The 288,358-nt window shown below is 42.5% G+C and overlaps 9 protein-coding genes, 1 long non-coding RNA gene and 2 pseudogenes across 14 annotated transcripts in view; 5 read left to right on the top strand and 7 right to left on the bottom strand.

Moving 5' to 3' along the window:
* The first annotated feature begins 21,022 nt into the window (after window positions 1-21,022).
* On the top strand, window positions 21,023-25,017 carry trmt10a (tRNA methyltransferase 10A). The gene is made up of 7 exons (XM_084155938.1): window positions 21,023-21,482; window positions 22,388-22,556; window positions 22,783-22,854; window positions 22,982-23,056; window positions 23,611-23,760; window positions 24,018-24,123; window positions 24,334-25,017. Exons 1-7 carry the CDS (start codon window positions 21,313-21,315, stop codon window positions 24,606-24,608), a joined length of 1,017 nt encoding a protein of 338 aa, XP_084012064.1. The 5' UTR covers window positions 21,023-21,312; the 3' UTR covers window positions 24,609-25,017.
* An 819-nt stretch (window positions 25,018-25,836) lies between these two features.
* LOC311112988 lies at window positions 25,837-30,455 on the top strand (annotated as a pseudogene). Its single transcript has 9 exons — window positions 25,837-25,963; window positions 26,269-26,334; window positions 26,455-26,481; window positions 27,148-27,272; window positions 28,340-28,434; window positions 28,740-28,958; window positions 29,718-29,965; window positions 30,135-30,212; window positions 30,447-30,455. The product of its transcript is annotated as an uncharacterized misc_RNA (transcript).
* Window positions 30,456-42,685: 12,230 nt separating this feature from the next.
* LOC311112741 (excitatory amino acid transporter 3-like) lies at window positions 42,686-53,163 on the bottom strand (the record flags this gene model as incomplete). The annotated part of the gene is made up of 12 exons (XM_084155870.1): window positions 42,686-42,926; window positions 43,301-43,435; window positions 43,782-43,976; window positions 44,137-44,259; window positions 44,838-44,945; window positions 45,372-45,556; window positions 46,071-46,175; window positions 46,397-46,439; window positions 47,921-48,035; window positions 48,240-48,332; window positions 48,668-48,808; window positions 53,064-53,163. 12 exons carry the CDS (start codon window positions 53,161-53,163, stop codon window positions 42,686-42,688), a joined length of 1,584 nt encoding a protein of 527 aa, XP_084011996.1.
* A 16,141-nt stretch (window positions 53,164-69,304) lies between these two features.
* LOC311113058 (rap1 GTPase-GDP dissociation stimulator 1-like) lies at window positions 69,305-122,292 on the top strand. Its single transcript, XM_084156191.1, has 15 exons — window positions 69,305-69,758; window positions 74,523-74,633; window positions 77,427-77,549; window positions 97,155-97,280; window positions 100,938-101,084; window positions 105,408-105,536; window positions 105,980-106,105; window positions 111,116-111,259; window positions 116,012-116,143; window positions 116,976-117,110; window positions 117,556-117,681; window positions 118,512-118,651; window positions 119,448-119,574; window positions 120,096-120,224; window positions 120,427-122,292. The coding sequence occupies exons 1-15, from the start codon at window positions 69,755-69,757 to the stop codon at window positions 120,552-120,554; spliced, it is 1,827 nt and encodes a 608-aa protein (XP_084012317.1). The 5' UTR covers window positions 69,305-69,754; the 3' UTR covers window positions 120,555-122,292.
* A 491-nt stretch (window positions 122,293-122,783) lies between these two features.
* Window positions 122,784-161,648, bottom strand: LOC311113097 (tetraspanin-5). Of its 2 annotated transcripts, XM_084156229.1 has the most exons (11): window positions 161,280-161,612; window positions 146,505-146,555; window positions 143,697-143,843; window positions 143,084-143,254; window positions 128,469-128,594; window positions 127,458-127,505; window positions 127,068-127,184; window positions 126,697-126,758; window positions 125,663-125,779; window positions 124,859-124,904; window positions 122,784-124,669 (listed from the first exon to the last, which is right to left on the bottom strand). In XM_084156229.1, the coding sequence occupies exons 1-9, from the start codon at window positions 161,358-161,360 to the stop codon at window positions 125,704-125,706; spliced, it is 879 nt and encodes a 292-aa protein (XP_084012355.1). In that variant the 5' UTR covers window positions 161,361-161,612; the 3' UTR covers window positions 122,784-124,669; window positions 124,859-124,904; window positions 125,663-125,703. The 2 variants fall into 2 exon arrangements, with proteins under 2 accessions (XP_084012355.1, XP_084012354.1); XM_084156228.1 differs by lacking the exon at window positions 125,663-125,779 and having other exon boundaries at window positions 161,280-161,648.
* Window positions 161,649-162,558: 910 nt separating this feature from the next.
* LOC311112987 (bone morphogenetic protein 4) lies at window positions 162,559-170,287 on the bottom strand (the record flags this gene model as incomplete). The annotated part of the gene is made up of 5 exons (XM_084156112.1): window positions 162,559-162,691; window positions 164,175-164,261; window positions 165,076-165,733; window positions 166,076-166,279; window positions 170,272-170,287. 5 exons carry the CDS (start codon window positions 170,285-170,287, stop codon window positions 162,559-162,561), a joined length of 1,098 nt encoding a protein of 365 aa, XP_084012238.1.
* Window positions 170,288-172,713: 2,426 nt separating this feature from the next.
* On the top strand, window positions 172,714-201,996 carry frem1a (Fras1 related extracellular matrix 1a). Its single transcript, XM_084156009.1, has 37 exons — window positions 172,714-172,791; window positions 182,661-183,099; window positions 185,616-185,710; window positions 185,955-186,265; window positions 186,518-186,714; window positions 186,969-187,292; window positions 187,508-187,616; window positions 188,044-188,175; window positions 188,274-188,618; window positions 189,208-189,350; window positions 189,465-189,661; window positions 189,828-189,918; window positions 190,004-190,171; window positions 190,550-190,758; window positions 191,045-191,138; window positions 191,232-191,484; window positions 191,717-191,920; window positions 192,223-192,408; window positions 192,686-192,882; window positions 193,275-193,500; window positions 193,720-193,864; window positions 194,281-194,422; window positions 194,725-194,917; window positions 195,201-195,465; window positions 195,715-196,132; window positions 196,323-196,524; window positions 196,750-196,894; window positions 197,211-197,340; window positions 197,551-197,623; window positions 197,711-197,860; window positions 198,089-198,315; window positions 198,546-198,593; window positions 198,693-198,902; window positions 199,184-199,315; window positions 199,581-199,696; window positions 199,790-199,875; window positions 199,978-201,996. The coding sequence occupies exons 2-37, from the start codon at window positions 182,857-182,859 to the stop codon at window positions 200,178-200,180; spliced, it is 6,609 nt and encodes a 2,202-aa protein (XP_084012135.1). The 5' UTR covers window positions 172,714-172,791; window positions 182,661-182,856; the 3' UTR covers window positions 200,181-201,996.
* Window positions 201,997-204,320: 2,324 nt separating this feature from the next.
* LOC311112986 (cytoplasmic aconitate hydratase-like) lies at window positions 204,321-218,081 on the bottom strand (annotated as a pseudogene). Its single transcript has 19 exons — window positions 218,078-218,081; window positions 217,678-217,840; window positions 217,382-217,514; window positions 215,124-215,193; window positions 214,910-214,928; window positions 214,671-214,810; window positions 214,188-214,356; window positions 213,792-213,952; window positions 213,344-213,538; window positions 212,982-213,117; window positions 212,786-212,870; window positions 212,397-212,553; window positions 210,104-210,228; window positions 209,785-209,890; window positions 208,772-208,914; window positions 205,720-205,855; window positions 205,135-205,257; window positions 204,665-204,850; window positions 204,321-204,436 (listed from the first exon to the last, which is right to left on the bottom strand). The product of its transcript is annotated as a cytoplasmic aconitate hydratase-like (transcript).
* Window positions 218,082-223,307: 5,226 nt separating this feature from the next.
* On the bottom strand, window positions 223,308-226,612 carry LOC311112889 (leucine-rich melanocyte differentiation-associated protein-like; the record flags this gene model as incomplete). Its single annotated transcript, XM_084156029.1, has 4 exons — window positions 223,308-223,452; window positions 223,851-223,928; window positions 226,016-226,207; window positions 226,428-226,612. 4 exons carry the CDS (start codon window positions 226,610-226,612, stop codon window positions 223,308-223,310), a joined length of 600 nt encoding a protein of 199 aa, XP_084012155.1.
* A 14,802-nt stretch (window positions 226,613-241,414) lies between these two features.
* On the top strand, window positions 241,415-250,872 carry LOC311112985 (5-hydroxytryptamine receptor 3A-like; the record flags this gene model as incomplete). Its single annotated transcript, XM_084156111.1, has 9 exons — window positions 241,415-241,454; window positions 241,694-241,857; window positions 244,707-244,751; window positions 247,976-248,085; window positions 249,118-249,290; window positions 249,391-249,548; window positions 249,657-249,867; window positions 250,281-250,439; window positions 250,565-250,872. The coding sequence occupies 9 exons, from the start codon at window positions 241,415-241,417 to the stop codon at window positions 250,870-250,872; spliced, it is 1,368 nt and encodes a 455-aa protein (XP_084012237.1).
* Window positions 250,873-266,970: 16,098 nt separating this feature from the next.
* LOC311113221 lies at window positions 266,971-272,154 on the bottom strand. 2 transcript variants are annotated; one of them, XR_014610995.1, is made up of 2 exons: window positions 271,637-272,154; window positions 266,971-269,892 (listed from the first exon to the last, which is right to left on the bottom strand). It is a non-coding gene; the product is annotated as an uncharacterized lncRNA (long non-coding RNA). The 2 variants fall into 2 exon arrangements; XR_014610996.1 differs by lacking the exon at window positions 271,637-272,154 and adding an exon at window positions 271,003-271,629.
* A 3,805-nt stretch (window positions 272,155-275,959) lies between these two features.
* LOC311113220 (uncharacterized protein) overlaps window positions 275,960-288,358 on the bottom strand; it is a 20,424-nt gene continuing 8,025 nt past the window's right edge. The window contains exon 2 of the mRNA XM_084156424.1: window positions 275,960-277,899. Coding sequence (XP_084012550.1) covers window positions 277,037-277,899 — 863 coding nt within the window. The 3' untranslated portion in view covers window positions 275,960-277,036. The remainder of the gene's footprint in view (window positions 277,900-288,358) is intronic.

Raw genomic sequence — 288,358 nt, 5'->3', positions numbered from 1 at the left:
CTCTACGCAGACGACACCATTTTGTATACATCTGGCCCTTCATTGGACACTGTGTTAACAAACCTCCAAACGAGCTTCAATGCCATACAACACTCCTTCAGTAGCCTCCAACTGCTCTTAAACACTAGTAAAACTAAATGCATGCTCTTCAACCGAACGCTGCTTGCACCCGCCCACCCGATTAGAATCACTACTCTCGACGGGTCTGACCTAGAGTATGTGGACAACTACAAATATCTAGGTGTCTGGTTAGACTGTAAACTCTCCTTCCAGACTCACATTAAGAATCTCCAATCCAAAGTTAAATCTAGAATCGGTTTCCTATTTCGCAACAAAGCCTCCTTCACTCATGCTGCCAAACATGCCCTCGTAAAACTGACTATCCTACCGATCCTTGACTTCGGCGATGTCATTTACAAAATAGCCTCCAACACTCTACTCAGCAAATTGGATGTAGTCTATCACAGTGCCATCCGTTTTGTCTCCAAAGCCCCATATAATACCCACCACTGTGACCTGTACGCTCTTGTTGGCTGGTCCTCACTACATATTCGTCGCCAAACCCACTGGCTCCAGGCCATCTATAAATCACTGCTAGGCAAATCCCCGCCTTATCTTAGCTCATTGGTCACCATAGCAACACCCACCCGTAGTCTGCGCTCCAGCAGGTATATCTCACTGGTCATCCCCAAAGCCAACACCTCCTTTGGCCGCAATTCCTTCCAGTTCTCTGCTGCCAATGACTGGAACAAATTGCAAAAATCTCTGAAGCTGGAGACACTTATCTCCCTCACTAACTTTAAGCATCAGTTGTCAGAGCACCTTACCGATCACTGCACCTGTACACAGCCCATCTGAAATTAGCCCGCCCAACTACCTCATCCCTATATTGTTATTTATTTTGCTCATTTGTACCCCAGTATCTCTATTTGCACATCATCTCTTGCACATCTATCATTCCAGTGTTAATACTAATTGTAATTATTTTGCACTATAGCCTATTTATTGCCTTACCTCCATAACTTGCTACATTTGCACACACTGTATATATATGTATTTCTGTTGTATTTTTGACTTTGTTTTGTTTTACCCCATATGTAACTCTGTGTTGTTGTTTTTATCGCACTGCTTTGCTTTATCTTGGCCAGGTCGCAGTTGTAAATGAGAACTTGTTCTCAACTGGTTTACCTGGTTAAATAAAGGTGAAATAAAAAATAAAATAAAAACTCTTATTGAAAGCAATAAAAAAGGGGTAGATCTGTTCTATGCACGCTATTTCTATGCTTCCCGTTCTGAAGCTTATTTTTGCTTCTTTTACTTTCGGTTTTATACACCAGCTTCAAACAGTAGAAAATACAATATTTTTGGTTATTGAAAAGATATTTCACAGTAGTTTAGATGGTACATGATTCTCTACACTATGCATTGTTTGTTTTATGACAAACTGAAATTAGGCAAACTATTAGAATTTTAGCAACCAGGAAATGGTGGAGCGATTTCTGCACATTGCAACTTTAACTTGTAGATCTTTTTTGTTTGAAATTGTATCTCTTTCTCAAGGTTGTAGGGGTAAAAAATTTGAATAAACCCAGAGCCATATAACCATATTAATGGCTCTGGGTAAACCCTAATGCAAAAAACACAGCGTGATAGGTAGGTAAACCAAATTCACAAAACTGGGTAAACTGAGTTTACACTCCACTACATGGAACGGACTCACCTGCAACAAGTAAAGTGCACCACATCATCTCTGTAGATGCCTTTAGTTTCAATGTGTCTCTCAGCATTTGTCCATACATTCTCATCCGTCAGTCAACAGGGCAGCCATTGCACCTGTAGGAATCCCAGCACACCTGGACATATTAGTGTGAAAACAGACAACAGGGATGAAAGTTAGTATTAAGGGTAAACAGAAAATAATAATAATAATAATAATAATAATAATAATAATAATAATAATAATAATAATAACAGAAAATATGTTCTAATTTACCTGCATCTGGAATTAAACAGTGAAGAGTTTCATGTTTCAGAAATGTCAGATATCACTTCTCTCTCATTTCAACTCAAACAAGTTCAACTTGTTTTATAAGTTGAAGAAGGAACTTTCACTTTCATTTCTATGATCACAATTTTGTCCTTGCCATGGCATTGTTGGGCATTTGCGTAGATATAATTGTATGCTTAAATCTGATCCTAGATCTGTGGCTTTGGTTAGCAGCAGAGAGTCATAAATGTATGGTGGCCTAGGGAAACCCTTCACATCGTCAAATTTGGACTTTTAGATTGATTTTATAGTTCTGAAAAATAAATGCTATCTCTTTATCAGAACCCGAGTTGTGCTTTTAAAGTAGGAGGGAGAAAACAGCATTCAAATACTCAGTTACATATTTTCCTAATTCCATTGAGGCATGAGAGAAAAACACCAACACTCAGCTTGATTGTTTCAAAAGAGATTGTCACTATACTATATTTATTATTTTTAAAACAGCAACTGCTGGTATTGTTTGCATTAACCAATCATTACTATAATACATTATTATACTGTACAATAATAGATCAATATATTTGAATTGGAGCCTAAATAATGTACATTTCAGTGTGATTATGAACCGTCAACAACAAATCCTTAAAAATTAAAACATTAAAGAAAGATCTGTTTGATTTGACTATATTCAACACTGGATGGCATGAAAGATGGCAAAAATAATGATTATAACTGAAATTCAGCTTGAAGGAACTGGTACTGGAATCAGTTGCCGATGTCTCCATGGCCAGGAGGAACAATCTCATCTGCTGAGAGATGAGATGAAATTAGATTGTCATTAAGGCAAAGTAAAAACAACACAATACCCACAACACTACAAGACAATCACATGAAACATAAATATAACTGTAGAGACTGTAGTGTGCAAAAGACAATAAAGTGACTGGGTAATGTTGTGTGTTGACTGTGACCTGGTGTTGTTGAAGGCCCGGACAGCAGTGGGCAAGAAGGATTTAATTCATAATGATATTATAAAATTGATATTGAGAGTCATGATTATTGACTCTCTTTCTGACAAATAAACACAAAGAGATCTCTAACACACAAACACAAACTACTAGGTCATCATTCTTACCTTAGCTAAGTGCTCCATGGTGACGACCACGTTGGATACACCGCTGGCCACCAGATCCATGAGCCTGCCCATTCCCTTCACCATCTTACCCTGAGGGGAAAAAACATGTTTTCTTTATCGGTCTTATTTATTTGGGTCCACAATAAAGTAAATTGTCATGGAGACCCAAATGTTTTTAAAACACACACAAAGGGGCCCTCTTCCTCTTCAAACCACTGTGTCTCATCTCTATCTCTCTCTCTCTCTCTCTCTCTCAAGGAATTAACATTAACTTGTTAGCTACTTAGCTTGTTTTATGCGATACAGGGATGAAAAATATCATGGCTGATGAAATAGTCAGTGAAACATTTAGGCTAACGTTAGCTATAGCAGCTTGTCTTCAAACTTATTTTCAATACTATTGTCACTCCAACAACACTGGCTATAACCTACCTTTAGCTTTGGGACACAACATCGGGAGTCTGTATTTGTTGGACTCCCCTACCACAATACAGCCGGCTACACACACACACACACACATTTTTTCCCCCCTGTCAACAAAGGCATATGTAAAATCTCTAGGAACTCTACTTACCAGATGTAAAGTGAAATGTGTCCCTCACTATCAAATAAACATCTGAATCAAACTTTGGTCCTAACAGCACCATATTCCAGTTTTTTTGGTGTAACAGTTATCCTGTTAGAGCTTTTGTTCCGAATCCACTGCAGTGTTTCAGGTGCCACGTTTATGGTCATGTCTCAGCAGTGTGTATGAGGGAGATTCCAAGATGTGGGAAGTGTGCAGGAGGGCATGAGACAGAGGATTATGTAGTTTGGGTGTAAAGGGTGAGGGATCCTGAGAGGATCCCTGTGAGTAGTAGACGTGTTCCAGCACAGAGGGATAGGCCAATGAGTGATATATGCTTCAGTAAGGTTGGCTTCGTAGGGTTCATAGCAATGGTTATCAACTGCACTGGAGAAATGGAACGTAAATCACAGAAAATAGATGTTGTGGTGGCAGCTGCAGAGAAGTACTTGGGTGTATGAGATTTGACTTCAGAAGAGTTACAGGCTGTTGAGTGGTGGTCCCATCCTCCCAGGCCACTGGCATGGTGCAGGAGCAGATATTGTCAAAGTAGTGGGTGTTTGATGAGTGTAGGGTTAGTTGGAAAGGTGTTTTTTTTTATTTCCCCTTTTCCCATTTTGTATCACAAAGTATAATGGATGTATACTATAGTCCAGTTGGGGGCGGTAATGCAACATATTGGATGCCATACGCCGTTAAACCCCACCAAAGAAGAAGGTGTTTTCCGATTGCAGCGAGTGCGAGGTCAGACGGAAAAAAGATGGCGGAAGCAGATGAGGAAATGAACTGAATCTAATGGTGGTAGAATCAAGGAGAATTAGAATATTGTCCAAAAGAATAGAAAACGGAGCACAGTAGAGTACAGTGTTGAGAAAGTCACTTCGTATCTTGTAGGAGTACGGTTTGTAAATGAGGAGCAGCTGATCGAATTACCAATCTTGAGGAATCCATTTGAGAGAGTGCTGGGTAGAGTGAAGGCTGTGAGGATCACGAGAGGCGGGCTGGTTTAAATTTTTTGTGCTTCTGAGGATCAGAAGAAACGTGTGTTGCGTCTCACCCGATTTGATAAGTTTGAAGTGTCGCGTGTGTCTCTTAGGAACAGGGCACCCCTCAAGGGGGTTATATCTGGAGTCTGGTGGGAAGTAGATGTTGAAGAGATGAAAAATATTCCTGGAGTGATTGATGCACGTCGGATGAATCGTGTGGTGAATGAAGAAAAAGTGAAGAGTCTATCTGTTCTTTTGTTTTTTGATATGGAGTCTCTCCCTATTCAAGTGCAGTTAGGGTATATTAACTACAGAGTCAGAGCATTTATCCCAAGAACTATGCAGTGTGATCATTGTAAAGCTTTTGGTCATGTTTCAAGTGTTTGCAGAAGGGAGAAGCCGAGATGTCCAAGTTGTGGAAAATATCATATTATGTGTTATAAAAGTGATGAAAATGTGACATGTTGCAATTTAGATTTACATTTTAGTCATTTAGCAGACGCTCTTATCCAGAGCGACTTACAGGAGCAATTGTGGTGGGAACCATGAAGACACGTCTTTCGAATGCCCCACAAGGGTGAAAGAGTGGCCTCCCGAGTGGCAAGTGGCGCAGTGGTCTAAGGCACTGCATCGCAGTGCTAGCTGTGCCACTAGAGATCCTGGTTTGAATCCAGGCTCTGTCGTAGCCGGCCGCGACCGGGAGACCCATGGGGCGGCGCACAATTGGCCCAGCGTCGTCCAGGGTAGGGGAGGGAATGGCCTGCAGGGATGTAGCTCAGTTGGTAGAGCATGGTGTTTGCAACGCCAGGGTTGTGGGTTCGATTCCCACGGGGGGCCGGTATGAAAAATAAAAAATAATGTATGCACTCACTAACTGTAAGTCGCTCTGGAAAAGAGCGTCTGCTAAATGACTAAAATGTAAATGTAAAGAGAATGAAGTGGGCAAAGTCAGGGCTATCCAGAGCATATCATATGCAGCAGTTGTTAAAAAGGTTGAGGGTTTGAATAGAGCACTTGAAGAGTCCATGGTGGTGGATAGGCCTTCACTGCAGGCTGCAGGGGTTGCCTTTTACCAGCAGGATCCTGACATTTTAGAAGTTAAGAAGGTGGACATTGTGGCCTTTATAGCTATGGTGATAAATGGCACTGCCAAGGTGGAGAGAAGGTCCAGGAAGATATTAATCATTGTGGAAGCGGTGGAGCGGTTCCTGGGTTTCTCGGCGAAGGAGTTACATGGAATATTGTCACAAGCCGTACCACCCTTTCAGGCCCTAGAGCATGAGAAGGGAGATATGGAGAATTGAAAGAAGGAAGAAGTGGGAGTTTTGTTTTGTCAATGTATAATTTTATTTGGGTGGATTAAGTTATCACATATGGATTTTCTTTTTACCTTGTTTTGGTGTCTTTTTAAAGATCTGTTTCTCTCTGCACTCGACTCTGGCTCCGATTTAAACACATTTTAATCAAACAGCGGTCAGGGAAATGGATCACTTCTGAGATATTAGACCTCATAAGGAAAAGAGATGGCTACCTGGCCAAATTCAGAAGGACAAATCTACAACAAGATTATGATGGTTATATTAACTGTAGAAACCAGGCAAGATACAAAATGGATAAGGCCAAATCCCAACATTACATAGACGCTGTTAATGACAATTTACATCAGCCTCATAAACTGTGGAAATGTTTTAAGGACATTGGCTCAAAAACTCTGTAGTATTGGCCTGGATATTGATTAGGTTTTATGCTATGACCAGGCAAAGGTTACAAATTATTTTAACACATTTTCTACCACTATAACCTAATCTCTGGTTAAGAAGTTACCGACCTGCTCTCGACATTATGGCCAGTCTTTCATTAACAACTTTTACCATAGCAAAGGTACCACAAATGATTTGTTTGAGCTGTGCATGGTAACAGAGTACAACGTTTCCAATCTACTATACTTAATGAGCACAAACAAAGCAACTGGGCTGGATAACCTTCCTGCAAGATTCATAAAGGATAGTGCTTGTGTCACTGCTAAAATGATAATGCATATTGTAAACCTTACAATTAGTAGTGGTACATTTCCCAATGATCTCAAAACAGCCCGGGTGGTTCCGATCCACAAGAAGAGCAGTAAAACAAATGTGGGAAACTACAGGCCTGTGTTGATCCTCAGCACCTTATCCAAAGTTGTTGAGAGATTCGTTTTTAATCAGCTTGAGGGATACCTTCTCGAGCACAAACTTCTTTATGAACTCCAATCTAGCTTTAGAACAGCTCATTCCACTGATACTTGCCTTATCCACCTTTTTGATCAAATCAAGCAGAAAAGTGAGAAGGGGAACTATACAGGTATGGTCATGTTAGACTTGCAGAAAGCTTTTGACACTGTGGACCATGATATTCTCCTGATGAAACTGAAATGCATGGGTGTAAATGATGTAGCAGTGAATTGGTTTAGGTCTTATCTGACCAACAGAACACAAGTATGTAATGTTGGTGATGTTCTGTCAGAGGACAAAGAAATATCCTGTGGAGTACCGCAGGGGTCAATTTTAGGGCCTCTTATTTCTTAAATATGTTAATGATATGCCAGATACAGTAAAGTGCAAACTCCTGCTTTATGCTGATGACTCAGCCATACTGGTATCAGGGAAGGATACAGTTTATATAGAGGAGACCCTGAGTAAGGAATTGCATTTTGTTCGATTGGTTGACTGACAATAAATTGTCGCTACATTTGGGAAAAACTGAATCGATTTTGTTTGGAACAAATCGTAGATTGCTTAGGGCTGACAAGATAAAGGTAAACTGCGCAGGCAAGGAGATTGAATCCAAAACAAGTGTAACTTATCTTGGTGTGTCCCTAGATCAATCCCTTACTGGAGACCTGATTGCTAAGATTATTTCAAAAATGGTGAACAAATTGAAATGTTTATATCGTAACACTAGATATTTTAACATCAAAGTTAAGAAACTGCTTGTCTCACCCTTGATTCAGTGTCATTTTGATTATACCTGCTCTGCTTGGTATAGTGGGCTATCAAAAAGCTGTAGGTCATGCAAAATAATGTTATCAGGTACAGTGAGGGAAAAAAGTATTTGATCCCCTGCTGATTTTGTACGTTTGCCCACTGACAAAGAAATGATCAGTCTATAATTTTAATGGTAGGTTTATTTGAACAGTGAGAGACAGAATAACAACAAAAAAATCCAGAAAAATGCATGTCAAAAATGTTATAAATTGATTTGCATTTTAATGAGGGAAATAAGTATTTGACCCCTTCTTAATCAGAAAGATTTCTGGCTCCCAGGTGTCTTTTATACTGGTAACGAGCTGAGATTAGGAGCACACTCTTAAAGGGAGTGCTCCTAATATCAGCTTGTTACCTGTATAAAAGACACCTGTCCACAGAAGCAATCAATCAATCAGATTCCAAACTCTCCACCATGGCCAAGACCAACGAGCTCTCCAAGGATGTCAGGGACAAGATTGTAGACCTACACAAGGATGGAATGGGCTACAAGACCATAGCCAAGCAGCTTGGTGAGAAGGTGACAACAGTTGGTGCGATTATTCGCAAATGGAAGAAACACAAAAGAACTGTCAATCTCCCTCGGCCTGGGGCTCCATGCAAGATCTCACCTTGTGGAGTTGCAATGTAGGAATAATCATCCCAGAACTACACGGGAGGATCTTGTCAATGATCTCAAGGCAGCTGGGACCATAGTCACCAAGAAAACAATTGGTAACACACTACGCCGTGAAGGACTGAAATCCTGCAGCGCCCGCAAGGTCCCCCTGCTCAAGAAAGCACATATACAGGGCCGTCTGAAGTTTGCTAATGAACATCTGAATGATTCAGAGGAGAACTGGCTGAAAGTGTTGTGGTCAGATGAGACCAAAATCGAGCTCTTTGGCATCAACTCAACTCGCCGTGTTTGGAGGAGGAGGAATGCTGCCTATGACCCCAAGAACACCATCCCCACCGTCAAAAATGGAGGTGGAAACATTATGCTTTGGGGGTGTTTTTCTGCTAAGGGGACAGGACAACTTCACCGCATCAAAGGGACGATGGACGGGGCCATGTACCGTCAAATCTTGGGTGAGAACCTCCTTCCCTCAGCCAGGGTATTGAAAATGGGTCGTGGATGGGTATTCCAGCATGACAATGACCCAAAACACACGGCCAAGGCAACAAAGGAGTGGCTCAAGAAGAAGCACATTAAGGTCCTGGAGTGGCCTAGCCAGTCTCCAGACCTTAATCCCATAGAAAATCTGTGGAGGGAGCTGAAGGTTCGAGTTGCCAAACGTCAGCCTCGAAACCTTAATGACATGGAGAAGATCTGCAAAGAGGAGTGGAACAAAATCCCTCCTGAGATGTGTGCAAACCTGGTGGCCAACTACAAGAAACGTCTGACCTCTGTGATTGCCAACAAGGGTTTTGCCACCAAGTACTAAGTCATGTTTTGCAGAGGGGTCAAATAGTTATTTCCCTCATTAAAATGCAAATCAATTTATAACATTTTTGACATGCGTTTTCTGGATTTTTTTGTTGTTGTTATTCTGTCTCTCACTGTTCAAATAAACCTACCATTAAAATTATAGACTGATCATGTCTTTGTCAGTGGGCAAATGCACAAAATCAGCAGGGGATCAAATACTTTTTTCCTTCACTGTATGTGCTGAATGTCCTCCTAGGACCCAAATAGGGGTACAGGAGTTCCAGGAGGTGGGCTTGTTGCCTTTGGAATCCAGAGTGGACCAACTTAAACTCAATCATATGTTTGACATCTTAAATGATCGTGCCCCAGGTTATATGAAAAACCACATTGATATGGTCTATAACCAACACAGTTATAATACCAGAGCTAGTGTTATGTCTTGTAAAATCCCAAGAGTAAACAGTATTGTGAGGAGCACATTTTTCTATACAGGCATTTGTCTATGGAATAGGCTCCCCTTGGAGATCAAGCAAAGAAAAAGTAGAAATGGCTTTAAAAAGCAGGCAAAGGTTTTCATTTGGATAAGGTTGTCTAAGTAAGAGAAACCACTCTACTGCCCTTTGTGCCCCCTACTGCTGGTCAGGTGTATTTATTTGAATGATAGGTATGATGTGCAATGAATAGATTGTTTTAATGTGACATTAATATGGTTGATTTTTAAGGTCAGGGAAAAGTGCAGTGAAGAGTGCCACTTTTTAGGATGTCAATATAAATGAATGTATTTATGATTGTTTGTAATTTTGTCTTGCCTTTTAATCATTATACGTGTTATTGTTTTTACAATCGAGGACCACTTTGGAAACAAGCGTTTTAAATAATACTTTCAAGTGATATCCTCTGGGTCCACATTGTACATTTTGTTGTATATGTCTGTTACCCAAAATAAATGTAATTCAATTCAACCCGTCCAGTTGGTCACGGCAATACACCTTTTGGGGTTGTAGTCCGCCATGAAAACCCACAGAAGAAAAAGCAGGGAAGAAACCATTTGAGTTATCCAATCTGGTGGAGAGAGTTCTGGGTAAAGTGGAAAAGATGGCGGAGGCGGTGATTAAGTGGATTGTGAATCTAATGCAGGGGTGTCAAACGTCCGGCCCGCGGGCCGGATCAGGCCCGCAAACGGGTTTAATCCGGCCCGCGAGATGATTTTGTAAAGTATAAAAATGAGCTGCAATTTTTCAATAAAAGAAACTGCTGTTCCAATTGTGTCCACTGGATGGCGCAATAGCAATTGTGTTAAGCAAGCAAGCTGTTTATACCGGGGCAGAGCAAATAGGTCAAGCAAGTGCAGCCGGTCCAGATGAGCTACTTTGTTTTGCCCGCGATATTTATTACGGCTTCTACTTTTAACATTATGTGCTTTGGCACCCTCATTGCCCCAATATGTCTCTGTCAAAAAAGAGAAAAGTGGACGCAGAGTGCAGAGTGTTCCAAGAAAAATTGTCATCCTTCTATTTATTCACGGAATTGAATGGGAAAGCTGTATGTTTGGTGTGTTCACAGCATGTTGCAGTGCTGAAAGAATATAACCTTCGTCGCCACTATGTGAGTCTTCATGCCGACAAATATGACAACTTTCAAGGACAGCGGAGAAGAGAGAAGGTGAATGAACTGTTGGTGGGTCTGAAGAAACAGCAGTCTGTGTTTACTCACAGCCGAGACATCAGTGACGCTGCAGTGAAAGCTAGCTACCTCATTGCTAATGAAATCGCAGTGGCTTCAAAACCATTTAGTGAGGGTGAATTTGTAAAAACATGCATGATGAAGGCAGCAGAGATTGTGTGCCCTGAAAAGCACCAGGCTTTTGCAAATATCAGCCTGACAAGAAACACAGTTGCAGACAGGATTTCCGATCTTTCAGTGGATTTGGACAGCCAGTTGAAGCAAAAAGTAAAGTCATTTATTGCGTTTTCGGTTGCAATTGATGAAAGCACGGACATTACAGATGTTGCACAACTGGCCATTTTCATCCGCGGAGTTGATGACACATTGACCGTCACCGAGGAGTTCGTGGAGTTGGTGCCGATGACAGATACAACGACAGCAGCTGATATTTTCACTGCACTCGTCGGCGCGCTGGACAGGGTCGGAGTGGACTGGTCCCGCGCTGTCAGCCTGGCTACAGATGGTGCGCCCTCAATTATCGGGAAAAAAGCAGGCGTTGTGACAAAGTTCAGAGAGAAAGTGCAATCTGCAAATGGAGGACGTGATTTTTGGACTTTTCACTGTATTTTGCACCAGGAGGCTTTGTGTTGCAAGTCATTAAAGATGGATAACATCATGAATAAAACAAAGCTGCGCTCAAGGCTCACGCACAAGCACTTGAATCACATCCTGAAGTTAGCTGCCACTCAGGATGTGACGCCTGATATTGATGCGCTGGTGAAAGCTAAAAGATGCCAGGTATCAGGAGTCAAATAAACTATGCAACCCCACTTAAAGTGCTGCATGAGACACCCTGATATAGTTCTGTGATCTGTGATATACTTCTGTGAATCACTGAGGCATTGTGTGTTTGTGTGTTGTTTGTCCTCAGAATTTCAAATAACTTGAAGTGTTTTATGATTAATAGTGATGTTGTGCTTTTGGATACACTGTCCTCAGGCTCCAGCTTTATGTTTATATGTTTTTATGTTGATGTGCTATTGTTTTTAATTGATTTTATTTTATTTGTATATTTAACCTATTCTTGACTCTGTGGTTCTTGCACTTGTTTGGGGAACAGGATTTCATTATTTGTATCTACATTTCTGCCTGAGAAATGACACCTTGATATAGTTCTGTGATCTGTGAAACAGTTATGTGAATCACTGAGGCATTGTGTGTTTGTGTGTTCTTTTTCTTTAGAATTTTCAAATAAACTTCAGGTGTTTTATGATTAATAGTGATGTTGTGCTTGTACTATTTTGGACACACTGTCCTCAGGCTCCAGCTTTATGTTTTATGTTGATAGTATTAAAACAAAGAAAACAATCGGAAGTTGTTGTTTTTAAGTTATATATACCATGATTTTACCGGTCTGGCCCACTTGGGAATAGATTTTCCTCCATTTGGCCCCTGAGCTAAAATGAGTTTGACACCCCTGATCTAATGGCAGTAGAATCAAGGAGGATTGGAGTATTGTTCAAAAAAATGGAAAAAGAAGCAAAGTAGGGTACAGTGCGGAGAATGTCCCTTTATATCTTGTAGTAGGAGTAAGGTTTGTTAATAAGGAGCAGCTTATCGAAATACCAATCTTGAAGAATCCATTTGAGATGTCCAAACTGGTGGAGAGAGTGATGGGTAAAGTGTAGGATGTGAGGATCACGAGAGGCGGGTTTGTTTTGATTTTTTGTACTTCTGCTGATCAGAAGGAACGTGTTCTTCTTCTTCAGTGGGGTTTATCGGCGGTTGGCATCCAACGTTATGGTGCATTACCGCCACCTACCGTACTGGAGTGTGGGCCAGAGACAGGGAGAAACTAAATCCTACCTGCCAACCCCGTTTCTCTTAAAAAAGATAACAAAATATTTGAGACTATATCTAATGACGTTCTACTCAATATACTCTTTAAACTAATTTCCTGTATCCCCTTCTCCCTCATACTAGATCTCATCCTCTCTCTTTCCCTCTGATACTGCCCACGCTGAAGCAATACATGCTCCACAGTCTCTATTTCCTGACAATAATCACACTTTCCTGATGGATGCTTTCCTATTAAATCAAATCAAATCAAATCAAATTTTATTGGTCACATACGCCGAATACAACAGGTGCAGACATTACAGTGAAATGCTTACTTACAGCCCTTAACCAACAGTGCATTTATTTTAAACAAAAAAAGTAAGAATAAAACAACAACAAAAAAAGTGTTGAGAAAAAAAGAGCAGAAGTAAAATAAAGTGACAGTAGGGAGGCTATATATACAGTAAAATAAAGTGACAGTAGGGAGGCTATATATACAGGGGGGTACCGTTGCAGAGTCAATGTGCGGGGGCACCGGCTAGTTGAGGTAGTTGAGGTAATATGTACATGTGGGTAGAGTTAAAGTGACTATGCATAAATACTTAACAGAGTAGCAGCAGCGTAAAAAGGATGGGGTGGGGGGGCAGTGCAAATAGTCCGGGTAGCCATGATTAGCTGTTCAGGAGTCTTATGGCTTGGGGGTAGAAGCTGTTGAGAAGTCTTTTGGACCTAGACTTGGCACTCCGGTACCGCTTGCCGTGCGGTAGCAGAGAGAACAGTCTATGACTAGGGTGGCTGGAGTCTTTGACAATTTTGAGGGCCTTCCTCTGACACCGCCTGGTATAGAGGTCCTGAATGGCAGGGAGCTTTGCCCTAGTGATGTACTGGGCCGTACGCACTACCCTCTGTAGTGCCTTGCGGTCAGAGGCCAAGCAGTTGCCATACCAGGCGGTGATGCAACCAGTCAGGATGCTCTCGATGGTGTAGCTGTAGAATTTTTTGAGGATCTGAGGACCCATGCCAAATCTTTTTAGTCTCCTGAGGGGGAATAGGCTTTGTCGTGCCCTCTTCACGACTGTCTTGGTGTGTTTGGACCATGATAGTTCGTTGGTGATGTGGACACCAAGGAACTTGAAGCTCTCAACCTGTTCCACTACAGCCCCGTCGATGAGAATGGGGGCGTGCTCAGTCCTCTTTTTTTTCCTGTAGTCCACAATCATCTCCTTTGTCTTGGTCACGTTGAGGGAGAGGTTGTTGTCCTGGCACCACACGGCCAGATCTCTGACCTCCTCCCTATAGGCTGTCTCATCGTTGTCGGTGATCAGGCCTACCACTGTTGTGTCGTCGGCAAACTTAATGATGGTGTTGGAGTCGTGCCTGGCCATGCAGTCATGGGTGAACAGAGAGTACAGGAGGGGACTGAGCACGCACCCCTGAGGGGCCCCCGTGTTGAGGATCAGTGTGGCAGATGTGTTGTTACCTACCCTTACCACCTGGAGGCGGCCCGTCAGGAAGTCCAGGATCCAGTTGCAGAGGGAGGTGTTTAGTCCCAGGATCCTTAGCTTAGTGATGAGCTTAGAGGGCACTATGGTGTTGAATGCTGAGCTGTAGTCAATGAATAGCATTCTCACGTAGGTGTTCCTCTTGTCCAGGTGGGAAAGGGCAGTGTGGAGTGCGATAGAGATTGCATCATCTGTGGATCTGTTGGGGCGGTATGCAAATTGGAGTGGGTCTAGGGTTTCTGGGATTATGCTGTTGATGTGAGCCATGACCAGTCTTTCAAAGCACTTCATGGCTACAGACGTCAGTGCTACGGGTCGGTAGTCATTTAGGCAGGTTATCTTAGAGTTCTTGGGCACGGGGACTATGGTGGTCTGCTTGAAACATGTTGGTATTACAGACTCAGTCAGGGACATGTTGAAAATGTCAGTGAAGACACTTGCCAGTTGGTCAGCACATGCTCGGAGTACACGTCCTGGTAATCCGTCTGGCCCTGCGGCCTTGTGAATGTTGACCTGCTTAAAAGTCTTACTCACATCGGCTACGGAGAGCGTGATCACATAGTCATCCGGAACAGCTGGTGCTCTCATGCATGCTTCAGTGTTGCTTGCCTCGAAGCGAGCATAGAAGTGGTTTAGCTCGTCTGGTAGGCTTGTGTCACTGGGCAGCTCGCGGCTGTGCTTCCCTTTGTAGTCTGTAATAGTTTTCAAACCCTGCCACATCCGACGAGCGTCAGAGCCAGTGTAGTATGATTCAATCTTAGACCTGTATTGACTCTTTGCCTGTTTGATGGTTCGTCGGAGGTCATAGCGGGATTTCTTATAAGCGTCCGGGTTAGAGTCCCGTTCCTTGAAAGCGGCAGCTCTACCCTTTAGCTCAGTGCGGATGTTTCCTGTAATCCATGGCTTCTGGTTGGGGTATGTACGTACGGTCACTGTGGGGACGACATCATCGATGCACTTATTGATGAAGCCAGTGACTGATGTGGTGTACTCCTCAATGCTGTCTGAAGAATCCCGGAACATGTTCCAGTCTGTGCTAGCAAAACAGTCCTGTAGCTTAGCATCTGCGTCATCTGACCACTTTTTTATTAACCGAATCACTGGTGCTTCCTGCTTCAGTTTTTGCTTATAAGCAGGAATCAGGAGGATAGAGTTATGGTCAGATTTGCCAAATGGAGGGCGAGGGAGAGCTTTGTATGCGTCTCTGTGTGTGGAGTAAAGGTGGTCTAGAGTTTTTTTCCCTCTGGTTGCACATTTAACATGCTGGTAGAAATTAGGTAGAACGGATTTAAGTTTCCCTGCATTAAAGTCCCCGGCCACTAGGAGCGCTGCATCTGGATGAGCGTTTTCCTGTTGATTAATGGCCTTGTACAACTCATTCAGAGCAATCTTAATGCCAGCATTGGTTTGTGGTGGTAAATAGACAGCTATGAAAAATATAGATGAAAACTCTCTTGGTAAATAGTGTGGTCTACAGCTTATCATAAGATACTCTACCTCAGGCGAGCAAAACCTCGAGACTTCCTTAGTATTTGATTTTGTGCACCAGCTGTTGTTTACAAATATACACAGACCGCCGCCCCTTGTCTTACCAGAGTCAGACGTTCTGTCCTGCCGATGTAGCGTATAGCCTGCTAGCTGAATGTTATCATTGTTGTCGTTCAGCCACGACTCCGTGAAACATAAGATATTACAGTTTTTAATGTCCCGTTGGTAGGATAACCGTAATCTTAACTCGTCCATTTTATTCTCAAAAGATTGAACGTTGGCTAGTAGGATTGATGGGAGAGGCAGTTTACTCGCTCGCCGTCGGATCCTTACAAGGCACCCGGATCTGCGTCCGCGATATCTCCGTCTCTTCCTCACGCGAATGACGGGGATCTGGGCCTTGTCGGGTGTCTGTAGGATATCCTTCGCGACCGCCTCGTTGAAGAAAAAATCTTCGTCCAATGCGAGGTGAGTAATCGCTGTCCTGATATCCAGAAGCTCTTTTTGGTTATAAGAGACGATGGCAGAAACATTATGTACAAAATAAATTACAAATAACGCGGAAAAACACACATAATAGTACAATTGGTTAGAGGGCTGTAAAACGGCAGCCATCTTCCCGGCGCTGTTCTTCTACATACACAGCCAGTCTTATTCAACTGGCTGTGTCCCACCCTTAATCTTGTAAAATAGCCTCCTCTCTTCTGTCCCTTCCTGCCGTCCTCCCCTTTCCTCTGTACTTGAAATAAATGCCTTCCCTTATTATCTCTATTCCACTGCTCCTGCCATGTCTGCACCATCACTGTATATATCAGTCTTTTTGCCTCTGCCTTGCTCAATGACACTTCAACATCAACATCCCCACTACTAAGTGCTTGTTTAGCCTATTCATCTACTGCCTCGTTCCCCTCCACCCCCACACGGGCTGGGACCCAAGTAAATCTTATCTGAATACCCATCTGCTTAATCCTGTCATGGGTTTGTAGCACCTCATAAAGCAGGTCTTGTCTGCTACGTGAGCTAAAGGACTGGAGACTCATTAACACTGCACATGAATCAGAGCAAATAACTACTCTGTCTGACTTAACTTCCTCCACCCACTGCAAGGCCAACAGTATGGCCATCAGCTCCGCTGTATATACAGCCAGATGATCTGTAATACGTTTCCTGACTTCCACCCCACATTCCTGCACTACAAATGCTGACCCAGTACGTCCTGTCCTTGGATCTGTGTAAATGGCCACAAAATCCTGATACACAGTTTCCAGACGTCTCTTAAAGAAATCAGCTGGATCAACACCCTCCCTATCTTTCTGTAGTCTCTCCAACACTTCTAGATCAACTACTGGAGGCAGGAGTAGCCATGGTTGATTTACAGGAATAACTACTGTTGGACTAAACTCCCTTCCATACAGTCCCATCTCCTTTGCCTGGGTATTACCCACCCACCCAAAGCTTGTGTTCTGTCTTCGCTCATGTTCCCAGCATGCCTGTAAAATCCCTTTCGCAGGATGAGACACCCCATGTCCTTGTAGGTTGACCCAATAATTCATTGCCAGTTGCTGTCTCCTAATCTGCAACGGCATATCCCCCATCTCCACCTGTAATGCAGCCACTGGGGACGTCCGAAACGCCCCACTACATATTCTGAGTCCTTGCCCCTGTATGACATCTAGCCATTCCAGTGAGGTCCGGGCTGCCGAAACCATATGCAATACTGCCATAGTCTATTACAGATCGGATCAATGCAACATACATGGTCTTCAATGAGGAACGCCCAGCCCCCCACTCCTTCCCCGTCAGACAGCGCATCACATTTAGCACCTTCTTACACTTTCCCACTATTTTCTCAATGTGTTCTGCCCAGGTCAGTCTAGTGTCAAAGTATACCCCAAGGAACCTGAATGCCCCCACCCTCTCCAAGTTTCTCCCATATAACCTCAAGCATACCTCATCTCCCACCTTCCTCCTGGTAAAGAACACTGTTTGAGTTTTCTCTACAGAGAACCTGAATCCCCACATTAATGCCCCACCATCAATTGCTTCCTGTACCTTCCTGACTATGTATGGCACATTTCTTCCCCTCTTCCATAAGGCACCATCATCTGTAAATAACGACCTCCCTATACCCGGCTGTACCTGAGAGTAAACATCATTGATCATGATTGAGAACAACAGAGGACTAATCATGCTCCCCTGCGGTGTACCATTATCCACCAAGTAGCTGCCTGATAAAGACTTCCCCACCCTCACCTGGATAGACCTTCCAAACAGGAAATCCTTTATCCAGTTGTACATTCTTCCTCCTACCCCCATAATATCAAGCTTGATTAACAACCCCTCCTTCCACATCATATCATACGCCTTCTCCACATCAAAAAAGACAGCTAGAACAGTCTCCCTGTTCACCTGAGCCTTCCTGACCTCTGCTTCTAAGCAGAGCACTGGATCCATATCTCCCCTACCCTTCCTGAACCCACTCTGATGTGCCGATACTAGCCTTCTGCTCTCCAGGAAGTAAGTTAGCCTCTCCGTAATCATACGTTCCATAATCTTACATACATGTGATGTTAAAGCTATTGGCTGATAGCGTGTTGGCTTCGTTGGATCCTTCCCGGGCTTCCGGATTGGTACCACTACTGCCTCCTTCCAACTGCCTGGTAGTTTCCCCTCCTCCCACACTCTGTTGTACACCAACACCTTATCCAGTACCTCATCACTAAGATGGGCCAACATAACATAGCACACCTCATCTTTCCCAGGTGAAGTTAACCCAGCCTTACCTATTGCTCTTTTCACCTCTGCCCTGGTTAAATGGTGTATTCAACGCATCATTTACATCCTCCCTCCTATCCAGCACTCCAGGATGCTCCTCTCTCGTGTTCTATTTCCCCCTCTGCCCCTCCTCTGACAGATTTGCGGAGCTATGCACTTGGACAAATGCTTTGGCCATCATCTCTGCTTTCTCCTCATCTGTTACTGCCACATCCTCCCCACTCGTCAACACTGGATAATCACACTCTATTCTGACCCCACTCATCCTCTTAATCATCCCCCACACTTCTCCCACAGGTGTCGCCCTTCCAATGGTGTCACAGAACCGATGCCAACATGACCTCTTTGCCTGACGGATAGTTCTTCTCACCATGGCCTGGGCCTGCTTATACTGAATCAGATGTTGGAAGTTATGCGTCCTTTTCAGTATTCTAAATGCCCTGTTCCTACTCCTCACCATTGCCCCACATTCCTCCGTCCACCATGGGACTGCTTTCCTCCTCCTCCTCCCTGAACTCTTAGGTATAGCCTCAGTAGCTGCCCCCACTAACGCTGTTCTCACCCAGTTATTCATACTATCCACATCCCCACTCATATCCACCCGAGCAATCACCTGCTCACTCAGTTTCTGAAACTGATCCCACTTTGCCCTTCCAAACACCCACCTGCCAACTTCATCCACTGACACCTCCTCCTCCCTCCGGCCTACTGTGCATACTATGGGGTAATGATCACTCCCTACTGTCGACTCCTCCCATACCGCCCACTCACATATTCCTGCCATCGCACTAGATACCAGAGTGAGGTCCAAGGCAGACTCTTTCCCTGTGGCTACATCAATCCTGGTCCCTCGGCCATCATTCAGGCACACCAGATCTTTATTTTCTATCAAATTTTCCATCACTTGGCCAGTTCCATCCATCCGTTTCCCCCCAAAGCGTGTTGTGGGCATTAAAATCCCCACACCACATTACCTTACTTCTTTCCTGGCCCTCCACCCTGTCCAGCATTTCTATGTCCAATATCTGACACGGATTATAGTAGTTCACTACCACTAGCACCCCTCCTCTCAGCCACACCTCCACCACCACATACTCCTGTTCAATACCTTTGCCTATCATCTTGTAGGGAATTCCTTGCATTATGAAGGTGCCACATCCCCCTCCCCCTATATCTCGGTCCCTACGAATAGACGTGCGAATAGACGTGCTATCTACCCTAACTCCACCCCTTGTTGCTTGCAATGTTTGTACATTCACTAGAACGCCTCCTCTCAAATTGTCCCTTACCTCTTTAGTGCTAACACTCACAGGCCCTCCTGTTATCACCCCTTTAATCCACTGCTTCCCTGCTTGATCAGTCCAGCTGCTCGACACCACCTTACACTTCCCTATTTGCTTCACTCCGATAGCTTTTTCCCTCTACAGAAGGAACGTGTGTTGGGCTCTCCTGATTTGAAAAGTTTGAAGTGTCGTGTGTGTCTCTTCGGACCAGGGCACCAGTCAAGGGGGTAATATCTGGCATCTCGTGGGAAGTTGATATTAAAGAGATGAAAAATATTCCTGGAGTGATTGATGCACGTCGGATGAATCGAGTGGTGAATGATGAAAAGGTTTATCTGTTCTTTTGTTTTTTGATATGGAGTCCCTACTCTCCCTACTCAAGTGCAGTTGGGGTATATAAACTACAAAGTCAGAGCATTTATCCCAAGACCAATGCAGTGTGATCACTGTAAAGCTTTTGGTCAAGTGTCAAGGGTTTGCAGAAGGGAGAAACCGAGATGTCCAAGTTGTGGAAAATATAATTTAATGTGTTATTAAATTGATGAAAAAGTAAAATGTTGCAATTGTGGTGGGAACCATGAAGCCACGTTTTTTGAATGCCCCACAAGGGTGAAAGAAAATGAGGTGGCCAAAGTTAGGGTTGTACAGAGCATTTCATATGCAGCAGCGGTTAAAAGGGTTGAGGGTTTGAATGGTGCTCCTGAAGAGTCCATGGTGGTGGATAGGCCTTCAATGCAAGCTGCAGGGGTTGCCTTTCACCAAGATGATCCTGACATTTTTAAAGGTTAAAAAGGTGGATTTTGTGGCCTTTATCGCAATGATGATTAATGGCACTGCCAAGGTGGAGAAAAGATCTAGGAAGATAGAAATCATTGTGGTTGCGGCGGAACGCTTCCTGGGGCTCAAAGATTTCTCGACAAAACAGTTGGAATATTGTCAAAAGCCGTACCACCATCTCAGGCCCTAGAGACTGAGAAAGGAGATATGGAGATTTAAAAGAAGGAAGAAATGGGAGTTTTGTTTTGTCAATGTACTATTTTATTTGGGTGGATTTAGTTCGTTTCCCTATTATGTATGGTTTTTCTTTTGTTACATGGAATATTGGCAAAAGCCGTATCACTCTCTCAGGTCCTAGAGCCGGAGAAGGGAGATATGGAGAACTAAAAGTATGAAGAAATGGGAGTTTTGTTTGTTTTGGAAATGTACAATTTTTATTAGGGTGGAGTAAGTTAGTATCACTATTAAGTATGGATTTATTTTTTATTTTAAATATTTTGTGGTTTCAAAACGTCCAGTTGGTGGCGGCAATTCAACTTTTGGATGTAGTCCGCCATAAAACCCACAGAAGAAGAATACGTTTTCTGATGACGACCTACTGTGCGACAACGAAAAAGCTACATTTGGAATGGCCAGTCTGACAGGGAATATTTTGCCAATTTGTTAGGGTCTTAGATGGTAATTTTCGATTAAAAACAATAGTTAGCTAATGTGTGTGTGAAGTATTACATGCATGAGACTGGTAAGCTTTACTTTCCCGTAGTACGTGCGTATATTTGAACATTAGTTAGCTAGTAGTTACAACCAGGCTAGCCAGGCAGCATTGTCGAAGACACTCAGCATTCAGTTTACAACAGAAGCAAAAACACACGACCAATGTCCAGCGACACTTTCAAAGATTTGACACGGTCCCGGGAGAACAATGTTGTCACTGAGAATAAGGATGTATATATCGGTAATAACGGAGAAACAGAGACTCTCTCAAAAAACCAGAGGAAGAAGCTTATGAGGCACCAGAAATGGGAGGAGGAGAGGAACCTTCGCAAGTAAGTAACGTTAGCTAGCTAGTTTGCCTGGAAATTTGCGTTTGAATCAGAAAGGTTTCCTCTCACGACCTCTACAAACCAGAATCTTTAATAAAATGATATTTTAACTTACTTTATTGGTTGTCTGTGCGGTTGGTCATTTGCAGGTAGGCATGTGAGACAATATATCCACAGGAAAGTATAATTAAATCAACTTTTCAAAGCAACAGTAGTGGGTTCAGATTTCTATCACCTGAAGAATGCACACAAGATGAAAGTACATGCACGCCATGCATTTATACCTCAGTGATGCATACTTGCTGAGCTCCTGCACATATTTACATGGTCCTGTTCATGCTTCAGGTGATAGAAATCTGAATTCACTACCAGCGCTGTGATAAGGTGATTTAATTATACTTTCCTGTGGATATATTGTCTCGCATTCCTACTGTCAAAAGGACCAACAGTTGTAACAACTGGTAGAGTATGTTTAAATGTCATTTTATTCAGCATGCTGGCTTGTAGAGGTTGTGAGAGGAAACTTTATTGGCAAGTAGCTAGTTAACTAGCTAGGTATACTGTGTTTCACATTAAGTTATGTTTTCAATTTCAAATGCCCTCTGTATTCACTTAGGCTACTTCTTAGTGATTATGTACATATTGGGCTATTATTAACTCAGCAGTATGACATCATCATACTACTTCCTGCTTACAAACTACAACAACAACAACATAATTCAAATCTACCAAGATTGCCACTATTGACTTATGGCAAGTTGTGCCTTGAAACATGCCCAAATGACAAATTGGAATGTTGTTGTTGATATCCATAAGCAGAAAGCACCATTTTGTGTATGATGATCATGTATTGTCTTTCCTTTTTAAGTTCAGTTTGACTAACTTTGTACATGGTGCGTTCTTCACAGGCAGAAGCGGAAGGAGAAGAGGCAGAAGAGGAGCCTTGAGAGGAAGACCCAGGGGGAGGAGGGAGGGGAGTTTGTGGCTGGCCGGAAGCGTTTGAGGAAAGAGGTGAAGCCCAGCAGCTCCCTGAGACTGGTGATAGACTGCAGCTTCGACAACCTCATGATGTTTAAGGTACGTAGGCTGTCAGGGCCCCCATGGTCAGTAGGGCACAACGTAGTGGAATGTTCAGATATAAATATATTGTGTAGAACAACATTCATCTCAGACATGTAGAGTAACGAATCACGTCAGTTCTATTCATGGCATTTCCGTCTGACTGCAATGTTCCGTGTAAATACAAGATGGCACAGTATTGAAACCTGTGTTTCATGCTTTTTGTATTGTTTCCCCTGTGAAGGATGTTAGGAAGCTCCATAAGCAAATCCAGAGATGCTATGCAGTGAACAGACGAGCGGTGCACCCTGTTCAGGTGAGTCTACCTGCCCCACAGGACCCCCTGCATCATCTGTTGCAGAATCATCCATCATCCACCGCTGAACTCAAGTGATTCAAGACTCATTCATCTTAGTGCTGTATTTTCTCTCTTCATCTCCCAGTTTTATCTAACCAGCCTTGGTGGACAGCTGAAGCAAAACATGGATAAGACTGATGAAGGATGGGTTAACTGGAAGGTGAGTGTACCCTGTCTGTTAGTTTGGATATGCACTGCAAATGCCTGTTGAAATTACTAATGGAAATAGTTAGGGGGGGGGGGGGGGGGGGTTCACAGATACACTGCACATGTTACACTGTTTTTCAGAAGATGGGGAAAGGACTTGAGGGGTATACATATAGATGGGGAGTAATGTATGCCTCAATGTCTCGTGGGGGTTTCCATATTTAAAGCTCTGGCAAAAGGTAGGCAAGACTTGTCTGGTGGAACAACATATCTTGTCAGTGTTTTGAGCTGGGTGCAACTGGATGCATTCACAAGTCAACACCTCTCCCAAACACATTCCAACATTTTCCATCAGATGCCAACTATTATCATTTTTGTGGGGGATATTACCCGTTAAATACCCCACTACTCAGCGACGCAATCTGAGTGGTTCAAAAGGGCTGTAAGTGAAGAAGGAAGAGTAATGTGTCATTAGGCAGTGGGTCTTATGTAGGTGAGGAGGAAAGGTGGCAAATTACATTAACACCTGGTACCTTTTGTGTGTGTGTCTGTGTGTGTCCGGGGCAGGATATAACAGTGAAAACAGAAGCGTACCATGAGGTCGTGGCCAAGGAGGAGCTGGTGTACCTGACCTCTGACTCTCCCAACGTTCTGACGGAGCTGGACGATACCAAGGCCTACGTCATAGGAGGCCTGGTGGATCACAACCACCACAAGGTCAGGACTACAGAATGACCTAGAACATTTAGAAGATTCCTTTATGGTCTATTGTCACAGGACACCGAGATGAGTATTTTTTTAACTCAACATGTTGGGTATGTTAAGCAGCAAGTCAAGACAACCAATTCCAAATCGACCCCCTACCCCTAGACACTTCACCTACATCTGAGCCATTTAAATGGGAGCCCTCTTCAGGTCCCATTTATGTCAGTCATTGGGGAGCATTATGTCTGACCTTTTACCTTGTCCTGTAGGGCATCACCTTTGAGCGGGCTCAGGAGCTGGGGATCAACCACGCACAGCTCCCACTGAACAGCTTCGTCAAGATGAACAGCCGCAAAGTGCTGGCGGTCAACCACGGTGAGGAACTATCCTAATGATTTACACCTCAAGATAGGACACCACCTCCATTTACTGTAGCCTGTTCATGTAGTTTGTAGCATTGACAGACTTATGAAATGTGAATAAAAGCATGAGTGGTATGTGATAGAATTAATGTGATAAGGGTTTTTCAATATTCATTTATGAATGTATAACCGTGTTTGTGTGTGTGCATGTTCCCTGCCACAGTGTTTGAGATCATGCTGGTGTACCTGGAGAAGGGGGACTGGCAGGAGGCCTTCTTTACCGTCCTGCCTCTAAGGAAAGGGGCCATTCCCCTGGGCCAAGAGGGAACAGCCACGGAAGACAAGGAGGAAGAGGAGGAGGATTCTGACAGAGACTCAGACACAGCAGAGACAGTCACACATAACACCACGAACACACAGGACCAACAGGAGAAAGTACAGGGAGGACAGGACACGTTGCAGTTGAAAGAGGCCCCCAAAGAGCAGACTGCAGCATAGCCCCCAATGCTACCATGTTCTTCTGGGTCTTAATATAAATTGTTATCGGTTGCAAAGTGGTTGATTTAGTGAATTGCAAGTTTGAGTTCTGTATGTTTTGATTGCAGAATTATAGTCATTTTTAGTCTGTGTTTTGTTATCAGATTTATGCTTTATTTAATGGAAGATATTTGACTTGGAGTGCATATATTAAGTAAACAATTCACACGTTTGCTTGTTATACCTTCTGACCTGTTATTGGTGCTCTGCAGCAAGTCTTATTATGCTTTTCATTAAATGTAAAAACATTTTTACTTACACAGTCTGGTATTACTAGTATAAAATTGGGTCTCTGTATGTAAAATAACATAAAACTGTTAAACAATCTATGTGAAATTAAAGTTGCCTGGTAATTCATCCAAACATTGGAGCACTGTAAATGTAATGGGTAATTCTGCAGGAGAATCACTGCACCAGTAGTCTATAGTAGGGACTAATGCGCTCTTGTGGCCAAGGAAAGATGATACATCTAAAATAATCTGGTTGAAACCGGAAGTTTCAGACACCATGGAAACACATGCTGACCTGTGCTGCTTCTGCTTGCACTGTTAGCTAAGTATATCTGGCCTGAGAAACTACGTTACTAGCTAACTGCATTAGCATCTAGCTAACATGAAATTAATAGAAAGCAGTGAAAGTGGTAGTTGAATTACAGCTCAGGGTGGTAAGAATTTTTTGTTAATACAACTAGCTGCTTCCCAATAGTTTACTTTTGTGAGGAGCGTTGTTTACAGTGTTGCATCTAGCTAACGTTACCTGGAAACTAGCCCGTCCATTTAGCACTAATGCCTTGGGTTCTCGAGAGCAACCTGGAAACTAAACTCAACTGTCTATGTTCCAACACATGCATATCTAGCAAGTTTGTAAGTTTTCATGCAAGATATGCATAACGATAATGACATTGTTGATATACTTGTGGGATCCATCCACAGTGTTTAATTTTACCGGACGTTATCATTTTGATTAGCCTTGAGTGTACTGTACTGGCACTACTGCCTCTGCGATGAGGCCAGGGCTTTTATGGCACAGGTGTTCATCATCATTGGAGAGTTATGGTTTAAGCTCCAATTTGGAACTTCCTTTTCAATTGCTACATTAGCAATGGTGAACATACATCCTAACTGTTCGCAAAGCCGATGTCTTGACACCATAACCAGTTATTCAATATAATGAGGTATTTCAGGTATCATGCCCTGGTGTGCATTTGCCAGCTAAGGATGACATCTACCTCAGTGTGTGCTTCATGGGCCAATACCGCAAATTGGAGTGTCTCCCCCCTGTCTTCCCACTCCTGTTTCAAGAGAAGATGGCTCAATGTGACATGTCTCTTCCTGATCATTCTAAACCAAGGGTGGCCAACCAACTCTTCTGGAGAGCTATCAGGTGTGCATGCTTTTGTTCCAGCCCAGCTCTTGCACAGTAGATAATAACTACACAGCTGTTCATCAACAGGCTTGATTTGCTGACTCCGGTGGGTTTGAGCAGGGCTGGAACAAAAGCCTGTATGCCCTGTAGCGCTCTTGGATGCCAGGAGGTTTGGCACCATGCAGCTGTCCCATACACTAGTAACAGAAATCCTAAAATGTGTATGAACAAGATTTTCTAAATGAGATTTGTTCAGTTTCTCTTCACATTCAGGTGTTCCACTATGCTGTTGGCCCAGGAGATGTTGCACAGATGCTGGAATGTAAGTTCTATTTTATATACCTATACCTGTAGACAAGCCTATTTGATTAATTTTGCTACTACAATGTTAGATATTGTATGCTCATATTCAACTACTTTTTGTTTGCTTCTTTTTCCCTAGGTGAAACTGTCAAAGTTGAATTGGTAAGTTACATTTACATTTTTACATTACATTTTAGTCATTTAGCAGACACTCTTATCCAGAGTGCATACATCATTTTTTTATTTTTCATACTGGCCCCCCGTGGGAATCAAACCCACAACCCTGGTGTTGCAAACGCCATGCTCTACCAACTGAGCTACATCCCTGCCAGCCATTCCCTCCCCTACCCTGGACGACGCTGGGCCAATTGTGCGCCGCCCCATGGGTCTCCCGGTCGTGGCCGGCTACGACAGAGCCTGGATTCGAACCAAGATGGCACAGCTAGCACTGCGATGCAGTGCCTTAGACCACTGGGCCACTCGGGTCTAAAATTTAGAAGACAAATTACAGCACCTTGGAAAATCAACTGTACCAATTCAACTTTGACGGTTTCACCTAGGGAAAAAGAAGCAAACAAATTCGATTTAATGTTAAGAAATGTCCAACAACTGGCTAAGTGTTTTAACATAAATCAAACATGGTAGCCTAAAACACAATAAGCAAGTTGATCATATATGACAATATGCCATTTACAAGCAACTTACAGTGAGTGCATACATTTTAGTATACTGGATGACCCCAGCGAGAATTCAACCCATTGCTCTTGCATTGTGAGCGCTAAGTTCTTACCAACTGAGCCACAATGATTGACCACTGTGTGCTTTGCTGTAGTGGGGAAGGCCCTGGCCTGCTTTGAGTCGGACGCCAGAAGCTTCCTATTCCCAGAACCCAAACTGGTTCCTTCCTTCTCTGGATTGGCCAGAGAGGTTCTCATGACACGATCCATTAGCTTCCCTGTAAGTAGGAGCCTTTTACACCACAGAGCTTACATCATCACTATAGAGATCTAGGCTATAGTCCCGCTACATTATTTAGTGGCCTGTAGTCTGTATCTATAGATTGGAATGTCCGCAGTGCAAGGTGTTCTACATTGGACGGACAAAGAGACGCCTTCAAGACCGCTTAGCGGAACACAAGTACGCCATACGGGTAGGCAATGAAGACTACCCCATGGCAAGGCACTACAAGTCCTTACACCATAGTAACCCTGCCTCCCTACAAGCTATGGGTATTGATCATATTCCGGCCTCTATTAGAAAAGGGGACCGTCTGAAACAGTTAAACCAAAGGGAACGTTTTTGGATTTACAAACTACAGGCCACTAAATACCCTGGTTTAAATGAAGATATGGATTTCTCACCCTTCCTGTAGGGTTGTGATGGGTCCATTTGCTGCCATCTAGTGGACATTGTGCTCATTTGCCCTCAGCTATGTTTAGACTGTTGTTGTTCATGTTTTGCTGGTTTCTAGTGTACTATGGAATATATTGCTTTCTTATTTTTGACACTTTTCCAAGTCATATTTAAGGTTAGTGTTCTGATACTTCTAACTTGGAGTTGTATTTGTATGATAACATAGTTACAGTATTTCACCTGTTAATGTGTATAGTATTGCTTACTAGGTGTGTCCAATCAACTTTGTAACCACTCCCTCTTCAAATTAGGGCTAATTGGAAAAGCTGTTCAAAAGAGGACATTGTATTATTTCTTTGTACTCCCTGACGAAGGCCATGCAGCCGAAACGCGTCGGATAAAAAATAATAATCTTGTTTCTATTGAACATGCCATACTAATAAAGGCATTTTAATTAATTATATGAAGAGTGCCTTGGTCCTCCTTTCTTTTTGATGACCAATTCACCCCTTTTACCAAAGAGCACCTTCTGTCTACCAACATTTACTATTGTGTACCTTAGTAGCGCTTCCCTTCCTCCTCTTTCTACTAGAATACAATTTATGTTGACGCATTAAGCTGCTCTTCTAACTAGTGGATTGGGCCACTACCCATTCAATCATCTTCCCCAGGGTATTGCTCCAAGGTCAGAGTTCTCCACCAGAACAACATCAGTGAGTGCTCTGCAAACGCCGAGGTCAACCACACCCATCTCAGTTCTCCAGTGGTAATGTTTTCACTACATCATCAGCACTTCTATCACTCTCCATAGACTTTATTGTCCCGTACCCTAGCACAAGGTGTCTCTGGGCCAAGGTAGGAGCTGTATGCCTATATGCAGAATTTAATTTCAACCACTTATTCCCATTGGACCAAGGACCAAGATTGAAAAACACTGAGCTCAGAGGAGGCTGCTGGGAGGAGCTTTAGGAGGACAGGCTCATTGTAATGGCTGGAATAAATGGAATGGAGTCAAACATGTGGTTTCCGTAATAGTTTGCTATTTTCTTGTCTTCATTCGTTTGCTCACAGAGGACAGTGGTGCCAGAGAAACACACTAAAAGGTTCCGAAATGGGCATTGAGGAGGAGTTTGGGATGGTGCCCGATGGGCACCAGCGAAGCCCAGGTCGCGCTCCCTCTCCCCGTACAAATCCAGCCAGATGGACGGTTGTCATGGAAACATGGGTTAACTGGCACAGCTCAGTTTGGGTTCAAGCTGGGATATAGATGAGGAGTTTTTATCCTGCCATGTGAGTATATTTGACTTCTAGTGGTGTGAGCTGTCATGATGACAGTATGACATCTGCCAGCGAGTCAGCGACAAGTCACCAGGCTCAAGTGTTAAGTACATACATAGTTGTATTGATGTGTGTTTGTGTTATTTTATTTTGTTTGTGTGTGTGCGTGTCTATGTGTGTGTGTGTGTGTGTGTGTGTGGCATTACAGCCAGCAGGTGGCAGAGAATAGCTCACTGTTATTTGTAGTGATGAGGAATATTCCCAGATGCATTTTTATCCTCGGCCCTGCTCAGTCATGTAAATTAGTAATGATTTCCTGAACTGTACATAACACGCTGTTATTGAGATGATGACATTGTTGATAAAGGAAATAGGACATTGAACTCAACTAATAAGCTAAGATTAGATAGTACTTTATCAATCCCCTAAAGACTAATTTTGATTGCACAAGCTAATACATACTACAACAACAAAAACAACAACAATAATAATTAGACAATAAAACACAACAAAGGACACGCAGACAGTAAAAGCAGCACATCATCAATTCATGTAAAAGACTAGTGTCCACCTCTGGACACCAGTTCCAAATAAAACAAAACCATTCATTCCATTTGGCAAATAGGGTTATTTCAGGCTTTGGCCTCCCAACTCAATCAAATTGGTTCATTTTATGTATACCCCTTCAAGTGACGTGTATCGGACTGATACTTAGTAGCATGTCATGTTTTGTTAACCATCTGCTTTGCTGTGTTCTCCTCCTGTCCCTAGAAGAGGGACCCTTGGCTCGGTACTGGCAACTCCCCCACACCTCCCCTGTCATGGCCAGACGCACCCTGACCAACGGCTCCTCTCCTCGTCTCCCACACTCCCCATCCTCTGACAATCTCCTGTACTTCCCCCCCCAGGTCCAAGCCAGCAATGTTCCTTGGCTAACAAAGGGGGTCCCCCACCCCTACACCCGTACCCATCCCTTCCATGCTTTGGGGCTCCTACATGGAAAGCTAGAGCCAAAATGGGTACGTCTAGCCTACTTGACTTAACGTAAGCCCTTGGCTCCTATAAGGAGCATATGCCATTGACGAATGTCCTCCATGTCACTTGGTTCGGGGCAAGTTTTTACCAGGTGGCACCAGTTGAGGCCTGGCCTGACCCTATCCTGATTCTTATCTCTATTTCTATGGCCAGGTCATGCCCAAGTTCCCAGGGCACATGGGAGGAGGTCCAACACCTATCACCCCAAGAGCAGTGCACAGACTCTCCCATGTGAGTAGCACGCACACCACTATCATCTGCAGTGGGTGGATAGGAATCCATATCAGTAATCACAAGAGCAATTGACCCCAATTCTACCTTGACAAGATTGTAACTTAAATTGGCCCAGTTACATTCTCAACATTGTTTTTTTGAGGCTATTTTTACTGTCATTGAGCTTGCCTGGCACAATGGAACCAATAGCATAGTTGTAAACCTGCAAACCACACCCATCTGGCACTCCAGGCAGGCTAGAGCAAATGCTAAAAGTATAGCCTAGTATTTAAACTCAGGTCTGCAGTCATGCCTGATCCCTAAACTTTGTTTGGAAGCCAATTTTCTGACAATGTCATAACTTGCCTCATCCTCTGATCACATCACCCTAATTTTATTAAAAGTATTAGCAATTCCCCAAAAGTTTTGTAAAGTGTCCGGCCACCGTAGAGTTTGGTATGGACAGGAGGATACACCAAATATAAATGCGGAATTGATCATGGGGGGACCTTGAACTCCAGCAGAAAGACAGAAATGAATGTTGTCATATGCAGGTTCCACTGCTCCCTCTCCCCCCTCACCCTTTCCCTTTCTTGTCCCTTTATCTTTCTTTGTCATCTGTCTCTCTCTTCTCTCTGGCTGTTGTGTGATGTAGTAGCCCAGATCTGTTTTTGTTTAGTCTTGCCAACTCATTGACAATGACACACAGTACCAGTCAAACGTTTGGACACACCTTCTCATTCAACGGCTTTTCTTTATTTTTACTATTTTCTACAGTTGATGTTGAGATGTGTCTGTGAAGCATTTATTTGGGCTGCAATTTCTTGAGGCTGGTAACTCTAATGAACTTATCCTCTGCAGCAGAGGTAACTCCGGGTCTTCCATTCCTGTGGCGGTCCTTATGAGAGCCAGTTTCATCATAGTGCTTGATGTTTTTTGCGACTGCACTTGAAGAAACGTTCAAAGTTCTTGAAATGATCCGTATTGACTGACCTTCATGTCTTAAAGTAATGGATGGACTGTCGTTTCTCTTTGCTTATTTGAGCTGTTCTTGCCATAATATGGACTTGGTCTTTTACCAAATAGGGCTATCTTCTGTATACCCCCCTACCTTGTCACAAAACAACTGATTGGCTCAAACGCATTAAGAAGGAAAGAAATTCCACAAATTAACTTTTAAGAAGGCACACCTGTTAATTGAAATGCATTCCAGGTGACTACCTCATGAAGCTGGTTGAGAGAATGCCAAGAGTGTGCAAAGCTGTCATCAAGGCAAAGGGTGGCTATTTGAAGAATCTCAAATATAAAATATATTTTGATTTGATTTAACACTTTTTTAGTTACTACATGATTCCATATGTGTTATTTCATAGTTTTGATGTCTTCACTATTATTCTACAATGTAAAAATAAAGAAATACCCTTGAATGAGTTGGTGTGTCCAAACTTTTGACTGGTAGTGTAGGTGTTGGCAAGATGACATACAGTGAGGGAAAAAAGTATTTGATCCCCTGCTGATTTTGTACGTTTGCCCACTGACAAAGAAATGATCAGTCTATAATTGTAATGGTAGGTTTATTTGAACAGTGAGAGACAGAATAACAACAAAAAAATCCAGAAAAACGCATGTCAAAAATGTTGATTTGCATTTTAATGAGGGAAATAAGTATTTGACCCCCTCTCAATCAGAAAGATTTCTGGCTCCCAGGTGTCTTTTTATACAGGTAACGAGCTGAGATTGTGCTCCTAGTCTTAAAGGGAGTGCTCCTAATCTCAGTTTGTTACCTGTATAAAAGACACCTGTCCACAGAAGCAATCAATCAATCAGATTCCAAACTCTCCACCATGGCCAAGGCCAAAGAGCTCTCCAAGGATGTCAGGGACAAGATTGTAGACCTACACAAGGATGGAATGGGCTACAAGACAATCGCCAAGCAGCTTGGTGGGAAGGTGACAACAGTTGGTGCGATTATTCGCAAATGGAAGAAACACAAAATAACTGTCAATCTCCCTCGGCCTGGGGCTCCCTGCAGGATCTCACCTCGTGGAGTTGCAATGATCATGAGAACGGTGAGGAATCAGCCCAGAACTACACGGGAGGATCTTGTCCATGATCTCAAGGCAGCTGGGACCATAGTCACCAAGAAAACAATTGGTAACACACTACGCCATGAAGGACTGAAATCCTGCAGCACCCGCAAGGTCCCCCTGCTCAAGAAAGCACATATACAGGGCCGTCTGAAGTTTGCCAATGAACATCTGAATGATTCAGAGGAGAACTGGGTGAAAGTGTTGTGGTCAGATTAGACCAAAATTGAGCTCTTTGGCATCAACTCAACTCGCTGTGTTTGGAGGAGGAGGAATGCTGCCTATGACCCCAAGAACAACATTATGCTTTGGGGGTGTTTTTCTGCTAAGGGGACAGGACAACTTCACCGCATCAAAGGGACGATGGATGGGACCATGTACCATCAAATCTTGGGTGAGAACCTCCTTCCCTCAGCCAGGGCATTGAAAATGGGTTGTGGATGGGTATTCCAGCATGACAATGACCCAAAACACACGGCCAAGGCAACAAAGGAGTGGCTCAAGAAGAAGCACATTAAGGTCCTGGAGTGGCCTAGCCAGTCTCCAGACCTTAATCCCATAGAAAATCTGTGGAGGGAGCTGAAGGTTCGAGTTGCCAAACGTCAGCCTCTAAACCTTAATGACTTGGATATTGTCAGTGGGCAAACGTACAAAATCAGCAGGGGATCAAATACTTTTTTCCCTCACTGTAGGTGTTGGCAAGATTGACAATGACATGGGTGTTGGCAAGATTGACAATGACATAGGTGTTGGCAAGATTGACAATTACATGGGAGTTGGCAAAATTGCACAAACAGATATGGGGTTAAGCTAGTGATGTGGTGTGTATTTGTGAGAACTCAGTGCTTATGTGTTGGTTGGCTCTAAGGGGGCCACATACTCAGAGTTACTGTAGATGTGCTAGCCCGGAGGTCCATCTCCCTTAACCTGTGTCCACCCTAGGGAGTCAGTGGGGAACGACCCGTGAAGGTAAAAGGGAATAGTCTGATAGCCTGGCTGCACTGACGTGTCACACTGTATTCAAACAAACCCAAGTCCCTTCTTCCATCCATTACCTTTTACACCATTGTATCACAATTATGATAACACAGTATGATCCCTATCTGTCCTTAGAAATCAGCAAGTCCAACTAATAATTGGCATGGATTGGTATTGATCAATATTTGAATAGCTATACATTTCTGTATTGAATTATATTAAAGTCCCATCTAGAAATGTGCCAAACAGTGCTGTAAGTACTTTAATCAAAGTTCCAGGGAATTTGTATTGGATTTTCCTGCTCTATTTCCAGGTGTGTGGCGTTAACTCAACAACTTGAAGCAACCAGTGAAGATGCCAAAGTGTCCAATTAATTTTGGCATTAATTTCATACAATAATAATGTCATAATTCACTATGTGTGTGTGTTACAGTTTGATGAAATTAAGTATTATGGCATACAGTGGACTATTGATTGAAGTGAAGTGATTACCAGAATTCAAAAGCATCTCATTATGTTAACGCTAATGTTTTTAGTAATGTTGTATGTTTATTTATGGTATTAATACTGACTTGACGCAAAAACCATACCAATGCATATCATTATAGCGCTACACAATATTGCTATTCTCAGCCAATATTGAATGTACAGCATTTGAATCTTTAATCTATGGTACATTTATCATATTGTTTCTCAGGGGTGTGTTCAGAAGGGTGAAACCTTCACATGGTTGCAGACTGACAAAGAAGAAGATCTGCTTGAGTTCCTGAACCTAAATATGAACGGAACCTGTTACAGATCCCCCCTGCCGAGGGCGCTGTGTGACTTATTTACAGCGTGTGTGTTGTTGTTCATATCTGGCTGGCGCCACGTAGTCTAGCTCCCCTTCACGTGAGCGATATCGATTACCCCCAGCTCGTCGCTTCAGTCAATCAGACTCTCCCCATGCACCCCACACTCTGTCTATGCACTGATCACGCGTTCTCTGATTGGTCAGATGCTCATAGCTAGCCCTGCACTGGTCAGACAGGTCCGTTGCACGCTCTCGCAAGGGTATAAATATTGCCCTGAGCATGACAGTGATATCATGGGTGGAGTTTTGTGCATGGGATGCATGAACACAAAGTAAGTTGTAGTTGTTGTTTAACTTGGCTATGATTTTAAAAAGACCCAAGCCGCTAATAATAACAACGCAAGCCTATCGATACACTTTCCTACTCATTCATTACTGCTGCAGTGCTGGTTGTAGCACGAGTGGAAGTAGGAAGAACGCACATTCTATATTCGTTGACAGGAGCTCTCTTGTCATGGTTTTAGACGTTTTTAAATCTTACAGTATCAACTTTGCTGTAGCTTTCTTTTACGCCTGCTACTTTACTGCAGACACGGTAATCTGAGCCATCTGATTGGCCAGCAGTAGGCCTATAGTGCACTTGATTTGCTCTCTGGGCCCGCTGTTTGTACCTTCAGACACATGAAATGGTTCAAAATCGTAACACTTTGCCTATCCGGCGCGCAGGGCAGCTGAATCAGGTGCACCTACCGCCAACAGCGCAAGACAAATAAAAGAAATAGGAATTCAATGCTTTATCGTTGTTGTTTGTTACAGAAATGTTTGGCGATCGACTAGAAATGCCTTTGACATCGACCAGTCGATCGTGATCGACCGGTTGGTGACCACTGCCTTATGATATATGTAATGTATTGTCATAAACGGTTTAATTTTAATGATAACATTCTCCTACAGTAGGAACTCACTTGGTGAAGTACACAGGACTGAAAATGAGCGAATTCAACAACCATGGCTCTGTCACAAACGAATACAGTCATGGGTGGTAACTCTACAATTCACTCGAAAAGGCAAGGCACATTGGAAAATTATATTGGGGGCATGGCTTAGTGGGGCGTGGCTTTCAAATAGTTATTTTTTGCCAGCCGTGAGTGGAAGTGTTTTACCAGTTTAAGTGGTCTATAAAGTTTGAGCAATTCTGCTTCCAATTCTGAAGTCTTTATAAACGCTTACTTAAGTGCATGTGGCAATAAAGACTTATTAATATTATTGTAATGTCCTTAACCCAACACTGAGTGACCTTGTCAAGAGATATGGACGTCTTGTTGTAATGGTTAAATAATTGAAGTGTTATTGCATAACACTGTTGGTGCAAACTATATACACTTCCTAGTGTTAAAAATACTATGAAAGTGTTAATTCCCAAACACTGACAAAGTGAAAGAGCGTCAGCACTAAGCACAGTGTTAATTTAACACTCAAAGTGTGGACCTGTATAGACACTGGCCCAGTGTTAAATGTAACACTGTCAGTTTTGATTAAACACTGGAGAATTTGATGTATAGGTTAGGCTATGCTTTTATGATAATTGAATTATGATTTGAGTGCCCAAATTATGGCATACCTACATTTTTGCTGGCCCTGCCATCAATGGATTTCTGCCTACGCCACAGCAGATAAGGTCACTTTTTGTGAATTCTGAAGCATTTTTGTAATTAAAACAAGCACATAAAGCACCTAAAAGGCTTCATAATTCATAAAGGTCATGTTAACTGACTGATGTTACCTCATAGAACAAAACGTATAAGATCTCCTAAGCCTGTGTTAACCTCAGACCTTATTTTCGGCATTTATCCCAAAACCCTATTCTTTCCCCATTCATTTTCCCCATAGGCTGAACGAACCAGAGGTAAATCATTTCCGTTTTTTAGGACTACAGTGCCTTGCAAAAGTATTCATCCCCCTTGGCGTTCTTCCTATTTTGTTGCATTATAACCCGTAATTTAAATTTGATTTTTATTTGGATTTCATGTAATGGACATACACAAAATAGTCCAAATTGTTGAAGTGAAATGAAAAAAATAACTTGTTTTAAAAAATTGAAAAAAATAAATAACGGAAAAGTGGTGCGTGCAAATGTATTCACCCCTTTGCTATGAAGCCCCTAAATAAGATATGGTGCAACCAATTACCTTCAGAAGTCACATAATTAGTTAAATAAAGTCCACCTGTGTGCAATCTAAGTGTGACATGATCTCAGTATATATACACCTGTTCTGAAAGGCCCCAGAGTCTGCAACACCACTAAGCAAGGGGCACCACCAAGCAAGCGGCACCATGAAGACCAAGGAGCTCTCCAAACAGGTCAGGGACAAAGTTATGGAGAAGTGCAGATCAGGGTTGGGTTATAAAAAAATATCCAAAACTTTGAACATCTCACGGAGCACCATTAAATCCATTATAAAAAAATTTAAAGAATATGGCACCACAACAAACCTGCCAAGAGAGGGCGGCCCACCAAAACTCACGGACCAGGCAAGGAGGGCATTAATCAGAGAGGCAACAATGAGACCAAAGATAACCCTGAAGGAGCTGCAAAGCTCCACAGCGGAGATTGGAGTATCTGTCCATAGGACCACTTTAAGCCGTACACTCCACAGAGCTGGGCTTTACGGAAGAGTGGCCAGAAAAAAAGCCATTGCTTAAAGAAGAAAATAAGCAAACACATTTGGTGTTCGCCAAAAGGCATGTGGGAGACTCCCCAAACATATGGAAGAAGGTACTCTGGTCAGATGAGACTAAAATTGAGCTTTTTGGCCATCAAGGAAAATGCTGTGTCTGGCGCAAACCCAACACCTCTCATCACCCCGAGAACACCATCCAGCATCATGCTGTGGGGATGTTTTTCATCGGCAGGGACTGGGAAACTGGTCAGAATTAAAGGAATGATGGATGGCGCTAAATACAGGGAAATTCTTGAGGGTAACCTGTTTCAGTCTTCCAGAGATTTGAGCAACACTCGAGTGGTTTAAGAGGAAACATTTACATGTCTTGGAATGGCCTAGTCAAAGCCCAGACCTCAATCCAATTGAGAATCTGTGGTATGACAAAGATTGCTGTACACCAGCGGAACCCATCCAACTTGAAGGAGCTGGAGCAGTTTTGCCTTGAAGAATGGGCAAAAATCCCAGTGGCTAGATGTGCCAAGCTTATAGAGACATACCCCAAAAGGTGTCTCTACAAAGTATTGACTTTGGGTGGGTGAGTAGTTATGCACGCTCAAGTTTTCTGTTTTTTTGTTTTATTTCTTGTTTGTTTCACAAGAAAAAACATTTTACACTCCTGAGTGGTGCAGTGGTCTAAGGCACTGCATCGCAGTGCTAACTGTGCCACTAGAGATCCTGGTTCGAATCCAGGCTCTGTCGCAGCCGGCCGCGACCGGGAGACTCATGGGCGGCGCACAATTGGCCCAGCGTCGTCCAGGGTAGGGGAGGGAATGGCCGGCAGGGATGTAGCTCAGTTGATGGAGCATGGCGTTTGCAACGCCAGGGTTGTGGGTTCGATTCCCACGGGGGGCCAGTATAAAAAATATTTAAAAAACATGTATTCACTAACTGTAAGTCGCTCTGGATAAGAGCGTCTGCTAAATGACTAAAATTTAAATTTTTAAATTTAATGTAGTAGGCATGTTGTGTAAATCAAATGATACAACCCCCCCCCCCCCCCCCCAAAAAAAAATCTATTTTAATTCCAGGTTGTAAGGCAACAAAATAGGAAAAATGCCAAGGGGGGTGAATACTTTTGCAAGCCACTGTACAAGCTGGCAAGCTCTATAGCTGTTGAGGTGATACATTTGATATATGTATATTATATTTACCTCACATGTGACTCGTAATAAGACTAAGCAATTAGCCCATTAAAGAAATTATCTGACTCCATAAGATAAATAGCAATATGCAGTTGAGTTACAGTAATAGGCAATCAAGAAATGTCTCAGAAATGGAATTGAAAGTGTATTTAATTTCTTAGTTACATGAATGGATTCACATACAAGGCATAAAGATGAAGTTACAAAGCATTAACAAGCATTACAAGGCATTATTACAAGCATGTAGATCCTAAGGTTAATTTACAAGGCAAAGCATGAACAAAGACATGCCTACTAGGCCAGAGGCCCAGAAGCCTAGGAAAGTAGAGTTGATCATACAACCTTCCTCCATGGATGGGATACAGAAAAAGAGAGAGAACAAAGGCATTTAATTCCATTGATAAAATCTGAAGGTGGAACCTAGCCTATAACAATCAACAAAATAAAAGCTAGACAATCAGGCCCCCATTCATTTTTCTATAATGTCTGAGCATAAGAACCTGGGTTGGGGATGAACTGATTACAAAAAAACGTTAACTGTAGTCAGTTACGTTACCAGCAAAAATATTGTAATCAGATTACAGATACTTTTTAAAAACGACATATTACTTTTAAATTCAGAAAGGATGTTTGCCAAACAGAGTGTATGACACCTTTCTGTGTTCTCAACGACATTCAATTCAGCATTGAAAAAAGGTGCAAGTTTGTTTGTTCCACCTGAGCGAGTCTGAACACAAGTCAGAGACCACTTTGATGACACACCAAATGTGTTTGATGGATGCTGTTTGTCTTCTAATGACTCTTAAGGGGAACGTAATCTAAAAGTAACAAAGTGATCAGATTACGTTACTGAGTTTGGGTAATCCAAAAGTTACGTTACTGATTACAATTTTGCACAGGTAACTAGTAACTTTAACAGATTACATTTAGAAAGTAACCTACCCAACACATCATTAGCCATGTCAAAATGCGTAGAATAGCTGGAAATTAGCTTAAAAACTGCTAAATGTACTCTCAGCTCAATGGCAAAATGTATACAATTGCAGGAAGTTGGCTTTAAAACTGAAAACATTTATTTCAGCTCCATGGCAAAATGTGTAGAATTGCAGGAAATCTGCTTTGAAGGTAGACTCAGCAATATGACGTAGATGCCGAAAGTAAACAGCATAGTTGGTCAATTTCCGCAACAACTAAGAGCGTTGAAGGGTAAGGCTCAACTTCTGCACTGTTTTGGTCCCTTGGCTACCTTTTGGTCCCCTGGCTACCATGCTGTGAACAACGTGAAGCGAACCCGTGGACATGTGCATACTGTGTGTGAGTGACTGTGTGAGAGCGAAGTCTTGCATCTCGCTCATCTCAATATCTGCGGTGCTGCTCGTGGCAACGTCATTTGCTGTCTACCTTGAAAACTGCTAAATGTTCTGTCCCCTGCCAAGATGTTTTACTTATTCTTTGGTCTGTGTATGTTGGGTCACGGAGCAAAAACGTTTGGGAACCCCTGTGATAAGGCATTCTCATAGACAGTGCTTGACTTGGACTGAAATAGGTGCCGGTACTCATGTTGGGTGCTGGTACTGTTTATATTTGGGTGCAAGAGTTCCACAATACTTTTGAGATAATAGTCTATAAGAGGAACAGGAGCTCAAGCAGCAGAAAATGTAAGGTGCCGATACTCAGCTCTGGTGAGCTCCTGCCCAAGTCAAGCACTGCTCATAGATAAAAAAAAAGGGGGTGTACAGAATCCATTCTCAGTGGAAAAATGAGAAATATGCACATCCAATAATCACATGCTGGACAGAAAAAAAATGAGTAAATGAAAGAAGTAATGTCCATATCTTTGTAATACTCCATTCTCAACCATTTTTGAAACCACTCCAAAAGAGAAACGCCCAAGTTATGTTTGTCTTTATTAGCTTGCAGTTAGATACATCCAGTACATGTTGATTCATGTACTGAGGTGATTTGTGGATGGTACACACTATAGCCATTGATTGATTGTTGTTGATATCATCATAATGTGCTTTTGAAATGTACAGAACCTGATTCACAAGCTTTATTTTAGTCACATCTGATGTTACATAAATTGCCCTCAATTTGCTTTCCAATACCCAATATCTTGCCAGCTTCAGAGATTTTATAGAATAAAGTTGTCTACTACCTCAAATTAGGCCCTTATGCCACTGTTGTAGAAGAAAAACAAGTCATAGTGGGTGGATTGCAATGAGCTGTAGCATTGGGTGGCAGTTTCAATAATCCCATGCCTCAAGGGATGAAAAACTGAAATAAATTGAGATTGAGATTATTATAATAAATAAAATGAGTAAACACCTTGATGATGTTCATTGCAACTGACGTGAAGGCTCAGGAAGGGTCATATCGCTAAAGTAAGGCTACGTAAAGTAATTCATTTGTTGGACCACACAAAGTGATTACATAATGCCTTTTTATGAGCTGTTTGGAGCTCATAATTCTCAGAGGTTTTTTAAATCTGATTTAACTAAGGTTTCATGGTTAAAGTTGGAATTGTACCAACTGCATTCAATTGAATACCTGGATTCTACAGCTGGGTCTTCTGAAACATTGCCTCAGAGGCCCCACTATTTTTTATTGTTTCTCTGTCAAACAAACATGAAGATTTTATAGTTAGTGACAAAGGCTTTCTAACAGTGTACGCTAAGACCATCCTTAAATCCTTAAGTCATCCATAAGTCATCCATATAGCACCCCTTAACAAGGGTTAAGCGTTAACTCTTTAGCAATTCATTATGAAAATATGTTCAAATATTTAACATTATTCAATTAAGTCGTAACTCCAAAACCTCGTTATTGTGCCATCAACTCTATTGTCTTACTAAAGGCCATTGGTCACTTGAAAAATACATACTGTATAGCAAGTCTATGTTCATTACAAGTTTCACTGTATTTCTTTGCCGTATTGCTTCATGCAATGAAAGAATGGACATGGAATCATACAAAGTTAATGAATTAATTAATATGATGTTTGGCACATATTGTAAATCTACAGTTGGACACAGGAAGCTTAATAACATTAACTTTACACACAAAATTGACAAGAATTTTGACAAAAATTAAGACATTTGTAAAGAGTAGTCATCTTCTGAAGGGCAAACAAAGCGGAACACTGTAGTTTTTGAAAGTCTGTTTGAATCTTTGCAATACACAGTATATTGAACGTCTGGAATATAGTTGTATTTCTTCTTCCATGCTCTTTTTTGCAATACATTTACACAGCTCAGCCCGGCGATATATTATTTAAGTTTTCTCAAAGACACAAAGACAGACAGACAATAGACCTCCAGAACACATACCTGCACACACACGGTGGAGGTATGCATTTCAAAAGCTCTGACTCCTCTTGTAGTCCCCATATCCTAGTTCCCTTTATGTAAAAACAATAACAAAAGTATTGATTCATTCAAAAGTGACTGTTTTCATTATGTCAACATAACGATGGAAGCGCTTTTAGTAAAGGAGAGCATGGGTCCGTCCGAAAGGGCAACTTATTCCCTGCATAGTGCACCACTTTTGACCAGGGCTTATTTAGAGAATAGGGTGACATAGCCCAGACATAACCCAGACATAGCCCAGACATAGCCCAGACATAACCCAGACATAGACCAGCTCATTTTAAGGGCTGCTGTGGATTTCCGCTCGTGGTTAAAAAGCAGGCTGGAAAGAGTGTTGGAAAGAGCATCGAGAGAAAACACATGGTGGCTAATGTTGCTAATGTTCGAGCTTGAAAGTGTCAGATGTCATGTTTTTTCTCCCTTTTACAAGCACTGGTTTTATGAATGGCTTCGAACCCCCCTCACATTTCTACCAAGTCTGCTCGCATACTGTATGTGCTATAGCCAGGGGTGAAAGTAAGACGGTCCGGTATGGCGTCCCGGGAAAATAGGGGGGGTATGCCATACTGGTAAAACATGAGCCAATCACAATATTTAAAACAAAATGTCAAGAACCATTACACCATTATTTATCATTAGGCTACCGCATGTCAGAGGCATTGAAAATGAGCGAATGGACTTGAACGGGTGGTATAGCCTATGCTCCAAAATGCGTTGGTTCGATGAGAACACTGACATTTTGCCAAGGCAGAGATGAGTGGCCGACACCGAGACGCTAACGGACAGCATTGGGTGCATAAATTCTGGTCTAATGACAATCGCTAAAATGTCATTACACTTTGTGGTGTTTTGTGTAACAGACCATTCACCACCGTTTGGAGGCTGGAAATATATTTTGAGTAGAAGAACATGCACGGGTAGGCTAAAGGAGCCCTTTTGATGTGATTGTTGGACAGTCAGATTGGTTGTGTTTATGCCACAAGAAAAGGTAATACATAAAAATATATATATACAAATTTTTAAGACTAAGCCCACAGAGATCCTATTGAATTAATAGGGATTCTATATGCAATTTTATGATTAAGCGCATGCACACATAGGAGGTCCCGTACCGGGAAGAAATTACATCTACTTTCACCACTGGCTATAGCCAACTCTTCTATCCTTGTCAAGCCGTACTACACTGTATACATGGCAATGAACGAACATAGAGAGGAGTTGGCTAAATCACAAACAGACTAGCCTGGTACCAGGTCTGTTTGTGTTGTCTTGCCAACTCCAATAGTCATTGTCACGCCAATGACCATAGGAGTTGGCAAAACAGCACAAACAGATCTAGAACCAGGCTAACATCTAGCAGCAATGGCACTTCTTTGCTCCCCGCCCTCCTTCCTTTCCTCCTAAAACTGGGAAGTCTCGGTGAAGGAGATGGCGTCGGTCTTGTCGATGGTGAAGCCGCCATTGACATAGGACTTTTTCTCGCACTCCTCGTCGTCCAGCGTGGTCTCCAGGACGAAGGGGTTGGTCACGTCCACATCCGAGGTGACGTCCATCCTCTCCAGCTCCCGCCTGGACAGCTTCTGGACGATGCCAGCTCCGTAGGCATCCCCCAGCACATTGATCATGGTGCGGAAGCGGTCTCTGAAACAGCCGGAGGGGGTATGGTGAGTGACCACTGTCTGTTGATTATGAGTAAGTTAAAGATACTGTAGACTTTACAATATGACAGCATCATACATTGCTGGGCAACTCCCTGCTTACAGACATAAACAACAACAAAATGTATTCTGCCAAGACTGCCCCTCTTGGGCATTGCTCAAGGGATGGCACAAATTGGGAAGAGAAAGTAGTGGCAGTCTTGACAAATTGAAATTCTGTTGTTTTCTCTAAAGTCGCACCGCTGCGTATGGTGAAGTTATATTGCTGAGTCTACCTTTGTCACGTCGCACTATTGTATTCATCACAAAAACAATAACTTATCTTGACAATATTACGCTCAACAAGGTATTACTCACAGTAGCCAATCCACAGCAACAATTAAAGTGACATCATTTGCTGGTAGTCCAACGGCAGTCAGCACAATCACCATGGTAACAAGGCCAGCGTTAGGTACACCGGCAGCTCCGATGCTGGCTACAGTTGCTGTTATACTGAAATGGGAGGAAACAGTAAGTTAACATCTTTACAATTCCCTTAACCTGACATATTATTAGGTCAGATACATGATACATGATACTAACATAATGCCATGACAGATGTTATAAATTAATGTGACAGCAGGTTTCAACTGATTACAGTTGAGTTTTTTCAGTTTTGTCAAGCTCAAATATGTTTTTTCTTACATCACTCAGTGGCATACTCATTCAGAGCAGCTGAAGTCCAAGGCCACCAAATGCTATGGGTTCTGATCACAAGTATGCTAAGGCGCTTTAACTTGCCCAAATTATGTACATAGAATATAAAATCTCATTTCGATGTAGGCTGTTGGTGACTTACCTGATGGTGACAATCTGACCCACATCCAGAGCGTAGTCGTTGAGCTGGGCAATGAAGATGGCAGCAACCGCCTCGTAGAGAGCCGTGCCATCCATGTTGATAGTGGCGCCCACAGGCAGCACGAAGCGGGTGATCCTCTTGTCGATCCTGAGGTTCTCTTCGGCACAGCGGAAGGTGACCGGCAGGGTGGCAGAGCTAGAGGTCGTATTTAAGTTGAATGAATGAAGGATGGATAGATGGATGGATGGATGGATTGTATAGATAGATGGATGGATAAATAGATATGTCAGCCATTACAGCTATGCTTTGCTATACACACCAGATTGTATGATCCTGAATACTGACTGAGACTTACCTGGAAGAGATCATGAGAGCAGTGACCATTGCCTGGGCCATCCCTAAGGTAAAGGTATATGGGTTCTTCCTCACAATGGCAAAGTAGATCAGCGGCAGACAAATGGTGGAGTGGATAGCTAGGCTGAGGAGAGAAATAAAACATTACATTGCCATAAAATAAGTGTCTGATTTAAAAATTGTGATGATCAGACACGTTTTGGCTCATTGTAAGAAATAGCTGACTAACCCCTGTCGTTAACTGGGGACTAAAACTCTCCTCCTCCAGCTTATAATAACGCAATGACCAGGGCTTGAGTCCCAAATGGCACCCTATTCCCTTTATAGTTCACTACTTTTTGACCAGGGCCCATAGGCCTCTGGTCAAAAGTAGTGCCCTATATAGCCATTTGGGACACATCAGGACTGCGTTCCCCCTCACTAAACTCTGAAGAATCAGTTTCCTTTTGCTGGTCACCCAGAAGCATCATTCTGTCCGGTAAATTTACGGTTGGACAGGCGTTCGCCAAAGGCCTCATTACCGCATCTGCAGGTTGAGCAGTTTTAAATGTCCTTGGTTCTTATCTGTGTCGGGACAGAGCTGGGCTTTTACAGTATCTTTGCAGGAAACCTGGACCCTAACGCCAGCTATAAATCTACCATTGTTGTGGCGAAGTATCAGAAAGAGAAAGAGAGAGACTAAGATGGCTGGCTCAGACTCACCCACTCAGCACTGTCACCATGTACAGGCCCATCTTTCTGAAGATCTCCCAGTCTTCTACCTCGATGATCTTGGCAGCGATCAGGAAGAGTATCCCCACTGGCATGTAGCTGTAATTGCAACAATACACTCTTAGAAAAAAGGTTTCCGAAAGGGGTTGACTGTCCCCATAGGAGAACCCTTTTTAGTTCCATGTAGAACCATTTTGGGTTCCATGTAGAACCCTTTGTGGAACGGGTTCTATATGGAACCCAAAACGGTTCTACTTGGAACAAAAAAGGGTTCTTCAAAGGGTTCTCCTATGAGGACAGCCGAAGAACCCTTTTAGGTTCTAGATGGCACCTTTTTTTTCGAAGCGTGTAGTGTTGTTAATGCCATTGTTGTTATGGTCATCATCATCACTGTCATCATCATCACCACAGGAATAGCAGCATAACATCTATAATAGCATAGAAAACAGCTACCGGGTGAATTCACCTAAACAGTTGTAGTGTACTGTAAGTGAGATGCATGTCATGTAACAGGCTTTTACGTACCACATGATAATCTGGACTAGCCTCATGGTGGCCTCGTTTAAAGCGTCAAAGAACTCCAGCAGGATACGCCCCCTTTCGCCCATCTTGCCGATGACAAGGCCGAACGCCACACAGAACACGATGAGGCCCAGCACGTTGATCCCATCAGAATATGAACCGACTATCTTATAGTCCTTGGTGATGTTCTGCAGAGGGGAAAAATAAGGAAGCAAATAGTTTAAGTAAGAAATAGATTTTGGTCAAAAGATCCTCTTGTGAAGTATTGTGTTACAGTGGGCTGATATCCATGTCTTGAGCTTTTTCCTCAGATCACAACATATTGACCCCTGTCTACACAGTGGAATTATAATGTAAGTTGATCTGTGGTCATATCCATCACATTCAATGTGGGTGGTCATGTGTAGACTCACAAAGGCTAAGTTGAAGAAAGACAAATAGGGCACATTTTCAACCCACAAAGATTGTGATTGGACAGATAGTAATCTGATTAGAGGGTATAAAAAGTAAACTACATCTGATTAACTAATCAGGTATAAAAAGTCAACCACATCTGATTAACTAATCAGGTATAAAAAGTAAACCACATCTGATTAACTCTAATTCGGTGTGAAAAGTAAACCAGGCTTAGCAGCTTCGATCCTATCAAATCACAGCTTTTGACACACAGGCGGATAAACACACGGAAACAGTGACACCTACCTCTGAGGGGAAAATGGTTGCCATGACAGTGGTAGAGAGAGGAGGGAACGTTGTAGTGTTCCCCTTCACTTTAGGTGGTTCCAGCTCTTTGCGCTTTGTCTTGTACTGGAATGACATGGTTGAATTGAAATAGTTACATTTGACATGGTTACATTTTAACGTAGGATCATGTTTTCTCCTCAAAGTGCAGTGATTGTATAGCCTGGCCCCAGATGTGTTTGTGCTGTCTTGCCAATTCTCATAAGAGTTGAAAGACAGCACAAACAGATCTGGTACAAGGCTAGTGACTGAAAGCTTTAATGTACAAATCAGACAATGACGCTTACCTGTTGGAAACAAGCCTGCAGTAGGTTTTCAGGAAACATGTTTCTGTGGATGGAATAAGACATGTTGAGATGGCAACAGTGTGAGACAAATGTGGAAATGTTATACACACCGCATTTCTGACTGATGGAGAATTATATTATTCTAGGGCCTCCCGAGTGGCGCAGCGGTCTAAGGCACTGCATCGCAGTGCTTGAGGCATCACTACAGACCCGGGTTCGTTCACAGGCTGTGTCACAACCGGCCGTGACCGGGAGTCCCATAGGGCGGCGCACAATTGGCCCAGCGTCGTCCGGGTTAGGGGAGGGTTTGGCCGGGGGGCTTTACTTGGCTCATCGCGCACTAGCGACTCCTTGTGGTGGGCCGGGCGCCTGCAGGCTGACTTCGGTCGTCAGTTGAACAGCGTTTCCTCTGACACATTGGTGCGGCTGGCTTCCGGGTTAAGCGGGCAGGTGTTAAGAAGCGCCATTTGGCGGGTCATGTTTCGGAGGACGCATGATTCGACCTTCGCCTCTCCCGAGCCCGTTGGGGTGTTGCAGCGATGAGACAAGCTCGTAATTGGATCACAATTGGATATCACGAAATTGGGGAGACAAATAGGGTAAAAAACAACAACTGTTCTTCTACAGTGCATTCGAAAAGTATTCAGACCTCTTCCCTTTTTCCACATTTTGTTACATTACAGCCTTATTCTAAAATGTATTTTAAAAAATCCCCTCATCAATCTACACACAATACCCCATAATGACAAAGCGAAAACAGGTTTTTAGAAATAGTTGCTAATTTATTAAAAATAAAAAACAGAAATACTTTATTTACATAAGTATTCAGACCCTTTGCTATGAGACTCGAAATTGAGCTCAGGTGCATCCTGTTTCCATTGATCATCCTTGATGTTTCTACAACTTGATTGGAGTCCACTTGTGGTAAATTCAATTGATTGGACATGATTTGGACAGGCACACACCTGTCTATATAAGGTCCCACAGTTGACAGTGCATGTCAGAGCAAAAACCAAGCCATGAGGTCGAAGGAATTGTCCGGGGTGGTGACCAAGAACCCGATGGTCACTCTGACAGAGCTCCAGATTTCATCTGTGGAGATGGGAGAACCTTCCAGAAGGATAACCATCTCTGCAGCACTCCACCAAACACACCTTTATGGTAGAGTGATCGGACCACATTCCTCAGTAAAAGGCATATAACAGCCTGCTTGGAGTTTGCCAAAAGGCACCTAAAGGACTCTCAGACCATGAGAGTTTGCTTCAACAAAGTACTGAGTAAAGGGTCTGAATACTTATGTAAATATGATTTTCTGTTTTTATTTTTAATACATCTGCAAAGAAAATCTAAAAACATGTTTTTGCTTTGTCATTATGGGGTATTGTGTGTAGACTGATGAGGGGGGAAAAAACTATTTAATCCATTTTAGAATAAGGCTGTAACGTAACAAAATGTGGAAAAAGTCAAGTGGTCTGAATACTTTCCAAATGCATTGTATATGATGGTATGAAGCGTAGCTGTCACCTGACAAGATCCAGTAGAGTGTCGACGGTGGTGACGTTTGGTGTGGTCCCTGTCCTGTCGATATGTTCTGCCTCCTGAGAGACACCAGGTTTGATGGCCATCACCAACACAATACCTGGAAAACACGTAAACCATCAGTCAATATTAAGCTTTCAATGGTGACGTGTAAATACCATGTTACATAGCTAGTCTGCCATTCACTTAATCTGAAGCATGACGCACTGACACTTTGCACATTTTGTTCAGGGCATCATACTTCATAACAGATGGGGAGCAGCTGAAAGAGAACGAGACCTAGCCAGTCATTATGTTAACTCACCCAGAATGACTGCGATGATGGTGGTGGAGAAGTAATATACCACAGCCCTCAGACCTATCTTTCCAGAAACTTCCGAATCCAGGGCGGCGACTCCTGTGACCACAAACAAGGCAGAGAGACAATGAACCTGTTGTGCACCCAAAGGAGGCATGTCTGTCAACAAGTCCTCTCAATGACTAGGACTGTTTCAGTTGTCCTTGACTAAGATATCTGGCGCAACAGTGACCGGTCGCAGGTGTCTAAAGGCAGAACTCAAGAAGATCCGCTTGCCATGGCCTGAGGCAAAGAAAGCAGCCCAAGTTCCTCCAGGATTAATACCTAAGTAAGATATCTTAAGATATCTTAACCTTCTCTGATGGCCCTCTTCATTAAACATAGCGCTGAGTGACTGAGATAGAGCTGTTGAGATGCAATTCATCCCAAGTTACCTGTTATCATGCTGGAGATGATGAGGGGTAGGATGACCAGCTTGAGCATCCGCATCAGGATCTCACCCGGGAAGCCAAAATACTGCTTATGGAGGTGGGAGAGGGAGGCATATTCCCTGACCACCACCCCAAGACCTATCCCTGAGGGAGAGATGGAAGGAAGAAGAGAGAGAAGGAAGGAGAGAGAAAGAAAGAGATAAACAAGACAGCCAATTCAAATGGTTGGTTCAAACAGGTTAGTTCAATACGAGGCTAGTTCGATACATCTCACTGAGGATGAAGCATTTTTACTGTGGAAATGTAAAGTGGGAGAACAGAGAGAGGTAGAGATAATGATGACAAAAGGAACAATATTGATATTTGACCTGCATGCCACGTCAAATAAAAATGGAAACATCATAATTTCAGAGCTGCCAAGTAAGCTACCACAATATTATGCCCATGTGATTTTGTCATTTTTAGTTTATGGGCAAGGTGTTGCATAACTTTTGTCTTGCTCTGGGTTTCGTGACGCTGGCTCAAGGTTGTGACATTGAGGAAAACGCTTCCTTTAGCCGTAAGCTGCTAGAGTAGCATTGCTATTGCTGACCTGCGCAGCAACAACGGCCTTGGAGAGCATCAGTTTATTGGCCAAGCGGGCAGCCTGTCTTGGCGTTAATAAGGCTCATTGCGCATCGCTGTGGGGGTTTTCGCCCATAAACGCCACATACAGTGAGTTTCTCAAATCCCCCCCACCCTGAGTGTGTTCTCAACCATTATAGGCCACCATAAAATAACCTTGTGAAAGGTTGTGCAAGGTGATGACACAGCGAATCGTAACTGAACAGGTTACATCATTCCTAATGAAAAATAAACCTTCTCATAATTGATATACTGTATAGTAGTGGTTCGGTGTTTATGGTGGTGGTGGTAAGGTTAGAAACTGTTGTGGGGGCTACTGGATGGGTCATGTTGGCATGCTGAGAAGCAAATACGCCCAAATAGACATTGCACAAGCCTAGATGAATTCTAATTAAACAAACAAGTGATTCATAAGTTATTATGTTGTAATTAGCATTTTGCCATGCAAATTCTATGTAAATATCTGGTAATGTATATAATGTGCCTCTTTCAAAAATGATGAATCGCACTCTCCATTCCGTTTTCTGATCAGTTTTCATGGTTTAATTCAAAAGATGAGTCAGCACATCTCTTGAGATCTGGGTCGGTATTCACAAAGCGTCTTAGAGTATGTGTGCTAGGATCAGTTTTGTCTTTTAGATCCTAATGAATATGATTATTTGGATGGGGGGACCTGATCCTAGATCAGCACTCCTACTCTGAGAATACAGGCCATGTGGAGATTAAAATCTTGCAGCATTTACATTTACATTTTAGTCATTTAGCAGACGCTCTTATCCAGATCGACTTACAGTAGTGAGTGCATACACTTTCGTACTGCCACAACAGGACAGTTATTGGCAAAGCTAAATTACTTATGGTTATAAATGAAACATACATGATGACGTCCAACAATACTGCCCATGTAATTACTTAAGTACAGAACTGGCATGAAAGGGGCTGCCTTGCTAGTAAAGAGTAGTGGTCAGCAAAAGTGGCCACGTGGTGTAGTAGTGAACTTTTATTTGTGATCCAATGACGGAACTACTTTTCTGTTTAAGACGTTACATGGCATCCAACCAAATTACAAACTGACAGAGTGCTCATCTCAGCATGTAATCCAAACGAGGTCCTGACTTCTATTGTTGTCACTCAAGATTCCATGACACTTAATTAGGGGTGTTAATTAAAGGCATATTCTCCCATTTCTCAAGGCTCAATCAGAACACTCAAACTTAGGCCAGAATTGAAATGGGTCACTACTATGACCACATAAAAGTCCACAGCTTCCTTATTTATATTTTTGAAAGATTTTACTTAAGATTTTTTTTTTACTATACAAAACATATATTATACAAACGACAATATACAGACGCACACAAACATCCACAACATCACCCCTGCCCAGACCCACCTGCTCACACCCTCATCTCCAGCGCACGCATCACTCCGCCATATGGACTCAAACTGCACCATTTTGTTTCTCTCTGTCACCCACGCACTTTCAACATTCAGATAATAAAGCATTTGACCTTTCCATTGTGTTAACGATGGAGGATTGGTTGATTTCCAGTTAAGTATACATTTTTTTCAAGATGATTGATGAGAAATGTATTGTCCAACCCATCAGGTATCTCACTGCACCCTCATATGCCATGTCCCCAGCTTCCAATTGGCTCTTTTAACCCCCACTCCTCTCCACTGCAACTCTTAAAACATAAGAAATAGGAATGGATTATCCATCTTGCCATGTGCATTTGGACCAACACAGGTTTATGTTGACATTCTAAAACTAGTTGCTTAAGCAGAGATGGTGTAATCCTTGTGGAGGACCCTTCAAAGTCAGCATTTATCATTTACTTGGTTGAAAGCCTTTAAAACGCATTAGACACAAAACTGCCACTGAGCCAAAGTCCATTTAGTCGATAAAATGATAAACGTCCAACCATTAAGAAGCCAAGCAAGCACCAAAAATGGTTAAAGGGTAGGACAATTCGGTGACGGGCCATCCAAATCGGTGGGTAATTCTTTCTAAAAACAAGGGGTGGCCGGCAGCTTCAGAAGGGGGTGTGAAATTGTGAATAAATCTAAATAAATAATAGCCTTCTCTGCATAATAAAGTAATATGTTCCATAATTAACACTGCATTTTTAGATGAATTGTCCACCACCACCATTAGCCTTTGCTGTGAACTCACCGTTGCATTTTAGCACTTTGAATATGTCAATAAAGGAGCATATTGTAGTTTATGCCATGGCTAGACTGTGTCGTAGGTTATTTCCACAGGGCTCCACAGCCCCAAGTTGATTATCCCTTATGTATTTTATATCTATTAAATAAATGTCATAAGCCACAAGAAATACTGGGGTGGGCTAGGCCATATCAGAGTCATATATGGCCCCTGAATCACACTATTAGTGAATCACATTGACAGGACCTCGCATGCAGAACAGCTGTACCGACTGACTGGACTGAAGGAGCCAGTGGAGTGTGTTGCTTCAGTCTAGTCACGTTTGACTGGGGCAGTGAGACAGGCTCTGGCAGGCAGCAAAGCACAGCACAGGGAACCCTGTCTCTGTAGGAGAGCGGGTAACGAACGGCGGTAGCAGCAGCAGCAGAAACTGCACATGCATAATGATCAGTCACACACGTGCACAATTATGAACAGTCACACACTATAATGACACACAGATACACACATTATGAACAGCCACAGTCACACACACACACACTGTTTGCATCCATCTTCGAACATCCTCACAGCATAAGCACACATACAGATGCATGCACAGCCTGGTCTCATAGACTAGATGTAACATAGTAAACGTAAATTCGGAACACCCAAATTAGTATATGTTACGTTTGGTTTGCTTACATAAGACAGATGGTTACTTAAGGCAAAAACGAAAGTAGGGTGGTTGGTCGTAAAACGCAAACCTCTAGCAAAGGTTGTGAGTTCGAATCTCATCATGGACAACTTTAGCATTTTAGCTAATTTGCAACTTTTCAACTACTTACTACCTTTTAGCTACTTTGAAACTACTTAGCATGTTAACTAACCTTTCCCCTAACCCTTTTAGCTAACTCTTGCCCCAACCTTAACCCTTTAACCTAACTCCTAAACTTAACCCTAACCTTAATCCCTAGCCTAGCTAATGTTAGCCACCTAGCCAGAATTCGTAAACTATTCATATGTTTTGCAAAATCTTAACATATTGTACGTTTTGGAAATTCGTAACATATTAAACATTTTGGAAATTCGTAACATATTCTACATTTAGTAAATTCGTAACATATAATACGATTTATAATTCGTAACATATCATACAACATGGGTGATGGACATCCACAAATTAATACATACAAAACGCAACATATCATACTAAATGGAGAGCCTCGGATTTACGTACAGAATAATACGAAATGCCCTGAGACCAGGTTGGTATGCAGCATGCACGAGGCGTCATTATGCACACAACACACACATGCATGCACATTGCTATTCTCATCAACCAGACCCCAGCCCTACGCATCCTTATGTGACCAAGAGAGGCTGCTGGACTGCAGCAGGGGAATACATCAGGAGAGAAAGCAATCACAAATGTGGCAAAATAGGATTTAAAAAATTGGCAGAAAAAAAGGAGATAGGGAAGTGGAAATGGGTAGGATGCACCACCACCGACAGAGCATGGAGTGAGGGGAGACAGACGGGCAGCCTCGCGGAAGTGTGACATCAAGCAAGGCTTCTTCACGCCAAGCAGAGCGCAGACAATATGGGGGCTTCGCTTTCACTTACCTAACACCACCGACACAATGGTCGCAATAAGCAGCCAGTTCCTCTTCAGCAAGCCTTTGAAGTCCCAGCCCCTGCGTTCTTTCTTCCCCATCATGTCCATTGATGTGACTGTTGGTTGTTTCCTTTAGCCTCCGCAATAGAGAGCACAATGGGATTTGGGACTCTCGGGAGACACAAAAGGCTCCACGTACCGGGCAGCCAGCTGACAGATGCAGCAGACAGTAGAAGAGGCTAGTAGCTGCCTGCGCTGCTGCTATAGCTACCAGAGGATGCAACTAGCCTGCTTGGCTGTCAGTTGTTTCTGATGGAGAGGGACTGGAGAGAACCGCCTCCTGTGTGTGTCTCTGTGTTTGTGTGAGGCAGAAAGTGTGTGTGTGACAGAGAATGAGAGAGGGAGATACATCACGAGGTTTTTATCCATAGGGTCACCTCCAACCCCCCACCATTACACACACACACACACACCACCTACACACCCAGAGAGCTGCTCCGTCTGGGGGTCTTTCTCATTCATTACATCTAGGAGATTAAAAATATATTCCCCAGAGACAGTCACTGTATGCAATAGCCGACTATGCATGGGTAGTAGCCTAACAGAGGTAGTATGCTATGGAGAAATGGCACAATATTGTTTGGCTGGCTGCTGACTGCTGTATCATATGCTCACAGACAGTTAACCATTTCTGGGAGGGATTGGAAAGATTTTGCAGTGATGTGCAAGTGATGTTAAAGATGGCCTATGAAAAAAAAAATTCAAAGGGCATCTTTGGTTTCGCAACTGTAAAACATGCATGGATCATTAAAAGCATAATGAAACATGTAAAACATGCATGGATCATTATGGGTATTTTCTGACATGTACTATCAAATGACTAACTCAATGTTTATTGGAGTCGTGTAATTCATGGGAATGCCTTTCCATTCAGTTTTTTTGCATTAATTATTAAAATGTCTAATTTTAGGATGAATGTAATTAACTGTTTTGTTTTGGACTCATTATCTATAAATCTTATCTAGGATTTTATTGTATCGCCTATTTGGCCTGGCAACAACAGCCCCGCACAGGGTCCATTGCTTAACTACACTGCCACCTACTGTGCCTTAGACACCTGCACCTAATCTTTACATTATCTAATACACAAAATGCACTGTAGAAGAATATATAACACAAGATCCATTAATAAAAATGCCCATTGATAGAAATACCATTCTAATTGAACATTGAGAAGATAACTCATTTCTAAACATACATTCTGCTGTCCTTATTACATTTACATTAACATTTTAGTCATTTAGCAGACGCTCTTATCCAGAGCGGCTTATCTTTTCATAACATTGTTCAGTGCATTCGGAAAGTATTCAGACCCCTTGATTTTTTCCACATTTTGTTACATTACAGCCTTATTCTAAAATTGATGAAATTATATTTTTTCCTTATCAATCTACACACAATACCCCATAATGACAAAGCGAAAACATTTTAAAAACAACTTATTTACATAAGTATTCAGACCCTTTGCTATGAGACTCGAAATTGAGCTCATGTGCATCCTGTTTCCATTGATGATCCTTGAGATGTTCTACAACTTGATTGGAGTCCACCTGTGGTAAATTCAATTGATTGGACAAGATTTGGAAAGGCACACACCTGTCTATATAAGGTCCCACCGTTGACAGTGCACGTCAGAGCAAAAACCAAGCCATGAGGTCAAAGGAATTGTCCGTAGAAATCCGAGACAGGATTGTGTCGAGGCACAGATTTGGAGAAGGGTACCAAAAAATGTCTGCAGCATTGAAGGTCCCCAAGAACATAGTGGCCGCCATCATTCTTAAATGGAAGAAGTTTGGAACCACCAAGACTCTTCCTAGACCTGGCCGCCCAGCCAAACTGAGCAATCGGGGGAGAAGGGCCTTGGTCAGAACCCGATGGTCACTCTGACAGAGCTCCAGAGTTCCTCTGTGGAGATGGGAGAACCTTCCAGAAGGACAACCTTCTCTGCAGCACTCCACCAATCAGGCGGGCGGAAGCCACTCTTCAGTAAAAGGCACGTGACAGCCCGCTTGGAGTTTGCCAAAAGGCACCTAAAGGACTCTCAGACCATGAGAAACAAGATTGAACTCTTTGGCCTGAATGCCAAGCGTCACATCTGGAGGAAACCTGGCACCATCCCTACGGTGAAGCATGGTGGTGGCAGCATCATGCTATGGGGATGTTTTTCAGCAGCAGGGACTGGGAGACTAGTTAGGATCGAGGGAAAGATGAACGGCGCAAAGGACAGAGAGATCCTTGATGAAAACCTGCTCCAGAGCGCTCAGGACCTCAGACTTGGGCGAAGGTTGACCTTCGTTTCAATAGGGCATGCAAAAAAAGAAACAAAAATTGGTATTTCTTATGTCCAGGTAGTCGATCCATATTACAATCTGTTTTCTTCAGTTTGGAGCCTAATGAATCCATGCCTAATGAACTACATCACCTTGAGGCCTCCGGCTACGGTGGTCACATCATCTCCAATTCTTCCCCCGCACCAACTGATCCATCCTCTGCAGTTCCTTCTTAGACAGCATTGGCGTGGCGATAGTACAGAAGCGTACTCCCATGATGTTGATGGTCATGTAGCAACGATCCAGCGAGAGGCAAACATACAATTGAAAGCAGGACATTTGTAAAATGTCGTTAACGGAAATATTAGCAGAGTCATTTTAGGGAGAAAAACACCATAACAAAAAGGCTTGTGATAGACAGGATTGCAGAGAGCTTCAAATTAACACCATATTTTCTTGAAGCTTTGGAAAACAGCATGGATATTGGATAACAGAGTGGATGACGACACAAGCCCTTGAAACCAGACTAGCGGGAAAAGCTGGTAAAGAAACACAACTGTTAAAGTGCGCCATTTGATTAAATGACACAATCTTAAAGTGTAACCCAACTCCTTAAATGAATGGCGAATGCACGCTGCTAATCGTATGCTCCATTTCTCCACAAAACTAAATGCTGGTTAATATAGGGACGTATGTACAAAGACTTGTCTTTCTTGCACTAACACTCAAAGAGTTCTTCGAAGAACTTATAGGTGTTCCCCCACAGTTATGTCATCTTGGTAAGCAACTCCAGTGTATATCTGGCCTTGTGTTTTAGGTTATTGTCCTGCTGAAAGGTGAATTTGTCTCCCAGTGTCTGTTGGAAAGCAGACTGAAGCAGGTTTTCCTCTAGGATTTTGCCTGTGCTTAGCTCTATTGTGTTTTTTTTTATCCTACAAAAACCTCCCTAGTACTTGCCGATGACAAGCATACCATAACGCAGCCACCACCATGCTTGGAAATATGAAGAGTGGTACCCAGTGATGTGTTGTGTTGGATTTTTAACTTTAGTGCCTTATTGCAAACAGGATGCATGTTCTGGAATATTTTTTGTCATTTAGGTTAGTATTGTGGAGTAACTACAATGTTGTTGATCCATCCTCAGTTTTCTCCTATCACAGGCATTAAACTGTAACTGTAAAATCACCATTGGCCTCATGGTGAAATCCCTGAGCGGTTTCCTTCCTTTGTTGGCAACTGAGTTAGGAAGGATGCCTGTATCTTTGTAGTGACTGGGTGTACTGACACACCATCCAAAGTTTAATGAATAACTTCACCATGCTCATATTTTATTTTTACCCATCTACCAATAGGTGACCTTCTTTGCGAGGCATTGGAAAACCTCGCTGGTCTTTGTGGTTGAATCTGTTTGAAATTCACTGCTCGACTGAGGGACCTTACAGATAATTGTATGTGTGGGGTACAGAGATGAGGTAGTCATTGAAAAATAATGTTAAATCCACTTGTTTAACCTCCTGAGACCCGGCAGAAAAACGATTTGGGAATTATTATTATTTTTGCATCACATACAGTAAGTTTTGGGGTGAAAAACAAAAACATGTTACAAAGAAAAACATTTGAAAAAATATTTGTATGTATATTTTATTGAAGTTGCACTGTAGTGGCCATTAGGACTCAGTTGATGGTACATATGAAAAATGTAACAACTTTACAGTAAATGGGGACAGTAGGTAAAAAACATAGCACATCCTACTACAGAGGAAATGTATTAATGCTCTTATTTAATGTGAGGAAAAAATATATTACGCTGCTCTGAAAACTCACCAAGAGACATTTATCTATTAGAAACAATTTGACTATCAAACTCACAAAAAAGATAATTACACAATTACACACACTTACCATACAATTTGATAATTGTGATGGTAACTGTGATGGCACTAGCGGCTAGCCATTTTGATGAACCAGAAAGAAACAATTATCAATGTGACACCCCCACACGTGATATAATTGAAAAGCAAAGAATGTCCTCTCAACGGTACAACAGGACCTAACACAGTGACATGTATGGCCTAAGAGATATGGACCAAAAACGAATGTGCATTAGAGAGGACATAAATGTATTGCTGGGTCTCAGGAGGTTTAAGTTAAAATAGCTAGCTAACGTTAGCTACAGTTGAAGTCGGAAGTTTACATACACTTAGGTTGGAGTCATTAAAACTCGTTTTTCAACCACTCCACAAATGCTTGTTAACAAACTATAGTTTTGGCAAGTCGGTTAGGACATCTACTTTGTGCATGACACAAGTAATTTTTCCAACAATTGTTTACAGACAGATTATTTCACTTATAATTCACTGTATCACAATTCCAGGGGGTCAGAAGTTTACATACACTATGGTGACTGTGCCTTTAAACAGCTTGGAAAATTCCAGAAAACTATGTCATGACTTTAGAAGCTTCTGATAGGCTAATTGACATAATTTGAGGCAATTGGAGGTGTACCTGTGGATGTATTTCAAGGCCTACCTTCAAACTCAGTGCCTCTTTGCTTGACATCATGGGAAAATCAAAAGAAATCTGCCAAAACCTCAGAAAAAGAATTGTAGACCTCCACAAGTCTGGTTCATCCTTGGGAGCAATTTCTAAACGCCTGAAGGTACCACGTTCATCTGTACAAACAATAGTACGCAAATATAAACACCATGGGACCACGCAGCCGTCATACCGCTCAGGAAGGAGACTCGTTCTGTCTCCTAGAGATGAACGTACTTTGGTGAAAAAAGTGCAAATCAATCCCACAACAACAGCAAATTACCTTGTGTAACAGAGGTGGTTCAATGTCAGGAATTGTGAAAAACTGAGTTTAAATGTATTTCGCTAAGGTATATGTAAACTTCTGACTTCAACTGTATATCTCTGAGTCCTTGTTCAGTATGCAGCCATTTCAGTGCCAACAGAAATTGAATTTGAATTCCAGAATTTTTTATTTGTAATGTACAAATTGAACTTGTATTTCATGATTTGAAACTGAATCGAATGAATTTTGCATTGTTTTATTTATTATTTAATTTCAATTTAATTCAATATTCAAATTCAATATTAAAATATTCAGTTTCAATGTGGTAAATATAGCATTATTTATCAAAGTTTCATATATTCAACTTCTCAGATGCATTCAGATTAAGTTTTCAAATTCAGTTCTCTAAATTCAGATTCAAACAACATCCTGGTACTTTGCCAGCCAGGAAAGGTAGAGGAGAACAGATAGAATCAAGTACTCCCTGTGGTAAACAGAAGCTAGCGGTACCAACGTTGCGGTTTCTGAAGCCAATGTGGCATGTTGAATTTATTTTCTTGCTATGAATATAGGGCTATAAGCTATTATGATCCCATTCCTGAACGCTAAGGCCTGATTTCGAAGCCAGTCAGTTATATTGGTGCCGTGATCTCTAATTATGAGGTCAAAGGGGGGTGAAATGTAACAGAGGTTGTTCAATGAACCACGCTCTTTTGATGAGCAACCTTGCTGGAGACTTAAAGACTTGTTCATCAAGTTCAGCTTCCTGAACGTATTCCTATGGGCTTTAGCGAAGTGGGCTAATATAATCTTGTAACATGCAGGAGAACCGGTTCGAACCCAGCCAGTCAAAAGAGCAAGATTAAATAGGGAGTGGAAAGGCTATCCTTATATGGGCTGGGTCAGGGTTCCGAGAATATTAATATTTACAACATAGTAGCCAACACGGAGGCGGCCTGCACATTCCTTTCCCCTGGCCAGCTTGTCTCTGTCTGATATTATTTTGTTGCCTACGCAGCATCTGGGTGCTCATTTTATATACACACAAAATATAAATGCATATAAAAATTCACTATCTTGAGTACATATGCATGACACATTACAAAAATACTATGCATATTATGCATAAAACTGACCTGAAAGAAATGAATAAATAATTTGTATGGGGGTACGGTGGCCAATGGCTCAACTTAACCCAAAGCAAACATTTTGACTATATTAGCCCACATAGCTACAAGGATGCACTTTCATGCTAGGTTTAGGACCTTATGTTATAGCTTGTAGAGAACCCAACTGATGTAGTCCCGTGTAGCTCAGTTGGTAGAGCATGGCATTTGCAACGCCAGGGTTGTGGGTTCGTTTCCCACGGGGGACCAGTATGAAAAAGAAAAATGTATGCACTCACTAACTGTAAGTCGCTCTGGATAAGAGCGTCTGCTAAATGACTAAAATGTAAATGTGTAAAACAACCTTAAAACGATCTACTTTGGTTTAGATAGATGCATCATGAAACCTATAACACAATACATTAATTTGGCTTTGTGAAAATCTGTTTTTTTGGACCTAACTTGCGTACCACTTTTTCCCATTTAGTTTCTTTCCATGAAATGATGACCTCTTCCTAAATATTTGGTCACATGATTAATTTTGTGTATGGTTTCCTAGAAACAAAGGGGTGGCTCAACTACCCCACTCTCGCCTACAGATGATTATAATTTTTATTTTGTACTTTTACCCCGTTTTCTCCCCAATTTCGTGATATCCAATTGGTAGCTACAGTCTTGCCCCATCGCTGCAAATCCCCTACGGACTCGGGAGAGGCGAAGGTCGAGAGCCATGTGTCCTCCGAAACACGACCCTGCCAAGCCACACTGCTTCTTGACACACTTCTCGCTTAACCCGGAAGCCAGCTGCACCAATGTGTCGGAGGAAACACCGTGCAGCTGGCGACCGAAGTCAGCTTGCAGGCGCCCGGACTGCCACAAGGAGAACGCAAAAGAGCGCGATGGGACAAGGAAATCCGGGCCGGCCAAACCCTCCCCTAACCTGGACAATTGTGCGCCGCCTCATGGGACTCCCGGTCACGGCCGGCTGTGACACAGCCTGGGATCGAACCCGGGTCTGTAGTGACGCCTCAAGCACAGCGATGCAGTGCCTTAGACCACTGCGCCACTCAGGAGGCCTTCACCTACAGATTTGAAACAGAAAGCACATAGCCTACATGTTCCGGAGAGTATTAGCTTTCAGGAATGGGGTCATAATAGCGTATAGCCCAAACTGTTCAAATGCTAGAGCCATATGAAGAAAATAAATTCAACATGCCACATTGGCTAATAAAAACCGCTCCGTTGTTACCGTTAGCTTCTGTTTACCACAAAGAGTGTTTGATTCTATCTGTTCTCTTTATACCTTTTTTTTTTGAGAACTGAATTTGAAAACTGAATCTGAATGCATCTGAGAAGTTGAATAGGGAACTTTGGTAAACTTGAAATTACAGTATATATAGTTTGTAAACTTGAAACACAGACAATTAATTAAATGAATAGCCAGATGGCCCAGCAGGCAAGATTGGTTGTGACAATAATTCCTAGTGCTGAGCGGTTAGTGTGTTTTGAGGTCGGTTCAGTGTCCTTTAGATTACATTACTTTAATAAAATATTTCAGTTGTTGTGCATATTACGTTTGTTTTATTTTATTATTTTATTATTTCATTCCAAGTCATCATCTCATCTGTATAGAGCTGCTGCCTATGCAGTTTGACAATATCACTATTTTGTAGTTCTTCAAAGTAAATAAGGCATACTTTTATGATAATGTATTTTCAGGTATAGATACCTCGAAGCAACAGCTGCTCTCTATATCCATTCAGGATCACCCATTCTTATGTATTTTCCATAGCAGGCGTAAAAGGGATGTAGCTCAGTTGGTAGAGCATGGCGTTTGCAATGCCAGGGTTGTGGGTTCGATTCCCACGGGGGGCTAGTATGAAAAAATAAATAAATAATGTATACACTCACTAACTGTAAGTCGCTCTGGATAAGAGCGTCTGCTAAATGACTCAACAAAAAAAAAAAACACAGACCGGACAAGTAGATGCGCAATGGATTATGGTCATTGTAGTTAATTACCACGTTTTGTGCACTAAACTACATAGAATATTGGCCTGTTGGAAACTACAACTCCCTACTACAGCACACCGTTCAGGCTGGATCTGTGTAATGTGCACATTGAGCTTGCAGAATAAAACTGAACAAAATGTAATTCAAATACCTGAACAGAAATAAACGAAGTTTCGGTTAATCACTCAGCACTAATAATTCCACAAAGCACAAACTAAAGTGACCTCTTCTACAACTGATCTCCTCTCCTTTATCTGCACAGATGACAGGGATTCCAGTTAATATGATCAGTGCAGCTAAGGAGGAAAAAGGAGCACTAATTGTGGCTAAACCATCTCACCCTAGAATTTAGATTACTCAGCTATTTCAATTGTGAATTGAAATTGGGCACACAGGGACATTTCATTCTGGCGATCAATGTCATGGTCAAGCGCCATAAGTTCCAACAAAGAGCACAGAGACCTGATGAGTCCATAGAGCTGCCCTAAGAGAGTTACTTGTGAACTGTGACTTTGCTAATAGAGGAGATGAGATGTTGAGAGATCAACTTGTTGAAAAGGCCTCAGGCTCCCGTGTCAAAGAAAGGCTTTTACTGCAGGCTAATCTCACACTGCACACTGCTATTGCGCTCTCTACTCAAGTGGAAAGTGGCCAAGCCCACATCTAGTCCATTAATAACCCAGTGCCAGTGCAGGCGCCGAGAGAAAAGCCCCAAAAGAAGAATAAGCAGAGATACAAGGCCCGTGCCGACTCCAATCCGCCTGATGATACAAGAAAGTCAGGCCGCAGAGCTAACGCTACGGACTGTCCCGCTGCTAAGGCTAAATGCAAGGCCTGTGACACAACCGGTCATTACACATGGGTGTGCTGTGCCGATAAAAACGCACATGTACAAGAGGTCGAGGTACCGGAGCTTACAGTATTATGCATACTAGACCAAGATATGTACAAGAGAGAGAATATATTGTATAGTCTCTGTCGGTACCCCTGAGGTTGCTCCTCACCCCATTGAACTGTTGGTTGATACGGGTTCCTCAGTCTCTATCCTGCCCAAGCATTTGTATATGCGCTACTTTGATAAATGCCCCCTGACACCACCACGTGTGAAATTGGTTACCTACTCTAAACAAGACTTACCTGTGTTAGGGTGTCTCTCCGCTGACGTCCGGCATGATATAGTTACTACTATAGCCTCCTTCTTCATCGTGGAAAAGGGAATGCCTTTGCTATGCATTACTTACAGTGCCTTGCAAAAGTATTCATCCCCCTTGGCATTTTTCCTATTTTGTTGCATTACAACCTGTAATTTAAATTGATTTTTATTTGGATTTCATGTAATGGACATACACAAAATAGTCCAAATTGGTGAAGTGAAATGAAATAAATATATATACACCTGTTCTGAAAGGCCCCAGAGTCTGCAACACCTCCAAGCAAGGGGCACCACCAAGGAAGCGGCACAGTGAAGACCAAGGAGCTCTCCAAACAGGTCAGGGACAAAGTTGTGGAGAAGTACAGATCAGGGTTGGGTTATAAAAAAAATATCTGAAACTTTGAACATCCCACGGAACACCATTAAATTCATTATAAAACATTTTAAAGAATATGGCACCACAACAAACCTGCCAAGAGAGGGCCGCCCACCAAAACTCACGGACCAGGCAAGAAGGGCATTAATCAGAGAGGCAACAAAGAGACCAAAGATAACCCTGAAGGAGCTGCAAAGCTTCACAGCAGAGATTGGAGTATCTGTCCATAGGACCACTTTAAGCTGTACACTCCACAGAGCTTGGCTTTACGGAAGAGTGGTCAGAAAAAAAGCCATTGCTTAAAGAAAAAAATAAGCAAACACGTTTGGTGTTCGCCAAAAGCCATGTGGGAGACTCCCCAAACATAGGGAAGAAGGTACTCTGGTCAGATGAGATTAAAATTTACCTTTTTGGCCATCAAGAAAAACGCTGTCTGGCGCAAACCCAACACCTCTCATCACCCCGAGAACACCATCCCCACAGTGAGGCATGGTGGTGGCAGCATCATGCTGTGGGGATGTTTTTCATCGGCAGGGACTGGGAAACTGGTCAGAATTGAAGGAACGGTGGATGGCGCTAAATACAGGGAAATTCTTGAGGGAAACCTGTTTCAGTCTTCCAGGGATTTGAGACTGGGACGGAGGTTCGCCTTCCAGCAGGACAATGACCCTAAGCATACTGCTAAAGCAACACTTGAGTGGTTTAAGGGGAAACAATTAAATGTATTGGAATGGCCTAGTCAAAGCCCAGACCTCAATCCAATTGAGAATCTGTGGTATGACTTAAAGATTGCTGTACACTAGCGGAACCCATCCAACTTGAAGGAGCTGGAGCAGTTTTGCCTTGAAGAATGGGCAAAAATTCCAGTGGCTAGATGTGCCAAGCTTATAGAGACATACCCCTAGAGACTTGCAGCTGTTATTGCTGCAAAAGGTGGCTCTACAAAGTATTGACTTTGGGAGAGGGGGGGGGGGGGGGGTGAATAGTTATGCACACTCAAGTTTTCTGTTTTTTTGTCTTATTTCTTGTTAGTTTCACCCCAAAAAATATTTTGCATCTTCAAAGTGGTAGGCATGATACAAACCCCCAAAAAATCAATTTTAATTCCAGGTTGTAAGGCAACAAAATAGGAAAAATGCCAAGGGGGGTTAATACTTTCGCAAGCCACTGTAGTTACGGCCCTGCATATCGCTGGTAATAATGTGCTGTCCTCTCCTACGCCTGTTAAGGTACAGCACCTGACAACTCCCAGTGCGCCGAAACTAGGGTGTGCGAAAGGGTGCATTCACTGCATGAAAGTCAAAGATGACGTTACTCCTGTGCAACAAAAACTACATCGACTACCACCGTCTGTTAAAAAAGCGATCACTGCTGACCTGGTTTGCTTACTAACCTCTGATGTCATTGAGAAAATCCATGCCTCCCTGTGGGTTTCACCCATAGTGGTTACCAAAAATAAAAATGGAGATATCTGCATGTGTGTGGATTTGCGCGAGGCCAAACAAAGCAGTGATCATTGGCAGTTATCCAGTTCCTCACATGGAAGATCTATTCGCTGAGCTACAAGGCGCTATTGTGTTCTCAACCATTGATCTGGATGGTGCCTACCATCAGGTCCTCATTCACAATGAGAGCTGGGACTTGACAGCGTTCATTACGCACAGCAGCCTTTTCAGATTCCGTCAGGTCCTGTACAGTTTGGCCTCAGCTGCTTTTCAAAAGATGATGTCCTCCTTACTGCAGAACATACAAGGTACAAAAGCCTACCTGGATGACATAATATACGGAAAAATTGAAGAGTAACAGGACCGCAACTTGCAAGCCTTTCTCAGCATCTTGGAGAGCACCGGTCTGCTGCTAAACAAATTAAAATGCCACTTCTACAAAACGAGCCTGACCTTCCTTGGTCATACCATCACTGCACAAGGACTACTACCTGATGATGGACATGTCAGTGCCATTCTCAAGGCCCGTGCTTCTTCCGATGCTACCACCCTGCGCTCCTTCCTTGGCTTAACTGGGTGGTACTCCAAATTCGTCTGCAACTACTCCACAGAGGTCCAGCATATGCGCACGTGCCTCAGGACAGACGGCCCTTTCACGTAGACGGATGCTGCACCGGAGAGCTTCGAGAAAGTCAAGCAGCTGATTGTCAATAGCTCTGCCCTGGCTATATTCACCCCTGCACTTCTTACCTTGGTGTGCACAGATGCATCAGATTATGGCTTGGGTGTTGTGCTTACACAAATACATCCAGATGGAACAGAATGCACAGTGGCATTTGCATCCCATTCGCTCTCCTCAGCTGAGCGCAAATACTCTATAGTAGAAAAGGAAATGCTTGCCTGTGTGTGGTCGGTTGAGCGGTGGCAAACATTCCTGTGGGGTACACATTTTACACTATGAACTGATCATCAGGCCCTTACTACCCTAAATGAGAGAACTTTTGCCCCCAGACATGGTACCTTATTTTTCCATTCGGGATGAACTCTCTGCACAAGACTGTTTAGTGTACCGTGGTCCAAACCGCTCTACTGGTGGCCTGGAATGGCCACAAACTACAATATCAACATGTCAACTCTATCAGACAAATAACAAAACTACAAAGACACATGTCGCGCCTCTCCAGCCTGTTCCCCTTCCTGAATGCCCATGGCAAAAACTTGGAATTGACATTGTTGGTCCGTGTGAAACTGCCCCAGCAGATTGTAGTTACGCTTAGTTCGTTATTGTAGTTTGTTTCTCTTTGCTTATTTGAGCTGTTCTTGCCATAATATGGACTTGGTCTTTTACCAAATAGGGCTATCTTCTGTATACCACCCCTACCTTGTCACAACACAACTGATTGGCTCAAACGCATTAAGAAGGAAAGAAATTCCACAAATTAACTTTTAACAAGGCACACCTGTTAATTTAAATGTATTCCAGGTGACTACCTCATGAAGCTGGTTGAGAGAATGCCAAGAGTGTGCAAAGCTGTCATCAAGGCAAAGGGTGGCTACTTTGAAGAATCTAAAATAGATGTTGATTTGTTTAACACTTTTTTGGTTACTACATGATTCCATATGTGTTATTTCATAGTTTTGATGTCTTCACTATTATTCTACAATGTAGAAAACAGTAAAAATAAAGAAAAACCTTTGAATGAGTAGGCGTGTCCAAACTTTTGACTGGTACTATATATTTATTATGTCCCACCCACTTCTAAAACCAAAGTTGCGCCCCTGGATACTAGCCTCATGCCATGAATATGCATAGCCATCTCAAGACAATTCTGATATAAAGTGTTTTTTCTCAAAGTTGACGGGATGTCACGTGTCCTACTTATATCAGTACACTCGTAACAACTTAAGCATTACAAAACTTTGATTAGATGAAATAAACCTCACGTCGCAAATAAGCCATTCATTTTTTTGGCTGACGAAATTCAACACTCATTGACCTCCGTACAAAAGCTTGGAGGGCGAAACAACGGAGAAAAACACCACCTGCTGGAGGGAGATTTTCCGCAGAGTTGGCCCTCTCTTCCTCTTTCTCTCTGGTTCAAGTCAGTAGGACTTCGAGAGCAGGTTTGAGGAGTTAGAGAATTAACTTTGGTCAACTCTGAGTTCAACTCGGGATAACCGGTCATACGAAAGTGGCTCACCTTTTAGCCAGGTAAATTTATATGGCAACGAATCCTTCAGAACTAACCTACTCCAGGGCAGGCTAACTCACATTTAACTCCACTTAGGCAACTTGAAAGAAATGACTGAACCGCGAGTTGAGGACCAATGAAATCAGATTCCCTTCCTCTTCCAAAGATTGCTTCATCATCCCCTTCATTTGAGGAAGATGATATTGTATTAATCAAATGTTCGTTTTTTTGTATTAAAAAATAGTAATGTTAAAATATAGCACAATACACATTTAGTAATGACAGAATGTGTTTTAGGCTAAACTTCACGCAATATAACACTTTGTATGAATTAATAAAAAGATATACACTACATGACCAAAAGTATGTGGACACCTGCTGGTCGAACATATCATTCCAAAATCATGTGCATTAATATGGAGTTGATGCTTTGATGCGATAACAGCCTCCACTCTTCTAGGAAGGCTTTCCACTAGATGTTGGAACATTGCTGCGGGGACGTGCTTCCATTCAGCCACAAAAGCATTAGTGAGGTCAGGCACTGATGTTGGACGATTAGCCCTGGCTCGCAGTTGGCGTTCCAATTCATCCCAAAGGTGTTCAATGGGGTTGAGGACAGGGCTCTGTGCAGGCCAGTCAAGTTCTTCCACACCGATCTCGACAAACCATTTCTGTATGGACCTCACTTTGTGCACGGGGGCATTGTCATGCTGAAACAGGAAAGGCCCTTCCCCAAACTGTTGCCACAAAGGTGGAAGCACAGAATCGTCTAGAATGTCATTGTATGTTGTAGCGTTAAGACTTCACTGGAACTAAGGGGCCTAGCCCGAACCATGAAAAACAGCCCCAGACCATTATTCCTCCTCCACCAAACTTTACTGTTGGCAGTATGCATTCAGGCAGGTAGCGTTCTCCTGGCTTCCGCCAAACCCAGTTTCGTTCATCGGACTGTCAGATGGTGAAGCTTTATACCACTCTAGCCAACGCTTGGCATTGCACATGGTGATCTTAGGCTTGTGTGCGGCTGCTTGGCCTTGGAAATCGATTTCATGAAGCTCCCGACGAACAGTTCTTGGGCTGACGTTGTTTCCAGAGGCAGTTTGGAACTCGGTAGTGAGTGTTGCAACCGAGGACAGACGATTTTTACTTCAGCACTTGGAGGTTCCGTTCTGTGAGCTTGTATGGCCTACCACTTCATTGTTGCTCCTAGATGTTTCTTCAGTAAGGCCATTCTACTGCCAATGTTTGTTTATGGAGATTGCATGGCTGTGTACTCGATTTTATATACGTCAGCAATGGGTGTGGCTGAAATAGCCGAATCCACTAATTTGAAGGAGTGTCCACATACTTTTGTATATATAGTGTATATCGATAGGAGTGGGGGAAAAGGTGGTTGTGCATTGATAAGTACCCCACAGCACACCAAAATAAAGACTGCACTTCTAAAAGCCTATTTCACACCATAGTCTGCTGAATTTGCGAGACAACTTTGATTTTATTTTAATTTCGGCACAAATGAAAATGTGGCACTGACTCCCTCATGGATTGATGTTTCAGCATTGTCTCAACCCTTACGAAAAAAGATTGCAGTCAGAGTGCAGTATGAGTGCAGTATAGGCAGGCAGACGAGCAATAACCACCGTCATAGTACGGATGAAGCTTGAGCTGGAATATGAAGCTAGCTGAAGCTGTTTAGCTTTAGAAAACCCTGAGTAGATCTAGCTTGCTTCGTAGGATATCACTCTTCTGTCAGCCAGACCACACTGAACCTGCCTAGATGACAAACATTGGTCTGCATGTTAATAAACACACCGCTAGATGGCAGTAACACAGAGGCTCATTTACATCAGGGGTGCATTCAGTTCGCTTCAACGTTTGCTCGACGGTTTGTACTGAACGACACGTTTCCCCAAAACGGCGCGCACGGTTCTTCAACAGGTACCTTTGCTTCCGTTTGGTGGGTGTGGCGAGGTGTGACCATTTGAAATAACAAAACTCGCCATATTGTAATCGCCCTCTGGGACACCATAATCACAACGTGTTTCAGTTGGTCATTCGGTACAGTACCGTTTCTGTTAATTTCAACGTTGCACAACCCACCTCTCATGTGTGGGTTGGTTATTTGGAAACTGGTATCTGTGTGAGCGTTGAATTACAGGTATGAGGTAGTATTTCTGTGAATTGACATGTTTAAATCTGCAAAACAGTAATTCTATATTTAATAGATTTAGTGTATAAATACAGTAGTGAGGGATGGGCCAGGTTGGCTATTTTAGCCCGGAACAACATGCTCAAACGACAACTGAGAGTAAGGTTTAATTCAATTTATTTATATAGGTGGAAATGTTGAAAGTACCAATCTACAGCTGTAAAAATACATATGGATACAAAATCTCTGCCCAATAAAAATACATATGGATACATCTCCGCCCTTCTAAGGATAATTGATTTTCAAACGGTTTCCTGTCATGGATTTTGGTAATCCAAAAGACAGCAGCACATTCTAATTTCTATCAATTCTATGGTCCTATCCCTCCTAACCCAGATAGTCCAATGAAAAGAGTGCCTTAGTCTTCCAGTAAAGTAGCAACCAGACCAAACCATGTAGCTACAATTGTGTTTGTTTGTACAATTTTGTTTGTTTGCCAATTACAATTCTGTTTGTATGAAATAATTGCTATGGATTGTGGATGTCGCTTGAAAGGTGGGCATTTTTAACAATTTAGGGCGTGGCACGAGCCAACGACACAGACTTTGGCCAATAATCGTGGAAAACAAGATTTTATGTGCAGGCCAATAGCCAATCAACTGCAAGCAATAGGCTGCGATTCCCTGTGCATGGATTCTGTGCTGCAACTGCAAGAAAGCGAGCATAGGAAGTGCGTTTCTAGTAGGGTTGAAGCAAAACTCTGCGGTTGAAGTAGCGAATATTGGCGTGGATGTGGATCAATACTACCAGGGGATAAATTACACAACCATACCATCATAGTTGTGAGCTCGGGGTCGTACGATAGGCTACGCTGCAAGCATCCCCGGCGCCATCTGGGAGGGAGAGGTTGTGTTGTGGCTTGCTGGTATTGCCGGGTACGACACGGCGTGGGTTAGCTAAGGTGGGCCTTGGTATCTGATTGACCAGCCAGCTAGCGACTTCAAATAATATAAAATCAAGTGTCAATCAACACTTACAACTTGCTCATTTTTTGCTGTGAATAGCAATTTCACAGCCTTCTGGGCGCATCCTAATTCGAAATTGATTGGACTATCACGCGAACTACAGTAGTCAAATGGGTGAGTAGCAACATTGTATCTGAATAATACGTCATCCAGTTGTCAATTATTGTAAAGATAAAACAGACAGACGTCGACATAGTAGCCCACAATGCCAGGGTAGGTGGTGCGTATCGTACATTTCCAAGCTAACTAACTAAATATTTCCCTTGTTTGCAGCTAACTAGAAGACCGCACTCTGTGTCTCGAGTTCTTGATTCGTACGAGTAGGTGGGGTGAATATAGAGGAAACGGGAAGCTGTCTGTTCGCTTGCCCATGATATGACATTATGTAACACGAGCATTACTAGACAGAACCTGCATTTCTGACAGCCATACTGCTTTCATTTTTTGTTTCAGCTCGAGCCTCGTATGGAATATATTGCATTGAATCCTCAACTATGGATTATTTAGCTAACCACAAATTATAGATACTACCACATTACCACATGCATACATGTTGACATCAGTACTACTTGTTTACTATCATCATCAGTGTACTGCACTGTAGTCAGCGCAGACATGTATTAAATCCATATCACACTGTGTTATGCAATAGACCTACACACACATACATATACATACACACACACTGACGAATCGAGCTGTTCATGTTGCCTTTTATAGTAATTGTGTGCCTGACATTTAGCAAGACAAATGCATTGACTGAGGATGCTCTCTTTTGGGAGTAATGTAGCTACTCCCATTTTTAACTAGAATACATTATATCCAGTGACTTGTATTGGATTGTTTAGTAGGATATACTCTTGTCTCATCAGGGTTTTTGAGTATTCCAGAATTCTAGGGTATATTTTGTATATCCATTGCCATACAATGTGCAAGCACACGGTACTAGCCTCCAGAATCTTCCATTATGCGATTCTGCAGAAAGGAGGTCAGATGAACCCATCCGTCCACAGACACATATCTTTATAGGACAGGGGTGGGCATCTTACCCTATGAGGGGCAGTGTGGGTGCAGGCTTTTGCTCCAGCGAAGCAGGAACACACTTAATTCATTGCATTTATCAATGCTTTGATTGAAGACTGGTGAGTAGAATCATCAATAGGCACAGAAATCTAGACCTATTAGTTATGGAGGATTGACTGGCCCTGTCTTTATGCAAACATTGCTTGTTGTGTGTTATGAAAACGCCTCACTCAGGCCTCATTAGCCAGAGGGAGGGACCCTGACAGATACCATAATCTGAATGGCAAGAAAAATCCATCATATAATGGAGGCCAGCCTGAAAAAACACAGATCATTTGACTGGATTTAAAATTGTCACACGGTTTAATCCAAATCCTCACTGCACACATTTAATAGACCATCTGCAGGAGGGGGAATGTCAGGGTCTTTGCTCTTTCACTCTCTCTCTCTCGCTCTTCTCCGTGTGTGGGTGGCTGTCACCTCAGCTGCTCTTGGCCTCGGGCAGCCCATTAGCTGAGCACTGTAACAGCTCTGGATGTCAAAATCTCTAAATAATTATTAGTTGGCCCAGCATACCAGGCATACTGTTTAGACACAGAGAATGTCCATTATGATAAGAACCCGTCACATAGTACTGCCTGTGACTGAGGCGGTTCCCATAATGACTTGAACTCATATCCATACAATATTATTGTATTGGCATGCTCCTGTTTACCCAATGTTTGTTGATGCAGTCGTAATGGTCTGATACCCACTGGCACATGTCAGCTATGCCCATGGTTGTAAAACTCCTCAGGGATGAGTTCTACAGCTGCTCATGTCCTGATTATACTGGGGCTCACTGCTGTATGGCCAGTCTGTCACAGTGTTGTCTAGAGCCACCGTTTGAGAAGGAGGATGAGGGAGGGAGGTGGAAGTGAGGATGCGGGACATGGCTGTGTGCATCCTTATGTAGGAGGAGCCTGAAGGCTTTGGTTGGTCGGTCTGTCGACCTTTCAGGCTCTTGGTGTGTAATAACTAGGGGTGTAACGATCCATCTACTACATCGATGTATCGATTTATATTCCTATGATCCAACTACATCGATCTGTGCTCGGCGAGTTGGCCTTTTGGACAACATATATCGATCTAACATCGTTTTAAAATGTAATACATCGATTGTATCGATACTAGGAAATAACCCATTGGATTTAAGCACGTCAGACTTTATATGGATGTTTTTTCTTAGCACTTTTAATGATAAAGGCTTTAAACATTACTCGATTCAGTCTACCTATCCGTGACGTCATCGCGCCAACAGCAGCGCAAAGGCGCAAAGACAACAAAACATAGCATGGCGGACGAAAGAGGAGAAGCCGACGAGCGAGAAATTATCAAGCCACCATTGCGGTCCTTACAAGAAACAGGAATCTAGGAAACTTCACCTTCACTGTCCAGTATCCAGGTATTTATTTCAGTCACACTGGTTGAATTTTTGGCTAAAAGGTTACTGAATCGATTTCAAGTCACTGAATCGTTTCGGATCGTATCGTTCTAAATGAACCAATATCGTCCTTGAATCGTATCGACAACCACGAATCGTGATACAAATCGAATCGTTGTTAAAACGAATCGTTACACCCCTAGTAATAACGTTACTAGCAAAACACCGTGTTTTTCGGCTACTTGCTTTGAGACACATTTCTATTCAAATCAAAGTTTATTAGTACACAGATTTCCAGATGTTATTGCAGGTGCAGCAAAATGCTTGTGTTTCTAGCTCCAACAATGTAGTAATAATACTTAGCAATACAAAACAATACACACATACTTCTTAATTTCTACTTTTTGGATTATCAGAATGAGCAATGTCAGTGTCCGGAATATATATAATGGTGTATATAGACAGTATGGACAGTATATTAATATTAAAGGTGTACAGCAGTAGTTACATAGGATTAACCATGATTAGAATACAGTATATACAGTGCATTCGAAAAGTATTCATACCTCTTTCCTATTTCCACATTTTGTTATATTACAGCCTTATTCTAAAATGTATTTTTTTTTAAATCATAATAATCATAATAATGACAAAGCGAAAACAGGTTTTTAGAAATGTTTGCAAATTTATAAAAAAATACAAAACAGAAATGCCCTATTTACATAAGTATTCAGACCCTTTGCTATAAGAGTTGAAGTTGAGCTCAGGTGCATCCTGTTTCCATTGATCAGGTGCATCCTGTTTCCATTGATCATCCTTGAGATGTTTCTACAACTTGATTAGAGTCCACCTGTGGTAAATTAATTTGATTGGACATAATTTGAAAAGGCACACACCTGTCTATATAAGGTACCACAGTTGACAGTGCATGTCAGAGCAAAAACCAAGCCATAAAGTCGAAGGAATTGTCCGTAGAGCTCCGAGACAGGATTGTGTCGAGGCACAGATTTGGGGAAGGGTACCAAAAAATGTCTGCAGCATTGAAGGTCCCCAAAAACACAGTGGCCTCCATCATTCTTAAATGGAAGAAGTTTAGAACCACCAAGACTCTTCCTAGAGCTGGCCACCCGGCCAAAATGAGCAATCAGGGGAGAAGGGTCTTGGACAGGGAGGTGATCAAGAACCCGATAGTCACTCTGACAGAGCTCCAGAGTTCCTCTGTGGAGATGGGAGAACCTTCCAGAAGGACAATCATCTCTGCAGCACTCCACCAATCAGGCCTTTATGGTAGAGTGGCCAGACGGAAGCCACTCCTCAGTAAAAGGCACATGACAGCCCACTTGGAGTTTGCCAAAAGGCACCTAAAGGACTCAGACCATGAGAAACAAGATTCTCTGGTCTGATGAAACCAAGATTGAACTCTTTGGCCTGAATGCCAAGTGTCACGTCTGGAGGAACCTGGCACCATCCCTATGGTAAAGCATGGTGGTGGCAACATCATGCTGTGGGGTTGTTTTTAAGCGGCAGGGACTGGGAGACTAGTCAGGATCGAGGGAAAGATGAACGGACTTGAACCCAATCGAACATCTCTGGAGAGACCTGAAAATAGCTGTGCAGCGACGCTCCCCATCCAACCTGACAGAGCTTGAGAGGATCTGCAGAGAAGAATGGGAGAAACTCCCCAAATACAGGTGTGCCAAGCTTGTAGCATCATACCCAAGAAGACTAGGCTGTAATCGCTGCCAAAGGTGCTTCAACAAAGTACTGAGTAAAGGGTCTGAATAATTACGTAAATGTGATGTTTCCGGTTTTTATTTTTATACATTTGCAAAGATTTATATAAACCTCTTTTAGCTTTGTCATTATGGGGTATTGTGTGTAGATTGATTAGGGAAAAAAACCAATTTAATCAGTTCTAGAATAAGGCTGTAACGTAACAAAAAGGTGGAAAAAGTCAAGGGGTCTCAATACTTTCCGAATTCACTGTACATAAAAAGTGGGTAAAACAGTATGTAAACATTATTAAAGTGACCAGTGTTCAATGGCTCTATGTACAGAGGGCAAAGCAGTCTCCAAGGTGCAGGGTAGAGTACCGGGTGATAGCCGGCTAGTAACAGTGACTAAGGTTCAGGGCAGGATACAAGGCAGAGGACGGCTAGTGGTGACTGTATAACAGTCGGATTCAGACATTGACAGAATGATGGATGTTGGATTTAGTGTAGCCTATATGTCCTCTCAAATGCCTTTTAAACTGTGTGATATTACTTGGGCCATACATTATAGAGCAACCCACAAGGTTGCAACTGTAGTCAAATCTGACATCCAGCCCTTGATAAAAACATTGAATAGTATACGCTACCTAAGACCTAGGAGTAAACTGAGGTCAGGACCACTGCTCATTCATCTTTTTTTTAACTTTCCCCCTCTCCCAGCAGATAACCTGAGTGATGCTTTGAAGAAGCTGAAGCTAGCCTCAGTGGACAGCGCCACAGACAGTGTGGAGAGCTGCCTGGACTGCCTGCTCAAAGCACTGGCCCACAACAGTAAGTTTGACCCACACTCCTCAGACTAAGTGACATTACTGGAGGGTACCCTTTAGGACCTTACAGGATGGACGCAAGTTTATGGTGCTTTCAAGACCACTGGGAAGCAGGGGCGGTGTGTTCATTAGGGCGATATGGGCGACGCACTGCCAAACGGGAAAAGGAAGGGATTTTTTTTCTAATCAATTATATCACGGCAACAGTAGTTATCAGTGTTCTAATCTAGACGTCTGATCTGCCACTAAATGTCCAATCAGGCTAAAGTCGTGCTTCAAATGGCCCCGCCCCTTTTGGGGCGATTTCAGTCAGGTTGAAAATCGCCCCAGAAGTCTCTCATAGACTCTCATGTAAAATCTATTTTTTTCAAATATCAGAGCTTTCAATACAATCTCTATGGGTTCCGGGAGGGCTTGCACTTACGCGCTTTCGTCATACGTAACATAACCATGAACGTAACTAAGAAAAGAGCGGGTAGCAGCGTCAATCAATTCACGTACTACTGTCAAGATGGCTAGCGTTCAGTGCAACTCGATTGTCTCTTTGAAAGAAGTTCCTTTTTGTCGGCGAACAAATCAAGATAAATTGGCAACGAAACAATTAGGACCTCCCAGACCAAATTTAATAATTCAACAGGTTTCTACTAAAGGGGGAAAGTCCTACACCCGAGGATTTTCCAAAAATTGGTACGAACGAAAAACCTGGCTAGCAGGCTGCGATGTAGCTAATGCAGTCTTCTGCTACCCCTGCTTACTCTTTCACCCTGAAGGCGGCACGGCAGACAGCACCGCTTGGACAGCGACTGGTGTAACGGACATGCACCATCTTTCAGAAAAGATTAAGAAACATGAGCTGTCAAAGACCCACATGGATAGCTGTTTGAGATTGTCTGCTTTGGGGAGAGTGAACATTGCCACTCAACTGGATGAGGGATACAGGCTAGCTGTCCGCCGCCACAACGATGAGGTTAGCAAGAACCGCCACATCCTCAGCCGGCTAATCCAGTGTGTGAAGTTTTGCGGAGTGTTTGAGTTAGCTTTGCGAGGCAAAGATGAAACTGAGGGCTCCACCAACCCTGGTATTTTTCTTGGACTTGTCAACTTTGTGGCACAATTAGATGAGGTGTTTTATGGAAATGCATATTGTTTATGCAGTGTTGAGGAATGTGAAAGAATACCCTTGATTATTTTTACTGTGATAACTTATTTTGCTTTTGTAAGCCAACACTTTTGAGATCAGTCAATAAATGCTTCTGGTATTGACTTATATGCTGCCCCTGTCTTCATGTTGTTGCTAGACATATCTTTTTTAAAATGTGTGTAGGTCACCTAAATCATCAGAAAAATTGCCCCCCCTGAGAATTTTTTCAGGAGCCGCCACTGCTGGGAAGTCTGATTTAAAACAAGGTCAAATCATTACGGTTGGAAAGTCGGAGCTCTAGAAAGATGCCTGAGTTTTCCCAATTGGAATTCCGACCCGGGATGACCGCTTAAAGCTTTTTTTTTCCCAGTCGGAGCACGTTTTTTCCACAGAGTTCCCAGTTGTCTTGAACGCACTAAAGTAAAAAGTCTGGGTTTTCCGAGTTCCCAGTTGTTTTGAACGCGGCGTTAATCTATCATTGACACATCAGCCCTCTAATGGGTTATATTTAGTGGATGCTTTTGGTTACTGTACCAGTTCTGCTAGGTAAGGGGATTATGTGACACTCAAGAAAATGATGGAGAACATATAGTAGCTAACTTTCTAGTCACCAGGCTCACATTTGTTTTCGTGCAAGGCCCATCTCAGCCAGCCTTATTCACAAACCTGTCCGTCCGCCTTAGTTTGGGTAACATAACCATCTGCCCGTTTTGGCTCGGCCTAGCCAGTGTCTTGTTGTTTGAGCATTTTATTGGCCTTATTTCTGTGTTTTTTAAGTTCATTTAGTTGCTGGCTATCTGCATCCTCTGCTGTCTTTTAGCTTTGTGTGTACTGTTGTAGCTTTAATGTTCTACTGCACTTGGCAGCGCAACCCACCCTCTTCCTGTCTCTCTCAGCATTGGCAAGTGATGGTTCTGAAGGTACAGTAGTCTGTTTGGGTGAGGTGCTGACCAAGAAAATAAAAATGCTCGCACACTTTTTCTGAAACCACCTTTAGCCTAATAATACAAATCAGTGATTGTGATGATCATTTATTTGGTTAACAATAATAATTTCATGGCTGCGCTAGTTTCGACCCGCGAATCATTTTATTGATATGGGTCCCTGTCTGGAGCCTGGCTTGGGATGATCATAAATAACCCCACAAGTTGAACGACCTGGATGGAATGGAAAAGGATTATCCGCTTCGCCTTGCCCAACTCACCCCATGGCTCTTTCTCAATTAATCCTTCCTCTCTACTTGCCTCCTTTTCAAAAAGCTTTGGAGCGGGTCAAAGGGCAGGGGCCTTCTCCTTCAATAGAGAAAGGGAAAGGGTATACCTAGTCAGTTGCACAACTGAATGCATCCAACCAAAATGTGTCTTCCGCATTTAACCCAACGCCTCTGAATCAGAGAGGTGCGGGGGGCTGCCTTAATCAGCGACCATGTCATTTGCGCCCGGAGAGCAGTTGTTGTGGGGGTTAACTGCCTTGCTCAAGGGCAGAACGGCAGGTTTTTCCACCTTGTCAGCCCAACGCTCTTAACCGCTAGGCTACATGCTGACAGAGGGGGGAAAGGGGATAGAATGCAAGGATTCATAGAAAGACAAATTGAGATAAAGCCCTTTTTTTCAACTGTTCACCTCTTCTCTTCCCCCTTCTCTTTTCCCCTCCTAGATGCTGATGCCAGTGAGAAGATCCAGGAGATGGGCGTTCTCCCCCTGCTTCCCACCCTGCTGGCCCCACAGTCCTCCTGCACCCCCAAAGTAGCCAACATCATAGCCGATGTGGCCAAAAATGGTGAGGCTCCCTTCGCTTGGTTTCTCCACATCTCATCTCATCCTCCCCAGGAAACATCATTCTCCTCACTTTTGGTTCCGCCATCTTGTCAGTATACAATTTTTACACTTTGTTTGTTCTCAGTTTTACAGTGGGGGAAAAAAGTATTTAGTCAGCCACCAATTGTGCAAGTTCTCCCACTTAAAAAGATGAGAGGCCTGTAATTTTCATCATAGGTACACGTCAACTATGACAGACAAAATGAGAAAGAAAATTCCAGAAAATCACATTGTAGGATTTTTAATGAATTTATTTGCAGATTATGGTGGAAAATAAGTATTTGGTCAATAACAAAAGTTTCTCAATACTTTGCTATATACCCTTTGTTGGCAATGACACAGGTCAAACGTTTTCTGTAAGTCTTCACAAGGTTTTCACACACTGTTGCTGGTATTTTGGCCCATTCCTCCATGCAGATCTCCTCTAGAGCAGTGATGTTTTGGGGCTGTCGCTGGGCAACACGGACTTTCAACTCCCTCCAAAGATGTTCTATTGGGTTGAAATCTGGAGACTGGCTAGGCCACTCCAGGACCTTGAAATGCTTCTTACGAAGCCACTCCTTCGTTGCCCGGGCGGTATGTTTGGGATCATTGTCATGCTGAAAAACCCAGCCACGTTTCATCTTCAATGCCCTTGCTGATGGAAGGAGGTTTTCACTCAAAATCTCACGATACATGGCCCCATTCATTCTTTCCTTTACACGGATCAGTCGTCCTGGTCCCTTTGCAGAAAAACAGTCCCAAAGCATGATGTTTCCACCTCCATGCTTCACAGTAGGTATGGTGTTCTTTGGATGCAACTCAGCATTCTTTGTCCTCCAAACACGACGAGTTGAGTTTTTACCAAAAAGTTCTATTTTGGTTTCATCTGACCATATGACATTCTCCCAATCCTCTTCTGGATCATCCAAATGCACTCTAGCAAACTTCAGACAGGCCTGGACATGTACTGGCTTAAGCAGGGGGACACGTCTGGCACTGCAGGATTTGAGTCCCTGGCGGCGTAGTGTGTTACTGATGGTAGGCTTTGTTACTTTGGTCCCAGCTCTCTGCAGGTCATTCACTAGGTCCCCCCGTGTGGTTCTGGGATTTTTGCTCACCGTTCTTGTGATCATTTTGACCCCACGGGGTGAGATCTTGCGAGGGAGATTATCAGTGGTCTTGTATGTCTTCCATTTCCTAATAATTGCTCCCACAGTTGATTTCTTCAAACCAAGCTGCTTACCTATTGCAGATTCAGTCTTCCCAGCCTGGTGCAGGTCTACAATTTTGTTTCTGGTGTTCTTTGACAGCTCTTTGGTCTTGGCCATAGTGGAGTTTGGAGTGTGACTGTTTGAGGTTGTGGACAGGTGTCTTTTATACTGATAACAACTTCAAACAGGTGCCATTAATACAGGTAACGAGTGGAGGACAGAGGAGCCTCTTAAAGAAGAAGTTACAGGTCTGTGAGAGCCAGAAATCTTGCTTGTTTGTAGGTGACCAAATACTTATTTTCCACCATAATTTGCAAATAAATTCATTAAAAATCCTACAATGTGATTTTCAGGATTTTTTTCCCTCTATTTGAAAATTACAGGCCTCTCTCATCTTTTTAAGTGGGAGAACTTGCACAATTGGTGGCTGACTAAATACTTTTTTCCCCCACTGTATGTGTATGTCTGTCATACAGTGACGATTTAGCCTACATATTTATGTATTTCTCATTTAGTTAGCATTATCTTAATGTTCTATATTAACCTTTTTAGACCCCAATAGAAAAACTAGAATGCTGCTGTAGCTTACTGAGAATTTTCAAGATAAAGCACATTTTTCTCACACATTTCAAACACACAGACATAACTCAAACACAAAGAACAAATGACAATTACAAGTTAACTTAGTTTTATAGAGCACAACCTCTTCTTCAATGACACCACATTCATGTCAATCGGAATAACACTCATTTTGTCTTCCATTGTGTAAAGACACTCACTATCAAAAAACTATTAACGCTAAACACTAGAGTATTTCCATTGTAGTACATTTGACTAAATTTCTCACAAAAAATGTACCAAGTATAATATATTATACTTATGAATATTATTTACATATAAATAAAAATATAATCCAAAATGTGACCTTAGGACAATATTCAGAAAGTATTTCAAAACCTACACAAAGAAGGCTATTTGATTGATGATTTTTAATGCAAACAACTATTCAGAGACTATTTATATATGTAGGTAACTTCTCTCAATAAGATTTAGTACAAACCAGGCCTGACACAAAATGTAGAAATTGACAACAATTCAGTGACTGCAACAAGTATTAGATAGAGAATAAAAAAACACAACTGTTCAGAGACAGGAAAAGATTTGTAGGACAAATTCATATTTCATACTGTCACTTTAGTGTTTGCATTTAGCCTACAACATGTCATGGAACTTCTGGAAGCACGACCCCATCATGCAAAGTGGCACAGAACACGTAGAGCACCCAAAGAGGTTCCTACACATCTCCCACTCTGCCCTGCGTCTACTCCGGATGCACACCACACACCCTCTCTTGTGCCCTTCAAACTTCACCTGCTTTCAAATTATGAGTTACAACTCGGTCCACACGCCCTGGTGCCACACTCTTGGCTCCCCTCTTCCTGCCACTGTAGCCATATCACAAAGTGAATGCACAAGCTGCATTTTGAATGCCTTTGCAGGGTCCCCCACACAATGTACAGTGGGGAAGAAAAGTATTTAGTCAGCCACCAATTGTGCAAGTTCTCCCACTTAAAAAGATGAGAGGCCTGTAATTTTCATCATAGGTACACGTCAACTATGACAGACAAAATGAGAGAAACAATTCCAGAAAATCACATTGTAGGATTTTTAATGAATTTATTTGCAAATTATGGTGGAAAATAAGTATTTGGTCACCTACAAACAAGCAAGATTTCTGGCTCTCACAGACCTGTAACTTCTTCTTTAAGAGGCTCCTCTGTCCTCCACTCGTTACCTGTATTAATGGCACCTGTTTGAACTTGTTATCAGTATAAAAGACACCTGTCCACAACCTCAAACAGTCACACTCCAAACTCCACTATGGCCAAGACCAAAGAGCTGTCAAAGGACACCAGAAACAAAATTGTAGACCTGCACCAGGTTGGGAAGACTGAATCTGCAATAGGTAAGCAGCTTGGTTTGAAGAAATCAACTGTGGGAGCAATTATTAGGAAATGGAAGACATACAAGCCCACTGATAATCTCCCTCGATCTGGGGCTCCTCGCAAGATCTCACCCTGTGGGGTCAAAATAATCACAAGAACGGTGAGCAAAAATCCCAGAACCACACGGGGGGACCTAGTGAATGACCTGCAGAGAGCTGGGACCAAAGTAACAAAGCCTACCATCAGTAACACACTACACCGCCAGGGACTCAAATCCTGCAGCGCCAGACGTGTCCCCCTGCTTAAGCCAAAAGAAAAAGTATTTATTTCACGTCTTTTTTTTCCAATCATTTTATTTCAATTAAAGGTTCGATTTTTGTGAATATTTTGAATGAAAGACCAAGAGGATAAACAGCAAAGACATTTTTTTCACAGCCCGTTTTGCTCATATTTACCAAGGGTGCCAATATTAGTGGAGGGCACTGTGCAGTACTTCCACCATTTTCTGCCTGTGTGTCCAAGATTGTAATAGCTCCTCAGTTGGTCAAGATGGTCAACCCCTCCCCTTTTCTTGTTGTAATCCATTACAAGCTCTGGAACAGATATAAGTGCCTACCACTTTTAAAAACAACTCCAAAATCCCTGCCACTGTCACTTTAGGCCCTAGGCTGTGTGGTACAAGGGTGAATGGTGGGACTTGGGGCAGACACACACCATGGAAACGTAGGCTCCCCCCTCGGGTGTGCTCTCTCTCTTCCCCTTCCTCTGCTTCATCCTCTCCCTCCTCTTCACTCTCCTCTTCCTCTCTCCCTCCATTCTCGCTCCACATCTCTATCCCTCCAATCATCTCTAACTTCTCTTCCTTCCTGTCTTTTGCTGCTGAGCCCTGACTCTCCACATCACTTCATTCTCTTTCACTGACCTAAAGGAACAGAGTAACAGAATGAGAGGAGAGGAGCAACAAATAGGATACAATTGTAGTCAGGAACATAATCTCTCTCACACTCTTGCTCTTTTTTCCTCTTTCTTTTTCTCAACATACACATACTCTCTTCCTAATAAGGGGTTTCCATAATAAGTTGTGTGATAGTTACACGCCTCCCGTTCCACCCACACACACACACACACACGCAAACTCACTCTCTCCTCCAATCAACTCTTGCTGTCTTGCCTGACAGACTAACTACGGAGTTCGCTGATTAGTTACGAAGCTGGGACAGTTTATTATAAATGAATTGCATCGGTAGAAACAGGACAAAACAAGCAACTTGTTAGCTGGCTATGTAAACAAATATCCAACTCATCATATGAGCTCCACTGCACAGACATCTACTACCCTAACACGACAGCTAAGCTGTCAAATAATAGGAATACGAGGCAATGTATAGCCTATGAATATCTGCCCCTAGCGAACATGACAAACCATAACCTAAGCCCAACAGATAAACACAAATGACTCTAGCCTTCATTTCGGTGACTAGTTAGCTGGTTGTCTGTATGGCTAGCTAGTGAAAATGACAGCTGAGGTTGAAGCTTTGTGAGCGCAGCCCAAATTTACCGCTACACACAACTTTTCTTGCCTGACAAACTAACTAGTTAGCTAGCTATTGCAAGCAGCTTGGGCCGTTTCCATATGAAGTATATCGGTAGAAACAAGACAAAACAACCAACTAGTTAGCTGACTATATACAGCTAAACACTGCAACTATTTCCGTGAGACAGAGAGCAATCATTCAAGCTCCACCGCTGATGTGCTCGCCTGTACCAACCAAGTTATCATGACATGACAGGATTTGCTAATCTGTGAGCTATTCCCCAAATTTCACAGCATCAAACATCGACAACACTGTTTACTTATTTCACTCACCTCGACATCATCGCTTTTTGAAGTGCAAGGATCTGTGCGAATCCGTATCATCAACCAAAATAGGTAAAGCCTCTATCACAGTGAAAAGTTGTCTGCTTTGGCACTGTCATTTTGAGTAATGAAGTAAAACAAAAACCGTTAAAGTCAAATAACGCATACCCTGTTTCTGGTTGATGACAACAGCCACGCGAATACGACAGCAGGTTGTTAGCAAGTACATTTTGTGATATTGACACAGATATTATTGTTAGAAAAACTAGGCCGTTCGCGACCGCTATAGTAATTTAAAGAAAGGCTGTCGACGGCCGCTTTGGGTTCTAAATTAATTGAATGTGATGGTGATTTATCTATTTGTGGGCTGATGGTCAAGATTATGGATGAAAATGTTGCGTGTTTTCAATCTTAGATAATCACGTATGGGTGATAGTCTATATATTTTTGCTGTGTTGCCTAGATTGTGGACTTGTGCTTGTTTCAGTTGTTTGTCCACCCCACTCCCCATTGGCAATTCTGCCTTTTCCCGTTCGAATGGCAACAGATGGCTTCAGCCACCTAACAGCAGGCACCATAGGAGACCTGTTTGTTGGTGTTGCCATCCATCTTGCTTTCCTAGACAGTGGTAATTTTCACACAACATGGGCAAAGTGAATCATGTATTTACTCCATGCCATACTGTAGCTTGATCAAGGGAACATGCACAGCAGTGAGTGGTTCGTTGTTGAGATTCAGGAACTGTTTGTTAGAGACCATAAAATAAAGGTGAGATTAGGGGTTAGATTTATTCATTCTATCAACATAAGGCATTAATAACGCTACCATAAACTCTTATTACCCATGACATAACAGCTAAATAGTGCGCTGTTAAAGCTTTACGATATCAAGGATGAGATTGGGCATTAAAATAAGTTGATGGCTTCTTGACTTCTCTCCAATTGTAAAGAAGTCACACATTTTCTTGGCCACATGTTGGACTCCAGCAGTATTCCTTTGGCCATGTGACAAATTATAATATGCATGGGCCCTCAACCCAAATGCTGCAGTGTCAGAAGATGCTTTTAGGGTAATTATGAGTGGGTTTCAGGGAGGCAGGCACCGAGTTGAACGGAAGTGACAGAGTTGGGGGAAGAAAAGGTATAAATAATTAATGGGCTTTTAGCAGCAGCTAATGATCGCTGCCTGCTGATGTGCCAGCCTGAGCATTTACACAAACCCGCTGGCATTTTATCTGTCAGTGGCCCCAGAAATGTGTATGCCCAGTTCACTGTCGAAGGCTCACTGTGTCAAACCTACTGGACTAAAATACAATTTTTCTTGCATTCCTGAGTAATATGTATTTGGAAATTGAGTGTTTAAGCACTTTCATTTGAAGCTAGTCAGTATTATATGAAGGTATTCTGTATTTGACAGAACTTGAGGGATACCTTAAATGTATTTCCAACAAAGATCCAGAGTTGGGTTTTATCCAGTTTTATATGCATTCATATAAAAACTAAACTCAACAAAAAAATAAAAATCCAAATAACTTCACAGATCTTCATTGTAAAGGGTTTAAACACTGTTTCCCATGCTTGTTCAATGAACCATAAACAATTAATGAACATGCACCTGTGGAACGGTCGTTAAAACACTAACAGTGGTAGGCAATTAAGGTCACAGTTATGAAAACTTAGGACACTAAAGACGCCTTTCTACTGACTCTGAAAAACACCAAAAGAAAGATGCCCAGGGTCCCTGCTCATCTGTGTGAACGTGCCTTAGGCATAAAATAAAATAAATACATTGGTCATTTAGCAGACGCTCTTATCCAGAGCGACTTACAGGAGCAATTAGAGTTAAGTGACATGCTCAAGGGCACATCGACAGATTTTTCACCTAGTCGGCTCGGGGATTAGAACCAGCGACCTTCCGGTTACTGGCACAACGCTCTTAACCGCTAAGCTACCTGCCGCCCTACCATGCCTCCTTGCAGGCATGCTGCAAGGAGGCATGAGGACTGCAGATGTGGCCAGGGCAATACATGGCAATGTCCGTACTGTGAGACGCCTAAGACAGCAATACAGGGAGACAGGACGGACAGCTGATCGTCCTCGCAGTGGCAGACCACGTGTAACAACACCTGCACAGGATCGGTACATCCGAACATCACACCTGCGGGACAGGTACAGGATGGCAACAGCAGCTGCCCGAGTTACACCAGGAACGCACAATCTCTCCATCAGTGCACAGACTGTCCGCAATAGGCTGAGAGAGGCTGGACTGAGGGCTTGTAGGCCTGTCGTAAGGCAACGTTGCCTATGGGCACAAACCCACCGTCGCTGGACCAGACAGGACTGCCAAAAAGTGCTCTTCACTGATGAGTCGCGGTTTGTCTCACCAGGGGTGATGGTCGGATTCACGTTTATCGTTGAAGGAATGAGCGTTACACCGAGGCCTGTACTCTGGAGCGGGATTGATTTGGAGGTGGAGTGTCCGTCATGGTCTGGGGTGGTGTGTCACAGCATCATTGGACTGAGCTTGTTGTCATTGCAGGCGATCTCAATGCTGTGCGTTACAGGGAAGACATCCTCCTCCCTCATGTGGTACCCTTCCTGCAGGCTCATCCTGACATGACCCTCCAGCATGACAATGCCACCAGCCTGACAGGAATGTCAGTGTTCTGCCATGGCCAGCGAAGAGCCCGGATCTCAATCCCATTGAGCACGTCTGGGACCTATTGGATCGGAGGGTGAGGGCTGGGGCCATTCCCCCCAGAAATATTGGGGAACTTGCAGGTGCCTTGGTGGAAGAGTGGGGTAACATCTCACAGCAAGAACTGGCAAATCTGGTGCAGTCCATGAGGAGGAGATGCACTGCAGTACTTAATGCAGCTGGTGGCCACACCAGATACTGACTGTTACTTTTCATTTTGACCCCCCCTTTGTTCAGGGACACATTATTACATTTATGTTAGTCACATGTCTGTGGAACCTGTTCAGTTTGTCTGTTGTTGAATCTTGTTATGCTCACAAATATTTACACATGTTAAGAATGCTGAAAATAAATGCAGTTGAAAGTGAGAGGACGTTTCTTTTTTGCTGAGTTTATGTAAAACATCTCTGGGGAGATAAATCTAGCTAGCTCAGCCATTGGCATGGCCCTCAGATGCTAGATAGAAAGCATCTGCAATTGAACTGTATTAGGGCTGAATTTTGTAGTGACAGTGGAATCAACCAATCACATTTTACTTGTAATGGGTGGGACCGTTTTTACAAAGACTCGAAGGCCGACAGGTCACTGCGCAATAGCGAGCTGTAGTTTTCCCATGGTCTAGTTAGCTTTTGTTGAAGGCAAAAGTGTGGCGGCTGCAGCAGCAGGTGTTATCGTTTTTGCTAATTTTCAAGAGTATTTATTAAGGATCCTGGGGTCCAAACAAGATTAAGGCAATTACATCACAAAACAAATAAAAATAAATCAGTACATCATACAACACATTACACCACTACATATGTACAATACAAAATGTATAATAAAACAATATTACAACATTACAATGTACGTGTGTGGAGTGCGTGTGCTTATTTTTGTGTGCCTGTTTGTGTCTCTTCACATTCCATAAGTCGTAGTTTTTTAAGTTTGATTTGACTACTTGCTTGAGTTACTTGATGTGCAATAGAGTTCCATGTAGTCATGGCTCTATGTAGTACTGTGCGTTTCCCAGAGTCTGTTCTGGACTTGGGGACTGTGAAGAGACCTCTGGTGCCATGTTTTGTGGGGTATGCATGTGTGTCTGAGCTGGGTGCTAGTCGTTTGAACAGACAGCTCTGTGCTTTCAACATGTCAATACCTCTCACAAAGACAAGTAGTGATGCGGTCAATCTCTCCTCAACTTTGAGCCAGGAGAGCTTGACATTCATGTTATTGATGTTAGCTCTCTGTGTACATTTAAGGGCCAGCCGTGCTGCTCTGTTCTGGGCCAACTGTATTTTGTAATGTCCCTCTTTTTGGCACTTGACCATATGACTGGGCAGTAGTACAGGTGCGACACAACTAGGGCCTGTAGGACTTGTTTTGTTGATAGAGATGTCAAGAAAGCAGAGCAGCGCTTTATTACGGACAGACCTCTCCCCATCTTAGCTACCGTTGCATAAATATGTTTTGACCATGACAGTTTACAATCCAGGGTTACACCAAGCAGTTTAGTCTCCTCAACTTGCTCAATTTCCACATTGTTAATTACAAGATTTAGTTGAGGTTTAGTAAATGATTTGTCCCAAATGCAATGTTTTTAGTTTTGGAAATATTTAGTACTAGCTTATTACTTGCCACCCATTCTAACACCGACTGCGGCTCTTTGTTAAGTGTTGCAGTGATTTGACTTGCTGTGGTAGCTAATGTTGAGTCATCAGCATACATAGACACACAGGCTTTACTTAGTGCCAGTGGCAGGTCATTAGTAAACATTAAAAGAGTAAGGGGCCTAGACAGCTACCCTGGGGTATGCCCACTCTTTTTATTTTATTTAACCAGGAAAAGCCCATTGATACCCAGAGTCTCCTTTTCAAGGGAGACCTGGCCAAGAAGGCAGCAACAATCAATACATTACAGAATTAAAACATACAACAATACAATTCAACAACATGATCCAGCCTAAAAAAGCATTTACACTCCTCTGTAACAGTCTTCCATCAACATTTTAAATTAATTCAGTGGCACTAACATATCTAGATGAAGCATGGGTTGTAGAATTTTCCATGCCTCTGGTGCACAAGATGAGAAGGCAGTCTTGCCTAATACTGTAAATGTCCTGGGGACTTTAAGTAGCAACCACCTAGGAGACAGGGTATGGTAACTGCTGGTGGTGAAGGAGACCAGACTACGGAGGTAAAGAGGGAGTTTACCCAAAAGGGCTCTGTAGATAAACACGTACAAATGGAGCTTTCTGCGCATATAAAGTGAGGTCCATCCCACCATTTGGTGCAATGGTGGGTGAGTGACTTGGCATTTCTAATAAAGCGCAAGGATGCATGATAAATAGAGTCCAGTCTCTGTAAGACAGAGGAGGCTGCATGCGAATACAACAAGTCACCATAATCAATTACAGAGAGAGAAGTGGCCTGAACAAGCTTCTTTCTAGCCATAAGCGGGAAGCAAGCCTTATTACGAAAAATAAAAACCCAATTTCAATTTAAGCTTCCCCACAAGATTATCCATATGAACTTTAAAGGACAACTTATCATCCAACCATATACCTAGGTACAGTGGGGGAAAAAAGTATTTAGTCAGCCACCAATTGTGCAAGTTCTCCCACTTAAAAAGATGAGAGAGGCCTGTAATTTTCATCATAGGTACACGTCAACTATGACAGACAAAATGAAAAAAAAAAATCCAGAAAATCACATTGTAGGATTTTAATGAATTTATTTGCAAATTATGGTGGAAAATAAGTATTTGGTCAATAACAAAAGTTTCTCAATACTTTGTTATATACCCTTTGTTGGCAATGACACAGGTCAAACGTTTTCTGTAAGTCTTCACAAGGTTTTCACACACTGTTGCTGGTATTTTGGCCCATTCCTCCATGCAGATCTCCTCTAGAGCAGTGATGTTTTGGGGCTGTCGCTGGGCAACACAGACTTTCAACTCCCTCCAAAGATTTTCTATGGGGTTGAGATCTGGAGACTGGCTAGGCCACTCCAGGACCTTGAAATGCTTCTTATGAAGCCACTCCTTCGTTGCCTGGGCGGTGTGTTTGGGATCATTGTCATGCTGAAAGACCCAGCCACGTTTCATCTTCAATGCCCTTCCTGATGGAAGTAGGTTTTCACTCAGAATCTCACGATACATGGCCCCATTCATTCTTTCCTTTACACGGATCAGTCGTCCTGGTCCCTTTGCAGAAAAACAGCCCCAAAGCATGATGTTTCCACCCCCATGCTTCACAGTAGGTATGGTGTTCTTTGGATGCAACTCAGCATTCTTTGTCCTCCAAACACGACGAGTTGAGTTTTTACCAAAAAGTTATATTTTGGTTTCATCTGACCATATGACATTCTCCCAATCCTCTTCTGGATCATCCAAATGCACTCTAGCAAACTTCAGACGGGCCTGGACATGTACTGGCTTAAGCAGGGGGACACGTCTGGCACTGCAGGATTTGAGTCCCTGGCGGCGTAGTGTGTTACTGATGGTAGGCTTTGTTACTTTGGTCCCAGCTCTCTGCAGGTCATTCACTAGGTCTCCCCGTGTGGTTCTGGGATTTTTGCTCACCGTTCTTGTGATCATTTTGACCCCACGGGGTGAGATCTTGCGTGGAGCCCCAGATCGAGGGAGATTATCAGTGGTCTTGTATGTCTTCCATTTCCTAATAATTGCTCCCACAGTTGATTTCTTCAAACCAAGCTGCTTACCTATTGCAGATTCAGTCTTCCCAGCCTGGTGCAGGTCTACAATTTTGTTTCTGGTGTCCTTTGACAGCTCTTTGGTCTTGGCCATAGTGGAGTTTGGAGTGTGACTGTTTGAGGTTGTGGACAGGTGTCTTTTATACTGATAACAAGTTCAAACAGGTGCCATTAATACAGGTAACGAGTGGAAGACAGAGGAGCCTCTTAAAGAAGAAGTTACAGGTCTGTGAGAGCCAGAATTCTTGCTTGTTTGTAGGTGACCAAATACTTATTTTCCACCCTAATTTGCAAATAAATTCATTAAAAATCCTACAATGTGATTTTCTGGATTTTTTTTCCTCAATTTGTCTGCCATAGTTGATGTGTACCTATGATGAAAATTACAGGCCTCTCTCATCTTTTTAAGTGGGAGAACTTGCACAATTTGTGGCTGACTAAATACTATTTTCCCCACTGTATTTGTAGGATGACACTTTTTCAATGGATAAGCCACCAGATGTGACAATGCTAACCTTCTCTGGCTGAGTGTGAGCTCTGGTAAAGGTCATGAACGTTGTTTTCTTTACATTCAAGACTAGTTTGAGCCCATAAAGGGAGGCCTGCAGTGACTGAAAAGCAGTCTGGAGCTCTTCAACAGCTTGAACCAGAGAAGGAGCACATTAATATATGACTGTATCATCTGCATATAGATGCAACTTTGCTGGTTGCATCCCATTTCCCAGATCATTAATAAAATTGAGGACAACACAGTAGCTAAAATGGAACCCTGGGGCACACGTATATTAATCTCAAGAAAGCTAGACTTGTGATTGTCAGCATATACACATTGTGTTCTGTCAGAAAGATAGTTCCTAAACCAATCTACTGCCCCTTCACTGAGACCAATGTTACTGAGTCTAGCTAGCAACAATTAATGGTCAACTGAATCAAATGCCTTTTGATAAATCAACAAACAGAGCAGCACAATGGTGCTTTTTATCAAGTGCGTTGATGTCATTTGCCAGTGCCATAGCTGTGCCCCGATCTAAAGCCAGACTGAACCCCACTCAGGATGTTATTTTCAATTAAGACGTTTTTTAACTGTGAGTTCTCTAAGGATTCATAGACTTTGGCCAGGATAGGGAGTTTGGAGATAGGACGATAATTATTAGCATCTGAGGGATCTCCACCCTTTAGTAGTGGGAGGACATAAGCTGATTGGTCAAGAGACTCAAGTTGAAAATGTGAGCCACAGGTTCAGTAATAATACCAGCTGCTATCTTTAAGACGTAGGGATCCTTCTTAGTGTCTATTGCCTTTAGTGCTTTATAGACCTCAGCATAAGAAACAGGCTCAAAGTTAAAATGGTTCACATGAGAGCCTATATCATAGTTTACTGTAACAGAGCTTACATTAGAGGCCTGGGCCCCAACATTATCAAAAACTGAACCAGCAGATAATAAGTGCTTGTTAAAAAAAACTACAATATCAGCTTTATCCTTCACTTCATTAGAATCCATCATTAAATGGTCAGGAAAGCCAGAGGATACATTAGAACCGGACACTGATTTGATTAGCTTCCAGAACTTGGTAGGGTTGCTTAGGTTCTCTGTGACTGCATTTAGATACTAATCTGATTTGGACTTCATGATCAATCCTGTACATTTGTTTCTTAGCGCTCTGAAGGAGGCCCAGTCAACGGGAGCATTTGTATGTCTAGCTTGAGCCCAAGAGACATTTCTCTTTCCAATTAATTCTGTCAAGTTATCTGAAAACCAGGGATTGTCCCCTTCTAAATTTCTTCACAGGGGCATGCTTATCACAAATGGACACAAATTGCATATAAAAATAGTCCCAGGCAGTGTCAACATCGGGAATCAGACTTACTCTGTCAATATTGTGGTACAGATCATGTAAGAACGCTTACTCATCAAACTGCCTAAAATGTATTTAGAAAATATAACAGGGTTTGGTCATTTTTGTATTTCTAACACAAGCAATTGCACGGTGATCACTGACATCATTACTAGGGGTGTAACGATCCATCTACTACATCGATGTATCGATTTATATTCCTATGATCCAACTACATCGATCTGTGCTCGGCGAGTTGGCCTTTTGGACAACATATATCGATCTAACATCGTTTTAAAATGTAATAAATCGATTGTATCGATACTAGGAAATAACCCATTGGATTTAAGCACGTCAGACTTTATATGGATGTTTTTTCTTAGCACTTTTAATGATAAAGGCTTTAAACATTACTCGATTCAGTCTGCCTATCCGTGACGTCATCGCGCCAACAGCAGCGCAAAGGCGCAACGACAACAAAACATAGCATGGCGGACGACAGAGGAGAAGCCGACGAGCGAGAAATTATCAAGCCACCATTGCGGTCCTTACAAGAAACAGGAATCTAGGAAACTTCACCTGCACTGTCCAGTATCCAGGTATGTATTTCAGTCACACTGGTTGAATTTTTGGCTAAAAGGTTACTGAATCGATTTCAAGTCACTGAATCGTTTCGGATCGTATCGTTCTAAATGAACCAATATCGTCCTTGAATCGTATCGACAACCACGAATCGTGATACAAATCGAATCGTTGTTAAAACGAATCGTTACACCCCTAATCATTACAGAATATCCCAGTCGATGTGCATTTGTGAGGGGTATTCGTTAGAAGAATGTTCAACAGCGTTGATTTGTTAGGTGCTCTGGGATTCGATCTTGTAGGCGCATGAATTAATTGCACGAGATTCAGAGTCACACAGTTCTTTAAAAGAGTCTGATACAGATGTAAGCATGTCCCAGTTCAAATCGCCTAAAATAATGAATTCAGAGTCATTTAGCTTGTGCCGGACATCAGAGAGAGAGTTTAGTGCATCTCCAGAAGCCGAGGGCGGTCTGTAGCAGCTGACTACAGTGATCTGGGAGTCCTTATATACGTTCACTTTAACCGCAAGCAATTCAAAATGTTTGGCTTTGGTAATCAGAGAATTTCAGAGATGTTAAACTTGGATTTCACATAAATTGCAACCCCTCCTCCTTTACTCATCTGCTCAGTTTTAAAAACTGTGTACCCATCAATAGAAATCAAGTTATTTGACACAGATTTCATTAGCCAAGTTTCTGATAAAACCATTATGTCCTCATTTGTCATATTGGCCCATATTCTAATCAAGTCTATTTTTGGAAATAGACTTCTAATATTAACATGCAAGAGGCCAAAACCTGTTCTGTTTTTTAAATCATAGGGAGTCTGTAGAGATTGCATGGTATCTGCCGGCCCAGGGTTTGGAGATCAACAATAAAAGCATAACAATACATCTCAGTTGCCCAATGCGTGAGGACTTGGCGGAGCCAGCACCATTGTCAATGAAACAAGCTGAGTCTTTTGACACAGGAAGAAAAGTAATTCAAGAGTTTGTGATTTTGGAAGTATGCTATCAAGTGTAGGTCCACTTGCGTTTGAGAGTGGTACAAATGCAGTTGCAGAGAGTCCAAGTTCCTGGTGGTATTAACATGATGGTCTCGTCGGAGTGTTTACAAATTGTAGGGCGTAAGGCAAAGATAATTCACTCACCCATTGATCATTCAGCCTATTTAATCCAGGATGGCATTGAGTAAAGAGAAAGCACAGTAAGCGATACATAATGCTGGTTTTTAGAGTCCTTTCAGCACAGGTGACGACCAGTAGACGTTGTGTACAATGACGTAGATTTTCTCACGGCCCACGGTACATCAGGTTTTCCAATCTGTAAACCGCTTCTCCACTCCTAGCCTTCAGTGCGCACCTGCAATCGAGTAGCAGGCCTTGCGCGCAGACAGACTCCTGACTCGGCGTGCTACAACTCCAAAAAGGTGTAGGCTACAGTTTACGAGCAGCCCGAGGCAGAAAAAAAAGGCTTTCTCTAAAAATAATAGTTGTTATATACAGCATCCACCTACACATCAAAAGTGTTTGCTTCTGTAGACAGGATCCGGGTCATTAAAACAACTCAGATCTCAATGATCAGACATACAAACGGACACACTGATTGGCAGCCATTAAAGAACACCATCTGTGTTCTCTTAGACAGGTAACTCTTGATCCACAATATGGCAGAGGATGTATGCCATAACACATTTAGTTTTTTTCAGCAGTGGAAAAAACAATGTTTTTGATAATGTCAAAAGCTGTACTGAAGTCTAAAAACAGCTCCCACAATCTTCTTATTATCAATTTCTTTCAGCCAATCATCAGTCTTTTGTGTAAGTGCCATACATGTTGAGTGCCCTTCCCTATAAGCGTGCTGAAAGTCAGTTGTTAATTTGTTTACTGTGAAATAGCATTGTATCTCGTCAAACACAATTTTGTTCAAAAGTTTGGTAGCAGGATGATTGGTCGGCTGTTTGAACCAGTAAAGTGTGCTTTACTATTCTTGGGTAGCGGAATTAATTTAGCTTCCCTCCAGGCCAGAGGGGGCACACTTTCCTGTAGGTTTAGATTGAAGCGATGGCAAATAGGAGTGGTTACTTTCAACAAGAAGTTACGTTTCAAATGATCATCATCCGGTGAGTGGAACTGTTTTTATTTATTTATTGCAGCTATGCTCTTTGAAAATGATGCATTATGCATGTGAAACATTGTTACATCTAAACTTTAGATCACCGGTTACTTTGTGTGCTGAAAGTGATCAAGATGTTTGCAATGGGAAGTAATAGTTGTACATTTCGATTTGGAAATGCTTAGCCTAATGGTTGTGTTTTTGTGTTCTTATGATTGGGACCTACTGGCTTATTATGTCCTAGTGAATGGGCTGCTTATTCTTTAACATCATGCTGTGTGTGACTGCTGCCTTTTTATCAGCACTTGTGTTTTACAAAAAGTGCGCTCTCCTACATGGAGTGCACTAGTATTACGGCCGCTGTCCTTTCAGCATCACGAGCGTGTCACACTCATATCCTTTGATGTGTCACTGTTGTCGCTTTTGATGATAGCAAGGTTTCTTTCCGGATCAAAAGGGGGCTTAGGTGGTGGGCGTGGCAGGGGGTGTGGCCAGTGGCGGCTCCTGAAAAAATTCTCAGGGGGGGCAATTTTTCTGATGATTTAGGTGACCTACACACATTTTAAAAAAGATATGTCCAGCAACAACATGAAGACAGGGGCAGCATATAAGTCAATACTGATATACACATTACTTGCTTCAAAAAGGCCTCATGGTTGAATTGGAAATATGTGCACCTGAGCATAATTCACAACAAGCAAGCAGGAGCTTTTGATAGAGGCTACTGAAAACATTGATGCAAGTTATTGGTAATAAGAAATTTTTATAGACTTCCATATTCTGCCCTCTTGTATAGATTTGTGAAAATGAACAGTGATAGACATTTTGCCTGAAAACAGAATTTGAAAATAATTTATAGAAAAGGTAAACACAGCTATCTGTATGGCTTTGTAAAAATGAACAACCATATTCTGGCCAATTGTATAGATTTGTAAATATGAACAACCATATTCTGGCCAATTGTATAGATTTGTAAAAATGAACATGAACAGATTTTTTTTTTTTTACTTAAAAAAAAATGAAAAATAACTATTTTAAACAACATCAACTGTGAACTGATTTGGGCGTGTGTGTGTTAAAGAGACAGACAGGGAGGGACAAAGAGAGAGAGAGGCTACATTACTTGTACTGAAACTGTTCTAGCTTGCTGCATGATCAAATTCAGCTGATGCGCATAGCAATGCACGTAATGGGCATTCTTGAAATGCTCACGCACCTTTTGCTGCACACCAGCCTTCTCTCCCCTCATCACACTGGCTCCATCGTAAGCTTGCGCAATGAGTTTGACTTTCTCGTCGTCTGCAAAAAGACCGTTCAGTCTCTCCAAAAGCACACTGGCGATTGAGACTGAGGTTGATTCCGAGATGGGAAGGAACTCAAAAAAGCGCTCCTGCACTTTGTGGTTGCTATCTATGTACCTCAGCACAAGCACCAGCTGTGTCTGTGTAGAAACGTCCGTGGTCTCGTCAGCTTGGATAGCTACGAAGTTCGCCGACTTCACCTCCTCCACAATATGTTCCCTTATGACCGCTAGCATACACTCCAGTAGCTCGTTTTGAATGGTCTTTGATGTGCCCTTGAAAACTTTAGCATTTTTAAGATGGTCATCAAACACCTCATCTAATTGTGCCACAAAGTTGACAAGTCCAAGAAAAATACCAGGGTTGGTGGAGCCCTCAGTTTCATCTTTGCCTCGCAAAGCTAGCCATCTTGACAGTAGTACGTGAATTGATTGACGCTGCTACCCGCTCTTTTCTTAGTTATGTTCATGGTTACTTATGTTACGTATGACGAAAGCGCGTAAGTGCAAGCCCTCCCGGAACCCATAGAGATTGTATTGAAAGCTCTGATATTTGAAAAAAAAAAGATTTTACATGAGAGTCTATGAGAGACTCCTGGGCGATTTTCAACCTGACTGAAATCGCCCCAAAAGGGGCGGGGCCATTTGAAGCACGACTTTAGCCTGATTGGACATTTAGTGGCAGATCAGACGTCTAGATTAGAACACTGATAACTACTGTTGCCGTGATATAATTTATTAGAAAAAAAATCCCTTCCTTTTCCCGTTTGGCAGTGCGTCGCCCATATCGCCCTAATGAACACACCGCCCCTGGGCGTGGCAATGGCCACGGTCGGCCCGTCTGCTCGGCTGGATTGTGGAGAAAATATTAGAGGCCCACATCTTGGCGGTGTTGAAATGTTTGAATTGTTAAAGGGATACTTTGAGATTTTGGCAATGAGGCCTTTATCTACTTCCGCAGAGACCGATGTAAATGACTTGTAAATAAGAATTTGTTCTTAACTGACTTGCCTAGTTAAATAAAGGTATAAAAAAATAAAAAATATTACGCTAACACTAGTTAGCATTGGCTACCTTCATACTGGACACAAAATCCCGAAGTACCCCTTTATGCCAATTTTCTGCAATTCTACACATTTCTCCATGGAGCTGAGAGATTGCTTCAGTTTTAATCACATTTCCTGCAGTTCTGCACATTTTTCCATGGAACTGAGAGAAAATGTTGCCGTTTTTAAAGCTAATTTAAATCCCGAAAATGTATTCAAGGCATCCCAAAAAAATGCGTAGGTGGACCGTCCCAGTATTGCTATGGATGAAAAATCCCTGGATAGTGTTAGGTTACCATAGGTTGTGTAAGCAGTGCTGCTGTTGGTACCATTATCCATGCAGGTGCTGTCTCTGTGGGAGTGGCAGCCCAAAGTGCAGGTCAGGCCTGTTTGATTCAGTTGGGTGCATTAAGTGATACGTTTCTGTTATTTATGTTGATTTGTTAGTTCGGTACAACGTTTTGGGAGATCCCCCACTGAAGGCCTAGGTCTAATAGTCACAGTTTGCCACTGGATGCACTTAAAATGTGTCCAGTGTGCCATTGGCTCTTCATTTGGCACATAACAATGTATATCTCAGCAGATCGGAGGTTGTAGTGAAATCCGTTTCAATTCCAATCAAACCAGCAAATAAACCAGATCATCAAAGAATCTGTGTCTTAAACCATTTAATCTGTGTTTTAGATTGAAAGTCTTGTTTTTTTTGCTTCAAAAGAGTGATCAGGGGCATGCAACTAGTTTTCCTTCGCACAAAATACATTATTGCAACACATTCTACAGAAAATAGCATCATTTTCATCGGATGACAACAAAGTGCAATGCTATTTGGCTAGCAGCCACACATAGCTAGCTAATTTACATTTGCTTACAATGAAAAAGCAAGGTCTTTTTTGCAAAAACGATGCATGGCCATCATATGTCTCTGTGTCCAGAATGTAAGGAAGTTGGAGGCAGTTTCGCAAGCCAATGCTAATTAGCGTAAGTGCGATGACTGGAAGTCTATTGGTATCTGCTAGCATGCAGCAGATACCCAGAGACTTCCAGTCATTGCGCTAACGCTTGTTAGCAATTGCGCTAGCGCTAGTTAGCAACTTCCTTCAAACTGCACACGGAGCAATAAAAATGGTATCCACAAGTTCATCTGACTCTGGGGAAGTAGATACAGGGCCTCATTGCCAAAATCCCGAAGTATCCCTTTAAGATTAGGATTGGGGGAAGGGAAGCTGATCGTAGATCTGTACCTAGGGGAAACTTCACTCTCGAGCTTAACTGCTATTCCAGACTGTGCTTTGTCTCCCCTCCAGAGTTCATGCGTAGCCCCTGTGTGGAGGCGGGCCTCATCCCCCCCCTTGTGCAGCTGCTCCACTCCAAGGACCAGGAGGTGCTGCTGCAGACAGGCCGTGCCCTGGGCAACATCTGCTACGACAGCCGTAAGTACACCCTGTCATAGGTTTCCCTTACATGTTTCTCACCGGGTGGAAAAGCACCCGGGATCGGTGTCAATGGGTTCCACCATCAGCATTTTCAATGTGATTTCTTTTATTTATTTTTTAACATGTGAAGGGGAGGTCACTTTATCAGGAGGGGGGCCCATCTTGCCTAGGTGTAATTGTAGGGGAGGTATTGAAGTTCCTTTGCCTCTCAACTGTCCCCCCTCTGCTCTCCCTGAGGAGGTGCCTTACATCATGGGGGAAACTGGTGTCAGCGGAATCCAAGCCGGCTATTAGCAATATCTGCTCTTTTGTATGGCATTGATCTGCTGAAAAAGCGGTTTAGTCTTAGGTCATCATAATGGGATATAGCCTAGCCTGTTTCACAAGTGGGAAATACTCTGGCCATAATTTGGAATACTCTGGCCATAAAGGGCCAAAAGTATCTGAGATGACTATGATATTCCATGGTTCTACCCGAAAGTCAATGTAAAATCCATAATTTTTCATCTGTTGAGTAGCAAAGGCTTGGCTAAGCAGCTCTAATATAACACTATTTAGGAACTCTGTCTGTTTTAAGAGGCGCCAGGATGACAGCCCATCCCCTGTTAGTCTGGGGAACCAGTCAGCCCTGAGTACCTGCTGAGAGCAGCACTTCTTTCCCCAGATGGACACCCTCACCTTCAACGTCTGTCACACAAAGATAAAACTGCTTACAATGCCTCTAGAACGGGGTGTCAAACATACGGATCCGGCCCGCGAGGTGGTTCAATCTGGCCCACCGGTGGTTTGAGTAAAAAAAAATGTGTGGGGTGCGGGAAGTGTAGAAATGATAATGAACCTACATTCATACAGTTTCTTGACTGTGTCCAGCTCGTTAATAATCACCGAAATGAAAGCTAGACAGTCAGGGAGCATCGAATATTCCAAAAACTATGTATAGAGGACAATTTTTTTCCCATCTTGATGGCGAGGAAATATAACATATTTTCAGTTCGACCTTCCAGACCTCGTTGAAGACCAAATGAGGCCCCCGCGTCAAAATTAGCTTGACACCCCTGCTCTAGAATAAAGATTTAGGGGACGTAATCAAGAGTTGTCGTGAATACATTTAGGGGAAAATGTTATCGGTGGTTAGTTCCGTCTGTGTGTTCCGTTGAGGCCTTAATGGCAGCTATTGTTTCTGGTGCATTGTTTCTGCCGTCACTTAAAGGTGAGACGTCTATGGTTTGATAGGATCAGAAAGAGTATATGAGTGTGGGGGCAGCTGGTTAAGCCTTTTTAGCATGGTGGCAGAAACGTATGTTTCAGTCGGCGCTGCAGCTGTTTCCAACTCTTAATGGGGGCACCACTGAAGAAATGTACATTTACATTTTAGTCAGTTTAGAAGGAGTCTGTTGTTGTTTGGTACTGGCCTTTCAAAATGTAATTACCACAAGACAAACTGACCGCTTCAACTGCCAATCGTCGTGCATTCAAACAACTTCCAGACCTAGCAGCAGAAAAACAATGCCAGCATTTTGTCCATCAATGGCAACCAGATTCCAGCCAGTTTGTTTAGTCCTTTCTCTGCTCTGTTTCTACTACAACTCTCTCTCTCCCCCTCCCTCCCCATCTCTCTTTTGCTCTCTCACCTCTTTTCTCTTCTTGACTCATCATCTAACACTTCTTCTGCAAGCTCCAGACATTCTTATTCGGTCTGCCACCGTCATGCACACACAACACTGTATAATGTGTCAATATGTTCCTGTGTTAAAACAACTAATGCAGGCAATATACTGACAAGGCCCATGCTGTAACACTTCCTCTGCTAGCTACGCTCCAGACATCCCCATTTCATCTGCCATCATCAAGCACACACTTTATAATGTGTCGATATGTTCCAGTGTCAGCTAACTTTTTTTTAACCTTACTTTGTGTGCTGAAAGTGATCAAGATGTTTGCAATGGGAAGTAATAGTTGTACATTTCGATTTGGAAATGCTTAGCCTAATGGTTGTGTTTTTGTATTCTTATGATTGGGACCTACTGGCTTATTATGTCAGTGTGAACGGGCTGCTTATTCTTTAACATCATGCTGTGTGTGAGGACATCTTCCCCACCTCCAGAGTTCTAGCTAGGTGACTTTCATTCCTTCCTGGTCTGTTGTCTCTAGTCAAATGAGATTCAACCATACAGATGAGTATATCTGTGTGCTTTACATTAGTCCCTGTTTAGTTCGGTGCTGCCATGAGAGCACATGGCCTCCGTACATCTATGGTCTATCTTGCTACATTATCTCTTGGCACACCAAGCACTCCTGGTCTACAGTTCATGTGATGTCTGCAGTCAAAGGTGATGTCCTTAAAGTTGAACCCCTAACCTCAGGAGCACCAACTAATTCCCATTTTAGTTGACCCAACTAACATTGTTGACAACATTTTTAACACTTTGGTGAGGTTCATTTTATGTTCTATAAATATGACATAGGCTAATTTGTATGCAAAATCATGTAAAAAATAATATACTGAACCAAAATATAAACGCAACATGTAAAGTGTTGGTCCCATGTTTCATGAGCTGAAATAAAGCCCTTTTGTGGGGAAAAACTCATTCTGATTGGCTGGGCCTGGCTGCCAAGTGGGTAGGCCTATGCCCACCTATGGCTGCACCCCTGCCCAGTCATGTGAAATCCATAGATTAGGGCCTAATGAATTCATTTCATGACTGATTTCCTTATATGAACTGTAACTCAGTAAAATCTTTGAAATTGTTGCATGTTGCGTTTAATATTTTTGTTTAGCATATATTTGTATGGCTGTAGTCGATTGCTATGTTGAGCAGAGCAGTGTCCTACAAAGGTACTGTGGTCTGTAGTAATATGGTGCTAATTAAGGCCAATCAATGAGGCGTCTGCTAAAAACGAATTCATAAAAACAGACTGGAGTCACTGAGTGTGACAGAACTTCAACTCCCATGGTCTCTAGGCTGTCTGGTCTTCAGTTCCCAAGATGGGGCCTTTTTTATTGCACAAAGTGAACAGACTTATTCTCTCTTCAGTCTAGCTGGGATTCAGTCACTCCACCACCATACGTTTGCTGTTCACAGTCATGCTCATATGCATAACCTGACTCAATTACTTCTGTAGTACGGTTGTCGGTTGTCGCTTCCACTCATAACCACACTGTATATGAATTTGACCATGATTCTGATTCTGAAATCAGAAAATTAGCATTTATTTTTAACTAATTGGCTTCATCAGCACTGTCATTAAATTTGTCTCCACTTCAGTCTGACAGCCATTTAAGCACACCAATACATTTGAGGTTTGGGGTGGGAATGACTAAAACAAACTGCAAAACTCACAATATTGAATTTCATGTCTCCGAGCATTGTGCAACAGGTATGAGCTTGGGTTATGTGTGATTTGAATTTCTAGCTAGCTGCCTCAAGTCATTTTTAGTTTTGCCTCTCCTTTTTCACATTATGATTTATTATAATTATTATTTATGGCCATATTTATATAGCATTTGTTATTTACTTAAGTTTTTTTTGTTTTTGTTTTTACTGCTTGCTTAACTTTCTCTCCCTTTTTTATAGATTTTTTTTCCAGGTTGGTTGTTGTGATTGTGTGATTTTTCTTCTTTTTTGATTTCCCCCTGACCTCTTTGTTTTGCAGATGAGGGCAGGAGTGCAGTTGACCTGGCGGGAGGGGCTCAGATAGTAGCTGGACACATAAAGTCACTGTCCCAAAATACTGACCCGGACAATGGGAAGCTCTTGACTGTCTTTTGTGGCATGCTGATGAACTATAGCAATGATAATGGTAATGACCAACTCGCCCCGGATAAACTACATTAACCAAACTAAACAGAATAAACGTTTTTAAGAATGAATCTACTTTGGCAGTGTCGGTGACTGTTCTAGACGTTATGTTGACACCTTTTATCCAGTCTTAAAGTGATAGTTCACTTTAATATGAACGTTTGTGTGATATTTTCTGACATTTATGTAGTCTATTGTCGAGATGAGTCCATGTCCCAGGCCATCTGTTGGGTTGATTCAGCTATATGCCTCAAATCCAAATCAATAGGAAACATGGGCACCGTCTAATTTCAAACTATTAAACTGTGCCTGTATTTTCATATAGCTGGATCTTGTCAGTAGATGGCGTGGGGGCATGGATTCATATCGACATTAGACTGCTTTTGAGGTCTGAAAATGTCTGACGAATTGGAGTGTCATTCAAAGTCAGTTCTTAAAGGCCCATTCAAAAATGAGATTTTGCTGTGTTTTAAATACATTTCCACATATGAGGTTGGAATAGTACTGTGAAATTGTGAAAATTATGCTTATGCCCTTTCAGTGTAACAGTTGTTTTGGTGGGTTGGCGTTTTGGCCTGCCTGGTGACATTACCAGGCGGTAAATGAGTTAATAGGTCATTATCAATAAAACGTCACAATATGGTGCAGAGCGTTCGATTTGGTCGCTTGCAACGTAAACATCATCAGATGACAGTACATCGGCAAATGCGCCCTTCTGCTGTTTGACTGACAGATAGCCCACAAAGGATGGGGAAATTAACCTTAACCACTCATGCTTGTCAGGTATAGTTTTATTGACACAGTTGTCAATGGTTTTAGTGGAGCTAGGGGTCTCCTTGCCCACCAGCAGGCAAATTGAACCATTCTGCACCTTGTTGTGAAGTATTATCGATAACGACCTATAGACCAATAAAGAGTTCCAAACCCCTCTACTAATAACAGCTAGTTTTCAGTTTTCCCCTCCCCACTCAGACCACTCCAAGTCCTAGCAAAATTCTTGCTTGAGAAATTTCTAATTGTTAAGAAGCTATTTTTGTTTTTGACCATTTCATTGAAAACAATCACAGTAAGGTACTTAATTGTCACCCAGAAATGATTTGATATTGAGATAAAAACAGCTGCATTGGACCTTTAAGTCATTGTCACTCTAGCCTATATGTTAGCCAGTGTTCAAGTTTATCTTACTTAGCCTTTACTCACTGGTGACAGGAGGTGGTTGTGCAAGAGCATGCTACAATATGTGTCCCTTGGAGAGTGGTCTGTCTAATTGATTCTATTGCTTTCTGTTGTGTCCTGCTTTAGCCCTTAATAATTTTCCTCTTAAAGCAGTGACTGCTGTTCTTGTCCTTGTCTTGTAGTTGGTGGTAGGTAGGTAGTTGGTGGTGTCCTTCCTTAGCTTATGCTGTAGCCATTTCTCTCCCCCCCTTACACATCACTCTCTGGTTTGTAATTAGATTGTCTATTCTCCCACAACCCTCCTTGCAGAGCCTCTATAGTCTATCCAGGTGCGTGGTCCAGAGTAATCAATAATGTTCACTTCTGCTGTCAACCTTCAAACACCTTTTCTAGTTTAATTAGACTTCTTCCCAAATGGCACCCTACATAGTGTACTTCTTTTCACCAGAGAATAGGGTGCCATTTGGGATGCATGCATAGACTCACTATAACATAGGCATCTTTCGTTCACATGAACACATTGTTTAGTACCCTTTAACTGTGGTAGCTAAGTAACTAGTCTTGTCATAATGATGCAACATTTGATTTAGCAAGTTACTGTACATGTACAACCCTAACACCTTTTAAAGGTAGTGCAAAATCTAACTGCCCTGGAACCCCTCAGGCTCTTCAAATTGGACAATAGAAAGTTGAGTTGTAGTCTTGGTTGGACTGTTGGTTCACCAGGAGTGTATTCACTAGGAAGCAAATGGGCAGAAACAGGGAGAGATCTCTCTGAATTTGTCCAATAAGAAACTTGTTTTCATTGCAAAATGTTTTGCTAAGGTTTGCATTAATGAATCTACCCCAGGCTGGTTAGTGGTGTAGAGAGAGGGATGCTCACGAGTGTTATCACTCCTGAGGTTCCACGACGTACTGCTGCTCTCTGAATAATGTAAATAATGAATGAACGGCCCAAGTTCTATAACTTTTTTTCTCCTCCGTCAGCAAGATGCGGAACAGTAATTACTTTTCGATCTATCGCCTCTCCCGTATGATCCCAACCAGTCCAAGGTCACTCACCGTCGAAAATAGACAGAGGAAAAATAAATGTGATCGAAAACGTGGCGTTCAGGGGAGGCACATGCACAGCCTGCGACAGCTCTAAATGTACCCCTCGGACGCTCTCATTTTTCTCCCTCCCTCACTCCTTTGCCTTGTTCTTTCCCACAATTAAACATGGAGCTAAGTGGATTTTCTCAATAACCCAATGATCTGCAATCCGATCATCAGACATTAAACAGTGCTGTGATTACACAGTAGAAATATAATTATTAGAACGGACTACTCATTCAAGTCAATGTTCCGTGATGGGTGGAATTCTATTTGTATGTTGATTTACACTGTCCTCTGCTTAGAGTGGTGCTACTTCCGGTGCCACCAACATTTAGCCCCAGCCGCCAAGCACCACTATCAGGGCACTAAATGAAACCACTTCACGGGGCTCAGCAAAGCCTCAAGTCAAATATCTCACACAGACATGTTTTGACTCAATTATAGTCAATTATGGTTTGTTATCGACTAATCTGTTTAGCTTTGAATAAGGCCGTTCTTCGCCGCTACATGGAAAGGATGCTTGCGAAAACAGGACGGAAACACTTTAGTTCATGTAACCTCTACACCAGGGTTAGGCAAACTACAGCCTTGCTGGAGGGGGGAAATTATTGTTTTGGGTAAAAAAACACTCCGGTCCAAACTTGAACATCTTGAATGTTCTGTTTGAAATATGTGAGTTATAATCAAACACACTTGAACATCTTAAACTAGATAGAAAGTATGTAGAAATGATAATTGACCTTTCAAATAACTGCCCTTTTTCTGGCCCGCAAATTGATTTTGACAAACAAATCGGTAAAACAAAAATAGTACTGATCGGCTAGTTGATAATAATGCATACAATTACCACATGCTCTACACGTCCTTGGGACTGTAAAGAGAGGAGCGAGACCATAGTCTCATCCTCTATACCCTGGGCTACGGAATCTAACACGTCAGAGTAATGGAGTTGATCCACTATGCGCATCGCGGGCCGGAGCATTTTGCAATTACACCATGCAAATGAGTTTCTGTGGCCGCCAGCGGCCCGCTCCCTTCAGCTGGCTGTTTTGTAAACTGTCACCGCAGCTAATATAACCTTCACTAATATTGATAGAAGGTCCGCACATCCAATGGTTTTTACAGCGGCTGTGCGAATTGACAATTATTTCTACAAGGCCTTGTTTGACATTCCCTAACAAATAGATTTTTGTTATTTTGTTTTGGGTTATGATAACTTTATGACCCAAGTTGGTTTATGTTTTTGGATTTCACTCGCCTCCAGTAGGTCTGTGCTTGTGGATTATGGTTAGGGTCTAATGTTTTCAAATAATAACAAACTTGGTGGATGAGAATTGGTGGTGGTTCTTTTAATAATTACCAGCAACAAATCTCAGCTTGTATTTCAGTGAGAACCCTCATTAATTCACCAATGTAACTTTCTCAATTGCTTACTTCCTTCCTCCTTTCTCCCTCCCTCACTCGCTTCCCCTCCCCTTCCTCCTTCTACCCTTTTATCTAATCTCTTCCTCAGTCTCTTCCTCAGTCCACATGATCTCTTTTTGTCTTTAAAATGTGCTTATTCGTTTGTTTTCTCCCCCCCCCCCCCCGTACCCTCCTTCCTCTCTCTCCATCCATCCTGCCTTTGTCATCTGTTTGTCAGTGTCGGTCATCTCTTAAAATCAACTTAATAAACTCTTTCTCCTATCTGTCCACTATAGGCACCTCTAGCTGGTTTTCCAGAGCTCACTACATCCAGGGAAATACATCTGCTCACTGACATACTGTATATGACTTGGACCTTACCCAAAATATATAGCTAGTATACATTATGCAAATAGAAAATAACTGTGCAGATTTCTTTCCTTGTCTGCAGCAACCCATTTCCCTTTTTAGAAATTGCCTTTGCCTTTTGATATGTGTCTTTTACAATCCTCTTGAGACTTGAATTGAAGACATTGGATTTATTTCTTTATACCTTGCTTTTGGCTTGTTCCACTTTTAAACACACACACACAGCCTCTAGATGGCTGTGCTCATACCTTCCCTCTGTTATTCCCCGTGTCCTCTCCAGACTCCTTGCAGGCCCAGCTGATCAACATGGGAGTGATCCCCACCTTGGTGAAGCTGCTGGGACTCCACTCCGACAACACAGCCCTCACAGAGATGTGCCTCATCGCCTTCGGAAACCTTGCCGAGCTCGGTGAGTATTCCTACCATAGATGTAGAATTCTAATTCTATGAGTACATGCATCAGAACACTCTTGATCTGCCATTCTGGTCGCGGTTCAGCTTTTCTACAATACTGTCTGGGATTTTGAGCATAAACCTACCTTCGATTAGTAATCTAAGATACCATACCATACCGGCATAGATAACAATAGTACCATAGATTTTTATCTTGATATATGATTCAAAACTGTCAACCCTAGTAGGAAGTTGAACGGTGACTTGCTTCTTCTGTCATTCACATTTTTTGTCATATATAAACCAGGGACAGAACTGATTCCAGTGTCTGTCTTCTCTAGCCTAGTGCCAACTCTTCGGTCATTATGATGATGAATAAACACGGAGAAGATTCCGTTGAATCACAAACAGACTGGACCAGTCACGTCATCTAGGTATTTTTTTCTCCCCTCTCTGCAGAGTCCAGTAAGGAACAGTTTGCCTCAACGAACATCGCCGAGGAGCTGGTGCGTTTGTTCCAGAGGCAGGCGGAACACGAGAAGAAGGAGATGATCTTTGAGGTGCTGGCTCCACTCGCTGAGAACGGTAATTCAACTCTATTTATCCCTACACAGGCGATTTAAGATGGGCAAGTCAGGTTACAATGATCAACATATAATACAGTATGCAGAATTTTTTTTCCAATCCACATACTGTTGTCAGGGGAATGTGATGTCATACTGTGTAAGTACAGTGAGGTCTGAAATGATTGACACCCTTGATAAAGATGAGCAATAATAACTCTATAAAATAAATGATTAAAATACTGAGCTATATTGTATGCAACATTGTTTGGGGGAAATTATATGATTTTATACTAAAACAATTGCTCAGAAGAAGAGATTTCGTTTAACAAGTCATATTTTACCTAACATGGTAGACAAAATCTTTCTCACAATTGACACCCCTAAAGATTCTTATAAATAAAGTAGTCAGACGTTTAGTATTTGGTCCCATATTCCTAGCATGCAGTGATTACATCAAGCTTGTGACTCATGCGTTTGCAGTTCGTTTTGGTTGTTTCAGATTATTTTGTGACCAATTGAAATGAATGTTAAATTATGTATTGTCATTTTGGAGCCAATTTGATTGTAAATAAGAATAGAATATGTTTCTAAACACTTCTACATGCATGTGGATGCTACCATGATTGTGGATAATCCTGAATGAATCGTGAATAATGATGAGTGAGAAAGTGATGAGTGTTATTGGTAATCGTGAGAGGTTAGCATGTCTTGGGGATACAGTTTCTTGCAAAAGTATTCATCCCCCTTGGCATTTTTCTTATTTTGTTTCATTACAACCTGTAATTTAAATGGATTTTTATTTGGATTTCATGTAATGGACATACACAAAATAGTCCAAATTGGTGAAGTGAAATGAAAAAAATAACTAGTTTAAGAAAATTCTAAAAAATAAATAACGGAAAAGTGGTGCGTGCATATGTATTCACCCCCTTTGCTATGAAGCCCCTAAATAAGATATGGTGCAACCAATTACCTTCAGAAGTCAAATAATTAGTTAGATTGCACACAGGTGGACTTTATTTAAGTGTCACATGATCTGTCACATGATCTCAGTATATATACACCTGTTCTGAAAGGCCCCACTGTCTGCAACACCACTAAGCAAGGGGCACCATTAAGACCAAGGAACTCTCCAAACAGGTCAGGGACAAAGTTGTGGAGAAGTACAGATCAGGGTTGGGTTATAAAAAAATATCTGAAACGTTGAACATCCCACAGAGCACCATTAAATCCATAATTAAAAAATGGAAAGAATATGGCACCACAACAAACCTGCCAAGAGAGGGCCGCCCACAAAAACTCACGGACCAGGCAAGGAGGGCATTAATCAGAGAGGCAACAAAGAGACCAAAGATAACCCTGAAGGAGCTGCAAAGCTCCACAGCGGAGATCGGAGTATCTGTCCATAGGACCACTTTAAGCCGTACACTCCACAGAGCTGAGCTTTACGGAAGAGTGGCCCGAAAAAAAACCATTGCTTAAAGAAAAAAATAAGCAAACACAAAAACCATGTGGGAGACTCCCCATACATATGGAAGAAGGTACACTGGTCAGATGAGACTAAAATTGAGCTTTTTGGCCATCAAGGAAAACGCTATGTCTGGTGCAAACCCAACACCTCTCATCACCCCGAGAACACCATCCCCACAGTGAAGCATGGTGGTGGCAGCATCATGCTGTGGGGATGTTTTTCATCGGCAGGGACTGGGAAACTGGTCAGAATTGAAGGAATGATGGATGGCTAGGCCTCTTGTAGCTCAGTTGGTAGAGCATGGCTCTTGCAAAGCCAGGGTTGTGGATTCGATTCCCACGGGGGTCCAGTATGAAAAATGTATGCACTCATTAACTGTAAGTCGCTCTGGATAAGAGCGTCTGCTAAATGTAAAATATATAAATATATATGGCGCTAAATACAGGGAAATTCTTGAGGGAAACCTGTTTCAGTCTTCCAGAGATTTGAGACTGGGACGGAGTTTCACCTTCCAGCAGGACAATGACCCTAAGCATACTCATACTGCTAAAGCAACACTCGAGTGGTTTAAGGGGAAACATTTATGTCTTGGAATGGCCTAGTCAAAGCCCAGACCTCAATCCAATCTGAGAATCTGTGGTATGACTTAAAGATTGCTGTACACCAGTGGAACCCATCCAACTTGAAGGAGCTGGAGCAGTTTTGCCTTGAAGAATGGGCAAATATCCCAGTGGCTGGATGTGCCAAGCTTATAGAGACATACCCCAAGAGACTTGCAGCTGTAATTGCTGCAAAAGGTGGCTCTACAAAGTGTTGACTTTGGGGGGGAAAATAGTTAAGCATGCTCAAGTTTTTTCTGTTTTTTTGTCTTATTTCTTGTTTGTTTTTTCACCCCAAAAAATATTTTGCATTTTCAAAGTGGTAGGCATGTTGTGTAAATCAAATGATACAAACCCCCCAAAAAGGCAACAAAATAGGAAAAATGCCAAGGGGGTGAATACCACTGTATGATCTTTGACCCTCTAACTTTCTCACTCACCATTATTCACAATTCATTCAGGATTATCTGTAATCATGGTAGCATCCACATGAATGTAGATGTGTTTTTTCCGGTATTGAAAATCATACCGTCTGTATTTCAAAATACCCTGGTATACCGCCCAAGCCTAGTTACGGTACAGGAATGTAGTACTGAATTGTTGGAGAATTAGCATTGCTATTGATTGCATCCCTATGGCCATTTACATTAGCCATGCTTACACGCCAAATAAGCATACAGAAACAGGTGTGTGGGTGGGTTACAAATGATCCAGTTCAGATTTCTTAACTCCCCTTTGTCAAAAATGAATAATTAATTAGTTGAACTCAGTTTGGCGAAGAAACTGCCTTTGTTAAAGTCACACTGCTCATTGGAACAGCTAAATAAATATAACCACCACTGCTATATTAGGGTCAGTGCCTAAAACCAAGTAAAAACATAAGTAAAAACATAACCTGGCTTTAATGCATAAGCGGAGTGATTTTAGTGACGTATATGAGGATAATTTAAAGGGAGAATGTCAATACCAGTTGAGTGCATATTTTCCTCTGAATTCTCACTCAAGGGAATCGGGACTATATTATGTGGAGTCATCTGTGGCCTTGGTAACTGCTCAATGGAGTGAAGCGGCTCGCGCAGCCTTAGCTGTCTGAAAAAAGGAAAATGTGTATGCTGTTTTTAGCTAAATAAAAAGAACATGCTTGGAATAGTGTGTGTGTGTGGGGGGAGAAAGATAGTGTGATACAGTGTGTGTATGTGTGTTAGAGAGTGTGTGTGCGCGTTTGTGTATTTGTGCGTGGTGTGTGTGTAGGAGATGGTGTGAGAGAGCGCGGGTATGTGTGTTTGTGTGTGTGTGAGAGAGACTCACCGACTGTTGTTATCATTCTGGGCAGCACAGTGGGTTCTCCCATTCTGCCAGTCTCCTAGACAACATCCTACTTAACTCTACTCCAGAGAACATTCTCTCTCTCTCTCTCTCTCTCTCTCTCTCTCTCTCTCTCTCTCTCTCTCTCTCTCTCTCTCTCTCTCTCTCTCTCTCTCTCTCTCTCTCTCTCTCTCTCTCTCTCTCTCTCTCTCTCTCTCTCTCTCTCTCTCTCTCTCTCTGTCTCTCTGTCTCTCTGTCTCTCTGTCTCTGTCTCTGTCTGTCTCACAATACAATCCCAGACTCAAGCATCTTTTAATCTCTTTCTCCCTTCATACAAATCCTATTTTATTTGTTACATGTGCCAAATACAACTGGTGTAGACTTTACCGTCAAATGCTTGCTTACGAGCCTTTCTTTACAATGGAGAGTTTAAAAATAAAATAGTAACACGAGGAATAAAATAAAATGCACAAGAATGGAGCTACATAGTACCAGTACCAGATCAATGTGCAGGGGTACGAGGTATTTGAGGTAAATACAGTATGTACATGAAGGCAGGGTAAAGTGACTAGGCATCAGGATATAATAATAATGTATTTGAGGTAGATGTGTACATGAAAGCAGGGTAAAGTGACTAGGCATCAGGATATATAATAATAATAATTGTCCATTTGGAAGACCCATTTGCGACCAAGCTTTAACTTCCTGACTGATGTCTTGAGATGTTGCTTCAATATATCCACATAATTTTTCTTCCTCATGATTCCATCTATTTTGTAAAGTGCACCAGTCCCTCCTGCAGCAAAGCACCCCCACAGCATGATGCTGCCACCCCCGTTCTTCACGGTTGGGATGGTTTTCTTCGGCTTGCAAGCTGCCCCCTTTTTCCTCCAAACATAATAGGCCTGTACATCAATCACCTTTTTATCTAGGTTTGAATCATATATACTCACACATCATCATTATCTAAGACGTATTTATGTTACAGTTGATGTGTACTACTGCCACTCATGACTCACATACACCTTTGAAAAACAAAACTAAGACAAACATGGTGTTTCACAAAGATTACCCCAGTGCAGAGTAGACTATAGACCTGCACCTATGTCTGGACCCTTTGACACTCAAATAGGGGAGGTGGAATTGGGTCCGAAAAAAGTAATAATCACAAAGTAAACATCACAAGCAAGGTAGGCATCCGAAAACATAAAAGACTGTCGGCCCACTGGGATTTTGTGTCTGAGAATTTCGGATGAAGCCAATGCTTTTTCAATGGGAGTCATCTGTTGCCAGATGAATGACAACTGATGAAGATTGGCCAACAAGAAATGCACAAAGCTTCTGAAATAGTTGATTTTAGTTATACTTTTGCCGGACAAAAACGGACAATGAAGTACGTCATATATGAGTGGTGTGTGTATAAACAAACCTAAAGGAACAAACCTGGCGTGTGTCTGTGGGAGAAATACTGTGTGTGTGTGTGTGTCACAAGTTGTTAATAGCATAGAGATCTGATAAACTGCTAACTTGACATCTTTTCACAGCATGCATGACCAGGCGGTGCTCGTTCTCACCATAGGATTAACTATGTCATTGGTAATTCTGTGTAACTGTCTCCCTCTCTCTCTCCCCCCCCCTCTTTTCTGTCTCTTAGATGTGATCAAGCTGCAGTTGGTGGAGGCGGGCCTGGTGGAGTGTCTGTTGGATGTGGTAGCTCAAACAGTGGACGGTGTGCGGGAGGAGGATGTGGCGCAGCTCAAAACAGCCTCCGACCTCATGGTGCTGCTGCTGCTGGGAGGTACCACACACACACACACACACACACACACACACACACAAAGTCGGAAGTTTACATACACTTAGGATGGAGTCATTAAAACAATTTTTTCAGCCACTCCACAAATTTCTTGTTAACAAACTATAGTTTTGGCAAGTCTGTTAGGACATCTACTTTGTGCATGACACAAGTAATTTTTCCAACAATGGTTTACAGACAGATTACCTCAGGGGAAAAAAAATAAAAGTAGACCTCCACATGTCTGGTTCATCCTTGGGAGCAATTTCCAAACGCCTGAAGGTACCACGTTCATCTGTACAAACAATTGTACGCAAGTATAAACACCATGGGACCACGCAGCCGTCATACCGCTCAGAAAAGAGACGCGTTCTGTCTCCAAGAGATGAACGTACTTTGGTGCGAAAAGTGCAAATCAATCCCAGAACAACAGCAATGGACCTTGTGAAGATGCTGGAGGAAACAGGTACAAAAGTATCTATATCCACAGTAAAACGAGTCCTATATCGACATAACCTGAAGGGCCGCTCAGCAAAGAAGAAGCCACTGCTCCAAAACCGCCATAAAAAAGCCAGACGACAGTTTGCCACTGCACATGGGGACAAAGATTGTACTTTTTGCAGAAATGGGCTCTGGTCTGAGGAAACAAAAATAGAACTGTTTGGCCATCATGACCATCGTTATGTTTGGAGGAAAAAGGGGGTCACTTGCAAGCCGAAGAACACCATCCCAACCGTGAAGCATGGGGGTGGCAGCATTATGCTGTAGGTGTGCTTTGCTGCAGCAGGGACTGGTGCACTTCACAAAATAGATGGCATCATGAGGAAGGAAAATTATGTGGATATATTGAAGCAACATCTCAAGACATCAGTTAGGAAGTTAAAGCTTGGTTGCAAATGGCTCTTCCAAATGGACAATGACCCCAAGCATACTTCCAAAGTTGTGGCAAACTGGCTTAAGGACAACAAAGTCAAGGAATTGGAGTGGCCATCACAAATCCCTGACCTCAATCCTATAGAAAATGTGTGGGCAGAACTGTAAAAGCATGTGTGAGCAAGGAGGCCTACAAACCTGACTCAGTTACACCAGCTCTGTCAGGAGGAATGGGCCAAAATTCACCCAACTTAATGTTTGAAGCTTGTGGAAGGCTACCCGAAACGTTTGACCCAAGTTAAACAATTTAAAGGCAATGCTACCAAATACTAATTGAGTGTATGTAAACTTCTGACCCACTGGGAATGTGATGAAAGAAATAAAAGCTGAAATAAATCATTCTCTCTACTACTATTCTGACATTTCACATTCTTAAAATAAAGTGGTGAATCTAACTGACCTAAGACAGGGAATTTTTACTAGGATTAAATGTCAGGAATTGTGTAAAAACTGAGTTTAAATGTATTTGGCTAAGGTGTATGTAAACTTCCGACTTCAACTATACATATGAGATGAGTAATGCAAGATATGTAAACATTATTAAAGTGACTAGTGTTCCATTTCTTAAAGTGGCCAGTGATTTCAATAGGCAGCAGCAGCCTCTAATGTGCTAGTGATGGCTATTTTAAGAGTCTTGAGATAGAAGATGCTTTTCATTCTCTCGCTCCCAGCTTTGATGCGCTGACCTCACCTTCTGGATTATAGCGGGGTGAACAGGCAGTGGCTCGGGTGGTTGATGTCCTTGATTATCTTTTTGGCATTCCTGTGACATCGAGTGCTGTAGGTGTCCTGGAGGGCGGGTAGTTTGCCCCCGGTAATGCGTTCGGCAGACCGCACCACCCTCTGGAGAGCCCTGCGGTTGCGGGTGGTGCAGTTGCCGTACCAGGCGGTGATACAGCCCGACAGGATGCTCTCAATTGCGCATCTGTAAATGTTTGTGAGGGTTTTATGTGCCAAGCCAAATTTCTTCAGCCTCCTGAGGTTGAAGATGCTCTGTTGCGCCTTCTTCACCACACTGTCTGCGTGGGTGGACCATTTCAGTTGGTCAGTGATGTGAATGCCAAGGAACTTGAAGCTTTCCACCTTCTCCACTGCGGTCCCGTCGATGTGGATAGGGGGGTGCACCCTCTGCTGTTTCCTGAAGTCCACGATCATCTCCTTTGTTTTGTTGACCTTGAGTGAGAGGTTATTTTCCTGGCACCACACTCCCGGAGCCCTCACCACCTCCCTGTAGGCTGTCTCGTCATTGTTGGTAATCAAGCCTACTACTGTTGTGTCGTCAGCAAACTTGATGATTGAGTTGGAGGTGTGCTTGGCCACGCAGTCATGGGTGAACAGGGAGTACAGGAGGGGGCTGAGCACGCACCCTTGTGGGGCCCCAGTGTTGAGGATTAGCGAAGTGGAGATGTTGTTTCCTACCTTCACCACCTGGGGGTGGCCCATCAGGAAGTCCAGGACCCAGTTGCACAGGGCGGGGTTCAGGTCCAGGGCCTCGAGCTTAATGATGAGCTTGGAGGGTACTATGGTGTTGAATGCTGAGCTATAGTCAATAAACAGCATTCTTACATAGGTATTCCTCTTGTCCAGATGGGATAGGTCAATGTGCAGTGTGATGGCGATTGCATCGTCTGTGGATCTATTGGGGCGGTAAGCAAATTGAAGTGGGTCTAGGGTGACAGGTAAGTCTCTCAAAGCACTTCATGATGACAGAGGCCACGGAGGAGACGTCGGCCACGGAGAAGGAGAGCCCACAGTCCTTGGTAGTGGGCCGCGTCGGTGGCACTGTGTTATCCTCAAAGCGGGCGAAGGTGTTTAGCTTGTCCGGAAGCGAGACATCGGTGTAGGCGACGTGGCTGGTTTTCCTTTTGTAGTCCGTGATTGTCTGTAGACCTTGCCACATCCGTCTAGTGTCTGAGCCGTTGAATTGCGACTCCACTTTGTCTCTATTCTGATGTTTTGCCAGTTTAATTGCCTTGCGGAGTGAGTAGCTACACTGTTTGTATTCTGCCATATTCCCAGTCACCTTGCCATGGTTAAATGCGGTGGTTCGCGCTTTCAGTTTTGTGCGAATGCTGCCATCTATCCACGGTTTCTGGTTAGGGTAGGTTACGGACAATTCCTTCGTTTTTGCTCTGACATGCACTGTCAACTGTGGGACCTTATATAGACAGGTGTGTGTCTTTTCAAACCATGTCCAATCAATTGAATTTACCACAGGTGGACTCCAATCAAGTTGTAGAAACATCTCAAGGATTATCATTGGAAACAGGATGCACCTGAGCTCCATTTTCGAGTCTCATAGCAAAGGGTCTGAATACTTATATTTCTAAAATCCTGTTTTCGCTTTGTCATTATGGGGTATTGAGTGAGGAAAAACAATTATTTAATCAATTTTAGAATAAGGCGGTAACGTAACAAAATGTGGAAAAAGGGAAGGGGTCTGAATTCTTTCCGAATGCACTGTATTCGTCCGGTCAATGTGGGGACAACCTCGTCAATGCACTTATTAATGAAACCGGTGACTGATGTGGTAAACTCCTCAATGCCATTGGATGAATCCCGGAACATATTCCAGTTTGTGCGATCGAAAAAGTCCTGTATCTTAGCATCCGCTTCATCTGACCACTTCCGTATTGAGCTCATCACTGGTACTTACTGTTTGAGTTTTTGCTTGTAAGCGGGAATCAGGAGGATATTGCCAAATGGAGGGCGAGATAGAGCTTTGTATTAATCTTTGTGTGTGGAGTAAAGGTGATCTAGAGTTTTTTTTTTTTTTTTTTTTCTCTAGTTGCAAAGGTGACATTATGGTAGAAATGAGTTAAAACGGATTTCAACTTTCCTGCATTATAATCACCGGCCACTAGGAGCGCCACCTTTTGGATGAGCATCTTCTTGTTTGCAAATGGCTCTATACAGCTTGTTGAGTGCGGTCTTAGTGCCAGCATCGGTTTGTGGTGGTAAATAGACAGCTACGAAAATAAATAGTATCGTCTACAGCTTATCATGACGTATTCTAACTCAGGCGAGCAGAACCTCGAGACTTTCTTAAAATTAGAGATCGTGCACTAGCTGTTTTTAACAAAGAGAGACACACCACCCCCCTGATCTTACCGGATGCAGCCGCTCTGTCCTGCCAATGCAATAAAATGCTACCATCACATCTCAACTGCAACATAAATATGTCTTTGATAATGATGATTCAGTGTATATGATTCAAACCTAGATTCAAAACTCAGATCTATGTACTGACCCTTTGTGCTGTGGTCGCGTTGACTGGGTTTCAAGCATGTGCATGGAAACCGTACCCTTCAGGCCAAATGATAAACGGGGAGAAAGTGATAGTGAATAAGAATTGAGTAGGAAGAAAAAACAATATATGAAGGAGAATAAGATAGGTGTGTGATGATGAAATCTTCAGCCTTACTTAGAGCGGAGTGGTGGAGAATACATTGTGAATCCATTTGTGAATATATTATGACAACCGAATGTGAGGGAGAATGTGGGTATAGTTCTAGGTGTCTTGGAGGCCTCGATTTCATCATATGGTTTCCGTAGCGTTCTCCTAGACTACTTATTCTTTCTTTTTCTTTCCACTTCCATTTATACTGAAGCCAAGGAGGACATTTATCCTGTAACCTTTTCTGCCCAAAACGTGCATGCTTATTTGTGTCTGTGTGTTCGTGCACGCGTGTGCCTGTGTGTGGTCTTTTTATGCTTTTTTGTTTAGTGAATAACTGCTTTGTCGTTTTATTGATGACCTCTCTCTTCTGCTGCAGTAGGAGGGTTTATGTTGACAGCCTTTCCCAACCTCTTTCTCCTCAGATGAGTCCATGCAGAAGCTGTTTGAGGGGGGCAAGGGCAGTGTGTTCCAGAGGGTCCTGTCCTGGGTGCCATCCCACAACCACCAGCTGCAGCTGGCAGGGGCACTGGCCATCGCCAACTTTGCTCGCAACGGTGAGGAGGCCATAGAAATACACTTAATAGAAGGGACAAAGCCTTTTAGACCATTCTAGTTCTATGAAGGAAGGTACTGTGGTAACAGATTGAACCAAAAAGGGTTTTATTCAGGATAAAACTCCCCTTGGATGGCTTTGATACTGACCATAATCTGTGTCACCGTTACATGGGGTGTGACTTCACGGAACGTTCCGATACTGTAGAAATGTATAGAACAGAATGTGTAGAATAGACCCTTTTCTGTGTAGTAGAATAGGGAATCAGCACAACAACACTCAGATTGTAGAAATGCTTCTCTGTCATGTAGAACAGTGAATCAGCATTCGGCATATCTCTCCACTTTCTCCCAGATGTCTTCTAGATCAGTTCTCCCCCTAATAAAAACCTGCTGCCTCAGTGTGCTGAGTACAGATCACAGGCCTGGCCATTAGTCATTCCATGTCATTACTCATCTACAACACAGTGTTTCTTCCTGTGTCAGCGAATCCTGCATCCACTCTGACTTCAAACACTCAACCCTGATAAATAAAGGTCGTTATTATTATAGCCTCCTTAATTATTTATTCCGTACATGGATGTGAAGAGAATAGTATGCATGTAACCTGTTTTCTATCAAACGATGATTGTAAAATTACGGTCAGAAGGATTTGCATTGGAACATTCTCCTCCTAACACCTATCCAGTCCTTTTTAGATCTGGGGATAGGGGTTGTTCAGAACTTTGATTTGTGGAATCGGATATGTTAGAGCAGGGCGGGAGCAAAAGCCTGCACAGCCCATAGCTTTTAATGAGCAGTGGGTTAAGTTATGACATTCTATTTCTCCCCCAGATGGTAACTGCATCCACATGGTGGAATCCGGCATCGTTCAGAAGCTGCTGGATCTGCTGGATCGCCATGTGGAGGAGGGCAACGTCACCGTGCAGCATGCCGCGCTCAGCGCCCTGCGCAACCTGGCCATACCTGGTGAGACTCCCAAGGCATTCCATGCATGATTGAGTATACTGTCAATGTCCTATATGACTCATAGGCAATTCTTTAACATTCATTTCCTGTCACAAGTGCTTCCCCTGCACTCGTTTGTTATCTGTGGGTGGGGATAGGTCTTGGCAAATGTAACTGCAAACAAGTACAGGAGCAGCACTTTGAATAGAAATTGTTCTTTCTTTGAGCCTTAATGGGTTAATACTGGTTGAATACAATAGTTACAAAGTTAGTATATCGTGTATTTTCATGGTGTACAGCATTGGCAGCTAAGAGCTGAATTGCAGTGTACAGTCCATACCTAAATAAGTTAACAAATCCGTTGATACATGTCTTAAGGGAGCGTAGTTTGAATGTATTGATTTATGTGTTGTTTTATTTAACATGTTTAATCTGTATTTATAATTTTTCTCCTGTCTGTCTCCAGTGGTGAACAAAGCTAAGATGCTGTCGGCAGGTGTGTCAGATACGGTGTTGAAGTTCCTCCCGTCAGAGATGCCTCCTGTCCAGTTCAAACTGCTGGGCACGTTACGCATGCTCATCGACACTCAAGGTAGAACTCCTTTAAAACACCTTTTATAGCACCTATAACGCACTGTAGAACACCTTCCTAATAATGCCCTAAACCATCGGTCTGTGCCTCGCGCTCAGTCTTCAACTTCGACCAGTATCAGTGACAGGTGTGAGTGTTTCCACCCATAAACTCTGCAGAAAGATATATATATATATATATATATATATATATATATATATATAGCAACATTTTCCAAAATAGATGCTAGAATGCCTTCCTAATGATGCGCTAACCTTGAACCGTTCTGTACCTCACTTTTTATCCTTAAATTGACCAGTATATATTTTTTTATTCCGCAGAAAGTTGGATAGGAAAGTACTCCCACAAAAGAGCCTAGGAATACGATATGTTTCTGTCAAATGTTGTTGAATATTCATCAAAAGGGGTTGGGTTGGGGAGGACCGGGCAAGGCCAAGTGCAGACCTGTTCAATCCAAAGTGACATGGTTATCGATGGCATCCATATTTGATTGAATTGCTATGCAACTGAGTATGTCAGTGAAATGCAGACAGTTGACAGGGTGTTTAGAATAGCAGTCAACTCAAGGTGATAGAACTGACACATGCACTTTTTCTAACCATGTCTTTACAAGAGGTGTTTTCCTACCTCTTTCTCCCTGGAGTTCAGGGATTCATTATAACAAATACTAGAAAGTGCCAATTGTTACCAAGAAGTGACCCATTTTTATTTTATTTTCATAGTTACCTAGTAGAGAACTAATTAGGAACTAAGTCATTGTAGTTTATAAACAGAAAGCTACCAATGGTAATAGAGCTGTGAAATAAAGCGTTACCTGTTCTTCCACCCAGCGGATGCGGCAGACCAGCTGGGGACCAATGGGAAGCTGGTGGAGCGTCTGGTAGAGTGGTGTGAGGCCAAGGACCACGCAGGGGTCATGGGAGAGTCCAACAGGCTGCTCTCAGCCCTTATCCGCCACAGCAAGTCAAAGGTTAGGGCCGGCTGCCATGGAAACATACCATATGTGGCTGGCAAGCTGGCTGCCACCACAGAATACATCCTGACCCATATCTGAACTGTACATACACACATACACACACACTGAATATATACGTTATCAGCTATAATTTAATCAAAGGCTGTATTAGCTAGCTTGTCTTTACTAATCTAACTCTCAGCTCAAAGTCCAATCCATGCTTTATGTAACATTTTTCATAAAGGGAACTGAACAACTGAGGTGGGAGCCATGTTCTAACTCTTCCTGAAATACGGTGTTCCTTGTTGACTCATGCCCAGAGACAGCATTGTCAGTTCTGCTACATTTCCTACCCTCATCTGAGGAGAATAACTCGGGTGCACCTCAGACTCTGGTTGTCTCCTTCTAGACTGTAGATTTATGAGCTCCAGGCTCTAAACGTTTCTGTCCTAATTGCAGATCGCTAGATAAAATAGAACCCCTGTGGCAGTACCAGAGATGTAGGTCCTACAAATGCACTGTACAGAAGCGTCCTATATTATTTAGTGCAGAGGTGAACTGGCCTTAGTGGCCTACCCTCTTGGAAAGTTACTGGGTGTGCAGGTTTTTGCTCCTATCGTGCTCTAACACCTGATTTCAGCTCCTGATGAGCAGCGGATTAAAGGCAGGTGTGTCAGTGCATGGCTGGAGCACAACCCTTCACACCCAGAATCTACCTCCAGGATGAGGGTTGGTGTCCCCTGATTTAGAGTTGTGCCCCCCATTTGAAATGTATTTGTTTCTTAATTTGTTTATTTGTTTGTGTTTTTAGGACGTCGTAAAAACAGTCATCCAGGGTGCAGGCGTGAAGCACTTAGTACTCATGGCGACGAGTGAACACATGATCATGCAGAACGAGGCGCTGGTGGCTCTGGGCCTCATCGCCGGGTTGGACCTGGGTAAGAGTCAGGGGTCACCGTCAGTGTCATGATGTCACAGTGCAGCCGAATTCTAACTACTGTGTTAGCCACATGGTATTGTAAGGGCCAGATTGGTAGCACTTTCTTTGACAGTGCCTGGGTTGTGTTTAGTAGGGCACACTGTACTAAAATGTTTTGAAACAAGAAAATAAAACTGTTTCCGGACAAGTTCAGGTAGCACTTCCCTGTCTTATTCCGTTGCAAAATATTTTCTATCCCCATGCTTACTGAACATGACCTGATGTATTGCATGGCTAGAATAAACTGAAAGTTGCTTGATGATGTACAGGGCGGGTTAGAATAACCACACAATGCAAAGCTATTTGGGACCTAGTGAAAGGTGCTGTATAAATAAAATTAACTGTTGAAGCTTTTGTTACGGTGTGCTCAATACACGCCCTTTTCTAAGAGGCAAAGCATTGACTCTGATGGTGCATTGGAATGCATTAAAACAATTGTACAAAATAATTGGTCACAGAGTGTGTTTGTCATGGTTTCAGTGGGGGCTGAGAAGGACTTTGTTGGGGCTGGCCTGGTACAGGTGCTCCACAAGCTTCTGTCAGACGAGATGAGTGCGCCGGAGGTCAAATACAACTCCATGATCATCATCTGTGCGGTCATGGGCTCAGGTAAAAGGGCGGCCATTTTGAATCAGCCACTTAGAAAAACTAAAACACAGCTTTTGCGCCAATATCCAAACTAGGGCATAGCACAGAGTAGTATACTTGTATGGACATTGGAATGTAGCGGTAATGAATGTTATGGTTTAGATGTGTGCTTCCATTAAAGACTCTTCTGAATGGGATATGTTCTTCTCTCTCCCTCCTCCAGAGCCTCTCCATAAAGAAGTACAGGGCCTGGCCTTCATCGACGTGGTCTCCAAGCTGCGGTCGCACGAGAACAAAACGGTGTCCCACCAGGCGTCGCTCACAGAGCAGAGGCTAACGGCACAGAGCTAAAGGACTCTAACTCCCACAATCCCCCACTCCCACATCCCCCCCCAACCCCCAATGCCTGCCTCATAGCCAATCCCTGCCCCCCATTCCTCTCTACAGAACCTCCCTCCCTCTGTGTGTGTCCCATCGTCACGTGCCAAGGTATCCTGTCTCTGTCCCCCTGTCAACAGCCAGCTGTTCCAGCTAACTACCCCCCCCCCTCGCTCCATTCAGCTCCATCCATATTAAAAACAAGGCGCCAGTAGACAGCCTTTTCTTTTCGCAATAGATAAACATACAAAGAGAGAACACTTTTTATGATGACCATAGCTGTGATACCCATTCACTTCAATAACTTGCCGAAAATGTAAAAAAAACAGAACATACAAAATAAAAACAAAAAAAGTTTGATTTAGGTGGTTTGAAAACAAATTTAGCAGCCACGCATCCATGCTGTGTCCTTACTTCCGTGTCCCATGTTAGCTTGAGTACCAGCCGAGTTGAAGACGACGTGCATGTTTTAGTCCAGTTGATGGTGTATCTGTGTTCATTTTGACCCTGTCACGTATCCAAAGCCACAGCCCTGGGCAAATCTTACAGAGAATAGTGTTTAATCATGTTTGTACTTAAACTGGCGTTTTGAAAGGAGTTTGCTTGATAATCCCACCCAATCCTCTCTCTTCCCTTTAACTTTCATACAAACCCAACTAAACCTGACTTATTTTTCCAAACAAACTTACTGTTATATCAGGGGAATGTTTAGAATTGTGAATCGTTACAGAACGTTCAGATATAAATATATTATGTAGAACAGATGTGTCAAGTAGAATAGGGTATGGTGTTGACTCTTACATTTTTATCTGCGATGTTGTGAATGTTTCACCCCTAACTGAACATACCCCAGGCTAGAGCGCCACTAGCACATACAAGTGCCCACCTGAGCGTCCTCGGACATGGAGGAAATCACGCGTAGGTTAGAAGTTAGAACCCCCAGATGAATACAGTCGCTCACTCCCTGGTCTCTGTGAGAGTGTACAGTGAAGCAGTCAGCCATACCAGGTATGTACTATATGCGTGTCTGAATTTATTGCTTTAATCATGAGTCGGGGACCAATGGGGGCGTTGCTATCGCCTTTTTTTGTAGTAGCGCTGCACATTTCAGAAGATTCCTATATCATATTAATGTGGTTCCTAAGTTATTTAACACTTCTCCAGGCATTGTGAGATCTGATAATCTATGTAGCCTGACTGCAAAAGAGATGACCTGGAATGTCACCATAGGCAGCAATCTGTCTGTGTTGTTCCACATAGTCACTATGGTCCCCCCCACCCCCCTCCCAATAACCCTGTCAGAATGGGCCAGTCTGGACACCCAGAGAAGATCCCTCACCCCGTCTACATGTCTATGGTTTCTCCCTGCCCGCTCTTGGTTTGCATGTGTGACAGTTTCTCTCCCACTCAGAGTATCGAGAACATGCACATTCCAGCATGTTGGATACTGCGTTAGGCACCGTCTGGTGACATAGGCATTTTTTTATTATAAATTATTTGTTTATTATCGGCACTTTGTTCTTTGTCAGGTATGAATGGTAATTTATCAGATTTGTAACCTTACAAAGACACAATCCAATCAAGATGTAACCACAAAGTAACTGCATTACGATATTATAAACATAAATGTTTGTTGTAAATGTCATTGAGTTGTACATTTGGAAGATTGTAACTTGAACAAATAATTAAAGATGATTGCTGGCGATAATGTATTATTTGTTGTTCCTAGAGTTTGTACTGCCTGTTGATATATTAAGAAGAGGGTGAAGTCTGTTTCGTATTATTCATAAGCAGCTCTACTCATGTTTCATTCATTGTGTGTCAAACAGGGTTTTCTGAGCACATTGGCAAGGGCTATGGTGTCACCTAGGCTGCATTCCATTCCAAAAGGTTGTCCCCTCCCATCTATCCTTGTTCACTCCTGTTCATGGATCTGTGACAACTAGGTAGGGGTAAGCAGGAGCCCCATCTAGAATGGAATCTAGCCTCACATGCTAGGCTTTAAGGCCCTTTGATAGTCCTGGCATACATTGGTAGTTTTGACAGTGGTGATGGAATGTCCATTGATCAGATTAACACCTATGTCACCGTTTCTAATTAGAAATCGTTCCTTCAGACTCGGGCCATCCAACTGAGGTTCAAAGCACTACTGATAAATCAATTAATGCGTAATGGAGTCCGGCAGAGAAAGAGGACGCCAAATCACTTTGTCATGTCCATTCTTTATTAACAATTAGCGCTATTAACAATGTCAGCAGGTCAACAAATAACAATGATTTATTTCATGGGAATGAAAGAAAAACAGAAACTTGTTCTGAGGGCAGAAAGGGAGTCAAACGAAGGACCCACTGAATGGCAACCCTCGTGTTATGCCCTCTGCCACCTAGGACACCACCCGCCAGCCTGACTTTTTGGTCTTTCAACTCTAACAAGATCGAGTGACAGGGATTCCTAAAGATTATGACACTATTCACTTAGAGGTATTGAAAACAGAAGACCACCATAGCAAGAAATGGACATGAACTGAAAAATGTGGATAAAACTTAAATGAATGTATTGACCATTAACAACTTATGTAGAGTGTGCAGAGATCAGACAAAATACATTGATACTTAAATGCCCAGTGCAGTCAAAAACCGGATTTTCCTGTGTTTTATGTATATTTCCACACTGAGGTTGGAATAATACTGTGAAAATGATAATGCCCTTTTAGTGTAAGAGCTGTTTGAAAGGACCGCCTGAAACATCAGCCTGTTTTGGTGGGTAAGAGTTTTAGCCTTCCATGTTGATATCACCATGCGGTAAATTAGTTAATAGACCAATAAGAAAGAGTTCCAAACCTCTACCAATAACAGCAAATGTTCAGTTTTCCTCCTCCCCACTCAGACCATTCCCAGTTCTACCAAGATTCTTGAAATTGCTCTTTGCTAAGAATATTTTTTATTTTTTTATTTTAACTGAAACAATCACAGTAAGATACTGTTGTTACCCAAAAATTATTTGATATTGAGATACAAACGGCTGCATTGGACCTTTAAGTGTGCTTGATTTAGCTTGCCTGTTACAATGGAACCAATTGACTAGTCCCAAAAGTGCACACAAAAATCAAGCACACCTGAAGTATTTGAAAGTATCTGACATACCTGTATGTATTTCACCAGGTGGTAGCGATGCCATGAAATATAACGAATGCTCATTTGTGCAACAAAAACGCTTGAACCGACAACGCTTCAGCAGTTCAAAGCAAACGTGACTTAAAGGCTGTGACTACTACTGAACATTTGCATTCTAGCGCCATTACTCTCTTCCCTAAGCTCACAGTGTCAGCACAAATACAGCTACTATTTTACTGTTAAAAATACCTGTGTCAATAAGAAAACATCTGCACATTCTAATGAAACGAAACCAGATTCCATGCCATTGTGACAGTAGGGTGACAACGTCCCGGATTGTGCAGGATACTCACACATTTTGTCCCTTTGTTCTGCGTCCCGCAATGAAACAATCATGTCTCGCATTTAATCAACGAATTCAAGCACCACTAATAATAATGTAAAAAATGTTTTTGTCCCTTATTTTAGTGCAGACATTCCAACCTGTCTCTTGCAGTCACATTGCGCTTATGAAAGGTGGGGGGGGGGGGGGCTGCCAAATGTTTTTATTCATGTAGGCTACACTGTCCCGCAAAATCCTCCTGTTGTCTCGCATTTGGGTATTTTAAATGTGGTCACACTATGTGACAGGCATGCAGTGCATTTACAAACACCCCCCATTTGGCATTATTTTCTGTACATTTCTACACAAAGTGTTTGACACATGGATGGAATCCCATGGAACAATGGGGATGCAAAACACTGGTAACTTTCCCAAAATTCCCAAGTTTTCCAGAAATCTGCCAACTGGTATTTCTAGAAAACCTGGGAATTTTGGGAAAGTTACTGGAATTTTGCAACCCTAAACACATCTTTAAAAAGGATCAGAATGTGCAGGTCACCATGGTGCAGGTGATCTCAGGAATCTTTCCCAGTGTTAGCAGGCTTCAAGCATATTCTGATGCTCCGAGAATGGCGTAGCCATGCTGAAGAGATCTTGCGAGAAACAGACATCAAGGTCAGTCACAGCTCTTAAAACAAACTAATCCTAGTCCCATGTCACAGTATTACTGGGGTGAACTTTGAGAAATGTCAACAACACAGTTGTATTTGTGACATAAGTGCACTATAAAGCTTAGCTAGCTAACATTACGCTCAGCTAGGTAACTTGGTAGTGAACCTTACCTGTGCATTCCTGGGTGAAGACAGGCTGTGACATCAGGTAAACAAACTACACAGCAAGAGAAAGAAAAAAGCTAAAGAATGTTATTTCTATTACACAAGAGCAAAGCCAGGGGGTGTATTCAAAATGCGTAACGTTTTTAATTGTTATCAAGTGTTTTTCAGTCCCACTCTAATCAGTAGTGTTCACAATATCCTGGAACCAAATGTTAAATTCAAGTCTATTTGCGTTTTGGAGTGTTTGGTAAACATGTCATGCATCCTGAAAACACCCCTGGTGGATAGGTTGTGGTGGGAATGGTCAGGGGCACAGAGTGATGGCTTGGCACAGTGTGGCAGAGTTTGGGGACAGTGACAGAGTGGAGGAGGGAGGTGGAGGAGACCTTTCTCAATAGTCTGAAAGCGTTTCCATTCTTCATGACAACAGGATGTGGAGAGAACTGATGTGTGGAGGAAAATGTCCAGTCATTCTATAGGTAGACGTTTTGGCTATTAGTTGGCTTAGTCTTTGGAAAAAGGGCGATGTGTCTTTGGAAATTTACAGAACCCACTACACCCCTGGCAGACAGTGTATACAGGGCAGGCTAGTTAAACCTCCATTTAAGTCTGTCATTTCGGCCTGTGTTCACCCATGGACGTTTTAGCTTAAAGAGTCTGGAGCATTAAACTGTATTTCAGCAAAGCATTGGATTTATGTTATATATTAGATCATATTCCTCAATCAAATCATTGGTTCGAATTGCAGGGTCTGGGCTGTACTATTTCATTGACTACTACTGATTCACAGAGGACAACAACAACACCCACCGGCTACAGTTCATACATACACACGCTAGCGAGCATGTTCCTCACGCGTAGTACGCAGACCCTTTCTTTCCAGAGTGAGGTGGGGGTCGGCGCATGGAGAGAGAGGGCGGGGGCACCCTGACGAAGCATGGGGGAGGAAGAATGAAGCATGAGGTGAGTTGGCATGACGATGGTGTGCCCCACACTCACTCAATGCCACCAGTGTGGAACAGCTAGTTCCCCCTCGCCCTGCCAGGGACGGGGGTGGGCATGAGTGAGTGTGGGGTGCTGTGCTCCTGTCTCCAAGCTGAGTGGCCAGCTGGTGTGGCAGGTAGCCTAGCGGATAAGAGCGTTGGGCCAGTAACCAAAATATTGCTGGTTTGAATCCCTGAGCTGACTAGGTGAAAAATCTGTCGATGTGCCCTTGAGCCAGCCACTTAACCCTAATTGCTCCTGTAAGTCGCTCTGGATAAGAGTGTCTGCTAAATTACTAAAATGTAAAAATGAGAGGGGCAGAGCCCAGAACCTATGTGAAATGACTCTGTCAAACTAGGAGGTGAAGTTAGTAACCAGAGCAAAGCCAAAGAAACTACAATTAAAAGTTTTAATCTGGACAGCATACTCTGGATCGATGTGTATCCAACTACATCAGAAAAACAAAGAATCTCATAAAATGCTAATTTAGTGGTTACAAACATCAATACTGTAACTTTTTTTCTTAATATGTCCCAAGATCTTCTGACTCTATTCTATGCCAAATGAGGGTGGCACTTTTTTAAAAATGCTATCTGGTTTTGAAATGTGATTCCTAATTCCATCGTCAAAGGATTTCCATGTCGCAGTACTGCAACTTTAGTCCACATGGTGGCCCACTTTCAAAATAAAACAATTTTAGAACTTTGAATTCTCTGATTTTCAATGCTGCTAATGTCTATGCTAAGGAGTATCAAAATCAATAATGACCCCAGTTAATAATGAAAGATGTAGAGAAATACATAAGCTGTTATAGAATGAAATGGAGAGACGTTAATTTGTAGTCCTTGATATTTTCTCACCAGCTTGCTCTCACAGCTTCGATGTCACTCACTAAGTTTTGTGCCAAACATATTCCAAATATCTGTGAAAGAAAGAAAATAAATTATGACTGATGTCTGTTTTCATTAACATTTAACCAGTCCTGACTGAGTCACATGCAAGCTGCTCTGCTCTGAATTTCTGCTCTTCTACAATACTTATAGCATCCCTGATTATTTGGGATTGGCAGTTGCAATGCAATGTGTTGAATCTCCACAATATACTCATATGATGGACACAAGCCATATCAGTCAAGTGTAATGTGTCTAAACAGCACCATATCAGTTAATGTTCTGAATCGGAGAATACTCTGTTTCTAGGCTGAAATTTGTCAAAGAAACGTTTCTCTTACCTGTAACAGTGCAACTCCTATGAAGATCCCAGCCACCACTGTCAGGTTGTCCTGTAACCACTTCTCAAACTGTGGCACACAGCCTTTCACATGGATGTAGGTCTTCTGCTCTGCGTCCTACAACAATGGACAATGACACGTTTATTACAGGGAGCTTCTTAGCCTCCAAATGGCATGAAAACCAAGCATATGCCTTCATTATACGACCATCGTATTCTATTTTATATCCCTTCATTATATTATATGACTTCCTATATTCTCAGGAATGTGTCTCCTGCACCATAATAATAGAGGCTACTATATCAGGGAAACGAGACAAGGACAAATGTAAGGGAAGGATAAAGGAAGGCGGTAGAGAGGGAAAGAGGAGAGAAATGGAACAGCACTCACCGTTTTGGCTCGTACGTCATAGCCGCACTGTGTGTTTATCACATCCTCCTAATGAAGAGAAATAAAAGTGTTATCAGAAAGAGAAGTCAACTGTCATAACCCCGACCTGCATTGCTAATACCACTGACACCCATGACCGTTTCCTGTTTGTGTGTCAATTAATGTTTGAGTTTCTGACCAATAATATGGGCATGTTAGCATTAGCATGGATGCTGTCTGAGAAATGGGTTTTGCTGTTTCATAGATGCTGCCATTGGGACTAACCAGAAGCAAAGTAATTTTCAGTGAACTACCCCTTTAACTGTAAAAGCGTGACACATTCATCAGAGAGTAAGGGAACACAATTTCCACTACAGCATGTAGGATTCATTGTTCAAAGTGCCCCAATGATGAAAGACGTTACTGTAATAGTCCCGATCTTCCAGATGCCATTATGAAAAGGATTTAGCCCTTGATGCCCTTGTCACAGGCAGTCCCGTGTAACTGATGTTTTCTGAATGTGTGGAGGCCATTGTTACAATGTTCTCTCGCTCTCTTTGTCATTGTCTTCTCTCTTCTGTCCCGTTCTACCTCTCCTATGTCCTTACGTCACAGTATCTATTCTTCAGTCAATCCCTTTTGTTGCTCAGTTTTCTTGTCATTCTCTCTGACTCAATATGCCTTACTTTCTTGCTGCCTCCCTCTACTCCAATTGAGCACTCTTACGAAAGCAGCTTTATCCAAGGGGTCTTAGGGCTGCGTTCCAAATTGGAGACTTACTCACTTTCCTCCGTCCTTGACGACTCCCCCTCACATATCTGAGGAGACTGGATCAGTGAAAAACAGAGCCATAGATACAGTATATCTCTAAGTCTGGCTAAGTCCACCATTTTGGTTTTAACCCATCCAGTGTTTTCAGATCTGCAACAGCAAGCCAAGGACTAAGGGGAAGGGAGCAGATTTCCAGTTTGGAATCCAGGCTTGATCACCGAACTCCATGACCCATGTCTCTGACATGTGAGGCTTCCTTACCGCAGGGTCCTTGGTGCAGCAGGAGAAGGGGACGCCACATTTCTCCCGACTGGGGTTGGTGTCCGTGCAGTTGAAGTAAATGTTGAGGTTCCAGTCGTCCGCTCCGAATGCGCCGCAACACTCCCACTGAGAAGAAAGCAGCAGAGAATAGAACATCAACAACACATCCACGTTTCTCCCTTTAATTAAACATTTTTATTTCACTTTAATTATACAGGAAGTTCCATTACCTCACAACACATGCACACACTAGTGATTCACAGGTTGACTCATAACCCGCAGTCCCCGCGGTTATATAATTATTAATTAGGCCCTAATTGCTCCTGTATGTTGCTCTGGATAAGAGCGTCTGATCAATGACAAAATATGTAAAAAAAAATATCTGAACACTGACTGTAAGTCTATGACCTCTCACATAGCCTAATATAATATTAACTCCTGCAGAATTAAGCATCTCTTGCAGTAAAATGATACACCAAATGTACATTTTGACTCAGGAACAGGAGTGGAGAAATATGATTTATTTATTTCAGCATCTTCAGAGAATTAATGTGTGGTTATGGACCGTCTGTAATGGTGGCGAGGCTATTTTTATCAGCATCATAAAAGCTGATAGTATTTCAACCACATAAAATATGCATCCAAACCGAACTGAAATCTTATCAAAAACATGTTGGGTTGTTTTAACAGCTTTTAAATTGCCTTAAAACCGGTCAAACTGATGTCATTTGAACATTTTGCACAGGAAATCGTTCCCTTTTTTGGGGATCGGGGGGGTATTGCATTTTCTCCCCGGTCCCTAAACATCTTTGCTGTATGAGAGAAGAATAGCTGAAAGAGGAAAGAGAAAAAACGTTTTCCGACGTCAACTAGATTGAAGCATTCATTCTATCGATTTATGACATTATTCTGGTGAGCAAGGGTTTATTTAGTCTTCTAGGGCAACAAGTAATGACAAAAGCTGCATTTATCGAATTATAGAAAAACTCGTTCTGGGGAAAAAATGTATTTAGTTAGCCACCAATTGTGCAAGTTCTCCCGCTAAATTGTAATTTTCATCATAGGTACACGTCAACTATGACAGACAAATTGAGGGAAAAAAATCCAGAAAATCACATTGTAGGATTTTTAATGAATTTATTTGCAAATTATGGTGGAAAATAAGTATTTGGTCACCTACAAACAAGCAAGATTTTTGGCTCTCACAGACCTGTAACTTCTTCTTGAAGAGGCTCCTCTGTCCTCCACTCGTTACCTGTATTAATGGCACCTGTTTGAACTTGTTATCAGTATAAAAGACACCTGTCCACAGCCTCAAACAGTCACACTCCAAACTCCACTATGGCCAAGACCAAAGAGCTGTCAAAGGACACCAGAAACAAAATTGTAGACCTGCACCAGGCTGGGAAGACTGAATCTGCAATAGGTAAGCAGCTTGGTTTGAAGAAATCAACTGTGGGAGCAATTATTAGGAAATGGAAGACATACAAGACCACTGATAATCTCCCTCGATCTGGGGCTCCACGCAAGATCTCACCCTGTGGGGTCAAAATGATCACAAGAACGGTGAGCAAAAATCCCAGAACCACACGGGGGGACCTAGTGAATGACCTGCAGAGAGCTGGGACCAAAGTAACAAAGCCTACCATCAGTAACACACTACGCCGCCAGGGACTCAAATCCTGCAGTGCCAGACGTGTCCCCCTGCTTAAGCCAGTACATGTCCAGGCCCGTCTGAAGTTTGCTAGAGTGCATTTGGATGATCCAGAAGAGGATTGGGAGAATGTCATATGGTCAGATGAAACCAAAATATAACTTTTTGGTAAAAACTCAACTCGTCGTGTTTGGAGGACAAAGAATGCTGAGTTGCATCCAAAGAACACCATACCTACGGTGAAGCATGGGGGTGGAAACATCATGCTTTGGGGCTGTTTTTCTGCAAAGGGACCAGGACGACTGATCCGTGTAAAGGAAAGAATGAATGGGGCCATGTATCGTGAGATTTTGAGTGAAAACCTCCTTCCATCAGCAAGGGCATTGAAGATGAAACGTGGATGGGTCTTTCAGCATGACAATGATCCCAAACACACCGCCCGGGCAACGAAGGAATGGCTTCGTAAGAAGCATTTCAAGGTCCTGGAGTGGCCTAGCCAGTCTCCAGATCTCAACCCCATAGAAAATCTTTGGAGGGAGTTGAAAGTCTGTGTTGCCCAGCGACAGCCCCAAAACATCACTGCTCTAGAGGAGATCTGCATGGAGGAATGGGCCAAAATACCAGCAACAGTGTGTGAAAACCTTGTGAAGACTTACAGAAAACGTTTGACCTGTGTCATTGCCAACAAAGGGTATATAACAAAGTATTGAGAAACTTTTGTTATTGACCAAATACTTATTTTCCACCATAATTTGCAAATAAATTCATAAAAAATCCTACAATGTGATATTCTGGATTTTTTCCTCATTTTGTCTGTCATAGTTGACGTGTACCTATGATGAAAATTACAGGCCTCTCTCATCTTTTTAAGTGGGAGAACTTGCACAATTGGTGGCTGACTAAATACTTTTTTCCCCCACTGTACAGCACATTTTCTATATTTGCGGGTTAGGGTAGGGCCTGAGATTTTCACTTTATCATATATAGTCGGGCGGTTGCAGATGGTTGCAAATTGCGTGCGGGTGAACAAACAGCTGACACACACACACTGCACTGCTGCAGCGTAGCAGTGCTATCATATATGGTGAAAACAAAGAGTTCCAATGTTTAGAGCGAATTACTTTGTAGAATCTCTCTCATCTCACACACCATCAGTGTGGGTGGTGTGTGACTGACAGAGATTGTGGAAGGCTGAAAACAGGGCACATATTTACTGTGTCTCACAGTTCAGTTTTGCCTTTCAGATCCTAATGAATAAGAAAGGGGGGGGTGAACTGATCCTAGATCAGCACTCCTACTATGAGACGCTTTGTGAATAGAGGCCCCGATGGAATACGACAAGCGCCTCTGCCAACCAGTTGGCTACACTAACAAAGGCCTGCCTATGAATAGAGAAACTGAGACTAAGACTAAGACCAATCCAGAGAGGAGATTCTACTCAAGGCCCTTGTGAATTCAATAAATATGTGGGCTAAAGCATATCAATTCATTTCTGATAACAATATAAGGAACCTGAGTGAGGATTTGATGACACATTCTTGAGTGAAACAAAACGAATGAGTCATATTATATAACATTTCATGTTTTATTACAGAACTACTGTATTGCATTGAAAGTAATTCAGCATAACTCATTTTAAAATGGTAATCTCACAAGCAAGGCAGGCGTAATAGCTTTAGCACCTAATCATTGTATGATGTGATTAGCAGTCCAATAAGCAAAAGTGGTTAAACTAGTGCAGAGGTAAACTGCATTGAACACTTTCATTAGCGTCAACTGCTTCCTTCCTTTTATCTCTCCATCTCGTTTATACTTATGTACAGTACCAGCCAAAAGTTTGGACACCTACTCATTCCATTTTTACTATTTTCTACATTGTAGAATAATAGTGAAGACACCAAAACTATGAAATAACACATATGGAATCATGTAGTAACCAAAAAAAAGTGTTCAACTAATCAAAATAAATGTATATTTGAGATTCTTCAAATTGCCACCCTTAGCCTTGATGACAGCTTTGCACACTCTTGGCATTCTCTCAACCAGCTTCAGCTGGAATGCTTTTCCAACAGTCTTGAAGGAGTTCCTACATATGCTAAGCACTTGTTGGCTGCCTTTCCTTCTCTCTGCCCGTCCGACTCATCCCAAACCATCTCAATTGGGTTGAGGTCGGGGGATTGTGGAGGCCAGGTCATCTGATGCAGCACTCCATCACTCTCCTTCTTGGTAAAATAGCCCTTACACAGCATGGAGGTGTGTTGGGTCATTGTCCTGTTGAAAAACAAATTATAGTCCCAGTAATCCCAAACCAGATAGGATAGTGTATCACTGCAGAATGCTGTGGTAGCCATGCTGGTTAAGTGTACCTTGAATTCTAAATAAATCACAGATAGTGTCACCAGCAAAGCACCCCCACACCATAACACCTCCTCCTCCATGCTTTACGGTGGGAACTACAGTGGGGGAAAAAAGTATTTAGTCAGCCACCAATTGTGCAAGTTCTCCCACTTAAAAAGATGAGAGAGGCCTGTAATTTTCATCATAGGTACACGTCAAACATGACAGACAAAATGAGGAAAAAAAATCCTGAAAATCACATTGTAGGATTTTTTATGAATGTATTTGCAAATTATGGTGAAAAATAAGTATTTGGTCAATAACAAAAGTTTCTCAATACTTTGTTATATACCCTTTGTTGGCAATGACACAGGTCAAACGTTTTCTGTAAGTCTTCACAAGGTTTTCACACACTGTTGCTGGTATTTTGGCCCATTCCTCTATGCAGATCTCCTCTAGAGCAGTGATGTTTTGGGGCTGTCGCTGGGCAACACGGACTTTCAACTCCCTCCAAAGATTTTCTATGGGGTTGAGATCTGGAGACTGGCTAGGCCACTCCAGGACCTTGAAATGCTTCTTACAAAGCCACTCCTTCGTTGCCCGGGCGGTGTGTTTGGGATCATTGTCATGCTGAAAGACCCAGCCACGTTTCATCTTCAATGCCCTTGCTGATGGAAGGAGGTTTTCACTCAAAATCTCACGATACATGGCCCCATTCATTCTTTCCTTTACACAGATCAGTCGTCCTGGTCCCTTTGCAGAAAAACAGCCCCAAAGCATGATGTTTCCACCCTCATGCTTCACAGTAGGTATGGTGTTCTTTGGATGCAACTCAGCATTCTTTGTCCTCCAAACACGACGAGTTGAGTTTTTACCAAAAAGTTCTATTTTGGTTTCATCTGACCATATGACATTCTCCCAATCCTCTTCTGGATCATCCAAATGCACTCTAGCAAACTTCAGACGGGCCTGGACATGCACTGGCTTAAGCAGGGGGACACGTCTCGTACTGCAGGATTTGAGTCCCTGGCTGCGTAGTGTGTTACTGATGGTAGGCTTTGTTACTTTGGTCCCAGCTCTCTGCAGGTCATTCACTAGGTCCCCCCGTGTGGTTCTGGGATTTTTGCTCACTGTTCTTGTGATCATTTTGACCCCACAGGGTGAGATCTTGCGTGGAGCCCCAGATCGAGGGAGATTATCAGTGGTCTTGTATGTCTTCCATTTCCTAATAATTGCTCCCACAGTTGATTTCTTCAAACCAAGCTGCTTACCTATTGCAGATTCAGTCTTCCCAGCCTGGTGCAGGTCTACAATTTTGTTTCTGGTGTCCTTTGACAGCTCTTTGGTCTTGGCCATAGTGGAGTTTGGAGTGTGACTGGTTGAAGGATTGGACAGGTGTCTTTTATACTGATAACAAGTTCAAACAGGTGCCATTAATACAGGTAACGAGTGGAGGACAGAGGAACCTCTTAAAGAAGAAGTTACAGGTCTGTGAGAGCCAGAAATCTTGCTTGTTTGTAGGTGACCAAATACTTATTTTCCACCATAATTTGCAAATAAATTCATAAAAAATCCTACAATGTGATTTTCTGGATTTTCTTTTCTCAATTTGTCTGTCATAGTTGACGTGTACATATGATGAAAATTACAGGCCTCTCTCATCTTTTTAAGTGGGAGAACTTGCACAATTGGTGGCTGACTAAATACTTTTTTTCCCCACTGTACATATGTGGAGATCATCCGTTAACCCACACCGCATCTCACAAAGACACAGCGGTTGGAACCAGAAATCTTCAATTTGGACTCCAGACCAAAGGACACATTTCCACCGGTCTAATGTCCATTGCTCGTGTTTCTTGGCCTAAGCAGGTTTCTTCTTCTTATTGGTGTCCTTTAGTAGTGGTTTCTTTGTAGCAATTCGACCATGAAGGCCTGATTCACACAGTCCCCTCTAAACAGTTGATGTTGAGATGTGTCTGTGACTTGAACTCTGTGAAGCATTTATTTGGGCTTCAATTTCTGAGGCTGGTAACTCAAATGAACGTATCCTCTGCAGCAGAGGTAACTCTGGGTCTTCCATTCCTGTGGTGGTCCTCATGAGAGCCAGTTTCATTATAGCGCTTGATGGTTTTCGCGACTGCATTTGAAGAAACGTTCAAAGTTCTTGAAATTTTCCGTATTGACTGACCTTCATGTCTTAAAGTAATGGATGGACTGTCGTTTCGCTTTGCTTATTTGAGCTGTTCTTGCCATAATATGGACTTGGCCTTTTATTAAATAGGGCTATCATCTGTATACCCCCCTACCTTGTCACAACACAACTGATTGGCTCAAACGTATTTAGAAGGAAAGAAATTCCACAAAGGCACACTTGTTAATTGAAATGCATTCCAGGTGACTACCTCATGAAGCTGGTTGAGAGAATGCCAAGTGTGCAAAGCTGTCATCAATGCAAAGGGTGGCTATTTGAAGAATCTCAAATATAAATGTATTTTGATTTGTTTAACACTTTTTTGGTTACTACATGATTCCATATGTGTTATTTCATAATTTTGATGTCTTCACTATTATTCTACAATGTAAAAAGTAGTAAAAATAAAGAAAAACCCTTGAATGAGTAGGTGTGTCCAAACTTTTGGCTGGTACTGTACATAAGTATATACCCTTTACACACAGAGCAATTAAACATTTTCCAAACAAATTTAAAACAAGCTTGAACAAATGTAGGGACCAATTATGATATAACATTAATAATCTTACACACAACCTAAGTACAGCAATCGTACAGTAATAACTTCAGTTTCACAGCAATCAAATGAGTTCATTAATTAAGTTCAAGGGAGAGGCACATACCAGTAGACACCGGGGCCCTCAAGAACCTGGGTAGTCAGCCCCAGTGAAATTGCTCACCTTACCTCTCCAGCAATATTTACTGTAAGTTTCTGAGGTGTGTGTTTTTTTATGAAGTCAATGTTGATTTCTGTAACTTGCCCCATGGAGGCCACTGTTTCTCTGATTCTTATTGAGTAGCTCCTCTGTGATTCTTCCCTCATGTATCTCCAGTGTAATGCGAAAGAGTTGCAGTCCTCTTTTATCAATTAAGAGCACTGATTCACTGGATTGTCACATCTCCAACCAGTAACAGTTCACTTGTAGTCTGTACGCCCTTGGGATCCATAAAGTACTCTGATCGCCTCCTGTGTCAGCAGTCTGATCCACCTTTAATATCTTGAGGTGGCTGCAGTGTCCCTTGAGGGCATCTGTACTGATGTATGACATGCGCAGATTGAGTTAAGTAAACATGTCGAAGCTGACCACCGTTGTTGTGACTCCTTATTTTAAATAATACTAGTGTCTATCTTTCAGTGTGAAGCGCTTTATGATGAGACCTTAGGCCAAAAGCTTTTGACGGATGACATTTTCCTGACCATGTCTTACACTGAGGTGTTACAAGTAGTCTTCTCTGGCGAATCTGTTCTTGTAACAACAAAATCAAAATAACCTGCGGGAACATAATTGATGGAAATCAGTACTGTCTGTAGGTTTTCATAGTTCAGGACGAGGCTTGCCAAACTTGATGCAGTCTCCTCCACCAGAGTACCCACTACGACTGCTACAGAGGAGGTTTAGCTTCGCAAAAAGGGTCTTGAGCAGCCATGCCACCTGCTTATCAAATAGATCATTCATGAGCACATTGAAATTAGTCAGACTGTTGTTCTCCAGAAGAGCTGACCAAAGATGTACCACTTCATGTGGAGGACCAGAATTAATCCCCAAAAAAATTACAATTGGGAGATTTCAGTGAAGAGCACAGTATTTCAAATCCTCCATCCAGCAAGTCGAGTACCTTTACACACTTATGTAAGGCATGCTATTTTTATCTCTTTGCAATTGAGACTTAGGCTCTTCATTTGTTTACAATTTTCAACGCAATATGATAACGCCCATGATAATTATTTGTGGAAGCTACCAGTCTTTATAATAATAATAATAATAATATGCCATTTAGCAGACGCTTTTATCCAAAGCGACTTACAGTCATGCGTGCATACATTTTTGTGTATGGGTGGTCCCGGGGATCGAACCCACTATCTTGGCGTTACAAGCGCCGTGCTCTACCAGCTGAGCTACAGAGGACCATTATTTTTAATCACGTCTCCAACAAACGTTTTATCATGCAGCTCATTGAGACATTTGAACAGAAATCCACTATGTTAGACTAGCCATTGGTGACCATCTTTTAACCAGTTTAGTAACTGTGAATCAGCTGGCAAGTCAAGGTTTAACTCCTCCTTTATGAAGCTCCTTGTTTTTCTGTTAAACAGGCCAGAGAGAAATGGCAAAATAGTCTCTTTTAGAGAAGAGCTAGAAGTAAAACCTAGCTTCATTTGGTCAGCTGCGTGTAGAATCTGTCCGAGAGAGATTAGAGATGAGCTAGTACTTCCCAATAGTAATCCTTCTCTTTGGCTCTTCTTCATCACAGAGAACATACACTGACTGTACTTTCCATGACAGACTGACCAGGTGAATCTAGGTGAAAGCTATGATCCCTTATTAATGTCCCCTGTTAAATCCACTTCAATCAGTGTAGATGAAAGGGAGGAGACAAGTTAAAGAAGGATTTTTAGGCCTTGAGACAATTGAGACATGGATTGTGTATGTGTGTCATTCAGAGGGTGAATTGGCAAGACAAAAGATTTAAGTGCCCTTGAACGGGGTATGGTAGCAAGTGCCAGGCGCACCGGTTAGAGTGTGTCAAGAACTGCAACGCTGCTGGGTTTTTCACGCTCAACAGTTTCCCGTGTGTATCAAGAATGGTCCACCAGCCAACTTGACACAACTGTGGCAAGCATTGGAGTCAACATGGGCCAGCAGCATCCCTGTGCAAGGCTTTCGACATCTTGTAGAGTCCATGCCCCCGATGAATTGAGGCTGTTCTGAGGGCAAAAGAGGGTGCAACTCAATCGTAGGAAGGTGTTCCTAATGTTTTGTACCCTCAGTGTACAACTGCGAAGAACTCTTGGAGTGTGAGGTGAGCGAAGCTGTAAACCCTTTGGCAGTGGGTTGTCTTCTTCAATAAGACCTTATTCAAAAACAGTGATGGAACTTAGGAGAGCGTAGAAAACTCTTGAATCACATCTTGTTCTTTAAATAGAACATGTTTTTCCTGTATTCCTCTTCTTGCTAAATTGCCAAGACATTGAAGGATGTTTTGGGAAGGAGCACCTGATTCTTGTACAACAAAAATGTTGGTATTTGTTTCCAAAGCATGATGTATGAAAAATGTATGCACTCACTAACTGTAAGTCACTCTGGATAAGAGTGTCTGCTAAATGACTAAAATGTAAATGTAAAATGTAGATCTGTGCCTTTCTCAGAATGTTCTCTCAAAACAGTGTAAACTATCCAGCACATAACTGGACTGAAACATGTTGTGAACACATTTTCATTTCCTTTCACATTCATCACAGCTTATGTTTTCTGCAAGTCATTGTCAAAACATTTTATTGTACTCCTCAACTCCCTCCTGTGAGAATCCAAGAATGTCTATATATGTACAGTGGGGAGAACAAGTATTTGATACACTGCTGATTTTGCAGGTTTTCCTACTTACAAAGCATGTAGAGGTCTGTAATTTTTATCATAGGTACACTTCAACTGTGAGAGACGGAATCTAAAACAAAAATCCAGAAAATCACATTGTATGATTTTTAAGTAATGAATTTGTATTTTATTGCATGACATAAGTATTTGATACATCAGAAAAGCAGAACTTAATATTTGGTACAGAAACCTTTGTTTGCAATTACAGAGATCATACGTTTCCTGTATGTCTTGACCAGGTTTGCACACACTGCAGCAGGGATTTTGGCCCACTCCTCCATACAGACCTTCTCCAGATCCTTCAGGTTTCGGGGCTGTCGCTGGGCAATACGGACTTTCAGCTCCCTCCAAATATTTTCTATTGGGTTCAGGTCTGGAGACTGGCTAGGCCACTCCAGGACCTTGAGATGCTTCTTACGAAGCCACTCCTTAGTTGTCCTGGCTGTGTGTTTCAGGTCGTTATCATGCTGGAAGACCCAGCCACGACCCATCTTCCATGCTCTTACTGAGGGAAGGAGGTTGTTGGCCAAGATCTCGCAATACATGGCCCTATCCATCCTCCCCTCAATACGGTGCAGTCGTCCTGTCCCCTTTGCAGAAAAGCATCCCCAAAGAATGATGTTTCCACCTCCATGCTTCATGGTTGGGATGGTGTTCTTGGGGTTGTACTCATCCTTCTTCTTCCTCCAAACACGGCGAGTGGAGTTTAGACCAAAAAGCTCTATTTTTGTCTCATCAGACCACATTACCTTCTCCCATTCCTCCTCTGGATCATCCAGATGGTCATTGGCAAACTTCAGACGGGCCTGGACATGCGCTGGCTTGAGCAGGGGGACCTTGTGTGCGCTGCAGGATTTTAATCCATGACGGCGTAGTGTGTTACTAATGGTTTTCTTTGAGACTGTGTTCCCAGCTCTCTTCAGGTCATTGACCAGGTCCTGCCGTGTAGTTCTGGGCTGATCCCTCACCTTCCTCATGATCATTGATGCCCCACGAGGTGAGATCTTGCATGGAGCCCCAGACCAAGGGTGATTGACCGTCATCTTGAACTTCTTCCATTTTCTAATAATTTTGCCAACAGTTGTTGCCTTCTCACCAAGCTGCTTGCCTATTGTCCTGTAGCCCATCCCAGCCTTGTGCAGGTCTACACTTTTATCCCTGATGTCCTTACACAGCTCTCTGGTCTTGGCCATTGTGGAGAGGTTGGAGTCTGTTTGATTGAGTGTGTGGACAGGTGTCTTTTATACAGGTAAAGAGTTCAAACAGGTGCAGTTAACACAGGTAATGAGTGGAGAACAGGAGGGCTTCTTAAAGAAAAACTAACAGGTCTGTGAGAGCCGGAATACTTACTGGTTGGTAGGTGATCAAATACTTATGTCATGCAATAAAATGCAAATTAATTACTTAAAAATCATACAATGTGATTTTCTGGATTTTTGTTTTAGATTCCATCTCTCACAGTTGAAGTGTACCTATGATAAAAATTACAGACCTCTACATGCTTTGTAAGTAGGAAAACCTGCAAAATCAGCAGTGTATCAAATACTTGTTCTCCCCACTGTATATATATTTTTTAAACTAGGCAAGTCAGTTAAGAACAATTTATTATTTACAATGACGGCCTACACCGGCCAAACCCGGACATCGCTGGGCCAATTGTGCGCCACCCTATGGGACTCCTAATCACAGCCGGTTGTGATACAGCCTGGAATCGAACCAGGGGGTCTGAAGTGACGCCTCAAGCACTGAGATGCAGTGCCTTAGACCACTGCGCCACTCGGGAGCCCTATAGCATGGACCTTTAAGGAGTGTCTTCAGAATGTCTAAAGCTCCTGGTCTGCTAGTGATGAGTAAAAATTACTTTTTACGCAACAGTTCCCCAGGAATATCTTCATGGGATCTTTTCTGGTTTGGGACATTGCTGGAAATTGCCGCAGCACAGAAAGAAACCTTCAACTCATCAAAACCCTCCAGGATGAAGAAGATCTTCTCTGGACGGGAGAGAATGTGTGGAATCACTGGCTTCAAGTCTGGGTTGCAGTTCAGTATAAGATCAGTGAGACTCACGTCAAGATTAATGAAATTTACCTGCTGGCACTTTCAGAGGAAGACATATTCAAAAACGCTCTGATCCAATCCAACATGATTTTCTGTGTGCTTGGCCTTGTAATAGAACAGTTCTTCTCCATATTGATCAGGTTCAAACAGTCTCTCTATGCTGGTGTTCTGACTGTTCATGGTCCTCAGGACATTCTGCAAGGCAGCTTATCTCCTGCACTTTCTCCCACTAGTTTCTGTGTTTCTGGACCATTGAGCGCTTTGTGTATCGTTTCCCAAGTAGCAACGTCTCTCCAATGCAGGAGTGATATTCTTGCACTGTGGAAAACTCAGACTTCCTCTGTTCCTGGTAATCATCCCTGACCAGGTCTGGGTTTTTCTCCATGATAAGCCAAGGATATTTCTCCTTTAGTATCCCATAAAATGCCTCCTTCTGGGTTGGACTGGACAGGGCAGAGTACAGCTCCCTCATTTGATCCTGGCTGGTTTTGGCCTTCTGGATCTTAGTGTAGGCCTCATCATTGATCCAATTTTGTGAGACCAGGGCATCTGCGAGGAGGTCTGCCCTGTGCTTTTCTAAAAACTGGACATCACTAGTTTTGGATCTTTTGATCTTGCCTTCTAAATCATCGTCTTTATGTGAGTGGTCATCCAAGAGTGTATCTAGTCATAATTGGCAACAAATACACGGTCAACAAACAAACTTTGTGTCCATAGAGAATATTGTTTCATATGCTCAGACAACTCTCTCGTTTGGTACAACACTTATAATGTTCAGACACCATAATGTGATGCCACAAGGCAGCCAAAAACGACATCCCACCAAAACAGGCAGAAATTTCAGGTGGTCTTTTCAAACAGCTCTTACACTAAAAAGGCATTATCATAATTTTCACAACTTCACAGAATTATTCCAAACTCATAGTGTGGAAATATACAGTGCCTTCAGAAAGTATTCACACCTCTTGACTTTTTCCACATTTTGTTGTGTTACAGCCTGAGTTGGAAATTGATTAAATTAAGCTTTTGTGTACACACAATACCCTATAATGTCAAAGTGGAAAAATGTTTAGACATCTTTACAAATTAATAAATAATGAAAAGCTGAAATGGCTTGAGTCAATATGTATTCAACCCCTTTATTATGGTAAGCCTAAATAAGTTCAGGAGTAGAAATGTGCTTAATAAGTCACATTATAAGTTGCATGGACTCACTCTGTGTGCAATAATAATAGTGTTTAACATGATTTTTGAATGACTACCTCATCTCTGTACCTCACACATACAATTATCTGTAAGGTCCCTCAGTCCAGTAGTGAATTTCAAACATAGATTCAACCACAAATACCAGGGAGGTTTTCCAATGCCATTGTCCCTTTGAGCATGGTGAAGTTATTAATTACACTTTGGATGGTGTATCAATACACCCAGTCAATACAAAGATACAGGCATCCTTCCTAACTCAGTTGCCGGAGAGGAAGGAAACCGCTTAGGGATTTCACCATGAGGCCAATGGTGACTTTAAAACAGTTTAATGGCTGTGATAGGAGAAAACTGAGGATGGATCAACAACATTGTAGTTACTCCACAATACTAACCTAAATGACAGAGTGAAAAGAAGGAAGCCTGTACAGAATAAAAATATTCCAAAACATGCATTCTGTTTGCAATAAGGCACTAAAGTAAAACTGCAAAAAATGTGGCAAAGAAATTAACTTTATGTCCTGAATACAAAGCATTATGTTTGGGGCAAATCAAATACAACACATCACTGAGTAACACTCTTTATATTTTCAAGCATGGTGGTGGATGCATCATGTTATCGGTATGCTTGTCATCGGAAAGGACTAGGGAGTGTTTTAGGATAAAAAGAAACAGAATAGAGATAAGCACAGGCAAAATCCTAGAGAAAAACCTGGTTCAGTCTGCTTTCCAACAGACACCGGAAGACAAATTCACCTTTCAGCAGTAACCTAAAACACAAGGCCAAATATACACTGTAGTTGCTTACCAATATGATGTTGAATGTTCCTGAGTGGCCTTGTTACAGTTTTAACTTAAATCAGCTTGAAAATCTATGGCAAGACTTGAAAATGGTTGTCCATCAATGATCAACAACCAACTTGACAGAGCTTGAAGAATTTTAAAAATAATAATGTGCAAATATTGTACAATCCAGGTGTGCAAAGCTCTTAAAGACTTACCCAGAAAGTCTCACAGCTGTAATCACTGCCAAAGGTGATTCTAACGTATTGAATCAGGGGGTTGAATACTTATGTAATCAAAATATATTAGTGTTTTATTTTTCATAATTGTTTTTGAAATGTTAGAATTTTTCTTCCACTTTGACATTAGAGTATTTTGTGTAGATCGTTGACAAAAACAGGACAATTAATCCCACCTTGAATACTTTCTGAAAGCGCTGTATATAAAACACAGAAAAATCTAATTTTTGACTGCACTGGGCCTTTAAACATATTGTTCTGGGTGGTATGTATGCTATAGCAGATTGCAAATTGCAAATTTACCGCATTCCTGGATTGGGAGGAATATTGAAAATACTATGGGAGATTCTCATGTCGTGGATAAAAATATCCTTTTCACGAAAATTGTTAAGAGCACTACACATCAGAGGAGTATCACCATCTATTGTAGGCCACCCTGCATTCCCTAGTTGCTATAGAAACATAGTATACGTTGCCAAGGCATCGGGAAGTATGAGTGGGGCAACCAGGCTCTATCGCTCTCTCACACGCCCACACACACATGCTCCTACCGCCGCACCTTACATGACCAACTCTTCACCTCACTCAAACCAGAGCTTCTCCTCTGTAGTAACTACATTTTCATTTACACACACACACACACAAACACACAAACACACACACACACACACACATACACACATACACACATACACACACACACACACACACACACACAATGATCTTCAAACGCTTACATATTCCTGAGTGAAGTCTATGAGGTTCTGGAGGTCGATGTCGTCACGATATGCCCGAATGTTGTTGTTGATGAAGAAGTTAAGCTGGTCCTTGATCCAGTCCTTGAAGACAAAGGCCAATACTCCAGCCGTCAGCTCCAGGAAGAAGATGATCCCCAGGAACACAGAGAACTGGAGCACAGGAACAGTGGGATAAAGAGAGGGGGAAATGGAAATAATCATACACAAAGCTAGGATTTAGTACTGATGATTTTGTCCTGTGTTTCTCATTCCATTCCTGGGGAATCAACCTGCAGGTGGTGCACATATTTGTTTTAGCCCAGCACTAACACACCTGACTAATCAACTAGACAGAAGTGTTCTATAATAACTGATGTTTGAGACAGTACATGGTGGGATGGTTTCCCAGCCCCAGAAAAAGGCTACACATCATGGATTAAACATGTTGGACATAGCCGCAGGAAGTACGGGTGCTGAGTCTGGGGAGTGAGTGGGAGTTCAAGAGGGAGCCAATCATCTACATAGCACATATACATAAATGATGTACATACACACACATAGAAATGTGTATGTCTATGGGATCCAACTGGGAGTGAGAGAATTGTGGACGTACAAACTTGAGCAGGAAGGTGTTTTCCCTCAGCGCGCCGATGCAGCCGGCGAAGCCCAGGATAAACATGACCCCTCCCGTCACCAGGAAGAGCCAGACAGGGTCAAAGCCCCCCAGGTCTGTGATGGACGAGATGTTGGAGAGAACACCCTGGAGAGAGAGGGAAAGAAAGAGACAGTGTGTGTGTGTGTGTGTGTGTGTGTGTGTGTGTGTATGTGTGTGTGTGTGTGTGTGTGTGTGTGTGTGTGTGTGTGTGTGTGTGTGTGTGTGTGTGTGTGTGTGTGTGTGTGTGTGTGTGTGTGTGAGAGAGTGAGAGTGAGAGAGAGAATACAATGTACCAGGGACCATTATCATTCTAAGGTTAACTCCCTAGTATACAGTATGTCAAGCTGTCAGCCTTGATATTCTTCTACCAGCTCCACCCTAGTAGCTTTCTGTACGAGGTAGATCCAGTCATTCTAATAAAAACAAACTATCTTTGTATTTCCCAAAAGCAACTCATGCACTTCCTCCTTACTGGTTTTGTGCGTCTTTACTGCTGTTTTGTTAAATATGTGCAACTCTAAAACTATCCTGTGATATTTCACCATTTAGTGTGTAATGGTGTGTGTCACTATGAGACACAATGCAAATGGTACCTGGGCTCATATGCATAAAGTGTCTCAGGAGTGCTGATCTAGGATCAGTTTTGCCTTCTAAACCATAATGAATTAAAGGGGGCACCTAAACTGTATGCTTTCTATACCTGTGCATCCCTACTTCCTTGTCACCTGTGTGCCTACATACATGTGACCAGTGACCCCTGACCCAACAGCCCTCTAGTGTACAAATTAAGAGGAATATACATAGATAGACAAACTATAGACAACACAACAAGCACATAAGACAAAATGGCTCCTACAAGGCCTGTATGTCAGAGGTAGACAGTGCCCTTATGGGTGCTTCTGTTGTTGTTTCCGTAATCATATTTTCACAAATGACTCAAAATACTCAAAGAGAACTTGGGCTGTCTTATATCAAAGATAATGCATGGAAGCATGCCATGTTGCTGGTCAGCAGGTGGTTTGCTACTCTTCCAGACACCAGAGAGGTACAGTGGGGAAAAAAGTATTTAGTCAGCCACCAATTGTGCAAGTTCTCCCACTTAAAAAGATGAGAGGCCTGTAATTTTCATCATAGCTACACGTCAACTATGACAGACAAAATGAGAAAAAAATCCAGAAAATCACATTGTAGGATTTTTTATGAATTTATTAGCAAATTATGGTGGAAAATAAGTATTTGGTCAATAACAAAAGTTTCTCAATACTTTGTTCTATACCCTTTGTTGGCAATGACACAGGTCAAACGTTTTCCGTAAGTCTTCACAAGCTTTTCACACACTGTTGCTGGTATTTTGGCCCATTCCTCCATGCAGATCTCCTCTAGAGCATTGATGTTTTGGGGCTGTCGCTGGGCAACACGGACTTTCAACTCCCTCCAAAGATGTTCTATGGGGTTGAGATCTGGAGACTGGCTAGGCCACTCCAGGACCTTGAAATGCTTTTTACGAAGCCACTCCTTCGTTGCCCGGGCGGTGTGTTTGGGATCATTGTCATGCTGAAAGACCCAGCCACGTTTCATCTTCAATGCCCTTGCTGATGGAAGGAGGTTTTCACTCAAAATCTCACGATACATGGCCCCATTCATTCTTTCCTTTACACGGATCAGTTGTCCTGGTCCCTTTGCAGAAAAACAGCCCCAAAGGATGATGTTTCCACCCCCATGCTTCACAGTAGGTATGGTGTTCTTTGGATGCAACTCAGCATTCTTTGTCCTCCAAACACAACGAGTTGAGTTTTTACCAAAAAGTTCTATTTTGGTTTCATCTGACCATATGACATTCTCCCAATCCTCTTCTGGATCATCCAAATGCACTCTAGCAAACTTCAGACGGGCCTGGACATGTACTGGCTTAAGCAGGGGGACACGTCTGCCACTGCAGGATTTGAATCCCTGGCGGCGTAGTGTGTTACTGATGGTAGGCTTTGTTACTTTGGTCCCAGCTCTCTGCAGGTCATTCACTAGGTCCCCCCGTGTGGTTCTGGGATTTTTGCTCACCGTTCTTGTGATCATTTTGACCCCACGGGGTGAGATCTTGCGTGGAGCCCCAGATCGAGGGAGATTATCAGTGGTCTTGTATGTCTTCCATTTCCTAATAATTGCTCCCACAGTTGATTTCTTCAAACCAAGCTGCTTACCTATTGCAGATTCAGTCTTCCCAGCCTGGTGCAGGTCTACACTTTTGTTTCTGGTGTCCTTTGACAGCTCTTTGGTCTTGGCCATAGTGGAGTTTGGAGTGTGACTGTTTGAGGTTGTGGACAGGTGTCTTTTATACTGATAACAAGTTCAAACAGGTGCCATTAATACAGGTAACGAGTGGAGGACAGAGGAGCCTCTTAAAGAAGAAGTTACAGGTCTGTGAGAGCCAGAAATCTTGTTTGTTTGTAGGTGACCAAATACTTATTTTCCACCATGATTTGCAAATAAATTCATTAAAAATCCTACAATGTGATTTTCTGGATATTTTTTTCTCAATTTGTCTGTCATAGTTGACGTGTACCTATGATGAAAATTACAGGCCTCTCTCATCTTTTTAAGTGGGAGAACTTGCACAATTGGTGGCTGACTAAATACTTTTTTCCCCCACTGTAAATGACAAAGGGTGGAAAAAGACTGATTGTATATTGTCCTTAAGTGAACATTTCTTTGTTTAATAAGACCTTATTTGATGTTCTTACTGGGTCCTTATGTTACCCAGTCTCCACTCACCTTCTCATTCCATGCCCATAGTCCGATTCCAAGGAAGGCCACACCCAGCAACTGAAAGAGACCACACAGACAATATGTCACATTAATAATCACGCTACTGCATCATATACTGTTACAAACCTCAGAGAGACACAAAGAGGGTGAAACCACTCCTTCCTGCACTCAAGTTCACCTTTTTCAAAATGTATTATCTTTCAATTTCACGTTTGACACTTAAGAAGGTTTTTTCCACATCATGGGTCTCAGTGATGATCGTCAGTTACATAAACATACAACTCACATTACTTCACTTTCCAGTACTAGATTGCATGTTTTGACATCTTCAATTGCTTATTCTAAACAGGAGTCAAGGATTTAAAAAAAGCCGGAATGTACAATTCTCCCAAGGAATTTCCTCACTCAACTGGAATGTCTGCCCAGTCAGAATATTAACGGTTTGATTTCTGGGACAAAACTTTTATTCATAAACCCTTATCTAAAACCCTTATTCTGAAAAGCCAGGTTTGACCAATGAAATAGATTGACCTAACTAACTAACTAACTAACTTGGTGATAACATCTTAAACCGCTATCTCAGTTGAAAGGGAGAGACAAGTCTGAGGTGTCTGCCTGCCTGTCTGACAGTCTGTCCACAAGTTTGTCTATTCTGTTTTTCTGCCTGCCTGTCTGTATGTCCGTCTGTCTGTCTAAGAGGAAGCTGTGTGGTGGAGGCCAGGCGTCTGGAAGCTGGCTGAATGTGGCGGACCATTTCCAAATGACAACAACAGGAAGTGAACGAGACAGGCTCAAGCTCTCCAACCTTCCAGCTCGGATTGAACAAGCCCTGTCAGTCAGCTCTGTGCAACTTTGCTGGCCCTATATGTCACTGAATGATATGAACAAACGGCTGCATTTATACACCAGCTACAGGGGACACTGAGACACTGGCAGAGCGGCCATTGCACCTCATCTGGCTGCAGTCTGGCACCGTTTGCAAACTATTATCCTGAACAGCACTGATCTCCTGTCAGTGCACCAGGGCTACTTCATGTGGTTGTAATACAGAGCTGTTGGCTAAGGTCTGAGATCAGAGGCCTAGGGGCGAGTATAAAGAGGGTGCCACAACCAACCGAGATGTGTGGCTAGATGAGCTGAGCTATAAATAAGAGCAGCACACCCCTAAACTTCGATCAGCCATTGTTAGATTATCAATGATACAAGTTCATTGTCACTCTGGAGAAGAATGACTGCAAGGTCATAACATGTAGGGTGATGGCCCAGTTTGGTCAGTGCTCTGCATATTTACTGTATGTGAGAGGCAGGGCCAGAATGAGCAGTCCTGTGTGTTCTGATGGCTGGGACACCCCAAGGGCTTGGATCAATAGGCTGCACTAACACGAGAGACAAGAGCTAAGCCTTGACAGCTGGGTGCTTGACATGGTCAATGCACACATACACACACGCATGCACACACATGCAAACACACACACACGCAAATCACAAAGGGAGTGATACACGTGCATGCACACACACAGTAATGTGGTAGCTTGATGTTCTCATAAAAACACAGATATCGCAGCTGTGGCTAAAACAACACGTCAGAGTGATGGATAGTCCCGGTTAAAGCAACCCTCCTCCATCTCCATTCTGCCTACAGTGAGGTTGTTTGTCAACTGAGGGGTGGGTGTTGGCAAATGTAACGGCTCTGAGTTATTTGAATTCTACCTAAAGACAATGAGGGTGGTTTTGGGTAGCCTGGTCCCAGATCTGTTTGTGTTCCTGCCAACTCAATTGCTGTCAGTCAAGCCAAACATGACCATGAGTGACAGGGAGCTGGCACTCAGGCTAGGTTTTGGGGGGTGATTACATCAATGTCCTGCAAAAAATGCTTGGTGATTCTTAGAACGGCCTAGCTACTAAGTTCCTTCTCCTTGATAACAATGCCTAAAGGCATCTGTTGTCGTGACGACAGAGAGCACTTCGACTTGTCATTCATCTCAGCGTGGCTCACAGTCACATTCAGTGTCTTCAGAAAGTATTCATCCCCCTTGACTTACTTCACATTTTATTGTGTTACAGCCTGAATTCAAATGGGTTAAATATATTTTCTACACACAATACCCCATAATGACAAAGTTAAAACATGTTTTTAGAAATGTTTGCAAATGTGTTGAAAATGAAATACAGAAATAAGCAATTCTTGGTAAGCAATTCAAGTGTAGATTTGGCCTTGTGTTTTAGGTTATTGTCCTACTGAAAGGTGAATTAATCTCTCAGTGGCTGGTGAAAAGCAGACAACCAGGTTTTCCTTTAGGATTTTGCCTGTGCTTAGCTCCATTCCGTTTATTTTTTATCCTGAAAAACTCCCCAGTCCTAAACGATTACAAGCATACCCATAACATGATGCAGCCATCAATATGCTTGAAAATATGGAGTGGTACTCTGTAATGTGTTGTATTGGATTCAACCAAACATAACTTTGAATTCAGGACAAAAAGTGAATTGCTTTGCACATTTTTTGAAGTTTTACTTTAGTGCCTTGTTGCAAACAAGATGCATGTTTTGGAATATTTGCATTCTGTACAGGCATCCTTCTTTTCCCTCTGTCAATTAGGTTAGTATTGTGGAGTAACTACAAATGTTGTTGATCCATCCTCAGTTTTCTCCTATCACAGCCATTAAACTCTGTAACTGTTTAAAGGCACCATTGGCCACATGGTGAAATCCTTGAGCGGATTCCGTCCTCTCCGGCACTTTTATTGGCTACAAGTTCAGAGACAATGGAGTCAAATGCGAGACTAGAAAGTAAGCTGTATTATCATGCAGTGATATTATCCTACAGTGATATTATCCTACAGTGATATTATCCTACAGTGTGTGAACCAGAATTGTGAAGAGAATAATAGTGTTAGGCTAAATCTCAGGTTGTTAAATGCTGTATCAGAGGCAATTTATGGCCGACACACACTGTGGGTCATGTAGCCAAGATATGGTTGGTTTACTGTGCGTTTTACATTTACATTTACATTTTAGTCATTTAGCAGACGCTCTTATCCAGAGCGACTTACAGGAGCAATTAGGGTTAAGTGCCTTGCTCAAGGGCACATTAACGTCATTTAGCAAACGCTCTTAGCCAGAGCGACTCACAAATTGGTCCGTTCACCGTATAGCCAGTGGGATAACCACTTTACAATTGGGGGGGGGGGGGGGGGGGGGGTAGAAGGATTCCTTTATCCTATCCCAGGTATTCCTTAAAGAGGTGGGGTTTCAAATGTCTCCGGAAGGTGGTGAGTGACTCCGCTGTCCTGGCGTCGTGAGGGAGCTTGTTCCACCATTGGGGTGCCAGAGCAGCGAACAGTTTTGACTGGGCTGAGCGGGAACTATGCTTCCGCAGAGGAAGGGGAGCCAGCAGGCCAGAGGTGGATGAGCGCAATACTCTCGTTTGGGTGTAGGGACTGATCAGAGCCTGAAGGTACAGAGGTGCCGTTCCCCTCACTGCTCCATAGGCAAGCACCATGGTCTTGTAGCGGATGCGAGCTTCAACTGGAAGCCAGTGGAGTGTGCGGAGGAGGGGGGTGACGTGAGAGAACTTGGGAAGGTTGAACACCAGACGGGCTGCGGCATTCTGGATGAGTTGTAGGGGTTTAATGGCACAGGCAGGGAGGCCAGCCAACAGCGAGTTGCAGTAGTCCAGACGGGAGATGACAAGCGCCTGGACCAGGACCTGTGCCGCTTCCTGTGTAAGGCAGGGTCGTACTCTCCGAATGTTGTAGAGCATGAACCTGCAGGAGCGGGTCACCGCCTTGATGTTGGCGGAGAATGACAGGGTGTTGTCCAGGGTCACGCCTAGGCTCTTCGCACTCTGGGAGGAGGACACAGCGGAGTTGTCAACCGTGATGGCGAGATCATGGAACGGGCAGTCCTTCCCCGGGAGGAAGAGCAGCTCCGTCTTGCCAGGGTTCAGCTTGAGGTGGTGATCCGTCATCCATACTGATATGTCTGCCAGACATGCAGAGATGCGATTCGCCACCTGGTTATCAGAAGGGGGAAAGGAGAAGATTAGTTGTGTATCGTCAGCGTAGCAATGATAGGAGAGACCATGTGAGGATATGACAGAGCCAAGTGACTTGGTGTATAGGGAGAAAAGGAGAGGGCCTAGAACTGAGCCTTGGGGGACACCAGTGGTGAGAGCACGTGGTGCGGAGACAGCTTCTCGCCACGCCACTTGGTAGGAGCGACCGGTCAGGTAGGACGCAATCCAGGAGTGAGCCGCGCCGGAGATGCCCAGCTCGGAGAGGGTGGAGAGGAGGATCTGATGGTTCACAGTATCAAAGGCAGCAGACAGGTCTAGAAGGACAAGAGCAGAGGAGAGAGAGTTAGCTTTAGCAGTGCGGAGAGTTTCCGTGACACAGAGAAGAGCAGTCTCAGTTGAATGACCAGTCCTGAAACCTGATTGGTTTGGATCAAGAAGGTCATTCTGAGAGAGATAGCAAGAGAGTTGGCTAAAGACGGCACGCTCAATAGTTTTGGAAAGAAAAGAAAGAAGGGATACTGGTCTGTAGTTGTTGACATCAGTGGGGTCGAGTGTTGGTTTTTTGAGAAGGGGAGTAACTCTCGCTCTCTTGAAGACGGAAGGGACATGGCCAGCGGTCAAGGATGAGTTGATCAGCGAGGTGAGGTAGGGGAGAAGGTCACCGGAGATGGTCTGGAGAAGGGAGGAGGGGATGGGGTCAAGCGGGCAGGTTGTTGGGCGGCCTGCAGTCACAAGTCGCAGGATTTTATCTGGAGAGAGAGGGGAGAAAGAAGTCAAAGCATAGGGTAGGGCAGTGTGAGCAGGACCAGCAGTGTCATTAGACTTAACAAACGAGGATCGGATGTCGTCAACCTTCTTTTCAAAGTGGTTGACGAAGTCATCCACAGAGAGAGAGGGGGGGGGGGGGGGGGGGGGGATTCAGGAGGGAGGAAAATGTGGCAAAGAGCTTCCTAGGGTTAGAGGCAGATGCTTGGAATTTAGAGTGGTAGAAGGTGGCCTTAGCAGCAGAAACAGATGAAGAAAATGTAGAGAGGAGGGAGTGAAAAGATGCCAGGTCGGCAGGGAGTTTAGTTTTCTTCCATTTCCGCTCCGCTGCCCGGAGCTCTGTTCTGTGAGCTCGCAGTGAGTCATCAAGCCACGGAGCTGGAGGGGAGGACCGAGCCGGCCGGGAGGATAGGGGACACAGAGAGTCAAAGGATGCAGAAAGGGAGGAGAGGAGGGTTGAGGAGGCAGAATCAGGAGATTGGAGGGAGAAGGATTGAGCAGAGGGAAGAGATGATAGGATGGAAGAGGAGAGAGTAGTGGGAGAGAGAGAGCGAAGGTTGCGGCGGCGCATTACCATCTGTGTAGGGGCAGAGTGAGTAGTGTGGGAGGAGAGCGAGAGAGAAAAGGAAACAAAGTAGTGGTCGGAGACATGGAGGGGAGTTGCAGTGAGATTAGTAGAGGAGCAGCATCTAGTGAAGATGAGGTCAAGCGTATTGCCTGCCTTGTGAGTAGGGGGGGACGGTGAGAGGGTGAGGTCAAAAGAGGAGAGGAGTGGAAAGAAGGAGGCAGAGAGAAATGAGTCAAATGTGGACATAGGGAGGTTGAAATCCCCCAAAACTGTGAGGGGTGAGCCATCCTCAGGAAAGGAACTTATCAAGGCGTCAAGCTCATTGATGAACTCTCCAAGGGAACCTGGAGGGCGATAGATGACAAGGATATTAAGCTTAAATGGGCTAGTGACTGTGACAGCATGGAATTCAAATGAGGAGATAGACAGATGGGTTAGGGGAAAAATTGAGAATGTCCACTTGGGAGAGATGAGGATTCCTGTGCCACCACCCCTCTGACCAGATGCTCTCGGGGTATGCGAGAACACATGGTCAGATGAGGAGAGAGCAGTAGGGGTAGCAGTGTTTTCAGTGGTAATCCATGTTTCCGTCAGCGCCAGGAAGTCGAGGGACTGGAGATTAGCATAGGCTGGGATGAAGTCAGCCTTGTTGGCAGCAGAACGGCAGTTCCAGAGGCTGCCTGAGACCTGGAACTCCAGGTGTGTGGTGCGTGTAGGGACCACCAGGTTAGAGAGGCAGCAGCCACGCGGTGTGGGGCGTTTGTGTAGCCTGTGCGGAGAGGAGAGAACAGGGATAGGCAGAGGCATAGTTGACAGGCTGCAACAGATGGCTACAATAATGCAGAGGAGATCGGGATGAAATGCACTGAACATCAGGGAAAGGAGAGTGCAGGCCTCCCTCACCAAAAAATAAATAAATATATAACTCTCCCAACTTCCACCTCAGAAACTATGATTGTTTCACTGAACCACCCGAATAAAACTCTCCCAACTTCCACTCTAGAAATTAGAATTGTTGTAAGCTACAGCAGACTGTTATCAGTAGCTGTAATTAACTACAGCAGCTACCAACCACCTAACGTTAATGCCTCGGATGAGGTTAGAAAAACAGCTGAATGGTAGCAGCTAGCTGGCTCAATCACAGGTACTCTCAAGCATGAAATAACATTGGAAACAGCTAACCACAGTTGCTAAAAGTTACCGATAGCTACCCTCTAGCTAGCTAGGTTTGTTGGTCCAGGTAGTGGGTAAGCTAGCCTCGTGCTTCGCCTGGGCTCCGCCGAATAAAATCCTAACCTACAATAATAACCTACAATAACTACCGGAGTAAGCTGCCTATAATACCAGACTACAATACCTACCTACAATCTAAATACATGGTTTAAGCTTAACTCAACACCATATAAGAAGCCAAGCTTACCTTTCATAACGCAGCAATGATTAAACGTTGGGTAGCTAGCACAAAGATATTGTATTTAGCTACCACAGCCTGCTGGTAGTGTTGGCTAGCTAGCAATGGCTACTGTGTTGACTTTGTTTGAAAAACGGCGTCGCTGTGAGCGAATGTAGCTGGCTAAAAGGATATTGTTTTTAGTTGCAACCGTTGCTAATAGCAACTCGCCAGCTAATCCAGGAGGTGAGTTAGCTAGCTAGCTTCTTGCTACATCCGGCACCGCCGAATACAAAAGTAACCTACAATAACTACACACAACAGCTACCCGCAACAGCCCACGATGCCTACCTATACTACTTAATAATATACAGCCCACGATGCCTACCTATAGTACCTAACTACAATCTAAATACATAGTTTAAGCCTTACTCGACAAAGCCCAAGCTATGTATAAAGCCAAACTGGCAGACTGCAATCAATAGCCGAAATTAAGTACAGCAGCTACCAACCACCTAACGTTAATGATAATGAGGTTAGAAAACAGCTGAAGGTGGCAGCTAGCTGGCTCAATTACAGGTACTATTAAGCATGAAATAACATTGGAAACAGCTAACCACAGTTGCTACAAGTTACCGATAGCTACCCTCTAGCTAGCTAGGTTTGTTGGTCCAGGTAGTGGGTAAGCTAGCCTCGTGCTTCGCCGAATAAAATCCTTACCTACAATTACCTACAATAATAACCTACAATAATAACCTACAATAACTACCGGAGTAAGCTGCCTATAATACCAGACTACAATACCTACCTACAAACTAAGTACATGGTATAAGCTTAACTCAACACCATAAACGAAGCCAAGCTTACCTCTCCTGCTAGAGAAAAACACAACCTCTTCGGATCTAGGGAAAAGAGAAAGTGTGTCTGGTCCTCTGGGTCCCATTTTGAATGTGTCCTCGTCAAGGGAAGAGAGAGCCATGATGAATAAAGTCACCCTAAATAAAGTAACCCTTGAGAGTAGGGATGAACTGCATTCATGTCAGGTTATGGTTAATTGTCTGTATATCATTGAAATATGGATTATTGGTTACTTAGTACACAAACCTATTAGCTATTTGTTTATGAACAGTATGAGAATTGTAACCATCACTATAATACATTCTCCCTTCAGCCATTGAAAACAAGACAGGTGAAGCTTTGGTAGGAAAATGCAAACTGTACCTACGCCAGTTCTTTAATTCCCAGAGATTACACTGAATATCAAAATGGGTGGCAAGACCTGGAAGCTTTCCAAAAACCATTAAACATTCAAATGTAGGTAACTAGACCTGACGATGCCCCCAAAGTCGGTCACTATGTAGGGACTATGGTGCCATTTGGGATGCAGAATACATTAGGTTACATACACAGATTCACACTCTGAGTTGGACTGAGTGCATTACTTCAGAGATTATTCACAACCAGACAAATCCATATACTAAAACAAATCAAATTATATTTGTCACATGCGCTGAATACAACAAGTGTAGACTTTACCGGGAAATGCTTACTTACGATCCCTTTCCCAACAATGCAGTTGAAAAGTATGAAAATTAACAAATAGATAAAGAAAATAGTAACACAATAAAATAACAATAACGAGGCTATATACAGGCTATATACAAGGAGTACCACCGGTACAGAGTATGTGTACTGGGGTACGAGGTAGTTGCGGAGTGATTGATTGAGGTTATATGTACATGTAGGTTTGGTTAGGTGATTGATTGAGGTTATATGTACATGTAGGTTTGGTTAGGTGATTGATTGAGGTTATACAGTGAGGGAAAAAAGTATTTGATCCCCTGCTGATTTCGTACGTTTGCCCACTGACAAAGACACGATCAGTCTAAAATTTTAATGGTAGGTTTATTTGAACAGTGAAAGACAGAATAACAACAACAAAAATCCAGAAAAACGCATGTCAAAAATGTTATAAATTGATTTGCATTTTAAATGAGGGAAATAAGTATTTCACCCCTCTGCAAAACATGACTTAGTACTTGGTGGCAAAACCCTTGTTGGCAATCACAGAGGTCAGACGTTTCTTGTAGTTGGCCACCAGGTTTGCACACATCTCAGGAGGGATTTTGTCCCACTCCTCTTTGCAGATCTTCTCCAAGTCATTAAGGTTTTGAGGCTGACGTTTGGCAACTCGAACCTTCAGCTCCCTCCACAGATTTTCTATGGGATTAAGGTCTAGAGACTGGCTAGGCCACTCCAGGACCTTAATGTGCTTCATCTTGAGCCACTCCTTTGTTGCCTTGGCCGTGTGTTTTGGGTCATTGTCATGCTGGAATACCCATCCACAACCGATTTTCAATGCCCTGGCTGAGGGAAGGAGGATCTCACCCAAGATTTGATGGTACATGGCCCTGTCCATTGTCCCTTTGATGCGGTGAAGTTGTCCTGTCCCCTTAGCAGAAAAACACCCCCAAAGCATAATGTTTCCACCTCCATGTTTGACGGTGGGGATGGTGTTCTTGGGGTCATAGGCAGCATTCCTCCTCCTCCAAACACGGCGAGTTGAGTTGATGCCAAAGAGCTCGATTTTGGTCTCATCTGACCACAACACTTTCACCCAGTTCTCCTCTGAATCATTCAGATGTTCATTGGCCTGTATATGTGCTTTCTTGAGCAGGGGGACCTTGCGGGCACTGCAGGATTTCAGTCCTTCACGGCGTAGTGTGTTACCAATTGTTTTCTTGGTGACTATGGTCCCAGCTGCCTTGAGATCATTGACAAGATCCTCCCGTGTAGTTCTGGGCTGATCACCGTTCTCATGATCATTGCAACTCCACGAGGTGAGATCTTGCATGGAGCCCCAGGCCGAGGGAGATTGACAGTTCTTTTGTGTTTCTTCCATTTGCGAATAATCACACCAACTGTTGTCACCTTCTCACCAAGCTGCTTGGTGATGGTCTTGTAGCTCATTCCAGCCTTGTGTAGGTCTACAATCTTGTCCCTGACATCCTTGGAGAGCTCTTTGGTCTTGGCCATGGTGGAGAGTTTGGAATCTGATTGATTGATTGCTTCTGTGGACAGGTGTCTTTTATACAGGTAACAAACTGAGATTAGGAGCACTCCCTTTAAGAGTGTGCTCCTAATCTCAGCTCGTTACCTGTATAAAAGACACCTGGGAGGCAGAAATCTTTCTGATTGAGAGGGGGTCAAATACTTATTTCCCTCATTAAAATGCAAATCAATTTATAACATTTTTGACATGCGATTTTCTGGATTTTTTTGTTTTATTCTGTCTCTCACTGTTCAAATAAACCTACCATTAAAATTATAGACTGATCATTTCTTTGTCAGTGGGGAAACGTACAAAATCAGCAGGGGATCAAATACTTTTTTCCCTCACTGTATGTACATGTAGGTTTGGTTAGGTGATTGATTGAGGTTATATGTACATGTATGTTTGGTTAGGTGATTGAGGTTATATGTACATGTAGGTTTGGTTAGGTGATTGATTGAGGTTATATGTACATGTAGGTTTGGTTAGGTGATTGATTGAAGTTAATGTAGGTAGGGGGTGAAAACAGAAAGTCCGGGTAGACGTTTAATTAACTGTTCAGCAGTCATTGCTTTGGGGTAGAAGTTGTTCAGGAGCCTTTTAGTCCCAGACTTGGCGCTCCGGTACCGCTTGCCGTGCGGTAGCAGAAAGAACAGTCTGTGACTTGGCTGGAGTCTTGGACAATTTTTAGGGCCTTCCACTGACACTGCCTGGTATAGAGGTCCTGGATGACAGGGAGCTAGGCCACAGTGACATACTGGGCCGTACGCACTACCCTCTGCCAAGTAGTTGCCATACCAAGCAGTGATGCAGCCAGTCAAGATGCTCTCAATGGTGCAGCTGTAGAACTTTTTGAGGATCTGAGGGCCCATGCCAAATCTTTCAAATCAACACAGTCAGATACTGGAGAAGAACTGATTAAAAATGTAATATCTCCACTGGCCAGAAGATCATCTGAACTCTAAACTCACAACTGTAGTGATAGGGTAAAGAGATGAGGAGGGTTATCATATTGTATAACGCTATAGTCATAATTCACCCTCTCCTCTTTATGTCCATACAGATTTAACACATTTAACGTGATGTGACGATGACAAATAACAACCCAAACCCTCTGGTTTCCATGGTTTTTGTTTTGTAAGGACTCAGACACTGTGAGGTCCTCCAGACTTTGGTCCCAGACGGACCCCCAGAGAGAAGACTATTACAAAAATAACCCAAACAATGTTTCTCCTGGCTGCCATTCTGTTGCTATAGCTGTGTCCAAAACCTTTATTTATCCACTGGCCTTTAATTCATTACAGCTCCATGAGAACTTTCTGCAATGTTGATACAATGCTGACACAAATGTGCGAAAGTCTGCAAATATTACCTTCCAATGTCAGATAAAATGACAATTCTTTGGGTTATAAATTATCGTTTTAAAAGTGGTTGATAGTGATTTTAGTGAGTTAGGCCTACTATTTTTAAAGAATGTGTTTAACTGGCCATGGCATGGATGTGTGGCTTCAATGACAAAGATAAACTTTGTTCTTAATAGAATATGGCAGAAAGTTTAAGGCTGATACTACACTCATGATCCCATTGAAAATTCAGCAATAAATTATTGACGCAACCTCTCTTCAGTGGCACTAGCTCCATTTATAAATCTGATATCATAAGCACTTCTACACAATGCACTGTACCCTCCAAAATACATTTAAGATATAGTTGTGTAGTTTATCAAAGCCCTCTCACACGGATCTTGGCTATATCGTTACATCTTGAAGACAACGGCCACGGGAAAGGGGTTCGCACATGCAAACCAATGTAGCTCAGTTGGTAGAGCATGGCGTTTGCAACGTCAGGGTTGTGGGTTTGATTCACACAGGGGGTATAAAAAAATTAATAATAATAATAATGTATGCACTAACTAACTGTAAGTCGCTCTGGATAAGAGCGTCTGCTAAATGACTAAAATGTAAATGTAATCTCTATGGTGCTAGCTTGCTTTATCGTAGCATCAGAGATGTTACTGGCATTAGGCATTACCCATAAAGACCTTAAATATTCACCAGCATCCCCAGTAATCTCAATATCTGTACCAGCTTTACCACAAATAGGCTATCAAAAGTAGATTATAGTACAGAATGCATACCATGCCAGCTACGTGGCTAGAACCATTGCAAATCAGGCTCTTGCAGCTCCATCACTTACAACCACAATAACCCTCAAACCATTAGCAGACCACTGGCTCTCACGGTCATGGACATGGTCAATGGCACTGAAAGCAGACAATGTCGAATGGGACAGACTTTAGGAGGGAGGTCAGAGAGAGGGGTTGAACGGAACAAAGGCGATGGAGGCCGTTGAATGGGATTACATTAGCATTGAATTGACCACGCAACCAATTCTGCCAAACTCCTGCGAGCCAGAATAAGACTTTAGAGAGTCACATGACCTGGACGTAATCCTAATGGGGAAAACTCTCCTTAGTCACCTATTCCCCGTCCAAAACCATACAGAGCCAAAAGAAGAAAAAAGCATCATAGGAAGACTTGTTTTTCAGAGATAGGCTTATTATATAAAATTGTCCTTGTTATTGACTTTGTCCCTCTGGAAATGACCATTAAGCTCTGGCTCATGCATTTCTCTAACAGGGCAGTTGAAACTAAAGGGGAATAAGAAACACAGACATGAGTCCAAAACATGTTCTCCCAACAATAGAGAGGTGTATTTAGAAAATTACCTATTTTACCAGCTACTTGGTATCATATTATGAGCTCTCCCTGTCTGAGATGAAGTCACTACAATCAATAGTATAGGTTCACAGTAGATTTGAGACAATTCACTAATTGGCCTAGTCACAATAAGATTAGGTGTGTAGGCTAAGTGTTAGGTAAACAATAAGCTGTCTTGGCATGGACATTCATTAGGCCAGGCCTACTTTTCACAAGGAAGAACTGAGTGGGAATTGAGTAGACATAACCCACTATACATAGTCCAAGGCCAACGTCTTTTGGATATATATATATATTTTTTTTTTTACCTGTCCAGACCAGCCATCCTTTTTTGGTCTTCTTTGGTGCATCTGGACCGGCCTTGATTTCACAGTCCATGGACATTGATTTTTTGTCCGGTCTTGACCAATTCTGAACCAATCATAGACGTCTATGTTTGGTTCAGAGTCGGTCCGGTCCGGCCTTGAATTGGCCAAACATAAACGTCTATATTTGGTTTAGATTTGGTCCAGTCCGGACCAGACCAAATCTGAACCAATCATAGACATTATGTTTCACAAGTTTGGACAGCAAAGCACAGTACAGTAGAGCACAGCAGAGTACAGTACAGTATAGTACAGTAAAGAAAAGTAGAGTGTAGTACAATACAGTAGAGTACAGTATAATGTACTGTATTGTACCCTACTTTACTTTAATGTACTCTACTGGACTGTTCTCTACTAAATTAAACTGTACAGTACTCTACTGTACTCTACTGAATACAAATATTCTGTACTGTATCGTACCGTACTGTACTGTACTGTACTGAGCTGTGCCATACTCTATTGTGCTGTTCAAACTAATGAAATATAGCCTAGATGTCTATGATTCAATCAGATTCGGTCTAGTCCAGACTGACCAAATGTGTACTTGTTTGGGAGCGGAGCTCATTAGAATAATATGCTTTGCATGTGTTTATTTTTTACATTTACATTTTGGTGATTCAACAGATGCTGTTAATCAGAGCAACTTACAGTCAATGCATTCAATTAGGGTAGATAAACAACAACAGATCACAGTCTTAGCAAGAAAAAAAGAAGTTTAGCCGTTACTGAGAATGTTATTGTAGTTGAAGTGGACTGTTGGTTTATTTAGTAGGACTACTTTGAACATTATCACTGCCAGTTTTAAAGCTTTTGTAAAAGCTAACATAAGTGCATGTGACAGATGGCAGCAGTGGTGTAAAGTATTTAAGTAAAAATACTTGAAAGTACTACTTAAGTAGTTTTAGGGGTATCTTTACTTTACTATTTATATTTTTGACAACGTTTACTTCACTACCTTTGCTTAATATAAGGAATTTGAAATGATTTATACTTTTACTTTTGATACTTAAGTATATTTAAAACCAAATACTTTTAGACTTTTACTAAAGTAGGATTTTACTGGGTGACTTTCACTTTTACTTGAGTCGTTTTCTATTAAGGTATCTTTACTTTTACTCAAGTATGACGATTGGGTACTTTTTCCACCACTGGATGGCAGCAATAATAAATATTCTATACTGCAATCTTTCCTATATTAAATGGATTCATTGAGAATGTACAGTATGTACCATTGAAATTGGGCCATAGAATAAATTACTGAAAAATATGTATGTACCCAAAAACGTCTGGAAAATACGTATTTTTCAAAGATGCAACTTCAACGTCTGGATAATACGTCTTTTAGTCATTTTTTTCACGTAATTTTGCTTACTGGGAATGTAGTCCGATGACGGTAATAAATAGGGCATAATTATGTTTATGGCCCCATTTGCATGTGAAGAAAAACGTTTCACGTGTCATGTGAGTTGGTCCCGACAAACGAGGACAGAAAGCGGATTACCGGGGGCAGTGGAGACTGGAAATAAAAAAGTGCTCTGAGTAGGAGTCTATGTGAAGGCTATTGTGAATGTCAACAAACCTAAATAAGCAAGGTAAAAAGAGCTTGAAATGCATGCCAACACAAACAAAGTGGTTTGCTGCTATTCACAAATCGAAAGATCACGTTATCATTTATAATAGGTTTTAACAGACTATTATTTAATACATCAATAGACCTACAGCTTGTGAAGCATCTTGGTCGTAAAATCATCAAGGGAATATTATTCACAATAATTAGGCTATTATAATATCACTTAAGCCAGTTCCTCTAGCTGGGCCTACAGTTTAAAATAGATTGCAGATTCAAAATTGCCCAATGAAAGACAATAAGAGAGACAAATAGCAAGAAGAAAAACACACTTACCCAAAATATTATGTTAAATCCAAAAATAAAATATTTGATGCAGCAACTGACTTCATGGCCTTTAAAATGTTTTCCTGACATACTTGAATTTCATACAGTAGGCTTCATAGACCGATAAATATACCGGATCATAGGCTCGCAGGCGGCAGGTTCAGCGCTTGGCGATCCAATTCTTGCAACTTGCTGCCTGCTCGCTTCATCCAAATAAAATAAACATACTGTAGCCTATCCCTCGACACAGATGTCACCCTGATAATACAAGTAGAATAATGCACAATCTAACACTGTAAATAACAAACAAACGTCAACCTATTCCCTCTGCATTTACTTCTAACGGAACCTCCCGGTTGTCACCGAACAAATCGGATCATCGTTCCCCCACAGTTATGGCTGCGTTTTTAAAGGACTACAGCTGCAACCAATCAGATGTTTGGCTGTTAAGTAGTGGGCTGTACTTCCTCTTTCTGCCCAATCCCAGCTTGACCCCTAGGTAGCCTAGTTGTTAATAGCATTGTGCCAATAACCGAAAGGTCGTTGGTTCGAATCCCTGAGCCAGCAAGGTGAAGAAATCTGCCGTTCTGCCCTTAAGCAAGGAAGTGAACAACCAACAACTGCTCCTCGGGCCGCGATTTTAAAAAAATCCCTGGTTTACACTTGACATTTGATAGCTGGGATTTTGTACATATTTGCTTACACTTATCAAATCTTTTCAGATATCTTCAAGTGCTTCGGAGGTAAGGGCTACGGGTTAATTTGGTATTGGATGTCAATCTGTGGCTCACTAGCTCTATGGGAGGAAAGACTAAATTCCAAATCAACCCCAACCCTGCTCTGAGCCCCTAACCCTACAAGCACCGTTGTAGATCTGAAAGGATCAGGTACAATATGTAAATTAGCCTATAATGTAGGATACATCGGTAAGAAACTGTTTTGCTGCACTTCCAAATGACAAGTCCTATAAAAAAAAGCCTGTCAGTGAAATGTATTCAATTGATTCTTTATTCTAATGCTTGTATTGGATGGACTAAAAGCTCTTGATTGTAACACATGTAGTAAACAGGAGAACATTTTTCAAGTGTATTTTTAATTCACCCACCACACCAGAACATACAGTCTATCAACCCTCGTTCATTGATTCTTCGGAACATAAAATGACCCTAATCCTTTTCACCCTGGTCTACTAGCTGGTCTACTAGCCGGTCTCCTACTTCAGATTCAATAAGCAATTTCGCCCTCCAGTGTCTAGGATGGGTAAATACTGTATGTGGGGGAGCTGGTTTCAATGCTTAGCCTGTGGCTGGCATATGCAGCTCTCTGCCCTTGCATCTCTAAACTTCTGGACGATGACGTCATCTGTTTCACTCCTATACATCACCGTGAGAGATGACAGCTCCAGTGGAACACAGTTGGAGCTGAAATTGAAGGAAACTCAATATTACAACTACAGTAATGTTGTTGTAGGGTCGCAAAATTCCTGTAACTTTCCCAAAATATCAAGGTTTTCCAGAAATCCCGGTTGGAAGAGTCCCAGAATCAGGAGAGAATAAGCAGGAAATCGGGGATCCTCCATCCGGTTTTCTGGAAAACCTGGGAATTTTGGGAAAGTTACCAGAGTTTTGCAACCCTAATTACAACAATCCTACAGAATAATATAGTCCTAGTGGATATGGAACTACACAAAGTGGATGTCGATTCTGCCCTACAAAGGCAAGACACATTAACTACGGCAGCAGTGAAAGTGAGAAAAGTTGCTTTAAAGTTTTTTTGCTAGCCAGCCAATTATGTTGTAGGTAGATAAGTGATAATGCACTGATGTATCATCTTATTATCAATCAATTTTTATGCACATCAACCATGACCACTGATTTGACCCATGACCCCTAAAATGCAGATACTGCCCGCTGTCTTTGTATGACCTTAAACAACTATATGGGTCATGCAAAGGCAAAGTGCAGTATCTTCAATCTAAATGTGTTTATTCAACTCTGTTGTTTTCTGTTTGATGGAAACAGCTTGAGTGTTCTAACTACATTCCAACTGTATTTAATGGTGTTATGTAGTTGTGTTTTCATGTTTTGAATGTTGTATTGTAGTAACCCTCAAGCATTTTTCCACCATAAGGTAAGGAATATTTCATCACGCAGAACATTTATACTTTAAAAAGATATATCTACAATCTAAATGTGTTTATCCAATTTTCTTGTTGTCTTTCTATTTGACTTTGTATGGTCATTTATTTGACTTATGGGTCATAGGTCAAATCAGTGGTCATGGTTGATACGTGGTCCTCTGTAGCTCAATTGGTAGAGCATGGCGCTTGTAACGCCAGGGTAGTGGGTTCGATCCCCGGGACCACCCATACGTAAAAATGTATGCACACATGACTGTAAGTCGCTTTGGATAAAAGCGTCTGCTAAATGGCATATTATATGCATAAAACATTACTTCATAATAAGATGATAAATCAGTGCATTATCACTTATCTACCTACAATATACTGTATTTGTCTGGACAGCAAATCAACTTTAAAGCCATGTTTCACTGTTTGCAAAGTTACTGGTCTTTACCTTTGCATGACGGAGCGGGTAACTAAAGTCAAAACATGGTGAAACAAAGCCAAAGTGCAGTAACTTCAGTTACTGCTGTTTTACTTGGATTTTGTAGTTACTGCAAATTTCAAACTCAATTTTCTCTGAAACAGAACATAATTGAACCAGGACACTGTCACAAGATAAAACAGATACCACAAAGCCTGATTTCAGTCTTAACCTAATTTTGACCGAAAGTGTAGTTACTGCATTTTGCCTTTGTAGGGCAGTATTGTCTACATATAGCTACACAAGGGCTACCACAGTATCTATAGTGCATAGTGGACATCGAGTTCTCAACACATACCTATTGACTGATCTCTCCTCAGTCTGTCTTTTCCTCGTTCTAAATCCTTCTATGGACACTCCTGAATTCCCAATGTGGCAGGTACCACTGAAATGGGATAACACTCTGATTATAAACACAACAAAGGTTCTGCATTGGATGATCACTTCACTACCCAGTCAGCAAGCAAATCTGGCTGCAATGACATCATAACTTGGGTAGTTAAGTCATCATTTTTAAGGTGCACATGAATTTGATTGGGGGAGAGGTGTCACCCTTAGATAAAACAATATTGTGATGCTGTATGCCTCGCTCATAATGACATCGACATATATCGATATTGTTATGATATGACCGATATCAATGTGGTATTGAATTATCGATATCGGCACTCACCACTGTAATAACAACAATTACAGTGAGCTCCAAAAGTATTGGGACAGTGACACATATTGTTATTGTTTTGGCTCTGTACTCCAGCACTTTGGATTTGAAATGATACAATGACTATGAGGTTAAAGTGCAGACTGTCATCCTTATTGGGTGAACTGTTTAGAAACTACAGCACTTTTTGTGCATAGTCCCCCCATTTTAGGGGACCAAATTTTTTTTGAGTCACAGGCTTAATGTAGTCACTGCGTACTAGGAATACTTAATCTTTACTACTTTAATAAACATATAAGTGAATTTGTCCCAATACTTTTGGTCCCCTAAAATGGGAGGACTATGTCCAAAAAGTGCTGTAATTTCTAAACGGTTAACCCGATATGGATGAAAATACCCTCAAATTAAAGCTGACAGTCTGCACTTTAACTTCATAGTCATTGTATCAAGTGCTGGAGTACAGAGCCAAAACAACAACAAAATGTGTCACTGTCCCAATATTCCTGGAGCTCACTCTATGTTTGTGTGACGTTCCCACCTGCAGAAGGTAGCATTGAACCCTGACGGCTGTAGGATCCAGTTTGCCAGATTGCCCTTGTTGAAGTCAACATAGCGGTGATGGAGCCGACACTGTGGGTCAGGGGTGGCATCAAAGCGACGACGCTTGTAGCCGTTTCGTTTGGCCAGGAAGAGGCTCCTCCTCTCGTGGCTCCTCATGCGGCAGTGCTGGCGCTGTCTGCGCTCAGGCCGGAGCCCATTGGTGGCAGCCGTCGTCTGGTGGCGAAGCGGCCTAGCCCGGTACACCACCAGCAGGGGCTCGCTGAGGGAGCCGCCCCCCAGGCAGTAGAGGCTCTGGGTCAGGGCCTCATGAAGCACCAGGCTCCCACTCTCGTCCGTGTAGCGCAGCTGGAAGCCCACCACGTCCAGAGGCTTGGAGGAGAACATGAAGGGGGACACGTCAAACACGTCGTAGCCAGACAGGGGTAGCTGATCCAGGGTCAGGATCCTCTCCTCGAGGGGAGGGCTCACGCTCAGGCCACTCGCCCCCCTGGTCAGGCTGTGCAGGGCCACCGTGACACTGAGGGGGTTGGGGTGGAGGGTCTTGCGGAGCAGGACGAGCTCAGCCACGGCCATGGAAGGCTTCAGGTGGGAGACGTTGAACCAGATCCATCCTGCGGGGGCATGCAGTGGGCCTGCTTGGTCCAAGGAACATAAAGAGAGACAATGTTAATCAATCTAGTTGATTGCATCCAAAGTTGGCCCACAGCACAGAACACATAAACAGCCCACATAGACATGATGTTGCTGGAACAAAACACAGGCATCAATTAACAACATCACATACACAACTTTCCTTGGACAACTATGGTATAATAAAGCTGATATTAGCTAACTGCGAACTATAACTATTTTCAGGACTAACAGGAATTTCACTAGCTAATAAGACATCAAACATATTGCTAAAATTCCATATTAGGACCAATCCATGTTAGGAAACATCTTATTTACTGTATAACGGTTTCAAGTTAGGCTCCTACCCAGGACACTCCGAAAACTCTGCACCAGTGTTCCATCGGAGCTTCCCAAGTCTCGGGCCTCTTGTGTGTCCAGAAGTTGATAGACCTGTCTCATGTAGGGGTGTGGTTTGGCCTGATGTGGTGCAGACAGCTTATTGATGTGCAGCATCTCCAGAATGGCTTTGCCCAATTCCTTATTCTCCTCAATGGCACCTTCCAAGTCATCTGTGAGCAATAAGCCCCAGGCACAATTCAACAGGAGAAGGAACAACATGACATGTAAGCACCTCAAACAGGCAGCTCAACAATCAAACCTTGTATTCAGCGGTAGGCTAATCCACCTAAAAGGCCAATTTGAACCTTTGATTTAAAAAAAATCTTCCAATTTCACAAACAGACTTTGGGGATGAACCGATGTCTTATCGTCCTCTTGTCTGATCCCAGAATGGTGAGAAACGGTCAAGCCTCAATCTCATGCCCCAGAAGGACAGAAAGGACCGAAAGGCGGGTCGTTCACTAATTGGGTTGTTAGAACTCCAGGAACCGTCAGAACTTTGTGAAAGCAATTAGGGATCACACAGAGAACCTCTGGAATGTCACACTCCATTTGACAAGCATCATTATAGTGACTGTTTCTGCAATGGGGGCTGAGTACAACATTGTTCCCCCGTTTAGTTTTGGAATTAAAAAGCACTGAGATTTTCAGTTGCTGCTGATGTAAAATTATGATAAAATGTTTTATACCGTATAATTTTGTTCTAGAGACTGAATGATTTTTTTGCAGCAGAATGGGTTGCATAAGTTGTCAGATAACCTAACCAGAATATAGTTTTAGTCCACCCTAAAAACGGTGGGAACGTTCCACAGAAAGTGCAAGGCATTATTGTAAGGGTCAACAAGCACTTTACATGCGATGCCTGAATTGATGTTTTAAATGTTCAGACTTTGCCCTTGCTCCACAAAATATAACTACAGTAAGAACAAAAGCTGTTCGAAGAAGATGCATGTTTTTTTTATGAAACAATATGAAATACTTTACAGTTGGACAGGCAGTCAAGGCCCCCATTGGAGCCCTTTAAGCAGTCTAACCAAATCATATTTTTACAGACTACTCAATCAATCAGTTAATTAAATGCGGAAGACACATTTCAGTTGAATGCATTCAGTTGTACAACTGACTAGATATCCCCTTTTCCTTTCCCTAATGCATTTCCAAAAGTAATTCATTACACTAATTGCTGCTTTTACCTTATATATGTAATTAAATAAAAGTGTCAATAGAGGGGGCTAATTCACTGGACTGAAGCAGATCATCAAGGTTCCCTGAACCTTAATTTAATTCAAAGATGCAGCTGTGCTCCATAGTTGTAGGAATGCTCTGACCTTACAGACAGACAAACATGTTCTACATAATGAGTCCACCCTTACGACTACCTTAAAAAAAAATGTATCTAAACACCCCAAATCTGTGGTAAAAACTGACATTTCTTTTTTTTAAAGGGGGGGGGGGGGGGGTGCCAACTAAAACTTCCTAAAGTTAATAAAAAGCTTTAGTACCAGCTTGCTAATGAATCACTAATCTGTTTTATATTAACTGGCTGATGTAGGATTAATTTGGTGCCTCGGTGCTCTGAACAACAAGGATGTGGGTGTTGCCAGGGTGGGCAGAAAGGCTATCTGTTACTACCCTGTGTTTGTGTGTTTGTGTGTGTGTGCGTGCGTGCGTGCGTGTGCGTGTGTGCTTGCACGTGCACTCATCTATGTGTATGTGTCAGCACCAGGAGTTAAAGCTGGTTCCACTTATGTACATCTTACACAAACTGCATGTGCTAATGGGCCTCAGGGAGCAACAAACAGTTTCTCAGGGACTGAGCTAGCTGAAGAACTGTTTTGGCACATACCCTCTTTTAGATTTGTCTTCTATTTTATTAAGTTCTAAACTTCAGGATACAGGTAACAGATTTTGTGTTACAGTTTCCAGGAAGAATCTTAGAAAAGTTAGAGCTCATGTTATATGGAATACACTCTTAGATAAAAGGGTTCCAAAAGGGTTATTGGCTGTCCCCATAGGAGAACCCTTTTTGGTTCCAGGTAGAACCATTTTTGGTTCCAGGTAGAACCCTCTGTGGAAAGGGTTCTACATGGAACCCAAAAGAGTTCTACCTGGAACCAAAAAGGGTTCTTCAAAGAGTTCTCCTATGGGGACAGCCGAAGAACCCTTTTAGGTTCTAGATAGCACCTTTTTTTTGTATATAGGATGTAAAACTTCATAAAGTGTAATAAATATCCTTTGTAAATTGTATTTCTATAGGGGTTAAATCATGGTAAGGGTCAGAGCGGGGGATATGGTGCACAGTGTTTTGTTAATATCTGACACACATGTCAAAGGTTATTCCAAACTAGGCTTTGGTGGAGTTGGGTGTCACTGTGATGAAGTGCACTGATGGATGCTTACATTGGAGAGAGGGTTGTGGCTAGAAGGGATACAGTTTATATCAAAGTGATTTCAAACTTCAGAGAGAGTTGGCACTAGGGAGAGTGTTCAGAATCCTTCAATTTTGATCGAAGTAATTTAATTACATTTTTTCACATAAATGTAGACGTTAATGCCGTAGTTGTACATTTTTTGTGAAAATCACTACAATCATCGCACTTTAGCGGTCACCCTGATATTGACTACAAAGGGAAACCCAGCCGCGAGCTGCCCAGTGACGCGAGCCTACCAGACGAGCTAAATGCCTTTTATGCTCGCTTCGAGGCAAGCAACACTGAAGCATGCATGAGAGCACCAGCTGTTCCGGACGACTGTGTGATCACGCTTTCCATAGCCGATGTAAGCAAGACCTTTAAACAGGTCAACATTCACATGGCCAGACGGATTACCAGGGCGTGTACTCAGAGCATGCGCATACCAACTGGCAAGTATCTTTACTGACATTTTCAACCTCTCCCTGACAGAGGCTGTAATACCAACATGTTTCAAGCAGACCACCATCATAGTCCCTTTGCCCAACAATGCGAAGGTAACCTGCCTAAATGACTACCGCCCCGTAGCGCTCACGTCGGTAGCCATGAAATGCTTTGAAAGGCTGGTCATGGCTCACATCAACACCATTATCCCGGAAACCCTAGTCCCACTCCAATTCGCATACCGTCCCAACAGATCCACAGATGACGCAATCTCAATCGCACTCCACACTGCCCTTTCCCACCTGGACAAAAGGAACACTTATGTGAGAATGCTGTTCATTGACTACAGCTCAGCGTTCAACACCATAGTGCCCTCATCGCTAAGCTAAGGACCCTGGGACTAGACACCTCCCTCTGCAACTGGATCCTGGACTTCCTGACGGGCTGCCCCCAGGTGGTAAGGGTAAGCAACAACACATCTGCCAAGCTGATCCTCAACACCGGGGCCCCTCAGGGGTGCGTGCTTAGTCCCATCCTGTACTACCTGTTCACCCATGACTGCATGGCCAAGCACGACTCCAACACCATCATTAAGTTTGCTGACAACACAACAATGGTAGGCCTGATCACCGACAACGATGAGACAGCCTATAGGGAGGAGGTCAGAGAACTGGCAGTGTGGTGCCAGGACAACAACCTCTCCCTCAATGTGAGCGAGACAAAGGAGATGATTGTGGACTACAGGAAAAGGAGGGCCGAACAGGCCCCCATTAACATCGACAGGGCTGTAGTGGAGCGGGTCGAGAGTTTCAAGTTCCTTGGTGTCCACATCACCAACAAACTATCATGGTCCAAACACACGAAGACAGTCGTGAAGAGGGCACAACAACACCTTTTCCCCCTCAGGACACTGAAAAGATTTGGCATTGGTCCCCAGATCCTCAAAAAGTTATACAGCTGCACCATCGAGAGCATCCTGACCGGTTGCATCACCGTCTGGTATGCAGCTGCTCGGCATTCGACCGTAAGGCGCTACAGAGGGTAGTTCATACGGCCCAAGACATTACTGGGGCCAAGCTTCCTGCCATCCAGGACCTATATACTAGGCGGTGTCAGAGGAAGGCCCAAAAAATTGTCAAAGACTCCAGTCACCCAAGTCATAGACTGTGCTCTTTGCTACCGCACGGCAAGCGGTACCGGAGCGCCAAGTCTGGGTCCAAAAGGCTCCTTAACAGCTTCTACCCCCAAGCCATAAGACTGCTGAACAATTAATCAAATGGCCATCCGGACTATTTACCTCGACTAACCTGTACCCCCGCACATTGTCTCGGTACCGGTAACCCTTGTATATAGCCTTGTTATTGTTATGTAATCTTATTTTTTTACTTTAGTTTATTTAGCAAATATTTTCTTAACTCTATTTCTTGAACTGCATTGTTGGTTAAGGGCTTGTAAGTAAGCATTTCACGGTAAAGTCTACACCTGTTGAATTCAACGCATGTGACAAATACAATTTGATTTGATTTGACTACCCACTAGTCACAGATGTCATTTGAACATATAGTTTTGATTTACATTTGGTTGAGTTAATCATGGCTACCCGGACTATTTGCACTGCCCCCCCACCCCACCTTTTTACGCTGCTGCTACTCTGTTAATTATTTATGCATAGTCACTTTAACTCTACCCACATGTACATACTACTTCAACTACCTCAACTAACCGGTGCCCCCGCACATTGACTCTGCACCGGTACCCCCCTGTATATAGCCTCCCTACTGTTATTTTACTCTTTTTTCTCAACACTTTTTTGTTGTTGTTTTATTTTACTTTTTTATTAAAAATAAATGCACTGTTGGTTAAGGGCTGTAAGTAAGCATTTCACTGTAATGTCTGCACCTGTTGTATTCGGCGCATGTGGCCAATAAAATGTGATTTTATTTTATTTGAGTTGTCAACTAACGTGAATTCAACGTGAAATCAACAAAATATGTCACCATGTCATCCCTTACAAAAAAAGATTGCCATAAAAAAACTGCAGTAACTGCAGTTGACTGTGGTATTTTGGACGTAGTAATTGCAGCATTGTGCAGTTTTACTGCAACCTTTTTCATAAGGGATTGGATTTAGGTTCAAATGTGGGTGAAAAAAATACGACATTTCATTATGTTTATTCAACGTCAGCACATTTCTGTTGTTGTTGAAATGACATGGAAACTTCATACGTTGATTCAACCTGTTTTTGCCCAGTGGGTAGCTAAAGTTAGCTACTTCCCTCTCCTTACTGCCGGACAACAATGCTCCGCAAACGGAAGCGAATGACATTGTGCTCGGGTGTTGTGCTGTCCGGCATGCCATGCATTCTCCCCTCTCCCCATTGAGTAGACTCCCCATCACCGTGACATCCAGATGGTGACCAATAATACAAGTTATTTCTTCCTCGCCCATCGAAATAAACATACAACTTTACTTTACAAATGTTAATTAGCAACCGTCTGTTGTTGCCAACTAGCCAGCATAACTGGCTAATTAGCTAGCTATCAGGTGGGTAGGTTTGTTCGAAGTCCGAGTTCAGAGCGAGAGCGTGACGTCACTTTGACATGAGCCGTATCTCTTCTAGCCATAACCTGGCGTGAGCCATGATTCAGGCTACGTTAGACCACAATAAGTAGTGTTGGTGATGCCACTTGAGCCTATATATAATTTGTTTATTTATTTATTTTTTAACTACCTCTTCTAGAAGACAATGCTTTTTGTTTGCTCATCTATCTGTATGGGCGAACAAGACAATGGTTCAGGAAAAGATTTCCAAACAGCCCAGGTGTTTCCCCTGCATGGAACACGGCCTCAGGCGGCATCTGTGCATAGGTTAGGAGTAGGGTAGCAGCCGTGCAAAGTAAGCTTTTAAAAGACTGGAGGTGTTCTTTCGTACTTCCAGATGTTATCATCGTTCTATTATTACAGTGCCAATGGCCTTGACACGAAAAACTAAGAAAATAAACTTACGGGGGTAGTGAAAGAGGAAATGGGAGCAACACAGACATAGATAAACTAGAAAGATATACTCGGAAGATGTTTTTCCAGCTTGTTTTTTGTGTGTGGTCATAATCAGATCTGAAATATTAATACATCCCAGCCCCACTCCCTGTATATAATGACAAAGATCTTAGTAGATAAACTACAAAATATGCTCAGAATATGTTTTTCTTGACTGTTGTTTTGTGTGTGGTGATAATCAAATGTGAAATATTATTCTCTCTCAGCCTACTCCTAGTATATAATGACCAAGGTCTTGGTCCCAAGCACACAGCCCTGGGAGCACTTAGAGAAACCGTTTGATCTGAGCTCTCAGTGTTTGTCTTTGGTTCTTTCCGCTCCGATTAGTCTCTTCCCTTTTTGGTCAGCCTTCTTCTTCTCAACCTTCCCTCCATGATTCCCATGGGGGATCCCCCCCTTGAACACACGCAGAGGCTCGTTTTCCCTTCCTCCTTCCTCTCCATTTTTTCCCTCCCTCTCTCTCATTCTCTCTCTCATTCTCTCTCTCTCTCTCTCTCTCTCTCTCTCTCTCTCTCTCTCTCTCTCTCTCTCTCTCTCTCTCTCTCTCTCTCTCTCTCTCTCTCTCTCTCTCGCTCTCTCGCTCTCTCGCTCTCTCTCTCTCTCTCGCTCTCTCTCTCTCGCTCTCTCTCTCCGTGGGGTGTGGATTGACATTTAGGAGTGAGCAAGGTTCTCTGTCAATTAGATAGTTGCTGTGGGAAGCAGAGGGGAGCGCATGCACAGAGGGAGCTCCTGGTGGGGAAGAGAGGGAGAAGGAGCTGTGAAGTAATAAGGTAAGGGCATGTCAGTCAGTCTGTCTTGCTTTTGGCTTTGCTGGTTGGCAGTCATTACAGCTTTATTTTTATTTGTCCCCTTAGGGCAATTAGTATGTGGAGGAGTTGCGAAGAGTTGATGAGACATGAGTTTCCTTACTAAAAGACAAAGTTGTGATCTGTAGTGGTATAGCTTGTCATTTAAAGTTTTTATAGTGGGGAACGTTTCAGGTAAAGAAAGGGAAGGGCGAGGTGTATAAAACAAATAAGGTTGGTCCTCTGGATTATTTATCAATCCGGTTTCTGATTGGTTGTGTAAAGGAAGGATGATTGTATGATGGTACTTCAAGCTACCAGGAGATCAGGAATGAGTCCCCCCCTACACACACACATCTAAAAAGCACACTCAAAACCTTCCAAAAGAATGTGTTGTTTTCGTGAGAAAGCTGCCTCTCAAAGCAACAACAAATATCCCAATAAAGTGGTTGTGCAAACCTCAAGTCAGTTCATGGGTCTAGTCTAGGACATGAGTTATTGGACTCTAGTCTTTCATAAAGTTCTCTTACTGTATGGTCCTCTTCAGACATGTTGTTGTGTGTCCTCGTTAAGACAGAGAGACGGCTGTGAGTCTTCAGCAGCAGTACACTGTATGACCTTCACATTCTTTACACTACAGTAAGCTTGAAATTTGACTGTTAAGTATGTTTTGCGTGTCACTTTTCCAGGAGTTCATCACGGAGCCCATATTTAATGAGTCATCTTGACTGAGCTCAGTAGTATAGTCACTCAAAAATGTCCTGAAGAATTTTAATGAAACGTGTTGGCAGTTTTGTTCCGTTCTGTTTTTGAAGTCAAATATATGAAGACACATTACTCCTACATTTCCTCCCTTTGTATCAGTCTCATGGACTGGGACTTATTAAACTTCTCTCTTGTCATAAGAAGTCTGGGAGACATCACAACTTGGCTGTTGGACGAATATGCTGGCTGGCTGGCTGCCAAATGCTGGTCAGGGATGTTTAGAGTAGAGTACAGGACTCTTTCTTCTCTCTCTCTCTCTCTCTATCTCTCTCTCTCTCTGTCTCTCTCTGTCTGACTCCTCTTTCTTTGGAAATTGCTGGCTGCTGAGGAGCCTGTCATTAGGGAGATGAGATGCAGTGCAGTGGCACTTGGCTGTTGAGCGGAGGCAGCTGATCACCAGGCATTCCCAGCTGTGGAGAGGACCCGCTTGTCAAAGGGAAGCGCTACATTCCCAGCTCTGAAAGACCCAAATTATATACTCAGTTGAACACTGAGGACTGGCCACGGAAGTGATAGTTTGTGTCAACTTGTCTTTGAAGAGGTACAGTGGTGATGACCTCCCGAGTGGCGCAGTGGTCTAAGGCTGTGGCTGTGCCACTAGAGATCCTGGTTCGAATCCAGGCTCTGTTGTAGCCGGCCGCGACCGGGAGACCCATGGGGCGGCGCACAACTGGTCCAGGGTAGGGGAGGGAATGGCCGGCAGGGATGTAGCTCAGTTGGTAGAGCATGGCGTTTGCAACGCCAGGGTTGTGGGTTCGATTCCCACGGGGGGCCAGTATGAAGAAAATAATACAAAAATAATAATGTATGCACTAACTGTAAGTCGCTCTAGATAAGAGCGTTTGCTAAATGACTAAAATGTAAATGTAATGACTTTGGCTATCTTGTTGAGATGGATTTGTCGGAGTTCGGACCCTTGAGTAAATATTGCTTGGTCTTATACTAAACCAGTAAGGGATCTATTTGATAGTATGGTCCCTTTTGACATCAAGAGCTCCCTCTAGATTGAAATAAACATACTATATCTACAGACATTCCCCCTAAGCTTTGCCTCAAAACCCATATCATGCAGCCGCTCTCCTCAAAACCTATCCTGATTTTACAGTCAGGCCTGGTATGCTGTCCTGTGTCCTCCCCATTTGACCCCCCATCAATCAGATACCGGAACTGGATTGCGTGAGTGAGCGTTCAGAAGGGCACCGGCCACCCACCCAGCATGCCCTGGGATATGTCAGTCGTAGGATCACATGACACAATTTAACTCACACAGTTATGTAAACACAATGCACGCACACAAGCACAGATATGAGTAAAACAGTCTCCTCCCCAATGTACAAATAAAAAAGCATGGGGCATCACAACTCTCATCATGCCTGGTCTTACAGACCTAATTTCACAAATCAATATCCATTCCCAGGTCTAATGACTTCTAACTGGTCTGGTACAGTTCTGCTTGGGGATAACAATGTCCCATATCCCGCAAAACATTACTGGATAAAACCATGGCTTATTCAGAACGAATACCAGTTTCATTGATGAAAGCAGACACACATGAACCGATGCCAGGTCGTACTTCAGTTGGAGAAAAAAAAAGTCAATCTAATTTTGAGAGCTAACTTTGGACTGACACAGAGCAGATGTCTGGGCTGTGCTGTGATGGGCATAGAGAGCTGTAAGCTTGAGGTGATGACAGAGGGATTGCATCACACCCCTGGGGGACAGAAAAGTTCAACCCTTGGGGGCCAGGTCCAGGGCCATCCTGGATTTGATGCTTTGCAGACACACACCTTTATGTCTTAAACAGACTCAGCATGGACATATGTTTTCATTTCTGGTTGGTATAGGATTAAGGAGGCATACAAATTGTTATCCAAGATACTGGCTATTTTTCAGCTATGGTTTGAAAGAAATCTGCCCCAAGAATCAATGTATCTAACTGTCTTCAATCCTAATTGACTGACTGGTATTAGACCTCCATTATCTCACAGTTGTGTGACTGCTTTTTAGATAACTTCCCACTGTAAAAACATAACAGATTCCAACTGAACTGCAAGTGAAGCTTCCACCATAGCTGTCAAGCTCCTTCCTCAAACTATAATCACAAACAAAGAACAGGGAAAAAAAGCTGCATGCTTCAGTTGGTTAAGAGGGTCACATACCCAGTTGGAGTTGTACTGCAGTTAGTCGCTTGACAAATGAATTTCTGTGTGACTGACGTCAACAAAAAGCCATTCCGCCCCATTATTATGTGTTTTTCTTAGCCCACACAAGCTCCTTTCAACACTGGTGCATTGAACATGCTCCAAACCTCCCTGTGAATGCCTCTAACCGAGGTTAACCTTATAATCAGAGTCAGGGTTGGTAAAAACATGTTACGTCTTGCTCTCAGTACAATGCCAGTGGTTTTGGCTGCTTGAGGGGAAAATAGTGTCTGAAATTTCTGAGAAGCTTACTTCAGATTGGTGTGTCTTAGGTTTTTTTGGAAAAGCCTCAACCCACTGGGCACAGACGTCAGTTCAACGTCGAATTCAACATGAAATCAACCAAACATTTCACCTCGTCATTGGATTTAGGTTAGAAGTTGGGTGAAAAAAGACGAATTCCCCATACATTGATGACTTTTTGCAAATCCAATCAGTTTTCCAAGTTGAGTCAATGTCATCACATTGATCTTTTGAGTTGAAATGACGTGGAAACAACGTTGATTCAACCAGTTTTTGCCGAGTGGGAAAGCACTTGAATACACAATACTACATTTATCACTTTGTTATCCACTGAATCCTTTTGAGTTGGTCTGTTGTTTAGGAAATACCATTGGCATTGTTGGTCTGTTTGGTTTGGTGTCAGATATATTTAGGTACACTGGACGGACTTACAGTAGTGAAAGTCAGGTGAATAAGCTCTACTTTGGCTTTAACCTCCAGAAATATCAGTGAGCACTGCTTCACTGACCCAGTGAGCAGAAACAAGCTAGCGAAGTGAACAAGATTGTCTTAACTGTGCATTCCAGCTGGTGATTTGTGTGTTGTGAGTGAGGGGGATGCCGACATAAAGATGTTGGCTATGTGAATGTTGAGAGAAGACCAAAGTCCAGAGTAAAGAGAGTAGATCAAACTGTCTCTGAGAGATATCAGCTAATCCATCACTGTCTCTTTCCCATCAGCATGTAAAGACACAAGCACTATTCTCAGCACATAACAGGTGATATCTCCCTAATCTCACATAGCTCTGATTCTCAGAGCATTACCAGGGCTGTGTTCATTAGGTCACACAACCGAAAACATTTAAAAATGTTTTTAAATGTTTTGCAATGGAAAATGGGAATGAGCGTAGTAGTCCCTCCCTGTTTGTCACTTTTCTTGAGTTTGATACCTAATGAACAAAACCCAGGCCTATGGAGTGATGTTTACCCTGCCGGGAGCCTTTCTTCGTAGGGATGCAGGATATAGGGGCCGGGGCAGATGGTTGGAGTGGGCGGTTAGTGATGGGAAAGGTCCCTGGTGTTAAGCTGTGCCTTGAATTTGGCCCCTTTCCACTTTCAAATAGGGCCTAATCCTTTCCCTGTTAGGAATCTCCTTGGACAATCCGGTCGTATTCATTAGGCACCAAATGGAAGAAAATGGTCTAAAAAACTGTGAGGGACTACTTGGGGTTGTCTAATAAGAAGCGCTCATTTCCGTTTTACATTACAAAATGTTTTTCAATGTTTTCCGTTGCATGCCTTAATGAATACCACCCAGTATTGGAGAGTATTGGCCGTTAGGGTACATCTGAGGAATCTGACTTCCTGGTCCGACCGTTTCGAGTTGAGGCCCTTTTTACGAAGCAAACTGGATCTTTTAATTGCTAATAGATTGAGCTCTGACAAAAGCCAATGTACGAAGGGAAAGTGCATGCCTCTAGGAAACCGAGTTTATCACAGTTTCAAAGGCATTATCCTAAAACGTGATGTATAGTTAATTAGACTTGGTGCCAGTTTGAACATTTTGTTCGGGTCCCAGATATGTTTGTGCTATAGTATCTTGCCAACTCCTACAGCACAAACATATCTGGGACCAGACCAAGACAGATCCATCCCCATCAGCACAGTAAATTGCCCTTTGAGTTGGCCATGGAACCAATTCCCTCTATCTCATTAGCTCTGGCACCAAGAAGGCTGCTGATTGGAGGGCAATCCGTGGCTCTCCTGGGTTGGGCTGGGAGGTGGACCAGTGTACTGTAGCCCCAGGCAGCAGAACACTTTGCCCATCTGCTAACAGCTAACACACCAAGGAGCATCTGGAAATAAGCAGGTTGTATCAGGAAATACTGTCATTACCACCAACTGGCCCTTGCCTTCAGGCTAAGGCCAAGTTCCAAGATCTCCAGAAGGGGAGAGCAGGGACTAGAAAAGAACACAGTCACCAGTGTTAGAATTAAAATGGCAGCTGTTAACTACAAAACACAGCCGCCTTTAAATTGAAAGGCTGCAACACTTACACATGTCAGTCATGCTTTGAATGGCGTATTGCAAAGGTACTATGCTTGGAAGTGGTTGGTAATGTAAGGGCAGCCTTAGATCTCAATATTTCAAAGTACAGAGCTAAAACAGTCACTCTGTCCTGGGTTATGTTTAGTAGGGAGAAAACATTTCAAAACATTTTGAATTGGGGAGGTACAACCTGAACTTGTCCATTAAGAATGCACATTTTTGCTTTCGGTTGGAAATCATTTTTGCTACGGTATGGCCTACTGAACTACCCTGGTCTCAAGTCATACATAATTACTGTAGTGAGGAAGGACTGTAGTTGCACCTTCAAGGAAAACATCCAGAGCAGAAGAAACCAATTCATCCATGATGTGGTGACTGTGAGCACCATGGTTGCATCCAAAATGGCATCCTATTCCCCATATAGTACACAACTTGTATATAGCCTCGTTATTGTTATTTTATTGTGTTACTTTTTATTATTTTTTACTTTAGATTATTTGTTAAATATTTTCTTAACTCTTTCTTGAACTGCATTGTTGGTTAAGGGCTTGTGAGTAAGCATGGTCTTAAAGGCCCCTCGTCAGATCAGCCATCTGTATTTGGCAGTGTGTGTGTGAGTGTGTGTGTGTGTGTGTGTGTGTGTGTGTGTGTGTGTGTGTGTGTGGTTTAGGTTAGTGAGTTAGTGGTAAGAGTGTGGAGATCCTCAGGTCAGTCGTCATCAATATGCCCTGGAGTGACAGCCAAGTCAGTAATGTGCCAGTTGCATTGGTGGCAAAAGGGATTCTTCCATACGGCTCCTGATAGTCACACTAAACTGTCTGGTGAAAAATCATGTGCATAATGTATAATTCTTCTGCTCTCACCTGTCTTTCAGGGTCACATTCTATTTTGAGACTGATGAAAGATAGACCGATAAATCGTGTGGTCTTGGCAAGTGTGTTTAGGGTTGCAGAGGATAGACCTAATTTGAGAGCAGAGCTTTTGGAGGTGCATGGTACTGGATTGCATATACAGTGCATTCAGGAAGTATTCAGCCCCCTTGACTTTTTCCAAATTTTCTTACTTTACAGCCTTATTCTAAAATTGATTAAATTGTATTTTTTCCTCATCAATCTACCCCATAATGACAAAGCAAAAACAGGTTTAAAAAAACAAACTGAAATATCACATTTACGTAAGTATTCAGACCCTTTACTCACTACTTTGTTGAAGGACCTTTGGCAGTGATTACAGCCTCAGGTCTTCTTGGGTAATGACGCCACAAGCTTGGCACACCTATATTTGGGGAGTTTCTCCCATTCTTCTCTGCAGATCCTCTCAAGCTCTGTCAGGTTGGATGGGGAGCGTCGCTGCACAGCTATTTTCAGGTCTCTCCAGAGATGTTTGATCGGGTTCAAGTCCTCTGGCCGGGCCACTCAAGGACATTCAGAGACTTGTCCCAAAGCCCCTCCTGTATTGTCTTGGCTGTGTGCTTAGGGTCGTTGTCCTGTTGGAAGGTGAACCTTTGCCCCAGTCTGAGGTCCTGAGCACTCTGGAGCAGGTTTTCATCAAGGATCTCGCTGTCCTTTACTCCAAACATCATTCATTCGATCCTGACTAGTCTCCCAGTCCCTGTCACTGAAAACATCCCACAGCATGATGCTGCCACCACCATGCTTCACTGTAGGGATGGTGCCAGGTTTACTCCTGCTCCATGCTTGGCATTCAGGCCAAAGAGTTCAATCTTGGTTTCCTCAGACCAGAGAATCTTGTTTCTTTCAGTGCCTTTTGGTAAACTTCAAGCGGGCTGTCATGTGCCTTTCACTGAGGAGTGGCTTCCGTCTGGCCACTCTACCATAAAGGCCTGATTGGTGGAGTGCTGCAGAGATGGTTGTCCTTCTGGAAGGTTCTCCCATCTCCACAGAGGAACTCTGGAGCTCTGTCAGAGTGACCATCGGGTTCTTGGTCACCTCCCTGACCAAGGCCCTTCTCCCCCGATTGCTCAGTTTGGCCCGGCAGCCAGCTCTTGGAAGAGTCTTGGTGGTTCCAAACTTCTTCCATTTAAGAATGATGGAGGCCACTGTGTTCTTGGGGACCTTCAATGCTGCAGGCATTTTTTGTTACCCTTCCCCAGATCTGTGCCTCAACACAATCCTGTCTCGGAGCTCTATGGACAATTCCTTCGACCTCATGGCTTGGTTTTTGCTCTGACATGCACAGTCAACTGTGGGACCTTATATACCAGGTGTCTGTCTTTCCAAATCATGTTCAATCAATGGAATTTACCACAGGTGGACTCCAATCAAGTTGTAGAAACATCTCAAGGATGATCAATAGAAACAAGATGCACCTGAGCTCAATTTCGAGTCTCATAGCAAAGGGTCTGAATACTTATGTAAATAAGGTATTTCTGTTTTTGTTTTTTTATATAAATTTGCAAAAATGTCTAAACTTTTTTTCGCTTTGTCATTATGGGGTATTGTGTGTATATTGATGAGGGGGAAAAAAGTATTTAATCAATTTTAGAATAAGGCTGTAATGTAACAAAATGTGGAAAAAAGGAAAGGGTCTGAATACTTTCTGAATGCACTGTATGAAGGGAGGGAAGGAGGGAGGGAGGGAGGGAAGGAGTCATCCTACAGGAGGAGGAAGTAAAAGAGGCTGAAAAAGGAATGAGTAAACAAAGGCATGTCTGGGACTGCAGGACCGCTTCCAAACCCAGGAAGAGAGACGGGAGAAATCCGACCCCTGAGTCGTTATGATAATTGGATTTACTGTTCACTTCCTCCAGGGCTTTTTACTACTTCCTCTTTGGTTTCTTAATAAAGATGATTTACTGAGGGGAAATCCGGTTTGCTTTGATATTGAGTTTGATAAGTAATTCTTTATATATTTCGACTTTCAACTGTACGCCAGTTGTAATTTAGCTTAATCCCTAGACCCAGAGCTAAGCTCTTGCTAAAGCCACCTTCGTCAGAGCAGACAATGAGAGGCCGTATAAGAGGTCATAGTGAGTAAGCGCAATCAGTACAATATGACACCTGTGCTAAATCAACATCACTCGCAAAAATGACTCTTCAATTGCAGCACACCAGTATTCAAATGAAAAATGTGTGGCTTTGCTTATTTGCATTTTTGTTTTTTGCAAATTAAATTGGAAATGGCATACCACAAACACAAACTTGAGTCCTATAGACAATGAGTGACTTTTGCCGGATGTGTGTGTCCACTTGTGTGCGCCTGTGTGTTAGTGTGTGAGAGAGAGAGAATGTGACAGGAGTCATCTATCATAGCAGGTTATTATACTGCTAGTCAGGGAAATGAACCTTGTTTAGCCGTGTGTTCAACGATGACAGATGAGACAGGTCTCTCCCAGTCAGACCCTAGTTCAAAGCTTGTGAAGTTCCCAGGCTCAGAGAGGGTATATTTCAAGTTATCAACTCATCTTTAGGGGGACGTGCTGAGACACTAGCCTGGTTAAACCAGTCTGAATGCTCACCCTTGTAAGGTTACTAGGCAACAAGATCCCCCCCCTAAGAACTAGTCCTTGGCAGGGATTCCTGTGGTCAGCTGAAGTGCCAGTCCACAACAATTGGTCATCCAAAGGGAAGATGGGAAAACATGTCTCGCAATCATAGATGCATTAATAGCATCATTATAATTTATCCATGCAGGGTTGTTAGTCCATGTTTATGGAGAAATACAGCAGTTCTGAAAGTATCCGGCCCCTCATCCTTTGAACCAAAGAAATGCAGTCTTTGTTGCAAGGTTGTGTCCTTGCTTTCTCACTGCCAGAGCATTTTGGGTAATTGTGTTGGAGACACTATCCAGATGTTTTGAGGTCAGGGAGAGGTCAAGGCTTATCCAGCTCACTCTTTTAATTCTTTTAAACCATGAGTGTATTACAGGGACACTATCATCTTATATGATCTTACCAACAAGGCTCTTGGTGCCAAGTTGATTCCACAAAGTAGTACTATTTGTAAGAGGACCTTATCCTTACTTTTTATTGTAATTATTTGGCCCTGTTCAAACTCTAAACAGAGAAGAAACAACGGTAGACATATACCACTGGTACAGAAAGCTCTTTCTCAAAAAGTGTATTTGCTTTCTTGGAGGACTCTCTGACAATATCCAGCTGGAGGATCTCTGACACAGGAAACCCCTCTAACTCCTCCTAAGCTCGTTGCTAAGCAGAAGGAGACAGGCAAGATGCCAAATACAAGCTTTTGTCAAAGACCTGTGACCAATTAAGACATTGTGAACAGCAGTCTCAAATGAAGGACACCATTGTTCCTCTCATGAGAAAACAGCTAAGGTATACCGCTGATTAACTCAGAAACAGCAAACCAAACTATCTCTTCCTGGAATTAAATGGATGACATCATTTTGAACTGATGATGGCCACGGTGGACACTGGACAACTGTGTCATTTTTCTTATAAAATGGCCTCACAAATAGCATGATATAATGTGCTATATGTAAACATCTTTCTACACTATTTGTAATCGTGATCTCCTTGACAAATTGTCTAGTAATCTGATACACTGTGTTTTTAGAGGTTATGAAAGCTTATTTTCCATGACCATGGCACATTAGTTCAGGAGTTACTGACTAACAAAACATTTTTCTTTTTCAGCCGCTGTCCAATAAAAGTGAAGCAGTCACTACCATAGAGGAGGATAACCACAAACTCCTAAGACAATCTGCCACATCCACATCTGCACAGCCGTCAACAGAACAACCAACTCACAATTTATAACTCAAACTGTCTCCACTTGGTACCCATTCCATGAAGAAGCAGGAGACAGGCTTCCATTGAGTCAGGGACAGTGATGGGTTTACAAAGAGGGGCACTGCGATGGGCACTGCCCTGGCTGCTTCTGCTAGTGGTGGCTGGAGGGTCACACGGCTCCCTGGTGAAGACTAACCTGGGGTTGAGGGTGAAGAGGGGCCAGTCGGCCTACCTGCAGGAGGGAGACCTGCAGTTCCACATCCCTCGGGTGAAGGACGCCTGCAAGGTGGAGGTGGTGCTCAACGAGCCAATCACGCAGAGGGTGGGGACGCTGTCGCCTCAGGTAATGTAACTGTCTTCTTTGTAGCAGATGAACAGGTGGTAACCATTGCTTTTCCAGTTGTACGTTGAATAGTCCTCTAAGAGTGGATGATAGGAGACAAGCACACATTGAAAACCCTGCACATGGAACACAGGAACCCAAGTAAGGTGTCTTTTCACCTGCCTGCTTGCCACTTAGTGGTGGTGGACCTCTGAAAATGTCATACCTGTTACAACTGGAACAAAAGTCTGAACAACCTTTAACTGTCCAGGAGAACGGTTAGAGACAGACAACTGCCCTGGGGTAAACCTGGCAGTAAAACGCTAATAACAGTGTGTCATTGGCATGTTTCTCCTCCATAATGAGAATCCCTGACAACGCTTAACATATTGTCCTAATTGCTGATCATAAAAACAGATCATAAAGCTGTTGTACTAGGAGGTTTAGGTACGGTTAAGGGGCCAGGGGGATTGTGGTAAAGTACGTACCATGGGATGTTTCTTAAGCAGTTCTACAATAGGCTCTAGGCCAGGGCCGGCTCTATCCTTTTGGGGGCCTTAAGTGAGATTTGGTTGGGGGGCCCACCTTACAAGTGGGCAAAATGTTTTAGTGCCCCCCCCCTCTTGACGACAGAGAGATAAATGTCCTTTTAAAGTTAATTTCCTGCAATTCTACACATTTTGCCATCGGTCGTAGAGAACATGTTGCAGTTTTTCTGCAGTTCTACAAATTTTTCCATGGGGCAGAAAGAAAATAATGCACTTTTATAACAGATTTCATGCAATTCTACTCATTTTGCCATGGTGCAGAAATATATTTAGCAGTTTTAAAGCAAGTTTTCTGCAGTTCTACAAATTTTGCCATTGAGCAGGGAGAAAATGTTGCAATTTTTTATACATTTCATGCAATTCTACTCCTTTTGCCATCGGGCAGAGATACTTTTTTGCGTTTTAAAGCTAATTTCCTGCAATTCTACACATTTTGCCATGACTTACTTTGCCATGATATCTGAGTGAGAGTGACTAGCAAAATCAATCGGAGCCTTTTTTAACTTGCACCTTGTGTATTTTATTATTCTGACTCTCCAGGGGCCCTAAGTGACTGCTTATGTCGGTTATACCGAGAGCCGGCTCTAGGGGCTCATTTCCTGGACTAAAAAAATCCTGGACTAAAAAGCACTTTCAATGGAGATTCTCTATTGAGGATGCTTTTTAGTCGTAGGCTTAATATGTGTCTTGGAAACAGGCCCTTAATGATTTGGACATTAAAATTGTCTTTTGGTTAGAAAATTCTTAGAAAACGCTAATATTAGCGATTGGTGGCAGTGGCTATACAAACTCAACCAACGTGAGTATTGCAGTGGATGGCATTAGTCATTGAAACCCCTTGAATCTGATATGTTTGATCCTCAGAAGAGGAAAGGGAAGGTAGATCTGAGCATTCTATGTCTGACCCTGGACACTAATTGAGCCATTGTCTGCAGGGAGAGACAGGCAGCCTCCAGGCCTAATGAAGGTCTGTTGACAGACATAGGGCTTTTCCTTGTGCCCTCCCTAGTAGCCTACACATCTGAGATGACATGAGATACCCCTACACAGCCAGAAATGTTGCCACCCACTCTCATGAGTTGTTTGGTTACTGTGTAGCCCTGTTTAAGACCGCTATTACTTGTTGTTCACAATTAACAACATTGAACGTCAAGTAGTGGCTTTAAATGGTGCTAGTTATGTGGTGGTGACTGTTGAGAGTATATTTATCCTAATTAAACAACAATGGCATATTACTAACAGAACGAAACCGCTGGTTTGGGTGCAGCTTGGGTTGCTCTATTTTGTTTGTCTAATGAATTCCTTGTCATTTTTGAGTTATTTCCACAGTCAAAACCACAATACAGAATGTGACTTGATTAATGGGTAAACAAGACAGTGGTTTGATGTTTTCTGTACCCTGGATGAGAGGAAAAACAGCTTTTGGTTTTGTTAGCATTTTTGCTCTCTCTTTTTTAGCTGGTGTTTTTTTAGGACACTTTTCATGCCCCATTGTAAGATGTACTGCAATAACCTCAAGCTACATATGTGGGATCCTTATTTGACCAGTTTTGTCACAGGAGTATAATAATCCTGCAGCAGGAAGATTTTTATTTTTTTTAAGTGATAATGTCTAGCGGAAATTTGTTTAGGTGTAGACTATGGCTGCATTTCGGATATACTTGTCGTAGTGGAGACAAATATCTATCTTGTGTTATTAAGCTATATAAAACAACTGTTGTTTATGTGTATGGCTGCGTTATCGTTTGAGCGAGCAAGAGACAAAGAGAACTGCAGGTTTTCAGTGAAAATATGTAAATCACGAGGATCATTTGAATTTCCTGCGGCTCAGGAAAATTATCGGTGACAACATAGTGATCAAATTAATATACTGCACCTGTACACAACTTCTGGCACTAAAACACTTAGTATGGAACAGTATGGTAGTGTATTCTGATTTGGTCATCTCTGAAGTGTAAATCTGATTTTATTTTCACATCATAATCGTAGGTATTTGACTGCCACTACCTGGCTGATGACGTAAAGTATGTTCACAATGGCTGCCCGATATTAAAGGAAGATACTGTCAAGCTTCGACTCTACAGGTACCTGCATCTACCCAAATTCTATTCAGAGGTTCTATGACTACATGTACTGTACTTACAATTATTTTTTCCCCAACCCATTAGGAATTAACTAATGCAAAACAGAGTACATAGCAACAGGAATGTTTTATTGTACCAAGTATTGTACTCACATATGTCCTCTCTGTAAAGTTGGCCCCACTTGTAAAATTAAGTTATGACCACTGGTACTGTTTTCAGTGTGACTAGATGGTCTTCTCCCCAGGTTCACAGAGACAGAGACCTTTACGGAGGTCTTCGTCCTGCGTGTGGAGATCATGGAACCCGACTGCAACATCATCAAACTAGGGCCCAAGTCCCTGGTGGTGCCAGAGTTCTACGGCCTGTCCGACACGCTGGATGGCAACGTGGTGTCCTTCCACTATGAGAGGATGACCAGTCTTGAGTGTAGCATCCGTGTGAACACCCATGAGACACACCTCCCGGGTCATGGTCAGTTGGTCACTGGGGAGCCGGACCAGCTGGAGGCCAGAGGGGACGAGCCGGAGAGCTTCATTCCTCTCCGCCAGCAGCTAGGTATGGATGTACAGTATAATAGCATTAGTATTATAAAATATTAGTAGTAATGGTAATAAAAGTAGTAATACAGTCACTTGGTAGATTATTGGCAAACTCACAATGTTGGATGTTTTAAAAGTGGTGTTCAACATGAACTGAATTCATTTGAATGCATGAGAAATCAGTGTAATCAATGAATTCCAACCAAAATCCTTTACTTGTCCTTGAACACATCCCCCTAACATCACTCTTCCTCTGCTAATCGTACAGATAACAAGGCCAGGGCCATGTGTAAGACTGAGGACTGCCTGAAGGGCCTGAAGCTGGCAAAGGTTACCAAAGTGCCCTGTGATGAGTTCCTGGTGATGGGCCTGAGGTATCAGCACATAGACCCACCGTCTCCAGACGTAGACTTCATCGTCCTCCGACTGGATCTCACCGACACCAGGAGCGGGAGCATATACCAGGTACTTTATGCTATTTCTCATCAGAATCATTTTCTAGAAGTTACCAAAATGTTGAAGGATTTTTTATCTTGAGGTCAGTGAAAGTACTGTATCTTTGTTATTGTCGTATGCCGCAAAAGGGGACAATTTAATTTCAACTAGAAATTCAGTCTCTTAGTTAGCACAACCACACAGTAGAATGCCTTGTTGGTCTGTATGTGCGTGTGTGATTTGACTGTGTGTCTATGTGCTTGTGCTTGCGTTTGTATGTGCAGTCGGAGCGGGCCTGGATACCCGTCCACATCGCCGGCGCCGTTCCCAACCAGCCGCCCAAGCCGGCCTTCATGTCCATGTTTATCCTGGAAGTGGACCAGTTCATCCTCACGCCCCTCTCCACCGCCACCCTGGACGCAGAGGACGGAGAGACCATCAAACAGCTGCTGGTGTTCAACATCACCAAGCCCCCCCTAGAGGGCTTCATCACCCACCTGTCAGACCACACGCGACCCATCTCTTCCTTCAGCTGGGTGGACCTCAACGATATGCTTATCGGCTACCAGCCGCCCAACTCCTCCCACACCCAGCGTAGGAACTATGAGGTGCCCATTACTGTTTCCTTTGTTTGGCCCATCACATTCCCAGTGTTTAGATGCAATTTCCATTCTGTGGGATTGAATTGGAACAACCACTAGAGGTGGTGGAACAGGTCCAAAATGGTGGCAACATTTTGTTTGGCTATACATTCCAAACAGATCTGAGACCAGGTTAGAATGTCATCTTTTTCAGGCCATCAGCTGTAGTTTCTCTTCAACAGGTGGAGTTTGAGGTACATGACTTTTTCTTTGAGAAGAGCCCCCCGATCATGGTCCACATGTCAGTTAGAACAGCAGACACCAATGCACCCAGGGTGTCATGGAACATGGGTAGGTGTCAATGGCAGTAGAGGCTGGTGGGAGGAGCTATAGGAGGACAGGCTCATTGTAATGGCTGAAATGGAGTTCATGGAATGGAGTCAAACATGTGGTTTCCATATGTTTGATACATTACATTTTAGTCATTTAGCAGACGCTCTTCTCCAGAGCGACTTACAGTTAGTGGGTGCATACATTTTCTTTTCATACTGGCCCCCCCGTGGGAATCGAACCCACAACCCTGGCATTACAAGCGCCATGCTCTACCAACTGAGCTACACGGGACCATTTATTCCATTCCAGCCATTACAATGAGCCCATCCTCCTGTAGCTCCTCCCACCAGCCTCCACTGGTCAATGGGTGTATTCCAGATACACAACTTCTGCACAGATCTTGCACAGATTATGGAATGGTTATGTCACAATGTGATCTTTCTAGGTCTTAGTCTTCTTGAAGGTCAGTCTCGTCCAATCACGTGGGATCAGCTCCAGATTGTGGACAACGACAACTTCAAGGCTGTACGCATCATCACTGTCGACGGCCTCCAGCATGGCAGGCTAACACTGAGAGGTATAGAACTCATTATTCCTTCAATGGCATCATTTGATTGTTACCCTAATTTTAATTACTTCTATCGGACATCCCCACTATGTGTCCATAATCTACAGGTGGCAAGGGCTTCATGTTCACCATTGCCGACATCCTTGCTGGTGCCGTGCGCTACCACCACGACGACAGTGACACCACCAAGGACTTCATCATCTTCCGCATCACCGATGGGCGCCACCAGACCCGGCACAAGTTCCCCATTAACATCCTGCCCAAGGACGACAGCCCACCGTTCCTCATCACCAACACAGTGCTGGAGCTGTCTGAGGGCCACACGGCCCTGCTGAGAGGATCCATACTGCAGGCCTCAGACATGGACTCAAGTGACGACTACATCCTGTTCAACATCACCCGGCCGCCGCAGGCTGGAGAGCTCATGAAGATCCCTGGTCCTGGACTCAGCGGTGAGGAGAGGAGCACTCTGAATAGACCACATTGTTGTATAATGAAATGCAGTTACAAGGCACAGCTATGGTGCACACTTTGGTTCCCAGCTGAATGCAATTGCAAGGCATAGCAATGGGGAACATTTGCAGAGCTTTGTTATGTGATGACCCACTTGTTGTCTAGTTTGATAATCATATGCCAGTTTTAGAATACAATACTTCAATATACAGGTAACTGCCAAAATAATGGAAACACTTGAGTAAATAAGGGATACAAAAGTATATTGAAAGCAGGTGCTTCCACACAGGTTTGTTTTTTGAGTTAATTAACCAGTTAACATCACATTAGGGTCATATATAAAAATGCCCATCCACAGGGCACGAGTGGTCACTGAATGGTTTGAAAACAGATTTCAACCCAATTAAACACTTGTGGGAGAATCTGGAGCGGCGCCTGAGACAGCTTTTTCCACCACCATCAACAAATCACCAAATTATGGAATGTCTCGTGGAAGAATGCTGTCGCATCCCTCCAATAGAGTTCCAAACACATGTAGAATTTACGCTAGAATCTACACAGTGGTGTTCTTTTCCTTGGTCCTCTTAGGTTATCCTGTCAGTCGTTTCCTGCAGAAGGACCTGTTCCACTCTGTGGTCTACTACCGCCATCTAGGGAATGAGGTGTTTGATGACTCCTTCGAAGTGGTGCTCTCAGACTTCCATGACCCACCCAACCTTTCAGAACCTCAGGTGAGTAGTACCATTACTGGATCGTGTACAATTGTAGATTCATAAAGTTGGATTGAATTGAATTCAAACTCCCCAAATGTCATTCAAAGCTAATGTGGTCTCCCACCTTTGCAGGTCATAGTGGTGCACATCAACCCTGTGCCTGACCAGCCACCTAAAGAGGTCCCTGGGGTGACTCGGTGCCTGGTGGTCAAAGAGACAGAGGTGGTCCACCTGACCAAGAAGCAGCTTCACTTCATCGATCTGGAGTCACCTGACAGTGAGCTCACATACACAGTTACCACTCCGCCCTTCTACAGCAGGTCTTATGGGTAAGCATATCATGTCGAGTTAAGTTTGTTTTTGCCATTTGCAGGTATAGAATGCATACTGTACACTTGGTACCATTGGGGAAGAATGATACCAATGCTAATACTTTAAGGCATTCCCCTTTCAACTCGACTGTTACACTCAATGTACTATTTTCCTGTTGGCCAGGGGCCATGATGCAGGGAGGCTATTCCTGGTTGACAGCATTCCCAAATTCACCAAGGATCCTGAAGCACCAGTGTTAAGGTTATTCACACAGGTAAGCTCAGATTATTTACTCCCAAGTTACTTTGGCTGGACGGGGAAATGTCAGACTTGGTTAACTAACGCCTTTATCGTTCCAGCATGCAGTCAACTACATGAAAGTGGCCTACATGCCTCCCATCCTGGACATTGGGCCTTACCCAGAGCACATCCAGTTGGTGCTCTCCGTCACCAACCAGCAGGGAACCACAGTTGCTGGCATCTGCTTCAACATTACTGTTGTGCCAGTGGACAACCTGGCCCCAGAGGTATAGGGTGGTGGTCAAAGTTATCAAGCTAGCTAACACTTCTGTGTACTGGTAGGCTAACCCCCAACCTGTCACAAACATGCTAGCGCTGCCAAACTCAAGCTAACTCTACCACAAGCTGTCTAGGAGTAGCTGAAGCAGGTTGAAGACTCTACACCAGGGCAATTGAGGCCCTCGAAGGCCAAAGTACTACTGGGTTTTATTTTCTACCTGGCAGTTAATTGGTCAATTTATATCATGATTTGGCCAGAAAATTGACTTAGCTGGTTTCCCAGGTCAGAATTAGCCCTTAAATAGAAGAACGAGAGCCAGAAGTGTTTCATCCCTTCAGGCCCTTCATTGAACAACCCTGCTGTATACTGTATGTTCCCTCCCCAGGTGCACATTAAACCTCTGACAGTGGACGAGGGTGGGGAGTGCTGGGTGGGACCGGACCACCTGCTGCTGACAGACCATGATTCTACAGAGGAGAGCCTGAGAGTGGAGCTGAAGAGAGAGCCTCAGCACGGAGCTGTTCAGCTGGGTGGCTTCCCCATGAAACCGGGCCAGGCCTTCACTGTTCGCGACCTGAAAAGCTTAAAAGTTAGGTCAGATATGATTGATGACACTTCATTACTGCACCTTATCACACTGCAATGCTCATGTGAAGTTTGGACATGTTGGCTGTGTTCCAATGGCCACACTATATACCGTTTAGAATGTATACCCAATAGAATGCTTGATTCTAAGCATAATGCTAGTATGGATTTTGGAACAGTCGCTAGCTATCTATATACAGCATGGACACAAACTGATTCAATAACAAGGAGAGTCAAATTGTGTCAACAATCATATTGTATTGTCGACTACAATTGTGTTGGTTTGTCCATGCAGATATCATCACGACAGCTCGGAAACGGTGGGAGATGCCATTGAATTAATTGCTACCGATGGGATTAATGCAATCAACTTTGTTCTGGAAGTTAAGGTACTGTAAACCATTTTGATGCTAACAGAGACAAAAAGATCTTACAGTGAATGTTTGCTGTATGAGAGTCATAGACCATATCTTTGTCAACAGGTGACACTGATCAATGATGAGGTTCCAGTTCTAATGCCAGGTCTGAGACCTGTTCTGGACTGTGCAGAGGGACAGGAAGTCATCATCACCGCTGAGTACATCTACGCCACAGACGCAGACAGTGACGACAACAGTCTGACCTACATGATTGCCCGCCAGCCATACAATGGCGTAGTGCGCAAAAATGCCATTGTGGTCGATCACTTCATTCAGGCAGACATTGCCGCAGGGATTATCACCTACAAACACACAGGTATTATTGTTAAATCTATTTATCAATGACTCTACCTCATCCATGTACCACCATAAATGTGTATTGGTGGTTTATGACATTCCATTTTTTGTTTTGTTTTATTATATGTTATACATTAACCCTAACATTTTACAACTGTTTCTCCGCAAGTCAAAAAACATGATTATATCCATATTATTTCATCCCATTCTTTGAAGCCAAAAACTGCAATCATGTTTCTTATGTCTCTCAGGAGCGGAGATTGGACTAGCCCCTCGACACGACACAATCACGTTTGTGATATCCGACGGACAGGCGGAGAACGTTCCGTCATGCTGTAATGACCGAGGGGACACATTCAAAAGAGGCAGAACACAAGTCCAGGAGAGCCTGCCTCTGTATGACCTGAAGGTCACCGTGTTACCTGTGGACAGTCAGATGCCTTCTATTGCAACAGGTAATGAATGCAGTGATGTTGGAGCAATGTTGCAGCGATGCCTATGATTATTTTTATGAAGGTTCAGACATTATTAGTATCCTTGAGATTTGTGAAATGGTTCAAGAGCAAACGTAACCCCAAATTAGCAAGTGCAGGCTAGTGGAAGAAAATACTGAAAGCAACATTCTGGGCTCATCAACAGAAAAGTAAAATATTGAGCAATACTGTATAGTTTATTCCACTACTATTTTCTCTCACAATTATACCTAAATGGTCAATCAATATATCTTCAATATGGATATTCTCCTCCTCCTTTGTAGGAGATGTGTTTGTGGTGGATGAGGGGGGTGTGGCCCCTATAACTGTAGCCCACCTCAGGGCCTCGGATGTGGACACTCCTCTGGAGGAGCTGGTGATCAGCCTGGTCTCTCCTCCCCAGTATGGCTACATTGAGAATACTCTGCCCAGTCCTGGATTTGAGAAAAGCAACACAGGCATCAGCATTGGTGAGTAGCTTTAACCCCATCATATTTGTCTTCATTGAACACCATTCACATCACAGGCTTTCCACTTTTTCTTAGACTGTAATGCTGTAACCTCAAGCCATATGGAATCCTCATAAGCAGTGAACAATCCACTGCTTTCTTTTCCTAAATAAATCACTTGTTACATTAACCTTTGTAAAAACTCAAACTTTGTCCCCTTTTCGTAGTATGTATAACCGGTATGTACATTATTAACTGTAAAAGTTCCATACTGTTCAACCTCAGCATCTCTCCTCAGCTTCCTTTTCCTACAGTGACATCATGAATGGACATGTGAACTACGTCCAGTCCAGACACCAGAGGATTGAGCCAACCGCTGACCAGTTCATGCTCTGTGTCTCTGACGGGAAACACACCTCTGCCCACGTCCACTTCTACACCATCATCAGCCCCATCAATGACGAGGTCCCGGAGTTTCTCGCCAGAAATATCACGGTGAGTCACCCGTCGTCAAGCTGTCAATTATCCACAGCAGAGGTCACCACCAACTCCGGTCCTGGAGAGTTACTGCATTTGGAGGGTGTTATTCAAGCCCAACACACCTGGTCCAGGCTGAAAACCATAATTAGTGGAATGAGGTGTGCTAGTGCTGGTCTGAAACAAAACCCTGCACTTCTTGTAGCTTTCCTGGGCCGGATTTGGAGGCCCCTGGTCTACACCATGTAAAGCTATTATAGATCACTCTCTGATTTCACATTTACAACAACTGAAATGATGGGTAATGGCTCCTAACCACCTATTCTATAGTACAACATGCCTCAAAGCACTCTAAGACCACATCAGGACCGATTTAACCGACGTCCCCATTAATGTCCCATTGTAAAAAGGTGCGAGAGGGACATATGAAGGAGCTGGACCCTACTGTTATTAACGCGGTGGATCTGGATATCCCTAAAAACAACCTGCTGTTCAGCGTGGTCCAGGCCCCGCAGCATGGCACCATCATGGGCCGAACGTATGGCAACGACGTGCCCACCAATGGAAGACCCGTCAACAGGCGCAGGGACGTAGAGGTGCTGGTCCAGGACTTCACCATGCAGGAGCTGAGGAATGGTACTGTACCGTGACTAACTTCTTGTGACTCAGAGGCTGTCCTAATATGGACACCGTAGCACTGTGCCATTATTGAGACTGGTGATCCTGAAGAGCATGAAAAAACTGTTTGAGACTCAAATAGAGAAATTTTGTGGATTTTTGTTGTTGTTGTGATCTTCAGTCGTGGTGTTATACATACAGGCACATTCAAATAATGAGTTCACCTCCACTCTTCAGGTATGTCTCTGATGTACATGCACGATGACTCTGAGAACATGGTGGACAGCTTCACCATCCAGCTGACCGATGGGAAACACAAGCTCCACAGACACGTGATGGTCAACGTACTCCCTGTCAATGATGAGGAGCCTCGAGTCATAAGGTAACAGATGGGACTTGTTACATTTACACAGAGAAAACATTTCATTGATGTCCACATGTTCTGTAAAGTTTACTATGAGTTTACTTCACCAATAATCCATAGATGGAACATACTGCAACCAGTTTACAACAGGTAGTATAAACTTCCTCCCTCCTAATCTAGACTTCCCTTATATCTGTGCTCCCCCTTCTGGCTTTCCTGAGTACTACACCACAATTTCTCCTTCACGTGTACATTTGGTACACATTTCACATAAGTTAATAAACAAACAGTTTGGGTGAAGTTTCCCCTAGGTACAGATCTAGGATCAGTTTCCGGTCCCCCAGTCCTAACCTTAACCATTAGTGGGGAAAATGCAAAACTGACCAAAGCAACTTCACCCTACTCCTAAACAAACATGGTTGTCTGCCATATAGGAACAATGGACTGGAGGTGGAGGCAGGCGAGGCTAGGCTGATCTCCAGTGCTATTCTCTTTGCTCAGGACAGCGACACTACCTCCCAGGAGATAGTCTACATGTTGGAGAGCATTCCCACTCAGGGACTGCTACAGGTTAAGGTCAGTACATTCCTGTATCATCTGATATGAACTGGTAGGTGTTATTAACAAATGCCAGTATAGAAAGTATTTTTCCATGCTAGTTTAAAGGGGCATTTCACTTTAAAAAAGTGTTGTTTTATATTCTTCATTAGTCAACTTTTGAAACAGTCCCACAAAATCATGCATGTCAACATAACATTTTTCAAAAGATATTACTTTCAGTCTACTCGTGATTTCACTGTAAGTAAATCATCAACATTGAGTCATTATGTGCCTTACATTATGTGTTCTCTCCCTAACTGTCCATGGTCCCCTCTCAGGTGGGGTCTGACTGGGTGACCCAGTCTGCGGGGATGAACTGCACCCAGGAGACAGTGGACATGAACCTGCTGCGCTACCTCCATACGGGGCCACTGGGACACACACAGGATTTCTTTATGTTCCACCTGCTGGACGGGAAGAACCGATCCCCCACACAGCACTTCCACATCTCCCTCAAGGACATGGAGAAAGGTTTGTGAATAGATGGACAGACCACCAAACTGGGAAGTGCACTATTATGCACAGTTTGCTATAACGTTCATGGTCAGTGTTAGTCTCTGTGTAAAAAACAAACACTAGTAGAGAAAACTCATCACTGCTACTGTTGTCTTATGTGTATTATAATAATGTTAAACATAGCTAAAATAACTCATAAAATAAGCAGGTTTCTAAGTCTTATAAACCTCACTATGTTGTGTAAACCAATTAGTGCAAACGTTCATTTTAAGACTTCACTTTCTCTATCAATTCCCAGGAAACATTGCCGTTTTTGTGAAGCCGGTGAAGACCAGCCGTGGTGAGCGCGTGGTTCTGACCACAGACATCCTGCTGGCGACGGATGGTACAGACAAACCCGAGGAGCTGTTCTACATCGTTACGGTCCCCCCCAGCAACGGCCACATGGAGTACATCAAACACCCTGGGGTGGCCATCAGCACCTTCAGCCAGATGGACATCGCTGCCAACCTGGTGGGCTACGTCCACGACAACAGAGCCACCGCGCCGCTGGAAACACTACAGTAATGGCAACCCTTCTAAATGTATAAAATGAAACAGATGATAATCTTAACATTATTCCACATAATAGAGGTTGGAACATGCTGCAAACTATGCTGATTTGTAGAAAAAAATGTACATCTCAAAGACTGTGGTCATCATACCAGATAGCAGATGGCCCAAATCTGACCCACATCTATAAGTTTAATACATTGTTTGGGATGAAGTACCTTCCCCTAAGAACCTGCCATGCTCCTGTGTGTCTTTGCCAGGTTCGTCGTCAGCAACAGCAAGGCCACCCGTAACGGCACCCTGGAGATTTTTGTGGAGACCACCGACCGCGTGCTACCCTCACTGGCCTGTAACAGCGGCTTGAGAGTCCCTCAGGACTCCTCCATGGCGGTGACCCCTGACACCCTCGCCCTGTCCGACCCCGACACCCCACCCAGTGACCTGCTCTTCTTCCTGGCCCAGCCTCCGCAGTACGGCACCCTGCTCCGGGGAGGTGTCCCGCTCGCTGCCGGGGGTAACTTCACCCAGTGGGACCTGCAGGAGCTGGATGTGACCTACAGGCACGGGGGCGGCCCGTCACAGATCGACCGCTTTGCCTTCACAGCCTCAGACACTACCAACAGGGGCTTCCTGCTGGAGGGGATGGTACAGACGGAACCTGTGATCTTCACCATTCAGGTAGGACACACTCATCTGCATACACGCCTCTTCCCAGATATGTCGCTAGAGGGGCCATTTCAGGTGTACATTAGATCAGCACAGCAACTTATTCAATAGTAGTGGAATCGAAATAATTAGTTGTGCTATCAAGGGAAGGTTTTGATGGACGCCTTTGATGGTGCCTAATGAACAAGACCCTGTATTCCAGATTGAGCCGTTGGACAGCTCGGCTCCTGAGGTTGTGCAGCTGCAGTCTCTGTGGAAGGCTGAAGTCCTGTCTGACGGTCGCTATGGGATCTACCTCTCGTCCCGGGAGCTGAGAGCGCAGGACGCCAACACCAAGGACGAAGACCTCACCTTCCACATCCACAGACCACCATACTTTGGCTACCTGGAGAATACTATCAAAGGTAAGGCCTCATGTGCAGGGGCGTCAGGCCCCATTCCCTCAGTTTTATCCTTTTGTACACAGAAAATACTGAAAATGTTGTTTATTTTACGCATAATTAATCCAAATGCATTTAATTAGGCCATCAGTGCTCCTTCAAAAAAGTTACATTACGATAGCCCATAGACCCCAGGTTAATTGTGTTTGCTCTTCAGTAAACAGTCAATCTTACACTGTGCTCTTGCAGGCAGCTTTGTCCAGCAGCGTTTCACTCAGAGGGACCTGAGCAAAAGGACTATCGTGTATATCATAGACCCAGTGACAGAAGCCATGTCGGACAGCCTGGAATTCAGAGTGTCCGACCCTCTGGGGAACACTGGGCCCTCCCACACGTGAGATGCTACTCCGCGCAAGACACAAATAGTATTAATATGCTCTACATACTGTGGTCAGTCAGGGGAGGAGAGAACCAATGGTTACATACTTACTACTGTACATGACAAGGCCAATTTATATGACAGCTTATGAAGATTTGATTAATGGTCCCCAACGACTGTATTGGTCTCTGTATGTAACATATGTACTGTGTCCTTGTAACGAAAGAAGATACCATCACCCTCAATCAACTTGGAAAGGCAATGCAGGATCGTTGGTTAGTGAGTAAAACTGTTTTCACTGTGCTGTGTTCCTCATGGTTCCATGCTGCAGACTGGAGCTGAAGTGGTCTCGTGTGGAGCTGGCTGTGTCTGAGTACCAGGCATGTGAGGATCAGGGCACTGTCTCACTGGACGTCCTACGGAAAGGCAACATGGCCGAGTCCTCATACATCACCATCAAGGTTTCTGTTCTATCTGTTTTAAACAGTATGATTCTTATACCAATTCCTGTAATCTAGTGATTCTGCTAAATTGCATATATATTTTTTGTAACCTTTATTTAACCAGGTTAGTCTCGATGAGGTAAATCGAGTGATAGATGGCACTATAAATCCATTATAGTGCGATGAATGTAATGTCACTTTCGGATTCCCCTTTTCTCAATATCTTAGGTGAGAGAGGTCACAGCGACTGCTGGAAAGGATTTCACTCTGAGCCCGTCCAGCCTAATCCAGTTTGATCCTGGTACGTGTGGCTTTGTAGTGGGATGTTGATATGAGTTACCATCATAGATTGGGAGATAGGTAACTAAAATGTGTGCTCTCTATGAAGGCGTATCCAAAAGGAGCTGGCGTATTGAGATTACCCAAGATCACCTGGAGGAGGCAGAGGAGACATTTGAAGTGACGCTGGTGTCCCCCGAGGGAACCGTAGTAGGCAGCACCTCCAAAGCTCTGGTTAAAATCAAGGACTCTGGGAAAGGTGAACACTGTGGAACTAGTGGTCATTTAGGATGTTGCCCCTAATACTGTAGTCCCTAACTAAATCAAATAGAAACCTTTTCAATTGTCTTGTCAAGGTACATTTTTCAAGTTATAGAAACTGGAGGTACCAAGGAAGCCAAAGACTGATAGAGACAATACACCAACCTTCTATGAAGTATTGACGTGGTTTAAAAATCTCTGAATGTAAGTCTCTGTGCTTTTCCAGGACAGTGTGGATCCAGTCGGGCCCCTATGGGCTCCAGTCTGGGGGGGAAGCAGGTTCAGTCAGGGCCCTACCCCCAACATGGCTCCATTCAGCTGGAGACACTACCCCTTGCCAAGGGAGACCAGCAGATGACCTGGACCCGGGGTGATGGTATGCCCCAGTCTGTGCCCGCTGCTGTGCCTGCCACGCCCAATATGAAACTCAGAGCCATGGGCAATAGGAAGACAGTAAGTTTTTACTCTGTAATCACCAGTGTGATTGTTATTCGGTTGAGGTTTGTCCTAAGTCTTTGTTCAGTGTCCTTCACTCTAAACTATGCTAAACCTAAGAGTTATGTACACAGTCGTCATGTGACCCAGTAAGTACATAAAACAGGGACTATAGACTATTAGTCTTGTTTCAACCATCAAAACCCACAGATTATAGCACAACTTGATCATGTATTATCTTCTCACAGATTCCACCATCGTCAGTCCATCGTAATGGAACAGACACTGTGTTTACGGTAAGCTGGGCTACCACCTTTTGCACTAAGCTAACACACCGAATCCAACCTAGGGACAGCCCTCACTGTCTTTCTCTCACTGCCTCTCCATGGTTGCAGTACCACGGGATCATGTCAGTGCGCCTGGAGGATGACAAGTCTCCCTCTAGGAAGGGAAGGAAGGCTAATATTCAGGTGACCAGCAGAGGGCAGCAGCAACATGCAGCAGCAACACCAACAGTGGCTCCCAACCTCAACCCAAAACCTGTCCCTAAGAGGAAGGGTGACAGGATGCTCCCACCTACAAAGACTGAGCAGCCCAATAAGAAGGTGAGTCATCATTACATTTATTCGTAACAGTTTCTATATCGTAGCGACTTTAGTACAACACCAGCAATCATATCAAGAGGTTCGGATCTCATGGTGTGACAGCTATGGTAGGACTGAAATCGCCTCAATATAAACAGACTGAGGGTTATTCAGACATTGGTGGCAGTGGCTATATAAACAAAAGCATAGATTACAGTCTCTCTCTTGGCCTATAAACTACTTCCAATATGATGAACAAATGAACTAAATGTGTTACTCACTCTAATGATTTTGTCCCTCAGGAGGCTTCACCTAGCTCTGGCCCTAAACCCTGTGTCCCAGAGCTGATGGGGCTCCTGCACTTTAACCAGAGCTCAGGCGGGCTCCTGCGCTGCAACGGGGTCTCCTGGAAGCCCTGGGCTCCCACTGATGAGGTAATCAATCTGGGATGGATGGTGCCTGAAACAGAATAATAATGGACCCTCATCATTTGCCCAATTGTGTTATAAATATCATAGGTAGACTATTTCAGGGTCAAAGAGTATGGGCTAACCCCAACTTATAGCTCAACATTCTGGGCCACTTTCTTGGACTGAGCTTGATGTGTCGGGGGAAACCAGCCCTTAATGTTAGTTATTTCCTATTTCAGTAATGAACTCTCACCTCATTGGCCAGCCATTTTCCTCCTCCCCGACACAGATGGTCAGTGCTCAGAATTGTCGTAAGGGCTGGACCTATCACAGTGGCTACTGCTACTTCCTGAGCACCGAGCGCAAGTCGACGTGGAGCACCGCCATCAGGGAATGCAGGGAGAGGTGAGGAGGGGAACAAGAAATGTTACCTATTTTGCGAGAATGTGCCTTTGTGTTGTAGTAAACTATAATTTCGTATTTTTCCTGTGTTTCCAGTCACCAAGCCAATCTGGTGAGCGTTTTCTCCAAGGCTGATATGGACTGGCTGTGGGACTTCAGTGGAAGGAAACCATTCTGGATAGGTAAAAAGTATCCTGTCCTATCTCCATTGGCTGAAAAGTGGCTCAATGTGTATGTGTGCGCATGTCTACCTCATCTCACTCACTGTCCTCTCCATCTTTCAGGTCTGAACGACAGGGAGAGACGAGGACGCTGGGAGTGGGTGGGTGGAGAACCCACCACCTACACCAACTGGAGGAAGAGCCCAGCCAGAGGCAAAAGGAAGGGGACCAGGAGGTGTGTTCTGGTGTGGAGGAGGGCCAAGTGGCAGATCAGAGACTGTAAGACGGGCAAGGGACATCGCTACATATGTTACATCAAGACGTGAACCAAGGGGGATTTCTACGTTGGATTGATGCTATGAATCAGAACTATTTTCTTTCCACTGCTGTTGCAACAGGAATGGAGCTGACTCTCAAGACAAGTTGCATTCATACAGTTAACATCACCCAATCACCCAAAGGAGATTTACTATGGTACTGCAGCAATAGATAAATGAAGAGGTCAGCTTTAATTAAATGGGAGTAGTGCATCAATCACATCAGTTGCAAATTCAGTCAGCAAACATGTCACACAAGTACCGCTGAAGCTCACAACGTCATATATTTCATCTTGTAACTGTCAAACTGCTCCTAAGCGCTTTTCCAGCTACTGTAGTTTAAATGGATAGTTCACTGAAATTACATTGGTTTCCTTACCCTTCTTAATGTGAACTATCCGTTTAATGTTGAGTAGCTTTACCATGTGCAGATGTATAGTACTGTTCACCTGTGTAACAGCTATAGTTATTATTTTTGAGAGCTGTAACTGCTGCACTGGTCATCTGTGTAATATTGAATATCAGTGTATAACATTGTATTGTGACTAACGCATACCTCTCAATGTGTACATTTAAAGTATTATTTGCTTTCACCGTCTCAAGGTTGTATTCAAATGTAGGTCCTTGATGGTAGTAACACTGTCTTGTCTGAAATGAGTCATAACTGGGTTTGTGGAATACAGTATTTCCATGTATTTCTGTATTAAAAAACATAAAACGTAATATTTTATGAATAACAACATAAGATTCAGGTTACTCTCATCAATGTGAAACTACACTCAGTGGCCAGTTTATTAGGTACGCCACCCTGTTCACGAAAATGGTTTGCGCCTACAGACAGTGAGTCACGTGGCCGTGGCTTGCTATATAAAGCAGGCAGACAGGCATCGAGGCATTCAGTTACTGTTCAATTGAATGTTAGAATGGGCAAAACGAGAGACCTAAGCGACTTTGAGCGTGGTATGATCGTCGGTGCCAGGCGCAGCGGTTCCAGTATCTAAGAAATGGCCAGGTTTACCAAGAATGGTGCGACAAACATCCAGCCAGCGGCAGTCCTGTGGGCGAAAACAGCTCATTGATGAGAGGTCGAAGGAGAATGGCAAGAATTGTGCAAGCTAACAGGCAAATAACGGCGCAGTGCAACAGTAGTGTGCAGAACGGCATCTCAGAACGCACAACTCATCGATCCTTGTCACGGATGAGCTATTGCAGCTGACGACCACACCGGGTTCCACTCCTATCAGCTAAAAACAAGAAGAAGCGGCTCCAGTGGGCACGCGATCACCAACACCGGACAATTGAGAAGTGGAAAAACATTGCCTGTGTCATGCTGATTGCAGTCAGGATTTGGCATAAGTGGGATGAGTCCATAGCCCCATCCTGCCTGGAGTCAACGGTATAGGCTGGTTGCGGTGGTGTAATGGTGTGGGGAATGTTTTCCTGGCACATATTAGGTCCCTTGACACCAATTGAGCAACGTTTCCATGCCCCGAAGAATTCAGGCTGTTCTGGTCGCAAAGGGGGGTCCGACCTGGTACTAGATGGGTGCACCTAAAAAACTGGCCACTCAGTGTATATGGCGCCAACTCTACAGTTCACATTATGCCACAGAAACTCCACAAATACAGAAAGGTATCAGCTGCCTTCGATACAGCTTTTTATGCAGTTGTGGGATCCCTTGTTCAGTTGCTTTCTCAAATTACATTGTGAAATTTGCAATATTTTAGCCAGTTACTGTACAGAATTTATTTTATTTTCACATCCCATTTAAATGTAATGATTTGTGTGCAATTATTTTATAAACTTCTATTATTCCAGAAATCCATCAGGTGACTTTATTTTACTGCTTTATTAGTTATTTTTCTAGAATAGGCTATAATATGCTAATAATGCACAATAATTTTGACACAACAGTGCTGCATTTCAGTAAAGTAGAAGTTAAAGTTTATTAGAGAACATTCATGTCTTATAAGTCATAAATGAATGTGTGTTAACAATTTGACAAACATAGTCTACTCTGCCCCTGAGCCATGCAGGTTAGTGTTTTTTTCATCATGAATCTTGATCTGGAGGCAGCTCTGCAGTGGTCACTAGCTGGCACAGCCACAAAGCCAAACATTTTGATTTTAAACCTAACCACACTGCTAACCCTAATGCCTAGCCCTAACCTTAAATTAAAACCAAAAAGCTAGTGTTTTTTTTTTATTCTCATAAATGTTACAATATAGCCAATTTTGACCTTGCAGCTAGCCCATCTAGTGGAAATCGTTCAGTTCTGCCTCAAGGACAAGACTCATCCCAATAAACGTCAACCTACCCATAACATAACAGTTGATATAAATAATTATGCAATCACTAAAAATACATGATAGGTGAAAGCAATTTGGTGGATATGTACCAGGAATTTCCCCTGACCTCTCAAGTTATTTGTGGAAAGGATAACTGGAAGGGGACAGCACTAAGACTATTAAGAGACAGCCACTAGCCCTGATTTGGCCTTGTAGCAGATTCCTTCTGCTAACAGACAAAATACACATTTTCTCCATATCAGAGCTGCAAGGTTTTGAGAAGAATCTCAAAGTAGGCCTTCATTCCTTTTGATAGACAGAAACAATTTGGTCCGTAAAACACTAAGTGCTTAGATAAAAAATATTAATTGTGGCTTCAGGTTAGAAACCTAATGAGGTTTGCTTATATTAATTTGATAGATAGATTGATTTGATTAACTCACCTCCTGTTATACTAGCACCAGGGTATTAAGTCCAGCCAAACTCACCATTAGGGTTGAACAATTCTGGTAACTTTCCCAAAATTGGAAAGGAAAAGGCGCAATGTTCGCTCACCATTAACGATGATTTGTTTTATTTAAGCAAGGTTAAAAGATTAATATTTCAGCCTTCATCAACTTTCCCAAAATTCTCGGGTTTTCCAGAAATCCTGGTTGGAGAATTCCTGGATTTCCTGCTCATTCCCTCCTGAATATACTAACCGGGAGTTCTGGAACAACTGGGAATTCTGGGAAAATAACTGGAATTTTGCAACCCTAATCACCAACAGTAGTAAGCACTCAGCACTACATAATCATAGAAGTCCTATAGCTAACATCAACAGGTTAAGAGAGAAAAGTACATTTACACGACAGAGAGAACAAGATTGGAATTACGCTGCCACAAATTCTCGGATCTAGTAAAAATATATATTTAGTACAGAGGCAACATTTAAATGGCTCTCAACTGAGAGACACACACAACATATTATACCTCGCCAAAAGGGGAGGGTCAATAGCGTCAACTTAAACATTTTAAGGCAATCAAACAGTTGATTAGAATACCCATGGCAATCTCTTGTTCATGATGCAATGACAACACTCTTATTGTCAGGAGTTGAAGCCATTACAGATTGCAGTGTCTGGGGTTGACAAACAGAACACATAGAATGGAACTCCACCATGGTTGCATCCGAAATGGTACCCTATTCCCTATGTAGTGCATTACTTTTGGTCAAAAGTGAATACGGTGCCATTTCAGAAGCAGCCCATGCCTACTCCACCACAGCAGCAATTATTTTCCAATTGACACAATGACAAGAATTGAAAATCAACAAATACAATCCTGGTCGAGACAGATAACAATGAATGGCAGCTTAGAACCAACAATATTAACGACTGGACTGTGGACAAGAACCAACCAGGGCAGACTAGGTTTGTGTGCATGGCTAGCTAATGTTAGCATGGATGGAGGACGGACAAGGGTAAGTGGACAACTGGTTTGGCAATGCAGAGGTAGGGTGAGAGGCCAGAAGTCCCTGCCTACTGTATTAATGTCACTTCATAGGAGACCTGGATTTAAAATACATTTGTTTTCTTTCAAATACTTTGGCTGGGCTTTATTACTATTTGAACCCAGGTGTCTATCATACCCGTGTTAAATGTGGGGGGTTCTGACTCATTTCATCATCCCTAGCTGCAATGGATCAAGTATGGAACCAGCACTGCGGTCGATTAATGCACTAAAACCAATGGAGACAACATGATGAAAACCAAATGGTAAACTCAAACAAACACAGAGGGCGAGTCAGGGCTTTCTGTATCTCCGTCTACACAGAGGATGTGCGTGTTCAGCATGGCTTGGTCCCGACGATGTGCTCCTTCTAGTTCTCAGACATTTTGCGGATCTTGTAGTTGAGGATGCCTCCATTGTGGAAGTACGTCAGCTCCACGTCTGTGTCGAACCTCATCCTCGCCTGGAATGTTTGCCCGTGTTGAGCTGTGAGGGAAGGTAAACTGACAGTTGTAGGTTGCTCATAGTAAAAAAGGCAAATATATTGAGCATTGCTCCTTTCTAATCTATTACAGAATCATAATGTATTAGAGAGTTCATAGAAATCACTAAGTGTTCTTTTTTTGACTAGACATCCACTAGCAACTCAGACTTTCACATAACTCATTAACTCAGAATTTCCCAATTCCCACCCTATGTAATCACTGGACGTACCTTAATGTCAACAATCATCTTGGGTGTGAGTGGCTCTGGGATGACCACTGTGTGGCGCTCTCGCCCTGTCATGTCCAGGCTGTCTGCCGTGTCCCCGGCCAGGTACTCCAGAGGGATCACCCCCATGCCCACCAGGTTACTGCGGTGGATCATTTCATAGCTCTCTGCCAGCACAGCCTTGATGCCCTGGGAGAGGGGAACAGAGGAAGGGTATCAGGCAGGTAACAGTGGGCATCCACATAGCTCACCGTTTGTTATGTGTACCTTGAATGCTCCCTACTTTGTATTGTATAATCTTTGTTCAATAAATATATTACAAAAACATCCACATAGCCCACCAGAATCTTATATTTGATACTGAAAAGTATCATACAGGCTTGCCCCTAATTGACATTCAGCTAATACATCATACATGATCAAATGAGTTTGTGTGATGATAACGCTGTCGTGAAAGAAGACGAGAGACTGACCAGGAGGAAAGGACCTTTAGAGGCCCAGTCTCTGGAGCTGCCAGAGCCGTACTCCTTCCCAGCCAGGATCATGAGGGGGAAGCCAGCCTGCTGGTAGCACTCTGCAGCGTCAAACACATCCAGCTGTTCAGGGAAGCAGACAACGGCTAGAGCACACTGAATACATTGATACATAGGGACAACCATAGTACATATAACAGCCATGAAACAAAATACACTGTAATATGCAGTCAAAATACAAGAACAAACACTAAACATACAATAAATGTAAGTCATTACATTAGTCATAAAAATTGTGTTACTCATTTGATAAAGTAATAGCCACCAGAGAATGTATACAAGTTATACAATTATTTTACATTTACGTCATTTAGCAGACGCTCTTATCCAGAGCGAGTGTATATATTTTTCATACTGGCCCCCCGTGGGAATCGAACCCACAACCCTGGCATTGCAAGCGCCATGGACTACCAACTGAGCTATAGGAGGGAGCTGCATTACATTATCTGGTTTTATTACATTATAACAGGAAAACGTATGACATTATTGAAAGTTATTACGTTATCCGTTGTTCCAGGGCCTTACCGTTTCATCAGAGGGTAGGTGCAGGGTACGCGGTGCCTGATTGTTCAGGAACTTGTTGAAGAGACGGATGTTGGCGAACGTGTGACGGGCCACCACAGCATCGTTGCCACGCCGAGAGCCGTCACGTGGGTTCAAACTGGAAAGGGGTTCAAATGTTACTTTGGAGTCTGGGTGCAACTCGACTCCAACATAAAAACATACTAAGCTAAAGCTAGCTAGACATACAGTGAGCTCCAAAAGTCTTGGGACAGTGACACTTTTTTTGATGTTTTGGCTCTGTACTCCAGCACTTGGGATTTGAAAATATACAATGATTGAGGTTAAAGTGCAGACTGACAGCTTTAATTTGAGGGTATTTCCATCCATATCAGGTGAACCGTTTAGAAACTACCACAATTTTTGTACATAGTCCCCCCTTTTTAGGGGACTCAAAGTATTGGGACAAATTCACTTATATGTTTATTAAATTAGTCAAAAGTGTAGTCTTTAGTCCCATATTACTAGCACGCAATGATTGCATCAGTCTTTTGATGCATTTGCTGTTTGTTTTGGTTGTGTTTCAGATTATTTTGTGCCAAATAGAAATGTATTGTAAATAATGTAGTGTGTCATTTTGGAGTCACTTTTATTGTAAATAAGAATAGAATATGTTTCTAAACACTTCTAAACTCAGCAAAAAAAGAAATGTCCCTTTTTCAGGACCCTGTCTTTCAAAGATAATTAGTAAAAATCCAAATAACTTCACAGATCTTCATTGTAAAGGGTTTAAACACTGTTTCCCATGCTTGTTCAATGAACAATAAACAATTAATGAACATGCACCTGTGGAACGGTCGTTAAGACACTAACAGCTTACAGACGGTAGGCAATTAAGGTCACAGTTATGAAAACTTAGGACACTAAAGAGGCCTTTCTACTGACTCTGAAAAACACAAAAATAAAGATGCCCAGGGTCCCTGCTCATCTGTGTGAACGTGCCTTAGGCATGGTGCAAGGAGGCATGAGGACTGCAGATGTGGCCAGGACAATAAATTGCAATGTCCGTACTGTGAGATGCCTAAGACAGTGCTACAGGGAGAGAGGACGGATAGCTGATAGTCCTCGCAGTGGCAGACCACGTGTAACAACACCTGCACAGGATTGGTACATCCGAACATCACACCTGCGGGACAGGTACAGGATGGCAACAACAACTGCCCGAGTTACACCAGGAACGCACAATCCCTCCATCAGTGCTCAGACTGTCCGCAATAGGCTGAGAGAGGCTGGACTGAGGGCTTGTAGGCCTGTTGTAAGGCAGGTCCTCACCAGACATAACCGGCAACAACGTCGCCTATGGGCACAAATCCACCGTCGCTGGACCAGACAGGACTGGCAAAAAGTGCTCTTCAATGACGAGTCGCGGTTTTGCTTCACCAGGGGTGATGGTCGGATTCACGTTTATCGTCGAAGGAATGAGCGTTACACCGAGGCCTGTACTCTGGAGCGGGATCGATTTGGAGGTGGAGGGTCCGTCATGGTCTGGGGCGGTGTGTCACAGCATCATCGGACTGAGCTTGTTGTCATTGCAGGCAATCTCAACGCTGTGCATTACAGGGAAGACATCCTCCTCCCTCATGTGGTACCCTTCCTGCAGGCTCATCCTGACATGACCCTCCAGCATGACAATGCCACCAGCCATACTGCTCGTTCTGTGCATGATTTCCTGCAAGACAGGAATGTCAGTGTTCTGCCATGGCCAGCGAAGAGCCCGGATCTCAATCCAATTAAGCACGTCTGGGACCTGTTGGATCGGCGGGTGAGGGCTAGGGCCATTCCCCCCAGAAATGTCTGGGAACTTGCAGGTGCCTTGGTGGAAGAGTGGGGTAACATCTCACAGCAAGAACTGGCAAATCTGGTGCAGTCCATGAGGAGGAGATGCACTGCAGTACTTCATGCAGCTGGTGGCCACACCAGATACTGACTGTTACTTTTGATTTTGACCCCCCTTTTGTTCAGGGACACATTATTCAATTTATGTTAGTCACATGTCTGTGGAAATTCAGTTGTTGAATCTTATGTTCATACAAATATTTACACATGTTAAGTTTGCTGAAAATAAACACAGTTGACAGTGAGATTCTTTTTTTGCTGAGTTTACATTAATGTGGATGCTACCATGGTTGCGGATATTCCTGAATGAATCGTGAATAATGATTAGTGAGAAAGATGCACAAATATCATACCCCAAAACATGCTAACCTCACCATTACAATAACAGGGGAGGGAGGTTAGCATGTTTTGGGGGAATGATATTTATGCCTCTAACTTTCTTACTCATCATTATTCACAATTCATTCAGGATTATTATTATTCATGTAGAAGTGTTTAGAAACACATTCTATTCTTATTTACAATAAAAGTGACTCCAAAATTATACAATACATTATTTACCATTCATTTCTATAAACCCATAGTAAGTCCAATCCGGTTGACTACTTTAAAATGTTGCATGCAACCAAAACAAACAGCTAATGCATCCAGCACATTTGTAGAGAGACAAGCTTGATGTAGTCATTGCGTGCTATGAATATGGGACCAAATACTAAACATTTGACTACTTTAATACACATAAGTGAATTTGTCCCAATACTTTTGATCCCCTAAAATGGGGTGGAGGGGGCACTATGTACAAAAAGTGCTGTAATTTCTAAACACTTCACCCAATCTGGATGAAAATACAAATTAAAGCTGACAGTCCGCACTTTAACTTCACATTCATTGTGTCATTTCAAATCCAAAGTGCTGGAGTACAGAGCCAAAACAATAACAAAAAATGTCACTGTCCCAATACTTTTGGAGCTCACTGTAATAAGCTAAAGCTAGTTAGCAAAATAAAGCTTTCACACTTTCGCGCCCACCCAAACTGTACTGGGCTGGCTTGGATTTTTTTCCTTTCACATTGTCCATTCCAGCAACTATGATTCCAGCAACTAACCAGGCCAATACAGCGTGGCTCGGCTCAGTAGTGTGAAAAGGCTATAGTTACTGCCTCCCCTCCCATCTCTCTCACCCTCTGCCGGTCAGGTAGGTTCGGGCGATGTTCCCAGCAGGAAAGATGTGGTCTGTGGTCACAGAGTCACCGACGTTTAGCAGCACGTAGAAAGTAAAAGAAAGTTTGTGAAAGTGGTTGTGGATTGCAGTTGAAGGGGTTAACTTGGAGTGTCAACCCCTCTAAAGGGTTAATGAAATGCGATATGAAATATTAGATTATAAAGGCCTCCTCTAGAGAGGCCTGTGTGTGTGTTAAAACATGTCTGAGTATCTTACCCTGCAGGCACTATCAGATAAGAGGACGCCCACGCATCTGCACCTCTGTGTCTGACTGACACTCTGGCTGTCTGGTTCTGTGAAAAGAGGACGCTGCGCCTAACAACAAGAAATATCCCCTTGAGCTATAAGCCGCTTACTTCTCCTTTATGAAATTTTGTATGTCACAAGATGATATTGTTTAGTTTCTGTATGAGAAGACAAGTATCGGTCAAGCCCATGTTTTTGAAGCTATAGAATACTGACAAGATGATTGGCGCTGTCAGGGATAGGTAGATGTATTAAGCTGTTGTTGTTAGGGGAAGTCACGCTAGGAAGGGTTGGGGAGGCTTTATAAGTTACAGGATGTCTTAGACACCAAACAGAACTTATGAAGAGCTATCTATACAAATCATGTTGACTCTGTATTAATGTCTGCCTGCAATTGCATAACTATATATATTTTACATATACAAGCCGTTGTCTGTGTCATTTTCTGAAGTTTAAAGTTTTTTTAAGAATAAGAGAATATCAGCACTGTGTAAAGAACCCTCTACACAGTCCATAAACTAATTTCAAGGTAAGGAAATAAATATATAATAATAAAAATAATAATAATATGCCATTTAGCAGACGCTTTTATCCAAAGCGCATACATTTTTACGTATGGAACAATATATAAATATGTACTTTCACTGAACAATCCCTTTCAAAGATAAAACCTGAGAGGGGAAAGAAATCAGACATTACAACAACGGCATTGTTTGTGTGTCATACCAGTCCATCAAAGAAGGGTGGAGACTTGATATAGGTGGACATGGGGTTCCAGGTGTACAGCTTGTCTGGGGGGGGTGTTGAGGGCGTTCCAGTGTTCGTTCACTTTCTGCCAGGGCGGAAGAGGGTAGAACAGTCACATATAAAACTACAACAACAATAGCTCTCTACACTAAATGTACGAATACCTTGAAAAAGTCTGCTATTCACCCACATCTTAAAAATGTTCATACTTTTTTAGTCATGAAAAGTTCAGATTACTTAGAACCCCCCCCCCCAACCTTATATTATAGAATATTATTTTCCAAAGAGCTGAGTTTACCTCAATCTTCTCATAGACCTCTTTGAACATCGCATGAATTACAAACTGTCTCTCCACAGTCTGGATCTCCTGCCGCAAGGGCCAGATATCCCTCAGGAAAACTGCCTTCCCTTCATTGTTCAAAGGTATATCAAATCAAATCAAATCAAATTTCATTGGCCACATGCGCCGAATACAACAGGTGCAGACATTACAGTGAAATGCTTACTTACAGCCCTTAACCAACAGTGCATTTATTTTTAACAAAAAAGTAAAAATAAAACAACAACAAAAAAAGTGTTGAGAAAAAAAGAGCAGAAGTAAAATAAAATAACAGTAGGGAGGCTATATATACAGGGGGGTACCGGTGCAGAGTCAATGTGCGGGGGCACCGGCTAGTTGAGGTAGTTGAAGTAATATGTACATGTGGGTAGAGTTAAAGTGACTATGCATAAATAATTAACAGAGTAGCAGCAGCGTAAAAGGATGGGGTGGGGGGGCAGTGCAAATAGTCCGGGTAGCCATGATTAGCTGTTCAGGAGTCTTATAAGCCATAAGGGGTAGAAGCTGTTGAGAAGTCTTTTGGACCTAGACTTGGCACTCCGGTACCGCTTGCCGTGCGGTAGCAGAGAGAACAGTCTATGACTAGGGTGGCTGGAGTCTTTGACAATTTTGAGGGCCTTCCTCTGACACCGCCTGGTATAGAGGTCCTGGATGGCAGGATGCTTGGCCCCTGTGATGTACTGGGCCGTACGCACTACCCTCTGTAGTGCCTTGCGATCGGAGGCCAAGCAGTTGCCATACCAGGCGGTGATGCAACCAGTCAGGATGCTCTCGATGGTGCAGCTGTATAATTTTTTGAGGATCTGAGGACCCATGCCAAATCTTTTCAGTCTCCTGAGGGGGAATAGGCTTTGTCATGCCCTCTTCACGACTGTCTTGGTGTGTTTAGACCATGATAGTTCGTTGGTGATGTGGACACCAAGGAACTTGAAGCTCTCAACCTGTTCCACTACAGCCCCGTCGATGAGAATGGGGGTGTGCTCAGTCCTCTTTTTTTTCCTGTAGTCCACAATCATCTCCTTTGTCTTGGTCACGTTGAGGGAGAGGTTGTTGTCCTGGCACCACACGGCCAGGTCTCTGACCTCCTCCCTATAGGCTGTCTCATCGTTGTCGGTGATCAGGCCTACCACTGTTGTGTCGTCGGCAAACTTAATGATGGTGTTGGAGTCGTGCCTGGCCATGCAGTCATGGGTGAACAGGGAGTACAGGAGGGGACTGAGCACGCACCCCTGAGGGGCCCCCGTGTTGAGGATCAGTGTGGCAGATGTGTTGTTACCTACCCTTACCACCTGGGGGCGGCCCGTCAGGAAGTCCAGGATCCAGTTGCAGAGGGAGGTGTTTAGTCCCAGGATCCTTAGCTTAGTGATGAGCTTTGAGGGCACTATGGTGTTGAATGCTGAGCTGTAGTCAATGAATAGCATTCTCACGTAGGTGTTCCTCTTGTCCAGGTGGGAAAGGGCAGTGTGGAGTGCAATAGAGATTGCATCATCTGTGGATCTGTTGGGGCGGTATGCAAATTGGAGTGGGTCTAGGGTTTCTGGGATAATGCTGTTGATGTGAGCCATGCCCAGCCTTTCAAAGCACTTCATGGCTACAGACGTCAGTGCTACGGCTCGGTAGTCATTTAGGCAGGTTATCTTAGAGTCCTTGGGCACGGGGACTATGGTGGTCTGCTTGAAACATGTTGGTATTACAGACTCAGTCAGGGACATGTTGAAAATGTCAGTGAAGACACTTGCCAGTTGGTCAGCACATGCTCGGAGTACACGTCCTGGTAATCCGTCTGGCCCTGCGGCCTTGTGAATGTTGACCTGCTTAAAAGTCTTACTCACATCGGCTACGGAGAGCGTGATCACATAGTCATCCGGAACAGCTGGTGCTCTCATGCATGCTTCAGTGTTGCTTGCCTCAAAGCGAGCATAGAAGTGGTTTAGCTCGTCTGGAAGTCTTGTGTCACTGGGCTTCCAGAGGAGATATATGAGAGAGAGAGAGAAACAACAGAAACCAGTAACAGCACGGGACGGCCTAATCTCATTCAACTTCTTGAGTACTCCAGAACAGTATGTGTGAACCAGTGGAGGCTGGTGTCACTTTTAAATCGGAGAATGGGCTCATTGTAATCGGGGGAATGGAATGGTACCACTCCATTCATTTCATTACAGACATTTCAGCTTCCACTGGTGTGAATGCTATATAGTAAAACTATACAACTGTTGCCAAGAGAACACTGTGTTTGTTTGAAGATACTCACCAATGGGCTCTTTGTCAAAGTCAATCCTCACAGTTCCGGCGATGGCATAGGCGATGACCAGTGGGGGAGAGGCCAGATAATTGGCTTGTGTGTTGGGGTGGACACGCCCTTCAAAGTTCCTGTTACCTGATAGGATTCCAGCAGCTACCAGATCTCCCTGGAAGAGAATGGCAGGTAAAGCATCGAGTGAGGACCTGTAGCCATTGACCCTGCAGGGTCGTGTTCATAAGGCACCCATCAGAAGAAAATGGACTGAAACAGGGCGGGGCTACATGGACTTGTCCAATGAGAGTAATTCATTTTCATTTTCCTTTCCAAAACGTTTTCTGTTGGGTTCCCTAATGAACACGACCCAGGTGTGGGTGTAAATGTTAAAAGTTAGTAGTTACCTGAATAATGGCCTCCACCACAGGCTCTGGGAGAGGCCCACTGTTGCCTATACAGGTCATGCAGCCATAGCCCACCACTTCAAACCTGACGGGGAGGGGAATGTAAGGAGAAAGAATGCAAGGAGCTAGGACAGATTTTTGAGAGTAACCCCTTATCTCTAGACTATCGGTCAGTCTTTAGGAAGGACTGCCTTACCCGAGCTGGAAGAGGTAGTCCAGCTGGAAGAGGTAGTCCGCTCTCCTTCAGGTAGTATGTGACCATTCCACTGCCGGGCGACAGGCTGGTCTTGATGTAGGGCTTCATGCTCAGTCCAGCTTCTTCGCCAGGAGACCTGAAAAGCAACACAGAACCAATTAAACCTCAATGACTGAAAAACTTCCCAGATAGAAGTCAAATCACATCTGCTGATAGCTGGGTCGTGTTCATTCGGGCACGTAATGAAAAACATTTCAAAACGGTAGTCCCTCCCCATTTCAGTGAATGTTCTTCTGTTTGGTGTCTAATGAACACGACCCAGATAGGGCATGGGGTATGGGGTATGGGGCAAGGGCTAGTACGTACCAGCCCACAGCATAACAGAGGGGTTGCTGGTGTTGGTGCAGCTGGTGATGGCAGCGAGGACCACTGAGCCATGGGAGAGGCTGTATTCCTTGTCATTGTACTGGAAGGGAACCTCCGCGTGGTGACGCTCCGGGGCCACCTGGAAACCCTTGAAGCCTTGCTGCAAAGACATGTCCACAGAGTTAGAAAAGCTAGTGGGAGCACCTCTTGCATGATCCCTCCTACTGACCTGGATGGAAATCTGTGATGCCTCCTTCACCCATAGAAGAGTAGAACAAGAATTAAAGAGGGTTATTAGTGAAACTTATTAGTGATCACTTGACACATACTGTAGATCCCAGACATAGACTGTGTCCAATCATTTTCAAAACAGAATAACTTGCCAAAGTTGCCATAACTCATGCCTGACAATCTTTTATCATAAATCCTGAAACTTACATCTACAAGTCCTCATTTCTAAATGATGAAATGCATTTTAAAATGATCCAGTTTGGATTCGAGTACCTGGGTGAAGTCGGGGTCCTGGGAGGAGTTGCTATAGTCTCTGAACATGGTGACTGCTTTCAGATACCTAGTGATGTCGTCCAGCTTCTCAGCATCTCTCCCTGAGCAGAGGGAGCAGCAAAAAGAAATAAAGGGAAACATAAGAAAAAGAGAAAGGACAAAGTTCTGACTGCCATGAGAAGGTGACTTATACTGTTGTCAACCGCGTTTTACATTTCAAATAACTCTGAAGTATTTAGACATTGTTGACAGTAGGTGCTAAAACCTCAGAGGCTACAGTTTAAAAGTAGCATCTGCCATGCTTTTTCTGAAATATGCAACATTTAAAGATCCCACCTGTCTGCTCCAGGTACTGAACACTGATGTAGTCCACGGGAAGAAGGCTGCAGTGGCTCCATACTCTGGGCACGTTAGCAATCTGGGCTCGGTCGGCGATGGACAGCTGTGCCACACCTGGGCCGAAGAACTCCACAAACTTCTCCACGACGCCGATCTGGCGCAGGTGCTGTGGGCAGAGAGGGAGAGCATGGGACACTCAGACAAGTGGTGTTTCTATGTGACATACACTTGTGGAATGAAACATTCGCCATTGTTTATCTACAACTAAACTATTTAATACAAGTTTATTGATCCCATTAGGGAAAGTCCGTTTTTCAAGAATCAAATCAACAGCCTCCAAATGAATCGCATTGATAGTACTACTTTGTTGAATAATTTCATGCCTTGAGCTATATTGATTAGACAGATTTGTTCAAAAGAGATGTCTAAGAGGATAGATAAACAGTGGCCCCATTGTCATGCAACTGTGTAACCGGTTACCTTGGTGACGGTGAGGACGATGTCGGTGGAGGTGATGAACTTGTCTGGAGTGCCTTGCAGCCTGTAGCCGATGACCTCAGGGAGCACCATGCTGATTGGCTGGCCCAGCATGACGGCCTCCGCCTCCATCCCGCTCACACCTACAATAAACATGTCAGGCAGGATTTAGTCCAGTTCTAGTAGCAAGGCTAGATAGCTCATATTTGGCTAAAGTACATTTATATTTGGCTAAAGCAGACTTATAAGGGTAATTTTGGGCTGAAGTACTGGAGTGTATTCATTACGGAAACTGTTTACCGTTTAAGAACCCAACAAAGCAAACGGAACAAAACGGGGAGGGACCTACCTGAACTTGTCCAATAGAAACACTCGTTTGCGTTTTCCGTTTGGAGTAAACGGTTTCTGTTGCAACAGAATCGGCGTAATGAATAGTGGATAAAGGGTTTTTAATACCTTTAAGAACTCAAAACGCTCTCTGTTTCTGTCAAACTCCAAGTCCTGGTTTTTCTGGAGACTGTCATACCTGGAATAAGAAACATTTAAACCGTTTTTAAAGTGTAATTACAGAGCTGACTCAATGTGATCATCTTATAAAACACACTTGTCATCAGTTCTCATAAAAGTGAAACTTCTATGAAAGGAGTTGAGGAGTATTTCAGAACATCCTTAGGGTCATTCTAGGTGAAAATTACTCAAATGTCCATAACGTTTTGCATTCTCCTAATATAATTACTTAAAAGTAGAATGAGCACAAAAGGACCATCTGTAAGCAACAGTGTATCAGCGTTGGGAATTTGGAATGTATTGCTTTACAGTTTGACACTTCTAGGGCGAAAATGGCAGTTCAAATTTGCAACAATGTAAGCTTGGAGACTCAGAGTGGTCAAAATGTAGAGGTCTTTATTTCAGCATTATGCAACATCATGACGACTGATGGTCTGCAGTAATGTCAAAAACTACTTAGCAGTCATGGAGGAAAAAATCTATACAGTTATATATCAGGATATTATTTTTCACGATATAACGGATCTCATCATTTTGACAATATCACAATATTATTTTTGCGTTAGTTGGCTGTACCTGCACCAAAACTCCAGTATTTTTCCTTTATAGCTTATTCTCCATCTTCTTTTTAAATATGCTTCCAGTTTGTTTTCAGCACTTTTATTTCCCTGACTGATCAAAACTATTTTCTCATGATCCCTCGCCCCTCTGCAAACATACGGTGAGCAATATGTTTGCAATAAAATCACAGTATCTAATTGCAATACATATGGAATTGTGAAAATCGTAATACATATCGTATCAGCACCTAAGTATTGTGATAATATCGTATTTTGACGTCCCTGGCAACTCCCAGCCCTACTACTTAGCCTCTAAGAGCAAAGTCCACTTAATCAGCTCACCCTACAGAACAGCCCCACTCTGTGCTGCTTACACATAACAGGCCTATGTGTGATTCATAAATATGTAGTAAAAGGTAGAACCATTTCTCACATAATTATATACTGATCAAAAATATAAAACGCAACATGTAAAGTGTTGGTCCCATGTTTCATGAGCTGAAATAAAAGATCCCAGAAATGTTCCATATGCACAAAAGCTTATTTCTCTCAAATGTTGTGCCCAAATTTGTTTACATTCCTGTTAGTGAGCATTTCTCCTTTGCCAAGATAATCCATCCACCTGACAGGTGTGGCATATCAATAAACTGATTAAACAGCATGATCATTACACAGGTACACCTTGTGCTGGGGACAATAAAAGGCCACTCTAAAATGTGCAGTTTTGTCATAACGCAATGCCACAGATGTTTCAAGTTTTGAGGGAGCGTGCAATTGGCATGCTGACTGCAGGAATGTCCACCAGAGCTGTTGCCAGATAATTGAATGTTCATTTATTTACCATAAGGCACCTCCAACTTCATTTTAGAGAATTTGGCAGTACGTCCAACCGGCCTCACAACCGCAGACCACGTATAGCCACGCCAGCCCAGGACCTCCACATCCGGCTTCTTCACCTGCGGGATCGTCTGAGAGCAGCCACCCAGACAGCTGATGAAACTGTGGGTGTGCACAACCAAAGAATTTCTGCACAAACTGTCAGAAACCGTCTCAGGGAAGCTCATCTGCATGCTCATCATCCTCACCAGGGTCTTGACCTGACTGCAGTTTGGCGTCGTAACCGACTTCAGTGGGCAAATTCTCACCTTCGATGGCCACTGGCACGCTGGAGAAGTGTGCTCTTCACGGATGAATCCCGGTTTTAACTGTACCAGGCAGATGGCACATAGCATCTGGATCGACGTGTACGACAGTGTGTTCCAGTTCCCGCCAATGTCCAGCAATTTCGCATAGCCATTGAAGAGGAGTGGGAAAACATTCCACAGGTCACAATTAACAGCCTGACCAACCATATGCAAAAAAGTCATGTGAAATCCATAGATTAGGGCCTAATACATTTATTTCAATTGACTGATTTCCTTGTATGAACTGTAACTGTAACTGAATTGCATGTTGCGTTTATATTTGTGTTAACTGGATGTAGCAGTACTTCACCAGTATTCATAAACTTCTAATCCACAAAAATTCCTCTTAAATGGAAATTCACAGAATTATGACATTCAGCCCTACTTCCATTGACCCCCCCCCCCCCCCACACACACACACACACACACAACCCTTTGATAAATCTGACCCCCCCAGACTTACTTCCTGTTGAAGTCCACCTGGATGGAATGATCGATGATGAGGTCGGCTAGACAGACTGGGTTGATCTTCTCTGGATCTCCCCCCAGCTTCACCGCGTCGCTCATCGCAGCAAAGAGAGACAACGGGGACACAAGTTAGAATATAATAGAAATCCCTTTCCAATTCAGAGGGAAAGAAAAGCCACACCCTGGTTAAACCTCAATTTGGCTACCCATCAGCTTCTCCCAGTTTACAATACAGCTATTACAACTGCATACTTTACCATGAAAGATGTCTCGTAATTTCACATGACTCACGTGAAGTCCTGCAGGATGACCCGTGCAGGTCTGAATGGCACCTCCACGCTCTGAGTCTGCGTCTAGTTCAGGATGCTTTCCACATCCGATTGCTTCACCAGGAACCCATCACAGTTCCTCACAGCCGACTCCAGCAGCACGCGGATGGAGAATGGCAGGCGGTCTGCAGGAGGAGGGAGGCATTTAATAACAACCATTTATCAGGGTTGGAGTCAAGTTCATTAGAATTCACAGTTCAAAAATTATCTGAAATTCAATTCATGAATCAGATGAAATCTTCATTGAACTTCAGTTAATTTCCCAAATTTAGCCTAGTACACCAACCACGCACACAAACAATTGCCAAAGGGGTGTTGGTATTTTGGGTCCAAAGCCTCAACTATGTATGCAAAAGGGTTACTCATGGCTGTAGTCTTCCTCCCTCTCTCTCACATACACCTGGGGTTACCTGGAGGAAACTACGCAAGGTTCAGTGTAAACGACAACATTGGCTACATTGCATTGTATTACATGGAATTCCAGCCTGGTCTCATACATTTTACATTTACATTTTAGTCATTTAGCAGACGCTCTTAACCAGAGCGACTTACAGGAGCAATTAGGGTTAAGTGCCTTGCTCAAGGGCACATTAACGTCATTTAGCAGACGCTCTTAGCCAGAGCGACTCACAAATTGGTGCGTTCACCCTATAGCCAGTGGGATAACCACTTTACAATTTGGGGGGGGGGGGGGGGGGGGGGGGGGGTTAGAAGGAATACTTTAGCCTATCCCAGGTATTCCTTAAAGAGGTGGGGTTTCAAATGTCTCCGGAAGGTGGTGAGTGACTCCGCTGTCCTGGCGTCGTGAGGGAGCTTGTTCCACCATTGGGGTGCCAGAGCAGCGAACAGTTTTGACTGGGCTGAGGGGGAGCTGTGCTTCCGCAGAGGAAGGGGAGCCAGCAGGCCAGAGGTGGATGAACGCAATGTCCTCGTTTGGGTGTAGGGACTGATCAGAGCCTGAAGGTACAGGGGTGCCGTTCCCCTCACTGCTCCAAAGGCAAGCACCATGGTCTTGTAGCGGATGCGAGCTTCAATTGGAAGCCAGTGGAGTGTGCGGAGGAGGGGGGTGACGTGAGAGAACTTGGGAAGGTTGAACACCAGACGGGCTGCGGCATTCTGGATGAGTTGTAGGGGTTTAATGGCACAGGCAGGGAGCCCAGCCAACAGCGAGTTGCAGTAGTCCAGACGGGAGATGACAAGTGCCTGGACCAGGACCTGCGCCGCTTCCTGTGTAAGGCAGGGTCGCACTCTCCGAATGTTGTAGAGCATGAACCTGCAGGAGCGGGTCACCGCCTTGATGTTGGCGGAGAACGACAGGGTGTTGTCCAGGGTCACGCCTAGGCTCTTCGCACTCTGGGAGGAGGACACAGCGGAGTTGTCTACCGTGATGGCGAGATCATGGAACGGGCAGTCCTTCCCGGGGAGGAAGAGCAGCTCCGTCTTGCCAGGGTTCAGCTTGAGGTGGTGATCCGTCATCCATACTGATATGTCTGCCAGACATGCAGAGATGCGATTCGCCACCTGGTGATCAGAAGGGGGAAAGGAGAAGATTAGTTGTGTATCGTCAGCGTAGCAATGATAGGAAAGGCCATGTGAGGATATGACAGAGCCAAGTGACTTGGTGTATAGGGAGAAAAGGAGAGGGCCCAAAACCGATCATAGACTTGATGTAACATAGTAAAGTAAATCCGACTCACACACAAATTAGTATGATATGTTACATTTGGTTACATAAGACAGAAGGTTACTTAAGGCAAAAACGAAAGAAAGGTGGTTGGTCGGGTTGGATGGGTAGGCGTATAACGCAAATGGTTGCATGTTCGATTCAATTTTTTTGTAACTTTGCAACTACTTAGCATGTTAGCTAACCCTTCTAGCTAACCCAACTCCTAACCTCAACCCTAACCCCTAGCCTAGATAGCATTAGCCACCTAGCCAACGTTAGCAACAACTAATTGGAATTCATAACATATCATACATTTTGCGAATTCATAACATATTGTACGAATTGCAATTCGTAACATATTGTTCTAATTGCAATTCGTAACATATTGTTTGAATTGCAATTCGTAACATATCGTACAAATTGCAATTTGTAACATATAATACGAAATGGATGATGGACATCCACAAATTAATACATACTTACAAAACGTAACATATTGTTGTGGTTTGAGATCTTCACCGAGCGTGAGCTAACGTTAGCTAATCACCTCAGCAGCTAACTTTAACCTGACTAGCACTATGAATCTAGCTAACTAATAACTCACTGTACAGCTATTGTGGAGGACGTGGGTGGAAGGACCAAAACAAACCTTTCCGTGATGTTTATTGTACACAAACATCAAACACTTTTAAAGGACTGACTAGCTCCAGCACAGAACAATCTGGGTTCTATGCTGGGGCCATATGTCAAGTCAACTGCCCCAAAATGACAGTTACACAGAACATGAATGTGGTGCTGACTGGGGATTGGCCAGCACTATTGCCAATCACCCTACATACAGTGCATTCGGAAAGTATTCAGACCTCTTGACATTTTCCACTTTGATACGATACAGCCTTATTTTAAAATTGATTAAATAGTTTATTTTCCTCATCAATCTACACACAATACCCCCCCCCCCCCCCCCCCCCAAAAAAAAAAAACAGGTTTAAAAAATATATACAGTACTAGTCAAAAGTTTGGAAACACCTACTCATTCCAGGGATTTTCTTTATTTTTACTATTTTCTACATTGTAGAATGATAGTGAAGACATCAAAACTGTGAAGCACCCCCACACCATAACACCTCCTCCTCCATGCTTTACTGTGGGAAATACACATGCAGAGATCATCCGTTCACCCACATGCGTCTCACAAAGCCACGGCGGTTGGAACAAAAAATCTCAAATTTGGACTCCAGACCAAAGGACACATTTCCACTGGTCTAACGTCCATTGCTCGTGTTTCTTGGCCGAAGCAAGTCTCTTATTATTATTGGTGTCCTTTAGTAGTGGTTTCTTTGCAGCAATTCGACCATGAAGGCCTGATTCACACAGTCTCCCCTGAACAGTTGATGTTGAGATGTGTCTGTTACTTGAACTCTGTGAAGCATTTATTTGGGCTGCAATTTCTGAGGCTGGTAACTCTAATGAACTTATCCTCTGCAGCAGTGGTAACTCTGGGTAATCCATTCCTGTGGCGGTCCTCATGAGAGCCAGTTTCATCATAGCGCTTGATGGTTTTGTGACTGCACTTGAAGAAACTTTCAAAGTTCTTGAAATGTTTCATATTGACTGACCTTCATGTCTTAAAATAATGATGGACTGTTGTTTCTCTTTGCTTATTTGAGCTGTTCTTGCCATAATATGGACTTGGTCTTTTACCAAATAGGGCTATCTTCTGTATAGCCCCGCTACCTTGTCACAACACAACTGATTGGCTCAAATGCATTAAGAAGGAAAGAAATTCCACAAATTAACTTTTAAGAAGTTAATTGAAATGCATTCCAGGAGACTATCTCATGGAGCTGGTTGAGAGAATGCCAAGAGTGTGCAAAGCTGTCATCACGGCAAAGGGTGGCTATTTTTTGGTTACTACATGATTCCATATGTGTTATTTCATAGTTTTGATGTCTTCACTGTTATTCCACAATGTAAAAAATAGTAAAAAATAAAGAAAAACCCTTGAATGAGTAGGTGTGTCCAAACTTTTGACTGGTAGTGTATATATGGAAATATAACATTTACATAAGTATTGAGACCCTTTACTCAGTACTTTGTTTAAGCACCTTTGGCAGCGACTACTGCCTTGAGTCTTCTTGGGTATGACGCTACAAGTGTGACACATCTGGATTTGGGGAGTTTCTCCCATTCTTCTCTGCAGATCCTCTCAAGTTATGTCAGGTTGGATGGGGAGCGTTGCTGCACAGCTATTTTCAGGTCTCCAGAGATGTTCGATCGGGTTCAAGTCCGGGCTCTGGTTGGGCCACTCAAGGACATTCAGAGACTTGTCCCGAAGCCACTCCTGTGTTGTCTTGGCTGTGTACTTAGGGTCGTCGTCCTGTTAGATGGTGAACCTTTGCCCCAGTCTGAGGTCCTGAGCGCTCTGGAGCAGGTTTTCATCAAGGATCTCTCTGTACTTTGCTCCGTTCATCTTTGCATCAATCCTGACTAGTCTCCCAGTCCCTGCCGCTGTAAAACATCCCCACAGCATGATGCTGCCACCCCCATGCTTCACCATAGGGATGGTGCCAGGTTTCCTCCAGACGTGACGCTTGGCATTCAGGCCAAAGAGTTCAATCTTGGTTTCATCAGACCAGAGAATCTTGTTTCTCATGGTCTGAGAGTCTTTAGATGCCTTTAGGCAAACTCCAAGTGGGTTGTCATGTGCCTTTTTACTGAGGAATGGCTTCCGTCTGGTCAGTCTACCATAAAGGCCTGATTGGTGGAGTGCTGCAGAGATGGTAGTCCTTCTGGAAGGTTCTCCCATCTCCACAGAGGAACTCTGGAGCTCTGTCAGAGTGACCATCGGGTTCTTGATCACCTCCCTGTTCAAGACGCTTCTCACCTGATTGCTCAGTTTGGCCGGGCGACCAGCTCTAGGAAGAGTCTTGGTGGTTCCAAACTTCTTCCATTTAAGAATGATGGAGGCCACTGTGTTCTTGGGGACCTTAAAAGCTGCAGAAATGTTTTGGTACCCTTCCCCAGATCTGTGCCTCGACACAATCCTGTCTCAGAGCTCTACGGACAATTCCATCGACCTTATGGCTTGGTTTTTCCTCTGAAACGCACTGTCAACTGTGGGACCTTATATAGACAGGTGTGTGCCTTTCCAAATCATGTAAAATCAATTGAATTTACCACAGGTGAACTCCAATTAAGTTGTAGAAACATCTCAAGGATGACCAACGGAAACAGGATGCACCTGAGCTCAATTTTGAGTCTCATAGCAAAGGGTCTGAATACTTATGTAAATAAGGTATTTTTTTATTAATTTTTATATACATTTGCAAACATTTCCAAAAACCTGTTTTCACTTTGTCGTTATGGGGTATTGTGTGTAGATTGCTGAGGATTTCTATTTTATTTGATCCATTTTAGAATAAGGCTGTAACGTATCAAAATGTGGAAAAGGTCAAGGGGTCTGAATACTTTCCGAAGGCACTGTATATATATTTCCTGCTTTTCTTATATCTCCTAGATATAAGACAGACACTTCAAAACCTTGTTCCTCATGATTTATTTGTTGACTGTCTTTTAAGCCATTTATGAATGGGTTATTTAATGTGTTTCTATGGGCTGTAGTAGTAAAGTCCAAATTCAATATTTTATCAAATATTTTTTATACCTAAAGGGGTCCTAAAATTCTAAATCAAATAGCTAAATGATCCATCGCATGACCATCTGAAAACAATTCCATATTTCAGCTTAGAACCCCCTTATCCATAGAAAAGTCATAAGTATGTTATCCCATGTTCATTTTCATATATTTGCAAATGGTGCTAACTTGCCTTGAACTAGTCATCTATCTATACAATGATTATTTTCTCATCTTGATAAATCTTTGATAAAGTTCAGTTCGATAGGGAGCAGTGTTATGGAGGGATTCAATGATGGAGTTCCTTCCTCCTTTTGCTGCCTTCTCTGGTCCTCTGCATCCTATAGGTCTTCTTAGCCTGTGCTCTCTCTTTATCCAAAACCTCAGCGTCATCCAGGATCTTCAGGCTTGGGATCTGACTGATCACATACTGCCTGTGTGGCCAGAGGAGGATCATGTTTGTGGGCGAGACACAAAAAGCATAAAGCACATAATTTCATACTGTAGTAATGACAGAACATGTTGATGAGGGACAGTAAGTCTGGTATATAGCGGGGGTCGGCAACAGGCGACCCGCGTTCCAAAACCGACCCGCAAGTATTTTTGTGTGTAGATTGAAATCAATTTTAGAATAAGGCTGTAACCTAACAAAATGTATTTCCGAATGTACTGTAAATCACACAATTTCAACGAACTTATTTTGAGATATAGAATCATGTCATGTTCCTATGACTGTAAGGTTACACAACACATCCTTCTCATCTAAATCTAAAAAGACATCTGATCAAAAAGGTGCAGCTTTAGTGTATCAGCTGTGTTCACTCAAGCTCACCTGTAGTCTATGTACTGGTCTAGATTCCCTCCATTGAAGTAGCTGGGTGCTGCTTCATTGTTCATCATGCTGACAATCCTAAATTAAGTAAAAACATCCAGAGGTCGAACAACAACACTTAAATGCCTAGTCACCTTACCCTTATACAGTGGCTTGCGAATGTATTCACCCCCTTTGGCATTTTTCCTATTTTATTGCCTTAAAACCTGGAATTAAAATTGATTTTTTTGTGGGTTTGTATCATTTGATTTATACAACATGCCTACCACTTTGAAGATGCTAAATATTTTTTATTGTGAAACAAACAAGAAATAAGACCCAAAAAAACTATTCAATACTAAGTCAATACTATGTAGAGCCATCTTTAGCAGAATTTACAGCTTCAAGTCTCTTGGGGTATGTCTCTATAAGCTTGGCACATCTAGCCACTGGGATTCTTGCCCATTCTTCAAGGCAAAACTGCTCCAGCGCCTTCAAGTTGGATGGGTTCCGCTGGTGTACAGCAATCTTTGTCATACCACAGATTCTCAATTCGATTGAGGTCTGTGCTTTGACTAGGCCATTCCAAGACATGTAAATGTTTCCCCTTAAACCACTCAAGTGTTGCTTTAGCAGTATGCTTAGGGTCATTGTCCTGCTGGAAGGTGAACCTCCGTCCCAGTCTCAAATCTCTGGAAGACTGAAACAGGTTTCCCTCAAGAATTTCCCTGTATTTAGCGCCATCCAACAATCCTTCAATTCTGACCAGTTTCCCAGTCCCTGTCGATGAGAAACATCCCCACAGCATGATGCTGCCACCACCATGCTTCACTGTGGGGATGGTGTTCTCGGGGTGATGAGAGGTGTTGGGTTTGCGCCAGACATAGCGTTTTCCTTGATGGCCAAAAAGCTCAATGTTAGTCTCATCTGACCAGAGTACCTTCTTCCATATGTTTGGGGAGTCTCCCACATGCATTTTGGCGAACACCAAACGTGTTTGCTTATTTTTTTCTTTAAGCAATGGCTTTTTTCTGGCCACTCTTCCGTAAAGCCCAGCTCTGTGGAGTGTACAGCTTAAAGTTGTCCTATGGACAGATACTCCAATCTCTGCTGTGGAGCTTTGCAGCTCCTTCAGGGTTATCTTTGGTCTCTTTGTTGCCTATCTGATTAATGCCCTCCTTGCCTGGTCCATGAGTTTTGGTGGGCGGCCCTCTCTTGGCAGATTTTTTGTGGTGCCATATTCTTTCCATTTTCTAATTATGGATTTAATGGTGCTCCGTGGGATGTTCAAAGTTTCTGATATTTTTTTATAAACCAACCCTGATCTTTACTTCTCCACAACTTTGTCCCTAACCTGTTTGGAGAGCTCCTTGGTCTTCATGGTGCCGCTTGCTTGGTGGTGCCCCTTGCTTAGTGGTGTTGCAGACTCTGGGGCCTTTCAGAACAGGTGTATATATACTGAGATCATGTGACAGATCATGTGACACTTAGACTGCACACAGGTGGACTTTATTTAACTAATTATGTGACTTCTGAAGGTAATTGGTTGCACCAGATCTTATTTAGGGGCTTCATAGCAAAGGGGGTGAATACATATGCACGCACCACTTTTCCGTTATTTATTTGTTCAAATTTTTTTAAACAAGTACTTTTTTTCATTACACTTCACCAATTTGGACTATTTTGTGTATGTCCTTTACATGAAATCCAAATAAAAATCAATTTAAATTACAGGTTGTAATGCAACAAAATAGGAAAAACACCAAGGGGAATGAATACTTTTGCAAGGCACTGTACATGTCTACCTCTATCACTCCAGTATCCCTGCACATTGTAAATATGGTATTGGAACTAACCCTGTATAGAGTTTACTTACTTTCTTGTGTTCTTCTTATTTCTTGTGTGTTTTTGTTCTACCTTATGTTGCTTTTAGGACTACATTAATATGTATTACTGCATTGTACTTGTGCATGTGACATTAAAACTTGAAACTTGAAAATGGTCTTTGTGTTATGCTCTCATGTTTTTTGAACATTGTATTAACATGTCTGTTCAATGCTCCACAATGTTGCACCCTACTGAACGCAGTTTGGAATGATAACAACAAAGGTGTTGGCTTCAACAGAAACTTACACCCAAGCAAAAACACACACTGCCCCAATGACTTCAGTAAAAGCCAGTCTTACTTGATGTTGGGGAACTTGCTTCGGATCTCCTCAACGAAGATGGGCAGGTTGCCGATCTTATTCTTGTTGATCCACACGGTGGTGACACTAGGCATGTAGGGGAACTTGACGTGGGACGAGTAGCTGTTGCAGTCCAGGATCAGAGTACTGAGCTTCTCCAGTTCACCCAGGAGAGCTGGGCTCCGTTGGCAGCTGAGTGAAGGAGAAACATTGCCAGGTAGACTGTGTGTTAATAGTATAGTACACATGCATAGCATGTCTCTGATTTGTGCGTGAAAGAGAGAGATGGACTTCAGATGTGTATGTGTGTTTTGACAAGAGAGATTGTGTGTGTGTGTGTGTGTGTAGCACATGTGTATGTAATATGTGTGTATTTGCCTCTGTCTCTATAGGGCTCATAGCAGAAGGATACTCCTCCAGCAGGTTGTAGCTGAGGTCCAACACTTCCAGGGTGTCTCGCTGGGCTAGTATGACTTCGTAGGGGATCTCTAGCAATCCCTGGTAGGCAAAGGAGAGACTCCGAAGCCCCAGCACCGGGCCTGGCTGACCGGGTTGGCCAGGCTGGCCTGGTGCAGCAGGAGGCCCCCCTGTCTCCATGGCCAAGAGGCCGAGCTACAGCCTCCAAGCACCTCACTCTTCGGTGCCAACTAGCCAGATTACCAGGGGATTCAGATACATGGCTCGGTAATCCCCAATATCCACCCTCAAATCAAAACGACAAGGGCATCATGGTTTAGTTATTGAGAGTACTAATTACCAAAACCCCTTTTTCAGGAGTTAAACATAAACAAGCAGACAAAATGCTAATCGCTCACCCAAACATCAGATGAATTGTACATATAATTGACTGACAAGATAGTTAATTCAGCTGATGTCCCAGGGCAACCTGAGTTCAAATACTATTTGAAATCTTTTACATACTTTGAGCATTTGCTTCAGCCTGCCTGGGTTGCTATATGGGTGGGGTTTGCACCTTTGGGACTTTTCTATTGGTTCCATTGCAACAGGCATGCTCAATGAAGCACATCTAAAGTATTTGAAATGATTTCAAATAGTATTTGGTCCCAGATCTGAGTGAGTCACTCATCAGAGGGATTGCATGGAAACCAGCAGCTGCAGTAGACCTTCAGGACCAAAATTGAATATGTATAACAATTTTTCACCTTTGAGAGGTGTTGGTACATCTTGAATTTTGGAATGTTGACATGAGTGAATACAGCACTGCTACACTGGTAAAAAAAAAAACATTAACAGAATCCAAACATGGTCTGACCAGAGGAACATAATACAGTAGTTTACCGCCAGCGATGTGGTTGGTTATCATTCAGTTCACCTAATGATTGTTATTTGTAGCATACAGTAGGTCAACAGCTGTGCCTGTTGTCATGTGTTAAAAGAAAGTCATTTCACCATTAGATCAGGGCTGAGGTATTGGATTTCAGGAGGCTATGAATGACCCACTCTGTCAGAAAACCAGACCAAATGCCTGTGCAGGTAATTCCCTCAGTGAAATGTTTTTCTCTGGGCCGATCAGCCTTCTCATAGTTCTACAAACATCTTTAAATCTTGCCATTGAAAACATTCTATGAAAAGCTAAGGTTGTATGGTCAGCAACTCTTAAAAAACAACCTGAATCGTCATGACACCACGGGTGCAGAAAAGCTCTCTCTCAAACTTGTCAGAGATACATAGGAACATTCATAGAAGTAGGTCAGCTCAAATAGGCAAACATGATTTCACAAACAATACATATAGCACATAAATAGATCTATATACAGGTAATCATTCCATTTGATCCAACTCACCACGATGTGTAGTGGGGTGGTTTTCAGGCAGCTCTACTGGCTGAGATGAAGTCTGCTCACTGCACATAAAAGGCACTCATTCATGGCTCAGCTCTGGATCACAAGATCCGGATAATCACATTGGCCATTAACCCCTTCCTGTCCACGGGTCCTCCCAAAGGCCAAGACCAGGCATAAAAGGTGGCCTAACAACGTGTTAAGTTGCATATAGAAATATAATGAATACAGCTGACACGATTCCTTATTCCACATGTCAGAGAGGCATGTTTGTTCAACATAATACATTTCTCTATGAATGTTCCACAATGTATTGGCCCAGTTATTCCCAAACAAAAATCCTTTATAGTTATTCTTCCAGTCAAGGGATACCGTGAGGAGATCCTGAGGCCCATTGTCGTGCCATTCATTCACCGCCATCACCACGTTTCAGCATGATAATGCACGGCCTCATGTCGCAAGGATCTGTACATAATTCCTGGAAGCTGAAAATGTCCCAGTTGTTTCATGGCCTGCATACTCATCAGACATGTCACCCATTAAGCATTTTTGGGATGCTCTTGATCGACGTGTATTACAGAGTGTTCCAGTTCCCGCCAATATCCAGCAACTTCACACAGTTATTGAAGAGGAGTGGGAAAACATTCCACGGGCCACAATCAACAGCCTGATCAACTCTATGCGAAGGAGATGTCGCGCTGCATGAGGCAAATTCTGGTCAAACCAGATACTGACTGGTTTTCTGATCCACGCCCCTACCTTAAAATAAATAGTTATCTGTGACCAACAGATGCATATATATATTCCCAGTCATGTGAAATCCATAGATTAGGGCCTAATGAATTTATTTCAATTTACTGATTTCCTTATATGAACTGTAACTCAGTAAAATCTTAGAAATTGTTGCGTTTTATATTTTTGTTCAGTGTACTTTAGAATACTAATAGATACTGCAAATTTTCCCTGAAATAAGCAATATCACAGTAAACAGTAATATTACTGGCTATAATAATACAGCAAATGTAGTGGCAACATTATTTATATACATGTTATTAAAGGTAGACTCAGCGATATGATGTAGATGCAGAAAGTAAACAGCATAGTGGGGCGTTGTCTCTGAGCTCTACGGACAATTCCTTTGACCTCATGGCTTGGTTTTTGCTCTGACATGCACTGTCAACTGTGGAACCTTATAGACAGGTGTGTGCCTTTCAAAATCACGTCCAATCAATTGAATTGATCACAGGTGGACTCCAATTAAGTTGTAGAAACATCTCAAGGATGATCAATGGAAACAGGATGCACCTGAGCTCAATTCCGAGTCTCATAACAAAGGGTCTGAATACTTATGTAAATAAGGATACACTTCCAGTCAAAAGTTTGGACACACCTACTCATTCAAAGGTTTTTCTTTATTGTTTTACTATTTTTGACATTGTAGAATAATAGTGAAGACATCAAAACTATGAACACAGTCCATCATTACTTTAAAACATGAAGGTCAGTCAATACGGAAAATGTAAGGAACTTTGAAAGTTTCTTCAAGTAAAGTCGCAAAAACCATCAAGCGTTATGATGAAACTGGCTTTCATGAGGACCGCCACAGGAATGGAAGACCCAGAGTTACCTCTGCTGCAGAGGATAAGTTCATGAGAGACCACCCTCAGAAATTGCAGCCCAAATAAATGCTTCACAGAGTTCAAGTCACAGGTGAAGCTGGTTGAGAGAATGCCAAGAGTGAGCAAAGCTGTCATCAAGGCAAAGGGTGGCTATTTGAAGAATCTCAAATATAATACTACATGATTCCATATGTGTTATTTAATAGTTTTGATATCTTCACTATTATTCGAAAATAGTAAAAGTAAAATAAAAACCTAGAATGAGAAGGTGTGTCCAAACTTTTAACTGGTACTGTATATATATATATTTTTTTACACTTTCTAAAAACCTGCTTTTGCTTTGTCATTATGGGGTATTGTATGTAGATTGAGGGGGGGGGGGCAATTTAATCAATGTTAGAATAAGGCTGTAAAGTAACAAAATGTGGAAAAAGGGAAGGGGTCTGAATACTTTCCAAATGCAATGTAGACTGACCAGGTGAATCTAGGTGAAAGCTATGATCCCTTATTGATGTCAAATGTTGAATCCACTTCAATCAATGTAGATGAAGGGGAGGAGACAGGTTAAAGAATGATTTGTTTTGCCTTGAGACAGCTGAGAAATGGATTGTGTATGTGTGCCATTCAGAGGGTGAATGGGCAAGACAAAAGCTTTGTGCCTTTGAACAGGGTATGGTAGTAGATGCGAGGTGCACCGGTTTGAGTGTGTTAAGAACTGCAACGCTGCTGGGTTTTTCACGCTCAACAGTTTCCCATGTGTATCTATCAAGAATGGTCCACCACCCAAAGGACATCCAGTCAACTTGACACAACTGTGGGAAGCATTGGCGTCAACATGGGCCAGCATGTGGAGTCCATGCCCTGACGAATTTAGGCTGTTCTGAGGGCAAAAAGAGGTACAACTCAATATTAGGAAGGTGCTCCTAATGTTTTGTACACTCAGTGTATGTTCTAAACAATTTCCCATTGCCAGAGGGACAAGGTAAGGATGTCCTCTCAGCAGCTTATTATTTGCTTTATCACTGGAACACCTGGCCCAGGCAGTCTGTCAGTTCACACATGTTCCTATCACTGCTCACAACTCTGACCACCATATACAGTGGCTTGCGAAAGTATTTACCCCCCCTGGCATTTGTCCTATTTTGTTGCCTTAAAACCTGGAATTAAAATTGATTTTTTGGGGGGTTTGTATCATTTGATTTACAGAAGATGCCTACCACTTTGAAGATGCTAAATATTTTTTATTGTGAAACAAACAAGAAATAAGACAAAAAAACAGAAAACTTGAGCGTGCATAACTATACTTTGTAGAGCCACCTTTTGCAGCAATTACAGCTGCAAGTCTCTTGGGGTATGTCTCTATAAGCTTGGCACATCTAGCCACTGGGATTCTTGCCCATTCTTCAAGGTAAAACTGCTCCAGCTCCTTCAAGTTGGATGGGTTCCGCTGGTGTACAGCAATCTTTAAGTCATACCACAGATTCTCAATTGGATTGATGTCTGGGCTTTGACTAGGCCATTCCAATACATTAAAATGTTTCACCTTAAACCACTCAAGTGTTGCTTTAGCAGTATGCTTAGGGTCATTGTCCTGCTGGAAGGTGAACCGCCGTCCCAGTCTCAAATCTCTGGAAGACTGAAACAGGTTTCCCTCAAGAATTTCCCTGTATTTAGCACCATCCATCTTTCCTTCAATTCTGACCAGTTTCCCAGTCCCTGCCGATGAGAAACATCCCCACAGCATGATGTTGCCACCACCATGCTTCACTGTGGGGATGGTGTTCTCGGGGTGATGAGAGGTGTTGGGTTTGCGTCAGACATAGCGTTTTCCTTGATGGCCAAAAAGCTCAATTTTAGTCTCATCTGACCAGAGTACCTTCTTCCATTTGTTTGGGGAGTCTCCCACATGCCTTATTTTTTTCTTTAAGCAATGGCTTTTTTCTGGCCACTCTTCCGTAAAGCCCAGCTCTGTGGAGTGTACAGCTTAAAGTGGTCCTATGGACAGATACTCCAATCTCCCCGCTGTGGAGCTTTGCAGATCCTTTAGGGTTATCTTTGGTCTCTTAGTTGCCTCTCTGATTAACGCCCTCCTTGCCTGGTCCGTGAGTTTTGGTGGGCGGCCCTCTCTTGGCAGGTTTGTTGTGGTGCCATATTCTTTCAATTTTTTAATTATGGATTTAATGGTGCTCCGTGGGAAGTTCAAAGTTTCAGATATTTTTTTAGAACTCAACCCAACAATCTGTACTTCTCCACAACTTTGTCCCTGACCTGTTTGGAGAGCTCCTTGGTCTTCATGGTGCCGCTTGCTTGGTGGTGCCCCTTGCTTAGTGGTGTTGCAGACTCTGGGGCCTTTCAGAACAGGTGTATATATACTGAGATCATGTGACAGATCATGTGACACTTAGATTGCACACAGGTGGAATTTATTTAACTAATTATGTGACTTCTGAAGGTAATTGGTTGCACCAGATCTTATTTAGGGGCTTCATAGCAATGGGGGTGAATACATAGGCACGCACCACTTTTCCGTTATTTACTTTTTTGAATTTCTTGTAACAAGTCATTTTTTTTCATTTCACTTCACCAATTTGGACTATTTTGTGTATGTCCATTACATGAAATCCAAATAAAAATCCATTTAAATTACAGGTTATAATGCAACAAAATAGGAAAAACGCCAAGGGGGATGAATACTTTTGCAAGGCACTGTATCCCTTTATGCTAATTATATTTTGTTATATGTTGGAGATTCTCCTCGTTCTCTACCTGTCATTCTCAATATCTTTAAAAACTTCAGTTCAATCTCAGGTTACAAAATTAATTGGGCCAAATCCGCACTATTTCCGATATGAGAAATACCTCCCTGTCCCCTGACATTCCAATAGTAAGCCATTTCAAATACCTAGGTATTGACATCCATCCGTCCTTACAGATCATCACCACTACCAATTTTAATAGTGTTTACAAACAACAATCAGACCTACAAAGATGGTCTCATAGCACAAATTCTATTAAGATGGATATACTTCCTCAGATAAACTTTTACAGCTCTATGATTCCCCTTTCACCGCCGCTGGGATATTGGAAGAAACTTCACACTTTGATTTCCAAATGTATATAGAGGGGAAAATGTCCACTTTACAAAGACAGAAGTGTTCTGGAGGCCTAAATCTCCCCAATCTGAAATTATATTTCTGGGCCTTTATTCTGCGCCCACTACGTGTGTGGTTGAACCCCAATGTCTCAGTGACCTGGAGCCCCCTCTAGGAGAATTTAGCAAAGCTGTACAGGCTCCAAGATCTGGTATATTCCAACATCTCTATCAAAAAAGCCAAACTCACCTTTGGCCCTATCATCATGTAAATATTTACAATATGGAGTTCAATGGGGAACCGTTGTAAATATATTATTAATAATTACAATCTCCTCTTGGTTGGCCAACCAATATCTTTTCCAGTTTGGAGTGAGAGGGGAATTCATACTCTCTCTGACATTGTGGACAGTCTACGTGCATTCCCTGACTTGAAAAAGCAAATACGATCTGCCTGGTTCTTCATTTTTCTTTTATTTGCAGCTTCGTTCTGCTCTAGGTGCTTATGGAGTACCCTGGGGTTCTGATCATCTCATCCTATCCACAAAATAATGACCTCAAGGGTAAGTAAGGGCATAGTCTCCAAATTATAAATATTCCTACTCAAACCAACATATTACCAGTCTATTCAAAATGGAACATAGATATACCAGCAGTAGATATTAACTGGAGTACTGTCTGGTCCAATATTACATTCTCATCAAGAAACCTAATTACCAAATGACCCACTACAATTTTGCCAGTATGAGTTATCCGATTCCAAAAAAACGTTTCCAGATGAACATAAACTCAACCTCTGTCTGTATGCTCTGCCCCCAGGGTACTCCTGGCACATTTATTCATATGGTCTAAGATTGCCCAGAGGTTTTCTCCTTTAGGCAATCTGTGGCTTCATCATTATCAGGCATTTTGCCTAAATCCATCCCATGTCTACACAATGTGCTGCTGCTTAATTATGACTTCGCTGAATTTAACATACAGGCAGAGGATCATTTTTCAGAGGATCATCATTGCCCAACTTTAACTGTCAATCTCTAGACTGCATGGTGCAAAACCCTAGAATATTAACATATGGGTATTTCTATAAACTTGGATACCAGTGAGGATTTTCTATACTAGATAACTTGTTACAGCTGTTGATAAGTCATTGATAATAATCTGCCTTTTTTTTTGTCATTAAGGTAAGGTACAAGGGGGATCATAGCTATATTCAATAAAAATGAATGAGTTGATTTAAGACCTATGTTTAACCCTTTATCATGGTTGGTGTCTTGACCGATTTACCAAAAATTGTGTGACATAAAACATTATTTTTCTGTCCTTGCATTTATGGTAGTGTAAGTTGTCGTATCATATTAAGCATTAATCAGTTACATTAGACATTGGACTTGAACCCTGTAAGAATCCTGGATGTAGCTGTCCTACAGTTATTTTTTTTGTATAGAGATCTCAAAAATGCAGTGTAACATTTCGTGTATCCTTATGTTACAGCATGAAACCCGTTTTCATTGGCACACAAATCCAAAATAATGTATGCGATTGCTAAATCGAATGCTTCTAACCGTTCTAATCGTTAGATTTAACAGAGAACGCATCAAGGTAATGAGTTCATGTTTTAATATGTTTTTGTGCCTAGGATTGGACACCCCAGTCTACTGTGAGCAATTGTGTAGGATAGACTAATCATTTTACATTTTACATTTTAGTCATTTAGCAGACGCTCTTATCCAGAGCGACTTACATTACACTTTTTTTTTTTTCTTCATACTGGGGAGTCGAACCCACAACCCTGGCGTTGCAAACGCCATGCTCTACATCCCTGCCGGCCATTCCCTCCCCTACCCTGGACGACGCTGGGCCAATTGTGCGCCGCCCCATGGGTCTCCCGGTCATGGCCAGCTACGACAGAGCCTGGATATCGCGCAACACCCAACGCTATTCCTATTAATTATTCTGGATATAATGACAACAAATTACATAGCCTGGTGGGCTTATTCACAATATAATCTGGTAATGAAATAACATGACAAATACATTTTGTTTTCCACGTTACACCTGCAATTTTAAACAATACAATGGGCTTAAAGTAGCCAACTTGAATTTGGAGCTCAGAAATTCAAGTAGCCTACTAGGCCATTACAAATTTTAAAAACGAACTTATTTTGGTCACTTTCTCATTATAATGACATCGATTATGAGATTTAAATGGTGAGATTAAAGCCACCGCTATTCATGGCTGAATTATGTTTGGCTGGGTCGGCAACATAGGCTACAGAAAAATCGCAATGTATGCATCCAATCTATTCAGTCAGGCAATGTCCACATACATTTCACATATTTTAGAATGTAATAATAAGTTGAATATTAATGCATTGGCAAGGCCAAAAAATATATATATTCCTAAATGCATGTAAAAGTCCCCAAAAGTTCTTGAATTTGACTTGCCAATATCTGTATGAGCCCTGCTTAATTAAAGAAGTATAGTCCTAGGCCTATTTTGTTGTATAAGTTATGGACCAATTTGCAAATATTCACTTTTATTCCACTAAGTACACATGTGGAACTGCATGTGAATCCTTTTTGTTTCAAACCATTTTGAAAATTTGATCCCAATGTCACACATTGTCTCCATTATTTATAGAAAGACCCATATATGGACTGCAACACTTGGCAGTATAAAATCATTACTTTAATATTTACTTAAGTAAGCAGGTCCTGTGGGGGGATAAATGTGTATTTGTGTAATGTCTGTAGGTTTTTTTTTGTCCTGTCATCACAAAAAAATGAGATCTTTCTTTATGTTTGCAACACTTTCTACAAAACCTCCCATTTTCTTTCTAGCACTTGAGAGAGATGCTGAGATCAGCCTGGTGAAGGTTGAGGACATTCCAAACAAGAAGGACCTTGATGGAGACTGGCTGAACAACCCCGCCTGCGGCAGCGGATCCTGGATGTGTGTAACGTACGGCAGAAATGGTTCTTTGCTAACGTGAGATCAAATCAAATCAAGCTGTATTTATATAGAACATTTCAGACATGAATGTAACGCAATGCGCTTCACAGGGAAAAACAAATATAAATGAATGTAAATAAACAGAAACATAAGTGGATAAAAAAAACTAAAGAATAACAATAAAAAGGTAAAGACTGAAAAGGCACCCTAAGGGGAAAGAAAGGTGTGTTTTAAGATCTCTGTTAAAAATGTCCTCCATTTTCGGCCCCCCTCAGGTTCTCTGGCAGGCTATTCCAGAGGCTGTGGGCATGGTAACTAAAGGCTGCCTCCCCATGCCTCTTGGTCCTAGGCTTTGGGATAGTTAAAAGGCCAGTGCCAGAGGACCTGAGGGACCTACTGGGTACATACACTACCAGTCAAAAGTTTGGACACCTACTCATTCAAGGGGTTTTCTTTATTTTTACTATTTTTTACATTGTAGAATAATAGTGAAGACATCAAAACTAAAAGGCCAAGTCCATATTATGACAAGAACAGCTCAAATAAGCAAAGAGAAATCACAGTCCATCATTACTTGAACACATGAAGGTCAGTCAACATGGAACATTTCAAGAACTTTGAAAACCATCAAGAGCTGTGATGAAACTGGCTCTCATGAGGATCGCCACAGGAATGGAAGACCCAGAGTTACTTCTGCTGCAGAGGATAAGTTCAGTAGAGTTACCAGCCTCAGAAATTGCAGCCTAAATAAATGCTTCACAGAGTTCAAGTAACATACATATCTCAACATCAACTGTTCAAAGGGGACTGTGTGAATCTGGCTCCATGGTTGAATGGCTCAAAGAAACCACTACTAAAGGACACCAATAAGAAGAAGAGACCTGCTTGGGCCAAGAAACACAAGCAATTGACATTAGATCGGTGGAAATGTGTCCTTTGGTCTAGAGTCCAAATTGGAGATTTTTGGTTCCAACCGCTGTGCCTTTGTGAGACATGGTGTAGGTGAACGGATGATCTCTGCATGTGTAGTTCCCACTGTAAAGCATGGAGGAGGAGGTGTTATGGTGTGGGGGTGCTTTGCTGGTGACACTGTCTGTGATTTATTTAGAATTCAAGGTACACTTAACCAGCATGGCTACCACAGCATTCTGCAGTGATATGCCATTCCATCTGGTTTGGGCTTAGTGGGACTATCATTTGTTTTTCAACAGGACAATGACCCAACATACCTCCAAACTGTGTAAGGGCTATTTTACTAAGAAGGAGAGTAATGGAGTGCTGCATCAGATGACCTGGCCTCCACAATCCCCCGACCTCAACCCAATTGGGATGGTTTGGGATGAGTCAGACCGCAGAGTGAAGGAAAAGCAGCCAACAAGTGCTCAGCATATGTGGGAACTCCTTCAAGACTGTTGAAAAAGCATTCCAGGTGAAGCTGGTTGAGGCAATGCCAAGAGTGTGCAAAGCTGTCATCAAGGCAAAGGGTGGCTATTCGAAGAATCTCAAATATAAAATATATTTTGATACGTTTAACACTTTTTTGGTTACTACATGATTCCATATGTGTTATTTAATAGTTTTGATGTCTTCACTATTATTATACAATGTAGAAAATAGTAAAAAATAAAGAAAAACCCTTTAATTAGTAGGTGTGTCCAAACTTTTGACTGGTACTGTATATGGACGAGCAATGACAGAGCGGCATGGACTAAGATATAGTAGAATATTATAGAATACAGTATATACATATGAGATGAGTAGTGCAAGATACAGTGGGGAGAACAAGTATTTGATACACTGCCGATTTTGCAGGTTTTCTTACTTACAAAGCATGTAGAGGTCACTAATTTGTATCATATGTACACTTGAACTGTGAGAGACGGAATCTAAAACTCCAGAAAATCACATTGTATGATTTTTCAGTAATTTTAAGTAATGCAATAAAATGCAAATTAATTACTTAAAAATCATACAATGTGATTTTCAGGATTTTTGTTTTAGATTCCGTCTCTCACAGTTGAAGTGTACCAATGATAAAAAATTACAGACCTCTACATGCTTTGTAAGTAGGAAAACCTGCAAAATCGTCAGTGTATCAAATACTTGTTCTCCCCACTGTATGTAAACATTAAAGTGACTAGTGTTCCATTTCTTAAAGTGGCCAGTGATTTCTATAGGCAGCAGCAGCCTCTAATGTGCTTGTGATAGCTTTTTAACAGTCTGATGGCCTTGAGATATAAGCTGTTTTTCAGTCTATCTGTCCCAGCTTTGATGCACATGTACTGACCTCGCCTTCTGGATGATAGCGGGGTGAACAGGCAGTGGCTCGGGTGGTTGATGTCCTTGATGATCTGTTTGGCCTTCCTGTGACATCGGGCGCTGTAGGTATCCTGGAGGGGCAGGTAGTTTGCCCCCGGTAATGCGTTGGGCAGACCGCACCACCCTCTGGAGAGCCCTGCGGTTGCGGGCGGTGCAGTTGCCGTACCAGGCGGTGATACAACCCGACAGGATGCTCTCAATTGTGCATCTGCAAACGTTTGAGGGTTTTAGGTGCCGAGACAAATTTCTTTAGCCTCCTGAGGTTGAAGACGCTCTGTTGCACCTTCTTCACCACATTGTCTGCGTGGGTGGACCATTTTAGTTTGTCAGGTGTAGTTTCCTACCTTCACCACCTGGGGGCGGACCGTCAGGAAGTCCAGGACCCAGTTGCACAGGGCGGGGTTCAGACCCAGGGCCTCAAGCTTAATGATGAGCTTGGAGGGTACTATGGGGTTGAATGCTGAGCTATAGTCAATAAACAGCATTCTTACATAGGTATTCCTCTTGTCCAGATGGGATAGGGCAGTGTGCAGTGTGATAGCAATTGCATCGTCTGTGGATCTATTGGGGCGGTAAGCAAATTGAAGTGGGTCTAGGGTGACAGGTAAGTCTCTCAAAGCACTTCATGATGACAGAAGTGAGTGCTACGGGGCGATAGTCATTTAGTTCAGTTGCCTTTGCTTTCTTGGGTACAGGAACAATGGTGGCCATCTTGAAGCAAGTGGGACAGCAGACTGGGATAGGGAGAGATTGAATATGTCTGTAAACACACCAGCCAGCTGGTCTGTGCATGCTCTGAGGACGCAGCTAGGGATGCCGTCTGGGCCGGCAGCCTTGCGGGGGTTAACATGCTTAAATGTCTTACTCACATCAGGCACAGAGAAGGAGAGCCCACAGTCCTTGGTAGTGGGCCGCATCGGTGGCACTGTGTTATCCTCAAAGCGGGTGAAGAAGGTGTTTAGCTTGTCCGGAAGCAAGACGTCGGTGTCGGCAACGTGGCTGGTTTTCCTTTTGTAGTCCGTGATTGTCTGTAGATGCTGCCACATACGTCTCGTGTCTGAGCCGTTGAATTGCGACTCCACTTTGTCTCTATACTGATGTTTTGCCTTTTTAATTGCCTTGCGGAGTGGGTAGCTACACTGTTTGTATTCTGCCATATTCCCAGTCACCTTGCCATAGTTAAATGCGGTGGTTCGCGCTTTCAGTTTTTTGCGAATGCTGCCATCTATCCACGGTTTCTGGTTAGGGTAGGTTTTAATAATCACAGTGGGCACAACATCTCCTATACACTTCCTGATAAACTCAGTCACCGTTTCAATGTATTCGTTAAAATTATTTTCGCAAGCTACCCGGAACATATCGCAGTCCACGTGATCAAAACAATCTTGAAGCGTGGATTCCGATTGGTCAGACCAGCGTTGAATAGTCCTTAGCACGGGTACTTCCTGTTTGAGTTTCTGCTTGTATGAAGGGAGGAGCAAAATGGAGTCGTGGTCAGATTTGCCAAAAGGAGGGCGGGGGAGGACCTTATAACCATCCCGGAAGTTCGAATAGCAGTGGTTGAGAATTTTATTAGCCCGAGTACAACAGTCGATATGTTGATTTTCAACAGGACAATGACTCAACACACCTCCAGGCTGTTTAAGGGCTATTTGACCAAGAAGGAGAGTGATGGAGTGCTGCATCAGATGACCTGGTCTCCACAATCCACCGACCTCAACACAATTGTGATGGTTTGGGATGAGTCGGACGGCGGAGTGAAGAAAAAGCAGCCAAAAAGTGCTCAGCATATGTGGTAACTCCTTCAAGACTGTTGGAAAAACATTCCAGGTGAAGCTGGTTGAGAGAATGCCAAGAATGTGCAAAGCTGTCATAAAGGCAAAGGGTGGCTATTTGAAGAATCTCAAATAGAAAATATATTTTGATTTGTTTAACATTTTTTTGGTTACTACATGATTCCATGTGTGTTATTTCATAGTTTTGATGTCTTCACTATTATTCTACAATGTAGAAAATAGTGAAAATAAAGAAAAACCCTTGAATGAGTAGGTGTCTCCAAACTTTCGACTGGTACTGTAACTCAAACGCATGTCTTATGTATTGGGGTGCACAATCGTTGATTGATTTAAAAAACCAATAGAATAATCTTACAATTAATCCTAAAACTCACAGGCAGCCAGTGCAGAGACTTTAAAACCGGTGTAATGTGTGCTCTCCTTCTGGTCTTGGTCTGTACCTGTGCTGCAGAATTCTGTATGTTTGTGTAGACCAGACAGGAGAGCATTACATTAGTCAAGCCTGCTTGTAGTAAAAGCATGGAGGAGTCTCTCTGTGTCAGCCTGAGATAGAAACGGCCGCACCTTGGCAATGTTCCTCAGGTGGTAAAAAGCTATTTTGCCTGGTGTTTTATCTTTATTGCCTGTGAATTAAAATGTGCGGCCAGATTCTCTCTCTGTGCTTTGGCTCCAATAATACGTACCTCGTCTTGTCTTGATTTAGCTGGAGGAAGTTGTGAGCCATCCAAGTATTTAAATCACTAACTAATACAGTCTAATAATTTATACGTGGAGCTAAAATACTCTGGTGACACAGAAATGTAAAGTTGCGTATCGTTTGCGTATCAGTGAAAATCAATGCCGTGCTTTCTGCTAACGCTGCCAAGGGGTAACATCGAGTATATAAACTGAACAGTACCGGACCCAAAATCGAACCTTGTGGAAAGCCACGTGATATCTATGTTCTCTGAGTTATGTTCACCAACGGTGACAAAAAACTATTGACCGGTTAAATAGGTCCTAAACCAATTTAGAACTGGACCGGAGAGGCCAACACACCTCTCCAGTCTGTCCAGAAGGACATCATGGTCAACCGTGTTGAATGCAGCACTTAAATCCAAGAGTACAATGACAGAGAGCTGATTAGCATCTGTGTTGGCTCTAAGATCATTTACCACTTTAACTAAGGCTGTCTCTGTGTTGTGGCAGGCACGAAAAACCAGATAGGAATTTTCAAAAATACAGTTGGAACTGAAAAAATAATTTTGATGTTTGAAAACCAATTTCTCCAGAATTTTGCTTAAGTACAGAAGGTTTGAAATTGGCCTGGGTACTGAGAGAGAGTGGGCAGACGATTTGACCCAAGTAGTGCTTAACATACACTTTTGCCTGTGATATAAAGAAAACAACCTTTATTATACATTTATGACATTTTGTCTGCAATCTATGGGTTAGTAAACCTCCCTGTACTACAATTTTCTTAAGCACATATTCTTCTCTCTTATATCAAACCACAAACTCAGTGGTGCTAAACGTGAGGTGAGATGACGTTACTGACCACAAGCTGCTCATCTCAGCTCTAGGTTAGGAGCAGACCCTCACTATCAGTCCACTGAATCCAATCTGTGTCGTGCAGTACCGGAGCTTTACCCCTAGGCAATAGGTGAGACTACAATTTTGAACCAGAATGGATGTTTTTTTATTACCCTGTTCCCCTGAGAAGAGTAATGAAAAATTATTGTATTGATTGGGTCATGCGCACAAGCAATACACTCACACACAAATAAAACGCAGCCCTGCCACTTGGACACCACTCTGTGAGCCTGCACGCACAGGAATGATGATCGCTCTGTGGCTTCTGAATTCACTGGCTCTGATGGGTGAGTTCTCAAGGTGGTTCAATTAGCTATTTTCGCATGATGAGTAACCTCGCTTGAGACCTGTAAACATATGTTAGCTCCCAGAGCTAATGCCTTGCCTTGAGTTTTTAGCTCAGTGGGCTAACACAGTCGTGAGTTGCACAGTCTACACTTGATTGATGATATAAAGTTAACCTGTCCTGTTTGCCGTTATTATGGTATCAGCTTAATGTCTAATATTGGACCTCTCATCTCCTTAGCAGGTGGCGTCTCAAGTACGAACAACTGTTCCTATCATCGTCTTCTAGATCATCTGGGTCTGTCACAGAAAAGTGAGAGTTTATCAAATGTGCGGCCGGTGTGGAACTGGACAACACCTACACCGGTTATGGTGGACACATATCTATATGGTATTTTGGATGTGGTAAGTGTTTTTAGCTCCCTGTAGCTTACATATTCAGATCTAACTTTCAATCCTGTCTGTTTCATATTCCTTGTGGATTGACCACTGACTGATACATTAATATATCCTTTGTCCTGTATGTTAATAAAGATCTAAAGTCCCCTGTTTAGGGGACCTGCGTGGTTCTGGTACCAGTTCCGACCGACATTTTTGCTTATAAATCGAACTGTGGACAACGTAGAACGAAATGGCTTGCATTGAGAGGTAGCTCTGGATCCCAAGGACACAGTCGTATATATGTTTAAGGATGTGAAATCTGAAACCACTTGAAGCTGGGATGTCCCTCCTACCATTTCATTTCGCTCTTCCGACTATCCATCAACTCCTAGCTGAACCTTGTGTCACAGCCACTGACAAAGCACATGCCTGCAATCCTTACATCGTAGCGCAGCAGAAAAGAATGGTTTCATCACTGTAGCACATTCGGAGATCAATTTATAGCCATTAATTTTAAACAATTCATATATTTTAAACAAAAAACACTTTGTTTGTCATAGATGGACAAGATATACACTACCAGTCAAAAGTTTGGACACACCTACTCATTCAAGGGTTTTTCTTTATTTTTTACTATTTTTTACATTGTAGAATAATAGTGAAGACATCAAAACTATGAAATAACACATATGAAACATGTAGTAACCAAAAAAGTGTTAAACAAATTAAAATATATTTTATATTTGAGATTCTTCCAATAGCTACCCTTTGCCTTGATGACAGCTTTGCATACTCGTGGCATTCTCTCAACCAGCTTCATGAGGTAGCCACCTGGAATGCATTTAAAGTATGAAGAAAAGTATGAACAAAAAAATTATGTATGCACTCACTAACTGTAAGTCGCTCTGGATAAGAGCGTCTGCTAAATGACTAAAATGTAAATGTAAATGTAATTAACAGGTGTGCTTTCTTAAAAGTTAATTTGGGGAATTGATTTCCTTCTTAATGCGTTTGAGCCAATCAGTTGTGTTGTGACAAGGTATACAGGAGATAGCCCTATTTGGTAAAAGACCAGGTCCATATTATGGCAAGAACAGCACAAATAAGCAAAGAGAAACGACAGTCCATCATTACTTTAAGACATGAAGGTCAGTCAATACGGAACATTTCAAGAACTTTGAAAGTTTCTTCAAGTGCAGTCGCAAAAACCAGCAAGCACTATGATGAAGCTGGCTCTCATGAGGACCACCACAGGAATGGAAGACCCAGAGTTACCTCTGCTGCAGAGAATAAGTTCAGTAGAGTTACCAGCCTCAGAAATTGCAGCCCAAATAAATGCTTCAAAGAGATCAAGTAACAGACACATCTCAACATCAACTGTTCAGAGGGGACTGTGTGAATCAGGCCTTGATGGTCGAATTGCTGCAAAGAAATCACTACTAAAGGACACCAATAATGAGAAGAGACCTGCTTGGGCCAAGAAACACGAGCAATGGACATTAGACCGGTGGAAATTTGTCCTTTGATCTAGAGTCTAAATTTGAGATTTTTGGTTCCAACCACTGTGTCTTTGTGAGACGTGGTGTGGGTGAACGGATTATCTCCGCATGTGTAGTTCTCACCGTAAAGCATGGAGGAGGAGGTGTTATGGTGTGGGGATGCTTTGCTGGTGACACTGTCTGTGATTTATTTAGAATTCAAGGCACACTTAACCAGCATGGCTAACACAGCATTCTGCAGCGATACGGCATCCCATCTGGTTTGGGCTTAGTGGGACTATCATTTGTTTTTCAACGGGACAATGACCCAACACACCTCCAGGCTGTGTAAGGGATATTTTACCAAGAAGGAGAGTGATGGAGTGCTGCATCAGATGACCTGGCCTCCACAATCCCCCGACTTCAACCCAATTGAGATGGTTTGGGATGAGTCGGACGGCAGAGTGAAGGAAAAGCAGCCAACAAGTGCTAAGCATATGTGGGAACTCCTTCAAGACTGTTGGAAAGCATTCCAGGTGAAGCTGGTTGAGAGAACACCAAGAGTGTGCAAAGCTGTCATCAAGGCAAAGGGTGGCTATTTGAAGAATCTCAAATATAAAATATATTTTGATTTGTTTAACAAATTTTTGGCTACTACATGATTCCATATGTGCTATTTTATAGTTTTGATGTCTTCACTATTATTCTACAATGTAGAAAATAGTTTTAAAAAATAAAGACAAACCCTTGAATGAGTAGGTGTGTCCAAACTTTTGACTGGTACTGTAGATGAGATGAAAGGCAAGTTCCTAACAAGTTCAGGAAGCCAAGCTAGAGCTCTGTGAGACATTCACAGCTATGGGGCCACACGTTTTGATCAAGAGATGTGCCTTTAGAAAATGTGCACAAATATGTATTTTACAGTTATAAGGAAGGTGCAATCGTTTTATAATTTGATTACACTATATTTAGAAAGCATATATCATTTCGAGCCTTATTCATACAGTTTTGTTGAATAGGAAATACATCATATAAAATATTTCATATTTTTATCATATTTGTAGTGTGTGCTTGAGCTTGTGTCCTCAAAAGTGACAATTAATTTTTTTTAAATACCAGAAAGGTGAGATTATAACCTTTCTTGGAGTAAGCAGCATTACTAGTTATTGTTTATGGCCCTCTCATGATAAATAATTACTTTTGGGGATTACATTTAGTTACATTTAACTGTATGTCCTGTATGTTAAAGTGACTAGTACTAAACTGATTTCAGCATTTTGTAACACAGTGCACTGAATGATCTCTGTGTAAGTAAATGCACAATATGTACTGCATGCACTGCCACACACTAAAGTGTTGTCTCTGTGACATCCATTCATTTCTGATTGTTTGCAGAATGAGAAGTCCCAAACCTTCACCTCCCATGTGATGATCTCAATGGTAAGTACAGTTAATCATAGTTAGTTATCATAGTTATCATTTAGATGTGATTGGGGCAGGTAGGGCAGAATTTAGCTGAGACTCTGATATTTCACTTTAAAATGTATGCCAAACAAAAATTCATGATTGCAATGTAGTGGACACCTGGGTGCCCCAGGTCTTGAAAAAGAAAATATCAAACTGATTGAAAGTATAAGGGGGATATCTGTGAACAAATGCCATGGTCAAGGGTACGTTTTTTTTTTTTTTTACGGGTGTTTGAGTTGTGTGGTTGCAATATTAACAGTCTCTTATCTCTTGGCATGCATCATTCAAGACTATGTTTACATTGTTTGCAGCACAATGGGCATGTCTCAAGAAAGACTGTATGGGTTGGCAATACAGAGAATGGAAAACCATCTGGTCAGCAACCTGGACCTACAGGCCATGGACACACATTTGCACACACAAAAGGAGGACTTCAGGAGACCAGGGGCGTCTCTAAAATTGGATTTAATTAGATTTAGGCCGAATTTAATTGACCTTGATTATTGCCGCCCATTTGACAAAACCTGCTAAGTTCAACAATAAATAGTGTCTGAATTTATCCTCAAGCCGACTACTTTTTACCAAGTCTTTAGGCTATTTGATTATTCATTTTTATAAAAAGTTTATAAATAGCACCTAAGTCGCAGCTAATGATGGTATATACTGTAGCTATAGATAGTACACTGCATAATGAAACAATCTCTAGTAAGCTAGTGTTTTGAGGGTGGACTGACTGTATTATTTGGCATTAATAGACTGGTTTTACAAACAAGTTTTTATCCAAGCTTGGAGAGCGCAAGGACGGCTCATGTCATGTAGGTTCAGTTAGCCTGTACAGGACAGCTGTACTATAACAAAATAAATAAATAAATTGGTAGCTGATTGTTATTCTTTTGTATCGAAAATGAATTTGACAATCTGCGATGTTTGAATTTCTAACTTGAATTACTGAAAAAGTAATTATATTATTGCCATCAGCCAGCGGTCTAAAAATGCAGCATTGCGACATCGTGTATAGCTTCGTGAAATGTTAGGAGGCTTAACCTGAGAAAATTATGACCAAATAGACCTACCAATAAACATTAATCCATTAGCTAAAGCAAAGCTATGCCCTGGCACCATAGAAAGCCTATCATCGATTCGATAGGCATGCAGCCACAAAGACATGTTGCAACTTCAGCACCATGGACAGCGATCGGTAGTCTACTTTGTGAGTGGCAGTCTGGCTGACACATTCAATTATTAATTTTTTAGGAGGGGGAATTGTTCAAAGTAGTCCTTGTGCATAGAGTTGTATGGTTTGTTTAACTTTGCAATCATTGTTATTTTTTTTGGCATACATTTTAAAGTGAAAAAAAAAAAGAGTCTCCGTGTAATTCCTTTACCATGGAATTGCCCAATAGGTAGAGATTATGTTTAAACTCAGCAAAAAAAAGAAACATCCCTTTTTCAGGACCCTGTCTTTCAAAGATAATTTGTACAAATCCAAATAACTTCACAGATCATCATTGTAAAGGGTTTAAACACTGTTTCCCATGCTTGTTCAATGAACCATAAACAATTAATGAACATGCACCTGTGGAACGGTCATTAAGACACTAACAGTTTACAGATGGTAGGCAATTAAGTTATGAAAATGTAGGACACTAAAGAGGCCTTTCTACTGACTCTGAAAAACACCAAAAGAAAGATGCCCACGGTCCCTGCTCATCTGCGTGAACATGCCTTAGGCATGCTGCAAGGAGGCATGAGGACTTCAGATGTGGCCAGGGCAATAAATTGCAATGTCCGTACTGTGAGACGCCTAAGACAGCGTTACAGGGAGACAGGACGGACAGCTGATCGTCCTCGCAGTGGCAGACCACGTGTAACAACACCTGCACAGGATCGGTACATCCGAACATCACACCTGCGGGACAGGTACAGGATGGCAACAACAACTGCCCGAGTTACACCAGGAACGCACAATCCCTCCATCAGTGCTCAGACTGTCCGCAATAGACTGAGAGAGGCTGGACTGAGGGCTTGTAGGCCTGTCGCAAGGCAGGTCCTCACCAGACATCACAAACCCACCGTCGCTGGACCAGACAGGACTGGCAAAAAATGCTCTTCACTGACGAGTTGCAGTTTGTCTCACCAGGGGTGATGGTCGGATTCGCATTTATCGTTGAAGGAATGAGCGTTACACCGAGGCCTGTACTCTGGAGCGGGATCGATTTGGAGGTGGAGGGTCCATCATGGTCTGGGACGGTGTGTCACAGCATCATCGGACTGAGCTTGTTGTCATTGCAGGCAATCTCAACACTGTACGTTACAGGGAAGACATCCTCCTCCCTCATGTGGTACCCTTCCTGCAGGCTCATCCTGACATGACCCTCCAGCATGACAATGCCACCAGCCATACTGCTCGTTCTGTGCGTGATTTCCTGCAAGACAGGAATGTCAGTGTTCTGCCATGGCCAGCAAAGAGCCCGGATCTCAATCCCATTGAGCACGTCTGGGACCTGTTGGATCGGAGGGTGAGGGCTAGGGCCATTCCCCCCAGAAATGTCCGGGAACTTGCAGGTGCCTTGGTGGAAGAGTGGGGTAACATCTCACAGCAAGAACTGACAAATCTGGTGCAGTCCATGAGGAGGAGATGCACTGCAGTACTTAATGCAGCTCGTGGCCACACCAGATACTGACTGTTACTTTTTGACCCCCCCCCCCCCCCCCCCCCCCCTTTGTTCAGGGACACATTATTCAATTTCTGTTAGTCACATGTCTGTGGAACTTGTTCAGTTTATGTCTCAGTTGTTGAATCTTGTTATGTTTATACAAATATTTACACATGTTAAGTTTGCTGAAAATAAACGCAGTTGACAGTGAGGACGTTTCTTTTTTTGCTGAGTTTATATAACGTCAATCCATCTCTAAAAGGCTGTGAATGTCTTCTTATTTCCACCTCTTGCTCTCCTCATATTTGATATTGAATACTCATCAACCTGCCTAATCAGACTCATAGGAACCATTCATCATCAATATGAATGTCATTGCTTCTTTATGACTCAATTACACTCTTGACCAATAACACCATCCATACACTGCAGTGTTATATCATGTTTTAATGAAAACACATAGGCTTAGTTTTAACTTGGTCTGTAAGGATTGTGGTTTTATTCACCCATGAGCCTCTTCACTCCCATGTCTTTTTACAGGGCTGGGAGAATGAACTGATATCGTGGGAACCCAATGACTGGTGTGGGATTGAGAGTGTAGCAGTTCCCAGAGACATGCTGTGGATACCAGATGTAATGATCTTAGAGGAGTGAGTACCATTCATCATAGGGATGTTGAAATGATTGATATCATTTGCACATGATTACAATGGCATGATATAAAAAGTAATCTAATGCAGCGTACTCTAGTGAATGTGAATGTCTATAATGGTGCATGATTGACAAGAGGTTCAATAACACATCCAAAACATCCTGAACAATGGGCATTAGCATTGGGTGTGAGAACCCCATTTCTCTGTGTGTGTTTAGTGCACTGTTTCAGGGACAACATATACCGTAGATTACAGGCACTTTTATGAAAAGGCTGTTTTCACTCGTAGTAATTAGAACTGCTCTGTTTCCTGTTGGAACGTGTTCTCTTCATAAGCCTCTTAAAAACAGCAAATATGTCTCATTGTCTGGGAGAGCGTAGCTGAGTAAAGTAATTTCAGTCCATATATACATATCTATGGAGTTGAGTTGTGATTTGGTGGTGTCCCCATCAGACAATACTTGTAAAAAGTTCATTTGTTAAACCCTTACTGTGTACCTATGTTTGTCCTGTGTTACTGTGGTCCTTTCTTTGTTTACTGAAATCCATAATTTTTCATAAAACTTTAATCGTAGGCTGAGATTCAATTGGCACATGCGGATTTGCACTGAGTTGCCATCTTAGATCAACAGAAACGGGAAAGATTATTGTATTTGATGAGTTTTATTAAAAAGTATGGATTTCAGCAAACAAAGAAAGGAACACAGTATCGACTGATAGCAACCCAATGTAGCCGGTGGTACACTCCGCCGACAATCATCGCAACTCGACTCCATAGAGATGTATACTGCATATGGACAGAGTTGAGTTTACTCATCTAGGGAGAGCGATGCCTTGTTTGCTTTTAATGAAAAACACAATGAACCTGACCTTCAGTCTGATATCTAATGCCAAGTGAGGTTAAACTAAATCAGTTGCTCCATGATGTAACATTAGCCATGAAATCTTTATTTAATTACAGTATGTCTCTATAAAAAAAGTAAACTCTAACTGTAGTTGAATACTGATACACTGTTGTCTGCACCCTCAGCATTTCTGATACAGGCAGCATCACATTGAGCCCCTACACCGAGGTGGCCCACTCTGGCATGGCCTACGTGACAGAAAGCCGCCGGTTGACCACCACCTGCAAGATGAATCTTTTTAAGTTCCCCTTTGACACCCAGAACTGCAGCATTACTTTTATTTCCTTTATGCTCAAAGGTACACACACAAACACACACAAACACACACACACACACACACACACACACACACACACACTGGAGGTATGATAGATTTTCTTTAATCTTTTCACTAATAGGAATAAAGTTGGGGCCCTTCTCCAACAGCATTATCATGAGCCAATTTTCCGAAAAGGTCATGGTTACATTGGGGGAATGGGACTTCCTGGGCATTAGGTTGTCCATGGAAAAGCTAATCTACGACAACAACATTGTTTGGGACAAGCTGGTCTACAAGGTATGCAAATCAGAGAGAGCAAGAACTTGAACAGGAATGTGTTCTCTCATGATATTTGATAATTCTCAAAACAATGTTAAGTCCAGTAAGTTTCTACTTTCCTCACAGATCAGCATACGAAGAAGACCCCTATTATATGTGATCAACCTACTACTACCACTCTTATTTTTCCTCATCCTGGACTTGGCCTCCTTTTTCATTGATGAGGCCAAGGGAGAAAAGCTGGGCTACAAAGTGACCATACTCTTGTCCATTTCTGTCTTACTGCTGATTCTCAATGACATCCTGCCTTCCACAGCAGATGACCTGCCACTCATAGGTAATAATATGAACTGCCAATCATATCATGTCAAATCTCAATCCATCTACCTCTCTACAACAGTGGACAGTGACACATAGATGCTAGCTAAGCTGAAACTGTTTTGCATGGCTAATGTTTTCTAATTAACTTTTTGATTATGGCTAAGCTGTTAGCACTTTGTTATTTTATACCATAAATGGTCAAGTCTGGTCATCTGGGGCCACAGTTTACATTTTGTTGGGGGAAAAAACAGCTAGCAATTACTTGATTTTAGGAACACATCTCAATCAGTTCATGTTAACATAAGCCCGCTGTGCACAGTTTCATTTAACACAAGCCCACAGTAAACCTGCACTTTTGTTATTAAGGATAGAAAATGTACAATGTGAAGTCTTCATCTCTTCTTCACATAATTTGTGCTCCATCTCCAGCTCTTTACTGCATCGTAATCTTTGCCCTCACGGGCCTCAGCCTCCTGGAGACCATGCTGGTGAGCTTCCTGATTGATATGGACAGCAGGGCTGATCAGGACATCCAGACCTCTTCTAAGACCTGTGAGGAGACTCAGGAAGAGACCGACTGCCAAAGAGGTGAAATCTCTTGTTCTTTTGTCATCCTCATAAGAGTGTTCATTCTTGGGTAAACGCCACATTGATTCTAGGAGGGGAGGAAGGGGATTGTTCATGATGATCAAGATCTGTCCTTATGTTTGTAATACTTGCTACAAAACCTACCATTTTCTTCCTAGAGTCTCAGAGAGATGCTGAGATCAGCCTGGTGAAGGTTGAGGACATTCCAAACAAGAAGGACCTTGATGGAGACTGGCTGAACAACCCCCGCCTGCTGCAGCGGATCCTAGAGGTGCGGAACATACGGCAGAAATGGTTCTTTGCTAACATGAAGAAGAAGAAGCCTGGGCACTGGGAGAGAGTGGGCAGAAAATTTGACCAGGCTTACTTTTGCCTTTATCTCATCACCACCATTGGTTTTCTGGCATTCATTTATCACGAGTGGCTTCATTAGTTTTTACCTTTATAAGGTGTTTGTAGATCATACAGTATGTAGGTCTTGGCACTCTAGGCCCCTTGTGTTTGTCTGCTATCTGCCTATATTCTAGAATATATATTTAGCTATACTGACTAGCCTTGTGTTTGACCTCACATTTTTAAGTTACTTGACCCCTGATCTCTTCTTCTTCTTTCAAATTGGTTGTAAATGGTGTCTGTATCTATAGAGTTGTCCTTCATGTTAGTACTTTATGGTTGAGTTTACTGTAGTAAATTTGCATCGCTCTAATGTGTTTACTGTCCTTCATAACAAAATAAATCCCCCAAAATCTGAAGTAGTGCTTAACATACACTTTTTCCCATGATATAAAGAAAACAACCTTTATTCTACATTTATGACATTTTGTCTGCAATCTATGGGTTAGTAAACCTCTCTGCAATACAATTTTCTAAAGCACATATTCTTCTGTCCATGAATATTAAGAAACATTCAGAACACTACAAGAAAATAAAATGTTCCTTTCATCCTTTCATAAAATACAAATCTTCTTTAAAGATTATATAGAATATGTATCTTTACATGCTTTACAATAACTGCAACATTATTATAATATGTGTGTGTATTGGTGTGTAAGCATTTGTTTGAGTTCAAACCACAAACTCATCAGTGGTGTTAAAGGGTGTATATGAAACAAGGGGTCATGGAGAAGGAAACCCTTCACTAGGTACCATAGTATTGTTTTTCAGTCTATTTATGAACAAAAAGTAACAATATTAATTTTAAACAAACGGTTCGTAAAGTACTTTTGAAAGTTCTGGATGTTTGGTGTTCTGAAACAATGGAATTTGACGTCAGTAGGGGAACCAGTCAAGCAATTGCAGCATACAAGCTCTGGAGCAATGTGCTACGGAGAGAGCCTTCAATCAGTGGAGATCAAAGGTGAGACAGATGCAATTTTTTTATAATTTACCTTAACATGAACACTGATTGTACAAAGACTGACCAGCTGAAAGATATGATCCCTTATTGATGTCAATCCACTTCAATCAGTATACAGTTGAAGTTGGAAGTTTACATACACTTAGGTTGGAGTCATTAAGTGGTCCTCTGTAGCTCAGCTGGTAGAGCACGGCGCTTGTAACGCCAAGGTAGTGGGTTCGATCCCCGGGACCACCCATACAAAAAAAAATGTATGCACGCATGACTGTAAGTCGCTTTGGATAAAAGCGTCTGCTAAATGGCATATTATTTTATTTTATTATTATTAAAACTCGTTTTTCAACCACTCCACACAATGCTACCAAATACTAATTGAGTGTATGTAAACTTCTGACCCACTGGAAATGTGATGAAAGAAATAAAAGCTTAAATAAATCATTCTCTCTAGTATTATTCTGACATTTAACATTCTCAAAATAAAGTGTTAATCCTAACTGACCTAAGACATGGAATTTTTACTAGGATTAAATGTCAGGAATTGTGAAAAACTGAGTTTAAATGTATTTGGCTAAGGTGTATGTAAACTTCCGACTTCAACTGCAGATGAAGGGGAGGAGACAGGTTAAAGAAGGATTTCTTAGCCTTGAGGCAATTAAGACATGGATTGTGTATGTGTGCCATTCAGACGGTGAATGGGCAAGATAAAATATTTAAGTGCCTTTGAACGGGGTATGGTGGTAGGTGCCTGGCGCACCGGTTAAAGTGTGTCAAGAACTGCAACGTTGCTGGGTTTTTTACGCTCAACAGTTTCCTGTGTGTATCAAGAATGGTCCACCACCTAAAGGACATTCAGCCAACTTGACACAACTGTGGGAAGCATTGGAGACTATGTTGTCTCTTCGGATGTGTCTATATGTTTGCCAAGAAACAGGGCTGCAATTCAAAGCCTGGTCTGAAGAAAAGGTGTCATAGTGATCTCAGCTCATTATTTTTTTATGTAAACTATGTCATTGAACTGATGAAATATGAACTATTGTCATACTTTTGACAAGTAGAGCCAGTGATCTGTCTAAAGGACATTTCATGCTATATTTTCACTGATAGACTTAATAACCTTATGATTTTTAGAAATCAACATCTTACATGGTTAAAGCCTACCTATCATGGGAGTTCATATCAAATACTGTATGATTTTCTTTGCATTTAGACGTAATCTTCATTAGGCAATTGTTAATTTGTTTCAGTTTACTTATGATAGCAATGACTGATATGATAGCAATGACTTTATTGTTCATACAGTTCGTTGTAATTTACACTGAGCTCAATCATAAGCTCAATATGGAAGTGGTCAGATGAAGCGGATGCTAAGCTACAGGACTGTTACACTAGCACAGACTGGAATATGTTCCGGGATTCATCCAATGGCATTGACGAGTTTACCACATCAGTCACCGGCTTCATTAATAAGTGCATCGACAACATCCCCACAGTGACCGTAGGTACAGTGGGGGAAAAAAGTATTTAGTCAGCCAACAATTGTGCAAGTTCTCTCACTTAAAAAGATGAGAGAGGCCTGTAATTTTCATCATAGGTACACGTCAACTATGACAGACAAAATTAGAAAACAAAATCCAGAAAATCACATTGAAGGATTTTTAATGAATTTATTTGCAAATTATGGTGGAAAATAAGTATTTGGTCAATAACAAAAGTTTCTCAATACTTTGTTATATACCCATTGTTGGCAATGACACAGGTCAAACGTTTTCTGTAAGTCTTCACAAGGTTTTCACACACTGTTGCTGGTATTTTGGCCCATTCCTCCATGCAGATCTTCTCTAGAGCAGTGATGTTTTGGGGCTGTCGCTGGGCAACACGGACTTTCAACTCCCTCCAAAGATTTTCTATGGGGTTGAGATCTGGAGACTGGCTAGGCCACTCCAGGACCTTGAAATGCTTCTTACGAAGCCACTCCTTCATTGCCCGGGCGGTGTGTTTGGGATCATTGTCATGCTGAAAGACCCAGCCACGTTTCATATTCAATGCCCTTGCTGATGGAAGGAGGTTTTCACTCAAAATCTCACGATACATGGCCCCATTCATTCTTTCCTCTACACGGATCAGTCGTCCTGGTCCCTTTGCAGAAAAACAGCCCCAAAGCATGATGTTTCCACCCCCATGCTTCACAGTATGTATGGTGTTCTTTGGATGCAACTCAGCATTCTTTGTCCTCCAAACACGACGAGTTGAGTTTTTACCAAAAAGTTATATTTTGGTTTCATCTGACCATATGACATTCTCCCAATCCTCTTCTGGATCATCCAAATGCACTCTAGCAAACTTCAGACGGGCCTGGACATGTACTGGCTTAAGCAGGGGGACACGTCTGGCACTGCAGGATTTGAGTCCCTGGCGGCGTAGTGTGTTACTGATGGTAGGCTTTGGTACTTTGGTCCCAGTTCTCTGCAGGTCATTCACTAGGTCCCCCCGTGTGGTTCTGGGATTTTTGTTCACCGTTCTTGTGATCATTTTGACCCCACGGGGTGAGATCTTGCGTGGAGCCCCAGATCGAGGGAGATTATCAGTGGTCTTGTATGTCTTCCATTTCCTAATAATTGCTCCCACAGTTGATTTATTCAAACCAAGCTGCTTACCTATTGCAGATTCAGTCTTCCCAGCCTGTTGCAGGTCTACAATTTTGTTTCTGGTGTCGTTTGACAGCTCTTTGGTCTTGGCCATAGTGGAGTTTGGAGTGTGACTGTTTGAGGTTGTGGACAGGTGTCTTTTATACTGATAACAAGTTCAAACAGGTGCCATTAATACAGGTAACGAGTGGAGGACAGAGGAGCCTCTTAAAGAAGAAGTTACAGGTCTGTGAGAGCCAGAAATCTTGCTTGTTTGTAGGTGACCAAATACTTATTTTCCACCATAATTTGCAAATAAATTCATAAAAAATCCTACAATGTGATTTTCTGGATTTTTTTTTCTCAATTTGCCTGTCATAGTTGACGTGTACCTATGATGAAAATTACAGGCCTCTCTCATCTTTTTAAGTGGGAGAACTTGCACAATTGGTGGCTGACTAAATTACTTTTTTTCCCCACTGTATATATACCAACCAGAAGCCATGGATTACAGGCAACATCCGCACTGAGCTAAAGGCTACAGCTGCCGCTTTCAAGGAGGAGGACACTAATCCGGACGCTTATAAGAAAATCCCGCTACACCCTCCGACGATCCATCAAACAGGCAAAGCATCAATAAAGGACCAAGATCAAATCCTACTACACCGGCTCTGATACTCGTCAGATGTGGCAGGGATTGCAAACTATCATGGATTACAAAGGGAAACCCAGCCGCGAGCTCTCCAGTGACGTGAACCTACCAGATGAGCTAAATGCCTTCTATGCTCGCATCGAGGCTAGCAAAACCAGCATGAGAGCACCAGCTGGACGACTGTCTGATCACGCTCTCCGTAGCCGATTTGAGTAAGACATTTAAACAGGTTAACATTCACAAGGCCGCAGGGCCAGACGGATTACCAGGACGCATACTCTGAGCATTCGCTGACCAGCTGGCAAGTGTTTAACTTACATTTTCAACCTCTCCCTGAGCCAGTCTGTAATATCTACATGTTTCAAGCAGACCACCGTAGTCCCTGTACTCAAGAACACCAAGGTAACCTGTCTAAATGAATACCGACCCGTAGCACTCACATCTGTAGCCATGAAATGCTTTGAAAGGCTGGTCATGGCTCACATCAACATCATCATCCTAGACACCCTGGACCCACTCCAATTCACCCCAACAGATCCACAATCTCTATTGCACTCCACACTGCCCTTTCCCACCTGGACAAAAGGAACACCTACGTGAGAATGCTGTTCATTGACTACAGCTCAGCATAGGAACACCATTATGCCCTCCAAGCTCATCACTAAACTAAGGACCCTGGGATTAAACACCTCCCTCTGCAACTGGATCCTGGACTTCCTGACGGCCGCCCCCAAGTGGTAAGGGTAGGCAGCAACACATCCGCCACGCTGACCCTCAACACGGGGGCCCCTCAGGGGTCTGTGCCTAGTCCCCTCCAGTACTTCCTGTTCACCCATGACTGCGTGGCTGCGCACGAGTCTAACACTATCATTAAGTTTGCAGACGACACAACGGTGGTAGGCCAGATCACCGACAACGATGAGACAGCCTACAGGGAGGAGGTAATTATTTTCTGCACAGAACTAATTTAAAGTCTGCTGAGCGCAAACTTGAATGTTGTGTAAATTCTGTGCAACTTCCAGCGCGCGTTTACTGTGAACACTGAGGCTGTACCCGCTTTAAGTTACAGTTTTAACAGTGGCCATGTAGGCTACTGTGGCTATTTGATCATAATGTAGGCCTACCAGAGAGGCCTACCATTAAAAACAATGGAGAAAATGCATCCCATAACATTTTAACATGGAAATAGCTGTTCTATCATTCAGCCTACAGTAGCAGCCAATGTGTGGTGTTCAATGTAGGCCTACATTCCATGAGACTTTTAAAGACAAGAAGGAGACTGAAAATGTTGTTTTTTGATGCAAGAAACCACTTTACAAAATAAAATGCATTATTATTACCATACCATTATTACAGAGAATCAGACAAATTATGCTACTGTCTGCCTATTGGCTACTGAGCTTATTCAAGCCTGTCTCAAAATACAACACTGCCCCTTTAAGACTAAAAAAAGCTTTTTACCTGACTCGCTTTTCAAAGATGCCTAGAAATGTACACGTTTTGTGCTCCTGTAGGAAGCAATCACTCCCCTATTACTGACTACAAATGATCTCACTAACTAGCAAAGGATATTAACAAAATGTTCACATGTGGCTACATGCAGCACTCGCTTTGATCTCAAAACAAGCGCATCTACTCATGACCGCTCATGCTGTAAACACAGTCCAGTTCAAAATACATGGCACAGATCCATATAGAGTGGCTTGTGAAAGTATTCACCCCCCTTGGCATTTTTCCTATTTTGTTGCCTTACAACCTGGAATTAAAATTGATTTTTTGGGAGGTTTGTATCATTTGATTTACACAACATGCCTACCACTTTGAAGATGCAAAATATTTATTCTTGTGAAACAAATAAATAAGAAATAAGACAAAAAAACAGAAAACTTGAGCGTGCATAATTATTCATTTATTTAGCGCCATCCATCATTCCTTCAATTCTGACCAGTTTCCCAGTCCCTGCTGATGAAAAACATCCTTACAGCATGATGCTGCCACCACCATGCTTCACTGTGGGGATGGTGTTCTCGGGGTGATGAGAGGTGTTGCGTTTGCGCCAGACATAGCGTTTTCCTTGATGGCCAAAAAGCTCAATGTTAGTCTCATCTGACCAGAGTACCTTCTTCCATATGTTTGGGGAGTCTCCCACATGCCTTTTGGCGAACACCAAACGTGTTTGCTTATTTTTTTCTTTAAGCAATGGCTTTTCTCTGGCCACTCTTCTGTAAAGCCCAGCTCTGTGGAGTGTACAGCTTAAAGTGGTCCTATGGACAGATACTCCAATCTCCGCTGTGGAGCTTTGCAGCTCCTTCAGGGTTATCTTTGGTCTCTTTGTTGCCTCTCTGATTAATGCCCTCCTTGCCTGGTCCGTGAGTTTTGGTGGGCGGCCCTCTCTTGGCAGGTTTGTTGTGGAGCCATATTTTTTCCATTTGTAATAATAGATTTAGTGGTGCTCCGTGGGATGTTCAACGTTTCGGATATTTTTTTATAACCCAACCCTGACTTTGTCCCTGACCTGTTTGGAGAGCTCCTTGGTCTTCATGGTGCTGCTTGCTTGGTGGTGCCCCTTGCTTAGTGGTGTTGCAGACTCTGGGGCCTTTCAGAACAGATGTTTATATACTGAGATCATGTGACAGATCATGTGACACTTAGATTGCACACAGGTGGACTTTTTTTAACTAATTATGTGACTTCTGAAGGTAATTGGTTGCACCAGATCTTATTTAGGGGCTTCATAGCAAAGAGGGTGAATACATACAGTGAGGGAAAAAAGTATTTGATTCCCTGCTGATTTTGTACGTTTGCCCACTGACAAAGACATGATCAGTCTATAATTTTAATGGTAGGTTTATTTGAACAGTGAGAGACAGAATAACAACAACAAAATCCAGAAGAACGCATGTCAAAAATGTTATAAATTGATTTGCATTTTAATGAGGGAAATAAGTATTTGACCACTCTGCAAAACATGACTTAGTACTTGGTGGCAAAACCCTTGTTGGCAATCACAGAGGTCAGACGTTTCTTGTAGTTGGCCACCAGGTTTGCACACATCTCAGGAGGGATTTTGTCCCACTCCTCTTTGCAGATCTTCTCCAAGTCATTAAGGTTTCGAGCGTGACTTTTGGCAACTCGAACCTTCAGCTCCCTCCACAGATTTTCTATGGGATTAAGGTCTGGAGACTGGCTAGGCCACTCCAGGACCTTAATGTGCTTCTTCTTGAGACACTCCTTTGTTGCCTTGGCCGTGTGTTTTGGGTCATTGTCATGCTGGAATACCCATCCACGACCCATTTTCAATGCCCTGGCTGAGGGAAGGAGGTTCTCACCCAAGATTTGACGGTACATGGACCCGTCCATCGTCCCTTTGATGCGATGAAGTTGTCCTGTCCCCTTAGCAGAAAAACACCCCCAAAGCATAATGTTTCCACCTCCATGTTTGACGGTGGGGATGGTGTTCTTGGGGTCATAGGCAGCATTCCTCCTCCTCCAAACACGGCAAGTTGAGTTGATGCCAAAGAGCTCGATTTTGGTCTCATCTGACCACAACACTTTCACCCAGTTCTCCTCTGAATCATTCAGATGTTCATTGGCAAACTTCAGACGGGCCTGTATATGTGCTTTCTTGAGCAGGGGGACCTTGCGGGCGCTGCAGGATTTCAGTCCTTCACGGCGTAGTGTGTTACCAATTGTTTTCTTGGTGACTATGGTCCCAGCTGCCTTGAGATCATTGACAAGATCCTCCTGTGTAGTTCTGGGCTGATTCCTCACCGTTCTCATGATCATTGCAACTCCACAAGGTGAGATCTTGCATGGAGCCCCAGGCCGAGGGAGATTGACAGTTCTTTTGTGTTTCTTCCATTTGCGAATTATTGCACCAACTGTTGTCACCTTCTCACCAAGCTGCTTGCGATGGTCTTGTAGCCCATTCCAGCCTTGTGTAGGTCTACAATCTTGTCCCTGACATCCTTGGAGAGCACTTTGGTCTTGGCCATGGTGGAGAGTTTGGAATCTGATTGATTGATTGCTTCTGTGGACAGGTGTCTTTTATATAGGTAACAAGCTGAGATTAGGAGCACTCCCTTTCAGAGTGTGCTCCTAATATCAGCTCGTTACCTGTATAAAAGACACCTGGGAACCAGAAATCTTTCTGATTGAGAGGGGGTCAAATACTTATTTCCCTCATTAAAATGCAAATCAATTTATAACATTTTTGACATGCGTTTTTCTGGATTTTTTTGTTGTTATTCTGTCTCTCACTGTTCAAATAAACCTACCATTAAAATTATAGACTGATCATTTCTTTGTCAGTGGGCAAACGTACAAAATCAGCAGGGAATCAAATACTTTTTTCCCTCACTGTATGCACGCACCACTTTTCCGTTATTTATTTGTTAGAATTTTTTTGAAACAAGTTATTTTTTTAATTTCACTTCACCAATTTGGACTATTTTGTGTATGTCCATTACATGAAATCCAAATAAAAATCCATTTAAATTACAGGTTGTAATGCAACAAAATAGGAAAAATGCCAAGGGGGGTGAATACCTTTGCAAGGAACTGTATGGCAATGGTCAATTTGCATATAGGCCTACTGCAGCTCTGATCGTTTATGCCACACCGGTCTGTGTAGAGTACGGGCTGAGTAGTGTGTCAATGCAATAGAATCCTACTCCGATGCGTTCTGCCTAAAACAAAATCTCTTGCATAGTTCGTTTTGTTTTGGTATGTTGCATTGAAAGTGGCTAATATTTTGTTGATTCGATCACAATTGCCACAGTAAATTGAAACGTTGATAGTGTTAACAGGGAAAACTCTAGAACAGTGGCCACCAATCTTTTCTGAGTCAAGATCACTGTGTCAAAATGCAAGCCAAGATCTACCGCTCAGATTTTTTTATTCATTAATTTTTAATTAAAAAACACAAGCCTATGCAACATTAACCAATTAAAAACAGTTCTGTAGCAATGAGGTTTGTGTAGTAAGCTATAGGCCCAATACATTATCACTGCATATTGTCTTTGCTTGAATTGCCTTGCCAATGCATTCTTGTTCGGGCAATTTTCTTAAATGATATTTAACATTTTGAGGTAGGCTATATGATCACACCGGTAATAGATCCGTTGTTGTATTACTTGTGAGGCACAGCCAAGTGAGCATTTAAATAATTTGCTTTGTATTTGTATTTTACTAGACTGATGGAGCCTGCATCTGATGGTCAGTCTCAGCGGAGGGAGTGAGCAGCAGACTGAGCTTCCGCTTCTCAACATCACTCCCTTTCCTCCACTGACACATCTTCCAGCTGTTGGGGAAACTCGAGTCGCACCGCATTATTTCTGCCTCATGCACAAATTCATGTTGTTACTCCTATGAACAGAGAAAGTGAAATATTTATCGATATTAAAACAGACCCAAGCCGCTAATAATAATCACAACGCAAGCCTATAGATATACTTACCTTCTCATTCACTACTGCTGCACTACTTGTTGTATCGCTGAGTGGAAATAGGAGGAACGCGCATTTTATGGCTTTAAAAAGTGTTGAATACAAAGTGTTGGCAGTGATGAGTAAGAACTTAAACATGAACTCACTCATAAAAACAGCAGCTCTTTGCTGTATTCATTGACAGTATCTCTGTAGTCATGGTTCTAAACATTTTGAAATCTTACAGTATCAATTTTGCTGTAACTTTATTTTATGCCTGCTAAATTACTGCAGACACGGTAATCTGAGCCATCCGATTGGCCAGCGGTAAGGCCAATAGTGCACTTGATTTGCTCTCTGGGCACGCCAGGAAGGCAGAGTTTGTACCTTCAGACACATGAAATGGTTCAAAATGGCAACAGTTCGCCTACCCGGCGTGCAGGGCAGCTGAATCGGGTGCACCTACAGTCAACAGCCCGACGAATAAAACAAAATAGGTACACAAGGCTTTATCGTTGGGTTTTTTACAGAATTGTTTGGCGATCAACCAGTCGATCGCGATCGACCGGTTGGTGACCACTGCTCTAGAAAGTTGAGTGAAATTCAATCTCGTGCTTCTCTCTGTGGGGAATTGCCCTGGAGAATTGCGCAGCAGTCTCAGCCTACTGCGCGCGTACACGCAGTTCAGAGGGAACGTTGGTGCCAGGACAACAACCTCTCCCTCAACGTCAGCAAGACAAAGGAGCTGATCGTGGACTACGGGAAATGGAGGGCCGAACACGCCCCCATCGACGGGGCTGTAGTGGAGCAGGTCGAGAGCTTCAAGTTCCTCGGTGTCCACACACACCAATACAGTCGTGAAGAGGGCACAACAAAGCCTCTTCCCCCTCAGGAGGCGGAAAAGATTTGTCATGGGCCATCAGATCCTAAAAAATGTATACAGCTGCACCATTGAGACCATCTTGACTGGCTGCATCACCACTTGGTATGGCAACTACTTGGCATCCGACCACAAGGCGCTACAGAGGATAGTATGTACCGCCCAGTAAATCACTTGGGCCGAGCTCCCTGCCATCCAGGACCTCTATACAAGGCAGTGTCAGAGGAAGGCCCAGAAAATGGTCAAAGACTCCAGCCACCCGTCATAGACTGTTCGCTCTTCTACTGCTCGGCAAGCGGTACCGATGCACCAAATCTGGAACCAACAGGACCCTAAACAGCTTCTACCCCCATGCCATAAGACTGCTAAATAGTTCGTCTGGGTAGCTATTGGTTAACTATTTAACTATCTGCATTGACCCTTTTTGCACTCTTTTGACTCATCACATATGCTGCTGTTACTGATTATTATCTCTCCTGTTACCTATCCACCTATAAGTACATATCTACCTCAATCACCTCGGTACTGGTACCCCGTGTATATAGCCAAGTTATCGTTACTCATTATGTATTTATTCTTCGTGTTATTATCTATTATTTCTATTTTTCTCTCTCTCTGCATTGGGCCTGTGAGTAAGCATTTCACTGTTAGTCTACATCTGTTTATGAAGCATTGATTCGATGGAAGTGAGGTATCTAGCAGGCCTAGGTTTCGTCCAGTGTTGCCCACCTTTCTTTTCTTTCACACAACAGGTAGACAACAAAGTATGCCACATTGACACTGCTGCTCCAACATCTCTAACATGTTGTTCTTTAATTGAAGGTTTACATCATTTGTAAATCAATTACCTGGATCAAAGTGTTGACATCCTATTGCTTTTGTATATCTGTGAATTGCTTGATATGAAAATGAACTCTGCCAAGTGTGCATTGAAATAATTGTATTCCTCTATTCAGTGATGTATCAAATCGAGGAGGTATCAGGCCCTCTACAGCTCTTTAGTATTTAGTTTACATTTGTTTTGCTGTTCCTGTATATTTGTGTTCTGTATTTTGAAATGTTATATGTTTTGTGTGGACCCCAGGAAGAATAGATGCTGTTTCTTCACAACGAATGGGGATCCAATAAAAATCATAAAACTATCAATCAGAACTGTGAAAGCTACAAATGTGTTGTTGATTATGAAGACAGTTTTCTATGAATCGAACACGATAATTAAATGTTCCTGCACATCTGTCAATATAATAAAGGGTATTAACAAGTCAGATAATAAGTTGCATGGACTCACTCTGTGTGCAATAATGGTGTTTAACATGATTTTTGAACGACTACCCCATCTCTGTATCCCACACATACAATTATCTGTAAGGTCCCCCAGTTGAGCAGTGAATTTCAAGCACAGATTCAACAACAAAGACAAGGGAAGTTTCCCAATGCCTCGCAAAGAAGGGCACCTATTGGTAGATGGGTAATTCAAAAAATAAAATAAACAGACATTGAATATCCCTTTGAGCATGGTGCAGTTATTAATTACACTTTGGATGGTGTATCAATACACCCAGTCACTACAAAGATACAGGTGTCCTTCCTAACTCAGTTGACGGAGAGGAAGGAAACCGCTCAGGGATTTCACCATGAGGCCAATGGTGATTTTAAAACAGTTACAGAGTTTAATGGCTGTGATAGGAGAAAACTGAGGATGTATTACCAACATAGTAGTTACTCCACAATATACTAACCTACAGTGCCTTCGGAAAGCATTCAGACCCCTTGACTTTTCCCACATTTTGTAATGTTACAGCCTTATTCTAAAATTGATTAAATTGTTTTTTTCCCTCATCAATCTACACACAATACCCCTTAATGACAAAGCAAAAAACGTTTTTTAGAAATGTTTGCATATTTCTTAAAAATAAAAAAGTGAAATATTACATTTACATAAGTAGTCAGACCCTTTACTCAGTACTTTGTTGAAGCACCTTTGGCAGCGACTACAGCCTTGAGTCTTCTTGGGTATGACGCTACAAGCTTGCACACCTGTATTTGGGGAGTTTCTCCCAATCTTCTACCTTGGATAACATTGGTTTTAGGTCATTTTTGCCTGTTATACTATCTGGTTAGCTATATTATTATGATTCACATATAGCTAGCTGTTAGTTATGAAGTAAAACGTTTGCTTTGTGTATATCTTGTTTCATCTCTTGCCATTGTCCTGGCTAGAAGAAGCAAGGTTCAGTGAATGGGTAAGTCAATATGGCTAACTGGCTAGGTAGCAAGCCACAAAAAATTGACATCTACCTTGCATAACATTCGTTTTAGATAATTGTTGTCTGTTTAACTAGCTAGCTAGATTACGATTCACATATATCTAGCTGATATTTATGAAGTAAAATCTTTGCTTTGTGTGTATCTTGTTTCGTCTCTATTGTTGCCATTGTCCTGGCTGGAATAAGGTTCTGTGAATGGGGAGATGCAGCATGACGTAATAAAGTAGGGGGAGTGCTTCTCAAATCAAATGTTTTATGCCTTCTCCACACTCGTCCTCACAAGAAAGTACTCAAGAGAACGTCCTCGGAGAATGCACTTGGAGCATGAGAGTGTGGAGCAGGTACTATGCATATTGAGAAACACCCTGTATGTCTCGAGATTAAAAAAGAAAAACAAATGTAGGCCTATTTTTTTGCAAGCTTTTGCATATACAATTTGATTTCGTGTGGCATGAACAAAAACACAAATTCTCAATTAAAAACATAAGTCAGAACACAGCCTCTCTATTCTCTCATGTGTTTTCAGGTCCTCTGATCGGGAAAATGTCTTTCCACAATGAGAGCAATGGTATGTCTTCTTACCCTGTGTTTTTGTATGTATTCCTTCATGCTCTTTCAGGTTCCCTAACCGGGTAAATCTATTTCCACACTGAGAACATTGGAAAGGCTTTTCTCCTGTGTGCGTCCTCTCATGCTCCTTCAGACTCCCTAACCGGTTAAAACTCTTTCCACACTGGGAACATTGGAAAGGCTTTTCTCCTGTATGTGTCCTCTCATGCCCCTTCAGGCTCCCTAACCGGGTAAAACTCTTTCCACACTGGGAGCATTGGAAAGGGTTTTCTCCTGTGTGTATTCGCTCATGCTCCTTCAGGCTCCCTAACTGGGTAAAACTCTTTCCACACTGGGAACACTGGAAAGGCTTTTCTCCTGTGTGTGTCCTTTCATGTGATTTCAGGTGTAGTAATCGGGTAAAACGCTTTCCACACCAGGAGCAGTGGTGAGGCTTCTCTCCCGTGTGTATTCTCTTATGGTCCTTTAGGCTCCCTAACCACCTAAAACTCTTTCCACAGTGGATACAGTGGTAAGGCTTCTCTCCTGTGTGTATTCTCTTATGCATTTTCAGGCTCCCTAACTGAGTAAAACTCTTTCCACACTGGGAACAGTGGTGTCGTCTCGCTTGTTTGGACGTCTCTGCATTTGGTTCCCCTGAAGGACTGTTCCCGCTGTCAGAGTGAGAGTCTGGTCTCTCTACTGCCAAAGACAAACAGAGTATTTAGTTAAACAGACCTGAATGAAACCCCCACATGATAAAACTGTCTTCCTATGAGGTTTAATCCAGAACTAGGTCCCTCAATCACCTGAAGTCAGTTTTCATAACATTTCATCACATTAAAAAAACATGATGGCCATTACAATGATGTAGAGCTTCAAATCAAATCTTGCTCTCACGGAATGTCATGTTTTTAGGTTGCCTAATAAATCCAATTGTTTGCAGTGCTATGTTGCAGACTGTATAGTGTAAACCAATAATTGGTATCACAGTCTGGTTTATTAGGCACGTTTTTAGGCTGAGCAGAGCACTATAATAATAGATATTGTGGACTACAGTATTTAGCTAAATCAATATCATTGGATGCATTTGATTCATGCATTTTGTTGGTGGCCCACTCTTTAGTGGTATTTACATCTACAGTGTAGCTTTAACAATTCCTACAGTATAGGACAACATATTCAAGTGTAGCCTATAAAGTCAGTAGAATGCTGCTTTAAAACCACACATTAGTTCAACAACTTCAGACAGAATTTGTGCCCCTGTTTTTAAGATAGTACTTACTAGTGTTAATCAGATCTCCAGTATCATCCTCCTCTTTCAATGTGACAGTTATCTCCCCCTCCTTCTTCACTCCAAAAACTGTATCCTGTTCCTTCTCTTTCTCCTCTTCGTTCACAGTAACATCCTCCTCCTCTTTCACTCTGAACTCTCCTTCCTCTTCTTTCACTATAATTTCTTTATTTTCTTTTTTCACTGGAACATCCTCATCCTCCTTCTCCTCTTTTATGACAATGTCCAGCCCCAGAGCTTCTTTCTCCGCCCAGCAGACTTCCTCTTCTTTAGCAGAGGGGGAGTCTCTTAGTGAGCTCATGCTCAGAGAGGTTAGCTAGTTAGTTAGCCTGAGCGACTAGCCTTTTAGGCTGTTTTAGCTACCCAGCTAGCTATAGCAACGTAAATATTAAATTAAAGGCGGTAACTAGCTATCCTGTACGACGACATAAGTGTGTTTAAAACACAGTGGCTAATATAGACCGAAAGGGTCTAAAGAGCTCCAATGCTTCGGCTATGTTGGCTAGCAAGCTACCGTGGTGGCTGTTGTTGTTGTTGAAGAAGCGTCCGGTCAACTAGATTCTACGCCACACTGGTAGCATCGCCTGAAAGACGCATATCGCCTTCTGCTGACTGGAGTAGGTAACGCAGTTGAGTGAATAGTTTTCCTTTTCATTTATTTCATGAAATAATAGAGTACCACAGTATGAGTCATAATACCCATAAAACCTAGCGGTGAAACAGAAAATGGTTCCAATCGTTTTTCCACCATTCATTTTTCCCATAGGGGATTTTAGAAACACTTAAAATAAGGGCTGTGTTTCATGTAGGCTTACCCTGGCGTACGGTTTTGATAACTGTACATTTCTCTACTACAAGGTGATGTTTATCATGTAGGCTTACCCTGGCGTACGGTTTTGATAACTGTACATTTCTCTACTACAAGGTGATGTTTATCAATATATGCGGCAGTATTTAAATTATTGAAATTGTTGGATGTCGCATTTTATATTTTTTGTTCAGTATATATATATATATATATATATATATATATATATATATATATATATATATATATATATATATATATATATATATATATATATATATAAACACACATCCCATCTGCTGACTACAGTGGGTAACGAGCACATTATTATTTTATTTTTTACATTTAGGGTTGTGAGTTCGATTCCCACGGGGGACCTGTTTGCACTCACTACTGTAAATCGCTCTGGATAAGAGTGTCTGCTAAATGACTAAAATGTACACCTAATGTAAATGTTTATTTTTCATTTCATTATATAATAATATTAAATTGAGTATTACAAAGAGAAGCATGTGTTGATTGATTAGTGAGAATTTAAAACAAACTTTACATCAACTACACATCTGCATTTAAGGCAATTTCTTAATCATTCAGTCAAATAAACAGATAATAAAAGATGCAACTAGGTCTATAATGCTCCTCCTACATGTAACAATACATATACAGTACCAGTCAAACGTTTGGACACACCTACTCACTCAAGGGTTTTTCTTTATTTTTACATTGTAGAATAATAGTGAAAACATAAAAATATGAAATAACACATATGGAATCATGTAGTAAACAAAAAATTGTTAAACAAATCAAAATATATTTTATATTTGAGAATCTTCAAATATTTACATTTTTAGTCATTTAGCAGACGCTCTTATCCAGAGCGACTTACAGTTAGTGAATACATTTTTTTATTTTTTTCATACTGGCCCCCCGTGGGAATCGAACCCACAACCCTGACGTTGCAAACGCCATGCTCTATCAACTGAGCTACATCCCTGGCGGCCATTCCCTCCCCTACCCTGGACGACGCTGGGCCAATTGTGCGCCGAAATAGCCACCCTTTGCCTTGATGACAGCTTTGCACACTTTTGACTGGTACTGTATTTAATGAACGTTCAATAATGGCAAAGGCATTTTATTCAGACAAAAAAATCATTTTTCAATCAGCACCTGTTTTCTCTATGGTCAAATAAAACTGATTGGAACCTTCATGAAGTAGTGAATGTTTTTCATGTCAACAACTTATCAATGTTATCAGAACAACATCATCACCTTTTCATATTCCTTTAGCTTGATGACTAGTACACAAATTAACTCAATGAAAAACAACTCAAGGTTAGAATCAAGAAATGCACATTATTCATCAACGTAATAATTTTGCAATATCCAAATCATATCAAATTCATTTGTGCACACATGGTCTTTTCTTAAATAATTCAGAGCTAATACTTGGTCGTACGGCCATTGTGTACCAACTACCAAATTAAGCATTCAAATAAACAAATTAAGCCTTCAAAGAAATGAACACCCTCCCTACAATCAAACATGGGGAGGTTTGATAATGCTGTGCGGTTGCTTTGCTGCCTCTGGTACTGGGGTCCTTGAACGTGTGCAAGACATCATGAAAACAGCAGATTATCAAGGGTTTTGGAGTCCAATGTTCAACCCAGTGTCCAAAAACTGGGTCTCTGTTGAAGGTTGTGGGTCTTCCAGCAGGATAACAACCCCAAACACACATCAAAAGCACCCTGGATTGGAATGGTTCAAGAAGAAATACTAGACTGTTCTGAAGTGGCCAGCGAAGACTCCAGATCTGAATCACATCCATAACCAATTGTGAGATCTGAAGACAGAAGTTGGTGGAGGGCACCCCTCAAACATTGAAGACATTGCATTGATTAGAGCAGTTTGCTGCTGAAGAGTGGGCCAAATTGCCAGTAGAAATGTGCAGCAAGCTCATTGATGGCTACAAGATGCATTTGTCTGCAGTTATTTTAGTCAAAAAATGTGCAACCAAGTACTTGCTCCAGGGTGTCAATAATCTTTCCATGCCATATGTCTTTTTTCCCCAGAAAAAAATAAAAATAAACTTCAGTTAACAAAAATGTAATTGGTTCTGCGATGTTGAAAATCCAATAATAAGGTATGGAGACCAAATGTTTGTTTTTATTTGAGAGGAAATAGGGAATTATTTAAGAAAAGCGCAAGGATGCCAATATATTTGGCCACAACTGTATCCAATCAAATTAATTTAGCTATATCCAAATCATATATCAAATCACATTCAAGACGTTTCAATGTTGGAATCAAGAAATGCACAATTCTATTCATCAGGAAGGACCTCTGTATCTTTGTAGTGACTGGGTGTATTGATACACCATCCAAAGTGAAATTAATAGCTTCACCATGCTCAAAGGGATATTCAATGCCTGCTGTCTTTTTGTTGTTACCCATCTACCAATAGGTGTCCTTCTTTGTGAGGCATTGGGAAACCTCCCTGGTCTTTGGGGTTGAATCTGTGTTTGAAATTCACTGCTCGACTGAGGAACCTTACAGATAATTGTATGTGTGGGGTAGAGATGAGGAAGTCATTCAGAAATCATGTTAAACAATATTATTGCACACAGAGTGAGTCCATGCAAATTATTATGTGACTTGTTAAGCACATTTTTACTCCTGAACTTATTTAGGCTTGCCATAACAAAGGGGTTGAATACTAATTGACAAGACATGTACTTGTACATCAAACTGCCTCAAGCTACAGAAATATGAGATTAATTCTGGCTCAGACAAGCCAAGGATCATGAAAGGCTACTTACTTAGTGACTTATATAATCATTTACATTTTGCAATATCCAAATAACATAATGAACAACATTGGAGGGTTTATACTTACTTGTATCCAATCAAATGAAATGTCATAATCAAAATGAAATAAACTTTTAAATATTTAATCTGATTTTAGACATGATTATGTCTCGAGATGAAAAAACAACAACCAAAGAAGGCCTATTTTTGAGTAAGAATTAATTTACACAATATGATTTCATGTGGCATAAACAAAAACACAAATTCCCAGTCAAAAACATAAGTCAGAACACAGCCTCTCTATTCTCTCATGTGATTCCAGGTCCTCTGACTGGGAAAATGTCTTTCCACAATAAGAGCAGTGGTATGTCTTCTCCTCCTGTGTATGTATTCTTTCATGCTTATTCAGATGCCTTAACCGGTTAAATATCGTTCCACACAGGGAGCAGTGGTAGGTCTTATCACGTCCCGTGTGTGTCCTGTCATGCTTATTCAGGGCCCCTAACTGGGTAAAACTCTGACCACACAGGGAACATTGGTATGGCTTTTCTCGTGTGTGTGTCTTCTCATGCTTTTTCAGACTCCCTAACCACCTAAAACTCTTTTCACACTGGGAGCAGTGGTAGGGCTTTTCTCCTGTGTGTATTCTCTCATGTGTTTTCAAGCTCCCTAACTGAGTAAAACTCTTTCCACACTGGGAGCAGTGGTGTCGCCCTGCTGGTTTGGACGTCTCTGGGTCTGGTTCACCTGAAGGACTCTTCTCGCTTTCAGAGTGAGAGTCTAGTCTCTCCCCTGCCAAAGACAGAGTATTTAGTTAAACAGAGACCTGAATGAAACCCCCACATGATAAAACTGTCTTCCTATGAATTTTTTTCCAGACTCAATAACCTGAGGCCAGTCTTCAGAACATTTCATAATTACAAATAAACTTGGGGACATTTTAAAAACAAATGATGAAGAGCTCCAAATCTAATCTTGCTCTAATGGATTGTCATGTTTTTAGGGTGAGCAGAGCTCTAAAATAACATATATTACAAACTATTTTAGTCAACGTTATAGGCTGCATTTGATCAATTGTTAACAACGTTTTGTTGGTGGCCCAATATCTGTAAAGTAATAATAGAAATTACAATATTTTCAAAATTATTGTTTTTCTGTTAAGCCAAGCCTTTCCTTCGAAATGGCTATCCATGTTTTGACCTAAGCCTTACAAACTCACAGACTTCTGATAATATGTTCAGTCTCCCCAAAAAGCTTGTCCAGTTCATGTAACATCCATAATGCTTAATTGGGAATCCATGTAACATCCATAAGGGGGAATCCATATTTGAATTAGATTGGATGGGGTGGGGTTAGCATCAAAGTGGATTTAATACTTTCTTGGGCACTGCTTGGCGATGCAAATGATGATAAACTGTCTACCGATTACAGATACCATCCAACGCAGGACACGTGCTGCTAAAACAGGTAGCCTACAGCAACGGGTCGGGCAATATCTCACAAGCTGTCGCTATGGAATGACCTAGGACTGAACGCTACTGTTAAAATATCCGTACTTACTCTTATTAACTGTATACATGATGGCAAGCATTGAAGGGCTACCCCTAAGGGTGAGATATTTAAGTTGTAATTTTGCGTGCAAATACTTTAACATTTTGTTGGTGGCCCACTCTTTAATGGTATACACATTTTACAGTGTACCTTTCTTACATTAAAAAACTGCATAATCAAAAATGCCCCTTTAAAACCATGCATCGGTTCAACAACAGTGTGTGACCTAGCCTATTTTAAAATCCAAGAGTGGAAGACTTGTATTGGCTCCTGTCATTAATGCTCAGCATTCACGAACAGTCCCATTACAAGTCAGAATGATGAATAAACTTCATTTAAAAATTACTTTACCTGTTGTCCACTGATTTTGTCCTTATGTCATGGGCAATCTTAGACAGAATATCCACAGGGAAGTGTTATTAACCCTACTTTCAGTAAGCTGGTCTGTATATCGTTTGTATTTCCGATTTTGTATTTTTAATACTGATGCAATTCGTACACAACAAACACTTGCACAATATGTAAACAATGTCGGAGCTTAACCACAGCCACAGACCGAACTTTGTCCCACGCAATCAGCTGGCAAGTTTCACAAGCACTTCCATCTGTTTGTGAGGGAACTTGCTTTGGTCAACAACTTTCAAGGTTAAATTCAGCTATTGGTTACATATTGTGCATCACATGCAATGCATCAGCGGATTGAAAATACAAGTGACAGACCCTACCGCCACAGCAAAAATTCGGGTAAACAATACTTTCCTGTGGATATTTTACCTTCACTTCCTACAGTCAAATGCACCAACACGGTAAAGTGTTAACACAGAACAATTAGAACATCTTTGGTGTTAATGTCATTTTATTCAACATTCTGGCCTGTAGATACTCTTTTTAGGGCCACTTCTTTCAGACTGAATATCCATGGTAACAGTCTGATGTTTAGGCAATTTGTGCCCTTGTTTTTAATTAAGATAGTAACGTTACTCACCGTTGTTAATCTGATCTCCAGTCTCCTCCTCTTTCAATGTTACAGTTATCTCCTCCTTCACTCCAAAAACTGCACCCTCCACTTTTTCTTCCTCCTCTTTCACTCTGAACTCTTCTTTCACTGCAACAGCCTCACCCTCTACTTCTCTTTTTACTGTGACATCCTCCTCTTCCTCCTCCTCTTTTACGACAATGTTCAGCCAAAGACCCTCTTTCTCCGTCCAGCAGACTTCCTCTTCTTTAGCAGGGGTGGAGTAGCTTAATGAGCTCATGGTCGGATGTTAGCTAGCTAGTTAGCACATTATTATCGACTAGCCTAGTGCTAGGCTGTTTTAGCTATCCAGCTAGCTAACTACTAGCAACGTAAATATGAAATTAAAAGGGGAAACTAGCTTGACGACAGAAGTGTGTTTAAAACACAGTAGCTAATATACACCGAACAGTCTAAAGACCTTAAATCTTTCGGCTATGTTAGCTAGCAAGCTACGGTGGTGGCAGACTAGTTGGTGTTATTGAAGAACCGTCACGTTCACTAGATAATACGTCACACTGGCAGCATCGCCTGAAAGACGCACATCGCCATCTGCTGACTGGAGTTGGTACTGCTGACTGGAGTAGGTAACGCAGTTGAGGGAAACGTTTTTTTACTCATTTATTTAATTAAATAATAAGGTAGCCGGATATGGCTAGAAGGGATCCAGCTTTTGTAAAATTAACGTCAGATTTGACCTTTCGTAGCAGGTTAGTATAATTAACGTAGCAGGTTAGAATGCAAAAAAAATTCCATTTATGCCTTAATTCGACAAATGCTGTCTCTCTTCTAGCCATAACTCATGTAGCCTTGCGGTTAGAGCATTGGGCCAGGAACCTAAAGATTACTAGTTCGAATCCCCGAACTGACAAGGTGAAACGTCTGTCAATGTGCCCTTTAGCAAGGCACTTAAACCTAATTGCTCCAAGGTCGCCATTGATAATGGCAGACCTTGGCTGTGACCCCACTCATCAAGGGTGTCTTAGATATGGATATGCGAAATTATAATAACTTGAGACAAAGAGAAGCATGTGTTGATTGATTAGTGAAATCATACAGATAATAAAATAAGCACAATATGTAGATGTATATAATGAACATCCATCCACTAATGGTGTTCCATTATTATATCATTCTTACAATCAGCACCTGTGTTTTGTCTGACATGGTGGAACAATACTGATTGGAATCTCCCTGGGGTACTAAATGCTTTCAAGTCAACAACTTATCAGAACAACGAGCCTTTATTTTGACAGGAAGTCATGTTTACACCTGTTCTACAAATGAGCCCTGTATAACACATCAGTACATTTACACTTTTAACAGATGCTCTTGTCTAGAGCAACTAGGGTTAAGTGCCTTACTCAAGGGCACATAGACAGATGTTTACCCTAGTCGGCTCAGGGATTCGAACCAGTGACCTTTCGGTTACTGGCCCAACGCTCTTGACCGGTAGGCTACCTGCCAATAATGGACACCAACATACACATCAATATACACATTAATTTACACATCACTACACCAAAGGCAAAACAGAGATACAAAACAGAATCATAGAAAACAAACACATTCTTTAGTAAAAAGGTCCTCAATAGCCATCTGAATTGCCGAGCTTAACCGAGGCACCACATCATCCAATTTTAGAGAGTTTTGGAGATTATTCCACAAGTAAGGTGACAAAAAAACAATACCTACCTCAGTGGAGATCAAAGGGATCGCCAGAGTTAGCCATCCCTGAGACTGGGTCTGGTAGCTCGTACTTCTGTAGATTAACAATGAAATAATAAGGCATGGTGGAGGTTTGTGCAAGAGGGCTTTATAAACAAAAAAAGTGCAATTCATCAATCTATGATATTTCAAAAAGGCCAAGGCTGCCTACTTTCTGATACAGAATGCAGTGATGTGTACTGAACCTGTCTCCCGTAATAAAGCCTAGTGCGATATGATAAACTGTGTCCAATGGCTTCAATACAATGGCAGCTGCATTTACTGTATATAGAAGAAGATAGTCTAAAGCAGGAATGAATGTCGACTGAATTATTTGTTTTCTGCTATTTAATGAAAGGCATGACCTATGCCTATAAAATAAGCCAATTTTAATTATACATTTCTTAACTACATTTACATTTACATTTTAGTCATTTAGCAGACGCTCTTATCCAGAGCGACTTACAGGAGCAACTAGGGTTAAGTGCCTTGCTCAAGGGCACATTCACGTCATTTAGCAGACGCTCTTATCCAGAGCGACTTACAAATTGGTGCATTCACCCTATAGCCAGTGGGATAACCACTTTACAATATTTTTTATTTATTTATTTATTTATTTATTTTTTGGGGGGGGGGGGGGGGGGGGGGGTAGAAGGATTACTTTATCCTATCCCAGGTATTCCTTAAAGAGGTGGGGTTTCAAATGTCTCCGGAAGGTGGTGAGTGACTCCGCTGTCCTGGCGTCGTGAGGGAGCTTGTGGGCATTGGGGTGCCAGAGCAGCGAACAGTTTTGACTGGGCTGAGCGGGAACTATGTTTCCGCAGAGGAAGGGGAGCCAGCAGGCCAGAGGTGGATGAACGCAATGCCCTCGTTTGGGTGTAGGGACTGATCAGAGCCTGAAGGTACGGAGGTGCCGTTCCCCTCACTGCTCCATAGGCAAGCACCATGGTCTTGTAACGGATGCGAGCTTCAACTGGAAGCCAGTGGCTTATGGACTGCCCTTTTCATTTCAAACCACAAGTTTTCAATGGGGTTCAAGACTGAAAATGTTGATTATGTGGTCAAATAAATATTTATTCGTAGATTTTGATGTGTGCATGGGGTCATTGTCTTGCTGGAAGATCCACTTGCAACCAAATGTACAACTCCTGGTTGAGGCAACCAGGTTTTGGTTAAAATGTCCTGGTACTGGGTAGAGTTCATGATGCTGTTGACCTTAACAAGGGCCCCAGAATCATTGGAAGCAAAACAGCCACATTCCTTCAAAGATCCACCACCATATTTTACAGTAGGTATGAGGTTATTTTCTGCATATGCATCCTTCTTTCGAGGCCAAACCCACCCCAGGTGTGTGTTGACAAAGAGCAACATTTTAGTCTCATCTGATCATAGCACCTGGTTCCAATCCAAGTGACAATGCCGTTTAGAAAACTCAAGGCGTTTACATTTGTTGGTTGTGATACATTTCCGTGTGCAAGCAATCATGTGCTTCCTTGTTCCCATTGATGTGATGAGAACTGAGAACACGCGCATCATCGCACACGGATATGTATCGCTTGAGTCCAACAAAGTGGAATAACATTGCGGATAATGTTCAGAATCACACAATTTTATCTAAAGACCTGCATCAATATACTGAGAGCTTTGGAGCCTTTGTTCATGTTTATCTGTGGCCCTCATACCGCAGAATGAACAATGAGGAAGTCTATTGCAGGTGGTGTTTCTCAAAACCAAGTGAAATCGCAAAAAAAGTGTCTGGACCCTTTGATAACATTCCATTTACATAAAAAAGTGAACCACTCCTTTAAGTTGAGATTTTGCATGCAAATCCATGTTTATGTTTTGTTGGTGGCCCACTCTTTGATGGTATAGACATCTTACAGTAGCTTTAACAATTCCTACATCAAAAAACAACAATCCAGTATAGACCTTTAGTAGAATGCCGCTTTAAAACCATGCATCAGTTCAACAACAGTTTGTGCCCCTCTTTTTAAGACAGTACTTACTGGTGTTAATCAGATCTCCTGTCTCATCCTCTTTCAATGTAACAGTAATCTCCCCCTCCTCCACTCCAAAAACAGCATCCTTTGCTTTCTCTTCCTCCTCCTCTTTCACTCTTAATACCTCTTCCTCTCCTTTCACTGTAACAGCCTCTACTTTTATTGCTGTGACATTCTCCTCTTCCTTCTCCTCTTTCATGACAATGTTTAACATTAGCCCCAGTGCTTCTTTTCCCGTCCAGCAGAACACCTCCTCTTCTTTAGCCAGAGGGGAGTAGCTTAGTGAGCTCATGGTCGGGGATGTTAGCTAGCTAGCTAATTAGCACGAGCGACTAGCCTATTATTAGGCTATGTTAGCAATCCAGCTACCTGACTAAATTCAATTGGGTAACTAGGTATAGGACAGAAGTGTGTTTAAAACACAGGGATTCATATACACAGAAAGCATTTAAAGAGCTCCAATGTTTGGCTAGCAAGTTACCAAGGTGGCTGAATGAACGTTGTTCTTGAAGGCGTGTTGAAGACATTTTATTATTAATTTTTATTTAAATATAATAATTGAGCCGTACAAAGAGAAGCATGTGTTGATTGATTAGTTCAGACTTTTAATGAGTGAGAATTTTAAAAAACGTACACTACACATCCGCATTTAAGGCAAGTTCTTATTCAGTCAAATAAACAGAAGAAAAAGCATATAATCTATAATGCTCCTACATGTAACAATACATATGTTGTAATGTACAGTTTATCATGAACGTCCACTAATGGCGCAGGCCTTCCACATTTTATTTCTATTGACACAAAAATATGTTCCATTAATCAAATACTTTTTACAATCAGCACCTGTGTTTTCTCTGACATGGTGGAATAATACTGATGGGAACATTCATGCAGTAGTGAATGTTTTTCATGTCAACAACTTATCAATGTTATCAGAACATAACACATTTCTAATTTCCTTTAGCTTGATGACTAGTAGCCAAATTAACTCAATGAAACAACTCAATTCAAGAGGTTACAAGGTTAGAATCAAGAAATGCACACTCTATTAATCAATTTAATCATTTACATTTTGCAATATCCAAATCATATACAGTTACTGCAAAATATATTGGCACCCTTTGCAACCAAGTACTAGGTCCGGGGTGCCAATAACTTTGTCCATGCCATTTGTCATCATTTTCTGAATTAAAATTGTACATTTAAGTTCACAAAAATAAAATTGGTTCAGCAATGTTGAAAATCCAATAGGATGTGGAGACCAAAATATTTGTTCAATTTCAACTTACTTTAGAAGAAATAGGGAATTATATATTTGTCCGCAACTGTAAGTGTTTCCAATAAAATTGTCTCACGCTACAGAAATAGGAGACAAGCTCCTGCTCCTATGAGTCGTTCTGGCTCAGACATGCCTAGGCTCGTGCAAGGTTACTTACTTACATAATAACTCACATTTTGCAATATCCAAATAATATAATTAACAACATCGGAGGGTTTATACTTATCCAATCAATCAAAGCTCATAATCAAAATGAAACACACATTAAAATATTTACATCAGATTTTTAGACATGATCATGTCTCGAGATGGAAAAAACAACAAAAGTAATGACGATTTTTGAGTACGATTTCATGTGGCATAAACAAAAACACAAATTCCCAGTCAAAAACACAAGTCAGAACACAGCCTCTCTATTCTCTCATGTGATTTCAGGTCCTCTGACTGGGAAAATGTCTTTCCACAATGAGAACAGTGGTATGTCTTCTCCTCCTGTGTATTTGTATGTATAATTTCATGCTCTTTCAGGGCCACTAAGTGGGTAAATCTCTTTCCACACAGGAAGCAGTGGTAGGTGTTATCCCCTCCTGTGTGTGTCCTCTCGTGCCTATTCAGGCCCCATAACTTGGTAAAACTCTTTCCACACAGGGCGCATTGGTAGGGCTTTTCTCCTGTGTGTGTCCTCTCATGCAATTTCAAGGTCCCTAACCACCTAAAACTCTTTTCACAGTGGGAACAGTGGTAAGGTTTCTCTCCTGTGTGTATTCTCTCATGCTGTTTCAGGCTCACTGCCCCCCTAAAACTCTTTCCACAGTGGGAACAGTGGTAAGGCTTCTCTCCTGTGTGTATTCTCTCATGCGTTTTCAGGCTCACTAACAACCTAAACCCTTTTCCACACTGGGAGCATTGGTGGGGCTTCTCTTCTCTATGCGTCCTCTCGTGCCTATTCAGGTCCCCTAACTGGGTAAAACTCTTTCCACAGTGGGAACATTGGAAAGGTTTTTCTCCTGTGTGTGCCCTCTCATGCGTTTTCAGGCTCCCTAACCAGGTAAAAGTCATTCCACATTGGGAGCAGTGGTATGGCTTCTCTCCGGTGTGTATTCTCTTATGTATTTTCAGGTTCCATAACAGAGTAAAACTCTTTCCACACTGGGAGCAGTGGTGTCGTCCTGCTGGTTTAGGCATTTCTGGGTCTGGTTCCCCTGAAGGACTCTTCCCGCTGACAGAGTGACAGTCTGACCTCTCTCCTGCCAAATATAGAATAATTAGTTCAATACTAAACAAAGACCTGAATGAAATCCCCACATGATAAAACTGTCTTCCTATTTGGTTTAATTCATTAAAATAAACTTGGTGAAATTTTGAAAATAAATGATCTAGAACTCCAAATCGAATCTTGCTCTCGTGGAATATCATGTTTTTAGGCTGAGCAAAGCTCTATAATAACAACATATATTACAAACTATTTCACTCAATGTTATAGGCTGCATTTGATCCATTGTTAACAACATTTTGTTGGGGGCCCACTTTATCTACAAAGTAATAATGGAAATTACAATCTTATAAAAATTATTTCCTTTGAAATGGCTATCCATGTTTTGAAGACTTACAAACTAATATGTTCAGTCTTCCCAAAAAGCTTGTCCATTTTATGTAAAATTCATTATGCCTCTTATTTGCTTTATTTCTCCAACATGCCAATATTTAGAAGTTCGCTTTTTGGGGTATACACTCAACCCAGACATCAGAAGTTTCAGTAATATCTTGTTTGTCCATTCTGTGAGACAGTTATAGTGCCTTCAGAAGTATTCACACCCCTTGACTTATTCCACATTTTGTTGTGATAGAAAATGGAATAAAAATGTACGTGATTTGTTGTCAACAATCTAAAGAAAATAGTCAATGTCGAAGTAGAAGAACAAAGTAAAATAGTTTTTTAAATGGAAAATAAATCACTAATCTAGATTAGATAAGTGTTCAACATGTATTCAATACATGTTAGAATCACCTTTGGCAGCAATTACAGGTGTGAGTCTTTCGGAGTAAGTTTCTAATTAAGAGCTTTGCACACATGGATTGTACAATATTTTCCCTTTATTCTTAAAAAAATTATTCACGCTCTGAGAAGTTGGTTGTTGATCATTGCTAGAAAGCCATTTTCAAGCAGATTTAAGTCAAAACTGTAATTAGGCCACTCAGGAAGATTTAATGTCGTCTTGGTAAGCAACTCCAGTGTATTTGGCCTTTTGTTTTAGGTAATTGTCCTGCTGAAAAGGTGAATTTGTCTCCCAGTGTCTGTTGGAAAGCAGACTGAACCAAGTTTTCCTCTACGATTTTGCCTATGCTTAGCTCTATTCCGTTTCTTTTTATCCTAAAAAAACTCCCTAGTCCTTGCCGATGACAAGCATACCCTTAACATGATGCATTCACCACCATGCTTGAAAATATGAAGAGTGGTACGATGATGTGTTGGATTTGCCCCAAACATAACACTTTGTATCCAGGACAAAAAGTACATTTCTTTGCCACATTTTTTGGCAGTATAATTTAAGTTTGGAATATTTTTGTGTACAGGCTTCCATATTTTCACTCTGTCATTGCTAGTATTGTGGAGTAACTACAATGCTGTTGATCCATCCTCCGTTATCGCCTATCACAGCAATTAAACTAACTGTTTTAAAATCCCCATTGGCCTCATGGGGAAATCCTTGAGCAGTTTCCTTCCTCTCCGGCAACTGAGTTAGGAAGGGCGCCTGTATCTTTGTAGTGACTGGGTGTATTCATACACCATCCAAAGTGTAATTAATAACTGCACCATGCTCAAAGGGATATTTTACCCATCAACCCAGTGGCGACCCTACCTGTTTAGCAACAAAAATAATACCCGCAAAACACCAGTCTCAACGTCAACAGTGAAGAGGCGACTCCGGGATGCTGACCTTCTAGGCAGAGTTGCAAAGAAAAAGCCATATCTCAGACTGCCCATCTTAATCTTTTATTTTTATTGGCAAGTCTGAGATATGGCTTTTTCTTTGCAACTCTGCCTAGAAGGTCAGCATCCCGGAGTCGCCTCTTCACTGTTGACGTTGAGACTGGTGTTTTGCGGGTACTATTTAATGAAGCTGCCAGTTGAGGACCTGTGAGGCATCTGTTTCTCAAACTAGACACTAATGTACAGTGGGAAAAAAAAGTATTTAGTCAGCCACCAATTGTGCAAGTTCTCCCACTTAAAAAGATGAGAGAGGCCTGTAATTGTCATCATAGGTACACATCAACTATGACAGACAAATTGAGATAAAAAAATCCAGAAAATCACATTGTTGGATTTTTAATGAATTTATTTGCAAATTATGGTGGAAAATAAGTATTTGGTCACCTACAAACAAGCAAGATTTCTGGCTCTCACAGACCTGTAACTTCTTCTTTAAGAGGCTCCTCTGTCCTCCACTCGTTACCTGTATTAATGGCACCTGTTTGAACTTGTTATCAGTATAAAAGACACCTGTCCACAACCTCAAACAGTCACACTCCAAACTCCACTATGGCCAAGACAAAAGAGCTGTCAAAGGACACCAGAAACAAAAAGACTGAATCTGCAATAGATAAGCAGCTTGGTTTGAAGAAATCAACTGTGGGAGCAATTATTAGGAAATGGAAGACATACAAGACCACTGATAATCTCCCTCGATCTGGGGCTCCACGCAAGATCTCACCCCGTGGGATCAAAATGATCACAAGAACGGTGAGCAAAAATCCCAGAACCACACAGGGGGACCTAGTGAATGACCTGCAGAGAGCTGGGACCAAAGTAACACACTACGCCGCAAGGGACTCAAATCCTGCAGTGCCAGACGTGTCCACCTGCTTAAGCCAGTACATGTCCAGGCCCGTCTGAAGTTTGCTAGAGTGCATTTGGATGATCCAGAAGAGGATTGGGAGAATGTCATATGGTCAGATGAAACCAAAATATAACTTTTTGGTAAAAACTCAACTCGTCGTGTTTGGAGGACAAAGAATGCTGAGTTGCATCCAAAGAACACCATACCTACTGTGAAGCATGGGGGTGGAAACATCATGCTTTGGGGCTGTTTTTCTGCAAAGGGACCAGGACGACTGATCCGTGTAAAGGATAGAATGAATGGGGCCATGTATCGTGAGATTTTGAGTGAAAACCTCCTTCCATCAGCAAGGGCATTGAAGATGAAACGTGGCTGGGTCTTTCAGCATGACAATGATCCCAAACACACCGCCCGGGCAACGAAGGAGTGGCTTCGTAAGAAGCATTTCAAGGTCCTGGAGTGGTCTAGCCAGTCTCCAGATCTCAACCCCATAGAAAATCTTTGGAGGGAGTTGAAAGTCTGTGTTGCCCAGCGACAGCCCCAAAACATCACTGCTCTAGAGGAGATCTGCATGGAGGAATGGGCCAAAATACCAGCAACAGTGTGTGAAAACCTTGTGAAGACTTACAGAAAACGTTTGACCTGTGTCATTGCCAACAAAGGGTATATAACAAAGTATTGAGAAACTTTTGTTATTCACCAAATACTTATTTTCCACCTTAATTTGCAAATAAATTCATTAAAAATCCTACAATGTGATTTTCTGGATTTTCTTTTCTCATTTTGTCTGTCATAGTTGACGTGTACCTATGATGAAAATTACAGGCCTCATCTTTTTAAGTGGGAGAACTTGCACAATTGGTGGCTGACTAAATCCTTTTTTCCCCACTGTATTTGTCCTCTTGCTCAGTTGTGCACCGGGGCCTCCCAATCCCCTTTCTATTCTGGTTAGAGGCAGTTTGCGCTGTTCTGTGAAGGGAGTAGTATACAGCGTTGTACGAGTTTCAGAAGAAAGTTATTTGTTTCTGGCCATTTTGAGCCTGTAATCAAACCCACAATTGCTGATGCTCCAGATACTCAACTAGTCTCAAGAAGGCCATTTTATTGCTTCTTTAATCAGCACAACAGTTTTCAGCTGTGCTAACATAATTGCAAAATGTTTTCTAATGATCAATTAGCCTTTTAAAATGATAAACTTGGATTAGCAAACACAACGTGCCATTTGAACACAGGACTGATGGTTGCTGATAATGGGCCTCTGTACGCCTATGTAGATTTTCCATTAAAAATCTGCCGTTTCCAGCTACAATAGCCATTTACAACATTAACAATGTCTACACTGTAATTCTAATCAATTTGATGTTATTTTAATGGACAAAAAAATTGCTTTTCTTTCGAAAACAAGGACATTTCTAAGTGACCCCAAACTTTTGAACGGTAGTGTGTGTGTATATATATATATATATATATATATATATACACACACACACACACACACACACAGTGGGGAGAACAAGTATTTGATACACTGCCGATTTTGCAGGTTTTCCTACTTACAAAGCATGTAGAGGTCTGTAATTTTTATCATAGGTACACTTCAACTGTGAGAGACAGAATCTAAAACAAAAATCCAGAAAATCACATTGTATGATTTTTAAGTAATTAATTTGCATTTTATTGCATGACATAAGTATTTGATCACCTACCAACCAGTAAAAATCCGGCTCTCACAGACCTGTTAGTTTTTCTTTAAGAAGCCCTCCTGTTCTCCACTCATTACCTGTATTAACTGCACCTGTTTGAACTCATTACCTGTATAAAAGACACCTGTCCACACACTCAATCAAACAGACTCCAACCTCTCCACAATGGCCAAGACCAGAGAGCTGTGTAAGGACATCAGGGATAAAATTGTAGACCTGCACAAGGCTGGGATGGGCTACAGGACAATAGGCAAGCAGCTTGGTGAGAAGGCAACAACTGTTGGCGCAATTATTCGAAAATGGAAGAAGTTCAAGATGACGGTCAATCAACCTCGGTCTGGGGCTCCATGCAAGATCTCACCTCGTGGGGCATCAATGATCATGAGGAAGGTGAGGGATCAGCCCAGAACTACACGGCAGGACCTGGTCAATGACCTGAAGAGAGCTGGGACCACAGTCTCAAAGAAAACCATTAGTAACACACTACGCCGTCATGGATTAAAATCCTGCAGCGCACGCATGGTCCCCCTGCTCAAGCCAGCGCATGTCCAGGCCCGTCTGAAGTTTGCCAATGACCATCTGGATGATCCAGAGGAGGAATGGGAGAAGGTAATGTGGTCTGATGAGACAAAAATAGAGCTTTTTGGTCTAAACTCCACTCGCCGTGTTTGGAGGAAGAAGAAGGATGAGTACAACCCCAAGAACACCATCCCAACCGTGAAGCATGGAGGTGGAAACATCATTCTTTGGGGATGCTTTTCTGCAAAGGGGACAGGACGACTGTACCGTATTGAGGGGAGGATGGATGGGGCCATGTATCGCGAGATCTTGGCCAACAACCTCCTTCCCTCAGTAAGAGCATTGAAGATGGGTCGTGGCTGGGTCTTCCAGCATGACAACGACCCGAAACACACAGCCAGGGCAACTAAGGAGTGGCTCCGTAAGAAGCATCTCAAGGTCCTGGAGTGGCCTAGCCAGTCTCCAGACCTGAACCCAATAGAAAATCTTTGGAGGGAGCTGAAAGTCCGTATTGCCCAGCGACAGCCCCGAAACCTGAAGGATCTGGAGAAGGTCTGTATGGAGGAGTGGGCCAAAATCCCTGCTGCAGTGTGTGCAAACCTGGTCAAGACCTACAGGAAACGTATGATCTCTGTAATTGCAAACAAAGGTTTCTGTACCAAATATTAAGTTCTGCTTTTCTGATGTATCAAATACTTATGTCATGCAATAAAATGCAAATTAATTACTTTAAAAAATCATACAAATGTGATTTTCTGGATTTTTGTTTTAGATTCCGTCTCTCACAGTTGAAGTGTACCTATGAAAAAAATTACAGACCTCTACATGCTTTGTAAGTAGGAAAACCTGCAAAATCGGCAGTGTATCAAATACTTGTTCTCCCCACTGTATATATATATACACATATACACAGTGGGGGAAAAAAGTATTTAGTCAGCCACCAATTGTGCAAGTTCTCCCACTTAAAAAGATGAGATCTTGCGTGGAGCCCCAGATCGAGGGAGATTATCAGTGGCCTTGTATGTCTTCCATTTCCTAATAATTGCTCTCACAGTTGATTTCTTCAAACCAAGCTGCTTACCTATTGCAGATTCAGTCTTCCCAGCCTGGTGCAGGTCTACAATTTTGTTTCTGGTGTCCTTTGACAGCTCTTTGATCTTGGCCATAGTGGAGTTTGGAGTGTCACTGTTTGAGGTTGTGGACAGGTGTCTTTTATACTGATAACAAGTTCAAACAGGTGCCTGTCTGGAGACTGGCTAGGCCACTCCAGGACCTTAATGTGCTTCTTCTTGAGCCACTCCTTTGTTGCCTTGGCCGTGTGTTTTGGGTCATTGTCATGCTGGAATACCCATCCACGACCCATTTTCAATGCCCTGGCTGAGGGAAGGAGGTTCTCACCCAAGATTTGACGGTACATGGCCCCGTCCATCGTCCCTTTGATGCGGTGAAGTTGTCATGTCCCCTTAGCAGAAAAACACCCCCAAAGCATAATGTTTCCACCTCCATGTTTGACGGTGGGGATGGTGTTCTTGGGGTCATAGGCAGCATTCCTCCTCCTCCAAACACGGCGAGTTGAGTTGATGCCAAAGAGCTCGATTTTGGTCTCATCTGACCACAACACTTTCACCCAGTTCTCCTCTGAATCATTCAGGTGTTCATTGGCAAACTTCAGACGACCAGGTATATGTGCTTTCTTGAGCAGGGGGACCTTGCAGGCGCTGCAGGATTTCTGTCCTTCACGGCGTAGTGTGTTACCAATTGTTTTCTTGGTGACTATGGTCCCAGCTGCCTTGAGATCATTGACAAGATCCTCCCGTGTAGTTCTGGGCTGATTCCTCACCGTTCTCATGATCATTGCAACTCCACGAGGTGAGATCTTGCATGGAGCCCCAGGCCGAGGGAGATTGACAGTTATTTTGTGTTTCTTCCATTTGCGAATAATCGCACCAACTGTTGTCACCTTCTCACCAAGCTGCTTGGCGATGGTCTTGTAGCCCATTCCAGCCTTGTGTAGGTCTACAATCTTGTCCCTGACATCCTTGGAGAGCACTTTGGTCTTAGCCATGGTGGAGAGTTTGGAATCTGATTGACTGATTGCTTCTGTCGACAGGTGTCTTTTATACAGGTAACAAACTGAGATTAGGAGCACTCCCTTTAAGAGTGTGCTCCTAATCTCAGCTCGTTACCTGTATAAAAGACACCTGGGAGCCAGAAATCTTTCCGATTGAGAGGGGGTCAAATACTTATTTCCCTCATTAAAATGCAAATCAATTTATGTGTTTTTCTGGATTTTGTTGTTGTTGTTATTCTGTCTCTCACTGTTCAAATAAACCTACCATTAAAATTATAGACTGATCATTTCTTTGTCAGTGGGCAAATGTACAAAATCAGCAGGGGATCAAATACTTTTTTCCCCTCACTGTATAAAGTCTGTTATGACCGAGTATACTTTTTAAAAGAATGTCTTCGGTGGGGTAATTGGTATTACCGAAAATAAATACAAAAACTTTGGGAGCCATGCCATTCTGAAGAGGTTTATTCTAACTGTCAGATTTATGGGAAGATTATTCCATTTAATTACATCTGCTTTCATATTGTTAAGTAATGGAATAAAGTTACCTTTATATATTTTTTGTTTGCTGTCACTTATTAAGCACTTAATATTTTTTGTGGTCCACTTAAATGATTGCCGTAGATTGTGAGTTATTCTTTTTCTTATTGCCATTATTGTATTTTTTCCCACATTAATTTTATACCCTAAGATTTTAGAATATTCTGAAAATATTTTTGACAAAGGGGGTTTTCAATATTGGTCAGGTATATCAGGAGATCTGCAAATAAGTTCATGTTTACAAATACCCATTACGTTTAGGTCCCGTCTCGTTTTTATTTGCGAGCGGTTCAATTGCCAGTGCAAACAGGAGAGGGGACATCTCTGTCTTGTGCACCTTTCTAAAGCAATTTCATCCGATAATGTATTATTTATATATATTTTTGACTTTAGGACAATTACATAATATTTTTATTAAAATATATTATTTCAGCTGGAAAATGTTAAGTTTCCAAAGTTGATAGAAAAGGCCATTCAAGACCGTCGAAAGCCTTTTCTGCATCCACCGCCATTATTGATAAATCTATATCTTGTTATTTGGCGTATTGTATTAAACTGAAACATGTTCTTGTAGTTGTTTGTGTCTATTTTTAATAAACCCTGTTTGATTGATATGTATCAAGTCTGGTAACAATTTTGCCATTCTATTGCTTATAAGCTTTGTTTTATTTTATTGTCAAAGTTTATTAAACTTGGGTTCTATAAATCAGTAGGGGACTCTCCAGATTTTCCTGGTTTTAATATAACTGAAATAACTGTTTGATACATGGAACTGGGAAGTACTGAAATGAGTGACGTGTGTTGTCATTTGTGTAAATAGGGGCGCTACTTTGTCCTAAAAGGTTAACCAGAATTCTATGGGAAAGCCATCCATTCCTGGTGCTTTGATTACAGAACAGATGAGGGCCAGCCCACCAAAACAAGTAAGCAAAAGCTGTTACAAAGCAGTGTGGTGCAAGGGAGGTTTAGTTAAATAACGACATAAAATAAAAACTATTTTACATGACATTTGCATTGTAATGTTGGCTTTATTGTACTAAATTTGAATTATTTTTGAGTGACAATGACATTAACATATATTCAGCATGACATGTGAGCATTATAATGTGATTACACAACCCAAAAGTAAATGTGAAATGCACTCATAACTTCACAGCAACATATTTACACAACTTTGCGTTTGTCTTGGCTTGCTAGCAGTAGCCAGCCAGCAACCCTGGGTGGAGCATTGCACCCTGGGAAGTGAAATGCACTCTGGAAATCGTAGTCTGCTGTGTAAAATCCATTGTATTTCAATGGTGTGTAGACTATTGCAATATAAAAGCTACAGAAATTAGCTTAAAAGTGATTTTAGTTTTGAAATTAAACTATTCTTTGATTACATACAATTATTTAGTTGTAATGAATAATGAATTATAGCTTTAATGAATGTCATTTGACCCAATATTATGGCCATAGATTAGCAAATTAACCCTGATCTGTATCAAATTACATTTTTAAAAAGTTTAGATGTAATTGTAAAAAAAATGTATCTGCTCCGAGTCTCTGATATGGTTTTGCATAAGGAAAATTAAGGTATTCGTGTGTTTTATTTTTGCAAGAAATTAAATAAGATATCCTATTTGTTCTACCAGTTATCAACATATTGTTAAATGTTTAAAAATAAATAAAACCCAGTGGTTATTCTGTGACTATCTAATATTCCTTTTTATTTTGCTGTGGTATCGTTTGAGTTAGGCTTGGGCGGTATACTGTATATACACCGTATACCAGGGTATTTGGAAATAGTCACGGGATGGTTTTTCAATACAGTTCAAACAATTTATTTTAAGTTTCAATACATTTTAATATTTGTAGCTAGTTTTTAAGTAAATACTTGCAGTCAATTTGTGCAATATGTTAGGAGATTAAGCAGATACGGTTCGTCATTTCACCGGTCACATTATTTTACATTGTGAAGCTTACCATAGTTTCCCAGAACAGTTGAGGCAGTCACGAGCTTGTTTGTAAACAGCACAACGGGTGAAAGCGGGAGCAGGTGAGTCCAGCTGTGTATTGACAGGGGTCACATTTTATATTGAAAGTCAAGTTTTTTTTTGTTGCCTCAATAGAGTGATCAGGGACGTGCAACTATAGTTTTCCTTCACAGAAAATACATTAGTGCAACACATTCTGCAGATATAGCTTCATTTTCAACAGATGACAAAAGAAGTACAACGCTATTTGGCTGGTAGCCACAGTAAATGAGCTTACAATGAAAAAGCAAGGTATTTTGTGCAAAATACACTATATATACAAAAGTATGTGGACACACCTTAAAATTAGTGGATTCAGCGATTTCAGCCACACCCGTTGCTGACAGGTGTATAAAATTGAGCACACAGCCATGCAATCGCCATAGACAAACATTGGCAATAGAATGGCCTTCCTGAAGAGCTCAGTGACTTTCAACATGGCACCGTCATAGGATGACACCTTCCCAACAAGTCAGTTCGTCAAATGTCTGCCCTGCTAGATCTGCCCCGGTCAACTGTAAGTGCTGTTATTGTGAAGTGGAAACATCTAGGAGCAACAACGGCTCAGTCGCGAAGTGGTAGGCCACACAAGCTCAGGAAAGGACCGCCGAGTTCTGAAGCGCGTAGCGCGCAAAGATCGTCTGTCCTCGATTGCGACACTCACTACCGAGTTCCAAACTGCCTCTGGAAGCAACGTCAGTACAAGAACAGTTTGTCGGGAGCTTCATGAAATGGGTTTCCATGGCCGAGCAGCTGCACACAAGCCTAAGATCACCATGCGCAATGCCATGCGTTGGCTGGAGTGTTGTAAAGCTTGTTGCCATTGGACACCATCTGGCAGTCCGACGGACAAAACTGGGTTTGGCGTATGCCAGGAGAACGCTACCTGCTCGAATGCATAGTGCCAAATGTAAAGTTTGGTGGAGGAGGAATAATGGTCTGGGGCGGTTTTCATGGTTCGGGATAGGCCCCTTAGTTCCAGTGAAGCAAGATCTTAACGCTACAGCATACAATGACAT

The sequence above is a fragment of the Coregonus lavaretus genome, assembly GCF_964263955.1.
Source record: "Coregonus lavaretus genome assembly, chromosome: 39".
Classification (NCBI taxonomy): domain Eukaryota; kingdom Metazoa; phylum Chordata; class Actinopteri; order Salmoniformes; family Salmonidae; genus Coregonus; species Coregonus lavaretus.
Note: the sequence above shows the minus strand (reverse complement) of the source record. Positions and strands in the feature narration are given on the sequence as shown.

Bases quoted from the DNA above. Each gene is read 5' to 3' on its own strand.
- trmt10a (XM_084155938.1), top strand. From the start codon at position 21,313: ATGTCCAGCGACACTTTCAAAGATTTGACACGGTCCCGGGAGAACAAT. The intron at 22,855-22,981 runs GTGAGTCTACCT...TTCATCTCCCAG, and splicing joins GAGCGGTGCACCCTGTTCAG to TTTTATCTAACCAGCCTTGG. The intron at 23,057-23,610 runs GTGAGTGTACCC...TGTCCGGGGCAG, and splicing joins AAGGATGGGTTAACTGGAAG to GATATAACAGTGAAAACAGA.
- LOC311113058 (XM_084156191.1), top strand. The intron at 77,550-97,154 runs GTGAGGCTCCCT...TCTCCCCTCCAG, and splicing joins AGCCGATGTGGCCAAAAATG to AGTTCATGCGTAGCCCCTGT. The intron at 119,575-120,095 runs GTAAGAGTCAGG...TCATGGTTTCAG, and splicing joins CATCGCCGGGTTGGACCTGG to TGGGGGCTGAGAAGGACTTT.
- LOC311113097 (XM_084156229.1), bottom strand. From the start codon at position 161,360: ATGTCAGGAAAACATTTTAAAGGCCATGAAGTCAGTTGCTGCATCAAA. The intron at 128,595-143,083 runs GTAAGCGTTTGA...CTTTCTTCTCAG, and splicing joins TAGACTTCACTCAGGAATAT to TGGGAGTGTTGCGGCGCATT. The intron at 126,759-127,067 runs GTAAGAGAAACG...TTTCTTTCACAG, and splicing joins TAGGAGTTGCACTGTTACAG to ATATTTGGAATATGTTTGGC.
- frem1a (XM_084156009.1), top strand. From the start codon at position 182,857: ATGGGTTTACAAAGAGGGGCACTGCGATGGGCACTGCCCTGGCTGCTT. The intron at 183,100-185,615 runs GTAATGTAACTG...TCATAATCGTAG, and splicing joins TGGGGACGCTGTCGCCTCAG to GTATTTGACTGCCACTACCT. The intron at 186,715-186,968 runs GTACTTTATGCT...TTGTATGTGCAG, and splicing joins GGAGCGGGAGCATATACCAG to TCGGAGCGGGCCTGGATACC.